This window comes from Lynx rufus, unplaced genomic scaffold (genome assembly GCF_022079265.1).
Source record: "Lynx rufus isolate CCGP_SWC_20201006 ecotype Redwood Valley unplaced genomic scaffold, mLynRuf1.p SCAF_7, whole genome shotgun sequence".
Classification (NCBI taxonomy): domain Eukaryota; kingdom Metazoa; phylum Chordata; class Mammalia; order Carnivora; family Felidae; genus Lynx; species Lynx rufus.
The window spans coordinates 54,299,853-54,558,129 of NW_025814889.1; the positions used below are offsets into that span (position 1 = coordinate 54,299,853).

Sequence of the window (258,277 nt, forward strand, 5' to 3'; positions counted from 1 at the left end):
GGAGCCTGCTTAAGATTTTCTCTCTCTCTCCTCCCGCCCCTCTCCCCAACTTGTGCTCTGTCTAAAAATAAATAAATAAATAAATAAACAAATGTAACCCTTTTAGGAAATCCTTCATTTGGACAAAAAAAAAAACTTATGGGGCCTCAGGAACCTAGAATTACATTAATCACACCCCTTGGTTTACAACTTGTTCTCATCATTGCCCATGCATGGATGCTTTTATTTGCAAAACCTAACACCTTATCAATAAACTGCATCTGTCTGATTTTCCCACCAACCCACCTCCTGTCTCATCCAGTTCAAGGTAACCATCCACCTGAATCTTATGTTCATCATGAATATTTTGTTCATCATTCCTTTGCTTTCATTTTTATGTAGTTTTGTTTTTATGAATATTCCTAAAGACAGAGGGGGCAGAGAGAGAGACAGAGAGACAGAGAGACAAAGAGAGAGAGAGAGCACAACCATGCATGCATATATCTGTTTGTTTCAAACTTTATAAAGTGTTTCAGGCTGTATGTAATTTGAGGGGACTCAATTTTTTTCACTTATTGCTATGATTAATTCATTTTGTTGGATATTATATCATGGTAATTAATTTGTTTTTATTGCTGCATAAAACTCCATTGGGTGAATGTACCACAGTTAAATTGCCTACTTTCTCTTTGAAGGCATGAGGGTTTGTTGGTCTCTGCCCCCTGTTCCTGGCACAGAGCTCCCCAAACCCTTGTAATTTTCTAAGGTATAAGAGCACTAAGAATATCTTCTTCTAATATTTGTTTTTGACCCTATCCCTGACACAGGGCTCCTGTATATTCTATTGAAGCAACTCAAGGTGGGTTCCTGGGATGGCTCCTAGATGGCAGCTGGTCACCAGAAAGACCAAGCCATGATTAGAAGCTTGGAATTTTCAGCCTTACCTCCCTCCTCATCTTCCAGTGTGGGGCAAGAGGCTGGGAACAGACTTAATAATTGATCATGTCTATGTGAGGAAGCCTCCACAAAATCCCAATAGTAGTGGGCCCAGAGAACATCCAGGTTGGAGAACACACCCTTATACCAGGAGGGTGACGTACTACATCTCCACAGGGACAGAAGCACCTGCACTTAAGATCCTCCCAGACCTTGCCATATGTATATCCTCATCTGGCTATTCATCTGTGTTCTTTATCATATCATTTAATAAACTTGTAAATGTAAATGTGTTTTCCTTAGTTGTGTGAGCTGCTCTAGAAAATTAATCAAACCTCAGGAAGGATCATACGAACCTCTGATGTGTAACCAAATTGAATAGAAGTTGTGGGTAACCTGGGGATCTACTAGTTGTGATTGGCATCTTCAGGTGGGGACAGTCTTGTGGGAATGAAGCCTTAGTGGGGTCTGATGCTACTTCCAGGTAGATAGTGTTGGAATTGAGTAAAATTATAGAACACCCAGATGCCGTTGCAGAGAATTGCTTGATGTGGGGAAAACTCCGTATGCATTTGGGAACCAGAGTGTCAGAAGTCAAGTGTTATGTATGAGTGTGTTAGTGATGTCAAAGGAGACACATCGGAGAGGAACATAGAAAGAAAGAACAGGATTATTCCCTACTGAAAAGAGAGAACTGTAGGGTTTCCCAACACAAAACTCTTTATCTGGGTTTTGTTATTAAGAACAGCTCTTATTATACAAGTGCAAAATTTTATTTTGAAAATAGACTTACCCTGTGGAAGGATGCAACTGAAGGTATGTGAATGTTCAACTTAAGGAAGTAAATGCAAACTCTTCTAGTAGTTACTTTATACTGAACAGCAATTCATGGAAAATGTTATTGAAATACAGACTTGGTATTTTCAGACTTTTTTATTTTTCTCAAAAGGATGGGTATAAAATGATATCTCATGATTGTGATGTATAATTTACTGATTAATAGAGAAGATTGAACATTTTCTTAATATGTTTATTGGCTATATGTTTCTTCTGTGATATGCCTGCTTATTTCTCTGATCTATTTTTCTATTGGGCTGTTTGTACTCTTATTAATGAGTAAAGGTTCTTTGTATATTACTAATTCTAATATATTAGTTGTATGCATTGTAAATATTTTCTCCAACTTTTTTACTTGTCATTTCATTCCTTATGTTGGCTTTTGATGAACAAAAATTCTTACTTTTTAGTATAGTCAAATTTTTCAATTTTTTTTTAATTTTTTTAATGTTTATTTATTTCTGAGACAGAGAGAGACAAAGCATGAGTGGGGGAGGGACAGACAGAAAGGGAGACACAGAATCAGAAGCAGGCTCCAGGCTCTGAGCTGTCAGCACACAGCCCGATGCGGGGGTCAAACTCACAGACTGTGAGATCATGACCTGAGCTAAAGTCGGATGCTTTACTGACTGAGCCACCCAGGCACCCCAAATTTTTCAATTTTTAAAAATTTATTGCCAATGCCTGTTTGTGACAATAAAACTCTGTCCAAAAATATTTTTTTAAACTAAATTTTTTCATGTCATGTTTTAAAATTTTGTTTTTGATAAGTAGATCTTTAATATATCTGAAGTTGATCTTTCTATATGATATGATATACTAATCCAATATTATCTTTTTCCATAAGGATATACTTTTCTCCAAGTCCATTTATTAGACAATTTCTCATCTCCCCATTGATCTCTCATGTCATCACAGTCATACCAAAATTCCAAGCACATCTGGGCCTCTTTCTGGGCTCTAATTTTATTCCATTTGTCAGTTTATCTATTTCTGCAATGTTACTACACAGTGTTTATTATTATGTCTTTATAATAATTATTAGAATCCGATAGACTAAGTCCACCCTCCCACAGACTTTCCTTTAGAAACACCCTATTTGTGACCTTTTACTTGACCATATAAAATTAGAATAATCTTATCAAGTGTAATGTTTGTGAATTGCATTGAATCTATAGATCAATTTGGTGAGAAATGCCATCTGTATGATATTTGGTTCTATGAACATAGTATCTCTATCTGGAATTTAAAAAAGTATTTCTAAATAAAGTTTCATAATTTCCTTATAGATATAACAAATATCTTTTGTCAAATTTAATCATTTCATAAATAATTTTATAAGTTTAAGATCCTTTTCTTTCTATTCCTGAGTTACTTAGAATATTTACCATGATTTCCTGTTGGATTTTTTCAGTTATTAATCAAATGCTAATATGTTTTCCTCTCTTAATCTGTTGAATTGCATTGATGAATTTGTTTTGTTAGTTTTCTAAAAGAACCAATTTTGAGCTTTCTCCTTCGTTGAGAAGTAAGAGTTAATTTGTTCAAAACTAATTCTCTGTAAACTAGCCCCTGCAAAGCTCCACTGGAAATCAGCTCCTGTTTAGTCCTTGAGGCAATCATTCTTGATAGATTGTTAAGGTGAAGGCTCAGACCCCAGGTTCTGTAACTTTTGGATCTCAGCCCCTGAGGGCTGCTGCTTTCCCATTAATGAATGCCATAGTAAAGGATTAGGGTTAAAGACCAAGATTCTACCATGTGACAGTGCTATGACTTACACTTTTGGACTTCGGTCCAGAAGAAAGGTCCTATGACTTATTTAAGATGGATGCTTAGTTCACTGATTGTGATGCTTTCTTTTTTTCCTAATGTAAGTCCTTAAGGTAAATACTATTTTGGTGAATACTATTTTCTTACCATTCAGTTCTAGACCATTTTTAGTTTTCATTATTTTTTTTTAACTTATGACTTATTTGGTAGCATTTTTTTCAATTTCCAAATGTGGGAAATTTGTATTTATGCTTTGTTGTTTCTAACGTCTAACTTGTTTTAGCTTGTTAATAGTATTGTTTAGGTGTTTAAAATAGTTCCAGCCTTTTCTATATTTGACTTATCAATAATCACAAGAGTGTACTGACATTCAGTACTGTTAAACTTAATTTGTATGTCAGGCCCCTCAAAATGGAGGTCACCCCAGTACCTGACCCACGTCACAAATGTAAACCTAATTCAGCCTGCACTTACAAGAAGCACCTGTCAAAGAATCCTAACATACACCAAACACAGTCCTCCAACTTAGCTTTAGCTAGCTTACCTTACCCTAGAAAATAGGAGATGCTACCCTGACCTCCCAGCCAATCATGTCCTGTTTCAAAGTGGCCTCCTCTAAAGTTCTACAAAACTCCCTCTTGTCCCAAATCCTTTGGGAACATTGTTCCACTGCTTATGAGGCAGTGTAACCCCCCAACCCATGAATTGTTTTCCCTCCAATAAAAGACATCAAACTTGTCACAAAATTGTTTTAGTTTTATTTGGCAGTGCAATAGTGGATGTATCAATGTCTCTAATGTCTATCAATTTTGATTCATGTATTTTAAGGGTTAAAATTCTACATTTTCAAAATGTATTGCAATCTTTATCATTATGTGATGGTTTATTTTATTCTTTATAATTTTTTTGCCTCAAAGTCTAATTTATCTGATATAAATAACTATACCAACGTTATCTTGGCTAACATTTGCCTGATGTAAATATTTAAAAAATTTTTTTTTACTTTTTATCTTTGCATGTTCTTATATTTGGTGTTTCTTTTGCAAATACTATACATTTAGATTATTTGCCCTATTTATTAATCTGTATCTTTTAACTGGTGAGTTGAGTAATTATATTTCTTTTAATTAGTGATATACTTGGACTTGCTTCTACCATGTTAATTCATAATTTCAGTTTGTCTCCCTTTTACTAAGTTTTGTATTAATTCATTTCAACTGAATCGGGGGAATGAAGGGCTCAGTGAAGGAAAATTCTAAGGAAAACCCAAAACTGTTACATTACTGATGTGTTTGAAGTTATTGAGCTGGAATATTAACTGTTTGAACTTACTGATCTAGAATGTTAACTCCATGAGGGAAGTAAGTAGCACATAGTAGGTACTCAATATATTAATTTTCTATATCCCTGTCATATCTTCATTTTTTGGACAGTTTGGGAAGAAATTAGTGATAAGAACAATAAAAAGTAAGCAAGTAAAAAGGCAAGGCAACCATTGATTCCAGGAAAACAAAAAAGTTATACAAGACAAGCAAGGTATTCATATTGTAATATCAGCTGTGAATAATATTTACACAGTCATAACTATACAAACATTGACAAACATTTAATCAAAATGATAATTGACTATATTGGGATGCTATCAAAAGGAGTATTTGTCTGTGTAGTTACATATACAATGGGTTAAAGAGAATTACATCTTCCATAGGAAGAAGCAGATAAAAAGCATAAATCCAGTTCTTAGTTGGAAAAAAAAAAAAGAGGTGATACCAGAAAAAAAAATATTAAAAGTAATTTTCTTTAATGAGGGTGTGTTTGTGAATGGAGAAAAGTAACAAATACTATTATTTTTGCTGAAAGATTTGTAGTTCCTGACACTTTTCATGCATAATTTTGATACTTATAAAAATAATTTATTAAAAATGTAAACAAAATATAAAAAATAAAAACTATACAAATTGATATATATACTCAATGGCCAAAACTATGTGTAAAGATGAGAGATGGTGGATATCAAAGAGAAGTTAAATCATGCTAAATTTCCTGAGTTGTTTGGGAAAATATTGGAAGCATATACTCATTTGAGGACAGTACAATGTACATATGTATTGAAATGTGAGGATAATCAGTAAACATATAGAAATGGAATGTTGACCTTTGTTTCCAGCATTATGTCAGATAAGTGTACTGAGAGACTTTCTCACTACACAATATCATCTCCAGAACATCTCCAGCTTGTGGAAAGAAAACATACTTTTTTTTCAACATGTCATGGGTCTCTACAGAAGTAGGGGAGGTCTATAAGGATAGTAAAACTTTATGACCCTACTCCCACTCCCAACCTGCACCTGGGTTGTTCTAAAACTGAAGGCCAGAGAAATACCAGTATTGGGATGGTATACCCTACTCCAAAAGCAACAGAGGGAAGCTAAATATGAGTCTCCTTCATTGAGCCAAAATTCTAGAGGAAGGTTCCAAGTCACCAGTGCCTCTGGGTTTCAACAGAAGAAAAAGTGAGTGAGAGTCAGAAGAAGTAACAAACAGAATTAGACTGCTGAGAACTGCAAATACTGGAAATTTCAAGCACAGAATATAGAACAATTATGTATAAAGATTTAAAGAGGTAAGGGAGCTTCCACTTTTGCAAACAGAACATTTAACTATTGATACATGCAACAACCTCGATGAATCTCCAGAGAATGATGCTGAGTGAAAAAAGTTAATCCTACAAGTTTACTTATTGTCTTATTCCATTTATAGAATGGACATTTAAATAATGAAATAACAGAAGTGGAGAACAAATTAGTGGTTGCTAGGAGTTAAGGAGATGACAGTGGTAGAGAAGTAGGTGTGGCTATAAAAAGGAAGCATGAGCAATCCTGTGGTAATGGAAATGTTCCATATGGTTGTGATTTGTACTGTAGCTTTTCAAGACATTACCATTGGGGGGAAACTGGGTAAAGGTACATGGATATTTTTATGGTACTTCCTATAACTGTATGTGAATCTTCAATTGTATCAATATAAAATGCTTAATTTTTAAAAGTATGTAAATATTATATGAAATTCAAATTTCATTGTCCATAAATGGAGTTGTATGGGAAGAATGTCATGATAATTTGTTTACATATTGTCTATGGCTGTTTTCATGCTTCAATGGGAGAGTTGAGTAGTTATGAGAGAGACCATATGTTCTGTAAAGCCAAAATATTATATTATCTGGCCCTTCACAAGGGAAGTTTGTGAACCCTTGATCTAGGTAAATTAGATCAACCTACTGAAGTAAATGTATATATATATATTTTCTGACCAAAATATAGCAGAAGATAAAATGTTATGTAATCCTAGAATTCAATCATTCAATACTACCTTTGTCCAGAAGACATTTGTTTTTGATCTAGGAAAAACAATTGCAAAACTGATCAATTTCTATAGAATGTGGGTCCAAAAGCCTGACTGGAGCATACTTAAGAGAAAAGGAGAAAAGAAGTAGTATTTCTGTGAAGGGGTCACAAGTGACAAAGGTGAACTTATGTCCAGTCTTGACCAGGTCAGTTCTGATTTATGCCTATTACCTTAGCATCATAATTAACATCCACCCTCCCTTTCGGTTTTTGAAAAGTCAAGTTTGAATAACTCATATGGTCAACCTACCAATGACCTTTCCATTATTAAATCTAATGGATATTTTTCAGTCTTCTCTTACTTATTAGTGGCATTTGACAAAGTCTATCATTCCTTTCTCCTGAAAAGTCTCTTCATTTGGCTTCTAGGACACTACATCTCTTATTTTTCTCCTGTATTATGGGTGATTTATTTCTGTCTCCTCTGGTGAGACTCCCACCCCCTTCCTCTGCTTGATCTTGTAACACTGGAATACCTCATGGCTCAGTCCTTGGTTCTCTTCTCTATTTAATCTATATAAACTTCCTCAGTGATCTCATCTAATTTAATGGCTTATAAACACCTCTTATAGGCTGATCATTCCCAAACTGATGTATCCAGGCTGGATGTTACTACCAAACTTCAGATATATGTCTACTTATCATCTCTACTGGATATATCAAAGATAACATATAAAAAATTGAATTAGAATTGATGTTCTCCTTCCTCCTTCTCGCACTCAAAAACAAAACAAAACAAAACAAAAACAAACAAAAAGGTGCCATTCCACCTTCAGGTTTCCCCCATCTCAGTGGATGGTATATCATCTATTTGGCTACTTAAGCCAAAAACTCTAAAGCAATACTTCCTTCTCTTTCTCATTCAATGATGATTTTTCTCAGAAGACATTTTTCTGGCCCAGGATAAACAGTTTCAAAATGGATAAATTTTTGTGGATTATTGGACAGTTTGACTGGAGAGGAAAGAAGAGAAAGAAATGCTCTGCAGAGGGCAGGGAGGGTAAGTTCTTTCAAGGTCACTAATGACTAATGATTTTATGTCCACTTTTGTCCAGGACAGTTCTGATTTATGTCTCTTGTCTTGGCATAATATTTAATAGAATCCCTTTTCAGTTTTATAAATATCTAATAGACATGATAAAAAGTATATGGTCAATCCTCCAAATCCTGTTGGTTCTTCCTTCAAAATATATCCAGAATTCAAGTACTTCTTCCTGATGCAAGGCACCATCTCCTCTCACTTGCTGCATTTTGTCTCTCTGCTTTTGACCTTGCCTTCAGAGCATGTCACTCTCATGTTCAAAACCTTGCAATGCCTCCTCATTTCATTAAATAAGTACCAAAGTCCTCGCATAGCCTACAAAGCTCTATTTAATTTGTCTCCCTCTTTCATTATCCTTTCTCACCTCATATCTTACTCTTTCCCCCTCAGGTCTCTGCTCCAGGTAGGTAGCACATTGTAAATTTTAACAAAATTAGGATTCTGTTAGCAAGGAAAAAGGGAAGAATGTATATCCAATAGGCAACAGAGCAGCAGATATGTTAGAAATGGAAAATAGAAAGGGAAGAGAACTTCACAGAGAATAGAACTTTGAGAAACAAGTGCATTTAGGGGCAGGTGAAAAAAAATGGATCATCATAGGACAGAAAGCAAAAAGACTTAAATATGTAAAAGGAAAATAGGAGCATTGTTAAAAGAGTTATTCAAGTTTTATAATATTAGGTTTATATAATGTTATGACACTTTTCTAAATTATTTTTAAATATGAGGAAAATAATTACATCATGATTCCATAAGTCATGGCTGTCTGATAATCGATATTAACATTCCTTTTCAAATGGAGCATTAATCGGGGCGCCTGGGTGGCTCAGTCGGTTAAGCGTCCGACTTCAGCTCAGGTCATGATCTCGCGTTCTGTGAGTTCCAGCCCCACGTCAGGCTCTGTGCTGATAGCTCAAAGCCTGGAGCCTGCTTCAGATTCTGTGTCTCCCTCTCTCTCTGGCCCTCCCCTGTTCATGCTCTGTCTCTCTCTGTCTCAAAAATAAATAAACGTTAAAAAAAATTCAAATGGAGCATTAATCAATACAAAGAACAACAAAAATATAGTGTAGGTTCCTGGGGCAGATGGCTGGGGCAAAAAAAGGAGGAAATAAATGGTTGTCTAATTCTCTACAAACACCAGATGCTGTAACTATTCTATAACTGGTGATACATTAGATTACTTCAAAGATGTCAAAAAGTGAAATCATTGCACGGCCAGCTAATGTGTCTCTTTAAATACATGTTCACCTTCCTGAAGAAAAATATTTCCCTTTGTGAATGCAGTTCCACATTCACAATAATAACAAGATTTTTTAGAACTTTTAAAAAAAAATTTTAATGTTTATTTTTGAGAGAGAGACAGACACAGAGCATGAGCAGGGGAGGGGCAGAGAGAGAGGGAGACACAGAAACTGAAGTAGGCTCCAGGCTCTGCACTGTCAGCACAGAGCCCAACACAGGGCTGGAACCCACGAACGGGGAAATCATGACCTGAGCCAAAGTCAGATGCTTAACTGACTGAGCCACCTAGGCACCCGCAAAATGTTTTTTGAACAGCTGTTTTTCAAAATGTGATCTATACAATAAATAACCTCACCTGAACCAAGCCAGAAACTGGTTATATACTTGTGTCTCCCAGGGCTAATGATGAAATTTGAATTTCTTTTCACTTTTAGCTTGATATGTTCAGGTTGGCATGTATATGAATCATTGTTGCTACCAAATATATTTTGATTGAGATCATTTTGATGGCTAGAATTCCAAAATCTCATGTAAACCTGAAAGAATTTTCAAGACTAAAAATGGAAAATTTACTTAAACTTTCATGTAAGTCTGTCTTGGGTTAATGTGAAGTTAAAAAAATAATAATGGAGAAGATAATGCAGTGTTTGTAGTATTTGAAACAACGTATTTTTTCTTTTAAAAACAGGTAAAATTCTTTGGTGCAACTGTTCTGACATCAGTATTTATATCAAATTAGCCATATCTACTTGATACCCTATTTTAGCATTTTTCTCATTGGAAGGGAATATGCTTTACCTTCTTTATACCTCCATTTATTTTATGGGAACTACAATTTCAATAAACAAAAAGTATAAATACAAAGTGGTGTTCCTTTTTCTTCCCTTACTATAATAACTAGCTGTGGGAAATATTTTAATTATTTATCAGAAAACAATTTTAATTTCTCTTATTTTCAATATAGCTAATGTTAAAATGTTACCTTATACACTAAAATGAAAAATAGTTAAGTATCAAGATAAGTAAACAATAATTCCATTCCACTGGCCGTTCTCCATTTCCTCCAGATGCTTGAGTTCTAGGCTGTTCTTCTCTTTGCCCATCCTAAAGGGGAGCTAGCTTTCAATATACAGGAAGATCTTGACCCTGGAAAATGAATCTAAAAGTCTTTAGGGAACTCACAGGCAGTCTCATGCTCCACTTAATTACTAATTCATTCAGGACATTTACATTGAGCACTCACTACTAATTGAAGATTGGGACTACAAAGGGAGACTAGTAATAATCCCTAAGATTAAGGAGTTTATTGTGGTGGGGTGTGAGGGTTAGGGTGAGTAATAGGTAGTTTTAAAATAAGGTGATATAAGTCTAAACTCAGGGAATGACAAGGCGCTATTGGGACATACAGAGAAGACACCTAGCTCAGTCTCAACAACATTTGATAAAGCTTTTTAGGGGAGGTAATGGCTGGTTGAAACCAAAGGTCAGCAAGGATTTAGCTAGGGAAAATTAGTTGGAGGAAGAATATCACAGGAAAAGTTATGTTCAAATGCTCAGAAAAGAAAGAACATACTATATCCTGGGTGCTGCCAGTGCGGTTCAATCTAATTAGAGCACAGTGTGAGTGAGATCATGTGAAAATAAGAAGCTACAGAAGTAAACAATGGGCTTAAAGTACTAGTTCCTCCTCTTAGAAATGTTTTGTTTGGTTGTCTAAGCTAGTAATGGGAATTAAACTCACAATTGAACTACTATTTAATTTGTGAAATTAAGTATTTAATAATTATTAAATAATTATTAGAATATCAGCAAATATATATAATTACATGGTAGGGTTTTCTATTTATCCAGAATGGTTATTTACAGAGTTTAAAGAATTAAAGGCGGGGGGGGGGTTGCAATTACCAGTTTTAGAGTCAGCCACTTAGAGATATTGTACCTTCTTAATATTATAGTACAACACTAAGGAAACATGTTATATGAGACAGTAAAGGCAATAGTAAATAGCAAAATAATGAAAATAGTGAATACTATAATACAAATATAAAAAATATTTTTAAAAAACTTAGTCATTTCTCAAAACGAATACAACAAAAAAGGTATTAGCAATAAAATTACCTTGGGGATATTAAATTCCTTCACACATGCTATTTACTGGACACTTGGGAGGAATGTTCATTTATCTTGACAAAATGGTGAGCAACTCTCTATACCACTGAAAATTTTAGCTGAGGTCAAAATTGCAAATGGAAATAACTTCTCAGAACAATTCAGTAGTATTGCTTTGCTTTAATATATCATGAAGAATGTGCTTTCAAAATATCAAATCTTGGTTTGCCAGGCAGAAGGTAGGGAAGGATTATATTACTTATGATATATGAGTTTAAAATTGACTCAATGTCAAATTCCTCGAAGAACCAATAGTGAAAACTTCAGGGCAGTTTATTTATTCTGAGTGCCCGGTCCTGTGAGAACTCTGGTCTGTGTTTAGACAATTTGCCAAGCTTCTCTTGGCGACTCATCTTTTTACTTTAATTTTGTTAGATTTTTTCTTTTTTAAATTTATTATTATTATTATTATTTTGGTCTTCTCTTTATCATATCTATGTGTCAAAATTCTATTCAGGTGTGCTGACAGTAAAACGAAACCCTGTCATCAAAGACACGTCTTTCTACCGCGGAAACGAGGCTCTAAGCGGATACGCGAGGACACTAAGTGTGAACTGCTGGGCACCCGTAGCTCAGAGTCTCAGGATCAGGCCCCGGCACCGGAAGTGGCCTCCCAGCTTGACTTCCGCTCCCAGGGTAAGAACCGTTGCGGCTCGCCCACCGGTTGCCAGAAAACCGCTAGGAGTCAGATCATGGAGGCAGCGCGCCCTCCGTCGACGGCGGGAAAGTTTGTGGTGGTTGGCGGTGGCATCGCGGGTGTCACCTGTGCTGAGCAGGTAGGCTGACGCGTCGACAGTTCCGCCTCTTCCCTGACCCCGCGGCGGTGGCACTCAAGGCACCCTCTCGCCCCCTTGTCCTTCCAGATCCCGCTTTAGCCGCTTCTTTCCCCCCGCCCCAGCACTCTTTGTTTTCAAATGTTAGAGACTGCGTGGCGGCCCCTCTACGAAGTTCTTGGTACCTCGCAAGCTTCGCCTTAGGCCTAGGGAAGAGGAGTGGGGAGCAAGTTGTTGGCAGGTGGGACCCCAAAGCTGACTGAACCAGACTGTGGTGCTAGTTATGCCAGAGCAGACAAGAGGGCTTAAACTGGTAAATAGTTGGTCAGAAAATTCAGCCTCCATTGCTCATTAGCTGATTGAATTCAGCTTTCAGGTAGATGCCAGGTCCTTAGTTCCTCGTAAATAATTGAAAAACCCTTACGTAGTTTCCTATACTTTGAACCCCCAAGATAGAAGAGATTTCATCTGTAGTAATGTTTTGTAAAACAACCAACAAGGGATTAAAAGCAGCTGGGGAATGCTTTTCTAATTATAGTGAATAATCAGAACACACACACACACACACTCCAAAAAGAATTGTTTTGTTGATATAAAGTAAATGTAAGCAATCATTGAAGTCACAGAAGTAGTGCAGGAAATCCAAGAATTGTTTTCAAACTTCTAATCTTTAGGTGTGTATTTTCCATGTTTTCACCAAGTGAAACACCTGTTATCCAGGTACGGTACTAAGGGCTGAGTAATCACAAACAGAGCATGGTACCTCCTTTCTAGGTTGTTTGCCAACCTAAGGGTGTCTGGCGAGTTGACAGGGCATGAATTAGGGGGTGGTGTCCTTTTGTCTCAGTATAGAAAATGAGTAAAAGTTGACCAGCTTGACCAGTAACCAGTTTGACCAGCTGGTTAAAATGAGACTGGAAGGCCAACTGGAAGGTGAATTTAGTGGTGTAAAGAAATTTTGAAGCCAGGTATAGCAATGAAAACAAAGTGGGGAAATAACAATATATAAAGAGAAGAAAGATGGAAAGAATGGTAATATCATCAGATATTATAGAAAGTTCAAGTAAGGTGATATTTTAAAAAATTTAGTGAATTTTAAGGGTCTGGAGGTGAATTCAAGATGCTCCTTTTTTCTTTACTGAAGTATTGACATCAGGTGTACATCATAGTGATTGGCTATTTCTTTACATTATGAAATGATCATCTCAATAGGCATAGTTACCCCTTGTCACTACACAAAGTTATTACGGTGTTGACTATATTCCCTATGCTGTACATTACATCCCTATGACTTACTTATTTTATAACTGGAAATTTGTTCTTCTTAATCTCTTTAACCTATTTTTCCCTCTTCCCCCCAGCCCCAATCCCTTTCCACTCCATTAATAGTTTGTTTCCTGTATCTATGAGTCTGTTTTGTTTGCATTGTTTTTTCGTTTTCCACAAATACGTGAAATCATATAATATTTGTCTTTCTTTGACTTACTTCACCTAAGATAATACCTGCTGGGTCCATTCATGTTGTCAAAAATGGCAAAATTTCATTTATAGCTGAATAGTATTTCATGGAATATATTTATACCACCTCTTTATCCATTCATCAGTAGACACTTAGGTTGCTTCCATATCTTAGCTATTGTAAATAATGCTGTAGTGAACATAGGAATGCATGTATCTCTTTGAGCTGTGTTTTGGTTCTCTTCCCATACATACCTAGAAGTAGAATTGCTGGATCATATGGTAGTTCTATTGTTAATTTTTTGAGGAACCTCCATACTGTTTTCCATGGTGGCTGCACCAATTTACATTCCGAAAAACAGTGTACAATGGTTCCCTTTTCCCCACATCCTCACCAACACTTGTTATTTCTTGTCTTTTTCATAATAGCCTATCTGACAGGGGTGAGGTGACATTTCATTGCAGTTTTGATTTGCATGAGTGATACTGAACATGTTTTGTTGTATCTAATGGCCATCTGTCTTCTTTGGAAAAATGTCTATCCAAGTTTTGCCCATTTACAAATTTTTTTTAATAGTAAGTTGTGTAAGTTTTTAATATATTTTGGATATTAACCCCTATTGGATGTATGATTTGTAAGTCTCCTCTCCCATTCAGTAGGTTATCTTTCTGTCTTGTTGATGGTTTCCTTCTCTTTCCAAAAGCTTTTTAGTTTGACGTAATTTCTTTTGTTTGTTTTAGCTTTGTTTAACCTTGCCTGAGGAAAATGGCTCAAAAAATATTGCTAAGTTTGGTGTTCAAGAGCTTACTGCTTATGTTTTCTTCTAGGAGTTTTATGGTTTCGAGTCTTATATTCAAGTCTTTAATCCATTTTGACTTTATTTTTGTATGAAACAGTGGTCATGTTTCATTCTTTGGCATGTAAGCTGTCCCATTTTCCCAACATCATTTATGAAGAAACTCCCCCCACTCCCGCTGTATATTCTTGCCCCCTTTGTCATAGATTAATTGACCATCTATGTGTGGATTTATATCTGGGCTCTGTGTTCCATACCATTAATCTTTGTGTCTGTTTTTGTGCCAGTACCATACTGTTTTGATTACTACAGCCTTGTAGTGTGGTTTGAAATCAGGAAGCATAATACTTCCAGCCTTGTTCTTCTTTCTCCTTTGGCTGTTTGGGGTCTTTTGCAGTTTCATCCAAATTCTAGGATTCTTTGTTCCAGTTCTGTGAAAAATGCCATTGCTATTTTGGTGGGCATTGCATTGAATCTGTAGATTGCTTTGGGTAGTATGGACATTTTAACAATATTAAGTCTTCCAATCCATGAGCGTGATCTTTCCATTTATTTACGTCTTACTCAATTTCTTTCATCGGTGGCTTATAGTTTTCAGAGTACAGGTCTTTCACTTCTTTGGTTTAATTTATTCCTAGGTATTTTATTCTTTTTGATGTGGTTATAAATAAGATTGTTTTCTTAATTTCTCTCTCAGATAGATTGTTACTAGTATACAGAAACTTGACATACGTTTTCTGTATGTCAATTTTGTATCCTGTAGTTTTACTGGATTCATTTTTTCATTCTAATATTATTTTTGGTTATTTATTTATTTTTGTTTGTTTTTTTGATTGAACATGCTCAGTTTTAACAGTATAGTAGGGAAAGAAATAGAAATTGATGGAGAAATAGAATTGGTTGAGGAACCAGAGTATGATTTAAGAAAATTCTTTCAAGAAGTTTAAAGTGAAAGAGAGGTTGTAGCCAGAGGAGAATGATGGAAAAAAATAGCAAGTTAAGCCTCTAAATACTGTTGAAGCTACTACTAAAATGGTTTTGTTTTTCCAGAGTATACACTGGTTGGGCATTTGGAAGAGGCAGAATAGGAGTACCAAAACACTTGGGAAAAGTCAGGCTAAGATTCTGAATATTTATGAGTAAGGATTTACTGTAATTTCATGCCACTGAAGGGAAATGAAAATACTATTTTAAAAGAAAAAAGTTGGTTTAACTGTTAATTAGGAAGATATTATTTTTCTCATTCTCTGAAGGACAACTTTACATTGGTATGCAAGATAGTAAGGGATAATATCATTTTTCTTATTCAGGAGGTTTTTGTTAGTGTTTATCATAAAGGTGTTATACATTTTATCAGTATCAGAGTTGAACGTTAGTCACTACTACCCCATAAATAGGAAGAAGACACAGAATAATGGAGACCTTTGGATGAGGAAAAGTGACTTTTTAGTTTTCTAGGTTAATAATAACATTATTAAAATTGCATTATCCCTATCTCACCCCCATGTCACATATGTTAATACCTAAAGTTACTTATGAAATTTTTTCTCCCAATTTTTTTTTCTTTAAATAAGTTGGCTATTCACTTTCCATCAGAAGATATTCTCCTGGTAACAGCTTCTCCTGTTATTAAAGCAGTTACAAATTTCAAGCAGGTAAGAATCCTTTATATAACTTTCTTAGTCATATATATTTTTGTAATTTCAGTAACTTGCCCAGCAGTTAGTGTAATTATAGTTTTTAAATGTTTAAAATGATAAATGTTCTTTTGATGGTCATTTTAAAACCAAAGCCCAAAGTTTAGAATTATATTAAATACCAGGGCACCTGGGTGGCTCAGTTGGTTAAGGGTCTGACTCTGAATTTTGGCTCAGGTCATGATCTCACAGTTGGTGAGTTCGAGCCCCAAATTGGGTTTGCACTGGCAGGGTGGAGCCTGCTTATGTTTCTCTCTCTCCCTCTCTCTCTGCCCCTCTCCTGCTCTTGCTCTCCAAATAAATAAATAAATAAATAAATAAATGTATTATATTAAATACCAAAAGCACCCAACTGATGTTGAATTCCTAGTCTTGTTTTTCCTATCTTTTCCTCCCACTCAGAGTTACTTTTCAGAAATTTTTAAATAAAGTTCTTTTGAGGAAAAATGCTTTGCAAATGTAAATATGAATACCAATACATATATGTAATTATTATAAGTAGTTGTGTGTGTATAAATTGTGTGTTTGCATATCAGAAGAGTACTTCTCAGCTAAGTTTACACTTGTAGGTAATTAATGTTTCAGATGTGTAATAAGCATCTCAGAACACTTTGTAGTTCCATGAATTTATATTACACACATTATAGCATTACATTAGGAGTCTAAGATCATTTGGGTCTTAGTGTTATAGAAAAGTGATCTATAAACATTTTTGATCCGATACCTCACCTGTTAAAAAGTTTTGGCTGATCTTGTAATATACGTATATTTATATATTTATAAATTATGTATATACTATAGTGCTCTAATTATGAATGTTATAATGGCTATGCAAAAAAATTAAGTAAATCATACTTTACTGAAGTATTTCTTCTCATAATTCAGTGAAGAATACTACTATAGTCTTCAATACAAGTTTTCTTTTAGATCCTGATAATAAAATAAAACTTTCTCATGTTGTAAACCCCTAAGACCAAGGGTAATTTAGTGTGATATGTTTTTCCTTTATAACCTTCTTAGAGATATGTAAGATATCTTACTACTGAGGTATGGCCAAAGGACTTAAGGGATTGGGAGAACTAGAGAACAAATTGTGGCTATTAATCTCTAATGGGAAAAAAAAAATCAATTATAGGCTAGGAGCACATACATAAGAGAAAGATGTTTGGCTGTGTCTTATAAGTGTTTTTCTGGAAGACTTAATTCAGTGTGACTATTCCAGAGTTATAAGACTTGACTTAAATTTTTGCTGATTTTGTAAATTTTGTATAATAGAAGAAAAACAGTTTTGGATTCTAGGCCTACCTGTTATTTACTGGCTGTGTAGCCTTGGCAAATCTCTGTATCTAAGTTGTTTCACTTCTAATATTAGGATAGTATCTTCCTTGTTTACTTGAAGGAGGTTGGGAGTTTATACTAATATATGTGAAAATGAATTGGAATAACATTATGCAAATGTCAGTTATTCTTAATATTCAGAAGTAGGAAATTGCATCCTTTTTATCATTTATTGAACATCTATATTATGTATGAGCCAGTGTGCTAAGCACCCAGAAGACAGATTGAAAGTATAGAACATACACCAAAAAGTCACTAATGGTCATCTCTGAAGTTGGGGAATGGCAGTCGTGGTGGGGTAGTGTGAGATTTAGGGAAGAGTAAAAGGGACACTTTATTTTATATTAGGTATTGTTTGTTTAATGTTAAAGAAAATGTTTTCATGGCATGTGTAATTTCTAAAGGAGAAAAAAGATTAATAATAACATGTTATTTATGGAGTACTTGCTATGTACCAAACACTCTTCTAAATGTTTTAAATACATTAACTTATTTAATCCTTAAAGTAATCCTATGAAGTGGGTTCTTATATTATCCCCACTTACAGATGAGGTAAATGAGTCAGTGAGGCTGGGTAAATCTCCAAGGTGTGTATAGATAGGTTTTAAATTCAGGTTGGCTCTGTAACCCTCATGGTTAATGAGTAGCACTTTCTCAGAATGGTAACAAATCTGCAAGACAAAGTTATCATTATAATGTGGTAATTATCCTTATAGTGGCAAAAAAAAAATTGCGGTTGTATTGCAATATATACGTATTTATTTTTATAAATATATTGTGAATGAGTGTCAGAGCCTGCCTTTGAGATCAAGAAAGGCTTTACATAGGAGAGTGGATTGAAACTGAGACTGAAAGAATAAGTAGGTATTGACATGTTTGCAAGAGGTTGAATGGAAGCAGGCATGTGCCAAGGTGATGAAAGTATATGATTATATAATATGTTGTAACGGGTATCAGTTCAGTTCTGCTGGAATGTAAATTCAGTGCTGAACCAATAGTCAGAGGGCAGACCATGGTGGGCTTGTATGCTATGATGTGGAATTGTATTTTATCCAAAACTTAGATGATGCCAAACTTTTGGAGCATTTTCAGCAGGTGAGAACACTGAATTGGAGATATAACAGGTTGGTATTCATCATTGTCTCAGTACCAGCTCAGCCATAGGCATTGGCTGCAATTTCCCAGGGAGAAGAGCCCAATAATAGTGTTCTATGGAACACCGACATTTAAAGGAAGATCAGAGAGAAAGGAAGTCCTGAAAATGAGCACCCTATTAATCTTAGAGAGGAAAACTATGAGAGAAGAAGAGTTTGTTTTCCTGAAGCCAAAGATGGCAAAAGTTTAATTAAGAGGAGTGGTCAGTGGTGTCAGATCCAAGGATAGCAGGTAAGATAATGACTCAAAAGTGCCTATATCTAGTAAATTATTGGTGACTTTGAGACAGTTTACACTATTTTCAGAAATTAGTGGGGGGTAACTCTAAAATGACAGTAACGATAAACTTTTCTCTTTTGAAATTTAGCTGCAAAAGGAGAAAAGATAGGGTGGCAGCAAATAGAGAACGTGAAGACTAGCATTAAGTTGAGTTTTATTCTTTTTTTTTTTTTTCCTTTTACTGTTGATTTATTCTTAGAGCGAGCGAGCACATGAGCAGGGGAGGGGCAGAGAGAGGGAGACACAGAATCTGAAGCAGGCTCCAGGCTCTGACCTGTCAGCACAGAGCTCGACGTGGGGCTCGAACTCATGAACCACAAGATCATGACCTGCGCCAAAGTCACTTGCTTAACCAACTGAGCCACCCAGGTGCCCCGAGTTTTATTCTTTTAAGGTGGAAGACACTTTAGTGTGTTTACCTATTGAGATTTAGAAACCAGTAGGAAAGGCTGAAGATGAAGGAAAGCAAGGAGTACATAATAAGGAAGGAGTCCTGAGGAGGTGAGAGATGATGGCATATAGAGCACAGATTACTGGATTCGCCTTGAAAAGGTAGAAATGGGTCATGGAAGGTGGACTGTAGTACGGAAATGTATAGATGGTGGGAAAGAAGTCATAAGAGTTCTTAGTAGTCTCTTTGAGCCAAGAAGTAAAGTGATTTGCTGGGAGTGCTGAGGATGGAATGTGTTTGGGAAGCATTAGAATGGTGAACGTTTAGAAAAATCACCAAGGGTTGGAAGATGTTACTTCGATGTTACTCTTGTCACTACATTGACACATAAACACTGATGGTTTAAAAAAGCCTTGGTGGCTAAACTAGTGGTCTTGTATTCTTCACTTCCAGGCACTCAGTGAAATAAATTAAAGCCAGTAAACAATGTTAATTTTATTAAATCCTGACTCTTCAGTGCACGTCTTTTTAATGTTCTGTGTGATGAGATGGGATGTATGCATAAAGCACTGTTCCACATATGGGGCTAGGAGGGAAAAGCAGTTGTGCAGTTGCTGAGTTGCAAGAGGAATTAATTACCCTTTTTGTGGAATACCAATTTTACTTGAAAGAACAACTGACAAACTAATTTCATATTTGGAAAATGAGTGAAAACAAGTGACAGTATTTGTTGCCAGGATAACAAAATTAGAGCTTTTAGGCCAATATAAGAATTTTGGAAAACTCCTATTCTTCACTGTGAGGCTCACGGTACTTAAAGACTTTTCTGATGAGATTGTTGGTGACAATAATGAATGTGGTTTTTGATACTGTATTGAGTTGAAATTAACATGTGGAAGATCTCCATAACTTTGTGAACCACTATTGTCCAGATGACAAATGTGATGTTACACGATCCAAAGTGCAGGATGGACCAATAGATTTCACAGTAGTAGGGTATGAAAAATTCTTTGATAACGGTTTCAAATTCTACACTGCAACTAATCTTTAAGAAACCACACTTGTTGAGTTTTAGTATAACATCAAAGAAGAATATACAATTCTCTAAAAAGGCTGCACATCTCTGTCAGCCTGAACTGTCTTCATAAATTTTAACCAAATTAACATACTGCAGTAGTTTGAATGCAGATGCAGAGTATGGAAGCAGTTTGAATGCAAAAGCAGATCTATTAAGACCGGATATTAAAGACATTTGTAAAAATGCAAAACTGCCATTCTTCTCACTTAATTTGTTTTGGAAAAAAAAGTTACTCTTATTAAAAGGACATTATATCTGTTTAACATGTATTGGATCTGTTCTTAAGTGAATTAAGAAATGTTTTAAATTTTTCAGTTTTCATTTCTAGTAGTTGCAAATATCACTGAGTTTAACTTACACAGACTAAAGTTCTTTGGAGTCCTCAGTCCACTGTAAGAATATAAAGGGAGAGTCTTGAGACTGAAACGTTTGAGAACTGGTAGGGCCATGTAGTAGGTCTTACAAGTAGTACTGAAGGGGTAGCTGAGGTCAAATACTAGTCTGCAAGGTGTGGTCCTTCCACTGCATACTGGGTATAGGACTGGAGAAAGCAGGTTGTTCAATCTGGGGTTGTGAGTTTTCAGGGTAATTAATGGTTAAAGACAAGAGAGCAAGGAAGTATAAGTGGGCAAAACACGAAATGATCTACAATGGAGTCTTGGCTGCATAGGAAGAAAAGTGAATCCAAGAGGATGCTGATGGTTTTGGACAACAGGAAAGAGTCCAAAGACTAGATCACAATAAAGTTAGTAAGTAGAGAAAACTATAAGGATACAGAAACAGACAAGCTGTGCAATTAAAATATGCAGAAGTAAGTAGAGTTAGCCCTCATTTTCCAGGCTAGGAAACTAAGGTGCAGTTACTTGGCTGACTTGCCCCAGTGGTAGGATTGTCATTTGAGTTCAAGTCTTAAAATGCGAGTTAGCCCTTTTTTCACTGTATACAGTACAGTTGGCCGACGTTCTTGTTTTATGAACATTAAGTAGTATATAAAAAGAAATGAAAATATTTTCATTATTTAAAATTCTTAAAAGGAAATATTTTTTTGAAAATTTACATTTTCACCTTTTTGATTTAATACAGGTTTCTAAAGTGTTGGAGGAATTTGATGTTGAAGAGCAACCGAATACCATGTTAGAAAATCGCTTTCCCAACATTAAGGTTATAGAATCCGGAGTAAAGCAACTGAAGAGTAAAGAACATGTAAGAAGTTTTGTTTTTTTTTTTTTTTAATTTTGTTAAATGTTTATTTTTGAGAGAGAGAGGCAGAGCACAAGCAGGGGAGGGGCGGAGAGAGTTTGGGTGAATTAAGAGTTCTTAATTAAGGACATTGTAGGAAAACGAGGTTGTTTGTTCAGAAACCCAAAGAAAAGCAGCACGTGGAAGAATAACATCGTCAGAGGTACTGTGGTGGAGATAAAGAGAGGAGATTGGCAGACTAGGGCAAACAAATAGGACTGTGAAGAGCTGTTTACATCATGCCAAGATGATTTATTTTACAGTCAGTGGAGAAATAAAGTGGAGGCAGGGATGGTGATATATTCTTTTAGGAAGACAGATCTGATACCAATGTTGAGGATGAAATGGGGTGGAGTGAGTGATAGTGTCCAGCAACCAAACCAGAAGGTGGTTGCAATAGTCCAAACTGATAGAAGGCCTGAACGAAGACAAGAACTGTGTATTTGGAAAGAATGGCGCAGATATGAGTGAGATTTCTCCTGTAAACTTAGCAGGACTCAGTAACCCATTGGATGTGGGAATGAATAAGGCAGTCGAAGGAAACGTGTTGTCAGATGATTAACAATATCCTCAGGTGAGCTTTAGGCAAGATGAGAAGTAGGGTTTCTAGTTGTTTCTCTACAGCAGCTCTGATTTTTCACCCTTATGGAGAAAACACATACATAATACATTGAAACACAAATAATTTGACAGTAAAAAAATAAGAAAAAGGACTAAATTTTATGAGAAAAAAAATAAAAAATCTGAATCCCAAAACTGGAATAAATTTCTAACATTTACAGTAGTACATATCCTATATAACATCCATGTCCGTTAATTTGTAAATTGAGGTGGGCTCAAATGTAGACTAATAAATTGTGAGGGAATTTATATTAGGGCATTTGAATAAATCCGAATGCCACCCATTACCATTTGAAGTGTCCTGTATGAGCTCATGTCTGTATTCTCTTATTTGTCCTTTATATTCTTTGATGAATTAGAGATTGTGTGTTTTATCTTCATGTCTACTTCCAAAAATTTAGCAGTAACCAATGAAAGGAGTTTTTGTGTTTGTTTTTACAGCATAAAATGTAAATTATTTTTTAAATTTGGTCAGTGTTTGTTAATTACTGTTTGTCAGATAAAATTCCCACCACATTACATTATCTTCAGAAAGAACTGCATAGAATTTCTGTATGCATTATACTGTGTTGAATTATCAGTTTTATGTATTTGTTATGCAGCTGAAGAGTTACAGTGGGTAACAAATGGCTCAGTGGGTATCAAGTGCTATCTTATGATTTGCTATGTTTTATAAGTCAAACACGTGTCACAGTGTTAATCTCTAAACCATTCCAACAAAGTCTTGTGTTATAGTCACATGTGTGTGTATATATACATACACATACATATATGCTTATTAAAAGCTCCTACTTATGTGCAGATTTCCATTTGATTTTAAAGAATAAAAACAATGGATCACAAATACGTATTTTTAGACTCAATAATATTATTAAAAATTAATATAAGACTTTAAAAGCTAGTACATGTTAGGATTTAAGGTTAATATGTTTTTCACTTAATATGAAAATATCCCCAGAGAACATTTGTTTGTGGTTAGGTGATTATTATTTGTACTTAAGAAGAATGCATGCACGTGCAAACTGGGGAGGTAGAGTAGGGGAGAGAGAGATTGAGACATTGAGATTCTTAGAATCTATGCTCAGCACAGAACCTGACACGGGGCTTGATCCCATGACACAGGAATCATGAATGACCCTGAGCCAAAATCAAGAGCCAGGTACTTAACAGACTGAGCCACCCAAGCTTCCCAAACACTTTTAATATTTCTAGATTAAGAAGACATAATGTAACCTTTTTTACTGCACTGTACTCCTCTGTACCCATAACAAATATTAAGGTGTGATGCCATTAGAATTATTAGATCTTCCTACAGTAACTTCCATTGAGATCAGAAATATTAAGGCCTACCTCAGGTATAATATGATCAGAATGCTTGATTTAAAAATTTCTGAATGTTTAGTTTTTAACCTGAGGTCAACATACCTCCCTGAATATAATAAGATTCCCTAAGTTTTAGGCAAAATCTGGTGTGAATGTATGTTTTTTTTCCAGGGAAGAAAGACTGTTTTGCCCTAGATTCTCAAAATGGTTCATGGCCCTAAAATGATGGTGAATCACTGGGTTGGAGAATGCATTCTCATGTTTACTCTGATTTGCAATTGCTGTGACAACATATTGAGTGCCACCAAGAGGCAACCTTAATGTATTTTTTTGCTTTTGTCTTACTGAATTTTGTATTTAAAATGAAACTGTACCCATGTATAAATATGTTTCTCCTCTCCCCTTCCTTGCCCTGTTTTTACAGTGCATTTTAACAGGGGATGGCAGTCAGCATGTATATAAGAAACTCTGTCTGTGTGCTGGAGCTAAGCCAAAGTTGATATGTGAAGGAAATCCTTATGTATTAGGAATCCGTGATACAGACAGTGCTCAGGTAACATTCTGAGATGGGGCCATGGGAAAGGAACATGAATATTTCATAGACTTCCTTTATTTGAATCAAAGTATTCCACTTACAGTGTTAATTCTTAAATTACAGAAGAGGTTTGTTTTGTGATCCATAAATCAGAAAATAGTTATAATGTTTTATTATTGCCAATTTCAGTTTGGTTGTAGCTGATAATTTTTCCTGTTTTTAGTCCCATGCTGATGTTCTGTGTTCTTTCCATTGTGCACTATCCCAGATATAATGACTAAGCTGAAGGTTATAACTTAACTTATACACACATTCATTACTGTATTTTGATTGGGAATAGTGATTTGTAGCCTAAATAATGTAGCAATCTTTTTCCACAAAGGTAAGGCATATCCCAAACTTACTGTACTCCTTAGCAAAGAAATTAATATTCAGATCTTTGTGGTCCAGAATCATGACAGAATCCCAGAACTAAAAAATTCATTTGGTTTATTGTTCTGCTCAAGAACCATAGTAAACTATCCCAATAAGGTGAAAACTGTGTGGAACCTTCTACAACTTCTTCTGATAATTTATTTCAGGGCTTCAGGGTTTATTGACCCTTCTTGCAAAGAAGCTCTTCCTGGTTTCCAGTCATAATACTTTGTCTTACCTGTAGCTTATTGTTGTAGTTCTGTCCCTAAGGTGATAATTTTATGTATACTAATAATATTTTATATTCTTGAAATTGATGTTTTCTTTCAATCTTTCTTAATTTAAAACTTTTTTAAAGCTTATTATTTTGAGAGAGAGAGAGAGTGTGTGTGTGAGCAGATGAGTGGCAGGGAGAGAAGGAAAGAAAATCCCAAGTAGGCTCTGTGCTGTCAGTGCAGAGCCCAACATGGGGCTCGATCCTACAAACCATGAGCATAGCTGTGTTCCAGCAAGGCTGCCTACATACATGAATTCACTGACTGCTTATGATAATACTGTGTGACAGTATTACTCCCAATTTACAAATAGCAAACTCTAATAGATTAATTATTTGCCTATACTTAAATGGCTGTTATCAGAAGTACAATATAAACTTACGCCATTCATCTCCACATCCAGTGCTTTTAACAGATCTTTCTTATTTACTGTCCTCAGAGAAAGGCTGACTGAAATTAACTTAATGTTTTTTTTTTTTTCTGGTAGAATTTTAAGCCAGTCAGTTTCAGTGATTATTTATTGAATATTACAGTAAGTTTTTGGGTGAATTTAATAGAAATGGTAACTTGACATGGTAGAAAGAGGAAATTTAGCTATTGAGATGTCATCCTGATCCAGTGGGACTATTGTGTACTTTCTTTTTTTTTTTTTATATATATATGAAGTTTATTGACAAATTGGTTTCCATACAACACCCGGTGCTCATCCCAAAAGGTGCCCTCCTCAATACCCATCACCCACCCTCCCCTCCCTCCCACCCCCCATCAACCCTCAGTTTGTTCTCAGTTTTTAACAGTCTCTTATGCTTTGGCTCTCTCCCACTCTAACGTCCTTTTTTTTTTTTTTTTTTTTCCTTCCCCTCCCCCATGGGTTCCTGTTAAGTTTCTCAGGATCCACATAAGAGTGAAACCATATGGTATCTGTCTTTCTCTGTATGGCTTATTTCACTTAGCATCACACTCTCCAGTTCCATCCACGTTGCTACAAAAGGCCATATTTCATTTTTTCTCATTGCCACGTAGTATTCCATTGTGTATATAAACCACAATTTCTTTATCCATTCATCAGTTGATGGACATTTAGGCTCTTTCCATAATTTGGCTATTGTTGAGAGTGCTGCTATGAACATTGGGGTACAAGTGCCCCTATGCATCAGTACTCCTGTATCCCTTGGGTAAATTCCTAGCAGTGCTATTGCTGGGTCATAGGGTAGGTCTATTTTTAATTTTCTGAGGAACCTCCACACTGCTTTCCAGAGCGGCTGCACCAATTTGCATTCCCACCAACAGTGCAAGAGGGTTCCCGTTTCTTCACATCCTCTCCAGCATCTATAGTCTCCTGATTTGTTCATTTTGGCCACTCTGACTGGCGTGAGGTGATACCTGAGTGTGGTTTTGATTTGTATTTCCCTGATAAGGAGCGACGCTGAACATCTTTTCATGTGCCTGTTGGCCATCTGGATGTCTTCTTTAGAGAAGTGTCTATTCATGTTTTCTGCCCATTTCTTCACTGGGTTATTTGTTTTTCGGGTGTGGAGTTTGGTGAGCTCTTTATAGATTTTAGATACTAGCCCTTTGTCCGATATGTCATTTGCAAATATCTTTTCCCATTCCGTTGGTTGCCTTTTAGTTTTGTTGGTTGTTTCCTTTGCTGTGCAGAAGCTTTTTATCTTCATAAGGTCCCAGTAATTCACTTTTGCTTTTAATTCCCTTGCCTTTGGGGATGTGTCGAGGAAGAGATTGCTACGGCTGAGGTCAGAGAGGTCTTTTCCTGCTTTCTCCTCTAAGGTTTTGATGGTTTCCTGTCTCACATTTAGGTCCTTTATCCATTTTGAGTTTATTTTTGTAAATGGTGTGAGAAAGTGGTCTAGTTTCAACCTTCTGCATGTTGCTGTCCAGTTCTCCCAGCACCATTTGTTAAAGAGGCTGTCTTTTTTCCATTGGATGTTCTTTCCTGCTTTGTCAAAGATGAGTTGGCCATACGTTTGTGGGTCTAGTTCTGGGGTTTCTATTCTATTCCATTGGTCTGTGTGTCTGTTTTTGTGCCAATACCATGCTGTCTTGATGATGACAGCTTTGTAGTAGAGGCTAAAGTCTGGGATTGTGATGCCTCCTGCTTTGGTCTTCTTCTTCAAAATTCCTTTGGCTATTCGGGGCCTTTTGTGGTTCCATATGAATTTTAGGATTGCTTGTTCTAGTTTCGAGAAGAATGCTGGTGCAATTTTGATTGGGATTGCATTCAATGTGTAGATAGCTTTGGGTAGTATTGACATTTTGACAATATTTATTTTTCCAATCCATGAGCAGGGAATGTCTTTCCATTTCTTTAAATCTTCTTCAATTACTTTCATAAGTTTTCTATAGTTTTCAGCATACAGATCCTTTACATCTTTGGTTAGATTTATTCCTAGGTATTTTATGCTTTTTGGTGCAATTGTGAATGGGATCAGTTTCTTTATTTGTCTTTCTGTTGCTTCGTTGTTAGTGTATAAGAATGCAACTGATTTCTGTACATTGATTTTGTATCCTGCAACTTTGCTGAATTCATGTATCAGTTCTAGCAGACTTTTGGTGGAGTCTATCGGATTTTCCATGTATAATATCATGTCATCTGCAAAAAGCGAAAGCTTGACTTCATCTTTGCCAATTTTGATGCCTTTGATTTCCTTTTGTTGTCTGATTGCTGATGCTAGAACTTCCAGCACTATGTTAAACAACAGCGGTGAGAGTGGGCATCCCTGTCGTGTTCCTGATCTCAGGGAAAAAGCTCTCAGTTTTTCCCCGTTGAGGATGATGTTAGCTGTGGGCTTTTCATAAATGGCTTTTATGATGTTTAAGTATGTTCCTTCTATCCCGACTTTCTCAAGGGTTTTTATTACGAAAGGGTGCTGGATTTTGTCAAAGGCCTTTTCTGCATCGATTGACAGGATCATATGGTTCTTCTCTTTTTTTTTGTTAATGTGATGTATCACGTTGATTGATTTGCGAATGTTGAACCAGCCCTGCATCCCAGGAATGAATCCCACTTGATCATGGTGAATAATTCTTTTTATATGCTGTTGAATTCGATTTGCTAGTATCTTATTGAGAATTTTTGCATCCATATTCATCAGGGATATTGGCCTGTCGTTCTCTTTTTTTCCTGGGTCTCTGTCTGGTTTAGGAATCAAAGTAATACTGGCTTCATAGAATGAGTCTGGAAGTTTTCCTTCCCTTTCTATTTCTTGGAATAGCTTGAGAAGGATAGGTATTATCTCTGCTTTAAACGTCTGGTAGAACTCCCCTGGGAAGCCATCTGGTCCTGGACTCTTATTTGTTGGGAGATTTTTGATAACCGATTCAATTTCTTCGCTGGTTATGGGTCTGTTCAAGCTTTCTATTTCCTCCTGATTGAGTTTTGGAAGAGTGTGGGTGTTCAGGAATTTGTCCATTTCTTCCAGGTTGTCCAATTTGTTGGCATATAATTTTTCATAGTATTCCCTGATAATTGTTTGTATCTCTGAGGGATTGGTTGTAATAATTCCATTTTCATTCATGATTTTATCTATTTAGGTCATCTCCCTTTTCTTTTTGAGAAGCCTGGCTAGCGGTTTGTCAATTTTGTTTATTTTTTCAAAAAACCAACTCTTGGTTTCGTTGATCTGCTCTACAGTTTTTTTAGATTCTATATTGTTTATTTCTGCTCTGATCTTTATTATTTCTCTTCTTCTGCTGGGTTTAGGCTGCCTTTGCTGTTCTGCTTCTAGTTCCTTTAGGTGTGCTGTTAGATTTTGTATTTGGGATTTTTCTTGTTTCTTGAGATAGGCCTGGATTGCAATGTATTTTCCTCTCAGGACTGCCTTCGCTGCATCCCAAAGCGTTTGGATTGTTGTATTTTCATTTTCGTTTGTTTCCATATATTTTTTGATTTCTTCTCTAATTGCCTGGTTGACCCACTCATTCGTTAGTAGGGTGTTCTTTAACCTCCATGCTTTTGGAGGTTTTCCAGACTTTTTCCTGTGGTTGATTTCAAGCTTCATAGCATTGTGGTCTGAAAGTATGCATGGTATAATTTCAATTCTTGTAAACTTATGAAGGGCTGTTTTGTGACCCAGTATATGATCTATCTTGGAGAATGTTCCATGTGCACTCGAGAAGAAAGTATATTCTGTTGCTTTGGGATGCAGAGTTCTAAATATATCTATATATCTATATATCTATATATCTAAATATATCTGTATATATCTATATATCTATATATCTATATATCTAAATATATCTGTCTGACCACATTCTTATCAATAAGGTTGCTTCTGTTTATGAGTAATTGTTTTATATATTTGGGGGCTCCGGTATTCGGCGCATAGACATTTATAATTGTTAGCTCTTCCTGATGGATAGACCCTGTAACTATTATATAATGTCCTTCTTCATCTCTTGTTACAGCCTTTAATTTAAAGTCTAGTTTGTCTGATGTAAGTATGGCTACTCCAGCTTTCTTCTGGCTTCCAGTAGCATGATAAATAGTTCTCCATCCCCTCACTCTGAATCTAAAGGTGTCCTCAGGTCTAAAATGAGTCTCTTGTAGACAGCAAATAGATGGGTCTTGTTTTTTTATCCATTCTGATACCCTATGTCTTTTGGTTGGCGCATTTAATCCATTTACATTCAGTGTTGTTATAGAAAGATACGGGTTTAGAGTCATTGTGATGTCTGTATGTTTTATGCTTGTAGTGATGTCTCTGGTACTTTGTCTCACAGGGTCCCCCTTAGGATCTCTTGTAGGGCTGGTTTAGTGGTGACAAATTCCTTCAGTTTTTGTTTGTTTGGGAAGACCTTTATCTCTCCTTCTATTCTAAATGACAGACTTGCTGGATAAAGGATTCTCGGCTGCATATTTTTGCTGTCTAGCACCCTGAAAATCTCGTGCCAATTCTTTCTGGCCTGCCAAGTTTCAAAAGAGAGATCAGTCACGAGTCTTATAGGTCTCCCTTTATATGTGAGGGCACGTTTACCCCTTGCTGCTTTCAGAATTTTCTCTTTATCCTTGTATTTTGCCAGTTTCACTATGATATGTCGTGCAGAAGATCGATTCAAGTTACGTCTGAAGGGAGTTCTCTGTGCCTCTTGGATTTCAATGCCTTTTTCCTTCCCCATTTCAGGGAAGTTCTCAGCTATTATTTCTTCAAGTACCCCTTCAGCACCTTTCCCTCTCTCTTCCTCCTCTGGGATATCAATTATGCGTATATTATTTCTTTTTAGTGTATCACTTAGTTCTCTAATTTTCCCCTCATACTCCTGGATTTTTTTATCTCTCTTTTTCTCAGCTTCCTCTTTTTCCATAACTTTATCTTCTAGTTCACCTATTCTCTCCTCTGCCTCTTCCATCCGAGCCGTGGTGGTTTGCATTTTGTTTTCCATTTCCTTTAAAGCGTTTTTCAGCTCCTCGTGACTGTTCCTTAGTCCCCTGATGTCTGTAGCAAGAGATTCTCTGCTGTCCTGTATGCTGTTTTCCAGCCCAGCGATTAATTTTATGACTATTATTCTAAATTCACTTTCTGTTATATTATTTAAATCCTTTTTGATCAGCTCATTAGCTGTTGTTATTTCCTGGAGATTCTTCTGAGGGGAATTCTTCCGCTTGGTCATTTTGGATAGTCCCTGGTGTGGTGAGGGCCTGCAGGGCACTTCCCCTGTGCTGTGGTGTATAACTGGAGTTGGTGGGCGGGGCCGCAGTCCGACCTGATGTCTGCCCCCAGCCCACCGCTGGGGCCACAGTCAGACTGGTGTGTGCCTTCTCTTCCCCTCTCCTAGGGGCGGGATTCACTGTGGGGTGGCGTGGCCCGTCTGGGCTACTTGCACACTGCCAGGCTTGTGATGCTGGGGATCTGGTGTATTAGCTGGGGTGGGAAGGCAAGGTGCACGGCGGCAGGGGGGGCAGGCTTAGCTCGCTTCTCCTTAGGTGATCCACTTCAGGAGGGGCCCTGTGGCAGCCGGAGGGAGTCAGATCCGCTGCCGGAGGTTTGGCTCCGCAGAAGCACAAAGTTGGGTGTTCGCGCGGAGGGAGCAATTTCCCTGGCCGGAACAGGTTCCCTTTGGGATTTTGGCTGGGGGATGGGCGGGGGAGATGGCGCTGGCGAGCGCCTTTGTTCCCCGCCAAACTGAGCTCTGTCGTCCGGGGGCTCCGCAGCTCACCCTCCCTTTGTCCTCCAGCCTTCCCGCTTTCCGAGCAGAGCTGTTAACTTATGACCTCCCAGACGCTAAGTCGCGCTTGCTGTGGGAACACAGTCTGTCAGGCCCCTCCGCTTTTGTAAGCCGGACTCGGGGGCTCTGCTTGGCTGGCGAGCCGCCCCTCCGCCCCGGCTCCCTCCCGCCAGTCCGTGGAGCGCGCACCGCCTCGCCGCCCTTCGTACCCTCTTCCGTGGGCCTCTCGTCTGCACATGGGTCTGGTGACTCTGTTCTGCTAATCCTCTGGCGGTTTTCTGGGTTATTTAGACAGGTGTAGGTGGAATCTAAGTGATCAGCAGGACGCGCGGTGAGCCCAGCGTCCTCCTACGCCGCCATCTTCCCAGAATCCTCCTATTGTGTACTTTCAAAAGTGCCATAAAAATGACCATGGCTTCCCTAAGCTCATTGTGATAATTTTTTTTAGGGGGCAGAAGAGGGGGGTAGAGCCATCAATTAATTGTCTTATGATAAGAAAGTAGCATTTTTTTTTTTAATTTAGACATTATCGTGCCTGCTCTTAACAGCTTTATTTACATTATCCTAATGCTTACAGAGACGTAATGAAATACAGTCACTTCTTGTTTCCATTTATATTGAAGAAGCTGAGGCACAGAAGGGTTAAGCAACTTGGCCAAGTTACTAACTGGGGGAAGTTAGTAACTCCAGGGACTCTTAACCACCAAGCTGTTGTGCTTCTCATTCCTGTAAGTTTCAGTGTTGAGTGAGTCCAGGGAAGTGCCAACTGACAGACTAGAAGAAAAGGAATAACCCTGTATGTATACAGATCAGTGTCATGTTAGTAAGTTGGTTTGATCAAGTAGTTAGGAATGTGATGAACTAGAGCTAGTGCCTCTTGCTGCAATTCTGAAGTACTCTAGATGTAATGACGTAAAAAGTCAAATCCTAAGAGGCATTGCTATAAAGGCAGTTTGTGTGACAGATAGAGGAAAACATTTGTAATATTGGGAGGGTGTGTCCTGGCAGAGTGTGAAAGTGAGATTTTTGTTCCTTTGTAAATCAGGTAAAATTCGTACAATTTTAAGAACATTATCAGTGAAGCCTTTCTTCAAGTATTGCCCACTATTACAAAACACTATCTCATTTTCTTTTTAATATAGGAATTTCAGAAACAGCTTACTAAAGCCAAAAGAATAATGATCATAGGGAATGGTGGCATTGCACTTGAACTAGTGTAAGTATGTATTTTTAAATATCATTTAAATACTACTCTATGACTCATAATTGTTGGCAGATTAGAAAACATCCTGTTCTGAAATTCAAAGATAAATAGAACTGTTTTTCATAGATTTTCAAGTAGAAAAAAATCCATTTTATATTTTTAGCTTCATGGAATTTATAGTTGTAGAAATGTCATTGTAAAACATGAGTTTAGGGAAGGTTTTAGGTCGCAAGGGGTCACAGGTGACTGGACAGATGTGATCCATACATGTGTTTGGTAGGCATGTACTATATTGAAAAACAATTTAAATGTGCACGCCTTTAGAGATTTCTAGTCACAGTATCTACCCGTTTTATTGTTTACACTCATCCTGCTTCATTCATTTATAATGCTACCTGTTGGGCCCATGAAACCCACGGTGTGTTTGACTCCCTATTTCAAGATGTGGTAATCCCAGCTCTTGTTTTTTTGGAAGTTGAAAAATGTGAACCCATCAATTTATGTGAAATACTATCTTAAAATGATATTTCAAGTTTAAAGAACACTGAGGAATAAATATCCTGCTATGGTCTACAGAGCATTCATTTTCTTTATGATTTTATCTTCCATTGGATGGCTGAGATGGAATAGTCTGGACATTTTTAGGGCAGAAAGTTGAGTCCAACTACAAAGAGGACAAATTTGAATCAAAGTAATGAATTTGCCAAAGCCTTGTCCATTCCTATTCGCAGACTAGGTTTTTGCTCTTCTTTTTGACAGGATAGTGATTCCCAGTGGAAGCTTCTAAGAGTTCCTAGATTGCCTGAGTACTAGAGATGGCAATCATTCTTGTAATTATGAAATTTATGGCACTGTATAGGGAACAGAGAAAAAACTGGAGATTCAAAATCAAACAGGTCTAAGAAGGAGGCACATGACAAATTTTCTCCATCAGCTATCACCAAAAGTGTAACTGAATACTGTTATTATTTACACTGGAAAATTTTCTTGCATTCAGAAATGCTCAGTCTTAAAACATGTAATCCTATTCCTCATTTTCTTGACATTGGAGATATAAGACTATATAATCGGACAAAGCTTATAATTTTATATTGAATAAACTCTGATAGTTTAAGAAAGGCTGCATATAATGCGATTGTCTCAGCTTAGGTCCACTGAATGATCAGGTGTTTATCATCTCATGGTGAAAAATGCCATATACAAACCCTTTTTGCTCTTTAATAGCCCTTGTGTTACCTTGAGGCTAATGCTGATTTTCTTCAGTGTACTTTTATTTCAATTACTACCTCTGTTTTCTTCTTTACTAGTGTAGGTTAATCTTTTCTTTTCAGACATTTTTTTAATGATTTCAAAAAACCATAATACTTCACTGTTTATTTTTTAAAAGTGGTTTTAAAAATGAAAGTATTTCTACTATATATGTGATACTACCTCCATGGTAATGTATCTCGCTGAGGGCATGGTTCATAGTCTAAGGGCATCTTGTGAGGTAGGACGTGTATAGATGTTACTCGCGGTTACTTATAATTGTGGGTGGCCTAGTCAAGCATTAGTATTTTAAACTATATTGATAACTGTGTTATACTATTATATTACTTTAAAATTTTAAAAAAATGGTAGAGGACTTTCTTAATAAAAACTAAGGAAAGTGTTTCATAATAACTATGTGTCTATATGTAAATTAAAATATGAAATTTATTACGGAATGTGTATTCTACTTTCTGCTCATCAGCAATCCTATGTGATCTGAGCAACATAGAATATTCACCAAATAATCTGAAATTTAGTAACTAAATATTTTTTTCTGCGGTAAGGGAGCAATTGTCACAAAGCATGTCAGGTGACCTGAAATCAGATGTACTAAACCTTTTTTTCTATCATTTATTTATTGATCAGTTTGAATCATTTATTTATTGAGAAGTTAATGTGTTACATTATAGCAGTCTGTGAAATAAACATGGCAGTACTTTGTACCACAAGTAAATGTTAAAAGTTCTTAACACATAATACTCTTATTACCTCTATAGGTTCTGATAAAGTCCTAGTATAATTAGGATGACCATATATCCTGTTTATCGTGGATGGTCTCAGTTCATCAATTGTACCAAAACAAGTAACAATAGCAGAAAAATATAATGGACTTCAGGGACTTAGTGAAATGAATACTAAGCAAACCACATTCTCTGTGACTAAACGTAGAGATAAAACAGCAGATCCCCAGGAGCTCCGGCTGTCTCATTAGTGGTGATGGCCTGTACACACCATGGCCATTCTGCTCTTTCTTGATTTTTCTGTGAACCGGATCTTTCTTCGGCTGAATGGCTTAGAAATTATTGAGGTGAAGGGAAGGGATTGCAGGGTAATGGTTCCTTTATAACAAAGTTAAAATTGTAGTTAATAACTCTGATTCTCTCCTTTGAGTACACAAAATATTTGTTACCAAAGAGTATGCTATTGTCAATACTGTAACCATATACCATGGATCCATTCATCCATTATTGATTACACTATAACCACATCAACAAAGCACTGCTCACTCCTGGGAACCGTGGGGAACATTCGTATAGTAACTGTTGGAGAAATTGAACCCTTAGAAGTAATGCTCATTGTAATGAAATTTTATTTGATACTCAGTTACACATGCTTGTCATTTTTATGTTCTTTCAAATAAACTGGATAAATTTATTGTTTATTCTACTTTAGCTCTTATTATCCTGAAAGAGTATTACATTCTTCCTTATTTCTGTTTGCCTTAAAACACTTTCTTTTACCTTTGGAGAAAATTGTTATTTACAAAAAAAAAAGAAAAAAGATTCCTACTCAGACTTCTTAAATTGCTCTGAGTAACTTTATTCCTTTTAGGTATGAAATTGAAGGCTGTGAAGTCATTTGGGCCATTAAAGACAAAGCCATTGGGAATACTTTCTTCGATGCAGGTGCAGCTGAATTCTTGACTTCAAAGCTCATTGCTGAAAAACCAGAGGCTAAAATTGCACATAAAAGAACCAGATATACAACTGAAGGTAAGTATAGCATCTATTCATTAATTCACAGATGAAACTGTCTCTTAGCTGTATAGAAAAAGGCTATAAGAACATGGAGTAAAAATACTACAGTTGAGAGACAGATACATAGATAATATTTATTTCCTGTCTCCATACACAACATTTAGACTTTCAAGGATTTTTTTTTTCAAAGTTTATTTTGAGAGGGAGAGAGCACGGATGGGGCAGGGGCAGAGAGAAATAGGGAAGGAGAGAGAGAGAAAGGGAATCCCAAACAGGCTCTGGCGGTGAGTGCAGAGCCCAGTGCGGGACTCAAGCCCACAAACCCTGAGATTATGACCTGAGACAGAACCAAAAGTTGGATGCCTAACCAACTGAGCCATCTAGGAGCTCCTATCCAGGACTTTTTTTTTTTAATGAAAACTGTGTATAATTAAGACTGGAAATTTAAAGTGAATTAAATAAACCAGCCCATCTGCATCTTTGCAAACAGGTGATACAACTGGACAGCACCTTAGGTAATTTTACAAAAAAAAAAAAAAAAATGCAATGAGTTAAAAAGGAAATACAAACCTAGATTTTTATTTAAGAGGCTTTTTAAAATTTTTAACTTTTGGCTTATAAAATTCAAAAAATTCTGTAAGTGTTGAGGGTGCTAAAAGTTGACAAAATATTTAAAAACTGTTGGCTAATTGTTTAATTGAATTATAACTCACATATATTAGTTTCAGATGTACAGTAGTGATTCAGTATTTTTATACATTATGACGTGATCACCTCTGTAGGTTTAGTTACCGTTTGTCACTGTACCAAGTTATTACAGTATTGACTATATTTCCTATGGTGTACTTTATATCCCCATGACTTATAACTGGAAGTTCATACTTCTTAATCCTGTTCACCTGTTTATCCTGTGCACCAGTTCCCTCCCCTGTGGCAACCACCAGTTTATTCTCTATATCTGAGTCTGCTTCTGCTGTGTTTTGAGTTTTTTTTTTTTTATTATTTTTCTAGTTTAACTTGCCTGCATTTATTGTAAAATTTTTATTGAAGTATAATTAACATACAGTGTTCTATTTTCAGGTGTACAGTAAAATGATTCAACAATTCTATACATTACTCTGCTCATCATGATAAGTACACTCTTAATCCCCCTTGTTCCACACACACATCCCTTCACCCACCTCCCCTCTGGCAACCCCCCGTTCTTAGTTTTTGAGTGGGTTTTTTTGAGTCTCCTTTTTCTTTGTTTCCTAAATTCTACGTATGAGTGAAATCATACGGTACTTGTCCTTCTCTGAGTTATTTCACTTAGCAGAATATCCTCTAGGTCCATCCATGTTGCAGATGGTAAGATCTCATTCTTTTTCCTGGTGGCATAATATTCCATTGTGTATATGTGTGTGTACACATACACATGCACACCACATCTTCTTTATCCATAAGTCTGTCAGTGGACACTTGAGTTGATTCCTTATCTTGCTTGTAAATTATGCAAGTTCACATAGGGGAACATACATCTTTTTGAATTAGTGTTTTCATTTCCTTTGTGTAAATTCCCAGTAGTGGAGTTACCAGATCATGTGGTAATTCTGATAATTTTTTGAGGAACCTCCATACTGTTTTTCATAGTGGCTGTACCAATTTGGATTCCCACCAACCGTGCACGAGGTATCTTGTTTCTCTACATCCTTGCCAACACTTGTAATTTCTTGCTTTTTGATTCTAGCCATTCTGGCAGGTGTAAGGTGGTCTATCTCATTGTAGTTTTGATTTGTACTTCTCTGACTAGTGATTTTGAACACTTTTTTATGTCCTTGTTAGCCATCTGTCAGGTCCTCAGCCTGTTTTCTATTTTGGTTGTATTTGTGTTACCAAGTTGTAGGAGTTCTTTATACATTTTGGATATCAACCTTTTATCAGATCTCACCCTTCATATTGACCATGTATTTAGTATGGTTTATATTCAACACTTGATTGAAAAATTACCTGTTCTATAGCTCTATATCACAAAATATTAAAACAATCAATACAGATAAGTTAGTTTATGCTATATATGAGAATCCTGACATTGCCTAAAAGCTTGAGAACACAAGTATACTTCTCTGCCTAGAAGTTTTTATATCATTTGAATTTTGAATTGAGTTTTATCTTTTCAGGAAGAAAAAAGGAAGCACAAACCAAAGGTAGTGCTGGCAATATGGGCAGTGCCTTGGGACCTGATTGGCATGAAGGCTTGAATCTTAAAGGAACAAAAGAGGTATGTGTTCATACACTAATTAAACATGTGTAGATGGAATTTTAAATTCTTGAACCATTCATTGAAGACTGGTTACAAATATAGTCCAACAACTGCTAGGTCACTTAAAATCCATAGTGCTAGGATAGAACCAATAGCAGCTGGCCCAGTTCCTTACCTTAAGAGATAAGTGGATATTTAATTCATCAAAAACTGTTCAGAGTGGCCAAAATGAACAAATCAGGAGACTATAGATGCTGGAGAGGATGTGGAGAAACAGGAACCCTCTTGCACTGTTGGTGGGAATGCAAACTGGTGTAGCCGCTCTGGAAAATAGTGTGGAGGTTCCTCAAAAAATTAAAAATAGACCTACCCTATGACCCAGCAGTAGCACTGCTAGGAATTTACCCAAGGGATACAGGAGTACTGATGCATAGGGGCACTTGTACCCCAGTGTTTATAGCAGCAGTCTCAACAGTAGCCGAATTATGGAAAGAGCCTAAATGTCCATCAACTGATGAATGGATAAAGAAATTGTGGTTTATATACACAATGGAGTACTACGTGGCAATGAGAAAGAATGAAATATGGCCCTTTGTAGCAACGTGGATGGAACTGGAGAGTGTTACGCTAAGTAAGCCATACAGAGAAAGACAGATACCATGTTTTCACTCTTATGTGGATCCTGAGAAACTTAACAGAAACCCATGGGGGAGGGGAAGAAAAAAAAAAAAAAAGAGGTTAGAGTGGGAGAGAGCCAAAGCATAAGAGACTCTTAAAAACTGAGAACAAACTGAGGGTTGATGGGGGGTGGGAGGGAGGGGAGGGTGAGTGATGGGTACTGAAGAGGGCCTCTTTTGGGATGAGCACTGGGTATTGTATGGAAACCAATGTGACAATAAATTTCACATATTAAAAACAAACAAACAAACAGTTGCCCTTCTTTTTAATTCTCCAGGCACAGAGATTTCTACAGTGAATATACCTGTCCTATTTTAAATTAATCTTTTCTTAAAGGTCACCTCCTATGCATTATAATATTTTACAGGTTATTTGATAAATTCTAAATACACATTTAATACCTTAATTGGATAAGATGATTTGCTTTTACTCATTTTATTTATTAGGTATTTGTTTTTAAATAATTGCTAAAAGGCTATGATATGTAAATACTGTAAGAAGCATACACAGAGTTCTTACTACTTTGTATGATTTCAGCCTCAGGTAGTTTGGAGAGGAGCTGGCTTCATGTTATACCTCATTTTTGTGATAGAAATTATGCAAAATCAGTTCTTCTGCACCTTGAGATTCTAAGTTTAGTAGTATTTTTAAACTGAGCAGCAGTTTGGTTCAGTGAACATTATCTCCTACATACTTGGTACTTTACTAAGGTTCTGGGATATAATAGTAAGTAAATCAACATAGATCTGCCCTCAAGAGGGTTTTATAGTTCTCTAACAGTTGAAATTTTTAGAAAATATATTTGTAATTATCAGTGAGGCTTATCTTAAAAAGCATCCCTTGGTGTTACCTGTCAGTGCAACTACTTGTTCTCTTAAGTTCTGAATGGATTTCTTCTTACTGCCTTCACAAACAGAAATCGAGATTATATGGGGGCATCCAGTGTGTTTTCATTTATATTTTCCATATGTTTCTACAAGTGGATTGTAATTTTTTTTTTTATCAGTAACCCAAATCAGTCTTTTGGGAAGTATTATTTATGGTAACCATTGTTTCTTTTAGTTTTCTCGTAAGATTCACATTGAAACTATGTGTGAAGTAAAGAAAATCTACCTTCAGGAAGAATTTAGAATTTCGAGGAAAAAGTCCTTGCCTTTTCCGAGAGACCATCATAATCAGCCAGTCACAACTGATAAAGGTAAGTAATTAAGAAAAAATGTAATAACCAGTAATTTAAAAGGAGGAAACTTAAACATAAAAAATAAACATGAGGGGCATCTGGATGGCTCAATCCATTAAGTGTGTGACTTCAGCTCAGGTCATGATCTCACAGTTTGTGAGTTCGAGCCCCACTTCAGGCTCTGTGCTGACATCTCAGAGCCTGGAGCCCACTTTGGATTCAGTGTCTCCCTCTCTCTCTGCCCCTCCCCCACTCATGCTGTGTCTCTCTTTCAAAAATAAACTTAAAAAAAAAAGTAAACATGAAATCATTACTTAATGTAAGTCATTTCCTTTTCACTACTTAATCTTCAAGTTTCCTAATAAGTGATATAGTGAGCATTACATTTTACATGGCATTCATGGTGTTTTGCCCACCACAACTCTGTGAGTCAAATGGAATATCTTGCAGATCAAAAAGAAACTAAAAAAACCTTTATGGTTTCAGAGATGAAGTGACTTCCCCCAAATCAGATTGAAAATCTGTAATTTGGGACTAATTCCTGTTCCACATCTCCTGTGAGACCTACCACTATTTGAAGAAATACACTCAAACTAGTGTGTAATATTCCATTGTTTTGAATTCTTTGAATTTTTCCACGGGAAGAGTTAATGTTACAGTTTGACTAAGAACAGTAAGGGAAAACATTGAAAAATGAGTAATGTAGTTGGGCTAAACTCTCTGGAGTATATAATATATTAATATTTTTAGATAAATAATTTATAAAGTGATTATCAATTTAAATTTACTTTGTTAGAAAAGGTCTAGGTCTAAATTTGAAGGGAGAATGTTTAGAATGCTGTAATGTTATAAGTATACCCAAAACAAGGAGATAATGTTGATTGTATTATAATTGTTTTAGTAAATGTGCCTTATAAAAGTTATTAAGCAGTGTTGTTTTAAAGTACTCTCCTGCCGTTTTCTTTCACCCTTTATTCTAGGTATTATAGTCACATAATGCTATGGATAACTTGTGGTGATTATATTGGAGAATAAAGGTTTTGTTTATTTTGTTTTGTTTTAGAGGTATGGCCTGTATATGTGGAATTGACCAGTGAAAAGATATACGGCTGTGATTTCATTGTCAGTGCTACAGGAGTTACACCAAATATAGAACCTTTTCTCTGTGGCAACAATGTAAGGTGAAGTTTTTTTTGTTTTTTTTTTGTCCTGCTGTGAATATTTTTATATTTTTTTTAATGTTTATTTATTTTTGAGAGAGACAGAGAAAGAGTATGAGCAGAGGGAGGGGCAGAGAGAAAGGGAGACAGAATCCAGGGGAGGCTCCAGGCTCTGAACAAGCTGTCAGCACACAGCCTGACACGGGGCTCAAACTCACAAACTGTGAGATCATGACCTGAGCTAAAGTCGGATGCTTAACCGACTGAGCCACCCAGGTGCCTCATGCTGTCAGTATTTTTAAAGTACTGTATGAAATTTAACTTTCAAGCATAAATAACTGTTCCTTGCTTTAGTGTAAAACTGTAACTTGTGGAAGGTGAAAACAATTTAGATCATATTCATGTTTGGATTTGCAGTATTTCTTATTGCGTAAAGTCCTTAAGCAGCTAACATCCCAGCATAAATGTCATCATTGATGGGACATAATGCACAGTTCATTTGTCTAAAGGTTGGTAAGAGACTGACACCTGTGGATTCTTACAAGTGATTCTTTTGGAGAAATGCTAAAATGCTAAATGCCTTTTAGCATTTAAAGCTCACAAAACTGGAATATTGTAATTATGAGTGGGGTAGTCACGGTTACTGAGTGTTCCTGATGTTGAAAGTCTAAAAATTTTTGAGTTGGTCTGTCTTAGTAGCATTTTGATCCCCTGGAAATTGAGCTATCTAAACTTACAGCTATTATTTACTTTCTCATTAAAGATCAGCATACCAAGGTGTACAAATGTGACTTGTTCTTTTACTTTAGAATGACAAAGCCATCTTTCACTTTTCTTCCCATGTGTTCTCATAAGGAACATTGTTTAGTTTGATCTAGGCGAAGATGGTGGCCTGAAAGTGGATGATCACATGCACACGTCTCTCTCTGATATCTATGCTGCAGGTGACATCTGCACTGCATCATGGCAGCCCAGCCCAGTGTGGCAGCAGGTAAGCCAGCATCCAGGATCACATCTTCGTATCAGAGATTCCATCTGACGGTAAAGGAGTTGCTACCAGCAAATGTAAATATCTGGTTTTCCAACTTTTTTTACTTTAAGAAGCTGTCATAGAGTTTTTTGTGACAATTAAAGAATTTTCCCTTTTGGTAAGTTATTATATAGTGATGGAACAGTAGTTTATCAGCCCTGTCCAGTGGAACTTTATGCGATGACAGAAATGTTCTGTACCTTTGCAGTGTCCAGTCAGGTAGTCACTACATCTCTCTATTGAGCACTTGAGTTTAAATAGCTACATGTATCTAGTGTCTGCCAGACTGGACAGCACAGCTTTAGATTAATAATTACTGAGGTATAAACCATCTAGATAAATGATGACCCTATTCTGTCCCTGTGAGAACTGTGACTGAAAAAATTTCCTATAGTAAACAGCCTTCCTCAGCTGAACACCTCCATTGAACTGGACATAGATTTCCTCCTAATGGTGGAGGAGAAATCCTTGAGGAAGATACTCAGACCGTGGTCATAGGTGAGGTGGTCTCAGGGGGAGGAGAGACACAGTAGATGTTACAGATAAAAGACCCAGGCAACACTCCGTGTGAGACCAGCTCCACAGGTAGGGATATTACTCCTTCAGATCAACCATGGAGTGTGAAGTAGCAGAAGAGCTAGATGTATTTTAAGAGGCAGCTTCATTACTTTGTGTGTTTTTACCTACAGCAGAGCTAACAATCATATAAAAGTGCTTTTAGCCTAGGGGCGCCTGGGTGGTATAGTCAGTTAAGCGTCAGACTCAGCTCAGGTCATGATCTCACGGTTCTTGAGTTTTTAGCCCTGCATCAGGCTCTGTGCTGACAGCTGGGAGCCTGGAGCCTGCTTTGGATTCTGTGTCTCCCTCTCTGTCTGCACACCCTCCACTCATGCTTTGTCTCTGTCTGTCTCTCAAAAACTAAATGTTAAAAACAATTTTTTTTTAAAAGAGTGCTAGCTTGTTTTCAGTTCTCTGTAATCATTCTCTTTCACTTCTGTGACAGATCTGTCATAAACTCTGAGTTTGTGGGATTTTTTTTTTTAACGCTTTTAAACCGTTTAGGATAAATCACATCCTTAATGGGTGTCATAAACTCTGGTATAGTCCATGTCCAAAAATGACAAGTGTCTCTTGAGTGAATCTAATAGACCCTGTCTCTTAATTTGCAGAAGCAGTAAATAATAAATAAGTACACTAATTAATTTGTTTTACATAGTCCGAGACACAGACTAAAGGGACCTTGAAGCTGGTATACATTATTTATGTTTACAGAGGAGACTGAATTAAAAAAAAAAATCTATCAGAAATGATTGTGGTATTAGTTTTGCACACAAAAGGACATTACTAATTGCTTAGTGTAGGCTAGCTTATTTAAATCTCTTAATAGCCACTGAATAGGTGGTATACATTTTTGTTTCAGGTGAAGAAACTGAGGCTCAGTTAGTTAAATAAGTAGAAATAAAAAGTTAAATATGTAGAAGAGTTGGTATTTAAATCTCTTGACTTCCAAGGCCAGTGTTCTATGCAGGATCACTGATAACCTAAGGGAAGAATTTAAAATGAATTCCCAGCATTGGTTGCTGAAATCTGGTAAGATTTCTTGAGGCTGTTAGGACACCAACTAATATATCGATCTGCCTGACCACTGAGGTTTTATTGCATGAGAAGCCTTAACTATATAGCACCAAAATCTAAGGATTAGGAAAAGGAATGAATTTTTCAGTGATCATTTCTCATCTCTATTTATGCTGATGATAAACTTACTCTGTGAGAGGAGACCAGTTAATTAGTATTATTCTTCCCTGGTGTACCCTGAAATGTTTTAGTTGCTATAGTTTATTGAAACATACAGAGTTGGTATCATCCTTTAATTTTAGAATTCTCAAATAGCAGTATCAGTTTTGGTTAGTGTGGAATGGTGATTGCTTCTATGGCAAAGACAATCCAACTGGTCATCTGGCTAGCTAGATCTAACCAGTCTCAAGGACTCTCGGTATTGAAGCCCTTTAAGCAATTTTGTAAGGTTAAGGTGCTAGCATTTTTTAAGTATGGACAATGAACATTATATCTCATGACATTTTTTTATTTCAGATGAGGCTGTGGACCCAGGCTAGACAGATGGGGTGGTACGCAGCCAAGTGCATGGCCGCAGCTACTTTAGGACAATCTACTGACATGGACTTCAGCTTTGAACTTTTTGCTCACGTAACAAAATTCTTTAACTATAAGGTAAGATAAACAAAGTAGTGCCTTTTTCTGCTTGTTAGCCTTTAATTATGTAATTTTATCATTTAAGTAAATATATGGTTTTAGTCATTTTACAAAAAAATGACATCTCATTTCTTGCAAATCAGTACCTGGTATTACTGCTGGTCTTAATTCCTAATCACCACCTACCTTCCTACGATACTATTTTATAGTTAAAGGTGGGGGTGGGGGGGCATCTCTTCTAGACTTACTCCCTGTTGGTGCATTTCTGCATTTCATTTGAGATCCATCCTTGCCTTGTAAGGGGAACTAATAGCTGTCATACTCAAGAATGAACCAGGTACTCTGCCATACTTATTTTACTCTGAGGCAAGTTTTTTCTTGATAATTTACTGATAAGGAAGAACACAGGTAAGACTTAAGGAGATTAAGTCATGACTCTAAGCTAATGTAGTCCAGATCCTGCATATTTGCTAATTCACTAGATATTTTTAATGTTCATGTATAGATTGTGTGAGTCATCTGTATAATAAATGCAGTGCTATTCTAGCATAACACAGTGTAACCACATACCGTGTTTCCTTTTTGTACTTTATCCCTGCGTTTAGGTTGTATTGCTGGGAAAATACAATGCACAGGGCTTAGGTTCAGATCATGAATTAATGCTGAGATGTACCAAAGGACAAGAATACGTCAAAGTCGTCATGCAGAATGGGCGCATGATGGGAGCTGTCTTAATTGGTGAAACTGATTTAGAAGAAACATTTGAAAACTTAATTTTAAATCAAATGGATCTTTCATCATATGGAGAAGATCTGCTAGATCCCAATATTGATTTAGAAGATTATTTTGATTAATAAAAGCATTTCAAGAGCTACATAATGTTCCAAATAATACAAAGTCTCAATAAGGTAAAATTTAATAGAAGTGATAATGATTTCAGTGGCAAAGTTTTAAAATATATTTTTTCTAACTTAAAACCTAGCATTTAATGTAAATTTAAGTTATTCATTTCTAATTTAGCTTTGGGGCAGATTCAGCTAGGTTGTGATCTGTTTAGCCAACAACTTGGCCTGGTACACCAGAATCATTCTGATTGAAATGTTAGAGAGGGCTGTGGTTTCAAGAGGCTGATAGTTTGGTTTTACTTCTAGAAATGTAGCAATAGCTTACTTACTAATATCATTTGTATTGATACTTTATTCCTTTTGCATTTGGATTCCACAGCTGTTAAGAGCTGAAATCACTCCCTGTGTAATAAGCCTATATAAAATATTCCACGTGATAACACTGCTATCAACAGTTATGTAAAAATAATACGAGTTTATGTGAACTTTAGTTTACATTTTTCTCATTTTATACTGTCAATTTTTATAAATCATGATCTCAAGTGTTCAAGCCTTCAATATTAATGAAATTGTCTTAAACTACAAAATAATGGTGTATATGTACATAAAATGTTTTCTTGGAAAATTCAGAAACACTCTTTTCTTAGATTGCTGAAGCATGTTTGCAGACTTTTGGAAGTTACCTGAATTGTTTTCTTTCCTCTTTATCAGCTCCTTTAGAATGATACGTTTGAAGTGATTCAGTCTACAAACAAAAACAAACACTTTGGTAAAAACTCAGCTGTTGCATTTTCTCTTCAGATTAATAGTCCCCCTGGGTCCTTCTATATCGGTTAGCTTTTAAGTGTCAGTGGCCTAGTTTTTTTGTCTTCAAATATCTACTCAAATATGAGCCCTATCTTGAAGGGATATGTTGTCTGAGAAACCCTAAATCTATGGACACAGTGGTACACAGCATGGTTTCACAGGCTTGAGAGTATTGGTTCAACCTTTGCTGCGCAGGCAGATTTCTCAACCAGTGTTGATCACAACTGGTATTGTGAACAAGTCCTCTGCCTACTTCAGGATCTTGATTAGATCTCTGCAGTATGCTGTTAGATGTTTCATCTTTCACATGCTGTAATGAAATAGGCAACTGGGATTTGGGAATTACAAGGACAGGCTATTCTAGTTATTAAACTGGCTTAAAATGAGTCGTCAACATGAGCCACCCTAAACACTGATTTGTTAATTTGTTCTGAACTAAAATTAGGATATTCCTCAAGTCTGTCACTGGTCTCTGTAAGACATTGTTGAATTTACAGAGATGTAAAGAAAAGAACCTGGTTACCAGAAGGCCTTTGGATATGCTCTAGGAACCAGAGTGTCTGCCAGACATGATTGAGAGATGCTTAGAATCAGTCTATTCTTCATATTTACCTGATTTGTGCTCACTACACAATATTCTGGAAACTGTGGCTTCCTAGGTACACTGTTTAGAGACAAGAATGTCCTCATCATCAGATATTCCTAATTATTGATTCTAGTACCCTGATTTATATATCAGACTCTTGTTAACTGGTGAGTATAGCACAGCATAAGAAACTCAGAAGTTTCTCTGGCTGCAAATTTAAGACCATAGTTATCTTCACCCACCAGGTGTCAGAACTCTGTGAGGGGGAACTGGTTAGTCCAGCTCTTCAGATACAACAAACATGCAGGATGAAAAAAAGTTCAACTACAGCACCCAAACACTGCTATGTATATTAGTGTCTTATGAGTGATTAGCCATTACCTGGTTCAAAAATAATTCACTCTTTTGCATGGAATTTCTCTTTCCAATCAGCCACTATAAACTCTTAGAGATTAGCCTTTTCTTAAATAGCATTTCTGTTCAGAGGGATTTAAACTTTTCCCTTCATTTCTTAAAAATTTAACATGCCCTTAGTACAGCAATATAGATCCATACACATACCACTTATCCTTTTATTATTTCACTGTTTTAAAACTGTGTTACTTTTGAATCTAGAAAATGCTAGTCACAGCTTGCTTAATCCATTTTGGCATCTAATAATTGCCCCCATGTAGTCCTAGCTATATATATTAGCCTGTAAAGATTTAAAAACAATGAACTAGGGAGTGTTCCAATCCAAGATGGAAACATAGGAAGATCCTGAACTGGGCACACCAAATCTACACCTGTTTGTAGGGAACTCCTCTTGAAGAACTGAGGACTGACTGAACAGCTTCTGTACAATAAAAGATACACCACACGGAGAACAGCAAGAGAGACAGACATGGTAATCCACGGTACCCACCCTTGATGCTGCAAACTGTAGTGGGGAGGATAGTATGAGGTACCAGGAGCAGATTCATCTACCCTGGGCCACAAAAAATAAAAGCCCTAGCTTAAAAGAGCAACTAGAATATAAAGTAGCCCTTGAACCCTGCTAAACGGGAGGGGAGCTGCTGCAACTCTCTCTGGGTTGGAAGGTCTAATATGTGCCACAGTTTATGTACCCTCCCACAACCTTGACAGCATAGATGGGAGCAGGGTCCAGGTGTCCTAACCAGCCTGCCACCTCAGTAGCCCTGACACCAGCCCCAGCTGTCCCACCAAGTCAGCCCCATGGTGGTGCACACCAGGAAGCCCTGGTCGGCACGCACTATAGCTCCACCTATCTCACCACATTGAGGCAGGCACAAAGCACACTGGAACACTTCAGGGCTGCACCACTGTGGTTTCAGACAGCTTTTCAGCACTTCCCCAGTGATGCCTTTTTTCAGCTCCAGCTGCCCTGCCAGGACACCCACACTTGAGCTTCCTTGCAGGGCACCCTCCATACAGAACACCCTAGAGTGACCCCAGCCTATGCCTATTTCAGCTATAATTGTCCAAGTTGTCCCCTTTACAAAGCACCCAGTGACGTGCCCAGCCAGCAACCCACCTCAGCTCCAACTGCCCCCATCAAAGTACCTTCTGCACATCCCAGAACACCCCAGCTTACACCCACTTGGATTTCAGCCATCCTGTCAGGGTGCCCTCTGCACGGAGAACCCCAGGACTACCCATGGCTTGCGCCCACTTCAGCATTTGCTTTCCTGCCAGGGCACCCCATGCCAAGAGCCTCAGGACCCACCCCCAGCCCACACCCACTTAATCTACCACTCTTCTACCAGGGCAGCCCCAGCAGGGGGTACACTGCAACCCCCATCCCATGCCAGACAGCAAAAGTCACCAGATACATACAGTCTACACAGAGGACAACCACACATAAAGACCATTCCTTCAAGTTTAGGAGGAGTAGCTCTTCTGCCTAATTCATAGAAACAAACACAAAGTTAAGCAAAATGAGACAGAGGAATGTGCTCTAAATGAAAGAACAAGACAAAACCTCAGAAAAAGAAATTAATGAAATCAAGATAAGCAATATGCTTGAAGAATTTAAAGTAATTGATCATAAAGATGTTCACTGGACTACAGATAAGAGTGGGAGAACTCCATGAGAACTTTAACAAAGAACTGGAAAATAAAAACCAGAGTTGAAGAATACAACTGAAATGAAAACTACATTAGAGGGAATCAAAAGTAGATTAACGATGCAGAAGAATCTGGAAGATGGGGTAATGGAAAGCAGCCAAACAGCAAAGATAAAGATTTATTTTTTTTTTCTTAAGTAAAATCTACGCCCAGCGTGAGGCTTGAACTCACAACTCTTTGATCGAGTCCCATGTTCTACCTACTGAACTAGTCAGCTGTCCCCCTCCTGCCACCCGCCCCAAATAAAGAATTTTTAAAAATGAGGATAGGTTAAGGGATCTGTTGACAACATCTAGTGAACAAACATTCATATTATAAGGACCCCAGAAGGAGAGAAAGGGGCAGAAATTTATTTGAAGAAATAATAGCTGGAAACTTCCCAACCTAGGAAAAGAACTAGACATCCAGATTCAGGAAGCATTTTAGAGCCCCCCCTAAGATGAACTCAAGGTCCACACAACACATAATTAAAATGTCAAAGGCTAAAGAGAGAATTGTTAATAGTAAGAAAGAAGGAAACCCCTTAAAAGCTCTCAGCTGATTTTTCAGCAGAAACTTTGCAGGCCAGAAGAGTGGCATTATACATTCAAAGTGCTGAACGGAAAAAAACAAAAACAAATAAAAACCCCTACAATCAAGAATACCTGACAAGATTATCATTCGGAATTCAAGGAGAGAGAGTTCCCATACAAAAGGTAAAGGAATTCATTACCACTAAACTGGCCTTCCAAGAATGCAAAAGGGACTTCTTTAAATGGAAAAGAAAAAAACATATTAGACATAAGGAAACTATATATAAAAAGATGTAAAACTGGCAACATAAACATAAACCATGGAGAGGGGAGTGAAAAGGAAGTTCTTTTCGAATGTGTTACAAATGCCCATGAATTCAATATAGACTGCTTTATATTTAGGATGTTCTTTATCAACCTCATGCTAACCACAAACCCAAAACCAAATTAGGTTAAAAGAAAAAAAGAAAAAAAAAAAGGAAAAAGTACAGTATATGGGATATAGTCAGTGGTATTTTAACTGTTGCATGGGGACAGATGGTAGCTACATTTGTGATGGGCACAGCATAACAGAGTTACTGAATCATTATGTTGTACTTGTAATATTGTGTGTCAACTACACTCAAAGTGAAAAAAAGGGGGAGCCTGAGTGGCTCAGTAGGTTAAATTAAGTGTCTTGATTTTGGCTCAGGTCCTCATCTCACAGTTCATGAGTTTGAGCCCTGCTTTGGGCTCCTCTCTCCTCCTCCCTCACTCTCTGTCCCTCCCCTACTCATTCTCTCCCTCTCTTTCTCTCTCTGTCAAAATAAATATTAAAAAAAAAAAAAAAAGGAAATGAAATGAGGGGTTCTTGGGCAGCTCAGTTGGTTAAGGGTCCAACTTCAGCTCAGATCATGATTTCATGGTTCGTGAGTTCGAGTCCTGTGTCCGGCTCTGTGCTGACAGCTCAGAGCCTGGACCCTGTTTCAGATTCTCTGTCTACCTCTCTCTCTGCACCTCCCCCCTCACACTCTGTCTCAAAAATAAATATTAAAAACAATTTTTTTAATGAAAAAAGAGAAAGCCAAATATAACACTACAGAAAGTCAGCAATCACAAAGAAAGCTAGGAACAGAGAAAAGCTACAGAAACACCCAGAAAACAATCAACAGAATGACAGTAAGTATACAGCTATTAATAATTGCTTTAAGTGTAAATGGTCTAGGGGCGCCTGGGTGGCTCAGTCGGTTAAGCGGCCTAAGCGGCCGACTTCAGCTCAGGTCATGATCTCTCAGTCCATGAGTTCGAGCCCCGCGTCGGGCTCTGTGCTGACAGCTGAGAGCCTGGAGCCTGTTTCAGATTCTATGTCTCCCTCTCTCTGACCCTCCCCTGTTCATGCTCTGTCTCTCCCTGTCTCAAAAATAAATAAAACGTTAAAAAAAATTTTTTTTAAATGTAAATGGTCTAAATGTTCCACTCAAAAGACATAGGATGGTGGAATGGATTAAAAAATCAAGACTCATCTATCTGTTGCCCAAGAGACTTGCTTTGGGCCTAAAGACACATACAGACTGAAAGTGAAGGGATGGAAAAACTTATTAGGCAAATGAAAGCAAAAAGGAAAGCCAGAGTAGCAGTTAAAATAAACTTTAAAACAGACTGTAACAAGAGTCAAAGAAGGGCATCACATAATAATAAAGGTACCTATCCTATCTGTGCACCCAACATACGAATCTAGATACATAAGGCAAACATAAGCAGACAAAGGGAAAAATTAATGGTAATGTAGTAATGGTAGGGAACTTTAACTCTCCACTTATATCAAGGGATAGATCATAAAGGCAGAAAGTCAACAAGGACATTGTCTTTGAACAACACGTTAGACTGGATGCACACAATAGACACATACAGAACATTCCATCCAAAAGAGCAGAATACACATGCTTTCAAGTGCACATGGAGCATTCTCTAGAACAGATAGCATTAGGGGACAAAATAAGTCTAAATAAATTTAAGAAGACTGCATCTTTTCTGAACACAACAGTATAAAACTAGAAGTCAATCTAAAGAAAAAAAAATATACACGTGGAGGGTAAACAACATGCCACTACACAAAAAATATGGAGACAAAGGGAAACGGAAACACAATGGTTCAAAATCTCTGGGACACAGCAAAAGCTGTGCTAAGAAATTTACAGCAATAGAAGCCTACCTCAAACAAGAAATTTAACCTTACGCCCAAGGGAACTAGAAAAAGAACAAAACCCAAGATAAGTAGAAGGAAGGATATAATGAAGATAAAAGCAGAAGTAAATGAAACAGAGTTTAAGAGAAACAAAGATCAAGGAAACCAAGAACTGGTACTTTGAAAAGATAAATGAAATTGATAAACCTTTACCCAGACTCATTGAGAAAAAATAAGAGAGGACCCAAATAAAATCAGAAATGAAAGAGAAGTAACAACTGACACCATAGAAATACAAAAGCTTGTAAGAGTATTATGAAAAATTATATGCCAACAATTGAAGAACCTAGAATAAATAGGTAAATTCCTAGAAACCTATAATTTTCCAAAACTGAATCAGGGAAAATGGAAGTCTGAACAGACCAATTACTAGGAACAATACAGAAGTGATAATCCAACAACTACCAATAAAGGTCCAAGATCACATGCATTCATAGGTAAATTCTACCCAACACTTAAAAAAGAGTTAATGCTAATCATAATATTACCATAAACTTAGTGGCTTAAAAAAACACACATTTATTATCTTGCATTTCTATAGGTTAGAAGTCTGACATGGGTCTCCCTAGATTAAAATCAAGGTGTCAGCAGGGATGGATTTCTTTTGGAGGCTCTAGGGAAGAATCTGTTTCCTTGTCCTTTCCAGTTTCTAAAGTTAATTCTCCTCAAACTATACCAAAAAAATAGAAGAGAAAGGAAAGCTTTTAAATACATTCCATGACGCCAGACTTACCTTGATACTAAAACCAAAGACAACAGACAAAAAGAATACTATAGGCCAATATCCCCAATGAACAAAGATGCAAAAATCCTCATCAAAATATTAGCAAACCATATTTAACAATACATTAAAAAGATCATTCAACAGTCAAGTGGAATTGATTCTGGGGATACATGGATAATTCAATACTGGCAAATCTATTACATATTTATAAGAGGAAGAGTAAAAACCATATCATCTCAATAGATGCAGAAAAAGCATCTGACAAAATTCAACATCTGCTCATGACAAAAAGTCAACAAAGTGAGTTTAGAGGGAACACACCTCAACATAATAAAGGTCATACGTGAAGAATTTGCAGCTTACACTTAATGATGAAAAACTGGGAGCTTCTCCACTATAATCAGGAGCAAGACAAGGATGTCCACTCTCATCACTTTTGTTCAACATAGTACTGGAAGTACTAGCCACAGCAACCAGAAATAAAAGAAACCCATATTGGTAAGGGAGGAATTAAAATGCCACTATATGTAGGTAAAAAGAACTATGCAAAGAAAACCCTAAAGACTTCACCAAAAAGTATTAGAATGAATTCAGTAAAGTTGCAGGATACAAAATTAATACACAGAAATCAATTATGTTTCTATACACTAATAATGAAGTAGCAGAAAGATAAATTAAAAACATAATTCCATTTACAATTGCACTACACATAATAAAATACCCAGGAATAAACTTAACCAGGAAGGTGAAAGAACATGTACTTTAATGAAAAAAAACAATGATGAAAGAAATTAAAGATAACATAAGCAGATGGAAAGATATTCCATGCTTATGGATTGGAAGAATACTGATAAAATTCCTAATACACAAAGCAATCTACAGATTCAATGCAATCTCTATCAAAATACCAATAGCATTTTTCATAGAACTAAAATAATCCTAAAATTTGTATGGAACCACAGAAGACCTCAAATAGCCAAATAAATCTTGAGAAGGAAGAACAAAGCTGGATTTCACATCCCAGATTTCAAGATGTAGTAGAAAACTGTAATAACCAAAGCAGTATTATACTAGCACAAAAATAGATGCAGATCAATGGAACGGAATAGGGAGCCCAGAAATAAATACACACTTACATGGTCAATTAATCTATGACACTGAATGCAAGAATACACAATAAAGAAAAAGTCTCTTCAATAAATAGTGTTGGGAAAACTGGACAGCTACATGCAAAGACTGAAACTGAACCACTTTCTTACACCACACATAGAACCAAACTCAAAATGGAATAAAGACCTAAATGTGAGAGCTGAAACCATAAAATGCCAGAAGAGAACATTAGGCAATAATTTCTTTGACATCAGCCATAGTATAATTTTTCTGAATATGTCTCCTAACACAAGAGAAAACAAAAGCAAAAATAAGTTACTGGGTCCACACCAAAAAAGCTTTTCCACAATGAAAAACAAAACTGAAAGATAACCTACTGAATGGGAGAAGATATTTGCAAATGACATATCCAATAAAGGGTTAGTATCCAAAATATGTAAAGAGCTTATAAACTCAAACCAAAAAAGCCAAATAATCCAATTAAAAAAATGGGCAGAAGACCTGAATAGACTTTTTTCCAAAGAAGACTTACAAATAGCCAAGAGACACATGAAAAGATGCTCACCATCACTAGTCATCAGGGAAATGCAAATCAAAACCACAATGAGGGATCACTTCACACATTGCCAGAATAGTTAAAATCAGAAACACAAGAAACAAGTGTTGGTGAGGATGGGGAGATAAGGGAATTCTTGTGCACTGTTGATGGCAATGCAAATTGGTACAGTCACTGTGGAAAACAGTACAGAAGTTACTCAAAAAATTAAAAATAGAATTACCATACGATCCAGTAATTCCACTACCAAGTATTTACCCAAAGAAAATGAAAACACTAATTTAGAAATACCTATGCACTCCTATTTTTACAGCCAAGATATGGAAGCAACTCAAGTGTCCATTGTTGACACATGAATGGATAAGAAGATGTGGTATACCTACACAATGGAATATTACTCAACCATAAAAAGAAAGATCTTGCTATTTGCAACAACATGAATGGACCTAGAGAGGGTATTATGCAAAATAAGTCCAAGATAAATACCATAGGATTTCACTTATATGTAGAAACTAAGAAACAAAGGAATAAACAAAACCCAGAAACAGACCCATAAATACAGAACACAAATTGATGTTTGCTAGAGGGGAGAGAGGGTAAAATGGGTGAAGGAGAGTGGGAGATACAGCTTAACAGTAATGGAATGAATAAGTAATTGGGATGAAAGGTACAGCACAGGGAATGTAGTCAATGGTATTGTAATTGCACTATATGGGGACGGATGGTAGCCACACTTATAGTGGGCACAGCACAATGTATAGACTTACCAAACCACTGTGTTGTACACCTGGAAATAACCTTATATGTCAACTATACTTCAGTGAGGAAAAAAGTGAACTCAACATATGCCTTTACATCAGTTATCACACATTTTCTTGCATGCTTCATCAAAATGTTGAGCTATCAATACACAGTGACATTGCAAACACATTTAGAGATAAAAATTATTAAATGACCTAACAAGTTTTAAAAATTCCTATTCCAAAACACAGTTATATGTTCTATTACTTTCCTATTGCTTATCATAACATTACCATAAACTTAGTGGCTTAAAAAAACACAAATTTATTATCTTACATTTCTATAGGTTAGAAGTCTGACATGGGTCTCCCTAGATTAAAATCAAGGTGTCAGCAGGGATGGATTTCTTTTGGAGGCTCTAGGGGAAGAATCTGTTTCCTTGTCCTTTCCAGTTTCTAAAGACTGCCTTAAATTCCTTGGTTAATGCCCCGGTTTCCTCCATCTTCAAGGCCAATAAGTATCATTCTGACCTTTCCTGCTTCCTTCCACATTTAAGGACCCTTTGGATTATACCGGACTCCTCAAACAACCCAGAGTTATATCCCTACTTTAAGGTTGATTGTCAACCTTAATTCCATTTGCAATCTTAATCCCCTTTTGCCATGCAAGGTAGCTTACAGTTTACAGGAATTTGGATTTAGACATCTTTGGGGCACTGGTCTTCTCCCCACCATGTATAATTTTTTCCATATGTACCCTAAACATTGCTTTATGAAGTTGTCAGAGATTCACTTTGAAATTCAGTATTTTGCAACTATTATATAATCTTCCTGATTAGCAAAGCAGTTTCTTTTACAGTATCAGTTTCACTCTAAATCGCAAAATGTAGGGGCGTCTGGGTGGCTCAGTTGGCTAAGCGTCCAACTTCGGCTCAGGTCATGATCGCACAGTTCGTGGGTTCGAGCCCCGCATCAGGCTCTGTGCTGACAGCTCAGAGCCTGGAACCTGCTTTGGATTCCATGTTTCCCTCTCTCTCTGCTCCTCTCCTGCTCACACTCTGTCTTTCTCTCTCTCAAAAGCAAAATAAACATTAAAAAAAAATTTTTTTAATCGCAAAATGTACTTCTTGGGAGTCTACTGGATGTCTAATGAAATTTTCATTTTCCTATTTAACTAGATTATTGTGCCCTCTATAGGAAAGAAATGGCATTTTTGTCCAGCTACTGCTTATCAGTTCAAAATTTTTGAGTAGTATAAAGATAACTAATACTAAGAAGCCATTGGGGAATTATATGGTCTCATTAAAACCACCCTAAATGGCCTTAAAATTTATTTCTTATGGAGAAGCTTAACTATGTTCTTATTTCATCAACCCATCAGCTGGTGAGATGATACATTACTAAGCTCAATTCTCAAAACCTATTATATACACCTTTTCAAAATTATAAAGCATGTAGCTGTATGCCAGTGCCAGAGAGAAAAAGCTTAAGTTCATTGTCAATTTATATCAAAACTTTCAATGAAAGAGGGGATGAATGAAATAGGATTAAGAGGTATCATCTTCTAGTATATAAAGATAACTATATAAAGATAACAGCAGGATATAATGTACAGTAGAGGGAATATAGTCCATAATATTGTACCAACTCTGTAGGGAGACAGAGGGCAACTAGACTTCTTGTGGTAACCATTTTGTAACATATGAGAATACTGAATCACTATGTTATAAACCTGAAATTAATACAACATTCTACTTCAATTATTCTTCATCTAAAAAAATCAGCATCTTAGTATACTTGTTTTACTTAAAAACTACAAAAAAAATAGTTTTGGAGGATTATCAGGTAGAGAGAGAGAATATATTTTCTTGAATTAAGGCAGATCCTAAGAGTTCATGTACTGGCTCCCATCCTTCAGACACTTGCTTTTCAGGTTTATACTTGATACTCTACCGGTGTATTTACTTAGTGAACAAGTACTCAAAGTAATTTCTTAGACTTTCAAATTGTGCTTATGTTTAAATGCAAATAAATAAAAAAGTTAAATAAAAAAGGTATGTGGCTTACTTGGTTATGTTTTGACAACATGACTCCATCTCATAAAGCTTCTGTTGTCCCACATTTTCCACCACCACCATTGAACTTATTCTGAATGTATCTCCAAAGCTGTAATACAAAATACAGTCGCTTTCATGTCATCTCAGCTGGTAGTGTGAGAAATCTTGAGATTGCATAGCTACTTAAAAATTTCAAAATATGCAAAAATAGTATGTATAAAATCAGGTAGCAATGCTTTATAGTCTAAATATATCACATCTACAAAGTTCAGAAATGTGAAAGTTAATTTGTAAAAGCTTCCCTCAAGTTATAAAAAGAAAAAATGACTATAGAAACTTAATCTACTTTATGAGTTAAAAAATATATACATAAATAATACAGTTATTGAAGTTATAGATTAGAGACCACTAATTAAAAATTCAGAAGGCAAAGATGGGACACCAAATTATCTTAGCAAACATAGGAAACAATTCATAACACTGCAATACAAGTAAAATAGGCACTTAAGTAAAAGTAAAAAAAAACTGCAAAAATGACTTCATTGTTCTAAAAATACTAGCTAATAATGAAGATTCAAAATACAGAATTATTAAACATCATCTATAGTGTGCTCTCTAGAAAAGCTTTTTTAAAAGTTATTTCTGAAGAGGAGTTATACATACCTGCACATCCTTGGTAATAATTCAATAGATTTACTCACTGATGAATAACAAACCTCCCATGTTATATTAATTCCCGTATCAAATGCAACCGTGGCCACTACTATCTAATCTGTTTTTACACTTTAGGTTAATTAAATTAAGTTAAAATATTTTTAATTTTTTTTTTAATTTATTTTTAAGACAGAGAGAGACAGAGCATAAGCAGGGGAGGGGCAGAGAGAGAGGGAGACACAGAATCTGAAGCAGGCTCCAGGCTCCGAGCTGTCAGCACAGAGCCCGACACGGGGCTCATACCCACAAACCGTCATGACCTGAGCTGAAGTTGGACGCTTAATCGATTGAGCCACCCAGGCGCCCCATCATTCTATAATTTTAGAACCAACTGAATTGTAACCAAGGCTCTACTTCAGTAAAGGGTTTAAATTAAAAAAAAAAAAAAAAAAAAAAAGAACCACAGAAGCATACCTTAGAAACATTTAACATGGTAGCTGAAATTCCTAATGTTTTAAAACCATTAACTGGTCTTCCCTAAGAGAGATCAATGGGCAAATCACAATGGTAAAACCTAAAAGAAAAAGTAACTACTTAAAATTTACACTTTCTCCAGAATAAGTTTCTACCACTCACCTGAGGGCATCACGCATTAATATACTTCCTATTTTTTAGCCTCATTAATAGAGGCGATAAACAAATGATCATTAACCAAATAAGCAAATAGAAGATTACAGGGAAATCTCCTCCTTTATTCAATACTATAAAAATTGGGGCGCCTGGGTGGCTCAGTCGGTTAAGCATCTGACTTGAGCTCAGGTCATGATCTCACAGTTCATGGGTTCAAGCCCTGCGTCGGGCTCTGTGCTGACAGCTCAGAGCCTGGAGCCTGTTTCAGATTCTATGTATCCCTCTCTCTCTCTGCCCCTCCCCTGTTCACGCTCTGTCTCTGTCTCAAGAATAAACAAACATTAAAAAATAATAATAAAAATAGGTATCATTTTGAATTTTTACTTTATCATTTTTTAACAATCAGTATTGGTAATCTCAGCAAAATAACATAAATCTAGTCAAATACTGCCCAGTTATATCAGGAAAAAATTACTACAAAGCTTTCCAAAGAAAAGATAGCAACCTGTATAGTTAAGAATGGTAGTTACATAAGCGTTCTTCCACACTCACTGTACCAGATTAATTTATGCTGAGTAGAAACTGATGAATAGTTTATTGACTGAAGTTGTTTTTTTTTTAATATTTATTTTATTTGAGAGAGAGAGAGAGATGGCATGAGCAGAGTAGGGGCAGAGAGACAGAGAATTCCAAGCAGGCTCTACACTGGGAGCACTCAATGAGATCATGACCTGAGCAGAAATCAAGAGTTGGATGCTCAACTGACTAGGCCACCCAGGCACCCCTTGACTGAAGTTCTGAAAGTATATCCCTTTCTCTTATTACTGAAACTGTCTGCAGCTATATAGCTATTCTACATTATTAAAATTGCTGACCTCTGTAGTTTGTTCCTTAAAATAACCTGAGACAGAGAGCAGATAAATTAAAAACTATACTCAGATTCAGACTTTATCAGGGATTTTACCATCTCAAATAGTCTCTCTGCTGTATTTTCACATTCTCCCTCATCAATGGTAACTTGTCATCACATTTAAACATGGGCAAGCCTCTCTCATCTTTGAAAAACCCTGGATACCTAATTTAGGGCACCCTCTCTTTTTCCCTTCACAGCAGTTCTTTCCAAAGAATATCCCATTCACTAGCCCCCCATCCTCAATTTCTCTCCCCTCTCTCTCCATTCCCACGTAAATTCTTTCTCCAAATGTACCCTACTTCAGTGAACAACTTCACCATTTGTCCCAGCCTAGAATTTGGGCGTCATTCTAGACTATCCCTTCTCCTACCCCCATCCAATGAATACCAAGTCCTTCTGAATCTACCTCCTAATTATTTCTATAATTCCTCCGTCTTCTAAACCACAATTCTGGCAAGTCTCTTACCGGTATAAAACCCTTCCATGGTTTCCCACTAATCTAAGGAAGATTTTATAGTATCTTTCAAGACTCTTTCCACGTGCCTTGCCCCTCACTGCCTGCCACACTGAAATTCTTCCAGATTACTGATATTCCCTACACACATGTTCTTACTTTTGGGCTCTCAGAAATACTGCTCCACTGAATGAACACTCTTCCTTACTCTGCTATCCTTTCTTTGCCTACTTATCCTTCAGCTTTTAGCTCAAATGCCACTTCCTCAGACAGCCTTCTCTGGACAGCCCCTAGACCAGATCTTTGCACTGACTTAATTCCCTATTAACACCTTTATCACAAAACCTTTACTGCAATTGCTTGCAATTACCTATACTCACTAGACTGGGGTCAATAAACTAAGAACTGGCTGCTTGTTTGGGTAAATAAAGTTTTAATTTTCATCTAATATTTTTCTACATGGTTTTATGTAGGTTGAGTAGATTAATGATTAAGATTTAAAGAATCCCTACACTTTTCTCTGTTAATTTTCAATGTCTACAAGAACTGTTTTTCATTAACTTTTTTTAAAGTTTATTTATTCATATTGTAAAACAGAGATCAATAGGACTTTAATAGCTAGAGAGGAAAAGTCAATGCCTGGCTTCAAAGCTTCAAAGAATAGGCTGATTTTCTGTTAGGAACTAACAGAGCCAATGCTCATTTACCATTCCAAAACTCATAGGGGCAAGAATTATGCTAAATATACTCTGTCTATGTTCAGTAAGCCTGAATGACAGCACATTTGTATATAACATGTTTACTAAGTACTTTAAGCCCACTGTTGAGACCTAGTGCTCAGGGGGAATAAAACAAAGAAAGATTTTTTCCTTTGATAGTGCATCTGGTCACCCAAGAGCTCTGATGGAGCTCCATCTCTGATGGAGATGTCCAAGAGATTCATCTTGTTTTCACACCTGATAACACAACATCCATCTGCAACCCATGGGTCAATAAGTCATTTTTGACTTTCAAGTCTTATTATTTACAAAATACATTTCATAAGGCTATAGCTGCCACAGATAGGGATTGCTCTGATGGATCTGGGCAAAGTCAATTGAAAACCTTCTGGAAAGGATCTGCCATGCTAGATGCCATTCAGAAAATTAATTATTCATGGGAAGAAGTAAAAATATCAATATTAACAGGAATTCAGAAGAAGTTGATTCCAACCCTCATGGATGACTTTGAGGGTTCAAGATTTCATTGGACAAAGTCACTGCAGATACAGTAGAAACAGCCAAAGAACTAGAATTAGAAGTAGAGCCTGAAGACGGGAGTGAACTGCTGCACTCTCATGATAAAAATAACAGGAGTCATCTTAGGGGTGAGCGAATAAAGTGGTTCTTGAAGATGCTGTAAAAATTGTTGAAAGAACAACAAAGGATTTAGAGTATTACATAAACTTACTAGCTAATAAAGGAGCAGCAGCAGGTTTTGAGAGGACTGGCTCCAATTTTGAAAGAAGTTCTACTATAGGTAAAATGCTACCACATGTACAGAGAAATCCTACATGAAAAAAAGGAAAAGCCTACCAATGTGGCACACTTGATTGCTGTCTTGTTTTAAGAAATTGCCACAGCCACCCCAACTTTCAGCAACCACCACCCTGATCAGTCAGCAGCCATGAACATCGAGGGAAGATGCCTGACCAGCAAAAATACTACACTCACTGAAAGCTCACTGAAAGCTCATTTTTCAGCAATAAAGTATTCTTTTTTTTAAGTTTATTTACTTATTTTGAGAGATAAAGAGGGGGAGAGAGTGTGAGTTGGGGAGGAGCAGGGAGAGAGAAATCCCAAGCAGGCCCCCACGCTGACAGTAGAGCTGAAGCAGGCCTCAAACCCATGAACCGTGAGATCATGACCTGAGCTAAAACCAAGAATTGGATGCTCAACTGACAGAACCACCCAGGCACTCCAGCAATAAAGTATTCTTTTTTTTTTTTTTTTTTTTCAACGTTTATTTATTTTTGGGACAGAGAGAGACAGAGCATGAACGGGGGAGGGGCAGAGAGAGAGGGAGACACAGAATCGGAAACAGGCTCCGAGCCATCAGCCCAGAGCCTGACGCGGGGCTCGAACTCACGGACCGCGAGATCGTGACCTGGCTGAAGTCGGACGCTTAACCGACTGCGCCACCCAGGCGCCCCAAAGTATTCTTAATTAAGATATGAACATTGTTGTTCAAGACATTCTATTGCAAACCTAATAGATCACAGTATAAATATAATTTTTATATGCACTGGGAAACCAAACACTTCATTTGCCTTGCTTTATGATATTGGCTTTATTGTAGTGGTTAGAAACAAACCTATAAGATCTCTGAGGTATGCCTGTATCACCAGAAAAGTAGGGAATATATGTGGGAGTAGATTCTAAGGATACTAAATCAGAGTGAACAGAACAAAATAGGTAAAAAGCTAAATTTACTGATACAAAAATTCTGGCTTAGTGCATTAAATACAGTGGCCAGGAGTGGCCCTAATAATTTACTTAGCTATTTGCCAGAAACCTGGCTCCAATGATGAATGTCAGAAAGTTGGGCTGGAATGACACAGGTGTAGATTCCAATCACACTGAAGTGCTAGAACTTCCTAGGTATAGTCTAAAAAGGGAGTCCAGAGGCTTAGGGAGATGGGAATGCTAGAGTGGATTATCAAGTAGATTACTGTCTACTCTCTTGCTGTGTCCACCAGGAAAATCCAGAGGACACTCCCTTCACTAAGGTTGTGAAAAATACATTAATAAGGGGAGCCCCAGCATCCCTGAAGAACTCATAGTGGCTGTTCTCTTTAAGCTAGGAATGACAGTAAGGAAAGTATTGCCTTTGAACTAGGTCAACAGAATCAACAAGAATGATGGATTCCAAGGTATGGGAGCTAAATGGTAGCAATTCAATTCATAACCAAAGAAAAGGTACATGTGTTGCTATAAGAGGCAAGAGAACAGAAGCAGTAATCACAATAGTCCACAGAGAACTCTGGCATTGGCTAGTTGGTCATGATGTCCTTGAAACAGATTACCCGGGGCGCCTGGGTGGCGCAGTCGGTTAAGCGTCCGACTTCAGCCAGGTCACGATCTCGCGGTCCGTGAGTTCGAGCCCCGCGTCGGGCTCTGGGCTGATGGCTCAGAGCCTGGAGCCTGTTTCCGATTCTGTGTCTCCCTCTCTCTCTGCCCCTCCCCCGTTCATGCTCTGTCTTTCTCTGTCTTAAAAATAAATAAACGTTGGAAAAAAAAAATTAAAAAAAAAAAAAAAAAAAAAAGAAACAGATTACTCAATCTGAATGTGCAGAATACAAAGCCCTGATTCTGGTAAATGGAAGTTTGACCTGAATCACTACAGAGTCAGAGTCCTTCAACGAGTTCCCAGAAATGACCCAATTTATAGACAAAGAGTCCCTTGAATAAAGTGGAGGTTGGGACGCTTTGAGGAAGAATTCTATTACATAACTAAAATTTTATGTAGTAAGTCTTCACACTAGTATTCTCCAGAGGAACTTATCAGAGTAATTACGTACTGGGGAAAGGAAAATAACTTCTCAGAAATTACTGGACATTAACTCTGAAATGACAGTTTCTGGAAGACTAAAATGCCATGGTGATCCACCAGTCAAAACACGGACTGGACTTTATAAAAGTCACATGATCGATGCAGTTTTGCTCAGGTTCATTACAGAGTGGGCCCAGGAGGTCCTCTAACCTACTCTACGGTTATTTCCCCGGTTCCAGATCATATTATCAGAACAGACATATTCAGCAACTAACCAAATCCATGTATTGGTCCCCTGGCCTATGACTAAGGACTGTTATGGTAGGAAAGATCAAGTAGATGCCAGTACAAGTGCCCTTACCTACCAAAACAGTGAATACAATACCGTTTGTCCCATAGATAGGATTCTTGGGTCTAGGGATCAGGGTGGAAATGGGAGTGGCTCCTCTTACAATTGCCTCCTAGTGATCCACCAGTGAAATGCTTGCTTCCCATCCCTGAAATTTTGAACTTTGCTGGTTTAGAGGTCTGGGGCACCTGGGAGGTTCAGTCAGTTAAACGTCCGACTTTAGCTCAGGTCATGAACTCATGGTTGGTGGGTTCGAGCCCCACATCAGACTCTGTGCTGACAGCTCAGAGCCTAGAGCCTGTTTCAGATTCTGTGTCTCCCTCTCTCTCTGCCCCTGCCCTGCAGAGGCCTACAAAACCCAAATACAAGCAAACTGCTAAGGCAAGTCCACACACCAGGCAAGGATGTGTGACTAATTAAGATACTTGCTGAGAGCAAAAGAATAAGGAATGGGAAACTGAAGAAGACAGTTATAAAATAACATCTAATGACCACATGTCAAGTGAGAAACAGGACTGTAATAACTATGAAAAGAAAAGAAAAGAAAAGAAAAGAAAAGAAAAGAAAAGAAAAGAAAAGAAAAGAAAAGAAAAGAAAAGAAAAAAGAAAAGAAAAGCATTTCTTATTTTCTTGTTGTTGGTGGTATGTATGTATGTATGTATTTAGGTCCCTTTTCCTATTTTCCTAACATCTAAATAAAATGTGTTAATAGTAGCTGACTTCACATCTCAGGAGTTAAGTTGGAGGACTACCAAAGAAGGATGTGATTCAGCAGGAAGAGGAATGAGCATCATCCAAAGATGAATAACAAGAACCTGTGCCCTTTTCAGGGGGAGAGGAAGAGTTTATCTTTGGTTGTACAAGGGACAGTTGTTTCCTTGGACAGCCAGATATATGGAAGGTAGAAGTGAAAGAGTGCCCTTGTTTTCCATATGTGAAAAGGTTAATTAAGGCCAGGATTGATGACCTCACTGGCACAGGGCAGCACCGAGCCCACAACTCTGGGTGCTGCTAGATATCCTCGGGGAAAGAGCAGAGTCTGCAGCTCCCCCAGATGCTGTTGGTTCTCCTTCAGCTTCTCTGAACCCTCAGCCAAGCAGTATGCCAGTCCATGTGCATGTACACCCACTCCTGAATCATCCACACTGGAGACTGTGAGGCACTGAGACTAATACAGGTTCTGCTAAGAAACACGATTCACGATTCACAGGTTGCAGTTTGCCTTTGCACCCCCACTGTACATCACCTTCTCTTCCTGACCGCTGGCATGGACTTCAGTGCCAGACACACAGGTGACAAACACCAGGGAAGAGCTTGACCACTTCACACAATCACATAAGGTTAAATCCCTCCAGTAAATCCCTTGTATCATGCATAGTGCCTCTGCTTCTCTGATCAAACCCTGACAGAGAACTTCCGATCCAAGATGGCAACATAGAAGACCCTGAACTCATCTCCTCCACAGACACAACAAATCTACACCTATTAACAGAGCAATTCCTTCTGAAGAACTGCAAGGAGACTGAACAGCTTCTGCACAACAAAAGATAGAGCACATGAAAAACAGCAAGAGACACACACTGTAACAAAGAAAATTCCCAGCCCCTTTGCTGCAAACTACAGTGGGAAGGGATACTATTGAAGGGCCGGGAGCAGGTTCATCTGCCCTGGGACACAGAAAAAAAGCCACAGTTTGGAAGGGAAATTAGAATATAAAGGAACCAGCCTTAGGCCACTACCAAATGGTGGGGCAGCTCCTAGAACTCTCTCCAGATCTGAGGCGCTGGCAAGTGCCATGGTTAACGTTCCCAGTCCACCTTGACAGCACAGACGGGAGCGGGTTCCAGAAGCCATAGCTGGCCTGCTGCCTCTGCGAGCCCTGGTCATACTAGCCCTGAACCCCCTAGGACAAAGAAAAAAAGCCACAGTTTAACAGAACAACTGAAATATAAAGGATCCAGCCCTAGAACTCCATCAAATGGCAAGGGAGCTGCTGGAAATCTCTGGATTGGAGGGCCTGGTGAGTGCCAGATCCTGTGTTCTCTTCCACCTTGCTAGCATGGATGGGAGCACAATCCAGGCACCCTAGCTAGCCTACTGCCTCAGTGAGCACTGGTCCCTAGTCTACACCATCCCAAGCCATCCTACCAAGGCAGCCCCAACGCAATGCACACTGCAGCACCCTGGTCAGCACTCACTACAACTACAGCCAACCTCCAAAGTGACACAGGCACAAAGCACCTGGGAACCACGCAGACCTGTACCATGTTGACTCCAGATGATATGTGCTAGGACACCACAGTGCACAGCACTCCAGGACCTCCTGGCTCTTGCTCTCTTCTGCTCTAGCCACTCTGTGGCTCTAGCCACAGAGCACCACAGGAATCTCTGCCTTGCACCCATCTTGGTTACAGCCACCTTGCCCAGGAACCACCGATTTGGGAGTGCCCTGGGAGATTCCCTGCCCCCATCCCGCCTCAAGGCCCCACAGGACACAACATGTGCGGAGCATCCCAGCACACCCTGGGTCATGCCCACTTTAGCTCCAGCCACCCCATGTAGGTGTCCCCTATGCTGAACACCCTAGGACACCCTGGCTTGCACCCACATCAGTTTCAGCTCTTGTGCCAGGGCACCATCTGTACAGAGAGGACTGCCCAGGCCAATGGCCACCTCAGCTCTGGCCATCCCACCAAGGCAGCACCAGCACAGAGGACCCCAGCATCCCTGGCTCATGCCAGGCAAAGCTCCAAGTCAATGAAAGCCACCAGGCACACACAGTCTGCACAGGGGACAACCACACATATACATAGGACTATTCTTTCAAGTTTAGGAGATGTAGCTGCTCAGCCTAATTCACAGAAACAAACACAAAAAAAGTCCAAAAAAAAAAAATGAGGAGACAAATCATATGCTCCATTTAGGAGAAAACAAAACCTCAGATAAAGGACTAAATGAAATGGATATGGCAAATCTACTTGATGAAGAATTCAAAGTAACGGTCATAAAAATACTCACTGGACTAGAAAGTGGAATGGATAAGCTCAGTGATAACTTCAACAAACAGATGGAAAATATAAAAGAGAACCAATGAGAGCCAAAGAATATGGTAACTGAAATAAAATACAATAGATCACAGGAAGCAGAAAAACAGTCCAGCAATCTGGAAGACAGGGTAATGGAGAACACCCAACCTGAATGTTTTATTTTATTTATTTTTTTAATGTATTTTTGAAAGAGAGAGAGAGAGAGTGAGAGAGAGAGAGAGGGCAGAGAGAGAGAGAGAGAGTGTGCAGGCAGGGAAAGGGCAGAGAGAGAGGGAGACACAGAATCCAAAGCAGGCTCCAGGCTCTGAGCTGTCAGCACAGAGCCTGATGCAGGGCTTGAAACCATGAACTGTGAGATCGTGACCTGAGCCGAAGTCGGAAGGATGCTTCACTGACTGAGCCACCCAGAAGAGAATAGGGGTGCCTGGGTAGCTCAGTTGATTAAGCGTCTGTCTCCCAATCTTGGCTTAGGTCATGATCTCACGGTTCATGGTTTGAACCCCATGTCAGGCTCTGCACTAACAGCACGGGGCCTGCTTGGGATTTTCTGTTTCTTTTCCTCCTTCCCTCCCTTTCTCTCTCTCTCTCAAAAATAAATAAACATTTAAAAAAGAGGATAGATTCAGGGTCCTCTGTAACAACATTAAGCATAGTAACATTTGCATTAGAGGGGTGCAAGAAACAGAAGAAAGAGGGGAAGGGGCAGAAAACACATATGAAGAAATAATAGCTAAAATAGTTCTCTAATATGGGGAACAAAACAACATCCAAGGTTCAGTAAGTACAGGCAGTCCTTAAAAAAATGAACCCAAGGAGGTCCACACAAAAACACACAATGGAAATGGCAAAGATTAAAGAGAGAGTTTTAAAAAGGAGCAAGAGAGAAACAAAAAGTTATATTCAAGGAAAACCCCATGAGGCTATCAGCTGATTTTTCAGCAGAAACTTTGCAAGCCAGAAGAGAATGGCATGATATATTCAAAGTGGTGAAAAGAAAAAACCTGGAACCAAGAATACTCTACACAGCAAGGTTATCATTCAGAATTGAAGAAGGAATAAAGAGTTCCCTGACAAATACAAAGTAAAGGAGTTCATCTTTAAGTGGAAAAGAAAAGGCCATAATTAAAAATTTAAACAATTATGAAAGGAAAAATATTCCATTAGTAAAATCAAACATAACAGTAAGGTAGTAGAGAAACCACTTATATAGCTAGTATGGTTAAAAAATAAAGAGAAGTAAAATCCACTGTACCTAAAATAAATTATGGGAACTCACAAAATAAAGAGATGTAAAAACTTCTAATATATACATAAACATTGAGGAGGATAGTAAAATTGAAATTCTCTTAGAATGTGTTCAAACTCGGGGTGCCTGGGTGGCTCAGGCAGTTAAGTGTCTGACTTTGGCTCAGGTCATGATCTTACAGTTTGTGAGCTGGAGCCCCACGTGGGACTCTGTGCTGACAGCTTGGAGCCTGGAGCCTGCTTCAGATTCTGTCTCCCTCTCTCTCTGCCCTTCCCCACTTGCACTCTGTCTGCCTCTCTCTCAAAAATAAACAAACATTAAAAAAAAGTTCAAACTTGAGTAGCCATCAGCTTAATTTACATTGGTATACACATGTTATATATGAACCTCATGGCAACCACAAGCCAATAACCTCTATGAGATATATAAATAATAAAGAGAAAGAAACCCAAGCATAACACTAAAGAAAGTCATCAAAAAGAAAAAAAGAAAAAAGAAAGTCATCAGTTACAAAAAAAGAGAGCAAGAGAATAAGGAACAAAGAATGACAACAACAACCAGAAAACAAGTAACAACATAGCAATAAGTATATATCTACTCATAATTACCTTAAATGTGAACCGTCTAAATATGCTGCAATCAAAACCTAGGAGCTGAAAGGAAAAAAAACAAAACAAAACACAAAACAAGACCCATCTATATGCTGCCTACAAGAGACTCACTTCAGACCTAAAGAAACATACAGACTAAAAATTTAGAAATGAAACAAAATATTCCATGCAAATGGAGACAAGTGGAGATAGCAACATATCAGACAAAATAGACTTTAAAACAAAGACTATTATAACAAAGAAAGGAATTACATTACAATAAAGAGATCAATCCAACAAGAGTATATAGCAACTATAATTCACTATGCAACCAACATTGGAACATCTAAATACATAAAGCAAATATTAAGAGACATAAAGAGAGAAATTGATGGTAATGCAATAATAGGAGACTTTAACACCCCACTTACATCAACACACAGATCAAAACAGAAAATCAATGAGGGAACAATATCTTTGAGTAACACGTTAGACTAGATGGAGCTAACATACATACAGAATATTACATCAAAAAACAGCACAATATATATTCTTTTCAAGTGCACATAGGATATTCTTCAGGATAAATCACATGTTAGGCTACAAAAAAAGCCTCAAAAAACTTAAAAAGATTGAAATATTATAAATAATCTTTTCTGACCACAATGGTATGAAACCAGAGATCAATTATAAGAAAAAAGGGGGTGGGGGGAGACACAAACACATGGAGCTTAAATAACATGATACTAAGCCACCAACAGGTCAACAAAAAAAGCAAAGAGGAAATTAAAACAAAACAAAACAAAACACATGGAGACAACTGAAAATAAAAACACAATGGTCCAAAATCTTTGGAACACAGTGAAAGCAGTTCAAAGAGGGAAATTTATAGCACTACAAGCCTACCTCAAGAAAAAAGAAAAATCTCACTCTAACCTTATACTTAAAGCAACTAGAAAAAGAACAAACAAAGCCCAAAGTTAGTACAAGGAAGGAAATTATAAGCACCAGAAGAAGAAGAAGAAGAAATGAAATAGAGACAGAAAGAAGAGAAGGGAAAGGGAAAAAGGAAAAGAAAGGAAAAAGAAAAGAAATTCAGTAAAATGTGGTTTCCATGAGCTGGTTCTTTGAAAACATAAAAAAAAAAAAAAAAAAAAAAACAACAAAAAAACAAACAAACAACAACAACACTTGATAAACCTTTAGTCCAACTCATCAAGAATAAAAGAGAGAGAACCAAATAAATTCAGAAATGAAAGGTAAATAACTGATACCACAGATATACAAAAGATTATGAGACTACTATGAAAACATATGCCAACAAATAGGACAATCTACATGAAAAAATTCCTAGAAACACAACCTTCCAAAACTGAATCAGGAAGAAATAGAAACAGACCAATTATAGGTAAGGGAATTCAACTAGGATATCAAAAAACTATGAACAAAGAAAAATCCAAGACCAGATGGATTCACAGGCAAATTCTATCAGGCATTTAAAAAAGAGTTAATACCTATTCTCCTCAACTATTCCAAAAAATAGAAGGGGAAGGAAAGCTTCCCAATACATCCTATAAGGCTGGCATTACCCTCATACCAAATCCAGACAGATACCACAGAAACACACACACACACACACACACACCACACACACACACAACTATAGGCCAATATCCCTGATAAATGCAGATGAAAAATTCTCAATATTAGCAAAGCACATTCAGCAATATATCAAAACAATCATTCACTATTATGAAAAATTATATGCCAACAAATTTGATAGCCTAGAAGAAATGGATAAATTCTTAGAAACATACAACTTCCAAAACTGTATCAGGAAGAAATAGAAACAGACCAATAACATCCCAAAACTGAATCAGGAAGAAATAGAAAATTTGAACAGAATGATAACCAGCAATGAAATTGAATCAGTTAATCAAAAAACTCCCAGCAAACAAAAGTTTAGCACCAGATGACTTCACAGATGAATTCTTACAAATATTTAAAGAAGAGTTAATACCTATACTTCTCAAACTATTTCAAAAAATAGAAAAGGATGGAAAACTTCCAAATTCATTCCATGAAGCCAGCATTACCCTGATACCAAAACCAGATAAAGACACTACAAAGAGAACCACAGGTCAATATCTCTGATAAACATAGATGCAAAAACCCACAATAAAATATTAGCACACCAAATTTAACAATACACTAAAAAACAAAAAATCATTCACCAAGATCTAGTGGGATTTACTCCAGAGAGGCAAGGGCGGTTCAATTATTTGCAAATCAATCAATACGATACATCACATCACCAAGAGGAAAAATAAAATCATATGCTCAACTTAATAGATGGAGAAAAAGCATTTGATAAAATCAACTTCCATTCAGGATAAAAATTCTCAACAAATTAGGTTTAGAGGGAACATACCTCAACATAATAAAAGCCATACATGAAAAACCCACAGCTAACATCATACACATGATGAAAAACTGAAAGCTTTTATTCTAAGATTAGGAAAAGACAAGAATGTTCACTCTCACCACTTATTCAACACAGTTGGGAGTCCTAGCTGCAACAATCAGACAAAAAAATAAAAACCATCCATATTGGTAAAGAAGTAGAACTGTCACTATTTGTAGATTTCTATACTATATATAGAAAACTCTAAAGACTCTACTGAAAAACTATTAGAACAATAAAGTTGCAGGATACAAAATTAATATATAGACATATGTTGCAATTATATACACTAATAATGAAGTAGAAGAAAAATTATAAAAACAATTCCATTTACAACTGTACCAAAAAGAATAAAATACCTAGGAATAAACCTAACCAAAAAAAGTGAAAGACCTGTAAACTACAGGACACTGCTAAAAGAAATTGAAGAAAACACAAATAAATGGGAATATTCTCCGCCCACAGACTAAAAGAAGTGACATTGTTAAAATGTTCATAATGTTCACAGCAATCTACAGATTTAGTGAAATCCCTATCAAAATTCTAATGGCATTTTTCATAAAACTAGGGCAAATAATCCTAAAATTTGTATGGAACCACAGAAGACTTCAAATAGCAATCTTGACAAAGAAGAAACAAAACTGGAGTTATTACAATCTCAGATTTCAAGATATATTCTAAAACTTCAGTAACCAAAACAGTATGGTACTGGCCCCAAAACAGACACACTGATCAATGGAACACAATAGAGAGCCCAGAAATAAATCCACATCTATACGGTTAATTTACGACAAATGAAGCAAGTATATACAATGGAGAAAAGATAGTCTTTTCAATAAATGGTTAGGAAAACTGGGCAGATACATGAGGAAGAATGAAATTGGACCACTTTCTTACACCAAATACTAAAACAAACTCAAAATGGATTAAGAATGAAGTGTGAGCCCTGATACCACAAAAATCCTCAAAGAAAACATAGGCAGTGATCTCTTGGACATTCCCCTTAACAACCTAATTAAGGATATATCTTCTTAGGTAAGGAAAAAAATGCAAATGTAAATTACAAATGCTAATTACATCAAAATAAAATGCTTTTGCACAGCAGTGGAAACCATCAATAAAACAAAATGACAACCTAGTGGATGATAGAAGATATGTGCAAATGATAAATTTGATAAGGGATTAATATCCAAAATACATAAAAAGCTTATATAACTCAACACCAAAAAAACAAACAAACACTCCAATTAAAACATGGGCAGAACACCTGAATAGACATTTTCCCAAAGAAGACAGAATGGCAAACAGACATATGAAAAGATGCATAATATCACAAATCATCCAAAGATATGCAAATCAAAACAACAATGGAGTATCACCTCACATCAGTCCAAATAGCTAGTATCAAAAACACAAGAAATAACAAGTGTTGGCAAAGATATGGAGAAAAAGACCCTTGGTGCACTCTTGGTGAGAATGTAAAATGGTACAGCCACTATGAAAAACAATATGGAGATTCCTCGGAAAATTAAAAAAAGAAATACCATATAATCCAGCAATTCTACTTCTGGGTATGAAGAGAATGAAATTGTTGATTCAAAAAGATATATGCCCCCCTATGTTCACTGCAGCATTATTTACAATAGCCAAGATAGGAAAGCAACCCGTGTCCAATGACAGATGAATGGATAAGATGTGATATACATGTGCAATGGAATATTAATCATAAAAAAGAATGAGCTCTTGCCATTTGCAACACACACACACACACACACACACATATATATATATATAAAGCATATATATATATATATATATATATATATATATATATATAAAGGGTATTATGCTAAGTGAAATAACTCGGAGAAAGACAAATACCATATGATTTCACTTATAGGTGAAATGTTAAAAAAAAAAATGAAAAGAAATACAGAGAACAAACTGGTGGTTGGCAGAGGGGAGGAAGGTGGAGAGGTGGAGGAAATGGTGAAATAGGTGGAGGGGGATTAAGAGGTACAAATTTCCAGCTGTAAAATAAGTCCTGGAGATGAAAAGTACAGCATACAGAATATAAATAATATTATAACAACATATGGTGATACGTAGTGACTATAGTTATCATGTTGCAATCCTGGAAATAATACCATTATATGTTAATTATATGTCAACAACAAATAAAAAAACATAATAAAAACTCTTTGCAAACTAAAATGTTTGTGGAAAAATAATATATCTTTATATTATGATATTAATCTGAGTAGTGAGACTAGGAGTGACTTATGTTTTCTACTTTATGATTTCTTAGGTTCCTAGAATTCTACCAAAAAACATATCATTCCTTGGAACTCTTATGCATTGCTTGGGGGAATAAAAAATGAAACAGTGAGTATGGAAAATAATATGACAGTTCTTGAAAATTTAAACACAGAAATACCATGTGATTCAGCAATTCTACTTCTAGGTATATATCCAAAAGAACTGAAAGCAGAGGCTCAAAAACATTTGTACTGCAATGTTTATAGGAGCGTCATACACAACTGCCACAAGATAAAACAACCCAAATGTACACTGACAGACAAATTGATAAACAAAAGGTGGTATATACATACAACGCAATGTTATTCAGCCTTAAAAAGATACCTATCACAAAATGGATGAAGCTCAGAGACATTATGCTAAGGGAAATAAGCCAGAAACAAAAGGACAAATATTGCATGAGTCCACTTATATGAGGTACCTAGAGTAGTCAACTTCATATGGACAGAATATGAGTAGTGTTACCAGCAACTGGAGGAAAGGGAATAAGGGAGCATTACTGTATAATAGGTACAGAAATTCAGTTTGGAATGATGAAAAAGTTCTGGAGATGGATACTAGTAATGGTTACACAATAATGTGAATTGCTGCCATTGTACTATATACTTAAAATTAGTTAAAATGGTACATTTTGGTATATATGTTTTACCACAATAAAAAAAACTCACAAAACAAAACTCAAAATTTTTAAAACAAGTATATATTTCACATTTTTTAAGTGTATTTATTTATTTTGAGAGAGAGAGAGAGAGTGCAGGAGAGGCAGAGAAAGAGAAAGAAGAAGGAGAGAATCCCAAGCAGGCCCCACACTACTAGCACTGAGTCTGAAGCAGGGCTGGAACTCACAAACCATGAGATCATAACCTAAGCTGAAATCAATAATCGGACACTTAACTCTGAGCCACCCAGGCACACCAAAACAAATATTTTTATAATTTATCTTTCTTTATTTTTATTAAGACTTTCCTCTTAGAGCAGTTTAAGGTTCACAGCAAAATTGAAAGTACAGAGAAAAAAAATTTTTTTTTCAAAGAGCAGGCAATTAGAAATAAAACAGAATATACTATACAATGTAATCATTTCCACTAACTTGAAATGGATGCCATTCTAAAATTGAATTGGAGATTCAAACTTCTTTATAAAAATGAAAGAAAAATCATAGCAAGATTTTTAAACTGTAGTTTAAAATATTTTTTAAACCTAACCAATGATAATTTGTCACTATTAAGCACAAAAAAATGTTAGAAAGTAAACCATATGTTATAGTGACTTTTAAAATGACTACATGGTTATTCCCACACTAATTTTTACTGAGAATTCTCCAGATTTCAGAGAAGTGTCCAAAATCACATAAACAAGTATAACACCAATGATACTTAAACACCACATACAAAATGATTAGCAAAAAAGACCAAAGCTTTGAGGCTTTTTTTTATTAACTCAACTGTACTGAATTTTAGCAAGAAATTATTGTATGATCTTAGCAAACTTAACCTGTTCCTCTTCACCTCTTTCCTTGTCTGTAAAATTGAGATGGCAAAACCTATCTTATAAATAACAGATTCAAATGTCCCAGATTAGGCAAAATCCATCCACATAAATACTCAAATTAATCATTCAACGTTTCATTCAATACTTGCTTTAAAGAGTTACAATTCAATCTTAAAAGAGGAACTCCTATTCTATGGAGGGATTAGATTTCAGACGAAAACATGAAAAGGTCAAAAGTGGGGGAAACATATGGTGCAAAATTAAGGAACTTCAAATTCCTGTGAACGACTAAAATTTAGTAGTACATACATATGAACAAGTAGAAGACGCTTGAGGGCAGGAATTTCTCACTATATAAACCACTTTCTAACAATATACCTCTGAGCTTCCTTCCATGTTTTGGTTTGAAAGCTCCTGGTTTGCAAACTGTCTTTTTGGTGTGTGCACAATACACTTTCACTAATTACTACTTCAATGATTCATTAGTTTTACCTCTGTTATTTCTAAACTTTTGACAGTTTGTGGTGTCAAAATGGGATCCAAAGAAAATACCCCTTACCTCCCCTTCCTCCTCAACTGAGGCCCCTATGGTGATGGAACCCAGAGTCTACGGAGTTCAGTGCTTTCTCATTTACTCTAGAGTTTGAAGGTAAGTCTCTCTCATATCTGAGCTCTGTTCTCTCCATTTTGAGCTGACTTTAATTTGCATACCTGTATTTTGTTTGTTGAAGCTTAATCATCTTATTCTAGTCTAAAGGGAAGAGGGCGGGGAAACACATGGTTCCCTGTGTTTGAGAACAGCTTTTAGAAAACAGCCCCTCAAATGAACTCTTAGGGAACCTAAAGGCAAAGATGTGTTCTACCTGGTTGGTCTATGGACCAGGATTTTGTGCCTTTTTGGAAAATGGGTGAACTTATAGAATTGTAGTGGTCACTGTAGGGCAACTTTAACTTGAAGTGTATCTTAAGCTGGGCCTTTGACAAGAGAGGATTTCAAACCTCTCAGAGACAATGGAATGCATTCTTTGATAAGCAGAAGCTTCTAAAAGATCCTTACAGCTTGCAAACAAACAAACTTTGCTTTGCTATCTGAGCAGGTAGCCTCAACTAGCCCATCTGCCAGAAACACAATTTGGATCCAACTATTCTTTTATAAACTAATGAGTTTTGGTTATGGCTATCAGCTCATGCCTAATTTTTTTTAAACAAAAGTTATAAGATCTGTTTGCCTGTCTATATGTTTGTCTATCTATACATGTTATAGATGTGTGATAGTTTTCTAACTCCAGATGGTATTGCCATAACTAATGTGTAAGGAGCTATTTAATTGGCTTAAAGAAAAAATAAGTCCTTATAAATGAAGTACTCTTGAAACCCTCAGAAATATAAAAACTAACCCAAATGTTTTCAAGTTCACCTGACCTGATATAACTTTTGATAAGTAAAACCTAGTTTAAATTTGTTGGCTTAATAAAAGCAAGCATGTCTTCAAAATTTACCAACACGAAAAATAACTTAGGATGATGGTTAGGTGTTTTTTTTTTTTTCTTTTGTAATGTTTAGTCATTTTTGAAAGACAGAGAGAGAGCACAAGCAGGGGTGGGGCAGAGAGAGAGGGGGACACAGACTCTGAAGCAGGCTCCAGGCTCCGAGCTGTCAGCACAGAGCCCGATGAGGGGCTCGAACTCATGAACCGTGAGATCATGACCTGAGCCGAAGTCGGATGCTCAACCGACTGAGCCACCCAGGCGCCCTGATGGTTAGGTGTTTAATGTTTAATTCAAACTTAACTGTTAAAAACAAATAATTTAAATAAATGTAAATAACAGAAATGTCGCCTATCAGGAATCCTAAGTTCTCTCTGGTCTGGTAAGAGAGCAAATGCAGAAATGAAAACGAGAGAGGCTAATATCTAGAAGGATACACCAGCCCCAAACAGAGATTTCTGTCTCCTTTCATCTCCATATTTATTGACCTCTCAAGACTACAGACGTGGTGAATGTGCAGAAAGAAACAATCAGATAGTAGTCATTAATTTGTGGAAGCAAAGAGTCTGGGGGGGCAAGTGGCTTTTGAAATTGTGATCAAAGCACAATAATATATTGGCGTCACCAGATGGAAAGTAGTATCCTGTAGGCAATACAACTAATTAGCAGTTATCTTTAAAAGTTTAAGATTGATGGAGCATGCAGCTTTAAGGATAACTGGTTACTATTCTAGCTAGCTAACCTTGGGTGCTTTAGCCCTGTGGGCAGCTTTCTGCCCTAAGCCTTTATAATCCATTAATGTAAGTGTAGGAATTCTTGAACCTATTTCCCATACAGAAAAGTACAGACCAAGTTAAATTAAATAATGAATATTTGTTGACTATCTAAGTTATTTCCCAATGAGTTAATAAACATACTGAATCATTAAACGTTAAACATAAGTTTATCTACTTTGGGCTTTCTTTTTTTTTCTGTATTGTAGTATTGCTAATATTTTATTTAAGGAAACTAACTTTATTTAAACTCCTACTGAAATAAAACTATACATCACTACCAGAAATGAGGAAAAAACAGTCACTTGCTATAAGTAAAAAGTAACCACACCTATAATTATAATAAATGATAAATGTAACCAATGATATTTTTGGCCTACTGGGAGTTTGGAGCTTGGGTATTGCTCTTTTTGTTAAAATGAGGAATCAGCAGATATAAGAGAATTACTAAAGACATACAACCTCAACTAATAATTTTTCCCTGAAGCTAATAAGAACTAAAAAAAGTTAAAAACATATCTCTAAAAAGTTTTATAATTGTGTATTTAATTGTGTATTTAAGCTATGTGATTCAATGTACTTTTTATCACATCTGAGTTACAACTAAAACTGACCTGAGCAAATCAGTGTTTTGGAAATGCCATTTCAATACATTTAAGTCAGCTCTCTGAATTGGTTCCCATCATGGCAGTCCCTCAGTACTACTACACTGCCTCAAATCTACCTGAGTGAATGGTTTTTATTAAGCACCTCCCTTGCACTACTATGCAAGGTTCTTAGTTGTGTTTAATTTGTCTCCATTTGTATCATCTGCTACAAGGAAACCTAAATCTAGTTCTTCATCTTCTAGGAAAACTCTTCCAATAAATTCAAGCTATGGCAACTATCCTTTCACTTATGAGAAATCACTATATTCTATTAGCACCTGCCAACATTGTTTTACCCTAGCCTCCAACCCCAACTTTTGGCCTTTTTAATTTTTACAGATAGACGATACTTGGGTCTGTTAATAACTATGTCCTTTGCCACACTAATAAACATACCATAAAAAAATGTATCTAAAAAAACCAAAAAACGTATCTCTAAAAAGTTTTTATAATTGTGTATTTATAAATTTGCCAGTCCACAATTGCTTACTTCTTAGTTTTTACTAGGAATTCCAAGATTATAAGCATTAAAAATCCTAATTAATAGATGTAATTTAAAGCTAATAGAAATAATACAGGAGAAAGATAACGACTTTATATGAAAAGTAGGAAAGGAAAATAGAATGTGTTTTTTGGACAAGGAAAGAAATGAAGGACATGGGTTTTTGTTAGTAGTGGTGGTGGTGGTGTTTGGTAAGGGAAACAAATAAAGCGATTTCATCCTCAAGTAAAATAATTGTTCCAGAATGAGGAAAAGAAAAAAAAAAAAAAAAGATGGGGCAAAACTGGAAATCTTGAGAAAAGAATTTTATGTATGGTCTAGCTACAAGTGAAATGGATTTAAGTTTTAAAAAAAAAGTGCTAACATCAAAAGTATACTGGTACAAAATTAGAATTTGGTTTTCTGTTAAAAGGACAAAGTTTTGTTTTGTTTTGAGTATTGATCAGTTCTTCCTAAGAAATTATAAATAAAACTTTTTCTGTACCTTTAAGGTAATCTATTTATGAAACAAAGATCTGGGTCTTATGAAAATAGTTTTGTGTAATTCTTCATCACATCTTGGATTACTTAGAAAAACTGAGTCTTCTCTATTACAAGAGCTCAATTTTTTATAACTATGTAGACTTTTATATTTGCCTTTGGAATCTTTTAATTGTTATTCTGGTTGAATGGGTACCTAAGTATTATTTCAGAGTGACCTATGATCCTATTTGACCAAATGTTTTAAATCTTTTGACATTTTAAACAAACTTCCCCAAATCGACTTCTAGATAAAGTAAAAAGAGGAAGGTTAATTTATGTAGACTTACTTGATATATTAAATTGCATGGGAAACACTGTCAAATAATGTTTTACCTTAGATCATAATTTTTATATAGGATATATTAAATAATTCAAAAATTATTTGAAATTCCTAAATACCTGACATTTCCTGTCATAGTCATAATTCTAGTCATAATTCCAGCTTTTATCTTAAAATATCATAGATCATAAAAATAACCAATTTTATTTCTCAATTGCATGTCTGCACGTGTGCATGTGTATGTATGTGTATGAACTCTCACCAGATCTTTAACCATGGCTATTTTTTAATCTTTTTTCACTCTCTGGCAGTGATTGTTTTACTCTGATCTCTCACAAAAGTGTTCCTATAAAAGTGCTTCATTTACAAGGAAATTCATGGAAAAGACTGACAAGTACAGGTTTGTCATAACTTTAAGATCATAACACTGAATGGGTAAGAATTTCAAACTGATACGTAAAGCTGCTGACCTAAGCTGAAGCAAAACAAGAATTATAAGAGACTGAACTGATGAGACGATGATTATAATTTTTTTATGACTTCATTTAAAACACTGCTGGTTCGGGGCGCCTGGGTGGCGCAGTCGGTTAAGCGTCCGACTTCAGCCAGGTCACGATCTCGCGGTCCGTGAGTTCGAGCCCCGCGTCGGGCTCTGGGCTGATGATGGCCCAGAGCCTGGAGCCTGCTTCCGATTCTGTGTCTCCCTCTCTCTTTGCCCCTCCCCCGTTCATGCTCTGTCTCTCTCTGTCCCAAAAATAAATAAACGTTGAAAAAAAAAAAATTTAAAAAAAAAAAATAAAAAAAAATAAAACACTGCTGGTTCTTAAATGTTTTGTTGTCCGGATTTAAAGGGTCCTGTTTTCTCCTCTCTTCTAAGCTACCTATAGCTTACAGCAGCACTTCAGTAAAATATAATTTTGTAAACAAAGGTTGAAACATGTATATTTTTCTCCCTCCCTGATCCCTCCAGAATTCAGAAATTCATATTGAATATCTTTATTTTTCATGACAATATATTTTTACATATTTACATATTTACATAAGCTCAACTGACTCTTCTCTTTGTATTAGGACACAATTAGAAACGTCCTAATGTTAGCTTCTTAACCTAAAAAGACTTGAAAAGTTCAATCTAAGATTCCTTATGAAAAGTTCCATTCCAGCAGAGCAGATTTAAAAGAGCCTATATGGTCAGTCACTATTCTTGCTGCACTTACGTAAATAATCAGGCCAAATTTTTGAAACTAGACGTAATTTGCAAACAAGCTAGTCTTACCATGGTTATTTTTGATAAAAATAAGAACAATTTTAAAGAGAACAATGTTTCAGTAGTACACCTCTGTGGATATCAGATTCAAGTGCTGTTAACTGTCCTTGAGGTTTTGTTTTCTCACAAAATGAACTGGATCCTGAATTCTTCTAGTTTCCTCCAATACTTGACTAGAACTCTCCAAACTAACATTTCCAGTTTCCTCCCACTCTTCTCACCTGGAATCACTATGGAAATAAAGTTGCCCTTTTCTCAAAGCCATGCAAGGGAAAGCTGGACAACCGAATATAAACTTCAGAGAAACCACCAAAACAGCTCATGTGAGGCCAGTCCTTGTGTCTGTTGCTCTGTGGTCACGCAGCAAGATACCAGAGACATTCAAACTGCAAACCAGGAAAATCTGTCAATTGCCACTCTTGCCCTCACTCCATCTGAAGATGCTTTGAACCCAATATTTATAAATTTTCTCAACTGGCTGCCCTCCAAACTCAGTGAATTTGTAATTTCCTTCAACTATTAACCTTTGTTTCTCGTTCGTTTCCACAGAAATACTTTTTATTAAATTACCTGACTGCTCACATCATAAAGAGGCCTAATTGGGGTGGAAGTTCATCTGCAGCACTGCCTCCTAAAATAAAACATCCTCATGTTCATCCAGTCCTAAGTCATCATGAGGATGTGACTGTTAATACATCATGTTATGCTTTTGTAAATAACTTTTTAAAAATTGCAATCCATTTGATTTATTTAGTTGGTTAAGTCTTGACACCTGGGAATCTGCTCTGGGGAATTTTTCAGTCTTTGGCTATGGTTCTCCTTAAGTCATCATATATACTTCTTTAATATGTTGTCTACTCCTAAGGGTTCTTAAATGCCTGCCAGCAGCCACTCATATGCCAAATGGTATCCATCAGGATCAGATTACCAGAGGAAATAAACAATAAACACATAAATGATGAAGACGGTGACTACATGGCCCTCAGGCTGATCATTCAACAAATGGCAACAACAAATATGTGGTTCTTCAGACTGGGTACATGAGAAAATAATCAAAAGGGGGGAATTGTTAAAATAAAAAACCAACAGAGACCAGCCTTGAAACTTCCCTGGCAGACAAACCAGTTTTGTCATACAAAGCTTAATTTAGCTTATTTTGTAAGACTAACTTCCCCTGGATAAATTACTTGTTTACGCCCGTGGAAATCATAAGCACAACTTAAACTGTTTCCCAAAGTTGATACGAGGTAACAACTAACCAATTCCCTATCACTTAAGAAAATGTAAATACTCTTATCACTGTAAAAAAAAAAAAAAAAAAAAAATCCTTAGACTTCTTACTTCCCAAGCTGCTTTGTAACAACATAGCCCTGCGCCTAATTCTGTTTTGGCTTGAGTGCTCCTGGTTCCCCAGCTGTTCTTTGGTGGATGCTCAACAAACTTTACTAATTGCTACATCAATGATTCATTGGTTTTCTGCTATTTTTGAACTTTGACAGCAGCCACAGTAAATGTTGTATGGGGTCACAGCCAGTCATTTATGTTGGAGTAAATACCCTTGAGGTACTACAGGCTAAATCAGAAACACACCCCTCCTCTCCCCACCAACTGCTTCTTAAAGACGACAGCAATCCTCCACTATGCCTGCGTGGCCCCTGTACCGTTCACAATAAATGGTGGTTGGCAATAAACAGATTTTGGAAACCAAACTTCCTGCATGGGAAAGGTTGGAGATAAAAAGGAGTAGAATGTCCAAGGTGCCCCTAAAGGCCCGAGTTCCACTAGAGATGGGCGAGGATTAACGAACGCCCTTTTCTCTTCTGCACAGTATACTGGTGAAAGGAAGTGATCCGCGATAGACCGCCCTCGCCCTCAGTAAGGAGAAAGAAAAGATTAGCCCTTTCAAAGCCGAATTACCCCAGATCCTCTCCCACCCATCCACCCTCCACCCCTTCCACCCTCCAGCCCCTCCACCCGCACCCCCACCCCCACCCCCTGCTTCTTAGGTCTCCGACCTCAAAGAGCACAGCTCAGGAACTGTAGGCTTTCAGCCGCTCTCCAAAGAAAACCTTCCCCTACCAAGCTTCCCTTTTTCTCCAGCTGGGAGCATTCGCCCTCCGGTTTGGTCTCCTCAACCAATTGCAAGTAACACTCTTCTCTAATTGGTGAAGGGGTGTGGCCACTTTTTGTATCACCGAACAAGACTATGGATGATTGGTTGCTATTGAGAGGGTTTCGCCAATGGGAAGCAGTCTTGAATCTCTTGTGGGGAGCCACACTTGTGGCTCGAGTGTTCTGTAAATGCTCGGGCTGTACCCTTGGCTGCCTACCGGTTTTTTATTAGTTAATTAATTAATTAATTATTTTTTTTCCCCGCGTTGCTTTGTCCCCTGGGCTCTTGGAGGGTGCTGTAGCCGTTCCCCTCACCGCTGCAGCCATGATCTCCTTAACGGACACCCAGAGTAAGCACTCGCCCGGGTATCCCCGCCTGGAGCCTCACACGCCCGTTGCCCGAGCTCCTCTCGCTCGCCCTCCCCTCTGCCCGGGTCACTGAATGAAGCTCCGTGTTGGGGGCGGCGGCCTGCGGGACTGAGCCAGGGATGCGGGACTGGGAGGGCTGCCTTGAGGGGTCGGGGGCTGGACTTGCAGTGGCAGACCTGGTCTGGGAGGCGGGTCCGCGGGGTCTAGGGAGAAGTCCGATCTGGAGTGGGGGGAAGCCTTTGCTGAGCGTCTGTCTTGCACTAGGGTCTGGCCGCTCTCACCCCCAGTGAGATGGGCGCTTTGTTCCTGCAGATGGCCACAAGAGAAAGTTTGATGTGCGATGTCCGCCGTTCATCCTTGGGGATGTTTCTGCAAACTTGGACTCCTCTACAAGTTACAGGCCCGTTGTTTGGGAGGCGGTATTTTAAATGTCACCAGTTATCGGGTTTTGGCTTTCTTTCTTTCTTTTTTTTTTCTCTTAATATGCTTATACTTTAATATTTTTACTATTTCGCCATTTGCCACCTCTGGAAAGAAACTTCGAAAAATTTCTTTAAACGATTTCACTTTTCTGCCACCTAATGTTTCCGCAGTAGTAAAAAGCCACATTGTGTTCAGTTATACAGTATCTTTCCTCAATGTTGTATATTGTGCTTTGTGGCTTATTTTATTATTTTAGAATCTCTTTCCGCCTGACAACAGTTCTCCACGACTTTCTTATCTCTAAGGTTAGAATTGCTGTTTTCCTTTCATTCATAACACTCCTACTTCTCTACCACTTTGTCAATCTTAAGTATTTGCATATCTGCCCAACCTTGTCGGTCCTATATTTTTTAATGGTCATAATAGTCTTTTTGTCTCACTTCGCTTTATCTGCCATCCTCTGGGTTTCTTACTTTGCTTAATTTCCTTTGATTTTCAAAATTTTAAGTATTAAAAAGTCCTTTGAAAACAGAACTTCATTTAAAATGCCCTATTTTAAAGTGGAGTCTTAAGATTTGGGTTCAAGTCATGGCTGGCTTGAACTTAACAGAGCTTCTAATGTCTCCTATATACACTACGACCCCAATCAGGCTTTCTTCCTTCCTGAGGTTAGATGGGTCTGCACCTTGGGGCCACCTGCACTGGCACAGGAAGGGTGCCCATTTTGGTCTGTTGGTCTCACCTGTTCTGATGTGAGAACATATAAAGTCTCTTTTCTTTTATCTTTTCTTTCTTTCTTTCTTTCTTTCTTTCTTTCTTTCTTTTTACTGTTATAATAAAAACTAGCAATTGTATAAAGTCATCTTCTTTCATTTTACTAAGTGCCTTCATGTAAATCATTACACTGAATTTTTATGAGTCCTGTAAGGCAGAGAGGAGTATACCTCTTTTATATATTAAAAAAGGCTCAGGGGTGCCTGGGTGGCCCAGTCTGTTGAGCATCCGACTCTTGATTTCGGGTCAGGTAATGATCTCATGATCCTGAGATTGAGCCCCGTATTGCCTCACACTGAGCATGGAGCCTGCTTGGAATTCTCTCTCTCCCTTTCTCTTGCCCCTTCTCCCCCGCCCCCCTCACAAAATAAACATTTAAAAAAAATAAAAGAGGCTCAAAAGAAATTCAGTGTATGGTTATAAAGAAAGTGATAGAAACAAGGCTTGATCCCAGGTCTGCTGGTCTAGAAACTTTTATTTTCACTGTACCTTACTAGCATCTAAGAAGCCTTGATATAAACTTTGAGATCTAAGAATGATGCAGTTCTTTTGATAAAGATGCATAAGGCAAGCTGACACCCTGCAAACCGCCCCCCCTCCCTCCCCCCCCCCCCCCCCCCCCGTGGGATATGTGTGACATTCCTCAGGCACTCCTAGCTGCCCTAAAGCTAAGAGAAGCAGAAAACAATTGGTTCACTGATAGAGATGAAGGACATGAAATCTCTATCAGTTTACAAATGTCTTTGTAAATGACAAGACAAAGGCAATCTTATCAATAGCCTAATCTCCAGAAACCTATGGACTCAGTCTCCTGGAGCCCCAACATCACCCTCCCCTCCATAGTGATGTGGGGAACAAAGGCAAGAAGGAAATGGTAACATTAAATTTCTTTATAACCTGTAGCCCATTGACAAAAACTTGAGGCAAATACAGAGTATAACAGTTCTCCAGGAACCCCCTACTATCATTATGTTAATGATTTGCTAGAGAAAAAAACAACCTTAGCTTGACAATAGCTAGGCCTCCAGTATCCTATGAGTCCTCTTTAGCATATGAAGGCCTTTTGGAAGCCTCCTTTTTGCCTTTACCTCCCCCAACTCCATAGTATATGATCAGTCACTCTTCACAACCCCAGTACAGTTCTTTCTGCCCACGAGTCCTGTCCCCGTGCTCTAATAAAATCACCTTTTTGCACCAAAGATGTCTCAAGAATTCTTGGCCCTTGGCTCTGGACCCCCACCACTCCAAAACCCCATCAAAACCAATGCCAGTTTTGGCAAATTAATGTTATAGGCGACTACACTGAATGAAATAGGAGGAATGTTTTAGTTCCCATGTTACGGTTTTAAGCTATGGAGTCCAAAACTGGGTTTGAATTCTGGCCTGAATCCACACAACCACCACTCTTCCTGCCCATCTGCCCCCAGCCCCAATGCGCACACATGCATACATTTGCTGATTCTATGAGCAAGGATAATTCTTTTTTTATATTATTTTTTAAGTTTATTTATTTTGAGAGCAAGAAAGCATGAGCTAGGAAGGGGCAGAGAGAGGAGAGAGAGAGAATCCCAAGCAGACCCTTCCCTGGAAGTACAGAGCCCCATGCAAGGCTCGAACTCATGAACCATGAGACCATGACCTGAGCTGGAACCAAGAGTGAACACCTAGCCAGCTGAACCACCCAGGCACCCTGAAGCAAGGGTAATTCCTAATCACTATATCTATGAAATATGGGGCTGGTGCTACTCTTCACCTCAAAATTTTGTTAAAGGCATTACAACATATTTGTGTAAAAATTTCAGTACATGTGAAACCATAGCCACATGTTGTCCTTTTTCATTGTAATCAATTTTTAATACTTCTAATACCTAATTAGTTGTATTAGATAATAAACTAATCATATTGAACTTGAATCACCTAGATGCTTCCCCCAGAAGTTCAGAATACTCGAATACCCTTGAGGTTCATTTAATAAAACATATTTAACCTGAAAAAAAAAAAAATCCCATAGGAAACAGTGTGATATAATGATTAAATACAGGGACTGAGTTAAAATGCTTAACCAGAAGCATGACTCCAGGCAAATTATTTCTGTAAACCTCAACTTCCTCCATCTCTAAAAGGAGGTAATGAAATGCCTATCTTACAATAGTACTGGGGGGATTTAATTCTATAAGGCATGTAAATCACCTCAGAGATAATTCATGACAAATTCTCAGTACATAGTATATTTCCATATAATTTCCTTTCTAATGAACAAACATCTCAAAATTTTTATGTAATCATTAATATAATTTGTTAATAGATAGAAATTAGTCATATTCAAATAACTCAGCTGCCAGTGATTAAACCCTAACCACTAAATAGTTATATAATGGAATTTATTCTTTTGTCCATATTTTTCTCTAGGAAATTATGTCTGACAGGTAAAGTTATTTTGGTCAATTCTCTTAAGGAATTTAAACATGGAAATATTAGCCAAACATTTTCATAGGATTTTGTCTCTTTGGAATATACTTCTCAGTATATTTACAAACAGATAACTGAATTCTTTTAGGAGAATTTGCAAGAAAAAGATAGTTGAAATGGAAGGCAGTAGTTAACTGTAAATTGAGGAGGTGGAGGATGTAGAAAAGGTATATGATAGAAGTATTCAACTCATCAGAATATTTTACAAGGCTTCAACATTTTTAAATAGCTGTGCCCTTGATTTTGGCTTTGTGGAGCCAAGGCCAAAAAGTTAAATAACGATCAGAAATCATTAATAGTGTATTTCAAACTGGGTTTCCAAAAATATGTGGAGGTACCATAGAATAATGGAGTCCTAAGAGCCAGCTAAGACCAACAAGGCAGAGAAGAGACTTTAGGACCAGTTATACAAAGAGGAAAGGGACACAGTTGAACAGAGAGGATGGGAAGACAGTACCTAAGGTTGGGGGAGGAGGGAACTGGCCAGTATAAATGTTTGGAGGCAAGTCCCAGCAAGCATATGTGGTGAGTGTCATGTGTGGGAGACACACAGAACAAATGAAGTCAGCTGTAGACAGTCTATAACAAGAGCTAACAAGGACTCAGACTATAGGTAGGCCAGTCTCCAGCCCAACAGCATGGGTCAACACTGAATGCTACTGTTGGCCTCTCCAGAAAGAGAAGTAGGAATTTTAGTTTCCATTTTCTCCTTGTACTTTAAGGAAATGTTGGTTGCATTCCTGGTTGTTTTGGACACACAGACTCGTCCTCCTGTAATGAATCTGAGTGTTCAAAGGTATGATGCTCCTCTCTATTGTACTAAGGGATAAAGTGAAGCCTGGAGCAGAGAAGACTATTGGATCCAAATTTGAATTGTATTTAAGAGCTGAGTTCTGCTTGGGCTCACTTTATATCCTTAGGATTTATTATTGTTTTATTTTAATATTCATTTTTGAGAGAGAGAGTGCAGGTCGGGGAGGGGCAGAGAGGGAAGGAGAGACAGAATCTGAGGCAGGCTCCAGGCTCCAATCCATCAGCACAGAGCCTGTTGCAGGGCTCGAACTCATGAACTGCAAGATTAAGACCTCAGCTAAAGTCAGACACTCAACCAACTAAGCCACCCAGGTGCCCCTATGTTCTTAGGATTTCACTGCTTATCTTCCATTTTCCTCTTTTCCCCCTGAACATCCCTTAAGGAGATGCTGAATTCCACTTAAGCCAGGTGAGGGAGTGGTTAGATGTGGAAGTAGAAGTTGTTACAGAATGACTTCAGAAAGACTACTATGCTTTGGGTTAGCTGCCTGCCACAGCCCTGACTCCCTAGATTAAGGCACGATATTCTCATTTCTAATCCCATTTGGATTCACAGATGTAAGTGGCCACAATGGAAATATCCTGAAAAGTCTGAATACTGAAGTAGAAACTTCTCAGTGACCATTCTGAGCAATCAGTAAAGCCATATTGGCCCTAAACCTTGAAGGAAAAACTGAATTCAGTTTTGCTGAGTAGAGTACAACTTTAATACAGCCCAACTGCAATTAGAAGCTAGGGACTAAGTCGTTCCTGAAACCCACCTGGAGAATTGCTCCCCAAGTCCTCTCTATTCTCCACATTCTGCCACAGAAGATAATAAAAAGGGGTTGTGCCACACCCTTCTGTAGAAAAAAGGTATATTTGGGAAATAGTTTGGAGGAAATAGTTTGGAGGCATCAAAATTATAAGCAATTTTAGGGTACAATCAAGACCTGGCTGCTTAACCCTACAATAAATTGGACTTCAAAGGCACTCAGCATTGGTAGGGAAAAAAAAAAAAAATACATGTGCTTGCAAGATGATATGTGTTTGATGCTCATGGAAAAGATGAAAAAATAGGTCATCATCATGTAATGAGCTTGTAGGTGTCAGAATGTGTGCTGTTGGAGGAGATAGGGGAAGGGAGATGGAGAGCAATCAGCAAAGCAAAAAAGGGCTGGAAATCAGACTCCTATCCCCACGATCTTCCCTTTGGTTGCAGACAGTGGATGGGCCTCTGGGGGCACAGGTGGACCCCTCCCCCATTTTTTCTTTCTGGGACTTCCCTTCAATGCTCTCCCCAACTGGATTTCTGACATTAATCACCTCTCCCATTTTGAAATCAGCCAGTCAGGCTATTGAAGCATTGTTAATGACACCATTGACCAAGGTATCAATCAGGCAAGAGAATTTGAACTTGGCTCAAAAGGGCTCTTGGCCTTCCTTCCCTGAGGTAGAGATCTCCAGGCAGTAAATGAAGTCATCCACAGGGCAGCCAGGTGATCCATCTAACAATGCATTCCACGTGGGAAGTTCCTTTTACCAAGCTCTTTTGTTATTCTTCATAACATGCAGTGGACACACCAATCTGTCACCTATTAGTTGCAGGATTTCTTATTCTTCAACACAGGCCACAAAATTGGTAACAGCATCAGGCTAAGGCTCTGGTATATACAAGTTGGTGCAAAAGGGTATAGAGTCCCAGGACTGGAAATAATCTTAAGAAGTCATTTCAAATACCCCCCCACCCCGCCTCTAAGAGGATCAACATACCCACCCACCTAGAAGGCAGTCTTCTTTCCTCTTCCCAAATACAGAAGTAATTTGCCTTTCTCAGACTGTCCATTCCCAGCTATAGTCACACAATGATGTAAAATGCCCCCTGCGTGTTCCAGGTTTTACCTTTAGGAAGCACCTAATCTAAGTTTTCTTATGGAATGTAAATATCTATATTAACTTCTGTCAAAATGCTTACTAAGCAACAAAGCAGTGAATACAAACCAACAAAAAGGCTTGAAAAGAGGAAGAACCAAGAACCATTCAAAGACAGAAGAAGTTAGTTAGAGAAGGCTTCCAGGAAGAGGGAGTATGAAGCTGGTTTGGAGAAGAAAGGGGCAGAAAGGAGAGAAAGATGAAGATATGCCAGCCTGATGGAGGAGGGGAAGTGTGTGAGGGATGTTTCAGAGGCCAGAAAATGTGTAGCATGGACAGGAGGCCAGGAAGCAGCTTGAATCAGCTGACGTGGACCATAGGGAGGGACAGAAAAGAACTGAGTAGAAGGAAGTTGACAGTAGAGTCTTGCAAGTAAAACTAGAGTCTGAATGTGACAAGCAGTAGCATGGTGTAGTATTAGGAGTCTTGAAGTGTGAGTCAAAAGACATGGGTTCCAGTCCTGGATCTGCTACCATCTCAGGCACTATAGGTCTTAGTCTTCTCATGTATAAAATAAGACCATTGGACAATAAACACATGAAAAGATGCTCAACATCACTCATCATCAGAGAAATGCAAATCAAAACCACAATGAGCTATCACACCTGTCAGATTGGCTAAAATAGAAAACACAGTAATCAAGAGGTGGTGGTGAGGATGCGGATACTAAGGAACCCCTCAAGCACTATTGGTAGGAATGCAAACTGATGCAACCACTGGAAAACAGTATGGGGGGGTCCTCAAAAAATTAAAATAGAACTACCCTGTGATCCAGTAATTCCACTAGTGGGTATTTACCCAAAGAATACAAAAACACTAATTTGAAAAGATGTACACAGCCCTATGTTTATTGCAGCTTTACTCACAATAGCCAAATTACGGAAACAGCCCATGTCCATTGATAGATGAATGGATACAGAAGATGTAGTGTGTACATGTGTGTATGTGTGTGTGTGTGTGTGTATTTAATGGAATATTATATATAGAATAGAATATTATTCAGCCATAACAAATAATGAGATCTTGCCATTTGCAACAGCATGGATGGATCTAGAGAATATATTGCTAAGTAATTTTTCAGAAAAAGACAAATACCATATATTTTCACACATGTGGAATTTAAGAAACAAATGAATAAAGACAAAAAGACAAACAAAAAAGGAAACCACTTTATTAACTATAGAAAACAAACTGATGGTTACTAGATGGGAGGTGGATGGAGGGGATGGGCAAAGTAGGTGAAAGGGATTAAGAGTACACTTATCTTGATTATCACTAAGTAATGTATAGAATTGTTAAATCACTGTATTTTACATCTGAAGCTAATACTGTATGTTAACTATATTAGAATTAAAAAAAAAAAAAAAGAGCATTGGATCAGAAGACCTAGAGAGTCCCTTGTAGTTCCAAAACTCAGTGCTAAGGTACCAGAGACAATACGGACTGCCATAGTTGTTCTTCCACAAATCCATTTAATATTTTTCCCTTATACAACACAAGTCTAAATTCCCTTCATCCCTGCGACTGAATTACAACTTGAGTTTATTTACAATGTCAAAGATTAATCCTCTAAACTTGGCAAGCTCACTGGTTGAGCAGCAAGGAAATGTCTCTACAGAAAGAACAGATTCTGTAAATTCTTGGTCAGTTACGTAGGATCATTACTAAATTATTTTAAAAGGATTGTGCGTCTACACTCTCACTACTCTCTCTGTCAGATGATTTGCTTCCTGAACTAGGAAGGCTGTCCAGGCAGGGACCTTAAAAAGTTTGATATATTCCAGATCCTTTAACTGCTGGGATTTTAGATGATAAATAAACTGCACAGTGGAACTGAATCAACCTATTCACAGACTACAATGGGGCAAGACAGTAAGTTACTGATATTGCCCCTTCAAAGCATTCTACGTAGCATAACACTTCAACTGGCTTTAATTAAGGAAATGTCAGCTTTCCCATGCTTCTGCCTCAGGATTTATGGTGGATTTTAAATGTTTATTTTTCTGTCTACCACCCTAGGCTGCAAGCTCCCTGGTGACTTGTACATCTTCAAATAAGACCTAGTATAGTGACTAGTACCTGGTTGGTACTTGTATATTTGTTCAGTGCATGAATGCATAAAGAAATGGCAACCTAATTGAGAAAGACGTTGTAGTGTCTAGGCTTAGTCATGTGCTACACAATCACTCACTCCCTTCTGCCTCCTGGGCCAATAACTTAGCTTAGTCATATGCTACACAGTCACTCACTCCCTTCTGCCTTCCTGGGCCAATGACACCTCTTGCATCAGAATTAGAGATCTACCCTTCATCCCCGTACCTCATGCACATCTCCATCGTAAAGCTCTGATCATGCTGTATTAGAAATGCTGGGTTACTTATCTATCTTCCCACCAACCTGAAGCCACCTAAAAGGTAGAGACCTTGTCTTATTCATTTTTGCCCTCCTTGTCCGCAGTAGTAGCTAATATAAATAAGTCTATTTGTTGACTGAATCCAAGAAGCAAGAAGCTTATGTTTCCAGTGTTATGACCAAAAAAAGAACCCTTTAGTATATCAAAGGTCAATCTCTTTGACAAAAGATATACCCATAACACTGTGCCTACTTGACCAAAGGAGAGGCTTGCAGAAGCAATCACATGGATATTCTAAGCCTCTAAACATGTTTCAGAAAGACAAGCATCATCTACACAGATCAAATTATCTAGGTAACTATTCACCTCTAGCACCTGGGGTTATTATGAATTCAAGCTCTCAGTTGCACTATGAGGGGTGTGGAATAAAGCAAAAAATGCAAATGCAGGCTCTGTCACCAGAGATGCCCTGACTGAAACACATCAGTGAGAATGAACAGAAGGAAGCTGAAAAGCATTAATGCTGTACAATTAGCCAAAGAAAGGCATCAGACAAGGTAAGGCTCTGGGGTACTTGGCTTGGGGAATGAGCAGGGTAGCTGGTCATTCATATTTTGACAAACTGTCCTCTTGTTGGCCCAGAAGAGCTTCTGAGGAAATGCTGAAAAATGGGCCTCCTGAAGTGAAAATAAAATTTGGAACCACCTCTCAACCCCAACCCACCACCTCCATTTCACTATTCTACCATAATTTGGGTCACTTATGTTCTTAAGGATTTGAAAGAAAAGCAACCATATTACAGATGGGTTTATGATGTGCCTTTGAGCTCAACCTGCTCAGCCTGAGTCACTATGAGGTGCTCTGTAGGTGCTATGCATGGATCTCCTTGCTCAGCAGCCAGCAGATGAAAGAACCAGGTGAAAAATGAGGAAAGGCAAGCTCTGAAAGTGCCCATGCTCAGAGTCCTGGGGAACATGGGACAGTTTTCTGGTTCCACAAGGGAATTGGAGAGAAGAGGGATGAGACAAACTGATAGAGGATGAAAACAAACTTTGAGAAGAACCTACCAACCATTAAAGTTGGAAACACTCCCAAGAAGATAGTGATGGCTGTCTTAAAAGGCCAGAGAAACAAAGAAACCAATAAAGGACTAAAGTCAAAGGCATGGAAGACACAGACCAAAAAATTGGAAAAAACCCAAAAAGTGTAACTTTGGCTAGAGAAGGGGCTACACAACATAACACCAGCACAAAGTGCAAACGTTTCTACCAGGCACAAGCTGTGAAGTAGGCTTGCTTGACAACTGGGAGACATTTTTGACAGGATTGTGGTGTGTGTGTTTTCAGGGTGGGTCAGTGCTGAGAAGGGCGTTTGGAAAACCATTTCTTTGGGTCAGTCTGGAGGAAGATAGTGGAGAAAGGAAAGCTTGGAAATGTCATTCAGTTGTTTGAAACCCATTATGCTGATCCATCCAATGGGGAAGCACCAGATTGTATCCCCCACTGCAACTTATCCATATAGGTAAGCCCAGACAGTAAGGGCTCCAATAAGCTGGCTTCCTACCCTGGGATCCAGGGAAGGCTTCTGGCCCAACCAGCTTCTACACCTACTCTCTGCCTCCACCTTCTGTAAGTAATGGTGAATCCAGCAGCTGCTCTTAAGTCAGCTTAGGCACAGAGTTTGATGATATTTTCTGACTTAGGGCAGCCTAATGGATTTCTTTTTCAAAATCCATTATCTGTGATCAAGTCATAGCACCCATGTAATCCTCAGGCTCCTCCCTGACCATCATAGCAATCCCCTGGCCTCCAATGATAATACAAGTGATCATATTGTGATGGGGGAGGATTTTTCCTATTATTTATGTCCTCATAGCTAGGTAGTTAAGGGCTACTTTCTGAAGTTTGCCCCCAATGCCTACTACTATTTAAGAAGCATTTATTTTCTTCAAGGACATTTTTTTGAAGGGACATGGATCTCATTGAAGTAAAAAAAAAAAATGCCATCTACAAATGAGTAAATTGAAAAGAGACCAAAGATTGATACAACCATTAATTATTTAAAATTATCTTTTGAGAAGACTCATAGATAAAATCATGAATGAAAGAGGAGAGAGCACAGCCAACACCACAGAAATACGAATAATTTTAGGAGAATAATATGAAAAATTATATGCCAACAAACTGGACAATCTGAAAGAAATGGACAAATTCCGAGACACAAACACTACCAAAACTCAAGCAGGAAGAAATAGAAAATTTGTTTTGTTTTTTTTTTAATTTTTTTTTCAACGTTTATTCATTTTTGGGACAGAGAGAGACAGAGCATGAACGGGGGAGGGGCAGAGAGAGAGGGAGACACAGAATCGGAAACAGGCTCCAGGCTCTGAGCCATCAGCCCAGAGCCTGACGCGGGGCTCGAACTCCCGGACCGCGAGATCGTGACCTGGCTGAAGTCGGACGCTCAACCGACTGCGCCACCCAGGCGCCCCAGAAATAGAAAATTTGAACAGGCCCATAACCAGCAAAGAAATTGAATACATTTTCAAAAATTTCCCAAAAAATAAGAGTCCTGGGTCAGATGTCTTCCCAGGGAATTCTACCATTTAAAGAAGAGTCAATATCTATTCTTCTCTAACTGTTCCAAAAAATAGAAATAGAAGGAAAGAGTCCAAACTCATCCTACGAAGCCAGCATTACCTTGATCCCAAAACCAGAAAAGGCCCCAGTAGAAAGGAGAATTAGACCTATATCCCTAATGTACCTGGATGCAAAAATTCTCAACAAGATACTAGCAAGTCAAATTCAACAGTACATTAAAAGAATTATTCACCAAGATCAAGTGGAATTTATTCCTGGGCCACAGGACTGGTTTAGTATTTGCAAATCAATCAATGTGATATACTGCATTAATAAAATAAAGGATAGGAACCATATGATCCTGTCAATAGATGCAGAAAAAGCATTTGACATAATTCAGCATTCTTTCATAATAAAAACCCTCAAGAAAGTCAGGATGGAAGGAACATACTTAAACATCATAAAAGCCATTTATGAAGAGCCCACAGCAAATATCACCCTCAATGGGGAAAAACTGAGAGCTTTCACCCTGAGATGAGGAACACGACAGGGATGTCTATTCTCACCGCTGTTGTTTAACATAGTGTTGGGAAGTTCTAGCATCAGCAATCAGACAACAAAAGGAAATCAAAGGCATCAAAATTGGCAAAGATGAAGTTAAGCTTTCACTTTTTGCAGATGGCATGATACTATACATGGAAAACCCGATAGACTCCACCAAAAGTCTGCTAGAACTGATACATGAATTCAGCAAAGTTGCAGGATACAAAATTAATGTACAGAAATCAGTTGCATTCTTATACACTAATAATGAAGCAACAGAAAGACAAATAAAGAAACTGATCCCATTCACAACTGCACCAAGAATCATAAAATACCTAGGAATAAACCTAACCAAAGATGTAAAAGATCTGTATGCTGAAAACTATAGAAAGCTTATGAAAGAAATCAAAGAAGGCACAAAGAAATAGAAAAACATTCCATGCTCATGAATTGGAAGAAAAAATATTGTTAAAATGTCAATACTACCCAAAGCAATCTATACATTCAACTTAATCCCAATCACAGCATTCTTGTCAGAGCTAGAACAATCCTAAAAATTTCATGAAACCAGAAAAGACCCCAAATAGACAAAGTAATTTTGAAAAAGCAAAGCAAAGCTGGAGGCATCACAATTCTAGGCTTTAAGCTGTATTACAAAACTGTAATTATCAAGACAGTATGGTACTGGCACGAAAACAGACACATAGATCAATGGAACAGAATAGAGAACCCAGAAATGGATCCACAAATGTATGGCCAACTAATCTTTCCTATATGGCAGGAAAGACTATCCAATGGAAAAAGTGAATCTCTTCAGCAAATGCTGCTGGGAGAACTGGACAGTGACATGCAGAAGAATGAAACTTGACCACTTTCTTACACCACACACAAATATAAATTCAAAATAGAAAAAAAAACCTAAATGTGAAACAGAAACCATCAAAATCCTAGAGAAGAAAACAAGCAACAACTTCTTTGACCTTGGTCACAGCAACTTTTTTTAATTTTTTTTAAAATTTACATCTAAATTAGTTAGCATATAGTGCAACAATGATTTCAGGAGTAGATTCCTTAGTGCCCCTTACCCATTTATCCCATCCCCCCTCCCACAACCCCTTCCATAACCTTCAGTTTTTTCTCCATATTTATAAGTCTCTTCTGTTTTGTCGCCCTCCCTGTTTTTATATTATTTTTGTTTCCCTTTCCTTATGTTCATCTGTTTTGTTTCTTCAAGTCCTCATGAGTGAAGTCATGATTTTTGTCTTTCTCTGACTAATTTCACTTAGCATAACACCCTCCAGTTCCATCCACATAATTGCAAATGGCAAGATATCATTCTTTTTGATTGCCGACTACTACTCCATTGTGTGTGTGTGTGTGTGTGTGTGTACAAACATATACAACATCTTCTTTATCCATTCATCCATCGATGGTGGGAATGCAAGCTGGTGCAGCCACTCTGGAAAACAGTATGGAGGTTCCTCAAAAAACTAAAAATAGAACTACCTACGACCCAGCAATTGCACTACTAGGCATGTATCCAAGGGATACAAGTGTGCTGTTTCGAAGGGATACATGCACCCCTGCGTTTATAGCAGCACTATCAACAATAGCCAAAGTATGGTCACAGCAACATCTTAGTAAACATGTCTCAGGAGGCAAGGGAAACAAAAGCAAAAATGAAATATTGGGACCTCATCAAGATAAAAAGCTCTGCACAGCAAAGGAAACAATCAACAAAACTAAAAGGCAACCAATAGAATGGGAGAAGATATTTTCAAATGACATATGGGATAAATATCAGTATATTTATCGGTTAGTATCCAAAATCTATAAAGAACCTATCAACGTCAACACCCAGAAAACAAATAATCCACTGAAGAAATGGGCAAAAGACATGAATAGACACTTTTCCAAAGAAGACATTTGGATGGCTAACAGACGCATGAAAATACACTCAACACCATTCATCATTAGGGAAATACAAATCAAAACCACACTGAAATACCACCTCACACCTGTCAGAATAGCTAAAATTAAAAACCCAGGAAACAACAGATGTTGGTGAGGATGAGGAGAAAGGGGAACCCTTTTGAACTGTTGGTGAGAATGGAAACTGGTACAGATACTCTGGACAACGGTATGCCATTACCTCAAAAAATTAAAAATAGAACTACCCTATGATCCAGCAATTGGACTACTAGGTATTCATCCAAAGGACATAAAAATGCTGAATTCGAAGGGGTACATGCAGCCCAGTGTTTATAGTAGCACCATCAACAATAGTCAAATTATGGAAAGAGCCCAAATGTCCATCAATTCATGAATAAAGAAAATGTGGACACATGTTCCACATATGAAATATGTTCCATTCCATATATATGTGTATACACACATACACACACACACACACACACACACACACACATTTATATGGAATACTACTACTCATGAATCATAAAGAATGAAATCTTGCCATTTGCAACAACATGGATGGAACTAGAGTGTATTGTGCCAAGTGAAATAAGTCAAGCAGAGAAAGACAAATATCATATGAGAACAAACTGGAGGTTGCTAGAGGGGAGGTTTGTGTGGGGATGAGCTAAATGGGTGATGGACATTAAAGAGGGCACTTGGGATGAGCACTGGGTGTTGCACGTAAGTGATGAATCACTGGGTTCTACTCCTCAAACCAATACTACGATGTTAACTAACTTGAATTTAAATAAATACAAATAAAATAATCTTTTGAGATGTACTATTTGTAGGAGGAAAAGGCTCCATATTTCTACTGAGAAGTTAAGAGGGAATCACTATCTAACATTCACAAAGTTTATTTAGAGAATTTTTATACCCATTACTTCAACCAATCTTCACAAACATCTCATATGGGGATGGGAAAAGTAGGCATTAGTATTATGATGCTCATATTTTTAAAACTACAAGTGAATAAATGGAAGCCAAAAAATGATATTACTTTAAGGCTAGGCATTGGGAAGAATCTGTAGGGATTGTGAAACATTGTGAAGTGATTCTCTATGATTTCCCCACTGTGAAAGCATTCATGATGGTATTTTAATCTCAGTGTTTCATGAAATGAAGTGAATGTTCAGAGGGTGCCGTATTTCCCTTGCTTCATTTTACATGTATGTGGAGGAGTTTAAACTGGAGCCTTGGTCTTCAATGTGAGGTCCCTAGAGCAGTAGCAGCAGCAGCAGCAGCAGCATCTCCTGAAAACTTGTTAGAAGAACAAATTCTGGATCCCACCCAGATATACTGAATTCCAAATGCTGGGGTCAGAGCCCAACAATGTGTATTTTCAGAAGCCCTCCAGGTGAGGTGACATCCATTGAAGTTTGAGCCTCATTGAACAGAGTACTATTCCTGGCTTCTCTCTGCTTCCTTCTCTCTCTGTGTCTATCAGTCAGTTAAAGAGACAGTACTGAGCATGCCTAGCTAAGCTTCTTACAGATTTTTTTTTGTGGTTTCCTTTTTTTCATCTGGATCCAACATGCTCACAGGACAAATGCACTCCAATTTGCTCATACACAAGAAAATCTAATAAAAACAGGCTCTCTCTTGTGGTAGGAGGTAGGGTGTGCTCGGCAGTGCTTGTGATGAAGAGTAAGACTGTCTAACTTAGTGATGCCAGATTAACAAGCCAATTAGGCTGAGGCTGATGGTTTAATCATTTGTCTCTATGTCTTGAATATCATAGGAGGGGGAAATGTGGTGTTATTTATTGTACCTCTACAACTCCAACAATAGGTTGTAGTAAAAGTGGGCAGAATGCAGGTTCAGATCACTTGTAGTAGAGACCAAATTGAGAGAAAAACAAGACAGAAGAACAAGACAATATCCTACAATTTTTTAACTAAAGAGAACTTTAGAAATTATCAGTTGTGAACTCTCATGTTACAGACAAATAAACAGAGCACTGAGGGAACTGAGGGGCTTGCTCAAGATCACAGTGCTAGTTAGTGGTGGAAACAAGACTAGAACCAAGGACACTTGGCTGTCAGCTGTGCACTTTCTGAACTAGTGGACCAAAGCAGACAATAGTAGAGAAACTTTAAAGTACATGAATGCATACATGACCAAGTAGAAGAAGCAACCCCAGGGATTTGTAGCATGGGCAGTGGGTTCAAAGCCAAAGTACTTTGTGATCAGAGGAAAGATCTGGCTTCAATCTACCTGTGTATGTTCTGTTGCCCATCCTCCTTCCTACTCCCCCCCACCCCCACAGCCAAGCGTCAAGCTACACAACCTGCTCAGTGTGCTCCGACCACTTCTTCGTTTTCCTACTGTTGTTCTCTCTGCCTACAGTCTCTCCCTGCTGCCCATGTGTGGCAAAATCCTATTTGTCCATGGAGAGAGCTAACCCAAATGTCATTCCTCTACAGTCTTCTCTGATTTCACCATCAACTGTCATCACTGTGGCAGCCACAAATGGTCATTCTCCACTCTGAATTTCTAAGACACCTCATTTGTATTTACTTATTATGGCAACACTTTTTACTTTTTGTTACAGTTGTGCTTTACCTCTTGTATTAGAATATAAGCCCCTTAAGGGCAGAGGCCATATTTCATCTTTTCTTTTGTCTTTTTCTAATTTTCTTTATTTTTTTATTGAACTATAATTAACACATAGTGTCATTATATTACTCTCAGGTGTAGAATAAAATGATTTAACAATTCCATACATTTTTCAGTGCTCAACAAGTTAAGTGTACTCCGAATTCCCTGTATCTATTTTACCCATCCTCCCACCCATTTCCCTTTTGGTAACTACCTGTTTGTTCCTTGTATTTAAGAGTCTGTTTTTTTTTATTTGTTTGTCTGTTTGTTTGTTTTATTAAATTCTACATGTGAGTGAAATCATATAGTATTTGTCTCTGACTGACTTATTTCACTTAGCATTACATCTTCTAGTTCCATCCATGTTGTTATAAATTGTAAGGTTTCTTTTGTTTTTTTTCCAATGGTTGATTAATATTCATATATATATATATATATATATATATATATATAATCTCCTTTATCCATTCATCTACTGATGGACACTTGGGTTGCTTCCATATCTTGGTTATTGTATATAGTGCTGCTGTAAACATAAGGATGCGTATATCTTTTGGACTTAGTGCAAATAAGAAACTTTTCCATAGCAAAGAAGCCATCAGCAAAACAAAAAGGCAACCTACTGAATGGGAGAAGATATTTGCAAATGATATATCCAATAAGGGGTTAATGCGAAATATACAATGAACTGACATAACACCAAAAAAATTCATTCAAAACATGGGGAGACACCAACACACACATGAAAAGATACTCAGCATCATGAATCATAAGGGAAATGCAAATTAAAACTGCAATGATATATTACTTTACACGTCAGAATGGCTAAAATAAAAAAAAAAAGACAAGAAATAACAAGTATTGGCAAGGATATGGAGAAAAGGGAACCCTCATATACCGTTGGTGGGAATATAAATTGGTGCAGCCACTTTGAAAAACAGTACGGAGGTTTCTAAAAAAAATTAAAAATGTAATTATTATATAATTCAGTAATTCCCTGACTTTGTATTTACCCAAAGGAAACAAAAACACTTTTTCCAGTTTCTTTTAATATTTTTTAAAGCCAATATGCAGCTACAGACGTAACTGAAAAGTAGATAAGGGGGGAAAAAAGAAGGAGCAAAGACACATCCTTGACTCACAATAAATTTTTCCCCCACCAATATCCCATAGGAGACCTCATTTCCATCTGCTAAAGAGTACTCAAAATTATTGTGTAGGGGGATCAGACTGCATTCAGGTATGATGATGTCAAACTAAATATGTATGGGCACTGATGAGTTCAAGGTCCACAGTTTTGGCCCTACCTTAAGTGGAGTTGGCCATTCCAACTCCCTCCACACTGTGCTTGATCCCATAGCTGAAATAGATAGCAAGCCCAATAAGCGTGGAGACACCAAATCTGGCCCAGGTGCCAGCTGTCATCTGCATCATAAGGTAAACATTCATGAAGATGCTCAGTAGTGGGACAAGAGGCAGGGCAGGGACCTTAAAGTAAAGGGGACTGGAGCTTTGAGGCTGTCTCCAGATGACCCCAGTGATCCCAGTGATGAGCATCAGGAGCACAACCACTGAAATCCACACTGGGTCTCCAGAAAGCAGGACTGGCCACTGGGCCAGCACCAGGCAAAGAAGAGTGAGCAGCAGAGCAAGCAGTGAGGAGCAAACATGGACAACCCGGCCAGAGAGTGGAGTAGGGGTGGAGCTGCCTGGAAAAAGTAGTCCCTGTAGAGTTAGCCTCTCTGCTGCAGGTCCATTCTCCTCCTGCACCTCTGCTTCATTTTCCTCATTCCTCCTCTGAGGCTGGTACCTGAGGATGAGAACACAAAGAGCCACCAGGGAGTAAGCTAGCAGGGACCCAAGTGACCTGAAGTTCACAAGATCAGTGAGTCCAAAGAAGACTGCCATGACTGGTGCAGTAATGCCAAAGATCACAGTGGCCACGATGGGAGCATATGTGCCAGTTTCTATCCTGGCAAGAACAGGGAACAATAGGCCATCCTTTGCCATCTTGTGTATCAACTGACGTATGGGTAACATAGAGCCCAAGAGGCTAGATGAAAGACTACAGAGGAATCCAAAAGCTACAACATAGTAGGCAGGAGCCCAGCCAATATGGAGAAATGCCTCAGGCAAGATGCTCCCAGGTTGAAGCTTGTAGTAGGGCACCATAAGCGTAAGTGCTGAAGAGACACCAAAATATACCAGAAGGCAGATGAACAGTGAAATCACAATGCCCATGGGGACTGAATGCTGGGGATTCTGGGCTTCTTCAACTCTTTCAAAAATATTGTGGAAACCAATAAATGTATAGAAACAGGTAGCTGCTCCATGGAGAATCCCCTCGAAGCCGAAGGGCACAAATCCTCCAGAGCCCAGGGGGCTCAAGCTAGAGGTGTCATTGAGTCCAGCCGTTATGTAGTCGTCTTCTGTGAGCGTCCAGTTGTGCAGATCCCCCTTAATGAATCCAGAGATGATGACAAAACCAAGAACCAAAAGTTTCACCAATGTGATCACTTTGGTAATCAGGAAAAACTGACTATGGTTCAGAGTCTGCAATTCCATGAGCAACAATACAAGGCCCACAACAAAGAAGACTAGATATTCTGCAAGGACTTGGGGAACATACAGTAAGATTCTCTCACGCAGGGTCTGAGAGATCTGGTTCCCAAGCAGATTGGCAAAAGCTAAAATCCAAGCCCGGGTTACATTGGCTGTATCAGCCACAAGGGAGAAGATGAGGTTCCAGCCAGTGATAAAAGCCCAGAGTTCACCTATAGTGACATAAGTGTAGAGATATGAAGAACCAGAGAGGGGAACTCGGGCAGTAATCTCAGCATAGCACAGCCCAGACAACACAGAAGATAGGCCGGCCACCAAAAAGCAGATCACGATGGATGGTCCTGCTTGATTGCTGACCACCTCACCAGCCAGGACATACACACCTACACTCACTGTGCGGCCTACACCCAGGGCCACTAAATCCAGAGTGCTCAGTCTTCTCTGTGGGTCATCTTCAGCCACTGGTTCCTTGAGCGGAGGTCTATGTACCAGCTTTTGACCAAATCTGCGAAGTGCCTGATGCAGCATCTAGCTGGAATTGAAGAGGATTCCAGGATCAGAAAGCTATAGTAAGCCCAGGAAGCATAGAATCTGGGATTTGGTTCGGTGAGCCGGAGTTAAGCCAAGTTGGGTTGACGCCGCCAAGTTCTGTTGCTCTCAAGGCTTTAAAGCTATTGCTTCGTATTTCATCTGGTATGTGTTATCCCTCTATAATGCCTAAAGAAACAATAAATATTTACTGAACAATGATGTTCAACCAACCACAGAAAACTCAGAAGTCCAATGTCACTTTTTGCAGCCCAAGAATCACAGAAACTGACACCAAAAGATGTCATAGAAAAATCAATCTTGCTTTTCCCCCCAGAAAAAGTGAAAAATACTTCCTAACATTCTCCTATTTTACACACCACATAACATAATCCCATTTGGGTTAATCTAATTCATGTAGCTTCATATACTAAACTATAAGACACAATGCAGCATAAATATATTATGGAATAATTCACACATGGGATATTTACATGGTGCTTGAACATGAGTTATGACCCATTAATTCATGGAGTAGAAGGCCTCACTGCAGTTATAGGACTATTTCTAACTATCATCTGGGTTTAAAATACAAATAGTGTTCCCCGGGTCTCAAAACCCTTACCTCCAAAATCAGTTAGCCAAGGTCAGATGTCACTTTGTCTCCCTTTACCCTCATTCTGAATCATTCATTTAGCTGTGCTGATGTCACAGAATGTACAGTCCAACCCTTCACTCTTAGCTTCCTATGCCCACAGATGTGATGTGAAAAGAGAGGAAGAGGAAGGAATGGTCAGGGACTGCAAGAACTACCTTCAAGAACTATAAGAACAAGCTGCAGGGTAAGGAAACACTGGAGAAATGAATGCAACATCCAACCAAGAATCCATTACTAAGAACAGAGGAGAGCCAGAAAGGCCATAGTATGAATTCTGGAATTCAGTAAACCTCACCCAAAGCTCCCAGATAAAAATTAACTACAGTTTTACATCCTCAGTTATGAGAGTGTGATGAGTAGGGAGGAAAGAAGTAAGTTACTTAGCTCAGTAGCTCACAACAAAAACAATTCCTTCTGTCTCCTCTCTCTGGATTTCAGAAGAGAAGGTGAGTTCGCTTCTGCAGTCTCCTTTCTGGCCACAGTGTGCTCTGTAAACACCTCACCATCTGTGATGTCAGCTGATAGCCGCCTGGAAAATCTGCCCTGTTCTGTAAACTTGTATGAAAACACTCACTTGTAACTGTCTATTGATTTTTCACAAGGAGTTATTTTAACGTTCTCAAATCATTGTCTGAATATGTTTTCTTAATGAAGAAAACTTTCTAGTAGTTCCCCCTTTCTCCTCCTCTACTGCTACTATTCAAATGGGCCCCTCTTCAAGGGGAGTGAGGCTTTAAATGAAGAATTCACAGCAATGCCCCAGAAATGAGTAGTGGGGAACAGAAAAGACAAAGTCATGCAGACTTCACTCTCCTCTCTACTCTGGCTTTGGTTTTGAGAGAATTTTAGAAAGTGTTGTAAGAAGTTTTAAAAAGCAGAACAAGTCAAAATTGAAATATCTTCTCTATAGGTTATCAAAAGACATCCTTATGTTGTGGTTCTGACCTTCTGTCTACAAATCCATCTAGACTTCTTATTTGCCATCCACCAGTTCCAATGTTATGATTTACCAACAACATGGGAGATAGATAAGGAGGGTCAATTCTTAACTCATGGAACTTTCTATACTATGAATGTGATTGATGTGTCCCCCACCCACCCCCAGTCTTCAAACCCTTCAGTGGTTCCCACTCTCCTTCCTTCATAATTCTTCCTTCCTTCATCACCTCACCTGTGCTGATTCCCCTATCCTCATCCCCTGCCCAGTTCCTGATCCAGCTGTGAAATTCCACACTCACCCTGTTCTCTTGCCTCTAATGCCCTCTTATCCCTCCCCTTAGTTAACCTCTACTTCTCTTTCAGTTCCAGCTCAGATGTTGCTTCCCAAGGAAGCCTCCCCTGACCTTTGTGCTGCCCTTCCTATGTATGCCCTTCCTCATAACACCTGGGCTTCTCCCATATGCCATCTATGCTAATGTATCAAAATTCCAGTGGATGTATGTATCTATATACACATATAGAACATGGACTGGAAGAGAATTTGTTAAATACACTAAAGCAAGTGCATCCAGTGAGGAGGGGAAGTGAGAAAGAGCTCAGGATGAAAGGGGAAAATAAAATACCTTGAAAAGGGGCCTGACAGAAAGCTATGGTTCTAAAAGTTCATGACTGAGGGAGGGGTTGACTCTACTCAGTACACTTCAGGATCAACAAAGGAACTGCATGAGGTGATGTCATGAGAGGATCTGGTTCAGAGCCTGATAAATGGCAGGCACTCAACAGATTTAAATTGAAGGAGAATCAGAATCCTATAATTGTCAGGACATGGAGAATACAGAGAAGGGATACCTGCTAGAAAGAGGGTGGAGAACAAGGGAAGATGGGGCACCCCACCTACTAGTTCTCTCTGAACCTATTTCCCTTTTCCCAGTTCCTCTTTCTCCTTCAGCTCCTTCAACTGTCTCTAGAGGCTTCTTACTGGGCACTAAGGATGCTTGTACCATGTTTCTCTGGGGAACCGTCCCCAGTCACCTACCTTCCAACAAAGAAAAATATGTTTCCTAACATTTGTTCAATCACACACCCCTCTGAGGTTGGTCACGTCAAAATAATGTCATCAACATTCTGAAATCAATCCATGGACCCTGAGCAAGAATCCCAGAGGATGACCATCTAAATGGCAGGGTTGGAGATGGGTAATGAGTTTGATAATTTCTGTTTCATTCAACTATGTTGTGCAGGGTGGCCCTTGAGCTCTTCCCACTTTTACTGAAGATGAGGGACAGTGGATCTTTAGACAAAATATAAAGATATCAGAGAAGCAACCCAAAAGAACCAAATATCTGGGAATTAAAAAATCATGTTTTATTGACTCCAACAGAAGCAGGCAGAACAAAGAGATGAACAAGCAAACTTGTAGAAGAGAAAGCCAACCCATGATTGGGAATACTGAGAGAGCTTACCACAAATTTAGCTAATAACAACACAGAGAAACTTTGTCCTCAAGCACAATTTCAGAAATGCCCTTTATTTGTGCAGTATTCTGTGGTTATTCCAATGGTTTATATTCAGTCCGGACTTTCTGACCTACCTGTCAGAGCCCCACATTAATTCTTCCCCTATTCTCAGGCCCATCACCTCCTTGCTAACTCAGGTCCTTGCATTCTGACTTAACCTTCCTGGGATGAGCCTTGGGCTTGGGTAAGTTATCTACCCTACCAGGGATACCCTCCTCACTCCTTTCTTTCCAGTCTTGACCCTCTAGCCTTTTTCAACCCTATTCTACAACCCTCCCCCTTTCCACTTCTAGGAAGCCTTTCCTAAACCATCCCAACTGGTGCCTGGGTGGCTCAATTGATTGGGCATCCAACTTCAGCTCAGGTCATGAACTTGTGGTTTGTGAGTTTGAGTCCCCACAATGGGCTCTGTGCTGATGGCTCACAGCCTGGAGGCTGCTTCAGATTCTATGTCTCCCTGTCTCTCTTGTACTCTATCTCTCTCTCTCTCTTAAATATAAATAAATAATAAGCAAAAGTTAGGGGCACCTGGGTGGCTCAGTTGGATAAGCGTCTGACTTCAGCTCAGGTCATGATCTCACAGTTCTTGAGTTCGAGCCCCTCGTCGGGTTCTGTGCTGACTGCTCAGAGCCTGGAGCCTACTTTGGATTCTGTGTCTCCTTCTCTTTCTGTCCTTCCCCTGTTCATGCTCTCTCTCTCTCTCTCAAAAATAAAAAAAAAAGTAAACATTAAAAAAAAAGTTAAACAAAAAGGAAAGAAAGAAAGAAAGAAAGAAAGAAAGAAAGAAAGAAAGAAAGAAAGAAGAAAGAAAGAAATGTAGAGAGAGGCCAGGGAATATGAAGCCAGGTTTTATGAATTCCATAATGCCCCAGGGTTTCCCTTACCTCCTCTCCTCCTCCCTGTATTTCCTTTAGTCTCTGAGCTCCTTCCAAACTTCAAAATAAAAGTTCCATCCCAAGTCTCCCAGAACAACTCTTGTCAAGTTGAACAATCCACCCACAAAATTGCAGGCCATCTTGCTTTCCCAGCCAGCCCCACCCACCCACTCTCCTTTGTCCTGGAGATCATTGGGTTCACTCCTTTGTCTCTAGAAAGGTACTGCCCTCACTCTGGACCTTTCCTATTCAAAACATTTTTCCAAGGCAGTAAGTTCCACTGGTCCCCGTGATTGGATGTTAACACTTGATCAGGAAGTTGGTCCTGTGGCTCCTCCCAAATAGCCTCAAACATAGTTTGGATACCAGTTGCCTTGCTAAAAGTTTGATAAAGACTTGAGAGGAAGGCTACTGAGGCTGTTAAATAATTATTTTTAAGCTCTCAGAGTTTCAGAGAAGTGGACTTTAAATGCAGCATCTACAGAGATTATTGCAATCCGTTTGTATCCAAGCACAGCTCCTTCCTGATCCCAAAGTATATAGATTCTCTCATCCTCTTTAAAATTTCCAGAAAATGAAAACTCTGGAGCCAATCAAACCAGTGGCTCCCAAACAAACAAGAATAAAATATTCTGGATAGCCGAGTTTCCCCAGAGTTTCTGGATTTCTAACTCAGCACCTCTGCAACTTGGGTAGGAGGCAGTCATAAACACAAGAGTAGAGGCTTTGAGTGTAGGGCAAGAGTTTTAAGTAATAGGAAGTGTTGTGTACATGTACACCAACATGTCCAAAAGTGAAATAGTTCACAATACATATGAAAAGGTAAACAGTCAAAAGCCGTCATGACACTGGTGCTGAGTCTCATGCCCAACGGTAGAAGAAATTGGTTAACAAATCCAAATGAAAATGGAGTTGTCCCATTTTCTCTTTCAGTTTGTGCCTTCTCTTCAAGTCTGTGTTCAATAATGGTCTTTCATTTATTCAAATATATTGGCCCCATTTATTCATAAAGCAAAGGGAAACACAAACATTTCTCCACTCAAGTTGCTTAAGTTCCTGCAGTAGGAAGCAAACAATAAAAAAGTAGTATGAATAGGTATTGTGTTGGCATTGCAATCAGTACTTCAGAGAAAAAGAAAGCAAGAAAGGGTTAGGATGTGCTCAGTAGGTGTTTTGATTTTAAAATGGGTGCTCCAATACAGCCTCGCCTTCACACTGTTGTGCAACCGTCACCACCATCCATGTCCAGAACTTGTTCGTCTTCCTCAGCTGAAACTGTACCCATAAAGAGTTAGTTCCCATTCTTCCTTCCCTGTAGCTCCTGGAAACCACCATTCTGCTTTCTTTCTCTATGATTTTGAGTACTCTAGATACCTCGTATAAGTAGAATCATACAATATTGTCATTTTTTGACCAGGTTATTTCACTTAGCATAATGTCTTCAAGATTCATCCAGCTTGTAACATACGTCGGCATGTCCTTCTCTTTAAAGATGAATAACATTCCATTGTGTATATCTCAATCTTGTTTATATATTCATCTACTGATGGGCATGTGCATTGCTTCACCTTTTGGCTGTTGTGAATAATGCTGTTATGAATACAGTTGTAGCTTTTGAGTCCCTGCTTTCAATTCTATAGGGTATATACACAAGAAGTGGGATTACTGGATCTTGTGGTAATTGGATATTTAATTTTCTGAGCAACCACCATACTGTTTTCCACAGTGGCTTCCCCATTATACATTCCCAACAGCAATGCACAAGCATCTCAATTTTTCCACATCCTTGCCAATAATTGTTATCTTCTAGTCTTTTTAAAGGTAGCCATCCTAATGGGTGTGAAATGGTGCCACTTGGCTATTTTTGAGGAATAATAAGGAGGTCTGTGGGGCCAGGAAAGAGTGAGTGAGGGGTAAGCAGTAGGGGATGAGGTCAGAAAGAAAGCAGGAAGCCAGATCCTTCATTGTAGGGTCTGACAGTCAGTGTGAGGATTTTAGCTGTTACTCTAGATGTGATGGACACCCTAGAAAAAGTGATAGTTTTACATGTTGACTACCGATTTTCATGTTCTGTAAACTAAGTATTGGGTTCTGTAAGGAAAGTCCTCCTCTAGAGTTTGAAAACAAGGCATGGAGACAAGTTTTGTAGAGATCTCAATAGATGTCTAGTGTATCTGGTAATATGACAAGGACTGAACTAGCTGCATTCTTGCCTCTGCCTCCCTCTCTAGGTGTCAAAGCAGAGATGTCATACAGCCACCCATGGGATACATACACACACACACACACACACACACACACACTCCCACCCAGACCTTGCACAAGGAGAACACCCAGTTAGAGAAGAGGTCAGGAGTAGTAGGTGGGGGGGGGGTGTTGCTGAGGATCAGAGCTTCTGTCTGATGGCGCATGAAGCATGCCTTTCCTTCCCGAGATGAAGCCTGAGGTACAAAGAGTTAATTTGCCACAGCCAAGAAAGTACCCCACAATTTACAGTCCAGTTTGGTGATGTCAGAGATCTGACATGAGAACTGAGGTCCAAGTCTCTTTCACCACAACAAAGTGAAAGTACAAAGGGAGTAACCCAAGTCAGCTGAAATAAAGTGCAATATCTGTGACATTTATATTTTTCTCCAGTGTCATCACCTTGACAAATGAACACATGCACAGCACAGAGTTTTATTACTTCCACTGCTTTACGTTATTTGGAAAATAGGTCACCTAGTGCTCTGGCATTAGGCAATATACATGATATTCAAACTGTAATAACTACATTGAGTCTAACCTGCAGAGGTGGGGAGTGGTACAATAGTCAAATGATCGGATTTATGTAAAAGAGGATTTCACTTGTTTCAAGAGGATGGGGAAGTATCCATGAAATGCCCTTATGCTATAAGCTCCCAAAGAAAAGAATTTTCTCCATTTGTTACCATTTTTCCTGTACTGTCTGTAGATACCTACAATTATGGGCTCAGTGTACTTTGGGTTGAGTCTAAAGTGATAAATTGGATGGTCCTTCAAGTTGAAACCACAAAAAATTTCTAAGTGAGAAAGACTGGATTCAATCTATCAAAGATCAGATTTCCACTAAGTGTATCTTAATACAAAGACAAATTCTAAATTAGAAAATTCAAGCACCATAGTGATTGTTTGTAGAAAAGAACTCAAACAAAAGCAACATCCTTCTACCCCCAAAATTATAAACACCACCACAATTATTCCCAAGTCATCATGTACTCATATACACACAGTGCAAGACAACGGTGGCAAATAGTGGATTTCCCTCAGTGGGAATTTACAATTAAGGGCATTTTGTGAACACTTCACCACCAGCCAAAATAAGTAAAAGATATATAACTAAGAACTAGGAAGGGTAATCCTAAGTTATAAATGAATTGTCAAGGCAAGAGTATGTCAAGATACCAGATGGCTTCCTAGTTGATGAAAGGTAAGAGTTGTAAGAACCTCATTTTCCTTGTTGGCAAGACTATGAGTGTCTTCTGTGCACCATGGATCAGCCTGAGAAGGCCACATGGAAGAGGGGGAATTACCCTATTTTGGCATTGTATGTAACTGTTTCCCAGGACAACATCAATTCAAGCTACATCTTCAGATTGGGCCATGATCCAATAAATAGAGACTCTTTTAGGTCTTCTTCCATGCCCCCCACCAAAAACACAAAATAAACTCCACCACACCTTGAACCAGTAAATCCAGTTTGCCAACTAAACAGATTCAGGTAAACATTTGCTACAGATATTAGTACAGATCTAGATATTAACATATATTAATAATAATTAATTAATATAAGATAATAATTCTCAGTGTTGGTCTGTGCAGACAAGGAAAGGAGAGAGAAACTACTGCAGTAGTCATAAATGTATGACTTTCCCTGCGGAAAGAGAAGTAAATGTCAGATAGCTTCCTTGAAAAGTTGTAAAGAGGGGCGCCTGGGTGGCTCAGTCGGTTAAGCGTCCGTCTTCAGCTCAGGTCATGATCTCACAGTCTGTGAGTTTGAGCCCCGAGTCAGGCTCTGTGCTGACAGCTCAGAGACTGGAGCCTGTTTCAGATTCTGTGTCTCCCTCTCTCTGACCCTCCCCCATTCATGCTCTGTCTCTCTCTGTCTCAAAAATAAACATTAAAAAAAAATTAAAAAAAAAAGAAAAGTGTAAAGAAAGCTGAAGTAACCAAGCTCAAACTAAAGAAAATAAATATCCAAACTTATCTCCCTGGAGTCTTCTGAGAACAACCTCACTAAGCGATCACTTACTAGGCATCCTCCCACTTATGATTTTACTTTGTGCTGTATTCTATTTGCATGTTACTTGGAAGAAGATTTTGTCTCCCTGTCTAAAATAGAAACTCCTTATGGTAGAATGTGCTTCATGTTCTCTCAATGAGGCTAGAAACCCTAATTCTGCAAGTGAATATTACTAGGTACAACCAAGACTTGAACTTGAAGATATGGTAGTCCACAAATCGTATGCTCATTAGACCTAGAGGAAACACAACCACCTCTTCCAACTCTTCTACCTACCCTACCACCCCCAGCACAAAACCTCTCAAATCCCATCCCAGTCTGGCAAAGACTGAATTCCAAGTGAGAGAAAACCCACGCTGATGCAGACTAACACACTCCAGACCAACTGTATGTAGACCAAATCCATTAAGTCAAATGTAGACAAATTTGTCTGTAGATGTAGACCAAAACATTTTCACTTCCTTCCCAAAATACCTGTATAGTCCTTGTTACATGCAGACACCATACTATCATTGCACCATTATTTAGGTAAACAGATAGCCAGAGCTTCTCAAGAGGCTGTGTATACTCCATATTATCTAGTATCTTTCTGGTATGGCTGTGAACAAGCACCCTTTCTTAGTCCTTCTGGAACAACTGGAGAGAAGACAGAGCTAAGTGCAACATTCCTGATTTATGATTTGACACATTTACAGGCTTAGTTTCAGTCAGAATTCTGTTTTGAAAATCATTTACATTTGTATGACACCAAAACAAGGTGATCAACTTGACAAGTTAGAAAAGCCTGAGCTTCTGTTTCTAGATGTCTTCATAAATTAGATGGGCTACCAGTAAGAATCAGAATCTGACTTTTCTAACAAGAATCAAAGAGAGCTGGGGAAAGCCAGGAAGGATGTGCAATTAAGGGATTAGAAAATGATATGATACATTGATGTCAACAGTGAAACTCAGTTTCTTCTCTACTTCTCCCCTACAATTGTCTACTCCCTTTTCTCAACACTGAATCTTGTCAACAAAGAACATCTAATAAAAGTCCTCAGGAGAAAGCAGTAGAAGGAAATCCATCTGCCTGTCTGCCTTATTATCCAAACCACGACTGTCATGTAGCTGAGCACTAATCTACACTCATTTTTTCCAAGAAGTCTTGCTAAACAGCTTTGTTTTTCCTCCCAAAACCTTTGTTTCCTTGTAAGTTCAGAATCTAGAAATTTACCCAGTCATCCCATGTATCACTATACTCTGTCTCCACTTTTAGACTGCAGTTATGAGTGGTCAGAGCCCATTGCTCCTTCTTCTGTACTTCCTTTAGTATTACATTGCATACAAAGTGACTTAGGAAAGGCTGTTATCCCTCTGGTTATCTTCCTTCATATCTTTAAATATGTCCTTCTGTCCTCCCATATAAGTACTTGGCCATCACTTTCTCTCTGTCCTGTCTCACCAGACTGTGCTTGGTTCCTCTCATAGCCCTAGGTAGCTGCAGCACACCCTGTTTTGCTTTGTTTTGTTGTGGGAGGGTCATCAGATCATCTGAGTCATATGAGAGTTGTATCATGCCTCAAAGTCCTGAGTTCTCATCCATGGATCAGTATGACTTCTCCACTAAGACTCAACTGCCTCACCGCAGCTTGGGAATCATAATCTAAAACAGATAGCCCCCGCCACTGCTTTTTATCTTTCTCTCCTTGTTGTTTCTAATCCCTACTCTGCTTTATCACTGCTCAGTACTAAAATAAAAAAGGAACGAGGATAAACCAAAAAAAAAATATATAATCAAAAAATCATTTTTTTATCAATTTAGAATTTACTTGATGAAAGAAATTGGCGTTTCCACATGATTTTGCTTAAACTAAGGTTAAAATGAATCTGCCTAAGAACTTCTAGAGGGCAAGAGAAAGAAAGACAACCTAGAAATAAGCATTTGACACATGCAATCAATGAATCACGTGTTGTGCATGGATAAGTGTTGTCTGGGCTTCTGGTGTTGGGGTGCTGCCCACAGTGTACATGGCAGTGGGGAGGAGGGTAAGCAGAGAATAATTTAAGACTCTAAGGGCCTTAAATTAACATGTTGTAAATACATTTCAAGATAACAGCAAATTGCCACTTTGAGTGTTATAAGACCACTAGGCAGACACACCCCAGGGGAACTTAGTAATCTTTCCTCCTACAGCCTGACCTGGCCTATAATCAATCTGCAACAAAATTTTTTAAATTAGATAAGAAAGGTGGGGAGGTACCTTCAGCAGCTGTAAAAATAGATATCTGTCTCTTTCAGCATGGAGGAAGAAGACTCTTGAATCCTCTCTGGTGATGGTAGACCACCTTGTCAAACCAGATCTGCTATTTTGCAAAGTCCACAGCAATGTCCTCCATAAGAAGATATGACACAGAGACTTTCACAATCTCAAGTGAGAAAGTGTGGCAAAACATGAAGGAGGCAGCAAAGCCAAGTGGAAGAATCTTCATTCATTGAAAGAACATGCCTAAGCGTACTATGTGCTGAGCCCTGTCGGAAAGACAAAGCTGAATAGAGCAAGCTCTGCTACAGGTCAGAAAGGAAAGGCCAGGGAGGAGGGCAGGGCAAAGAAGTGGGAAAGATGCTGGAGGAGAAATACCAAGGAATACCCTCCCATAACTTATATTTTCTTCAGCAGAGATGAGAACTTCTGGTCTGGAGGAGAACAGAGTGTAGTTCTCCAAATCACTCTGAGACCAACAAACTTACCTGCCCTTCCTCAACTCACAAAGCCCCTAGTCTGCACTCCCAATCCAAAGTCTAGCTCTGGTGCTAGGAATATCCTCTGCTCAAACACTATAGGGCTTCCACAGCCAGTGATACTCCAAACCCAGCCTCTTTCCCTCTGTCATGGTCTCAGTTTTCTTGCCAACCCTACAAACATTAGAGATCACTTACCAATTGGCTTTTCCTGTCTCAGAAGAGAAAGACCTGAGAAGAATGTGCAAGCCAAACCCAGGTACAGGTAAGGAGGTTGGCCAAGCAGAGTTAGGACTTGTAGTGGAGCTTAGCTGGGCCCTCAGGGAGTTGGGGCCCTAAGAGGCAAGGTCCTCCTGGAGGCTGGGCCCTCAGGAAGTGGGGCCCTAGGAAGGTTGGGCCTCAGTGAGTTGGGGTTATTGGGAGGCACGTATATGGGAAGGTTTGGAAAGGGTGGAGTAAGTGGCCTAGCTGGAATCCTGGAGAAAAGCTGGAGCTGGGCAATGGAAGACTAGTGGGGGCCTTCATTGTGAGAAGGTAGACTGAGGGCTTAAATGGGACTTTGTTGGAGACTTTGTGGCAGCAAGATCTGAATTTAGAAGTAAAGAAGTTTCTAGGGGTTCCTGGGTGGCTCAGTTGGTTAAGCATCTGACTTTGGCTCAGGTCACAATCTCACTGCTTGTGAGTTCAAGTCCCACATTGGGCTCTGTGCTAACAGCTCAGAGCCTACAACCTGTTTGATTCTATGTCTCCTTCTCTGTTGGCCCCTCCTATGTTTGCACTCTGTCTCTCTCTCTCTCTCTTTCTCTCTCTCTCAAAAATAAACATTAAAAAAATAAAAATAACTAGAACTGAAGAAGCTTCCCAAAGTCCTGGGTATAGAGGAGGTCCTGGTTGGCATAAGGACAGTGTTGGGAGCTGAGTGGATCACATCCTGTGGTGATTTGGAGGCCAATCCCAGATCCACCTAAAGGGTCCACTCAGCAGCCCTTTAAACAAGGATAAAAGCACCCCCTCTGACACCTCTTCCAGAATCTCCTACTAGATTTCTCTACTACCATCATCCATCCCAGTCCTCCACCCATGTTTCCTATATTCCAGGAATAAAACCAAAAGGGATCTCATTAAGGCTTACCATGAGGGATTTCCTGAGATAGTCATAATATATTCTAACTGAATGTACATTGAGCATTGTGCTGGAGGAAGTAACAAAAAAGACATAGTTCTTGCCTAGAGAACTTCCTGCTCAAGACATTCAAAACATAGGACTTCCAAGACCCTGAAACAGTGACCAAAGAAAGATGCCTCCTCCTTCCCAGGATGTTAATCTTCAAACAGAGGCAAGACTCTCAGAGATGGAGAAGGTGGGGCCTACTTAGGGACTGAAGGCTGAATGGACAAATGATGGGGCAAGAAGCCAACAGTCTCAAGGAAAAGGGGAACCACTCGCTCTCTGTGATAGTGCTAGATTCCTCTAAACCCTAAAATAGTTTACTTAAAGACTGGGGTGGAGGTGGAGGGAGGGGAGAGAAGGGTAGCAGCAGGATTCAATAGGGACATAGTCTATATTAATGATACTAAGAGCATTGAAATTGGAGCAGAAAGAATTGTTCCAGGTTTCAGGAAGAACCTCCAACTGAGGAAAACCTACAAATCACATTGATCCTGCCCTAGTACATCTCCATTAGGCATGGACCAAGGGCACTAATTGAGCATCACCTTTGTTCCAGGCACTATGCTGGGTAGTGGATGAGTGGTCCAGGCAGGAGTATGGAGCCAAAATTCCTGGAGGCAAAAGAGACAGGCAGGAATTTGAAGGATGTGTTCCATCACAGAACAGTAGGCCAGGGGCTTCTGGGGGTTTGATTTGGAGGCATATGGGTCACCTGTTCCAACATCATAGGCTGTCTTCCCTTGTCTCAAGCTTGGATTTTCCCAGATGTGCATCTGCCCTAGAGAAGGAAGGGCAGATACTAGGGAGGGTCTATCTATCCTCACATCTGATCCTGAGAGCAATCCTTCCTCTTTCTCCCTGTGCCATTCACTAACACAGGGGGCTGGGAGAATTGCCAAGTCCCCCAGCCAATCACCAGGTAAGGAAAAGAACTGACCCAGGACTGGTGGGGTTGGGGGGAATACAGAGGACACAGCAACGGGGTCATAAGTCTCTCCTATATAAGGGTGTACAGAATGGGGGCAGTTGGAGCTCACTAGGTGATTTCACATGAACTATCTGAACCTTGAGGGGTGGGAGGAGGGAAGAGGAAAGAGGCAGGGGTGTCAAGCAGAGACAGGGGAAGAGGCTGAAGGATACAGAGATAAGAGAAACAAAGAAGAGAGATAGAAAAGAGGCAAGAGAGGGAACAAGGGTAGGGGAGGCAGCAAAAAAAAAGACACACTGGAGGAGATGTGGGTGGAGAAACTAAAAGGCTCACAGAGTGAAATTCACAAAAAAAGTGATGGGAAGAGAGACCCTCAGAGACTGAGGAAGTAAAGCAGGGAGATAGCAGCCAGAAGGAAGGGCTGATGACAGATTCAGTCCAGGAAAGTCTCAGACCACAAAATATTTGGAATCAGAGAGACAGAAGGGTTTAGTGCTTTCCTGACACTAAACATTACTGACTTGTGAGGTTGAGTGTCATGGAAGCAGGCAGCTGGAGAGAATCCCTCTCTAGTGAGGTAGGGCTTTCCTTTAGAAATTCCAAGGTGCCTGTATGAGTGTGTGTATGTGTGTGTTTAAGTGTATATGTTTGTGTGTGCATGTGTATTCACTTGACGTGCATAAAGGGAAAGGAGGAATGGATCTGACATCCAGGAGTCCTGTCTGGAGGTGAGAGTTTTTCAGGAGCTGGACTCTCAGACCCTCTGCAGCCCCAGCAGACACAGGCCATGACTGCAGGGACAGAGGGTGGTCAACGCTGCCACCATAGGATGAATGGAGGATGGGCTTTGGGCAGCCTCCATGCTCCATGCTCCCTGGGAGTGAATTTGCTCCTGCAAGGACACCAATTCACATGGTTTCCTGTGTTCTGGGTTCAGTCCAGTCCCCACCCTCCCTTCTTGTCCACACTCACAGGCATTTCCTGTGTTCAGAGCTTAGAACACTTGTTGGGCTGAATCATACAAAATTCCTGATATTCCGTCGGTTTTGGTTTATACAGTCTATTACTTTCACTCTTCCTTCTCCCAAAAATATTTTTTGATTCCAGGCTAAGGAGTCAGGGGAGCAGAATGAGGAAGGACAAATAATAAGAGCTACTATTTGAGTGCATACAGTGTGCTGAGAGTGTTGCATCCTTACCACAGTACTAATTCTCACTACAGTCCCAGGGATTATTTCCTGCAGCTCCTGCAATTATTTTACACCTTTTACAGGTGAGTGAGTCCAGGTGAAGAGGCTACATGGGGTGGAACAGGGCTGGGATTCCAGCTCAGCCCAAGACCTCCTGTTTCACCACTGCCCCCCACACCCAGGGGAGTCCTGGCAGAGACTGGGAGCCAGAAGACAATGCCCGAAGCTTCACAACAGGAAGGAGGATGAGGAAAGAGGTCAAACTAGAACTCTGGAGGGGCCAGAAGAGCCCTCATGGAAGGGGGTGGGGAAAAGCCCAGGGACCACACCTGAAACCAAGTGGGATAAGGGCCATTTCCATGGAGGGCCAGTAAGGAGAGTAGGATACGGAGCCAGCTGTGGGCAGAGTGCAGGAGCGGGGATGAAGGATCTGCAGGGGGAGACCAAGGGCAGTGTAGACAGAGCAGAAGGGAGACAAAGGAAAGGATTCAGTCTACAGAGTATAGACCACCAGGGAGGTATCAATAGCAGCTGCATGGGGAAGAAAGATAAAGTCCAGACTGAAGCATGAAAAACAGGAGTGAGGGAGAGACTCTGTGGGAAAGATGTGGGACTGGGGCAAATAGAGGAACCTGGGGTTAGAGGCAGTGCTCAGAGATGGGCAGCAGGCATCTTTCTTTTTTTTTAATTTTTTAATGTTTTATTTATTTTTGAGACAGAGACGGACAGAGCGTGAGCAGGAGAAGGGCAGAGAGAGAGGAAGACACAGAATGTGAAGCAGGCTCCAGGCTGTCAGCACAGAGCCCGACGCGGGGCTCAAACTCACAGACCATGAGATCATGACCTGAGCTGAAGTCTGACGCTTAACCGACTGAACCACCCAGGCGCGCCTGAACAGGCATCTTTCTGGAGGAGAGAGAGAAGGGAAGAAAGGGGAGGTGGTAGTATTGGGGAAGGAGTGAAGGAGGAGGGTGCACACACACACTCACACACACACTCACACTTTCCAAGTCAAAAGGAACAATTACGTGGTTATTGGCTACTAGGTCCCAGTGAGCACATCAGCTCCATCTCCTCAAATGCTGGCAGGCTTTTTGAGGCAATGGAACAAAGGTCCTTAGAACTTGGAGGATGGCTGGGAAGAGGGAAATCATGAGCCAGTGTTTCTGTGTCCTTCTGTAACTGGAAGGCCTATGGGTACCTGAGGGTGTGTGTGCATGTGAGTGCACCTGCCCCAAGGAGCAGCCTGTGCCTGCAGGACTCTCTGTCTGTCTGTTGTCCCTATGACTCTTCATGTACATTACTCCTCAGCAGGAAGAGTCTTCGTGTGGTTTACAATGAATGTTTCTGGTCTCTCTAGCATGGCCATTTGCCATTTTGCTGTTTGCTTTTTTTTGTCAGGACCTCAGCAGGGAAAGATGGAGCCAGTGTTGGGGAGATGGTAATGCTTGGGCAGTCAGTGATCCCCCCACTTCCCTTGAAGACAGGAGCGCGCGCACACACACACACACACACACATCCTTGCACACATGCTGCTGTCCACTGCAGCCAATGAAAATACAACGAAAGTAATCAGGGTACCATTCACACATGACCACATGGAGACTCACAAAAAGAACAGGGTGCTCAAACATAGTAATATGCCAATCACTCACACAGATGGAAAGACAAGAACCTGGGGCACAAAGTCACTTGGATGTACATCATGCCCCTCAAACACGCACACACACACACAAGACATGCAGACCTGGGTATATCTTCTCCAGACATTGTGGTCAAACATACCACTGCCTAACACATCTCAGGGCACCCTCCAGTGGGTCCCGATAGCTATCCTAGCAAATGCAGAACACCTAACCTGGTCATAAGATCTGCCCCTTTCCATTCCCCTTCATGCTGCTTCCCCAGTCAAGCTGTTTATCCAGGCCAGAAAAGCTGTCTCCTGCCTGTATTATGGTTTGCTCATCCTGCTTCAGAAGCAATAGAGAGAGAGGTTCTCTTCTTTTCTTCCTCCACCCCATGCCCTATGGTTTTCTCCTTCTACACCCCACTCATGACCCCCCATCCTCCAAGCAGCCTTTCCTAATGAACTAACTGGCCCTGATTCTGAATGTGTCCTTGTCCTTTACACTTGTTGGTCTGTGCTGGGTGAGTGTCACCAGTTACCTTGCATATCAATTGGCAGGGAGGTGGCTGTAAGTTCCTCAAGGGCAGGACCACTAGACCCAGTATCTTAGGCAAATGCAGGACTCACCCTCCAGTACCAGGCTGGGAATGTTCCCTGAAGCACTACTGCCTGGTTTTCACAGACGAGAACATTAATCTGGGCTCCAGCAGCCACAAGGAATGTCTCCCTCTGTCACATGCTGCAACCATCTCCTTCACAATGACCTTTCAGAGCCATTTTGGAGGAGGGCACATCCTCCTCTGTATTTTCCCACATTCACCTGTTTTTTGTTTTTTGTTTTTTGTTTTTTCACCTGGTTTTTAACTGGAAATACTGCTTCCCAGCTAGGGCCTCACCTTATTCCTCAGCCTCAGAAAAAAACTTGGCGATTATCAAAAATCAGATCCACACTAAAGACAAACATGTGCTTCTGGTGAGGATGCTCGAGCTGTGCTGCAGGCTGTGAAGCCGATCCCCACAGAGGACGCCAGGTGACCAGACACCTGCAGCGACAGTTGTAAGTGCTCCAGTGAAGAAGATGGTTGTGTGGAATAGGTTTGTTGTACTTAAAACAGGAGAGAGACAAGGTCACCCTCAAAAGCACTCACTGACCACCTCCCCACCTCCCACAGGGCTGTTTCATCCCAGCCCAGCCTCTCTGGGGAGACAGGTGCCCTGCTTGCTCCCTCTTACCCTCATCTGCTTCTCAACAGCCTGTCTCTCTCCCTGCCCCTCTCTCCCTCCTGCAGTGAGAGGTTCCCTCCCTCTGGTTGTCTCTCTGCACACCCACCTCCATCATACTCCTTCTCATCCTCTGTCTCCGTCTTCTGTCCATTTCTCTATTCCCTGCTCCACTCTCAGTTTCTGTCTCTGGTCTCAGTCAGCCTTCTACCATTTCTTCTCCCTCTCTGTCTTTCTCTAACTCACCTCTTGTTTCTGTTCTCTCTCCTCCCCTTCTACTGCTCAGACCAGTTCTTCAGAGGGAGGGGAGTGGGGTCTCCTTTAGCACCAGAGGACTCTGCCATTTTGTACGGAGCTCTGAATTGTTGTGTTCCTGCCACACACACGCACACACACACACACACACACACACACCAGCAGAGCCCTTGACTCAGAGTCTGTATCCCACCCTAGGCCACCTCTACCTGCCCCTTCTCACTGCCTTCCCCCTGGTCCCCACCTCTTCCTTTCCCTTCTCTGTCTCCCTCTCTCTCACTCTCTGGGTGCATTTCCCTGGCTACCTCCTCAGTCCCTAGTCCCATGTCCATGGATATGTCTTTGGATCTGAGTCCATTGCTTTCAGACTTCCTGAGCCTGGGCCCAACTCCTGACTCTAAGTCCCTGTCTGACTCTACCATCTCTGGTCTCTGGGTGTCTGTGTCTGATCTTGGATCACTGGCTCTTCTCTGGATGCTCCTCTCTTTCCTCTCTCCTGTGTCTGGATCTGACTCCCTGTTCCTCTCTTCCACTGTGGACTGTCTGTGTCTGTTAACTCTGTGTCTATGTGTCTTGGACTCTCCAGGATGCTCAGACCAGTACTGCCTTTTTGTCCCACTCTGTTGGTCTTGGCTTGAATTTACCTTTATGTCTCTGTCCAGGGATTATCTCCCTGCTTTTCTGACTCCCAGTGTAGTCCTGGAGTCTCTGGGGTGAGCTGATAAGGAGGGTTGAGAGGGGACAAGGCTGGTGGCCCTTTGTGTGGAAGATGGAGGTTAGGATGCAGAGCAGGTTCAGCCTGAAGCACTCTGCTTCTTACAGAATATTCTCCAAGACTGCAGACTCAGGTTGACCCCCTGCATGTTGTGCTGGCTGCTCAGGCCCTTAGGGTTGCCCATCTCACTCCCCAGTTAGTCCACTGGGAGCCACTTGAAATTCTGGGAGGGCGCTCGAGGTCCCCTTGGCCAGGTATCTGTGTATCTGGAACACTCTGTGAGAAGAGGAGTGAGGAGAGGTAGGAGGCCCACAGTAGGTATTTTGCAGAAAGGGAGCAGGATGTGCAAAACATGCAGTCTGGGAGTGTAGCCTCTGTATCATGGGCAAGAACTTCCCAGAAGCTCCTTCCACCCCTCAGACAGGCCCATGTGGGTCAATGAGTTCAGGGAGATTATGCAGCACATCTTTAATAAGGGAAAGGGAACAGAAAGTGAGTGTCCCTATTTTATCCCCTCATGGTGCCTGTAATACTTCCTCATACATAAGAAGTTCTCAAGAAAGTCATTGGCTCATATTTCACTAGGTCTCCCAGAATAAGCAACTAAATCAGTAGAACTCAATCCTTTTCAATATTCCTTCCCATACCAACCCCCAGTCACTTGCCCCCAGCAACTCACTATTTGCCCCCAGGACAGTTTCCTCTGCCAAGACTTCCAAGCACCCCAGTGATCATGGGTCCCCAGCTCAAATCCCAGTCATTCCAATGCCTCCTCCTCAGTCATTTTCCTGGTGTCCCTCCATCCTCCTCTCCCCCTTTGCCCATCCAATGGCACTTGGCCCCCAGGGTGTCTCCCCAAAGACAGGTAGTCACTAATGAGCACTGAGCACTAGAAGGGGAGGGTCAAGGGCAACCTGGTGGGTGGGAGGGGATACCAGAGGTAGCAGATAAGGAGTCATGTCAGCATTTGTCAAATACGCCATCTCCCTCCAGCATCCCTGTCTCTTGACTCCTGGCTCCTGCCAATCCATCTCCCTGCTAAGGCTGTGGGACTGAGATCAGGTGCAAATAAGCAGAAGCCTAGGCTTATAATCCTTGGTCTGCTCCAGACTCATTTTCTGCAGGAATGGCACTAGCTCCTGCCCTCTTTCTTTGAAAACTCTCAAAGACCCTGGGAAGCTGAAGTGGTAGATGGAACCCAAGGATGAGGACAAATTTCTCTCTCTGTTCAATATCTGATCTCAGACCCTGGTCTTCACCCTAACCTGCAAAAGCTGAACTTAAAACCTCAGGCAGTGGCAAACAGAGTTAAATCTCAGAAGAGTATCCCAGACTTAAGGAGGTACTGAGTACCTCCAGAAACCAGGGGTTTGGGTGGAAATATTCTCTTGGACAACCAAAGATCACTGCTTGTAATGTAACCAATTTCCACTAGCGGTATAGAAATGTTACCCTATGGAAATACAAATCAAAACCACAATGAGATACCACCTCACACCTGTCAGAATGGCTAACATTCACAACTCAGGCAACAACAGATGTTGGCAAGGATGTGGAGAAAGAGGATCTCTTTTGCATTGTTGGTGGGAATGCAAGCTAGTGCAGCCACTCTGGAAAACAGTATGGAGGTTCCTCAAAAAACTAAAAATAGAACTACCCTACGACCCATCAATTGCACTACTAGGCATTTATCCACGGGATACAGGTGTGCTGTTTTGAAGGGACACATGCACCCCCATGTTTATAGCAGCACTATCAACAATAACCAAAGTATGGAAAGAGCCCAAATGTCTATCGATGGATGAATGGGTAAAGAAGATGTTGTATGTATGTATGTATATATATATATATATATATATACACACACACACACACACACACACACACACACACAATGGAGTGTTAATCAACAATAAAAAAGAATGAAACCTTGCCATTTGCAACTATGTGGATGGAACTAGAGCATATTATGCTAAGTGAAATTAGAGAAAGACAAATATCATATGACTTCAATCATATGAGGACTTAAAGATACAAAACAGATGAACATAAGGGAAGGGAAGCAAAAATAATATAAAAACAGGGAGGGGGACAAAACAGAAGAGACTCATAAATATGGAGAACAAACTGAGGGTTACTGGAAGGGTTGTGGGAGGGGGGATGGGCTAAATGGGTAAGGGGCATTAAGGAATCTATTCCTGAAATCATTGTTGCACTATATGCTAACTAATTTGGATGTAAATTAAAACAAACAAACAAATAGCTGCATCTTAAACGCACCAAGTTGTGCACATTAAATATGTATAGCTTTTTGTATGTTAATCATTCGTCATTAAAGTGGTTTAAGAAAAGAAAGAAAGAAAGAAAGAAAGAAAGAGTCTTCCTGTGGACCAGAGCAGAACCTTCTCATCAGCGACCTGTGAAGGGCTCTGAGGCCACAAAAGGACAGCAGAGAACAGCTCTCCCTGGGCCCTGGGAGCTGAGACAGGGCTGGGCTCCCCAGGCTGGGGGAATCTTTGGCTCCAGCAAGAACCCATGAATTTCCAAATTTAGGAAACCTTTCCTGCAGCCCTTTCCACTGGCATCCGTTATTCCCTTTGGGCCCTGAAATGCCATCACCCATCCTGTCCCCTTCCCTTTTCTGGTCCCCGGCACTGTGGCTGCTAGCACAGAAGGGCCACATAGGTTTTCCTTTATGGTTGTCACAGCAGGTGACATCCCACCTCACAGAAGTGATACTTCACAGTGACCCAGCTGATAACTAGAGCCAGAACTGAAACCCACATTTTCTTGATTCCCAATCTAGGAGTCTTCCCATCTGTGCTGACTGCTGCTCCTAACAGAGAAGCATACTTTGTAGGCCCCAGTGGGAAGCCTGCTCACAACCTTGGATTAAATAACCCATCAAAGCTGCACTCTTCACCATGTGATACATGTTTACATACATGACTGGTGCACACAGGACTGTTAACCACAGAGCACAGACACATACACCACAAACACCGTGCTGTGCACACTCTCACCCTTGTCACCCTCTGCCCCTCAGAGTCCAACAGCCCCTGCCCCTCTCTTCCTACTTCCTGAGCTGCAAGAAGAACTTCTTCCTTCATCATTTGCCCTTTACCCTGTGTTTACAGAGGCTCCTCAAAGCTGCACATAGGGAAGCACTTTCCACATTCTAATCTTAGTCCTCCCTACGTAGGGTACTATGTAGGGTGACAGGGGAAAGAGAGGGCAAACTGGTGGTTCTTGAACTCCATTCTCTGAATCTTTCCTCTGCCCAGGAAAAGTCTGACCTATCTGTGATCCACCAGCTTTCTCCACACATCCTCTCAGTGTTCCTACACTCTGACCCACTTTCGTATCCAGGAGAAACTACTTCCATGCATAGGTGTTGGGGTGTTGGGATTCAATTTCACACACTCAGCCTGGGCTTATAGGGCATGAAGTACAACAAGGGGATTTGAGTTACACTCAGTAAGAGCTTCCAAGAACAAGGAGTCTGAAAACCTCAGCTTGTGTGAAATTCAGTAAGAATGTGTATATGGTCTTCCCAGAGGCCTCTAACAGACAAGGACTTAGTTTGAACCTGTCTGGGTAGTAGTGACAGAGACAGAAGTCTTCACTGTGATTCTGGTCATCCCAGTCTCAGGAGGTGGAACACAAACACTTCTGGGGACTCGAAGGCCCTCAGGCAGAATTGGTGGAGCCTGGTTACATGATTCCCAAATCCTGAGGGTGTGAAGAGAGTAGGCCTGAACCATCCACTGTCTGGCCACCCTCCCACCCTGGCCCAATATCTTCATGGCCCTCCCTGGTCAGAGTAGGGCCTCTGAGCTCTTCTAGTTCAAACCCTCAGTGAAGGCCTCAGGACCCAGTCTCCACCCAGCCTCAGACCGTGGACCCTGATGCCATCCCTCTGTGCCTGGCAGGGCAGAGCCACCCACTGCTCATGATCCCCAACCCCCCACACGCCAAGCACACACAGCCTTCTTCCTCTTCCCTCCCACCTCACCCCACCCACCACATACCACAGCCTGAAACCTGCTGGAAATTTGTACAAATCAAAGACATCTTCAGCTATGAGTCTTCAGGCTCTCCAGGAACAGCACACACACATACACACATGCATACATACACCTGCACACATGCAGATACAGATGCTCATACTCATACATATACACATATAACCTCAAGTACACACACATAAGTCACAAACATTTTCACATGTATGAAACACAAAGACACATACTCACAAACTCATACATTTATAGTTAACACACACAAATATACACACTTTTATACACTTATCAAACACACCTGTGCACACATACATCCCACTCTATTCCTTCTTCTAGGGATCTAGAGCCCAATTCTCTACATTCTAGAGGTCTAGAATGTCTAGGAAAAACATGGAAACCCACAGGAAACCTATTTCCAGTTTCCTGGCCCACATTGGAACTCTTTTGCTATATTCCCCTTCCTGTCTCCACAGTCTCTAGAACTCTGGCCCACACCATGGAAGTGGTGATTCATTCCTTCATACAACAAACACTTTTGAGCACCTGTCTGCTACCTCCCCTCACCTCCCACTGCCCAGGTCTGAAGTTGAGGCAGACACATAAAAGAGTATGACCATGTGTCCAGTGGTGCAATAGAAAGAGCAATAGTTCAGGGGTCAAGCACCTGAGTTCAAATCCTGCCTTTGCCTCTTAATATGCTGTGTTACCTTGAGCACTTGATGTAAACTATCTGAGCCTATTTCATCAATTGTAAGGTGGGGTTAATAAAATTTACCTAATAATTCTGTGAGGATTAAAAGAGAGGTAAATATTTTGTCAGTAATATGTCTACCTATGGAAAGTGAGCCCATTCCATTCCCCAGTCCCTTTGGTGAGCATCTCCCCAACATCCTTGAGTCCTGCTGTCCCTGAAACAGAAACTCAATCTGCTTCAGCCTCAGAGCCTCAGTTGTCAGCACCACTGGGAAACTTGATCTCTGTCTTGGCCAAATCCATAGGACTCCCTTGCCGCCACCCTGGCCCATCCTGCTCCTCCTGGTCCATCATGCCTCTTGCCTTTCCGCAGGTTGCGTTTTCCAATAAACTTTAATGCAGCTGATGAAGGCCTGAGTGTTTGTGATAGAGCACTGAGCCTACTTATCAGAAATACATGAAGTGCTAATCACCCTCAAGGTAGCTGTCCCAGGACAAACTCTCCTCTTAATCATTAAGCTTCAACCAGCACCCTGAACCTACATGATTGATTGGCTAACCTTTCTTTGTATACCTATAGATCATGCATCCTTTCCTAGAAAAGAACAGAGCCCTTCTGCACATAATGAAGCAGAATCCAGAGACTGTTACAATGACACCTTCCCCCTGCTGCCACATACCAAGGAAACAGACCTTCTGCACAACCCCTAGGCACTGAGGAACCAGACCCCTTTGCACAATTTCTTAGCACTGAAATATCATCTGTAGCTGATAGGTCAAGTGTGCATGTAATAAAGAAATGTTAGGGACTATTGTACTCCTTTTACTGATTAGCTGCCCTAAGCTCCTTTAAAAACTCCAGGGCCAGGCAAAAATCTCAGAGTTGTCATGTGGACAAGATTGCCCCTTCTCCCCAGGTAGACAGGCTCCTGAACAAAACTTATATTCCTTTCTAATCAATATTCTCTTGAGTATTGGTTTTTGGAGTAATGGACAGTTGAACTGAGGTTTTGGTCATCAGAAATTTAAAAGTTGTGCTAAGTTAAATGATAAATTGGATTCATTGGATAGCCAATACTTTTCCAAATAAGACAGACCATTAAAGCATTGGTTCCTGAATGGAGATATATCTGCATTGATTTCTTATTGCAGAGAAACTGAAGATACTTGGGACTGCTAGTGAACATGTTTTATGCTTAATTAAGAGATTGTACTGTGGAGAGGTACATGTTTCTAGAAATAAGACAGACCATTAAAGCATTGGTTCCTGAATGGAGATATATCTGCATTGATTTCTTACTGCAGAGAAACTGAAAATACTTGGGACTGATAGTGAACATGTTTTATGCTTAATTAAGAGATTGTACTCTGGAGAGGTACATGTTTCTAGAAATTATGAAATGCATACATAAATTTCCAATCTAAAGAGTTCTGATGGAACAAATAGTTCATAATTGATTACTGCTTAATTTTTACTGGAGACTATGGTTTTTAAGGGTTAAAATTATGGTAAATGTCATTAAGACCAATGGAAATGACAAGGAAAGTAGATGTGTAAGAAAGGTATAAAAAATGAGAATACATTCTTGTTGAGGTAAAAGAAAATAATTTTGTCCTAAAATGAGAGTGGTGATTTAGAGAGAAGGCTTATGATAAAAGCTGAATGAAAAAAGGAAGTTGTAGAAGGCTTGTGAAGGGAAAGCTTCGGAAAAGAATTTTATGTGTTGTCAGGACTGACTCAGATTGAAACAAATGGATTTTGAAAGGACACTGGTATAAGATTGAAATTCTGGGGGTACCTAGCTGGCTCAGTTGGTTGAGGGTCTGACTTAATTTCAGCTCAGGTCACGATCCCAGTGTCCTGAGATAGAGCCTTGTGTTGGATTTCATGCTGAGTGTGGAGACTGCTTCAGAGGCGGGCTATCCAGGAAGTTGTGGGTAGGAGGTAACATTTAATCTGGACCATGATGATTATGTAGGATTTCAGTAGTCAGAGATTGGGAGGATGGAATTCCAAGGAAAAGACATAGCAACTGGGAAGGATTTCTTGACTTTGGGCATCATTTGATGTTGAATTTCTGTTCATTATTAGAAACTGATTTTCCTATTTATCCCTTCTCAACCACAATTCAAGTGACTGAAAATAGAAAGTAGATAGAAAGTAGGAAGATCACTTCCCTGATTCCCCTGGTCCTCCATTCCCCATCACGTGAGTTTATCCTGTCACGTGTCCCTGGAGCAGATACTCCTGTGACCCATCTCCTTCAAGGGAAGGCCTTTCAGTCCCAAGTACCTCCAAGAACAGGCTCTGCAACAGCAAAGCAGCACGTGTATTGGGGATTTCTCCCTCACACCTGCACCCATGTTGTTTTCCTACAAAAAAACACTGTCTGCCTCCCTCCCCATTCCTCTCCGTTCTTCCTCTTTTCCTTCACCAAGGCTGTTTCTTTCTATAACCACCTGCTGGAGTTGGGGATAATGTTCTACACACTTCATTTCCTCTACTCTTGCTTCTGCAGTCTTTTGATGATCTCCCTGCAACCTTTCCTCCCCTCCTCCCATCCTTACCACTCCCCTCCTTCCTCCCCAAGTCCCCCCCCCCCCAACCTGATCAGTTTTCCTGCCTTCTTTCTGGGGCATTTCACTTTTCTGTTTCCTCTCAACCTTGTTTATCTATGATTCCAGTTTAGAAAAGAAAGGGAGATGAGATATAAGGGCAGCATCTGTGAGGGAGTGGGCTTTAGACACAGCACGAGACATGGTAGTCAGACATCAGGAAGAACCTGATAGGCACTGACAAAGTAGCTTAAGTGCCTCCTGGCCCATATCTCCAGATAAGTCTTCTCCCACTTGCCAGTGAATCTTTGTAATTAGGAAATTGTTTTTTTTTAAGTTTATTTTATTTTGAGAGAGAGAGAGAGAGAGAATACCAGCCGGATAAGGGTAGAGAATGAGAGAGAGAGAGAAGACAGAGTATCCCAAGCAGGCTCCATGCTGTCAGCGTAGAGCCCAATGTGGGTCTCAAGCTCACTAACCCTGAGATCATGAACTGAACCAAAATCAAGAGTCAGAGGCTTAACTGACTGAGCCAGCCAGGTGTGCCTAGGATATTGTTAAAGCTAGGTATCAGGCAAAGAGGGCTTCTTGACCTCTTAAACTAACCAATTTTATTTAAGTCACTGTCACTTGACCTCAGCCTTCCACAGAAGCTGGAGGTTTTGAATATAGAAGACAGGAGCCAGGACGTGAGTCTCAGCTCAGGTTCCATGTCCACTTCCCTTGTTCTTTACCCTTATTGAAGGTGTGTAGGGTTCAAATGAGATAGGGTGTCCATTATGCCTCCATCTATATGTCTTTCATCTCTCTCCCCTCACTGAGTTCCGTATTAACAATGATTCCTTAATGGATATAATCTTTAAGTGTCCTTTCTGTGATGGCTCAAAAAGAGGGTCCCATTTGGAAGCAAAGAAGTAAATAAAATGGTTTCTCTTAGTACCTTCTATGAGGGGTTCTCGGAGAGGGGAGGAGGTTACATGGGTGATGTACATACAAGGGCAGCTGTGTATTAGGCCATAAAATAAAAGACAAGAGGGGATGGCCTTGGGGCTGCTGTTTCTCTTTCTCTGCAAACCCCTTCTGATTGCAGCAGATTCACAGTGGCTCTGAAGCAGCCTAGCATCTTAGCCATTAACTTCTCAGAAAGAAAACTCACTGAGGTTCCCTTGAGAGGGAATGAAAAATAAATAGCAGAGTTTGGTACAAACACACCACCAGGTGAGAGGGTGGTGTAAAGACAACCAGTTCCTCATGGTTGATTGAACTCCTTCAGGGTGTGTTTACACGCACACACACACACACACACACACACACCACATACATACCCCAAAATTCCAACAAATATGCTCATGTTTATAGACCTATGGAGATAAACATACCCTGCTCCTTTGCACATCTTTCCACTCAATTCAAACATATGTCCATATAGTAGGCACATACATGACTTTTAGTGAGGTGCTTTGTGAATATATTTACCCAGCCTTCCTCCTCTTTCCAAGATCCTGACTGCAGGGTGGGGCACAGGAAGAAGAATGTCTGAGTGTTAGCTTCCATGTGTCATTAAATGTGTCTCTGACTACATTCCACAAAAGAAGTAGACATTTTTTTTCATTATTCACTATTTGGAATTATTCACTTTCTTTCAATTAGTTCGGCACCACCAAGTTTCAAGAATCATCTATACCTTATTGAGATGCTGTTCCAAGCAGAGTATAGTTCAGGGGTTAGTGGCTCAAGCTTCGCTCAAACTTGATACAAATCTTAGCTTCACTACTCACTTTGCACAAATGGCTTAACCTCTGTGAACCTTAGTTTCAACTGTAAAATGAGGATAACTATATTCACCTTATAGAACATTTGTATTAAACAGGTGATTTTGTAAAGTGTTTAGAATGAAGTATAGGGCATTAGTATTCAGCAAATGATAGCTATATTTTCATCATCACTTTGTGGGCATTGGAGATATAAAGTACTATATAAAAGTTCTTTTCCCTTAGGAGGTTTTTTAAAATCTCATCAGTGAGACAAGATAAATATATGAAGAGTGCAAGAATATGTAAACCTGAAATTCTTATTTGATCCCTAACATGTAACTTAGTCTCCTAAATCCAAGCCCTGTTTTAAATTTTTTAGCAGATTCCAGGATGCCTGGGTGGCTTAGTTGGTAAAGCCTCTGACTTCAGCTCACATCATGATTTCATAGTTCATGGCTTCACCGTGTCGGGCACTTGTGCTGGCAGCTTAAAGCCTGGAGCCTACTTTGGATTGTGTGTCTCTTTCTCTATCTGCCCTTCCCCCACTCACTCTCTGTCTCCCAAAAATAAATAGACATTAAAAAATTAAAAACATAAAAATTTTAGCAGATTTCAATGCTCTAACAAGATTTTTTTAAATCACTCATCATCCCTATGTCTCACCACCTTACACACACTAACATCTACCCCAGGCTTTCATTTCAGGAGTTGACAGGAGAATTTTGGATATTAAAGATTTTGAGTTTATTTTGTACATTTCTCCATTTCTGGACAAGAGCCTAACTGAGGCATTCCAAACCAAAATGACACCCATGGTGCTGGTCCATGGTGCCTTACTTTGCAGAGCAAAGATCTAGATGACTGTAGCAGGTGCTACAACTATCTCCCAGTAAAAGTCTATCTGTCCACATATTTCTGTCTGTCTATCCTCCAGATGGCAATCATATCTCGTCCCTTCCTGATTCAAGACTCTCACTCCATTGTATGGAACAAGAAAAGACCCCGAATAGCCAAAGCAATTTTGAAAAAGAAAACCAAAACAGGAGGCATCACAATCCTGGACTTCAAGCTGTATTACAAAGCTGTAATCATCAAGACAGTATGGTACGGGCACAAAAACAAACAGATCAATTGAACAGAATAGAAAACCCAGAAATGGACCCACAAACCTATGGCCAACTAATGTTTGACAAAGTAGGAAAAAATATCCAATGGAATAAAGACGGTCTCTTCAGTAAGTGGTGCTGGGAAAACTGGACAGCGACATGCAGAAAAATGAGCAGGGACCACTTTCTCACACCATACTCAAGATTCTCGCTCCATGGCACAATACATAATACAAACCCTGGCTCATAAATTTCTTTCAAATGTGAAAATACATATCCCTCATAAGAGTCTTAATCTTTCATGACTCCTAAAGGTCTGTGTAGCCTCGAATTACTGTCCCATTTCTTTTCCAACTCACTTATTCTTCCTTTATTGCTCCATAGGTATCCTCCTCCAGGAAATATCTCCTGACCAATACCTCTTTCTCAGTTTCTACTCATACCTTCCCTTCCAAAGTAATGATCCCTCAATCCCTGTACAGTTACTAATTCCTCCTATTCTGGTCAATTTCTCTCCCAATTTGGGATATTAATTCTCTCTGCCCAATGAATCCTAGATACTTTCACAAGGTTTTTGCACCAGTATCTCCAAAAAGCATCTAAAGAATTTGGTAAGTGTATGGGTCATCCTTCCCCTGGAGTCCTTCCCCTACAGTCACCTACTCCTTGTTGGGAAGATGAGAAATAAGAAAGTAGTTTCTTATCTCTCCCTCCCAGAGCCAGCCCCATACATAAATACAATAGAAAACCCTGGCCCTCCTATACCAAAGCATAAAACTCTGACTGCATCAATAAAGATGTATGTTGTGCCCATGCTGGAGCCCTTCTCCTACTTAGGGATCCCTTGAAGTCAGGTAAAGCAGGTTGGGCCTTCTATCAATTTCACTACTTCCAGCTTCTCCCCACATCCCATGGGAATAGATGAAATAGGACCAAGAAAGGACATTTCAGGCACTCTCCTCCCCCAGGGCTGCATTTTTACTGTTGTTCTTTGAATGAACAACAGTGTTCTTACTTTTGGGTCTAGAGGAAGGGGAGAAACTACTCCTTGCCCTGAGCAAGATTCCATTCTGATGGAACAGACAGGACAGTCACCAGAACTCAGGCAGAGCCACACAAAGGCAAAACTAGAAGTGTCTGGGTACAGTTCTAGATGCTGGATATAGCTCCACATTGAGTTCTAGATCTAGTTCTGGGTGGGGAGAATTGGTGTTTGTCAAGGAAGTCTCCCAGAAGATAATTTTAAAGGAGTAGTACATACAGATTTCCCAGCAGCCTTACCAGATGATTAAAGAATGCCACCTCCTGGCAGGTGCAGGAATCTCAGGACATTATGGGGACCTCGAGAAGAGGAATTGGTATATACATATATAGGTATTGCAGGCATGTCTGATGGCAAATATTGGGCTTGGCTTCTGGTCTAGAAAGCCTACTGAAAGTTCAATCGAGATTCCTTATAAAAAGTTCCAGCAAAGCAAATTAAGAAAAATCTGTATGATCAATCGATGTTCTTGCTGATCTTATGTAAATAATTATGCCAAGTTTGTTAAAATTGAACTTATTTTCAAACACAGCAGTCTTGACTGGCTATCTCTGAAAATAAGGATGATTTGGGAGAGAAAATTTGTTTCAATAACACATCTTTGTGGATGTTAAATAAATTCTAGTTCTGATTATCTTTAAATGTTTCTGGTTTGCCTAAACGACAACTTAAAGTAAACTTCAGAGACATTCCCACAAAACTCATGTACAGATCTTCTTTGTGCCTGTTGTTCTATGGGACATTCAAAGGAATCACCAAAGACATTTGAATTACAAACCAGAAAAACTCATCTGATTCCCACTAACTGTTTTGACTCCATCTAGGATGCTTCAAGCCTGACATCTAAAATCTTCTCATTGGCTACACTCAAGTCTCAGACACTGGGTTTATAATTTGCTCTATTCACCTATATTTTTCTTTTATTTTCATAAAGTGTCTCTTATTAATATCTGATATTTTGCTAAACAAAACAGTCTCTATGCTGGTAAATACCACCTGGTACATGATTTAGGACTTAAATGACTCTCAAAATAACATTATATTATTAAACACTAAAATAACTCAAATACATAAAACAGTTCTACAAAATAAAATGGTATTAGATATTTTAATCTAATATTCACCAGCTATACAAGGTGAAATATGCACCATAATTAAAATGGAATATTATGTATATAGTCCAGATTACCACAAAAATATAACAGGATTTATAAAATATATATATATATATTTTAAACAATCCCTCCCTCTCCTTTAATAATTCGTTAAAATCTGGAGGATTTTAATTAACTATTAAAGGTCTTTTATTGGGCTTCTTTTTTCTCCTTTTTATTTTAATTATGTTTTGCTGTTTTTTTTTTCCTATGTCTTTCAGCTTAGTGCTGGAACTCATTCACTGGCATAACTTCAGGGGACAGGTGATCTTTTCTGCTCGAGGAGACTCCCATATGTCATCAGCTCTAGGTGCAGCTGCCTCAGCCTTTATTGACTGTTATTACATCTCATCTGACCAATGTTGACACATAGGTAGAGACATCTCTATGCCCCTACTCAGCAGGAAAAATCTACAGAAGATGAGATCTTCCACTTTCAACAATCTTAACAACTTAAGGGTCAAAGTTGTTCATAGGGGAAAATGATGAGGAAAACAAAGTCAAAAGAAATGTAGTTTAAATTAAATCCCCTTATAGCTTGGAGCCCATGGGTAGATGTCTGAAACATGCAGAGTATGGCATTTCTCAAGGAACTCATGGCTTAGTGTCTCAATGTTTATGTTTTATTAAAGACTGAAAGTAACCAACCTCCTTTTAATAGCAGCTAGCCCCTCAAGGTCCTGAAAGCCTTGCTTCCAAAATTCCTTAGAAACTTACTTCATCTCTAGCCCCACTCCCTCAAAAAACTTAAAAGTATGAAATCAGTCACTTCTCACAATCCCAAGGCATCTCTTTCTGCCCACATATCCTGTCCCCATGCTATAATAAAATCACCTTTTGCACAAAAAAAAAGAAAGAAAGAAAGAAAGAAAAGAAAGGAAAAGGAAAAAAAAAGAGTAGCACTGTGTTAGCCTGAAAAGAAAGAGAATTTTCTGTACCAAAGAAATGTGTATGGTTCAATTTAATTTAACATCAATTTATTAAATGCTCATTATGTACTTGTCCCCCCATCTGGATGCTCTGGGGGAGTGAACAAGATACATTCCTTACCTATGATCAATCAGGGAACAAAATAAAGTAAAGACACACAGATAACTGTGGTATTTTAAAATTTTCCACTTTATTGAGGTATAATGAACCCATGTTTTATAAGATATTTAACATAAACATTGTGGTGATTTGTGTGTGTGTGTGTGTGTGTGTGTGTGTGTGTGTTGTGTGTGTGTGTGTATAGTGAAATAATGATTCACTATGATTTCCCCACTGTGAAAGAATTAAGGAAGGTATTTTTATCTAAATGTTTTATTAAACAAAGGTAAGTGTTGTAAAGGCACCTTTACACAATGATGAGCCCTAGGAGCACCACAACCACTGAAATCCACACTGGGTCTCCAGAAAGCAGAACTGGCCACTGGGCCAGCACCAGGCAAAGAAGAGTGAGCAGCAGAGCAAGCAGTGAGGAGCAAACATAGACAACCCAGCCAGAGAGTGGAGTAGGGGTGGAGCTGCCTGTGAAAAGTAGTTCCTGTAGAGTCAGCCTCTCTGCTGCAGCTCCATTCTCCTCCTGCACCTCTGCTTCATTTCCCCCTTTCTTCATCTCAGGTTGATACCTGATGATGAGAACACAAAAAGCCAGAAGAGAAGAAACTAGCAGTGTCCCAATTGATATGAGATTCAAGAGATCAGTGAGTCCAAAGAAGAATGACATGATTGCTACAATAATGACAAATATCAAAATGGCCATGATGGAGTTGTATGTGTCATTTTGCATCCAGGCAAGGACAGGGAACAGAAAGCCATCCTGTGCCATCATGTATATCACTTGAAGTTTGGGGAACATAAAGCCAAAGATGTTGGCCAAAAGACTGCAGAGGAATCCAAAAGCTATAACATAGTTGGCAGGGGTCCATCCAATATAGAGAAATGACTCATACAAGGTGTTCCCAGGTTGAAGCTTGTAGTAAGGCACCATAAGCGTAAGTGCTAGAGACACCAAAGTATACCAAAAAGCAGATGAACAGTGAAATCACAATGCCCGTGGGGATGGAACGCTGGGGATTCTGGGCTTCGTTGACTCTGGTAGTAATAACACTGATACCTTTAAAAGCATAGAAACAGGTAGTTGTTCCACAAAGAATCCCCTTGAAGCCAGAAGGCACAAATCCTCCAGAGCCAAGAGGGCCCAAGGTAGAGGTGTCATTGAGTCCGGGCATTACGTAGTCCTCTTCTGTGAGCTTCCAGTTGTACACATCCCCTTTAATGAAGCCAAAGATGATGATAAAACTGAGAACTAAAAGTGTCATCAATGTGAGCACAAATGTGATCACTTTGGTAACCAGGATTACCCAAAGTTCTTAGTCAGCAATTCCATGAACAGCAATACAAGGCCCACAACAAAGAAGCCTGGCATTTCTGCAAAGAAATGGGGAGCATGAGGTGGGATGCTTTCACGCATGATCTGAGAGATCCATTTCCTAGAAAGGTTGTCAATAGCTAAGGTTCCAGCCCAGGTCACAATGACTGTTTCAGCAACATCGGCAAGGATGAGGTTTCAGCCAGTGATGAAGGCCCAGATTTCACCTATAGTGACATAGATGTAGAGATATGCAGAGCCATAATGGAAAAGCTGAACACTTAACTCTGCATATCACAGCACAGCCAACACAGAATATAGGCCGGCCACCAACAAGTAGATCAGAATGGATGGTCCTGCTTTATCTCTAGCCACCTCACCTGCCAGGATATACACACCTATACCCACTGTGTGGCCCACACTCATGACTACTAAATCCAGAGTGTTCAGACTTCTGGCAGAGTCAGTTACAGTTGTCAGTGGCTCTAGATTATGTCTGTGTACCAGGTTTTGACCAAATCTGTGAAATGCTTGACACAACATTCTAACTAAAGTTGAAGGGGATTTCGGGATCAAAGAGCTGTAGCAAGCCCAGGGAACCAAAAGTTTCAGATCAGGTTTGTGAGGTTGAGTTAAGCCAAGTTGTATTGGGGCTGCAGAATTCCTTTGGTCAGGCTTCAAATCTGCTCCTTCATATTTCTTCTGCTTTCTGCTATCCCTCCATAATGCCTAAGACATGGTAAACAATAAATATTTACTGAATTCATTATTCAACCCATGCACAAAAACTCAGAAGTTGCATGTCACCTGTTATAGCCCAAATATCACAGAAACTGATACCAAAAGACATCATAGAAGAAGCAGAAAAAGTTGTTTTTTTTTTTTTACCCAGAAAAAGTGACAAATATCTCCAAACATTCTCCTTTTTTACACACCACATGACATAATCCCATGTGGGTTCATCAAACTCATGTAGCTTCATTTACTAATTAAGCTATAAGACATAAGGGTTTGAATTTTTTGTGTGGCAATCCATATACAGGATGTATGTGCAGTACTTAGGTGTGACTTATGAAACATCAATTCATGGAATGGAATGTGTCATTGCAACTACACAACCATTTTTTAAATATCATCTGAGCTTAAAATAAAAATATTGGTCCACAGGCCTTAAAACCAGTGACCCCAAAATTATATAGCCAAGGTCAGAGCTAACTTTAGCCTCCTTTCTCCTCATTCTCCATCATCCATTTAGCTCTACTGATGTCAAAGAATGTTTAGTCCAACCCTTCCCTTTACCCACCCCAGGCCCACAGGGGGCGCTGTGAGAAGAGAGGAAGAGGGGAAAAAGAGGCAGGCCCTTCATAACTACCTGCAAGAAGTGGAGAACCAGGCTGTCTGGTGAGGAAATACTAGTGAAATGGTGCAGCAGCCAACAAAGTGTTTATTACTAAGGAGCCAGAAAGGCCATTTTGTGAATTCTGACATTCAATGAACCTCACCCAAAGCAAGCAGACAAAAATACACTACAATTTGTATGTCCACAGTTATGAGAGTGTGAAGGGCAGGGAGAAAAGAAATAAGTCACCTAGCTCAGTAGCTCACAACCAAAACAATGTCTACTGTCTCTTCCCTCTCTGGGTTCCAGGAAAGAAGGAGGGGTCACTTCTGCAGACAGTCTCCTTATTGGCCACACTGTGTCTTGCACCATCTGTGATGTCAGCTGCCAGCAGCCTGGAGAATTTTCCCTGGAGAGTATCAAAACACTCACTTGCAACTCCCTATTTATTTTCACAAGGATGCATTTTTAAGTTGCTCAAAACACTGTCTAAATATACCAGATACATTTTCTTAATGAACAAATGTTACATGTGGTTCCCTCTTCCCCCTCATCCACTGCTGCTATTCAAATGGCCTCCTACTCAAGGGGAGCAAGACTTTGGGTGAAAAATTCACAGCAATGCCCCAGAAATGAGCAGTGGAGAACAGGAAAACACACTCATGCAGCCCCCACTTCTCTCCCTACTCAGGCTTTGGGTTTGAGAGGATTTTAGGAAACGTCAGAGGTTTTTTAAAGACAGAAAGATCAAGTCAAAATTGAAATGTCTTCTCTACAGATTATCAAAAGTTGCCCTTGGTTTATGGGTCAGAACTTCTGCGTATAAATCCATCTAGACTCTTTATTTTCCACTCTCAAGTTCCAATTACGATTGGAACTACAAGCATACAAGACAGATTAGGAGGGTCAATTCCTAACTCATGGAATCTTTCTACACTATGAATGTAATTGATTTGTCCCTCACCCATCCCCAGGCTTCATCTGTTCGATGGTTGCCACTGCACTCCCTGCACAGTCGTTCCTTCCTTCATCATCTGAACTGTGCTGATTCCTCCAGCCTCATCTCCTGCCCAGTTCCTGCTCCAGCTGTGAAATTGTACACTCACCTTTTTCCCTTCCTCTAATACCCTGTTGTCCCCCTCACTTAGCTAACCCCCACTTGTCTTTCAGTTCCCAGGTCAGATGTTAAATCCCAAGGAAGCCTCCCTTGACCCTTAGACTACCCTTCCTGTGTGCTCTCATAAGCACCTGGGCTTGCTGCAGGTACCATTTATCCTAAAGTATCAAACTTCCAGGTTAGCTACCTGTTTCTTCCTTTAGACTGTGAGTTAGGTGCTCAATAAGTATTTGTGAGACAAATACACAAACTGAAAGAGAAACCTGAAAGAGCACATAATCAGATTTCATATCTATTTGAGTTTGGGATACATACTTTGTAGCCAAGCAACCTTTATAAACCTGATTCAGGTAAAGATATAAGTGGTATCATGTTCCCTGTGGAAGCCAAGCAAAATAAAAAGTGTGATAGGAAAATTAACTGTGATAAAATGCTGACTGCAGATCATTGCAGGCGTAAGCCACACAGGGTGATAAAGAATTGTTTGCCTTTGAGGACGCTTGTTTTAAAAATATCAGGCTGCCTTGGGTTCCAGGCACCAACCACCAACACTTAGGGAATCCCTACTTTTTTGAGGGCATCATGTTCAGGCCCTATAATCTAGGTATGATAAACTAAGGCAGAGGTTCTCACTTTGGGGAACAGAGGGAGGCATAAATGAAGACAGTGGGGAATATTTTCAAATTTCATATCCTCTCCCTCTGGAGATTCTTGTCCACTAGCCCCATACTTCCCATGACTGCTCTATACCACCCAAGTGACAAGAAATTGTCCTCAGTTTCAAAGGGAAGAGATTCTAAAAGCTTCCTTCACAGGAAGGCAGCGCAGTTTAGTATTAGGAGTAAAGGCTCTGCAGGTAGACTTCTCAGGTTCAAATTACAACTTAACCTCATACCAGGTGACTCTGTACAAACTAGTTTGCCTCTTTGGACTTTAGTTTCCACAACAGTTAGATGGGAGTGAAAGTAAATACCTCATAGGGTCATTGTGAGGAGTAAGTGAAATGATGCCTGTAAAGTACTTAGCTCGGTGCTTAGCATACAATGTGTATTTAATATAATCTACCTAATACTTAAATATTGAAATCTGATCCAGAGTTCCCAAACTTAGAAAATTAATTATTCTTTGTAAATGTCTAGCCTCGAAATCATCCACTACATCTCAAGTCTGTTAGCTTGAGACATCATGAGACAATGCAAACAGTTTTATTCCATATAATTTGCCTTGAAACCCTAAGGGCTCTAATTAGACACACACACACGCTGGTGCTAAACACTTGGAGGTCCTAGGCAGGCTGAGTTAGACCAGGCATCAAAAAATGTAAGGTTCAAATATACTACTACTACTACTAATCTTTTCCTATGGATGCCTCATCTTATTTTTGGAGGAGGCAATGCTGGGTACTATACGGGTTAATAAGCACAATGAATATTATGTCCGAAATTTTGAATGTGAGCCCTGAATCTTCTGCTTGACTATATAAATGAGTAATTTGCTAACTATCTGTAAGCCTTATCTTCCTCATCCACAAGGAACCTTACTTGACTTCTCTTACAGGATCAACATAAGAATTTGATGAGAAGATACAAATTATCACACACTGCTGGTGAGAGTGTAACTGGGGCCACCATCCTGAAGCACAATCTTAGTGGAATTAAGATGCACACAACCTTCCACCCTGCAATCCCTTTCTGAGGTAAACACCCCGAGGAAAGTCTCTCCTGAGTCCCTAAGGAGGCCCATATGAGCGAGCTCATCACAGGACTCTTTGTGGTAGCAGGAAGTTGGAGCAATGCCAGTGTCTGTTACTAGAGGAATATATAAGTAAAATGGGCTATATGTGGACTGAAACATTACACAGCAGTCAGAAATAATACAGTATATTTATAGAGAGTAACTTGGGTACATCTATAAAAGTAGATTTATAGAGAGCAATGTTAAGTAGGAAAAGTAAAAGCAGGATGAGGCACATAGCAAAATGGCATTTATGAACATTTATAAAACATCCACAACACACTGTTTATTTGTCAAGAATTCATATATATCTATTAAAAATGTCATGAAATCCCTCTGCTCAAAATCTTCCACTAATTTCCCTTTTATTCAGAGTAGAAGACAAAGTCTACATTTACAATGACCTACAAAGCCCTACAGCATTTGTCACTGACTCACCTACTACCCAGCCTCTGTTTCTTTTCTTTCTACTCATTTTTCTCTAGCCACCGGCCTCTTACCCATTCTTGCCCTCTAACATACCAGGAAAGGCCCTCCCTCAGGGATTTTGTTCTTGCTGTCCCTATAATTGTACCACTTCTGGCCCTGATATCCACACCCCTTAACCATGTTTAGTGAAGTAGCATGTATATAGCATGATCTTTCTTAATCACCCATATAAAATTGCAGTCCACACCTAACCACTCACAACATATCTTGTCCCGCTGCTCTTTTTTTTTCCCCTTTGCACATCACTATTTAAGGTCCTATAGGTTTTACTTATTTATTTGTTTATGATTTATCTCAATCCAAAAGAATATAAGCTCCATGAAAGCAGGACTTATTATTATTATTATTATTATTATTATTATTATTATTATTATTGCTCCTGGCCATATTCCTCACACCTACAACTGTCCCTGAAGTAGTCAGCACTGTATATTTCTTAAGTGGATAAATGTATCCAAATATACATGTAGAGCATGGATTGGAAGAACATTTGTTAAATACACTGAACCATGTGCCTCCACTGCGGAAGGGAAATGAGAATAGAGATCAGGATGAAAGGGGAAAATAAAATGCATTCAAAAGGGGCTTGACAGGAAGCAATGGTGATAACAGTCCATGACTGAGGGAGGGTTGACTCCACTCTGTGCACTTCAGGTTCAACAAAGGAATTGCGTGAGGTGATATCATGAGAGGATCTGGTTCAGAGCCTGATAAATGGGCAGGTACTCAATACATTTAAATTAAAGGGGAACTGGAATCCTGTAATTGTCAGGAGATGGATAATACAGACAAGAAATGCCTGCTAGAAAGAGGGTAGAGAACATGGGAAGATGGGGCACCCCTCCTACCATTCCCTCCAAACCCATTTCCCTTTTCCCAATTCCTCTTTCTCCTTCAGCTTCTTCAACTGTCTCTGGAGGCTCCTTACTGGGCACTAAGGATGATTGTATCACGTTTCTCTCTCTGGGGAACTGTTCCCACCCACATACCTTCCAACAAAGACACAACACTGATTCCTAACATTTATTGAATCACAGAGCCCTCTGAGGTTGGTCACCTCAAAAAAAATGTCCTACACTCTTCTGAAGTCCTTCCATGAACCTGAGCAGGAATCCCAGAGGAGGACCATCTGAATGGCAGGGTTGGAGAGGGACAATGTTTTTGATAATTTCTATTTCCTTAAACTGTGTTGTGCATGGTGGTCCTTGTGCTCTTCCCACTTTTACCGAAGATGAGGAACAGTGGGGAACAGACAAAGTATGTAGATACCAGAGAAACAACCCAAAGAACAAAGTATCTGGGAATTAAAAAATCACATTTTATGACTTGAACAGAATCAGACAGAACAAACAAATGAACAAGCAAATATATAGAAGAGAAAGCAAACCCAAGACTGGGAATCCTGAAAGAGCCTGCCACAAATCCAGCTTATAACAACACAGAGAGACACTGTCTTCAATGCCATTCAGAAATGCCCTTTCTCCGTGCAATAATCTGCAATTATTCCAATCATTTGTATTCAGTCCAGACTCTCTGACCCCGCTGTCAGAGCCTTGACCTAATTATCCCCTAAGCTCAGGATCATCACCTTCTTCCTAACTCAGCTCCTCACATCCTGACTTACCCATCCTGGGATGAGCCCTTGGCTTGAGTAAGTTACCTGCCCTGCCAGGGATGCCCTCCTCACTCCTTTCTTTCAGTCTTGACCCTCTATCTTCTCAACCCTATTCTACAACTTTTCCCCTTGTGTCTAGGAAGCCTTTCCTAAGCCGTCCTAACTGATCCCCATCTCTAACCTTCCCCCCTTTCCTGTCAGCACTTACAGCCTTTCCTGATGCTCGCCTAATTTTCTTGATGCTCGCCTAATTTTCTTCTGCTGGTGTCCTGGCTGTGTCTTTTAAGTTGCTTTAAAGCCTCTAGAGGGCAGGGCCAGGATCCATGTACCTCCTTCTTCTTAATTCCACACTCCCACCTCCAATTATCATTACTCAGGACAAGGATCTGCTCATAATTGTACCAAGCAACCAAAAGAGGTATCTAGGACAGAGAAAGTGAATATATAAGTGTGTTGATTGATTATTATATCTTAAGATTCCAAGAAGTAGGACTTTTTTTGAAAGAGAGAAAGGCCAAACCAATGTACAAACTGGAGACTAGAACATGAACCCTCATCTCTTTTAATCCCTGACAATATTTCCTAATGAGGGCCATGGGTGTGAATCTCAGTTTCGTTAGGATGCAGTCTCTCCCAAAGGAGGTGCTTGGTGCATAGGAGGTGCTTAAAGAAATGCAGACAGAAGCCAGGGAACATGAAACCAATTTTTATGAATTCCATAAGGCCCAGTCCCCCACTTCTTCCCTCTTCTTCCCTGTATTTCTCTCAGTCTCTGAGCTTCTTCCAAAATCCAAGACAAAGTTCCATACCAAATCTCCAAGAAGAACTCCTGTCAAATTCAACAATCCACCCACTAAATTGCAGGCATGGGGGTTGTTTCACCTTTTAGCTGTTGTGTATAATGCTATTATAAATACAGGTATAAAAAAATCTTTTTGAGACCCTGCTTTCAATTCGTTGGAACACCTAGAAGTGGGATTGTTGGATCATATGATAATTGTTTATGTAGTTTTTTTTTTTTGAGAAATCACCATACCGTTTTCAACAGCAGTTGCCCCATTTTGTATTCCCACCAGCAATGCACAAGTGTTCCAGTTTCTCTACATCCTCACCAACACTTGTTATTTTCTGGTCTTTTTTAAAGGCAGTCATCCTAGTGGGCATGAAATGGTACTAAGTAGTTACTTTTGAGGAATAACAAGGAGGACTCTGGGGCCAAGACAGAGTGAGTGAGGGGGAAGCAATAGGGAATGAGGTAAAAAAGAAAGCAGGAAGCCAGATCCTTCATGTGGGGTCTGAGAGTGACTGTGAAGACTTTGGCTGTTACTCTGGACATCTTAGAAAAACAGCTTCACACTTTGCCGACTGATTTTCATGTTCTGTAAACTAAGTATAGGGTTCTAACTAAGGAAAGGCCTCCTCCAGGGTTTGAAAACAAGGTATGGAGACAGGTTTGTGGAGCTCTCAGTATATGTCTGGGTCTTCTAAGAACACAATGAGGGCTAAACAAGCTGCTTTCCTGCGTCTGCCTCCCTCTTTAGATGCCAAAGCAGAGATGCCATACAACCACCCATGGGGGAGTAACATGATGGATTGATTTCACTGCAGCTGTTCACTTTCTGGATTATCTCTAGGCAGGACTCCATAACTTATATATCAAAAAAAGTAATTTTAGTATCATTTACCATTTTGGGTTATTCTTACAAATTGTAGATAATCAAGAGCTGACCTGAAGATAAAGGGTATCTTTTCTGGAACCTGGTGAAATTAAGGGCTACAAAGACAGAGGTAGGTAGACTCTCAGAAAGGAGGCAGAAACCATGTGAATCACGCATTTGAAAGTCTTGAACAATTAAATAGATGAATCCATTCCCAGCTCCAGATGCCTCAGAAAGGACTGTCAGAAATGTCTGAAATGATCAGAGCTGGAGAGAGAAAGGACCCAAAGGGAAGCATGAAAACGCATTTCTGAGAAGCAAAGAGTACCTGTCATGACTCACTTCCCCTGAGTGACAGGGATAAAAACTTTTATACTGAAATGAGAAGCCCAAGGAGTTATACAGTTTCTCAACAACAAATAATCTAAAGAGAATGGCTGCCCAATCACTGTTTATAAATGTTAGAAAATAACACACTTGTGTGTGGGTACAGGTAAGAGATAAAGTGTAGAGAAAGAGAAAATGATGGGGTTCTACCTGTCGGGAAAGGAGGAGGGACAGAAATCAGTTTTCACTATGACATCCTTAGGATTCAAATGGGAGTCAGGGAAGGGAAGTACAGTAAAATCTGGAACTTTAAATAACTAAGTTCTCTCAGCAAGGAAATAGGCCATGTTCTCATAGGTTCTATGTGTTTTTCTTTTCAGCTGATGACCACCTTTGTCACCATCCACCCCATTTCCTCACCCTGCTTTGTTTTTGCTGCAATAATTAAAGAAAAAAGGGGTGAGGATAAATCAAAAGAATATAATCAAAAATTATTTTTACCCATTTGGAATATAGTTGGTGAAAGAAATTGGCATTCCACACAATTTTGCTTAAAATAAGGTTAAAATGAATCTGCCTTGAGGTGCCTGGGTGGTTCAGTCGGTTGGGCACCTGAGTCTTGATTTCCTCTCAGGTCATGATCTCATAATTTATGAGTTCAAGCCCTGCATTGAGCTCCATGCTGGCAATATGGAGTCTGCTTGGGATTCTCTCCATCTCTCTCTCTCCCTCTCCCTCTCCTTCTCCCTCCCTCTCTCTCTCAACCTCCTCTGCTCACTCTCTCTCAAAATAAATAAATAAGCTTAAAAAATATTTAAAAAATGAATCTCCTTCTAGAAGCCTGTAACATACATCAATTGATAATGGAAAGAATTGGCCCAAGAACTGCTAGAGGGCAAGAGAAAGACAACCTAGAAATAAATATTTGCCACATATAGTCAATGAATTAGGTGTTATGCATGAAGACGTGTTGTCTGGCTTCTGGTATTGGGGTACTGCCACAGTGTACATGGTGGTGGGTAGGTGGGTTAGGTGGAGAACAGTTTAAGACTCCAAGGGCCATTAAAATTAAAGAGTTGCAAATATGTTTTGTGATAACAGCAAACTGGCTCTTGCAGACCCAGTGTTTTAGGATCACTAGGTAGCCACACCCCAGGGGAATTTAGTAATCTTTCCTCCTACAGCCTGACCCAGCCTCTAATCAATAGCCTTTAAAACCTTTTTAAATTAGATAAGAGGGACAGGGAGTTAGCTTCAGCAGCTGTAAAAATAGATATCTGTCTCCTTCAGCATGGAGAAAGAAGACCCTCAAATCCTCTCTGATAATGGTGGACGACCTTATCAAACTGGATCCACTATTCTGCAAAATCCATACGAATGTCCTCCCTAAGAAGATATGATACAGAAATTTTCAGAATCTCAAGTGAGAAAGTGTGGCAAAACATGAAGGAGGCAGCAAAGCAGGTGGAAGAATCTGCATGCATTCAAAGAACATGTCTAAGCATACTATATGTTGGGCCCTATGGGAAAAACAAAGCTGAATAGAGCATACTCTGCACCAGGTCAGAAAGGAAAGGCCAGGGAGGAGGGCAGGGCAAAGAGGTGGGAAGGACTCTTCAGGAGATGCACCAAGGAATAACTGCCCCTAACTCATATTTTCCTCAGCAGAGGTGAGAACCTCTGGTCTGGAGGAGAACAGAGTGTAGGCCTCCAAACCACTGTGACCCCAGCAAACGTACCTGCCCTTTCTCAATTCACAGTCCTCTGGTCTGCACCCCCAATCCAAAATATAGCTCTGGTGGCATGAAATACTTTCTGCCTAAATCCTACAGGGCTTTCACAGCCAGTGATACTCCAAGCCGAGCCTTCTTTCTCTCTGACTGTGTCTCAGTTTTCTTGCCAACGCTATCAACACTAGAAATCACTTCCTGATTGATTGGCTTTTTCTGTCTTAGAGGAGAAAAACCTGAAAAGAAAAGTGGAAACCAAACCCAGTGACAGGTAAGGAGCTTAGCCAAGCAGAGTCAGGATTTGGAGTGGGGTTTAGCTGGGCCCTCAGGAGGTGGGGCCCTAACAAGGCTGTGTCTCAGTGAGTTGGGACCATTGGGAGGTAGATACATGGGTAAGGCAGGAAAGGGTGAAGAAGGTGGCTTAGCTAGAATCCTGGAGAAAAGCTGGAGATGGGCAGTGGAAAATTAGTGGGGCTCTGAATGGGTGAGGAGGTAGACTGAGGGTTTAAATGGGACTTTGTTGGAGGCTCTGTTGGCATCAAGATGTAAACTTAAAAGTAAACAAGCTTCTCAGGGTCCTGAATATGGAGGAGGTCTGGTTAACAGAAGGAGAATGTGGGGAGCTGGGTGGAGCCAGACTATGGTGATTTGAAGTCCAGTCCCAGGACCAGCTAAGAGCCCACTCAGCAGCCCTGTAAACAAGGATAGAAGCAGCCTTCTCCCCTCAGCTGCCTCTCCCAGAATCTCCTACTAGGTTCCTCTACCACCATTCATCCCTGTCTCCACACCCATGTTTCATATCACTCCAGGAATAAAAACAAAAGGGAACTCACTTAAGCCTTACCACAAGAGATTTTCTGAGACAGATATTCAGAGTAAATAGCATATTCTAACTGAATATGCATTGAACATTGTGCTGGAGGAAGTAATGAAAAGATATAGTCCCTGCCTAGAGAGCTTCCTTCTCTATACAATCATTGCATTGAGCTTACAAGACCCTGAAACATGACCAAATAAGGTGCCTCCTCCTTCCCAGAACTTTAGTCTTGAAACAGAGGCAAGACGTCTGCATTGGAAAAAGTGGGGCCCACTTAGAGACCAAGGGCTGAATGCATAAGTGATAGGTCCAAGAAGGCATGGGTCTCAAGGAAAAGAGGCACCACTGCCTCTACCTGATAGTGCTGAGATCCTCAAAATTAGTTTACTTAAAGACTAGGGTGCTGATGCATAGGGGCACTTGTACCCCAATGTTTATAGCAGCAATTTCAACAATAGCCAAGTTATGGAAAGAGCCTAAATGTCCATCAACTGATTAATGGATAAAGAAATTGTGGTTTATATATACAATGGAATACTACTTGGCAGTAAGAAAGGATGAAATATGGCATTTGTAGCAGCATGGATAGAACTGGAGAGTGTTGTGCTAAGTGAAATAAGTCACACAGAGAAAGGCAGATACCACATATTTTCACTCTTATGTGGATCCTGAGAAACTTGACAGAAGACCATGGGGGAGGGGAAGAAAAAAAAAGTTAGAGAGGGAGGGAGGAAAACCATAAGAGACTTAAAAACTGAGAATAAACTGAAGGTTGATGGGGGGTGGGAGGGAGGGGTGGGTGGGTGATGGGCAGTGAGGAGGGCACCTGTTGGGATGAGCACTGGGTGTTGGATGGAAACCAATTTGACAATAAATTTCATAAAAAAAAAAAAAGACCAGGGAGGAGGTGGAGGGAGGGGAGAGAAGGACAGTGACAGTTACCTAAAGGGACAGGGTCTATACTAACTATACGAAGACAGAGCCTTGATATAGGAACAGAAAGAATTGCTCCAGATGTCAGGAAGGACCTCCGATGGAGGAAAACCTACAGAGCACATTGACCCTACTCTAACACATCTCCAGTAGTCATGGACCAAGGGCATAAACTGAGACTCACCCTTGTTCCAGGTGTTATGCTGATTAGTGGATGAGTGGCTCAGCCAGGACTACAGAGCCAAAATTTCTAGAGGCAAAAGAGATAGGCAGGATTTGGAAGGATGCCTGTCTTGACAGAACAATAGAGGAAGGGCATCTGGGTATTTGATGTGTGTCTGTTCCAGCATCCTAGGCTGCTTTCCCTGCCTCAAGCTGGGATTTACTCAGATGTGCATCTGCTTGTGGGAAGAAGGGCAAGTGCAGGGGGAGAGGCTGTCTATCCTTGCATCTGGTCCCCAATGAAATCCCTTCCCCTTTCTCCCTGTGCTATTCACTGCCTGCTTGGTAGAGGCTGGAAGGTTAAGGGAAACACCAGGGCCCCAGATAATCACCAGGTAAGTAAGAGAATTTTCCCAGGGCTTCAGGAATGCAGAGGATGCAGAGTTGGGGCATAAGTCTCTCCTGGAGGAGGGGGTACAGAATGGGGGACCTGGCAGTCAGAGCCCATCCAGGTGATTTCACACGAAGTATCTGAACCTTGAGATGTAGGATGAGGGAAGAGGTGAGGAGGCAGGGGTGTGAGCCAGAAACAGGGGAAGAGGCTGGAAGACACAGAATAAGAGAAGAAAGGAAGGGGGGGGCAAGAGGGAACAGAGTGGGGAGGCAGAAAAAAGGAGACAGACAGGAGGAAATGGTGGGTGTAGAAACTAAAAGGCACACAGAGTGAAACTCAGAGATGTGATGAGAAGAGAGACCCTCCGAGACTGAGGGAGGGACACAGGGAGGGAGAGAGCTAGAAGGAAGAGCTGATGGCAGACTCGGCCCTGGAGAATCTCAGACCACAAACTATTTGGAGTCAGAGAGACAGGCCCACAGACATACAAATCTGCCTGACAGAGATAAAGGTGAAGGAAGCAAAATAGGAAGGAAGAAGACAGAATGGGGAGGGATCATGACAAAGAGAGAAAGAGGCAAGTGTGGAGCAGGAGGACAGAGCCAGGTCAGGAAGGAAAACATATTTTCTTCATGATTCTCTTCCATCTCACCTGATTCCTGCTAAGCTTGGTCCCCTCTCAGGTGCTGCTGGGTGATGGGTGTGCCCAGAGAGCTGACAGGGTGAAGCTGCTGCTATTGCCTCCCTAGCCTCCCTCCCAGTGCCAAGTTGTGATCTCAGAGAGCCCTACCTGGATATGAAAACTGCCTCCCTTACCCTCTCCCCAAAAATGTTGCAGTCAAAAGACATTTGAAGTTCAGCCCTAAAGTTCTCAGAGTTAATGCAAGCTAGCACAGCCAGTAAAAGGGAGAGTGGGAACCAAGGAGAAAGAGAAACAGAAGCAGCCAAGCAAGAGAGTCTGATAAGCTCTGAGGAAAGTGCTGGGGACGGACTCATTAGGGATCACATGGAGAAGAGGGAGGAGAGGATAAGGACCTGGACTATATCTTCATTGAGAGCTAAATAAGCAACATGCAAAGTATAAACAAATAAGATACTAATGACTGTCCATTAACGTAGGGTCAACAAGGTAGACACCTTCTGAGCCATCATGATCAATGAGTTTAACCAGCTCTGAACTAAATCCTGCCCCCCTGAATATAATATGAAATCCACAAAAGGAGATACTGAAGCAGAGAATATAGACCTTGAGGCCAGTGTACATGCTTGAATCTAGGTTTTAAGGGAACAGCGATGAAGCAACCAGCCAAGTGTGTGAAGACCTATAACTTAGCATGGGAAGCTGGACCATGTCTTTTCCCCCAGGCTTTCCTGGAGCTCTGCAAAGAGTAGCTCCCTGGCTCCTCTCAGGGCCATGGAGACCGTAAGAATCTAAAGGGAATCTAAAGGGGAATTGCTCTCCCTGCCCCCTTCCCTGCCAGCCACACTTGAAGGTCCCAGAGGCCAGATGTCTGGTTATAGCTAGAGCCCAAGAGGTCTCTTTAGCAGCAGGAGGGAGGGAGGGTGGAGAGGGAATTTTCCAGACTAAAGGCTTTCCTTCTCTCATCTTCTAATCTAGTGAACCCAGAGAGGATACTTGGACTCTCTTTCTTCCTCAGTCTCCCATCCTCTCCTCTCTATCTTTTGAACAAAGTTCCTGGGAAAATCTGTCCATATTCACGCACATTAATGTCAGCTCTGCCACCAGAATCTGTCCTGACCTTCCCTGAGCCACAGGTCCTATCCTGTCTGCCTCAGAAGGGAGCCAATAATGCTGCTGCCATTGAGGGAGAGACTCCAGAAAGGACCATAATCTGGGATCTAGAGTATGAGTACAGTTCACAGATTATGAACTCTGCTCTGGATACAAATCTGGGCTCCCTGGGTTCAGGTGTCAGCTTCTCCATTCCCCTGCCTCCATGTATGTTCCAGTCTTTCTCCCTTTCCTTCTTCCAAGCGGTGTTTTTTTCTCCCCCCCCCCCCCCACCGCACTTCCCTGTAACCACGGTATGAAATCCTTTGCCAGATCTAAAACCTACTTACTCATTTCAGGTGCCAGCCCTAATGCAGATGTTAGATGTACCTCCTGCTTCAGGGAGAGCAAGTGGCCCAGCTTGGACAAGAACTTGGCTGTTTGACTTCAAGGGCTCTATATGTACTCCTACCCCAAAGTGCCTGTCCATCTTTGAGGATCAGGAGTGTGTCTTATGTGCACCCTGAGCAGCTAGAAGAAAGTATAGGTCTTCCTTCTGCAACAAGGATCTCAAAACAAAGTAGTGAAAGTACTCTAGACACAATTCTGGACTATGGAGCAGAGAGGTAGGGCTCCTCTTGAAGCTTTTACCCTTGTCCAGGATACCACTTGCAGAGAAGTTGGTCCCAATGGGGTGGGGGAAGGCTGAAGAGAGGTGAGGGCTACAACTTCAATTAGAGGAACTTATGACAACCTATGTAAGCCCTTTGCAACAGTCTGAGGTGTCCCTCAGCATGACCAAGGACGCCAGGGTCTTTGTCAGAAGGCAAACCATTACTCTTGAGCTACCAACTAAAATGTGTTCTCCCAACAGGAAACAAGGTCAGGAAAGGATTTGTGGGTGTAAAGCTCCAGGTTCCATTCTCAGATTCTTCTTATCCACTCCCAAGCCTATCCTTCCTTCTTCCTTTCCTCCTTTCCTTTCCTTTCCTTTCCTTTCCTTTCCTTTCCTTTCCTTTCCTTTCCTTTCCCTTTCCTTCCCTTCCCTTCCCTTCCCTTCCCTTCCCTTCCCTTCCCTTCCCTTCCCTTCCCTTTCCTTTCCTTTCCTTTCCTTTCTTTTTTCTTTACTTTTCTCTTTTCTTTTCTCTCTCTCTCTCTCCTTCTTTATCTCTTTCCAAGACTTTCCTAATGCAACCACTGGTATGAAAGAGACAGAAACTAATGTTACTAACCTGTACCAAGAGGAGTGGGGCAGGGAAGTAGACAAAGGAAGACCCTGCTAATGAAAGAACTGCCTGAGGCTGCTGGGATACTGGGAGACTGCCTGCTTCTTACAACCTTGGTTGTCTTCAGCCTTGGAGAAGGGATCCAGGAATGACTGCAAGGGGTATAGGGGGTTTCTTTTAAAGTCACTCAGGGGATATCTTTGCCCCCCTTCCCAAAATCCCAAAAGCCTTGAGCAGCTCCTCCAAGGAGTACAGAATCCAGAACACACTGAGACTGAGGTGGGAGGTGAAAGGGAGTCTCTGTAAAAGCAATTTGCCTCTCTCTTTGATACATCTGTATCCATCTCTTCCCCAGTTTCTCACATCCTGGGGCATTATTTCAGAGGCCTCCAGCCTAATCTGTCTCCAAGTATCTAGCAAGATCAAAGCCCTTAACCCCTGTTTTGTTTGCCAACTCCTTGCCTGGAGAAGAGAGGGCAGGGTCCATCCTGAGGCAAGGGGAGGGTCCTGACTTCCCCATGGCCCAAAGCAGGGGAGAGGTGGGAAGCTGGTACAAAGAAGGAACCAATCCTAAGGCTGGGTTGACAAACACACCACTGGTGGCAAGGTCTTCTTCTCGTTCTGTTACTGGTTTTATTATTAGTGTCCTTCAAGTAGGAAATTAATTAACTCATAATCATAGTATGATAAATACATGACCATGACCATAAAGACCTTTACTAATCTCCATATTTAATGAAAAATCCTTGTTATTCTTTATCACTAGACCCAGTTTATTTCCTTCAGGTATTTATCATACTCTGTAATCATTTCAACATTTGTTTTCCTGCTTATTGCTTATTTCCCACTAGGAAAAGCCCTATATTTAAATAAGAATATATATAATATAAATATATATATTATATAAATATATATAAATATAAATATATATAATATAAATATAATATTATATTATAAATAAATATATAATATGGGAATAATTAGAGTGGCACAATAAAAATTTACTTATAATATGATCTATTCCTGAAAGCATCATGTCCAGACCTACATTAACAATAATATTCTTAATCAATATTCATAATGCTCCTACTTCTACTTCTCTACCCATGGCCTCTTTCCAGACAACTGTATGCCATACATGAAAGCTATTTAACAATTCTTTAGCTTTATGTTAAGCACTGTGGAGAGAATATAAAAATATACAGGGCACAGTCTCTCTACTCCAGAACTTATAGTTGCATGAGGGAGAAAGGGAAGACACAATAACTACAACAGCTATGGTAAGACTGACAGAAAGGAGTAGAGGAGGTCAAAGGAAATAAATTGCTTCTGACACAGATTATCCCAGAAATTATGGGCAGGAGGTAACATTTAAACTGGACTGTGATGACTGTGTAGGATTACAGTAGTCGGAGATAGGGAGAATGGAATTCCAAAAAAAAAAAGACATAGCTATAGGCAAGTTTTTGTTTTTGTTTTTGTTTTTTTCACTTTGGACATCATTTGATACTGAACATCTGTTATTCATGAGAGAGTGAAATGCAAAGACCTGTGAAATTCGAGGTAAGACTGAAGAAACTGGAGGTTTTGAGTACAGAAGCTGTTTGCCAGGACCTGGGTTCCTTGTCAGGTTCCATTTATCTCCACTGCTCCTGAACCCAGACTTATGGAAAGGGTGTAGGGTTCAAATGGGACAAAATACCCATTATGCCTACATCTATATGTCTTTCATTCCCTCCCTTCTCCCCACTGTGTTCTTTATTAACAATGAGATAATTTCTCAACCTCACTACTGAGAAGAACACAAAGCACAGAAAAGTATAAACTACACAAATTAAGTCAGATAATTTGCATACCTGGGGAAGGGGAGAAACCCCTCCTCTTCCATCTCCATAGTCAATTTTCATCCATTTTATGACACTATATATCAATAAATATCTATATTTCCTCCTCCTTGGATGAGAGATGTTGTTAAGTGTTATATGTTAAGTAAAGTTTGTCATAAAATCCCTCATAAAAAAGTGTCTCAAGTACTGGCATTGGAAGGTGGGGGTGGGGGTGCCTTTGCTGCATCTGTCTTCACACCATGGGAAGGTCATCCTGCCTCCTGCTTCTAGGAGGTTTGCTGCAGATTTTCTAAAGAAGTAAACAGAGACACTTGGCTCTTCTTACCGTCCTTGCTTCTGTTGAAGCCCATGCTTTCTATGAAGTTAGTTCCACAAATGATGAGTTTCTCACAATATCAAATCTAGATTCATTAATTAGTAAAATTTTTAATTCTCCTCTTTCTGAAATGGCTCAAATAGAAGAGTCCCACTTGGAAGCAAAGAAATAAATAAAATGGCTTCTCTTAGTACCTTCCATGAGAGGGTTGTAGAGAGGGGTGGTGGTTACGTGGGTGGTGTACATACATGGACAGCTGTGTTAGGCTAGAATGAAAAAGAATGTAGGGTAATTGTGTTGTGAATACTGTTCTTTTTCTGTGGAAACCTCTTCGGATTATGCCAGATTGACAGGAGCACCAAAGCACCCAATATCCTAGTCGTAAGCTTGAAGTTCCCTTGAAAGGTGATAAAAATAAATATCAGGATTTGGTACAAACACAACAACTAAGGCCAGGTAAGGAAGGTAGCCAGTTCCTTATTGCTGGTTAAACTCTGAGGATTTGTTTACACACACACACACACACACACACACACACACACACACACACCATGCTCCAAAAGTTTAACAAATATGCTCATTTTTATAGACCTACTGAGATAAATATACCCCACACCTTGCTGCATATTTCCATTCAAATTCAAACACATATGTCCATACAGAAGGCACACATATGACTTTCATGAGGTGACTTATGAATGTAACATACCCAGACTCTCCCCCTTTCCAAACTCCTGGCTACAGCCTGGGGCAGGGTGAAGGTAAATGAGAGAATGTATGAGAATAAGCTTGCATGTGTCACTAAGTGTGTCTCTCTGACTATGCACCACAAAACAAATAGGATATTTTAAATTCACTATTTTGAATTATCCACTGTCTTTTAATTACCTGTATGCTATCATGTTTCAGTGATCATTGGTCCCTTACTGAGCTGTTACTCCATAGAGGGTATATCTCAGGGGTTAGCAGCATGAATTTTGTTCAAACTTGGTACAAATCCTAGCTTCACTACTCATGTTGCACAAATTAATTAATCCTCTTGGAGCCTTAGTTTCAGTTTTTGTAAAGTGAGCATAACCATACTCACCTCACAGAACTTGTGCATTAAACAGGTATTATAGAAAGTGTTTGGAAAAAAACTATAGGACATAATACTCAGGAAATGGTAGTTATTGTTTTCATCATCATTTTGTGGGCATTGGAGATATAAAGAAGTAATATATAAAAGAGATGTTTTTTTTTTCCCTTATGAGGTTTTAAAATTTTATCAATGACACAAGATAAATACATGGAGAGAGGAAGAACACAGAAACCTATAATTATTATTTGACCCATTACATGCAACTCATTCTCCTAAATCTAAGCCATGTTTTAAAATTTCTAGTAGAGGAGGGAGCCAAGATGGCAGAACAGCATGTAAGTTTTTTGTGTGTCTCGCGTCCATGAAATACAGCCAGACCAACACTAAACCATCCTGCACACCTAGAAAACTGATCTGAGGATTAACACAACAATCTGCACAACCTGAACCACAGAATTCAGCAGGTATGTGGTGCAGAGAGGTGAACTTGGGGAGGGAGAAGCCGCAGCGGGCAGGGAAGTGCTTTTTCAGGCAGAGGGAGGACAGAGATCAGGGGGGCAGAATACGGGAAAAGCATCCCTCCTCCAAAGCATCTGGAGAGAAAGTGGAAAATTAGAAACAGCCGCAGGGACTAAACTAAAAAGGGAGAAAAGAGAAAAGAGAGGGTTTAAATTCTAAGACTGTAAACAAGGGGAGGGCAAAGCCTGCAACTCTGTAGCTCCATACCTGATGGTGCTCTGGTGGGAAGGGCAAATCCCCAGAAGCAGAGTGGAGTCTGGGAGGTTCTTGGGCCATACGGGGAAAAGCGGTTGCACTGCTGGAAGTACATTTGGTAGAGACTGTTGAAGTCACCTGGTCCCAGCAGTCCCCAGAGAACGACCACATTCGCTGGTGCTGGAACAAGGTCATTAAGGGTGAAGCCTGGTGCCAGATGTGTGTTGTGATTTTTCCATAATCCCTGAAAAGCTGCTGCTACACTATCTCACGAACTTTTTCTGGGGCAGGCTGGCACCTGGCAGCAGTCTCGGGGCACCAGCAGCAGCAGGGTCCAGCAAGCGTTCCTGGGTGCAGCTGACATTTGGCCATTGCTCAGTGAGACCCTCCCATAGAGGGGCAGCATGGGTCAAAGTAACAATCCTTCAGAAGTAAGGGGCCAGGGAAAACAGCTGCATCTGAGACAAAAGTCAGGAGAGAGGTGCTGCCTGAGGCCTGGTCACAGACTGAAAACGCGGGCAATGGACAAAAGCTGAAGACAGAGGACAGGTGCGCGATTGCTGATCTGGGAGAACAGAGTTCCAAAACTAGAGACGGGGTAGCTGGGTGATTCCATTTTCACCACTCCTGTGCATGTGCATACACACCTAAGACCACCACAGCACTCCACCCAGTAGGCCAACAGTGTCATCTAGGGGAGAACAGAGCCATTACACTTAGCACCACCCAACTGGGCCAAACTCTCTCTTCAAGACTGCAAGTCTCACTGCCTGCTTAGTTTATGAACTATAAAGCGCTTCATAGTCTGACTTCTAGGGGAAAATGAAGTAATTTCAGTCCTATTTCAATCTGTTAGCAGGTCCATCTATTCAATTTTCTTTATTTTCCCCTCTTTTTCACCTCTTTTCTTTTTCTTGAATATAGAAAGAGAAAAAATTCATTTTTATTTTCAATTTTCATTAAAAATATGTTTCTTTAATTTTTGACTATAATTTTTGCTTTTGTGTAATTTTTTTCAAATTCTACTTTACATCCCTCATTTTATTTCAGTCTACTTCAGTGTCTTCACTTTTTCAAATTTTCAATTTCCTTTTTTTCTTTTTCTTTTTTCTCTTTTTCATTTCTTTTCTTTTTCTTGAATACAGAAAGAGAAAAACTTCATTTTTACTTTCAATTTCTACTAAAAATATTTTTCTTTAATTTTTTTACTATATTTTTTACTTTTATGTAATTTTTTTCAAATTCTATTTTACTTCCATCATTTTATTTTAGTCTAGTTTAATGTATTCACTTTTTCAAATTTTCAAACTATTGCCTTTTCTTTTCCTTTTCTTTTTTCTCTTTTTCATTAATTTCTTTTTTCTTGAATGCAGAAAGAGAAAAACTTCACTTTTACTTTCAATTTTTAGTAAAAATATTTTTCTTTAATTTTCTTACTATATTTTTTACCTTTAGATAAATTTTTTCAAATTCTATTTTACTTCCATAATTTTATTTTAGTCTGCTACAGTGTAATCACTTTTTCCAATTTGTAAACAATTTCCTTTTTCTTTCTCTTTTTTCTCTTTTTCATCTCTTTTCTCTTTCTTGAATACAGAAAGAGAAAAATTTTATTTTTATTTTCAATTTTTATTAAAAATATTTTTCTTTAATTTTTTCTACTATATACTTTACTTTTGAGTAAATTTTTTCAAATTCTATTTTACTCCCATAATCTAAATTTAGTCTACTTCAGTGTATTCATTTTTTCAAATTCTCAAACAATTTCCTTTTTTTCCACTTTTTTTTCTCTAATCTGCCAAACCACTTTCAAAACTCAGATCAAAACACACCTAGGATCTAGCATCATTTATTTGATTTTTGTGTGTGTGTGTGTGTGTGTTTAATTTTTAATTTTAATATTTTTTAATTTTAGTTTTTATACCTCATTAATTCCTTGTCCCCCTTCAAAATGACAAAACGAATGAATTCACCCCAAAAGAAAGAGCACAAAGAGACGACAGCCAGGGATTTAACCAACACAGATACAAGCAAGATGTTTGAATCAGAATTTAGAATCACGATAATAAGAATACCAGCTGGAGTCGAAAATAGATTAGAATCCCTTTCTGCAGAGATAAAAGAAGTAAAAACTAGTCAGAATGAAATAAAAAATGCTATAACTGAGCTGAAATCACGGATGGATGCTGCAGCAGCAGCAAGGATGGATGAGGCAGAACAGAGAATCAGTGATATAGAGGACAAACTTATAGAGAAAAATGAAGCAGAAAAAAAGAGGGAGATTAAGGCAAAAAAGCATGATTTAAGAATTAGAGAAATCAATGACTCATTAAAAGGAACAACGTCAGAATCATAGGGGACCCAGAGGAGGAAGAGAAAGAAATAGGGGTAGAAGGGTTATATGAGCAAATCATAGTGGAAAACTTTCCTAACCTGGGGAAAGACAAGGACATCAAAATCCAGGAAACACAGAGGACTCCCATTAGATTCAACAAAACCTGACCATCAACAAGGCATATCATAGCCAAATTCACGAAATACTCAGGCAAGGAGAGAATCATGAAAGCATCAAGGGAAAAAAAAGTCCCTAACCTACAAGGGAAGACAGATCAGGTTAGCAGCAGACCTATCCACAGAAACTTGGCAGGCCAGAAAGGAGTGGCAGGATATGTTTAATGTGCTGAATCAGCAAAATATGCAGCCAAGAATTCTTTATCCAGCAAGGCTGTCATTCAAAGTAGAAGGAGAGATAAAAAGTTTCCCAGACAAACAAAAATTAAAGGAGTTTGTGACCACTAAACCAGCCCTGCAAGAAATTTAAAGGGGGACTCTCTGAGGGGAGAAAAGATGAAAAAAAAAAAAAAAGACCAAAAGCAACAAAGACTAGAAAGGACCAGAGAACACCATCAGAAACTCCAACTCTACAAGAAACATAATGGCAATAAATTCATATCTTTCAATCCTCACTCTAAACATCAATGGACTCAATGCTCCAATCAAAAGACATAGGGTAACAGAATGGATAAGAAAGCAAGATCCATCTATATGCTGTTTACAAGAGACCCACTTTAGAGCTAAAGACACCTTCAGATTGAAAGTAAGGGGACGGAGAACCATCTGTCATGCCAATGGCCAACAAAAGAAAGCTGGAGTAGCCATACATATATCAGACAATCTAGACTTTAAAATAAAGACTGTATCAAGAGATGAAGAAGGGCATTATATCATAATCAAGGGGTCTATCCACCAAGAAGACCTAACAATTGTAAACATTTATGCGCCAAATGTGATAGCACCCAAACATATAAATCAATCAATCATACACATAAAGAAACTCATCAATAGTAATACCACAATAGTAGGAGACTTCAACACGCCACTCACAGCAATGGACAGATCATCTAATCAAGAAGCAACAAGGAAACAATGGCTTTGAATGACACACTGGACCAGATGGACTTAACAGATATATTCAGAACACTTCATCCTAAAGCAGCAGAATATACATTCTTCTCCAGTGCACATGGAACGTTGTCCAGAATAGACCATATACACAAATCAGCCCTAAGTAAGTACAAAAAGATCAGGTCATACTGTGCATATTTTCAGACCACAATGCTATGAAACTCAAAATCAACCACAAGAAAAAATTTGGAAAGGTAACAAATACTTGGAGACTGAAGAACATCCTACTAAAGAGTCAATGGGCTAACCAAGAAGTTGAAGAGGAAATTAAAAATTATATGGAAGTCAGAGGATTCTCAGAAGATGGCAATGTAGGAGGACACTGCGCTAACCTCGTCCCGCTGATTGCTAAGATTCCACCCACATCTGCCTAAATAACCCAGAAAACCACCAGAAGACTAGCAGAATCAACTCTCCAGAGCCAAGCACAGACAAGAGGCCCACGGAAGAGGGTAGGAAGGGCAGAGAGGTGGTGCATGCTACATGGACTGGCAGGAGGGAACCGGGGTAGTGGAAGGGCAGCACGCCTGGCAAGGCAGAGCCCCTGAAGTCTGGCTTGCAAAAGTGGAGGCTCTGGACTGCTTGAGTTCTGACAGCTAGCAGGATTTAACAACTGGAATGTTAAAAGTCTGCTCTCAGAGACCGGAGAGGGTGAGAGGGCACCAGGAGGGAGAGATGCTGAGTCCCAGAAGACAGAGCTCAGCTCAGTGGGGAACAAAGATGCTGGTAAGCATCATATCCCTCTCCCATCCCCCAGCTGAAATCCCAAAGGAAAGCAGTTCCATCACCGAACTTGTTTGCACCCCGCAAACACTCAATGCTGTGCTTCTGTGGATCCATCCCTCCAAGGGGTCTGCCTTCCTCCCAGTGCTGCAGGGCCCCTCCTGCAGGGGACCACCTATGGCAAAGTGAGCTAAGCCTACCTCTTCTGCCCCTGTGCACCTTGCGGATCCACCCTGGCTAATATGCCAGATCCCATTGAAGCAGCACCACAAGCTTGGCAGTGTGAAGGAGCCCAGACAGGGGCTACACCACTCCACAGTGAGTCCTGCCCTTGGGAGAGGGGAAGATAAGGTACATACCAGTCTGACTGTGGCCCCAGAGGTGGGCTGGGGACAGACATCCAGTATGACTGCGGCCCCGCCCACCAACACAAATTACTTGAGACAGCACAAGGGAAGTGCCTTGCAGTTTGGAGCCACTGCAGGGACTACCCAAAATGGCAAAACGGAAGAAATCTCAAAAGAAACTCCAGGAAGTAGCGACAGATAAGGAAGTGATCAAAAACGATTTAAGCAATATAACAGAATAAGAATTTAGAATAATAGTCATAAAATTAATCACTGGGCTTGAAAAAATCATAGAGGACAGCAGAGAATCTATTGCTACAGAGATCAAGGGACTAAGAAATAGTCATGAGGAGCTACAAAATGCTATAAATGAAGTACAAAATAAAATGGAGGTGGCCATAGTACAGACTGAAGAGGCAGAGGAGAGAATAGTGAATTAGAAGATAAAATTATGGAAAAAGAGGAAGCTGAGGAAAAGAGAGATAAAAAAAATCCAGGAGTATGAGGGGAGAATTAGAGAACTAAGTGATGCAATCAAGTGGAAAATATCCATATCATGGGAATTCAAGAAAAAGAAGAGAGAGAGAAAGGGGCTGAAGGTGTACTTGAACAAATCATAGCTGAGAACTTCCCTGATCTGGGGAAGGAAAAAGGCATTGAAACCCAAGAAACACAGGGAACTCCCTTCAGATATAACTTGTATCAATCTTCTGCATGACGTATCTTAGCGAAACTGGCAAAATACAAGGATAAAGAGAAAATTCTGAAAGCAGAAGGGATAAACAGGCTCTAGCTAACAAAGGTAGACCCATAAGACTAGTGGCAGACCTATCTACTGAAACTTGACAGGCCAGAAAGGAATGGCAGGAAATCTTCAATGTGATGAACAGAAAAAAATATGCAGCTGAGAATTCTTTATCCAGCAAGTCTGTCATTCAGAATAGAAGGAGAGAGAAAGGTTTCCCCAAACAAACAAAAACTGAAGGCATTCATCACCACTAAACCAGCCCTACAGGAGATCCTAAGGAGGATTCTGTGAGTGAAATGTTGCAAGGACCACAAAGTACCAGAGATATCGCTACAAGCATGAAACCTACAGACATCACAATGGCTCTAAACCCATATCTTTCAATAATAGTACCAAATGTAAATGGACTAAATGCTCCAACCAAAAAACATAGGGTATCAGAATGGATAAAAAAACAAGACCCATCTATTTGCTGTCTACAAGAGACTCATTTTACACCTGAGGACACCTTCAGATTGAAAGTAAGGGGTTGGAGAAATATCTATCATGCTACTGGAAGTCAAAAGAAAGCTGGAGTAGCCATACTTATACCAGACAAACTAGACTTTAAATTAAAGGCTGTAACAAGAGATGAAAAAGGGTATTACATAGTAATTACAGGGTCTATCCATCAGGAAGAGCTAACAATTATAAATGTGTATGCACTGAATATGGGAGCCCCCAAATATATAAAACAATCACAAACATAAGCAACCTTATTGACAAGAATGTGGTAATTGCAGGGGACTTTAATACCCCACTTACAACAATGGATAGATCATCTAGATACAGGATAAATAAAGAAACAAGAGCCCTGAATGATACATTGGATCAGATGGACTTGACAGATATATTTAGAACTCTGCATCCCAAAGCAACAGAATCTACATTCTTCTCAAGTGCACATGGAATATTATCCAAGGTAGATCACATACTGGGTCATAAAACAGCCCTTAATAAGTATAAGAGAATTAAGATCATACCATGCATACTTTCAGACCACAATGCTATGAAACTTGAAATCAACCACAGGAAAAAGTCTGGAAAATCTCCAAAAGCATGGAGGTTAAAGAACAACCTACTAAGGAATGAATGGGTCAACCAGGCAATTAGAGAAGAAATTCAAAAATATATGGAAACAAATGAAAATGAAAATACAACAATCCAAACGCTTTGGGATGCAGCGAAGGCAGTCCTGAGAGGAAAATACATTGCAATCCAGGCCTAGCTCAAGAAATAAGAAAAATCCAAATACAAAATCTAACAGCACACCTAAAGGAAATAGAAGTAGAACAGCAAAGACACACCAAACCCAGTAGAAGAAGAGAAACAATAAAAATCCAAGCAGAAATAAACAATATAGAATCTAAAGAAACTGTAGAGCAGATCAATGAAACCAAGAGTTGTTTTTTTGAAAAAATAAATAAAATAGAAAAAATAAACAAAATTTGAAAAAATAAACAAAACCTCTAGCCAGCCTTCTCAACAAGAAAAGGGAGGGGATACAAATGGATAAAATCATGAATGAAAATGGAATTATTATAACCAATCCCTCAGAAATACAAGCAATTATCAGGAAATACTATGAAAAACTATATGTCAACAAACTGAACAACCTGGAAGAAATGGACAAATTCCTAAGCACCCACACACTTTCAAAACTCAAACCCGAAGAAATGGAGAGTTGAACAACCCATAACCAGTGAAGAAATTCAATCAGTTATCAAAAAACTCCTAACAAATAAGAGTCCAGGACCAGATGGCTTCCCTGCAGAATTCCACCAGACATTTAAAGCGGAGATAATACCTATCTTCTCAAGCTGTTACCAAAAATAGAAACAGGAGGAAAACTTCCAGACTCATTCTATGAAGCCAGAATTACTTTGATTCCCAAACCAGAGACCCAGAAAAAAAAAAAAAAAAAAAAAACAAGAGAGAGAGAGAGAGAGAAAGAGAGAGAACTACAGGCCAATATCCCTTAAGAATATGGATGCAAAAATTCTCAACAAGATACTAGCAAATCGAATTCAACAGCACATAAAAAGAACTATTCACCATGACCGAGTGGGATTCATTCCTGGGCTGCCGAGCTGGTTCAACATTTGCAAATCAATCAATGTGATACATCACATTAATAAAAGAAAAGAAAAGCACCACATGGTCCTGTCAATCGATGCAGAAAAAGCATAAAAGCCATTTATGAAAAGCCCACAGCAAATATCATCCTCAATGGGGAAAAACTGAGAGCTTTCCTCCTGAGATCAGGAACATGACAGGGGGTCCAATCTCAACACTGTTGTTTAACATAGTGTTGGAAGTGCTAGCATCAGCAATCAGACAATAGAAGGAAATCAAAGGCATCAAAATTGGCAAAGGTGAAGTCAAACTTTCACTTTTGGCAGATGACATGATATTATACATGGAAAACCCGATAGACTCCACCAAAAGTCTGCTAGAACTGATACATGAATTCAGCAAAGTCGCAGGATACAAAAATGAATGTACGGAAATCAGTTGCATTCTTATACACTAAAAATGAAACAACAGAAAGACAAATAAAGAAACCGATACCATTCACAATTGCACCAAGAACCATAAAATACCTAGGAATAAACCTAACAAAAGATGTAAAAAATCTATGGTGAAAACTATACAAATCTTATGAAGAAAATGGAAGAAGATATCAAGAAATGGAAAACCATTCCATGCTCATGGATTGGAAGAATAAATATTGTTAAAATGTCAATACTACCCACAGCTATCTACACAGCCAATGCAATCCAAATCAAAATTGCACCAGTATTCTTTTCGAAGCTAGGACAAACAATCCTAAAATTTGTATGGAACCACAAAAACCCCAAATAGCCAAAGTAATATTGAAGAAGAAGACCAAAGCGGGAGGCATCACAATCCCAGACTTTAGTCTCTACTACAAAGCTGTAATTATCAAGATGGGATGGTATCGGCACAAAAACAGACACATAGACCAATGGAATAGAATAGTTACACCAGACTTGGACCCACAAATATATGGCCCACTAATCTTTGACAAAGCAGGAAAGAATATCCAATGGAAAAAAGACAGTCTCTTTAACAAATGGTGCTGGGAGAACGGGACAGCAACATGCAGAAGAATGAAACTAGACCACTTTCTTACACCATTTACAAAAATAAACTCAAAATGGATAAAGGACCTGAATGTGAGACAGGAAACCATCAAAACCCTAGAGGAGAAAGCAGGAAAAAACCTTTTGGACCTCAGCCGCAGCAATTTCTTACTTGACACATCCCCAGAGGCAAGGGAATTAAAAACAAAAATGAACTATTGGGACTTCATGAAGACAAAAAGCTTATGCACTGCAAAGGAAACAATCAACAAAACTAAAAGGCAACCGACAGAATGGGAAAAATATTTGCAAACGACATATGAGACAAAGGGCTAGTATCCAAAATCTATAAAGAACTCACCAAACTCCACACCCAAAAAACAAATAATCCAGTGAAGAAATGGGCAGAAAACATGAATAGACACTTCTCTAAAGAAGACATCCAGATGACCAACAGGCACATGAAAAGATGCTCAATGTCACTCCTTATCAGGGAAATACAAATCAAAACCACACTCAGATACCACCTCACACCAGTCAGAGTGGCTAAAATGAACAAATCTGGAGACTGTAGATGCTGGTGAGGATGTGGAGAAATGGGAATCCTCTTGTACTGTTGGTGGGAATGCAAACTGGTGCAGCCACTCTGGAAAACAGTATGGAGTTTCCTCAAAAAATTAAAAATAGGTCTACCCTATGACTATAGCAATAGCACTGCTAGGAATTTACCCAAGGGATACAGGAGTACTGATGCATAGGGGCACTTGTACCCCAATGTTTATAACAGCACTTTCAACAATAGCCAAGTGATGGAAAGAGCTGAAATGTCCATCAACTGATGAATGGATAAAGAAATTGTGGTTTATATACACAATGGAATACTACTTGGCAATGAGAAAGAATGAAATATGGCCTTTTGTAGCACGTGGATGGAACTGGAGAGTGTGATGCTAAGTGAAATAAGTCATACAGACAAAGACAGATACCATATGTTTTCACTCTTATGTGGATCCTGAGAAAGTTAACAGAAGACCATGGGGGAGGGGAAGGAAGAAAAAGGGAGGGAGACAGCCAAAGCATAAGAGATTCTTAAAAACTGAGAACAAACTGAGGGTTGATGGGGGGTGGGAGGGAGGGGGTGGGTGGGTGATGGGCATTGAGGAGGGTTCCTGTTGGGATGAGCACTGGGTGTTGTATGGAAACCAATTTGACAATAAATTTTATATTAAAAGAAAGTATGTGGAAGTCAATGAAAATGATAACACTACAACCCCAAACCTTTGGGACACAGCAAAGGCGGTCATAAATAAGAGGAAAGTATATAGCAATCCAGGTCTTCCTAAAGAAGGAAGAAAGATCTCAGATACATAACCTAACCTTACGCCTTAAAGAGCTGAAAAAGAACAGGAAATAAAACCGAAAACCAGCAGAAGATAGGAAATAGTAAAGATTAGAGTAGAAGTTAATGCTATTGAAACAAAAAACAAACAAACAAACAAACAGTAGAACAGATCAATGAAATCAGAAGCTAGTTCTTTGAAAGAAGTAACAAAATTGATAAACCATTAGCCAGCTTGATCAAAAAGAAAAAGGAAAAGACCTTCCCCCCAAAAAACAAGAATGAAAGAGGAGAGATCATAACCAAGACAGCAGAAATAAAAACAAAAATAAGAGAATATTATGAGCAGTTACATGCCAATAAAATGGGCAATCTGGAAGAAATGGATAAGTTCCTAGAAACATATACACTACCAAAACTGAAACAGGAAGAAATAGAAAATTTGAACAGACCCATAACCAGTAAGGAAATAGAATTAGTAATCAAAAATCGGCCAAAAAACAAGAGTCCAGGGCCAGATGGCTTTCCAGGGGAATTCTACCAAACATTTAAGGAAGAGTTAATACTTATTCTCTTGAAACTGTTCCAAAAAATAGAAATGGAAGGAAAACTTCCAAACCCTTTCTATGAAGACAGCATTACCTTGATTCCAAAACCAGATAGAGACCCCACTAAAAAGAACTATAGACCAATTTCCCTGATGAATATGGATGCAAAAATCCTCAACAAGATATTAACCAACTGTATCCAACAATATATGAAAAAAAAATTATTCACCACGACCAAGTGGGATCTATACCTGGGATGTAGGGCTGGTTCAATATCCACAAAACAATCAATGTGATTCATCACATCAATAAAAGAAAGGGCAAGAACCATATTATCTTCTCAACATGTGCAGAGAAAGCATTCGACAAAATACAGCATCCTTTCTTGATAAAAACCCTCAAGGAAGAGGGATAGAAGGATCAAATCTCAAGATCATAAAAGCCATATATGAAAAACCCAAAGCTAATATTATTCTTAATGGGGAAAAACTGAGAGCTTTCTTCCTAAGGTCAGGAACAAGACAAGGATGTCCATTCTCGCCACTGTTACTCAATATAGTATTGGAAGTCCTAGCCTCTTCAATCAGAAAACACAAAGAAATAAAAGGCATCCAAATCGGCCATGAGGAGGTCAACTTTCAGTCTTCGCAGATGACATGATACTCTATATGGAAAACCCAAAATATTCCACCAAAAAACTGCTAGAATTTTTTCATGAATTCAGCAAAGTTGCAGGATATGAAATCAATGCACAGAATTTGGGGGCATTCCTACACAAACAATGAAGCAACAGAAAGAGAAATCAAGGAATCAATTCCATTTACAGTTGCACCAAAACCCATCAAATACCTAGGAATAAATCTAACCAAAGGTGTGAAAAATCTATACACTGAAAACTATAGAAAGCTTATGAAAGAAATGGAAGAAGACACACACACACACAAACACACACACACACACACAAAACGGAAAAAAGGATTCCATGCTCCTGGATAGAAAGAGCAAATATTGTTAAAATGTTGATACTACCGAAAGCAATCTACATATTCAAAGCAATTCCTATCAAAGTAACACCAACATTCTTCACAGAGCTAGAACAAATAATCTTAAAATTTGTATGGAACCAGAAAAGACCCTGAATAGCCAAAGCAATCTTGAAAAAGCAAACCAAAGCTGGAGGCATCACAATCCCAGACTTCAAGCTATACTACAAAGCTGTAATCATCAAGACAGTATGGTACTGGCAGAAGAACAGACACTCAGATCAATGGAACAGAATAGAGAACCCAGAAAGGGACCCACAAACATATGGCCAACTAATCTTTGACATAGCAGAAAAGAATACCCAATGGAATAAAGGCAGTCTCTTCAGCAAGTGGCGCTGGGAAAACTGGACAGCGACATGCCGAAGAATGAACTTGGACTACTGTCTTACACCATACACAAAAATAAACTCAAAATGGATGAAAGACCTCAATGTAAGAGAGGAAGCCATTAAAATCCTCAAGGAGAAAGCAGGCAAAAACCTCTTTGATCTTGCCCGCAGCAACTTCTTACTCAATACGTCTCTGGAGGCAAGGGAAACAAAATAAAAAATGAACTACTGGAATCTCATCAAAATAAAAACCTTCTGTACAGCGAAGGAAACAATCAGCAAAACTAAAAGGCAACTCACAGAATGAGAGAAGATATTTGCAAATGACATAGCAAATAAAGGGTTAGTTTCCAAAATCTATAAAGAACTTATCAAACTCAACACCCAAAAACCAAATAATCCAGTGAAGAAATGGGCAAAAGAGATGAATAGACACTTCTCCAAGGAAGACATCAAGATGGCCAACCAACACATGAGAAAATGGTCAACATCGCTCATCATCAGGGAAATACAACTCAAAACCACAATGAGATACCACCTCACACCTGTCAGAATGGCTAAAAACTCAGGCAACAACAGATGCTGGCGATGACACGGAGAAAGAGGATCTTTTTTGCATTGTTGGTGGGAATGCAAGCTGGTTCAGCCACTCTGGAAAACAGTATGGAGGTTCCTCCAAAAACTAAAAATAGAACTACCCTATGACCTAGAAATTGCACTACTAGGCATTTATCCATGGGATACGGGTGTGCTGTTTTGAAGGGACACATGCACCCCCATGTTGATAACGGCACTATCAACAATAGCCAAAGTATGGAAAGAGCCCAAATGTCCATCAATGGATGAATGGCTAAAGAAGATGTGGTATATATATACAATGGAGTATTACTTGGCAATCAAAAAGAATGAAATCTTGCCATTTGCCACTACATAGATTGAACTGGAGGCTATTTTGCTAAGTGAAATTAGTCAGTCAGAGAAAGACAAAAATCATATGAATTCACTCATATGAGGACTTTAAGAGACAAAACAGATGAACATAAGGGAAGGGAAGCAAAAATAATATAAAAACAGGGAGCAGGACAAAACAGAAGAGACTCATAAATATGGAGAACAAACTGAGGGTTACTAGAGGGATTGTGGGAGGGGGGATGGGCTAAATGGGTAAGGGGAACTAAGGAATCTTACTTCTGAAATCATTGCACTATATACTAATTTGGATGTAAATTTCAAAAATGCAATAAAATAAAATAAAATTTTTAGTAGATTTCAATTCTCTAATAAGATTGTGTTTTTCCTTCTGTCACTCATCAACCCAATGCCTCACCACCTTACATCAATCACACATACATTCCAGCCTTTCACTTCGGGAACTGACTGGAGAATTCTAGGGATAATAAAGATTTTGAGATTTAATTTTGTACATTTCCCTGTTTCTGGGAAGGAGCCCATCTGAGGCATTGAAAAGACATGTGAGAGAGTCTTGCACATGGCCAGAGAGGCTGCACCCTTTCATCTCCCCTGGTCACCCACTAATTTAAGAAAATTCTTCCTTATGTTCAATCTCAATCTGTTTTCCTTCAGGATTAGCCTCTCTTTATCACCCATTCTGATTGGGGACTAGGTACATAAAACCTCAACAGCTGAAGACAATTCTAAAATGCCCACCTGGTAACATTATTCCATTGCCTATCAGTCCAGGTGTCTGGAATTTTAGGTCTCATATATTTTGTTATTAACCCATTAAAATTTACCAAAATATTCCTTTAAAGCATTAATTTGGTCCATACAAAAATATAAAACCTTATGCAGTCATCTGTTTTCTAATTAAAGTTTTGAAATATGACAGTATCCTAATTTCCAGGAAAGATAAAGAACTCTTATTCCAATTCCCCAACCTCCATGGTATCCTCAGTTAGTATCATCACATTATCACTCATTTTCTTAATGGCCAGTACAACCCTGAGGTGGAGAATGAGTAATATGACTTCCCCAGTCTCTTTCAGGTCATCATAAGATGTAGGGGTAACAGAATTCACATTTGTCCTGACCCACCCAATGCTTTCCCCAGGGGGAGCCCCTGAGGACCAGGCAGACTCCTGCATTGGCACTTTCCCAAAGTGGTCAGAGTGCCAAACTCTGGCCCAGTGATTGGTGTGGGAGGCCTGGGGTCCGGAGGGCAGCCAGGGCCCACACTTCTCTATCTTCACCAAATTCAATTTCCCCAGCCTAAGCTCCCAATTCCAAAGTTTTCAGACCTTTCACAATGCTTATATGAGGCCAGACACCCATCATCAATCACCTAAAGGCCAGTGCTTCTCACACCTGAAAGAGCATACAAATCACTTGGGAGCCTGTTAAGAATGAAAATTCTGGTTCAGTATATCTGGGTTGGGGCCTGAGATTCTCCATTTCTACAAGCCCCAAGGTGACACCCACATTACTGTTCCATGGACCACACTTTGAAGAGCAAGGATATAGATGAGAGTAGCAGGTGCTATAACTGTCTCCAAGGAAAAGTCTATCTGTCCACATCCTTCTCTCTGTCCTCCAGATGGCAATCAGAGTCATATCTCATTCCTTCCTGATTCAAGATTCTCACTCCATGGCACAATACACAATACAAACCTGGCTCATAAATTCCCTTCAAATGTGAAAACATACATCCCTCATGAGAGTCTCATCTTTTATGACTCTCAAAGGTCCATGCAGCATAGAATTACATGGACCTTTTCTTTTCCAATTTACTTGTCCCTCTTTTATTACCCAAATTGTTCCATAGGCTCACAACAGTCTCATTCTTTCATGAGTCTTAAAGGTCTATGTAGCTTAGAATTACTGTCCCATTTCTTTTCCAATTCACCTGTCCCTCTTTTATTACTAAAATTGTTCCATAGACACCGTTCCCCAAGGAAGTGTCTCTTGACTAACACCTCTTTCTCAGTTGCTACTCATATCTTCCTTTCCAAAGTAATGATGCCTCAATCCCTATCTAGTTACTAATTTCTCCTATTCAAGTCCATCTGTCTCTTCATTTACGGTGTAAATTCTCTCCCCAAAGAATCTTAATGCTCTCACAAGGTTTTTGCACTAGCTTCTCAAAAATGCATCTAAACGAGTTGGTAAGTATGTTAGTAGTCCTGCACACTTCCCTGGAATCACTTACTCCCTGTAGGGAACATGAGAAATTCTGCAAGTAGGAAAGCAGTTTCCAAGCTATCTCTCCCAGGGCAGGCCCCATACACAAATACAATAGAAAACCACAGGCCCTTTTATGCCAACCTTAGAACTCTGATTGCTTCAACAAGGATGCCTGTTATGCCCATGCTGCAGCCAGTCTCTTCTTCAGGTATTCCTTGGAATCAGGTAGAGCGGGTCGGGCCTTTTAACAGTTTCACTGTTTCCATCCCCTCCCCACATCCCATGGGAATAGATGGAGCATGACCAGGGAAGTTCATGCCAGAAATTCTCCTTTCCCAGGGCTGTATTGTACTTGTTGCTCTTTGAATGAACAACACTGCTCTTACTGTTTGATCTAGAGGAGGGGAGGAACTACTCCTTGCCCTGAGCAAGACTCTACTGTGATGGAACAGACAGACCAATCACCAGAACTCAGGCATAGCAGCAGAAAGCCAAAACTACAAGTGCCTGAGTACAGCTCTAGATGCTAGATACAGATCTAGATCCAGCACTGGAGAAAAATGCTGTTTGTTAAGGAAATCTCCAAGAATATAGTTTTAAAGGAGTAGCACATGCTAGCCTGGAAGGAAGGAGAATTTTCTGTACCAAAAAAATATGTAAGGCTCCATTCAATCTAACATGAATTATTAAATGCTCCTTATGTTTCTGGCCTCCAGCTGGATGCTTAGGGAAGTAATAAGAAACACTCCTTACTAAAGATCTATAATCTCAGAAACAAAATAAAGACCCCCATATCTGTGGTATTTTATTTTTTATTTCAGCTCTATTGAGGTTTAATTAACATAAAATTATAAGATACTTAATGTGTAAATTGGGATAATTTGATATACATATACATTGTGAAATGATTATGAATTTCCCACTGTGAAAGGATTAATGATGGTATATTAATGTAAATGTTTCATTAAGTGAAGGTAAGTGTTCAAAGTATGCCTTTGTTTCCCTCACTTCATCTTTACATTTGGAGGGGTTTCAGAGGGAGCTTTGGACCAGCAGCATCAGCACGACCTAGGAACTTGTTAGAAATACAAGTTCTAGGGCCCACCAAGACCTACGGAATTCCAAACACTGGGAGCAGGGCCCAACAATCTGTGTTTTCACAAGCCCTCCAGGTGAGGTGACACCTGCTAAAGTTTGAGCACTATTGAACAGAGTAATATTCTTGGCCTGTCTCCACACAGTCTTTCACTGTGACTTTGATCAGTGAGTTAAAGAGGTAGCAGTGTGCATGCTCAGCTCAGCCCCTTCCATTATTTTATTGGTTTTCATTTTTTGTGCAGAACCAACTTGCCCATAGGACACATGCTTCCCAACTTGCTCACACACAAGAAAATCTAATATAAGTGCTCTTCTGTGTTGGGAGGCAGGGGTTGCTTAGCACTACTTATGATGAGGAGTATGTCAATCTGTGTGAGTGATGCAGGGTAGCATGCCAATTAGCTTGCAGATCTAAAGCTGATGGTTTAATTATCTGTGTCTATGTCTTGATTATCAATTGGTTCCAAACATAGGAGGGGGAAAAGGGGATTATTTATTGGACCTCTATAGCTCTAACAATGGATTGTAGTGAAATGTGGTCAGGATGTATGTTCAGATCGCATGCAGGAGAGAGACCTAGTGTAGAGAACGACAGGAAAGAAGAACCAGAGGAAATCCTAGAATTGTTTAAGTAAATGGAACTTTAGAAATGATCAGTTATGACTTCTTGTGTTACAGATAAATAAACAGAACATTGAAGGAAAGGAGTGGCTTGCTCAAGATCACATTGCTAGTTAGTGGTGGCAATATTACCGACCAGAACCCAGAACACCTGGTTCTCAGCTGTGCACTTTCTGAGCAGTTGGACCAAAGCAGACAATAATAGAGAAGCCTTTAGGACCAAGAACGTAGATATGGCTAAGTAGAAAAACCAACCCCAGGGATTTTCAGCATGGGCAGTGGGTTCAAAGCCAAAGTGCTTTGTGGTCAGAGGAAATCTCTGTTTCCAATCCACCCTCACACAGCCAAGGGTCAAGCTACACAGCCTGCTCAGTGTATTCTTAACACTGCTTCATTTTCCTGTGTTCTTCCCAGTGTTGCTCTCTCTGCCTAGAATCTCTATATGTCATATGTCGCCCATATGTAGAAAACCTTACTTGTGCTTGGAGAGAGCCAACTCAAATGACATTCCTCTACAAAGTCTTCTCTGATTTCACCAATCAACTCTCACCATTGTGTCAACCACAAATGTTCATCGTCCACTTTGAATTCCCAGGACACATTTTTTTGCTGTTACTCATGACAATATTTTCTACTTTGTGTTACAGCTATGCTTTACCCCTTATATTAGAATATAAGCTCCTTAAAGGCAGTGATCATATTTAATAATTTTCTTTGTCTTTTTCCAGTTTGTTTTATTTTTTATTGAAGTATAATTAACATAGAGCGTTCTTTTTTTTATATATATATGAAATTTATTGACATATTGGTTTCCATACAACACCCAGTGCTCATCCCAAAAGGTGCCCTCCTCAATACCCATCACCCACCTAGAGCGTTCTTATATTTTTCTCAGATGTACAATATAATGATTCAACAATTCTATACATATCTCCAGCCTCATGAAGATAAATGCGTTCTTAATTCTCTTCATCTATTTCACCTACCCACCACCCATCTCCCCTTTGGCAACCACCAGTTTGTTCCTTGTATTTACAAGTCTGTGATGGTTGGTGCACCTGGGTAGCTCAGTAGGTTGAGAGTCCAACTCTTGATTTAGGCTCAGGCCATGATCCCAGCATTGTGGGATCAATCCCTGTGTTGGGCTCCGTGCTGAGTGTGGAGCCTGCTTGAGATTCTCTCTCCCTCTCTCTTCCCCTCTCCCACTCATGTTCTCTCTTTCTCTCTTTCTCTCTCTTTCTCCCAAAAACAAATTAACCTTAAAAGAAAATATTCTTTCTCTTCCTCACCAGCACTTGCACTCTCTCTCTCTCTCAAAAATAAAAAATAAAACAGAACCTGAGGTGTTTTTTTCATTTGTCTCTTTCTATGTATGTTTGTTTGTTTTATTTCTTAAGTACACATATGAGTGAAATAATTTGATATTTGTGTTTCTGTAACTTATTCCACTTAATATTATAACAACAAGGTCCATCCGTGTTACAAATGGTAAGATTTAATTCTCTTTTATTGTTGATTATATTCCACACAACACACACACACACACACACACACGCACACACACATACACACACCACATCTTCTTCATCATTCATCATCAGTGGACACTTGGGTTGCTTCCATATCCTGGCTATTTTAAATAATGCTACAATAAAGATAGGAGTGCATATATATTTTTGAACTCATGTAAATAAAAACTTTTGTACAGCAAAGGAAACCACCAACCAAAAAGGCAAACAACCTAATGGGAGAAGATATTGCAAATGATATATCTAATAAGGGGTTAATGGACAAAATAAACACCTTGCATAATTCAACACCAAAAAAAGTATAAACCACTACAAAATGGGCAGTGGACCTGTATAAATGTTTCTCCAAAGGAGACATACCAGATGGGCAACAGGCATATGAAAAGATGCTCAGCATCACTAATCACCAGGGAAATGTAAATTAGACCTATAATGAGGTATCACTTTACACCTATCATAATGGCTAAAATTAAAAAGACAAGAAATCACAAGTACTGGTGAGAATGTAGAGAAAAAGGAACACTTATGCTTAGTGGGTGGGAATGTAAATTGGTACACCCACTATGGAAATTACTATAGAAGTTCCTCAAGAAGTTAAAAATAGAACTATCATATGATCCAGTATTTCCACTATTGGGTATTAACAGAAAGAAAACAATTTTTTTCTAGCTCCTTTTTATTTATTTATTTATTTTTTTCCATATGAAAGTTATTGTCAAATTGGTTTCCATACAACACCCAGTGCTCATCCCAACAGGTGCCCTCCTCAATACCCATCACCCACCATCCCCTCCTTCCCACCCCCATCAACCCTCAGATTGTTTTCAGTTCTTAAGAGTCTTTTATGGTTTAGCTCCCTCCCTCTCTAACTTTTTTTTCCCTTCCCCTCCCCCATGGTCTTCTGTTAAGTTTCTTAGGATCCACATAAGAGTGAAAACATATGGTAACTGCTCCTTTTTAAAATGTGTTTTAGTTTTTATTTTGAGAGAGAGAGAGAGAGAGAGAGAGAGAGAGAGAGAGAGAACACAAGCAGGGGAGGGGCAGAGAGAGAGGGAGAGAAAGAGAATCCTAAGCAGACTCTGTGCTGTCAGTGCAGAACCTAACGTGGGACTTGAACCATGAGATCATGACCTGAGTTTACATCAAGAGTCAGACACTCAGCTGATTGAGCAACCCAGGCACCGATTTTCTAGCTCTTTTAACAAGAACTTTTTAAAATCCAGTAAGCAGCTACAGACACAGTTAAAAAGTAGACAAAATTTAAAAAAGGAGAAAAAGCAAAGACAAATCCTTCACTATGTAATAAATACAAAGTCCTATTAGTGTTCCTCCACTAACATTCTGTGGGAGGCCTAGCTTTCCATGCACTCAAGAGTATGTTCCATTATCGTACAGGAAGACCAGACTGCATTAGGGTGTGATGATGTCAAACCAAATATGTACTGGCACTGCTGAGTTCAAGGTCCACAGTTTTGGTCTTAAGTGAGGTTAATTGACCAGGCTGTGCTGGATCCCATAGCTGAAGTAGATAGCAAACCCAATCAGCATCCAGACACCAAGTATAGCCCAGGTGCCAGCTGTCATCTGCATCATAAGGTAAACATTCATGAAGATGCTCAGTATGGAGAGGAAAGGCAGAGCAGGGACCTTAAAGTAAAGGGGAGTGGAGCTCTGTGGCTGTCTCCAGATGACCCCAGTGATCCCAATGATGAGCACCAGGAGCACCACAACCACTGAAATCCACACTGGGTCTCCAGAAAGCAGAACTGGCCACCAGGCCAGCACCAGGCAAAGAAGAATGATCAGCAGAACAAGCACTGAGGAGCAAACATAGACAACCCGGCCGGAGAGTGGAGTGGGGATGGAGCTGCCTGGAAAAAGTAGTCCCTGTAGAGTCAGCTTCTCTGCTACAACTTCTCTATTCCCATCCCGCACCTCTGCTTCATTTCCCCCATTATGCATCTCAGGCTGATACCTGACAATGAGAACACCAAAAACCAGCAGAGAGAAAGCTAGCAGGGGCCCAAGTGACATGAAGCCCAGAAGATCAGTGAGCCCAAAGAAGAATACTATGACTAGTGCAATAATGCCAAAGATCACAGTGGCCACGATGGGGATGTTTGTGCCAGTTTGGATCCTGGCAAGGACAGGGAATAGGAGGCCATCCTGTGCCATCATATGTATCACCCGTTGTATGGGGAATATAAAGTCAAAGGAGTTGATAGAAAGACAGAGGAATCCAAAAGCTACAACATAGTAGGCAGGGGTCCAGCCAATATGGAGAAATGCCTCAGGCAAGGTGCTCCCACGTTGAAGCTGGTAGTAAGGCACCATGAGTGTAAGGGCTGAAAAGACACCAAAATACACCAAAAGACAGATGAACAGTGAAATCACAATGCCCCTGGGGATGGAATGTTGGGGATTCTTGGCTTCTTCAACTCTGGTAATAATAAAAGTGAAACCCACAAATGTATAGAGACAGGTAGCTGCTCCACGGAGAATCCCCTCAAAGCCAAAAGGCATAAATCCTCCAGACCCCAGGGGGCCCAAGCCAGAGGTGTCATTGAGTCCAGCCTTTATGTAATCCTCTTCTGTGAGCTGCCAGTTGTGCAGGTCCCCCTTAATGAAGCCAGCAATGATGACAAAAATGAGAACAATGATTTTCATCAATGTGAACACTTTGGTAACCACAGGAAGCTGCCTAATCTTCCAAGTCAGAAATCCTATGAATAACAACACAAGGAACACAACAAAGAAGACTAGAACATCTGCAAAAACGCGGGAAACATTTAGTGAGATGCTGTCATGCAGCATCTGAAATATCTGGTTTCCAAAAACATTGTCAAAAACTAAGATCCAGGCTTGGGTCACAATGCTTACATAGACAGTATTTATGAGGAGGAGGTTCCAGCCAGTGATGAAAGCCCCGAGTTCACCTACAGTGACATAGCTGTAGAGATATGAAGAACCAGAATGCGGAACTTGGGAACTAATCTCTGCATAGGTCAGCCCAGTCAACACTGAAGTTAGGCCAGCCACCAAGAAGCAGATCACAATGGATGGTCCTGCTTTATCTCTAGCCACTTCACCAGGCAGGATATACACAATTATATTCATTGTATAGTTCATACCCAGGGCCACTATATCCAGAGTGGTCAGGCTTCTGGCAGTCTCAGCCACAGGTTGTTCCAGTGTACGTCTGCGTACCAGCTTTTGACCAAATCTGCAAAGTGCTTGACACAACATTCTAGCTGGAATTGGAGTAGATTCTAGGATCTGAGAGCTGTGATGAGAGCAGGGAGCCGTAAGTCTCAGATCAGATTCCGTGACACTGAGGTAAGCTGGGTTGGGTTGGGGATGTTGCAGCTGGTTGCTCAGACTTCAGTGATGCTGCTTCATATTTCTTCTGCTATGTGCTATCCCTCCATAATGCCTAAGACATGGTAAACAATAAATATTTACTGAACAATGGTGTTCAACTAACAAACCAAAGCTCAGAAGTCGCATGTCACCTGGTACAGCCTGAATATCACAGAAACTGACACAAAAGGACATCATAGAAAAATCAACCCTGCTTTCCACCCAGAAAAACTGCCAAATATCTCCCAACATTCTCTTCTTTTACATAATACATGGCATAATCCCATTTTGGTTTGTCAACTTAATGTAATTTCATGTACTAATTAAGCTGTAAAACACATCAGGGCATGAATTTATTGCACAATAATTCACATACAAGATGTTTGCGTGGTGATTAGGCATGAGTTATGACACATTTATTCACAGAATGGAGGGTCTTATTGCAATTACAGAACCATTTTTGAAATATCGTGAGTTTAAAATATAAATATTGGTCCCATGGTCTTAAAACCCTTAGCCCCCAAATCAGATTCCAAGGTCACAGGTCACTTTGGCCTCCTTTATCCTCATTCTGCATTACCATTTAGCTGTATTGATGACAAAGAATGTACAGTCCAACCATTCCTTTACCCACCTAGGCCACCAGGGTACAGTGAAAAGAGAAAAGGGAAAAAGGGGTAGAGCCTTTATAACTACCTGCAAAAAGGGGAGCTACAGACTGTCTGGTGAGGAAACACGGGAGAAATGGGTGAAGCAGCCAACCAAGTGTCCATTACTAAGAAGGGAGAAGAAGCAGAAAGGCCATTTTGTGAATTCTGACATTCAATGAAACTCACCCAAAGCAACCAGACAAAAATTCACTACAGTTATGTTCACAGTTATGAGAGTGTGATAGGTAGAGAGAAAAAAAGTAATTCACCTAGCTCAGTAGCTCACAACCAAAACAATTCCTTCTGTCTCTTCCCTCTCTGGGTTCCAAGCGAGAAGGTGAGCTCACTTCTGCAGAAAGTCTCCTCACTGACCACACTGTGCTCTATAAACACCTTGAACCATCTGTGATGTCAGCTGCTGGCATCCTGGAGAATCTGCCCTGTTCTGTGAGCTTGTAACTCCCTATTAAGTTCCACAAGGAGTTATTTTTAACTGACTTAAAGTATTATCTTAATATATCAATTATATTTTCTTAATGAACAAATCCTGCATGTGTTTCCTCCTCCCCTCCCCCAGCTGCTATTCAAATGTCCCCCTCCTCAAGCGGAACAAAGTTTTAGTTGAACAATTCAGAGGAATGTCCTAGAAATAACTAGTGGAAAACAGAGAAAACAAAGTGATGGAGCCCCCACTCTCCTCCCTACTTAGGCTTTGTGTTTTATTTATTTTTATTTGTTTATTTTTATTTTTAAGAGAGAGAGAGCAGGATCAGGGGAAAGGGGCAGAGAGAGAGAATCTTAAGCAGGTTCCACGTTCAGCCTGGTGCCAATGCAGTCCTGGGATGATGACGTGAACTGAAATAAATAGTTGGACACTGAAATGACTGAGCTAGCCAGGCGCCCCTCAGGTTTTAGTTTTGAGAGAATTTTAGGAAATGTTGTCAGAGGTTTCAAAAGAGAGAAAGACCAGGTCAAACTTAAAAAAAATATCTATAGATGATCAAGAGGACCCCTCGGATTATGGGTCAGACCTTCTTTCTACAAATCCATCTAGACTATTTGCCATTCACCAGTTCCAATGTTATGATTTACCAACAAACACCTGAGACAGATAAGGAAGGTCAATTAACTCAAGGAACTTTCTACACTATGAATGTGATTGATGTGTCCCCACTCATGTCCAAGCTTCAAACCCTTCAGTGCTTCCCCACTGCCCTTCCTTCCTTCCTTCATAGTCTTTCCTTCCTACATCATCTGACCCTTACTTATTCCTCCAGCCTCTTGCCCTTCTCACTTCCTATTCCAGCTGCAAAATCCCATATCCACCCTGTTCCCTTGCCTCTAATGCCCTATTAGCACTTCACATACTAACCCCCAATTCTCTTTCAGTTCCCAGCTCAGAAGTTGCTTCCCCAGAAGTCTCCCCTGACCCTTATGCTGCCCTTCTGGTGTGCTTTCATAGCACCTGGGTTTCCCCCATATTCCATTTATCCTGATGTGTCAGAATTCCAGTTCAGCTGCTTGTCTCCTCCAATAGACTGTGAGTTAGCTCAATAAATATTTGTTGAACAAACGTACAAACTGAGAAGAGAAGCCTGAAAGAGCACATAACCCAGAATTCCTATCTACTTGAGTTTGAGATACATACTTTGTAGCCAAGTAACCTTTATGCACCTGGCTCAGGTAAAGATATAAATGGTATTACCTACCTTGTAGAAGTCAATCAAAATGAAAACTGTGAAGCAAAATCTACCTGTGATAAAACCTTGATCTTCACATTGTTCACGGCAGGTATAAGCCACACATAGGTGATAAAGAATAGTTTGCCTTTGAGGACACTTGTTTAAAACTACCAGGCTGCCTTGGGTTACAGGCAACCACCCACCCATGCCCTACTTTTTTGAAGGCATCATGCTCAGGCCCTATAATCTAGGTAGCATGTCCTTAGGCAAAGGTTCTCACTTTGGGGGACAGAGGGAGGCATAATGAAGGTACTAGGGACACCTTCAAATTTCATATCCTGTCTCTCTGTAGATTCTTTTCCAATTAGCCCTGTACTTCCCATGACTGCTCTAAATCACCCAAAATGAAAAGAAATTGTCCTCAATTTCAAAGGGAAGAGATTCTAAAAGTTTCCTTTACAGGAAGGCAGCACAGTTTGGTAGTTAGGAGTTAAGGCTCTGCAGGTAGACTGTTCAGGTTCAAGTCACGACTCAACTTATACCAGATGACTTTGGACAAAGAGTTCACCTCCTGGGGACTTAGTTTCCACAAGAGTCAAGTAAGAATGAAAGTAAATACCTCATAGGGCAATTGTGAGGAGTAAGTGAAATGATGCCTGCAAAGTACTTACCTCAGCGCCTAGCAAACAACATGTACTTAATATAACCTACCTAATGTTTAATATGGAAATCTGACCCAAAGTTTCCAAACTTTGAAAATCAATTAGTCTTTATAGATATATAGCCTCAAAATCACCCACTACAACTCAAGCCTGTGAGCTAGCTGTCATGAGACAATTAAAAGTTTTATTCTTTTGCAGAGCAGAAGTTTTTATCTTGATGAGGTCCCAATAGTTCATGTTTGCTTTTAATTCCCCTGCCTTTGGAGATGTGTCGAGTAGTTGACGAATGGATAAAGAAGATGTGGTTTATATATACAATGGAATACTACTTGGCAATGAGAAAGAATGAAATATGGCCATTTGTATTAATGTGGCTGGAACTGGATAGTATTATGCTAAGTGAAATAAGTCAGGCAGAGAAACACAGATACCATATGTTTTCACTCATATGTGGATCCTGAGAAATTTAACAGAAGATCATGGGGGAGGAGAGGGGGAAAATAAGTTACAGAGAGGGAAGGAGGCAAACCATAAGAGACTCTTAAATGCTGAGAACAAACTGAGGGTTGATGGGGGGTGGGGGAGAGGGGAAAGTGGGTGATGGGCATTAAGGAGAACATCTGTTGGGATGAGCACTGGGTGTTGTATGGAAACCAATATGATAATAAATTATATTTAAAAAAAAGAATGATTTGGAATAGAGAAACCACAAAGGAGACGTGGAAAGACTTAAGATTTAAAATTTAAATTTATATATATGAAAACTATAAATAAAAGGAAAAAAAATAAATGTTTTATTCTATATATTTTGCCTTGAACCTCAAAGGACTCTAATTAGACACACTCATACATGCTGGTGCTAAACACATGGGGGATCTAGGCTTACTGAGTTATACCAGGCATCAAAAAATGAAGGAGTTGAAAATAATAATAATAATAATAATAATAATAATAATATCATCCTTGCTTACAGATGCCGCATCTCATTTCTGGAAGAGGCAGGGCTGAGTACTATAGAGGTAAGAGCAATTAACATTATGTCAAATCTCTGGATTTGAGCCTTGTTTCTTCTGCTTGACTATATAATCTCTCCTGCTTAATCCCTCTAAACCCAGATTTCCTCATCCACAAGAAACCTTACTTCACTTCCCTTACTGGATCAAAATGAGAATTCCATGAAAAGATACAAACTATCATGTATTGCTGATGGGAGTGTAACTGGGCCACCATCCTGAAGCACAATCTTAGCGGAATTAAGAATGTACACCCCCCCACATACACACACACAACCCTCTACAAGGTAACACACAAAGGAACCTCTCTCCTGAGTCCATAGGGAAGCCAATATGAACACATTCAATGCAGGACTGTTTGTGGTAGCAGGGAGTTGGAAGCTATGCCAGCATCTGTTACTAGAGGGATACATAAGTAAAATGTGCTGTATGTGCACAATGAAATACTACACAGCAGTCAGAAATCATACAGTAGATTTACATACAGCAACATGGGTATATCTCAAAAAGAGTGTTCGGAAGCAAAAGCAAAAGCAGGATGAAGTGTATAGCACAATATCACTTATGTAAATTTAAAGAACAACCAAAAAATGTGTATATTTGTCAAGGATACATATATATCTGTTAAAAATGTCACAATATTTCTCTGCTCAAAAGCTTTCATTGGTTTCCCTTTTTATTCAGAGTGGGAGCCAAAGTCTGCACTTACCATGGCCTACAAAGTCCTAGAGTATTTGTCACTGACCCAGCTACTTCTCAGCCTCTGTTTCTCTCTCTTCCCATTTTCCTCACGCTACTGGCCTCCTAAGAATTCTGGTTTCCTAACATACAAGGCAAGCCCTCACCTTAGGGCCTTTGCACTAGTTGTCTCCTATAACTGACCCACTTCTGGCCCAGATATCCACATGGTTGCTTCCTTAGTGGCATTTCATGAGATAGCACAAAACTGTGTAGCAATGCCTTCCTTAATCACCACATAAAAAACTTCACAATGTACCTTACCCCTGCCCTCATCACTTATCCCTATTTAACATACTATAAGTTTTACCTATTTATTTGTTCATGATTATCTCACTGCAAAAGAATATAAGCTGCATGAAAGCAGGAATTTTTTATTATTATTATTTTGCTCTTGGCTGTATTCTCTGCACTTACAACTGAGCCTGACACATAATCACCACTCTGAATTCATTGCGTGGATGAATGTATATAAATAAATGTATAGAGCATGGATTGGAGGAGCATTCATTGAATACACTAAAGCATGTGTCTCCAGTGAAGAGAGGAAATGAGATTAGAGATCAGGATGAAAGGGGAAAATAAAATGCATTGATACAGTGCCTGACAGGGGGCGATGGTGCTAACAGTCCATGACTGAGGGAGAGGTTGACTCCACTCTGTGCACTTCAGGTTGAACAAAAGAATTGCATGAGGTGATGTTGTGAGAGGACCTGGTTCAGAGCCTGAAAATGGTGGGCACTCAATAGACTTAAAATGAAGGGCAACTGGATCCTATAATCATCAGAACATGGAGAATACAGAGAAGAAATGCCTGCTAGAAAGAGGGTGGAGAACAAAGGGTATCTGACACCCCTCCTACCAATTCTCTCCAAACACTTTTCCCTTTTCCCGATTCCTTTTTCTCCTTCAGCTCCTGCATTTGTCTCTGGAGGATCCTTATTGGTCACTAAGGATGCTTGTACCACGTTTCTCTCTCTGGGGACCTGTCTCCAGCCACCAACCTCCCAACAAAGACACAACAGTAGTTATTGACATTTATTGAATCACAGGCCCTTCTGAGGTTGGTCACCTCAAAAAAATGTCCTACACTCTTCTGAAGTCCATCCATGGATCATGAGCAGGAATCCCAGAGGAGGACCATCTGCATGGCAGAGGTGTAGATGGGTAATGCTTTTGATAATTTTTTTCCCTTCAAATGTGTTGTGTAGAGTGGTCCTTGTGCTCTTTCCATATTTACTAAAGACGAGGGACAGGGGTCTACAGATCAAGTATGAAGATACTAGAGAAGCAACCCAGAGAACAAAATATCTGGGAGTAGATAATCATGTTTTATGACTCCAATAAAAGCAGACAGAACAAACAAATGAACAAGCAAACCTATAGAAGAGAAAGCAAACCTATGATTGGGAATCATGAGAAAGACTACCACAAATACAGCTTATAATAACACAGAGAAACATCGTCTTCAAACACCATGTTCAGAAATGCCCTCTCTCCGTGCAATAATCTATGATTATTTCAATAGTTTATATTCAGTTCAGACTCTCTGACTAAGCTGTCAGAGAGTCCCCCTACCCTCAGGACTATCACCTCTTTCCTAACTCAGCTTCTTACATCCTGACTTACCCTTCCTGAGATAAGCCCCTCACCTGAGTAAGTACCCTCCCTGCCAGGGATGTCTTCCTCACTCCTTTCTGTCCAGTCTTGATGCTCTAGCTCTTTTCAACACTAATCCACAACTTTATCCCTTGTGTCTAGGAAGCCTTTCTTAAGCCATCCTGACTGATACCCATCTCCAACCTTCTGCCCCTCCCATCAGCACTTACAGCCAATCATGATGCTCAGTTAAAACTAATTTTCCATTTCTACCTGCTGGTGTCCTGAGTGTGACACTTAAATTTCTTTATAGTCTAAAAACTGCCAGAGGGCAGCACCAGGATCCACCTTCAACTCTCACTACCCAGGACAAGGATCTACTCATAATTGTACCAAGCAACTAAAAGAGGAATTTGACAGATAAAATGAATTTATTGATTGATTGATTGATTGATTGACTACTATATTTTGAGATTCCTAGAAGTAGGATTTTATTTTCCATTGGAAAGAGAGAAAGAGCCAGCCCCAGGTAGAAACAGGAGACCAGATCATGCATCATCTATTCCAACAGTGTTTCCTTCGGATATTTCCTAATGAGGGTCTTGGGTCTGTGAATGTCGATTTCACTAGGAAACAGTCTCCCAAAGGAGGTGTTATCTCAGGAAAGATTCTTAGAGAAATGCAGAGAGAGGCCAGAAAAAATAAAGCCAGCTTCTTTGAATTCCATAATGCCCCTAGCTCCCCATTTACTCAGTCCTCCCTGTCTTTCTTGGTCTCTGAACTCCTTCCAAATTCCAAAACAAAGTTCCATCCCAGAAAAACTCCCATCAAATCCAATATTCACCCACTAAATTAAGGCCCTCTTGCTTTTCCAGCCAGCCCCACCCACTTTCCTTTGTCCTGGAGGGTCACTGTGCTTATTCCTCTGTCTCTAGAAGGGTACTGCCCTCACTCTGTACCTTTCCTTTTCAAAACATTTTTTCCAATGCAGTAAGTTCCACTGGCTCTTTCCCATGGTTGGGTGTTAACACTCCTGCCAATCAGGAAGTTGGCCTTGTGGCTTCTCCCAAATACATACAAAGATAGTTTGGATACCAGCTATTTTGCTACAAGTTTGATGAAGACCTGTGAGGAAGGCTACTGAGACTGTTAAATAATTATTTTCAAGTTCTCAAAGTTTCAGAGAAGTGGACTTTAAATTCAACATCTCCAGAGATTGTATCAATCCCTCTGTATCTAAGCACAGCTTCTTTCTGATCCCAAAGTATATAAATTCTCTCATCCTCCTTAAAACACAAACATCCTTCACCTCAAGTTGCTTACATTCCTGCAGTAGGAAGCAAACAATAAATAGATAAGTAATATGAATATATATTGTGTTAGATTTGCAATCAGTGTTGCAGAGAAAAGGGAAGCAAGAAAAGGTTATGATGTGCTCAGAGTGGGTGTTGTGATTATAAAATGGGGATCCAAGAGAGCCTCACCTTCACACTGTTGTGCAACCGTCACCACCATCCATCTCCAGAACTTGTTCATCTTCCTTAGCTGAAACTCTGTATCCATTAAACTCCCAATTCTTCCCTCCCCACAGCCCCTGGCAACCAACATTCTACTTTCTGTCTCTATTAATTTGACTACTACAGGTACCTCCTATGAGTAGAATCATATAATATTGCTCTTTTGTGACCGGGTTATTTCATTTAGCACAATATCTCTATGTTGTAGCTCATGTCAGAATGTCCTTCCTCTTCAGGCTGAATAAGATTCCATTGTGTGTATATCCTACATCTTGTTTATCTATCCATCCACTGGTGGGCATGTGATTTGTGTCACCTTTAACTGTTGAGAATAAGGCTGTTATGAATACGGGTGTACAAATATCTTTTTGAGTCCCTGCTTTCAATTCCTTGGGATATATACCCAGAAGTGGGGAATGCTGGATCTTATGGTAATTGTATAGGTAATTTTTTGAGAAATCACAGTACTGTTTTCCACAGCAACTGCTCTATTTTACATTCTCACCAGTAATGCACAAGTGTCCCAATTTTTCCACATCTTCCCCAGCACTCGTTATCCTTTGGGCTAGTAGCCATCCTAATGGGTATAAGGTGGTACTAAGTGGCTATTTTTGAGAAATAACAAGGAGGCCTGTGGGGCCAGGACAGAGTTAAGTGAGGGGGAAGCAGTAGGGGATGAGGTCAGAGAGAGAGCAGGAAGTCAGATCCTTCATATAGGGTCTGAGAGTCACTGTGAGGACTTTGGCTGTTACTCTGGGTGTGATGGGAACTGATAATTTCACATGCTGCCTACTGATTTTCATGTTCTGTGAGCTAAGTATTGGGTTTTAAAACCAAGGAAAAACCTCCTCCAGAGTTTGAATACAAGACGCGGAGGGAAGTTTTGTGGAGTTCTCAACAGATCTTTGTTGTTTCTGGTAACACATTGAGAGCTGAACAAGATGTGTTCTTGCCTCTGCTTCCCTCTTAGACACCAAAGCAGACATGCCATATGGCCACCCATGGGGCAGTAACATGATGGATTGCTTTCACTGAAGCTGTTCACTTTCTGGATTATCTCTAGGCAGGACCCCATCACTTAAAAATCAAACAAAATTTATGTTAGTATCATTCACTATTTCAAGGTTATTCCCACCATTACTGTGGATCTGGAATCTGGTGAAATTAGGACTTCAAAGACAGGGGTAGCGAGACTCTCAGAAAGGGGAGCAGGAACCATATGCATCAGATACTCACAAGCCTTGCAAAATTAAATAGATGGATCCAGTCCAAAGCCCCGGATGCCTCAGGAAGGACTGTCAAAAACGTCTGAGATGCATTTGTGGAGAGAGAGAAGGCCCCAAAGAGAAACCTGAAACCACATTTCAGAGAAGCAAAGAGTACTTCCCATGACCTCACTAGCTCTGGGCCACAAGGATGAAAGCTTCTATATCCCAATGAGAAGTCCAAATAGGTATACAGCTTCTCAACAACAAATAATCTGGAGAGAGTGGCTGTCAAAGCACCATGTATAAATGTTAGAAAATATAAACTTGTGTGTTGGTAGTGGGGAGATAGATGGTAGAAAAGGAGAGAATTATGGGATTGTCCATGCTGGGAAAGGAGGAGAGACTGGAATCAATTTTCACTATGACATTCTTATGATTCAAATGGGGGCAGGGGAAGTAAGAAAGTATAGTATAGAGGGAAGTATATTGTGGAAATGTAATAACTAATTTATCTCATCAAGGAAACAGGCTATGTACTCCTAGGTCCTGTGTGCTATGTTTCTTTTCAGCTGACAACCACCTTATTCATCATCCACTCTCAACTCATTATGATCACTACCCACCCCCAGGGTAAAGAGACTCCACAGTTTGCCTATGCCACAGTCCCAATCTCATTTCCCTTCTCTGTTGGATCATTACAGATGTACTGGGTTACCTTTAAGCCTTCAAACATGTATAATAAAAATGGGACTCAGATATAGGAGAAGGCTGCTCTTCCTCCTCTCCTCAAGTATAAAAATAATAGATCTAAGTGACAGTGAAAATTTTAGGTCATTCATTTATTTGATCATTCAAAAATAGTTAAACACCCTTTAAATGCCTGTCCTAATGTTTGATGGTACCAACACAATATGGAGGAAAAAGACATTTCCCTGCCTACATGGCACTCATTGTTATTAAGAATGTTCTTATACAATATTTCTGCCGAATATCAAAATTGTCCATGTCAGGAATGACAGTATGAGGAACTGTTGCAATTTAAAGGAGAATAAAGAGGCATGACAATGAAATGCAATGCAGAACCTGGGACTGCAGCTGGATTAGGTAAAAACATTTTACTATAAAAAAATGGACAAGTTGTAAACTTTGAATATGGATCATATATCATGTATACATGCACATGTGCACACATACAAACATTGGAGAAAATAAGCAACTGTGGCAAAATATTAACAACTGGTCAATCTTGGTGAAAGATAATGGGTGTTAATTATATTATTCTTACAACTTTCTGTAGGGTTGAAAATTGTCAAACAAAAATGGGAGGAGAAAAATAAGAATATCACAATAGTAAATGTTATGGACTCTCTTACCCTCTCTTACTCTCTTACCTTACTCTCTTGCCCTTTATAAACAAGCTTGCCATCACTTGGTTGGAACAAAACCCCATCCAGAATGATCTAGCCCCCAAACAGGAACTTTAGATCAGAGGATTGGGCAGGAAGATAGAATTCCCTTGTCTTTGATTTACAGTCAAAATTGTTACCAAGCAAAAATGTTTGGAAAGAAACCACAACCTTGGCTCATGTTAGCACAGTTATGAACCCTAGAGGTGCTGGGAAACATCTGCAGAGGCTGGAGGCAGAGAACAATGGTATCAGGCAAATAGGGGTACCAGGTAAATGTGTAAGATTTAAGGATACATGGAGAGAGTGGTGAAAGTGAGCGAGAAGTTGTTGAGCTGCAAGTGATGCATAGTTGTTATTTCATTTAACCTCCATAATAACCCAATGAAATAAGTATTATTATTCCACTTTACAGACTGAGTGGCTAGACAATTGTCCCAAACTCATATAACCAGTCCAAAGAAGAGCTGGAATTTGAACTTGGTTCTTTGTTACTTCAAAGACCTTGTTTCTCTACTGCAGCACCCTATCTCCGCAAAGAGTCAAGACTCTAGGGTGTGGCTATTTAAGGAATATTTGAGCTAGTTCTTATCTTTGTACCTAGGTAACCTGCTGATGTTTTCCTTTTCCTCCCAAATACATACTGATGGGCCAGAGCTAGAAGTACTGGGGTCATTAAACCTCAAAGCTCTATCTGAACAATGTCATGCTAAACTCCAAACCTAATCTAGGGCCAAACTGTCTCCACACTACCCTTTTAGATGCCAAGAAAGATTCCAAAGCATCCCCGTAGCCATTCCAATAGTTCCCAGAAATGATTTTACAGCTAAGTGTAATTCCTGCCCAGAGCTTTAGCTCATCCCCTTTTGCTTGGCTTCTAGTAAAATATAGTATAGTAGACCCCTAGATGCCAAATATAAGACACCTTCCTGGGCATTAGTGTTCCCCATTGTGACCCATGTCTGTGATCAGCCCTGAGCTCACAGCATCTATAGCATTGTTAATATTTATTAATCATCCAGGCACCTAGGTGGCTCAGTTGGTTAAGCATCTGATTCTGGCTCAGGTCTTGATCTCAAGGTTAGTGGGTTCAAGCCTTGCGTTGGGATCTGTGCTGATAGCTCAGAGTCTGGAGTCTGCTTTGGATTCTGTGTCCCCCCACCCCCGTCTCTCTGTCTCTCCCCCGCTCATTGTCTATCTCTCTCTCCCTCTCAAAAATAAGTAAAAAACATTAAAAAACTGAAAACAAAAATTTATTAATCACCCATGGAAATAAGCACAAAACCAGTGGAAATCAGGTGTCATTACAGACTTCTTTATCCATTTTTTGGCCCTCATCATTATTTTTAAAACTTATTAAGAAATATGGACTTGGCAAAAGAATATGGGTATTATAAACATACTATTAGTATAGGATGATCAACAGAGAAGATAGAGGATGGAGGAATGTAGTTTCTAAGGAAGCAAATCCCAAATATGTGCAGAAGAAGAGGATTGACAGAGCAGCCTTTAAGGAGCCTGACTTTTTTCAGGGAAACTACATACAAATTTGGAACAAGTCTAAGAAATTGCAGCTGAATCATTGGTTACTGATATTTTGGGATCACCAAACTAGCCTTCTGTTCAATTGAGGTGACATGAAATCACTTAGACATTTTGCACCTTGTCCATTCTAGACCTCTATTTAGTGTGTTTCTATGCATTGCAAATATAGCATATCAAGGGCCAGCCTTCTGCCATACTCCCTGGTCCACCATCCTGGTCCATAAAACGGGTAACTCTAAACAATGAGATCCTCTCATCTCTCACTCAGATTCACTCAGTAGACATTCAAGCTGCCCTTGAAGCAGGATAAAGCCTAAATCACATTCTTCACAACCACTACACTGTACCAGATAACTGAAGTGTGAGTACTCTCTACCCTCCTTCTGGAAAATGACACTTTTTGTCAACTCTTAAAAAGACACCCCCACAACCCCACACACTCACAGCCAGACCTGTTGTTTCCTGCCCTCTATTAAATATAAACTTCTAATATTATATTTCTAAGGCTTTCTTTTCACTGTTCTTCTACCACTTAGTCTTACTATTAACTTTTCTGTGGCTCCTGCATGAATAAGACAAGTCTTTCCATACAGGACATTAACATCGGCCCTCACACAGATTGCCCTTTCTTGAATAGAACTTACTCTATCCCAACTCTGTCCAACATGACCCTCCTTCTGCTAATTTGTCTGGTCACATCTGCAGATACATAACTGATATTTCCAGTATGCTTTCCTTGTCTCCTGCTCTCCCCTCATTAATACTCAGTGGAATAACTCGCTGACCTAGAATTTTGCCTTGGTGGACACCCAGTTAGGGGAGATGGCAGGAATAGTAGGTTATGAGGTGGAGCAGAGGAGAAGAGCTTCTGCCTGATGATACTCAGCTTGTCTTTCCTTCCCCACCTGAAGCCTGAGGTATAAAGAGTTAACTCATCACAACCAAGGAAGTACACCACCATTTACAGCCCAGTTTGAAGATCTCTATCACCATAAGAAAGTGAAAGTACAAAGTAAGTAACCTGAGTTTACTGAGGTAAAGTGACATTTATGATTTGCTCCAGTGTTATCCTCTTGATATGTGACGACTGAACGATGGACAATGAGGTGTGTTGTCACTTACATGCTTTACTTTATTTGGAAAATAAGTCACTTATTGCTTTAGCAGTAAGGAACATTACAGGATACTCAAAATCCAATAACTACATTTAAGGCTAGCTTGCAGAAAGGAGGAATGGTCAATTGACTGAATGAAGATAGACTAGTATTTCACTTGGTTTAGGAGGATAGGACCATGAAATGATCTTATATCTTAAGCTCCCAGAGAAAAGAATTTTCTGTATTTGCTACCATTTTCCTGTGCTGTCTATAAATAACTAGACAGATGGGTTTGGTGTACTTTGGGTTGGGTAAAAAATGAGAAATCGGATGGTCCCTCAAGTAGAAACAAAAAAAAAATATTTCTAATTAAGAAAGACTGGATTCAATCTATTAAAGATCAGATTTCAACTAAGTATAAATGAATACAAAGGCAAATTCCAAATTACAAAACTCACGCTCCACACTGATTCTTTGTGCAAAAGAACTCAAGCAAAAGCAACATTTTTCTTCCCCCTAAATTATCAACACCACCACCATTACCCCCAAATCATTATACACTCAGTTATACACAGTGCAAGACAATAGATGATAAATAGATAATTCCTCTCTGGGAATTTAACATTTAGGGTATTTCATGAATACATCCCCATCAGCCAATAAAATAAAGATACATAAACTATGAAACAAGAAGGATATTTCTAAATTAGAAGTCAATAGTCAAGGCAAGGACATGTCAAGATCTCAGATGAACTCATAATTGATGGAAGGTAAGAGTAGTAAAGACATCATTTTCCAGTGTGGTGAGAATAAGGCTTATCTTCTGTGCAGCGTGGGTCAGCCTGATAACGCCACATGCAAGAGTGGGGAATTAGCCCGTCTTGGCATTGTGGATAACTGTTTGACAAGAAAACATCAGTTCAAGCTACATCTTCAGCTTGGGGTATGATCCAATAAATAGAGTCTCTTTTAGACAGTCCTTTCATGCCCCCACCAAAAACACAAAATAAACTCTACCACACCTTAAACCAGTAAATCCAGTTTTCCCAACTAGACAGATCCAGTACAATATTTGCTACAGATAATTAGTACTGATCTAGATACTAAAGTATAATAATAATAATAATAATAATAATAATAATAATAATAATTAGTTCTCAGTCTTGGTCTGTGGGGAAAAGGAAAGAGGAGAAAAACCCTTGCAGTAGTAATAAATGTATAACTTCTTCCCTGGGGAAAGAAAAGTAAAGGTCAGATAGCTTCCTGGAAACATTGGAAACAAAGCTGAAGTAACCTAATTCAGCTCATACTAATGAAAATAAATGTCCAAACTTACTTCCCAGGTGTCTTCCGAGGACAACCTCACCAAATGGATCATTTAACAGGCATTCTCCCATATATGGTCTTACATTGTACTGTATTCTGTTTGCATATTACTGGGAAGAAGCCTTTGTCTCCCTTTCTAAAAGAAAAACTCCTTAGGTTATCATGTGCTTTCTCAATGAGGCTAGAAACCCTATTCTGCAGGTGAATATTTCTAGATTCAAACAAGACTTGAACTTGAAGGAATGGCTGTCCCAAAACTGTCTGCTCATTGGACCAAGAGGAAACAACCACGTCCTTCAACTCACTTACCTACCCTACCACCCCCAGCCCTACACCTCTCAACTCCCATCCTGGTCTGGCAGAGGCTGAATTCCAAGTCAGTGAAATGCGTCCTGATGCAGACAAACACGCACAAACATGCAGACCAACTGTATGTAAACCAAATCCATCCACACAAATTTAGCCCAAAATTGATATACATGTAGACCAAAACATTTTTGCTTTCTCCCATAATACCTATGGAGTCCCTGCTACATACAAACACCACACTAGTATCATTGCACCACTATTTGGGTAAACAGTCAGATAGCCAGGGTTTCTTTGGACGCTGTGTAGACTCCATATTTTTCAGTATCATTCTGGGATGGTTATGAACAAGGCATTTTTTCTTAGTCCCTCTGGGAAAACTACAGAGAAGACAAAGTTAACTGCAATGTCTCTCATTCATGATTTGACACATTTACAGGTGACACATTGATGTCAGCAGTGAAAATCAATTTCTTCTCTACTTCCCCCTATGATTATCTACACACTTTTCTCAATCCCAAATTCTGTCAGAACACCTAATAAAGGTCCTCAGGAGAAAGCAGTAGAAGGAAACCTATGTGCCTGTCCACCTTATTTTCCAGTCCACAACTGTAATGTACGATGGCCTTTGTCTATAATGATCACTGATCCACATTCTTGTTTTCCAAGTCTTGCTAAACAGCTTTTCTTTCCCTGCCAAATTCTTTGTTTCTTTTAAGCTAAGAATCTAGCAATACATCCAGTGTCCCATCCATCAGTATACTCTCTCTCCACATTTACTAGCATTTGTGAGTGGTCAGAACCCATGTCTCCTTCTTCCATGTACTTCCTCCCAATATACACCTTCAGTCATACACTGCACACAAAGTGGCTTAAGAAAGGCCAACTATCTCTCTGGTTATCTTCCCTTCATACCTTTAAGTGTGTCCTTCTGTCCTCCTGTGTAAGGACTCAGCTGTCTCTTTCTCTCTGTTCTCTCTCAGCAGACTGTGCTTGTTTCCTCTCACAGCCCTAGGTAGCTGCTCCACACCACCACCATCTCCCTGGAAAGTTAACTGTTGTTGTTGTTGTTGTTGTTGTTTAGGAAAGACATCAGATCCTCTGAGTCAAATGAAAATTTTATCATGCCTCAAAGTCCTGAGTTTTTATCCAAATACTGATCAATATGACTACTCCACCAAGATCTGTCTGCCTCACCTAAGCTCAGGCAGTAGAATCGAAAACAACCAGCTTCTGCTACCAGTTTTTAAGGGATACTCTTTATCCCTCTTCCCTAATTGTTTCTAATCTCCAGTCTGCTTTGGGATTTATGTAATAATAAAAGAGAAAAGGGATGTGGATAAACCAAAATAATGTCTTGTAAAAATCATTTTTTATCAATTTGGAATATACTTGGTGAAGGAAATTGGACCTTCCACATGATTTTGCTTAAACTAAGGTTAAAAAGAATGTGCCCTCTTGAAGCACATAACATGTGTCAACTGACAATGAAGAGAAGTTGAGAAACAGTGGTTAAAGGGAAAGAGGAAGACAACCTAGAAATAAACATTTGACACATATAATCAACAAAACATGTGTTGCACATGGATAAATGTTGTCTGGGCTTTGGTTGTTGGGGTACAGCCCCCAGTGTACTTGGTGGCGGGGAGGTGTGGGGTTGGAGAAGAGTTGAAGACTCCAAAGGCCTTCGAATTAAAGAGTTGCAAATATGTTTTGTGATAACAGCAAACTGCCTCTTGGAGACCCAGTGTTTTAAAGACCATTAGGCAGTCACACCCTAGGGGAACTTGGTAATCTTGCCTCCTATAGCCTGACCTGGCCCATAATCAATCCCCACCACAACTTTTTAAAATTAGATACAAGAGGTAGGGAGTTACCTTTGCAGCTGTAAAAATAGATATCTAGCTCCTTCAGCATGGAGGAGGAAGACCCTCAAATCCTTTCTGGTGATGGTGGACCACCTTATCAAACTGGGCCTGCTATTCTGCAGAGTCCACACCAATGTCCTCCCTAAGAAGATATGATCTAGAGACTTTCAGAATTTCCATGAGAAAGTGAGGCAGCAGAGCCAGGTGGAAGAATCTTCATTCATTCAAAGAACATGTCTAAGCATACTATGTGCTGGGCCCTGTGGGAAAGACAAAGCTGAATAGAGCAAGCTCTGCTATAGGTCAGAAAGGAAAGGCCAGGAAGGAGGGAAGGGCAAAGAGGTGAGAAGGACTCTGGAGAGAAAACGCCAAAGAATAACCTCCCCTGAGGAATATTTTCCTCAGCAGACCTGAGAATATTTCTGGTCTGGAGGAGAACAGAGTGTAGGCCTCCAAATCACTCTGACCCCAGCAAATCTACCTGCCTTTCCCAAACTCCCAAGGCCTCTGGTCTGCAACTTCCAATCCAAAGTCTAGTTCTGGTGTCATGAAAGACACTCTGATCAAACCCCACAGGGCTAAACAGCCAGCCACACCCCGAGTTCAGCCTTCTTCCTCTCTTGCTCTTAGTTTTCTTGCCAACTGTATAAACATGAGAAATCACTTACCTATTGGCTGCTTCTGCCTCAGAGGAGAGAGACCTGAGAAGAAAGTGCAATCCAAACCCAAGGAGAGGTAAGAGCTTGGCCATTAGAGTCAGGACTTGGAGTGAAGCTTAGCTGGGCTCTCAAGGAGTAGGGGTGAACAGGAGGTGGAGTCACTGAGGAGGTGGGGCCCCCAGGAGGCAAGGTCAAGGGCATAGTAGGAAAGGCTGAAGAAGGTGCACTGAGGGATTAAATGGGATTTTGTTGGAGACTTTTTGCAAGCAAGATGTGAATTTAGAAGTAAACAGGATTTCCTGGGTCCTGGGAGTGCAGGAGGTCCTGGTTGTCTGGAAGAAGGTGTGGGGAACTGTGTGGAGCCTAGTCTGTGGTGATTTGGAGGCCAGTTGCAGATCCAGCTAAGGATCCTACTCAGCAGTTCTTTAAACAAGGATAGAAGCACCCACCAGCAGCCTCTTCCAGAAACTCCTACCAGTCTTCTCTACCAGCACCATCCATCCCTACCCCTCACCCATATTTCCCATCATTCCAGAAATAAGACTAAAAGGGAACTGGCTTAAGCTTCACCAGGAGGGATTTCCTGAGATAGTCACTTAGCATTCATAGCATATTCTAACCACATATGTGTTGAGCATTGTGCTAGAAGAAGTAAAGAAAAAGATATAATCCCTGCCCAGAGAGCTTTCTGCTCTAGACAATCAAAACACAGACCTTTCAAGACCCTGAAACAGTTACAAAAGGAAAGTGCCACCCCATTCCCAGAATGTTAATCCTCAAAAAGAAGCAACACTTCTCAATGATGGAGAAGGAGGGGCCTACTTAAAGACTGAGGGCTGAATGCACAAGTGATGGACCCAACAAGACTTCAGACAAAGAAAAAGGGGCACCACTGACTCTACTTAATAGTGCTGAGATTCCATTAAAGCCTAAATTAGGTTCCTTAAAGATTGGGATGGAGGTGGAGGGAGGGGAGAGAAGTGTTGCAGTGGGTTCCTAAAGGGACAGAGTCTATACTAACTAAACTAAGACAGAGCATTAAAATAGGAGCAGAAACAATCGCTCCAGATGTCAGGAAGAACCTCCAACTAAGGAAAATGTAAAAATCACATTGACCCTGCCCTAACTCATCTTCAGTAGACATGGAACAAAGGCACTAATTGACTACCTCACTTATTCCAGGTGCTATGCTTGGTAGTAGATGAGAGGCCCAGCCAGGACTACAGAGCCAACATTTCTAGAGGCAAAGGAAACATGCAGGAATTGAAAGGATGGCTGTCATGACAGATCAGAAGGGGAGGGGCACCTGGGGATTTCATTTGTGTCTGTTCCAAAAATCCTAGGCTCTCTTCCCCTGCTACAAGCTGGGATTTTACCAGATGCGCATCTGCTTGAGGGAAAGAAGGACAGATACAAAGGGAGAGTCTGTTTATCCTTGTATTTGGTCCCAAGATCAATCCCTTCCCCTTTTTCCCGGTGCTATTCACTGCCTGCTTGGTAGAGGTCTCCATTCTCTGCCTCGGTCTCTCTTTTTATAGGTTTAATATGTATATATATGCGGGGGCCCTTTAGTGGAGGGCTGCTTGAAGGCATTGATTGTGACTGATCAATTATTTCTACATTGTTGACCCCACATTAATGGACAGTCATTAGTAAATTATTTTGTTATACTTTACATGGTGCTTATTTTGCTCTCAATACAGACATTGTCCCAGTCCTTACCCTCTCCTCACTCTTCTCCATGTGATCCCTAACCACTCTGTCCCCAGCACTTTCTCCAGAGCTTGTCAGCCTGGCTTCCTGTCTGCCTCTGTTTCTCTTTCTCCTAGGCCCCCACTACCCTTGCACTGGTTGTGCCATGCTGCATTGACTCTCAGAAATTTCAGCTGTGCTTCAGGTCTGTTTTGACTACAGCATTTTGGGGGAAAGGGTAAGGGAGGAAGTTTTCATATCCATGTAGGGGCCTCTGGGATCCCCAGGTTGGTACTCGATCCCTAGGTTGTTGCTATAGCAGCAACTTCACCCTGTTAGCTTCCTGGGCACACCCACCACCCAGCAGCACCTGAGAGGGGACCAGGCTCAGCAGGGACCAGGTGAGATGGAAGAGGGTCATAAAGCAAATATATGTCCCCCTCCCTGGCCTGGCTCCCTTCTCCTGCTCCACACCTGCCTCCTTCTCTCTCTTTGTCTTCCACCCTCCCACCTCCTCCTTGTAGCCCTGTCTTCTTCCTTCCTACTTTGCCTCCTTTACCTTTATCTCTGTCAGGAAGATATGTCTGTTTGTGGGCCTATCATCTGTCTATCTGACCTATTAGACCACATGTTTTGTGGTCTGAGATTCTCTAGGACAGTGTCTGCCATCAGCTCTTCCTTCTATCCATCTCCCTCCTGGCTTCCCTCCCTCAGTCTCTGAGGGTCTCTCTTCCCATCACATCTTTATGGGTTTCACCCAGTATGCCTTTTAGTTTCTCCACTCACATCTCCTCCTGTGTCTGCACTGACAGCTAAATACACACCATGCACAGTATAAGGAAAATAACTTACTAGTGACTGTCCATTAATTTGGGTTCAACATTGTAGACACTTTCTGAGAAGTCATGATCAATGCCTTCAAGTAGCTCCTCACTAAAGGGCTCCCACAAATATATACATGCAACCCACAAAAGAAGAAACTGAGGCAGAGATTAAAGACCCTGGGGCCAGTGTACGTGCTTGAATCTAGGTTTCAAGGGAACAGTGATAAAGCAACCAGGCTAGTGTGTGAAGACCTAAGACTTAGCATAACAAGTTGGACTCTACCTTTTCACCCCAGGCTTTCCTGGGGCTCTGCAAAGACTAGCTCCCCCAGCTCCTCTCAGGGCCAGTGGAGAACCTAAAAACATTAACTTAAACAATCTAAAGGGAAATTGTTGTCCCACTCCAGTCCCTGCCAGACACATTTGAAGGTCCCAGAGGCCAGAAATCTGACCAGAGCCCAAGGAGTCTCTAGAAGCAGGGGGAGTGAGGGTAGAGAGGGAACCTTCTAGAAACGTCCTCCAGAAAAGACATGGAAGAAAAACCCACCAGGTCCATCCCATCCCCCATGGACTCCTAGAAGTTTAATAAAGTTCAGAATGTCCAGGACTTCCATGAAATTAAATCCAGGAGCTGAGTAATTACATTTCTTCTCCAAGTTCTACCCTTTACCCTCCCCCACCTCCATGGACACATATCGTTTATGAAACACACTGAACCAGATCCTGGACTTCGGAAACTTCCTCTACTAGAGAAATGGGCTTAATTTCAGGAAAATAAATTAAGAATACACTTTTGAAAGGATTCCCTTAGAGTTAGGATTGGTAAACGGTAGAATGGGAGAAACACCCACACATATACACATCTACACACACAACCCAAACAGGAAAAAGAGAGCTATCTCTTGACAGCTTCTTTCCTTGTGTAATGGACCTCCAGATGATGTGTCCCAATCAGGGAACAAAATGTAGTTTCTTTCCAAATAGTAGGAAACTAATTCCCCTCTAAGCCTAGCTCCAGGAGGGAGATGATTGTTTCCCTCCCCAGTCATGGCAAACATTATGAAGAAAGATTACACAACCTGTAGGTAAGAGCCCACATGCAGATGCCTAGTTTGTTGTCTGATCCCCCAAGGCCTCCCTCTCCTGTTTGATCTCAACCTTCCAGCACCTCTCAGTGTTCATCTTTGGACTTACCCTGTCAACCCACCCAGGGAGAAGGAAAGCGTCCCAAGGGAAGAGAGAAGACAGGGCCCTGTTCTCTGGGAACAGAGACACACAAGACACGAAACCCTGGGGGGAAATACCATATAAGTTAATAGAGTGTAGCGAGATCCTTTTAGTACTCAGGGACCTATGGAAAGGAGGATGGAAATAGAGACTGAGACTACAAAGCAAGATCAAAGTGAAAGAAATGTCAGATTTAGAGGCAGAGGGATATAAAAGGCTTGGTAGGCGAGAGGCTGATATACTCAGCAGGCTTGAAGAGAGTAAGCTGAGAAGATATCAAAGATGAGAATGAGGATGGTTTAAAATGGCTAGTACATTTAGATTCATAAATCTTTACAACTATACACAGGTCTTTTGCATAAATCTCATGTTATCCTCAATAATAGGCTACAGAAGCGGTATTAGTGCTGCTATTTTACAGATAATGAAACTAAGGCATGGAGAGGTTAAGTAACTTGCCTCAAGTCACAGAGCTGTTAAGGGCAGAGCAAAGAATCAAATGACTGCACTGTGGTGAGCCCTCCTGGAGGTTCTTCCCTGGGAAGCAGTCAAGCTTAGGGCCTGGTGTGCGAGGGAGAAGTGACCCCCAGTGGGCAAAAGACCTGCCTCCTGGGGTTCTTCTCAAGCATGTTCTGCCCAGGAGAGCTTGGCCAAATTTAGGACTCATCTGGGACGTGGGGAAATCATACCTTACCATTGCAGATTAAAGGCTAAACCAGATTATTGATTGAAGATCTCTGAGCTTTAAAACATAATTCAATCCATGGAGGTTGTGGGTAAAGGGGATAGTCAGGATAAAGTTCTCAAAGCCTCCAGTCTTCCCATTACTCCTACCTAACCCCATCCCTGTATTCCTCTCCCTCTTTCTGTCTCTTAACCTCCAGGGGCCTCTTCCCCACCTGTCTAGGCCCTGGCCACTGTTTCCCCCCAGCCATGGCTCACTAGCCTATGCAGTCCAGGCTCAGTCATCCTCACAGCATGTGAGGACACATCACAGCCAGAGATGTTAGCCTAGCTTCCCAGCATCTTGTCTACCCAGCCCAGGGTCACCATGGAGCTACAACAATGGTATATTTTTACATTGCTGCCCCACATCCCCACCACCTCTGCACCCCTGTCACATCCCATCCCTGGAGGGGTGGCCCTCTAGGTCATCTCAGCCCAAGCACTCTGACCCTGTTTCCTCCATCTCTCTGCCTCACTAACACACGTTCCCTAACACACACACACACACACACACACACACACACACACACACACACACCTGGACATTCCCTCTTCATCTGTATCTAAGGTTCAGATTCCCTACCTCAAGATCATGCCCTTCCTGAGAGCTCTGACTTATCTGATCCTCTCCTCTCCATTTTCCTGCTCCTTGCTAACTAGATGAGTATCATTCTCCTTGTCTCCTAGGAAATTTTCTAGAATTCTGTGTTTTCCTCCATCTTCCCTCTTAGGTCATTGACAGTCATCCATCATCTAAGTCACAGGGTCTGGTCCAGTTGCCCTTGACCCACTCAGTTTACAAACATTTGGTGAGGGAGCACCCAGAGCTCTGTGCCTTTCTGTCTTGGTTCTCAGCCTCATCCTCCCAGGTGCAGGAGCTCCTGCAGGACAGGGATCCTGCTCCCCCCCCGGGTCTCCCCTCAGTGCCCAACACACATATAGAGGGTAGAGAGTGTGACTCACTGATTCTTCTCCCTAGAAGAAAGGAGGGAACTGAGGAAGAAACCCAAGCAGGGACATCATCTGGGCCTACACTGCCCTGTGAGGTTTAGTGTCAGGGAAGCAGGCAACTGGAGGGAATCCATCTCTAGTGGGGCAGTGCTTTCCTTTAGAGATCCCAGAGCATGTGGGCGTGCACACGCGCGCACGCGTGTGTGTGTGTGTGTGTGTGTGTGTGTGTGTGTGTGTACCTGACGTGCAGGGAGGGGAGAGGAAGAGGCAAGCCTGAAGTTCCAGGAGTCCAGGCCCTGTCTGGAGATGAGAGTATTTCAGGAGCTGGATTCCCAGACCCTCTGCAGCCCCAGCACACACAGCCCCATGACCACAGGGACAGAAGGTGGTCAACAGTGCCACCATAGGATGAATGGAGGCTGGACTTTGGGCAGCCTCCATCCTCCCTGGGTTGGGATTTGCTCTGTCCAGTGCACAATTCACATGGTTTTCTGTGTTCTGTGGTTCAGTCCAGTACCTACCCTCCCTTCTTGTCCACATTCATGGGCATTTCCTGTGTTCAGAGCTTAGGGCACTTGTTAGGCTAAACCATATTAAATCCCTGATACTTGGTTTTGGCTCATAGAGTGTCTTACTTAGTTCCTTCTCTTCTAAACATTTTTTGACTCCAGGCTAAGGAAACAGGGGAGCATACTGAGGAAGGAAAATAATAAGAGCTAATATGCATTGATTGCATACTATGTACTGAGTATGTTACATCCTTACCACAGCACTAGTTCTCAATCCAGTCCCAGGGATTACTTTCTGCAGCCCTGCAGTTATTTCCCACATTTTACAGGTGAGTGAGTCCAGGTGAAGAGGCTACGTGGGGAGGAACAGGGCTGGAATTCCAGCTCAGCCTAGGACCTCCTGCTTCACCACTGCCCCCCACAACCAGGGGAGTCCTGGCAGACACTGGGAGCCAGAAGGCAATGCCTGCAGCTACACAAAAGGAAGGGGGAGGTGGAAAGAGGCCAAAATGGAACTCTGGAGGGGTCAGAAGAGCTCCCATGGAAAGAGTGGTGCCAAAACCAGAGACCATACCTGAAATCAAGTGGGAAAAGGGCTAGTTCAAGAAAGAACACACACAGGCAGAAACACAGGGAGTGTTGGGACGTAGATTGGGAGGTGGTGGCAACAGGCAGGGTGCGGGAGGGTGGAAGGAGGACATGCAAGGGAAGGCCAATGTGGGTGTAGACAGAGCAGAAGGGCAAGATAAACTGTGCATAGTGTGCTCCTGGGATGCTGTGATAGCAGAAGCATGGGGGAGAGAGATAATGTCCAAGGGAAAGTTGGAAAGTAGGAGGGAGTAGAAGAGTTGTGGGACTATTGCAAATAGAGGAACCCAGAGTAGATGCAGAGCACATAGAGGTGAGTCTGAGTTAGCAGCACCCAGGGTGAGAAGGGGGGATCGGTGATGATTGCAGGACTGGGGAAGAAGTGAATGAGGGAGCACACCTATAATCACACACACACACACACACACACACACACACACACACACACACACCTTTCCATGGCAAAAGAAGCAATTGTCTGATGACTGGCTCTGAGGTCCAAGTAAGTGAACTCAGCCTCATAGCTTCAAACCCTGGCAGGAATTTAAAGTTCATGGAAGGCAGGGCCACAGGGCTCAGAGGAGGGATAGGGAGAGGGAGGTTATGAGACAATGTCTGTTGTGTCCTGTGGTTGATAGGCCTTGGGTGCCTGAGAGTGTACATGCAGATGAGTGTATATGTCTGAGGAGCAGCCTGGGCCTGCAGGACTGTGTGTCTGTCTGTTGGCCTTATAATTCTTCATGCAGGTTTCTCCCCCGAAAGAAGTCCGTTCATGGTTTACCATGTTTCTGGTCTCCCTGTGCATAGCACATTGCCATTTTGCTCTTTGCATCCTTGTCATGACCGTAGCCAGGGCAGATGGAGCCAGTGGAGGAGAGAGACAGAGGATGATGTTTGGGTAGTCAGGGCTCCCAGCCAGCCTCACTTTTTACACAGGCACGTGCACACATACACATACACAACACACACCCTTGCACATATGCTGCTCTCCACCACATGCAGCCAAATAAAATACACAAAATTAACTTAGGTACCATTCACACATGATCATATGGAGACACAGTGAATAAAGGTGCTCAGACATACCAACAGGTCAATCACCCACACAGATGGAAAGACAAGAGCCTGGGGCACACAGCTACCTGGATGTACATTCCCCCTCCCCTCCACAACACACACAGAAGACATGCAAACTTGGGTACACACTGCTCCAGACAATTGTGTGCATACACTTCACTGCTTAACACATATCAGGGATTCCTCCAGTGGGTCCCAACCTCTCCCAGCAAATTCAGAACACCCAGCCTGGCCATAAGATCTACACCTCTCTATACCCCTTCATGCTGGTTCCCCAATCCAAGTACTTGTTCCAGATCAGCAAAGCTGTCTCCTTTCTGGCTTATGGTTTGCTCATCCTGCTTCAGAAGCAACACAGAGAGAAGTTCTCTTCCTCTTTTCCTCCTCCATCCCATGCCCTATTGGGTTTCTCCTTCTATACCCTGCTCTTGACCCCCTCCTCCAGGCAGCCTTCCTTGATAAACTAGCTGGCCCTGATTCTGAATGTGCCTTTGTCCTTTGCACTTGTTGGTCTGTGCTGGGTGAGTGTCACCAGGTAACTTTGCATATTTGTTGGCAGGGAGGGGACTGTAATCTCCCTAAGGGCAGTACTATTTGACTAAGAATTTCAGGCAAATACAGGCCTCACCCTCCAGTACCATGCTGGGAGTGCTCCTGAGAGCACCACTACCTGGTTTTCACAGACAGACCAAAAATTAATATGGGCTCTAGCAGCAACCAGGAATGTCTCCCTCTGCCACATGCTGCAAGCATCTCCTTCTCAATGACCTTACTTCTGACAGATGCATCTGTTTACCCTCTTCTCTCTCCCATTCCCTCCAGTGCTGCCCTGAGTCCTGAGGTGAGCTGATGTGGAAAGTGCAGAGGTGATAAAGAGAGCGGCCCTTTGTGTGGAGATGGAAGGCTGGAATGATGCAGAGCAGGCTCAGACTGCAGCACTCTGCTCCTCACAGAACATTCTCCAAGACTCCAGATTTGGGTTGTCTCCATGCCTACTGTGCTAGTCAGTCAGGGCCTGGGGCTTCCCTGTCCACTCCCCAGTCAGTCCACAGGACCCACTGGAAGTTCTGGGAGGGCATTCAAAGTCCCCCTAGGCCAGGTATCTGTTTGTCTGGAGTATTCTGTGAGAAGAAGAGTGAGGAGAGGTGGGAGACCCCCTGGAGGTGCTTTGCAGGAGGGGCCTGGGGTATGCAGAACAGAAAGACTGGGAGCTTTTCCTCTGCATGCTGGACCAGAACTGCCAGCAGCTACTTGTACCCCTCAGACAGTCACATGCGGGCAATGAGTCAGAAAGGAGATAGGGCTGGTCTTCAAAAATGGGAAGAGTAACAAAGTGTGTGTGCCTTTGTCATCCCCTCATGGCACCTGTAATCCTGCTTGTACATAGGAAGCTGTTAAAGTTAAAATAAAGATTTTATTTCACCAGGTCTCCCACAATAAGCACCTACAATACCTAAAACAGGGGAACTCAATCTCTTTCATTATTCCTTCTGCCCTCCACTCTCACTCACTCACCTCCAGCAATTCAGTATCTGCCCCCAGGACAGTTTCCCCTTACCAAGCTTTCTAAGCACCCAGTGATCATGGGACCCTAGGTTAAATCTCAGTTATTCCAACTCTTCCTCCTCCATCACTAACATGATGCCCCTCTCTCCTCCTCTCCCCCTTGCCCATCCAATGGCACTTGGCCCCCTGGGTGTCTCTCCAAAGACAGGTAGTCACTAATGAGCACTGAGCACTAGAAGGGGAGGGTCCAGGGCAGCCTGGTGGGTGGGAGGGGATTCCAGAGCTAGCAGATAAGGAATCCCATCAGCATCTGTCAAATATGCCATCTCCCTCCAGCATCCCTGCCTCTTGTCTCCTGGCTCAAATTTACTGATGTCTAGACTCATAGTGCCTAGTCAGGTCCAGAGCCATTTCTCCAGGACTATAACTATTCCTACAGTATTTCTTTGAAAACTCCTGTTGACTCTGTGAAGCTGAGGTTGTACATGGAACCCAAGGAGCAAGAGAAATTGCTATCTTCACTCCGTATCCTGATCTCAGCCTCTTCTCTCCATCACACCTGCCCAAAAGCAGAGCTTGAAACTTGAGAGGGCAAAGAGGGTTAAATCTCAGGAAGACAGTCCCAGCCTTAAGGAGGTCCTGAGTGCTTCCGAAAACAAGAGGAGATGACTGAGAATGATGGTCTTGGACAAATAAAGATCACCTCTGTTACACAATTTCCAGCAGGGTGTGAGGGACTCTTTCCTAAGAACTTGATGGAACCTTTCCAGGAGCGACCTGTGAAGAGCTCAGAAGCCACAAGAGGGTGGCAGAGAACAGCTCTCCCTGCAGAGCCAGCTCTGGGTCCTGGGTGCTGTTATAGGGCTGGGCTGCCCAGGCTGGGGGAATCTTTGACTCCCACAAGGACCTATGAATTTCTGAATTCAGGAAACCTTTCCTGAAGCCCTTTCCACTGACATATCTTATTGCCTTTGGGCCCTGAAATGCCTTCACTCACTCTAGCCCCCTTCCCTTTTCTGGTCTCAAACACAGAATGACTTTTCCTTTATGACTGTACAGCTGATGACATCCCAGTTGAAAGAGATGATGCTTTACAGGGTCACAGCTGATAACTAGACCTGAACTGGAACCCAAGTTTCCTGATTCCCAATACAGGGGTCTTCTCATTTGTGCTGACTGCTGCTCCTAACAGGAAAAAAATACTTTGTAGTCCCCAGTGGGAAGCCTGCTCACAACCCTTGGTGTATACAACTGATGTCAAAGCTGTACCCTTCCCCCATGTGATATGTTTACATACATGACTGGTGCACACAGGACTGTTAACCATGAGGCACAGACACGTACACCACAAACACCATGCTGTGCACACCCTCACCCTCAGCACACACACCCCTCTGCCCCTCAGAGTCCCACAGCCCCTGCCATTCTCTTCCTACTTCGTGAACTGCAACAGGAACTTCTATTCACAATTTGCTCTTTTCCCTGTGTTTCCAGAGGTTCCTCAAAGCTACACACAGGGAAGCACTTTCCCCATTCTAATCTTAGTCCTTCCTTCCACAGCCTGTGTTTCCCATTTGCCCTGGCACAGCTTGGAGTAACAGGGGAAAATAGAGGGAAAATTGGTGGTCTCTGAGCTCCCTTCTGTGAATCTGTCTCTTTGATCATGGCCTTCCTGCCCAGGAAAGGTCTGACCCATCTGTGATCCACCAGCTTTAGCCCCACATCCTCTCAGTGTCCCTACATTCTGACCCACTTCCCTATCTAGAAGAAACTACTTCCATGCTTGGGGATGAGGGTGTTAGGTTTCAACTGCATAAATTCTGGTTGAGCTTATAGCCCACAAAGTGCAATAAGCAGATTTGACTTAGACTCAGTAAGAAATTCCCAGCACAAGGGGTTGTAAGACTCAGCTTGTGTGAAATAGAGCAAGAATGAATATATGGCCTTCCCAGAGGACTCCAACAGACAAGAACTTGGTTTGGCCCTGTCTTGGTAATACTGACTAGAAATAGAAGTCTTCACTGTGATTCTCATCATCCCAGCCTCAGGAAGTGGCACACAGAGACTTCTGGGGACTCTAAGGCCCTCAGGCAGAATGGGTGGAGCCTAGAGTTAGGAACTGCAGCCTGGTTACATCATTCCCAAATCCTGGGGGTGGAGGTGGGAGAGAGAGTAGGGCTGAACCCTCCACTGTCTGGCCACCTTCCCATCCTGGCCCCACCTCTTTATGGCCCTCCATGGTCAGAGCAGGGTCTCTGAGCTTTTCCAATGCAAACCCTGTGTGAAGGCCTCAGGACCCAGTCTCCACCCAGGCTCAGACCCAGGGCCCTGATGCCATCCCCCTGTGCCTGGCAGGGCACCCAATCCCCTACTCCTGAAGCACAGACAGCATTTCTCTTCTGGCCTCCCACCTCCTCTACCCCATACCACAGCCTTGAACCTGCTGGAAATTTGCAAAAACCACATCAAAGACATCTTCAGCTGTGAGTCTTCAGGTTCCCCTGGGACAGTACACACACATATACAAATGCCCACATGCAGATGCACACACACAAATGCTCACACTCATGCATATACACAGACACATACCCTTAAAATACACACGTATACATACCCATACATCACAAACATTCTCATATGTATGTAACACAAAGACACACAATCACAAACTCATACCTTCACATAGGCATGCACACACAAATGTATACACTGTTATACACTCATCACACTGCACACATACAAACCATTCTATTCCTTCTTCTAAGAATCCAGAGCCCAGCCCTCTAGATTCTAGAGATATAGAATGTCTAGGAAAAGCTTGGGGACCCACAGGAAACCTGTTTCCAGTTTCCTGGGCCACACTGGAACTCCTTTGCTATATTCCCATTCCTGCCACAGAGTTTCTAGGACTCTGGCCCATACCATGAATGGTGAACCTGCACAGATAATTCATTCCTTCATATAAGAAACATTTTAGAACACCTGCCTGCTACCTCCCACCTCATCTCCCACTCCCAGACAGGTCTGAACCTTAGGCAGACACTAAAAGAGTAAGACTCTCTGCCCAGTGCTGTGGTGGAAACAAAAAGAGCTCAGGACCCAAGGACCTGAGTTCAAATCCCGCATTTGCCTCTTAATATGATGTGTTATCTTGGACACTTGACATAGCCTCTCTAAACCTCAGTTTCATCACCTGTAATGTGGGATTAATAAAATTTACCTAATAATTCTGTGAGGATTAAAAGACAGTTAAACCTTCCATTAGCAATATGTCCACCTGTCGAAAGCAACCCCATTTCAGTCCCCAGTACCCATGGTGAGCATCTCCCCAATACCTTTGCAGTCCTGCTATCCCTGACACAGAAACCTAGTCTCCTTCAGCCTCAAACCTTCAGTTGAATACGCTTAGGGAAATGTGACCTCTGACTTGGCAGGCTGCCCCAACCCTGCCTTTCCTGACTCTTCTGGTCCATCATGCCTCTCGCCCATTTGCAGGTTGATTCTTCCATATTAACCTTTAATACTGCTGACCATCGACCACATGTTCACAATGGAGCACTGATCTCACGCATCAAAAGGACACAAAATGCTTATCACCCCTAAGGGAGCTGTCCCAGGGAAAACTGACCTCCTAGTCTTTAAGATTTAGCAAGCACCCTGAGCCCACATAATTCATCAACTAACCCTTCTTTGTATACCTATAGATCATGCATCCTTTCCTAGAAAAGAACAGAATCCTTCTGCACATCATGAAGCAGAAACCAGACCCCCTTGCACAACCTCTTACCACTGAGATGAGATAACATCTGTTTCTGGCACCACCAAGAATGCAGGTAATCAAGAAATATTAGGGACTACTATACTGCCTTTACTGATTGACTGCCCTCAGATCTTTCTATAAACCCTGGGCAGGCAGAGTCCTTACAGAGTTGGCCTTTGGACAAGAGTCCCCCTTCTCCGCAGTTGGCTGGTCTCCTGAATAAAACTCATATTCCTTTTGAATCAAAATTCTTCTCTTAAATATTGGCTTTTGGAACAAGGCACAGGTGAATTTGAGTTTTGGTAACAAATTTTGGCAAGTCAGCCAAAAACCAAATCCCTTGCAGCATCCAGTTCCCTGGGCATCCCAAAGTAGAGCAGTTGGCCAGTAGCTGGCCAGGGCTCCCTCCTTTGTTTCCAACGCTAGTAGGTTGGACTGCCTCAGTACATTAGCTGTTCCAAGTTAGTTGGTCTCGGGGATGGAATCTGATGGATCTGTCCTTGTAGCTGCCTAGACTACTTTGTCTTCGGGAACCTCACTCCCGATTCCAGACCCAAGCTGGCTGCCAATAAAGATGAGAGTACTCCTTCTGTTCCCAAAGAAAGTCCAAGAGGACACCTTTATTTTTTTTAAATTTTATTTAAATCCAAGTTAGTTAACATGTAGTATAATAATAGTTTCATGACTAGAATTTAGTGATTCATAACTTCCATATAACACCCAGTGCTCATCCCAACAATGGTCCTCCTTCAGGACCATCGCCTGTTTAGCCCATCCCTCCACCCAACACCCCTCTAGCAATGCTCAGTTTGTTCTCTGTATTTAAGAGTCTCTTATGGTTTGCCTCCCTCTCTGTTCTTATTTTCTTTTTCTTTTCCTTCCCCTATATTCATGTGTTTTGTTTCTTGTTTTCCACATATGACTGAAATCATATGATATTTATCTTTCTCTGACTGAAATAGTTCACTTACCATAATAAACTCTACTTCTATCCACATTTTTGGCAATGGTAAGATTTCATTCTTTTTGACTGATGAGTAGTATCCCTTTGTATATATACATATACCACATCTTCTTTATCCATTTATCAGTCGATGGACACTTGGGCTCTTTCCATAATTTGGCTATTGTTGATAGTGCTGCTATAAACATTGGGGTGCATGTGCCCCTTAGAATCAGCACTTTTGTATCCTTTGGATAAATACCTGCTGTGCAATTGCTGGGTGGTAGGGTAGCTCTATTTTTAATTTTTCAAGGAACTCCCATGCTGTTTTCCAGAGTTGCTACACCAGTTTGCATTCCTACCAGCAGTGCGAAAGGGTTCCAGTTTCTCTGCATCCTTACCAGCATCTGTTGTTTCCTGAGTTGTTAATTTTAGCCATTCTGACAGGTGTGAGGTGGTAACTCATTATGGTTTTGATTTGTATTTCCCTAATGATGAGTGATGTTGAACATCAGAGAATTTGCCACAGTGGCTCATGTATAGGCAATATTCATCCTTGTTATTGTGTGAAAATAAAAACAGGACCTTATAGGCTTACTTAACTTAAACAACATAACAATAAGATATAATATAACTCAATAATAGGATGAAATTATATAATTCAACTATCACCTTAAAGGAGTTCTATGTGGCTTGGATAACAAAATTGTTCCATAAAAGCCCAAATGTACCCCTCTCCATGGGGTTAACTGTGAACATGTGGAAGCAATACATGGGCCCACTTTCCTTATTACTGGATAGAAGATGCACTTTGGGATGCCCATAACTCCAGACAAATCTTCTCCCACTTCCAGTGATTCTTCATAATTATAATATTGTTAAGACTAGACATCAGGCAAAGAGGGCTTCTTGGCCCCTTAATCTAACCATTTTTTAAAGTCTCTGTCATGTGTGCATAAGCCCCATTATCAGGGAAGATGGATCAGGAAGCACTTAGGCCACTTTGTCAGTGACTATCAGATTCTTCCTGATGTCTGACTACCATGCCTCTTGCTGTTTTCAAAGTCCACTCGCTCAGGGCACTTGGGTGACTCAGTTGGATAAGCTTCCAGCTTCGGCTTAGGTCATGATCTCACAGTTTGTGGGTTTCAGCCCCGTGTCACACTTTTTGCTGACAGCTGGGAGACTGGAGCATGCTTTGGATTCTGTGTATCTTTCTCTCTCTGCCCTTCTCCCACTCACATTGTCTCTCTCTCCCTCTCTCAAAAATAAATAAACATTTTTTAAAAAGCCCACTCCCTCACAAATGGTGCCCTTAAAACTCATTTTCCCATCTCTTCAAAGTTGGAATCATAGATGAAGGTTGAAAGGAAACATAAGTGAAATGATCCAGAAAGAAGGCAGGAAGAAATGACCTGTCAGGGGGAGGAGAGTAGTGACAAGGATGGGAGGAGGGAGGGAGAGATTGCAGGGGGAGAATCAAAAGACTGAAGAAGCAAGAGTACAGGGAGTGAAATGTATAAGGCATTATCTCCAACTCTACCAAGGATGTCATGGCTTTTGTGAGAAGGGGAAAATTTACTCTTGAGCTACCAACCAAAACATGTTATATCAACAGGAAACGGGGCTCAGTGAAGGTGTGAAAGCTCCAGGTACCAGTCTCAGATTTCTCTTATCCACTCTCAAGCCTTTCCTAATGTGACTACTGCCCTGCAAGAGACAGAAACTAATGCTACTAACCTGTGCTGGCAGGAAGGTGGCAGGCAAGTAGTCAAAAGAAGACCCTGGTGTTGAAGCTGCCGGGAGGTCAGCTGACTGTCTGCTCCACAGAGGCTTGGTTGTCTTCAACCTTGGACAGGAATCCAGGAATGACTGTAAGGGTGGAGGGAGTTATCTCTAAGACACTCAGGGGATGTCTTTCTCTTCCCCCAAAGCCCACAAGCCCTGACCAACTCCCCCAAGGAGTACAGAGCCCAGAATACACTGAGACTGAGGTTGGGGGTGAAAGGGAGTCTCTGTGACAGCGGTCTGCCTTTCTGTTTGTGTATCTCTGTCTCCATCTCTTCCCTAGATTCTCACATCCTTGGGCATTATTTCAGAGGTCTCTACCTTGATCTGTTTCCAGGTCTCTAGTAAGATCAGAGCTCTTAACACCTGTTTTGCTTGCCAACTCCTAGTCTAGAGAAGAGAGGGCAGGGTCCATCCTGAGGCAAGGGGAAGGTCCTGATTTCCCCTCTGCCCAAGGCAGGGGAAAGGTTGGGAAGATGGACCAAAGATGGAACTAATCCTAAGGTTAGTTTGACAAACACGCCCCCTCTGCCCCCCTCCCCACCATTAGCAAGGTCGTTCTTCTCATTCTGTTATTGGTTTTATTATTATTGCCCTTCAAATAGGAAATTGAATTAACTCATAATGATAGGATGATAAATATATGACCATGACTATAAAAGCCTTTTCTAACTTCCATATCTAATGAAAACTCCCTTTTATTCTTTATCAATAGACTCAATTTATTTTCTTCAGGTGTTTATCACACTGCAATTATTTAAGTGTTTTCTTATTGTTTATTTCCCACTAAGAAAAGCTCTACATTTGAGTGAGAGAAAGAATGAATGGTGAATAAATATATGGGAGTAAATATACTGGTGGGGTAAAAATTTACTTGTAATATGACCTATTCCTGAGTGTATCATGTCCACACCTATATTAACAATAATATCCTTAATCAATACTCATAATGCCCCTACTTCTACATCTCTACCCATGGCCTCTTCCTCTGCAACTGTATGCCACACATGAAAGTTATTTAACAATTCCTTAGGTCTATGTTAAGGACCATGGAGAGAATATAAAAATATATGGGGCACAGTGTCTCCACTCCAGAAGCTTACAGTTGAGTGAGAGAGAAAGGGAAGATACAGGGTAACTAGAACTGAAAATGGTGTGTGGAGAGACAGCTATGGTAAGACTGACAGAAAACAGTAGAGGAGGTTAAAGGAAAGAAATTGCTTCTGGTGCAGAAAATCCAGGAAGGCATGGGCAGAAGGTACCAACTGGACTATGATGACTGTGTAGATTTTAACTAGTCAGAGATTGGGAGGACAGAATTCCAAGGAAAAGACATAGCTATCTGGAAAGATTTCCTGACTTTGGTCATCATTTGATTTTGAACTTCTGTTCATCATGAAAGAGTAAAATGCAAGGACCAGGATATTCAAGGTAAAACTGCAGAAGCTGGAGGCTTTGAATACAGAATACAGGAGCCAGTGCCTAGATCTCTGCTCCCAGCTTTCACTTATCTGCACTTCTCTTGCACCTGATCTTCTTGAAGGGGTGTAAGGTTCATATGGGACAGGGTACCCATTATGCCTCCATCTAATTGTCTCTCATATCTTCTCTCCCCTCCACTGAGGTCTTTATTAACAATGATAGGATTTCTTAAGCTCATTACTTAGAAGACCACAAAGCACAGAAAAATATATACTACACAAATTAAGTCAGGCCATTTGCATACCTGGGAAAGGAAGAACCCCCTTCTCTTTCCATCTCCCTAGTCAATTTTCCTCCAAATTCTGACACTATATGTCAATAAATATCTGTAATCCCTCCTTCTCTGGACAAGGGGTGCTGTAAAATGTCAGATATAAAGTTTGTTATAAAAATCCCTCATATAAAGTCTCCCAAGTACTGTTGAGCTGGGAAAGGGTTACATTAGGAAGCAAGAGATAAGGGACCCTCAAAGAGGCAGGCTGCAGCTGAAAGTGGGAAGGTGAAGAAGCCGTGGGGGTTGGGAAAAAGAAAACAAAAACAAAAAAGAAGAACGTATTTCAGACTTGCCTGATCTAGGTGCCACGCGTGGAGTCTCAAAAACTTTCTGATAACGTCCCAATAAAAAGTGAGACACAGAAACCTAAGCGGCTACGCAGTCAGGACCCCTCTCACTCTTGAGAGTTTTATGCTTTCCCTCAATAAACTCTATTGCTTTGCTCACTCTCTGTTGTCTTCGAGATTCATTCTTCAACTCCATGACACAAGGACTAGTGTCTCTCCCACGATCCTGAAACAAATTATTTTGGTGCCAAAACTTGGGAATCATCAGAGGGTAACAGCAGACTCTTTCCTTTCCCTTTTTGAGCAGAGGATCTCCTTACCAAGACTTTCAAAACCAGGCACGTGTGAGCCAGTTAAAAGCGGGTAGCACAGCTGCAGGTCTTAAGTTTCAGGTGACAAGTTGCAGGGTAAAGGTTTAGTCAATGCCCCCTTGTGAAAGGTGAACGTTGGCCTAATGCCAACCAGTTCCATTTTCTGCTGTTGCTTATTCTTTCTTCACCTATCCTTCTTAAATGGCTTTTAAAACCTTTGCAAGTCCTGATGATCAATATGCTCCAGCAATTAGGGACTTGTTTGGTGAGATATGTTTTTCAGTCAGACACAACTCAGGCTTAAATGTGGTCAGGATTCTAGGCTTCAAATATCAGCAGATTCATCCCTCTGTATCCCCTGGGTTTTGGACATTAAAAACAGGAACACAGATCTACCACCAGTGCCTTTGTGCACAATAGCAGTGGGAACCTTAATAATTGGGATCTGTTGGCTGATGGGACATCAGGCATCCAGGAAGGAAAGATGCTTGGGGGTGAGGTGAAGAAATAATTGAGTTATGGACTAGATTCCATGGGTTGGGGGTGTGAGCAAATTAGTACGACCAAGAAATGAGGGCTCGATCAAAGGAGCTCCAAAGAATGAGGTCATCAGGGGCCTCCTTGGTTACATGAAAGGTTCATCTGGGGGACGCACATAAGGACTGGCAATGCAAGTGTTCTGCACCTGCCCTATGGTTTCCACTGGACACCTGAGATGTAAAAGAATGGAGACCAGCCCTGGGGGCCATGGCCCAGGGAAGCCTCCTTCATAGTCACCCCAGGTTTGCTTGCACCCATAATCTTTATAAATAACAAACCTTGATTCACTAACCTTACCAAACTCCTTAAGATTTAAGAGATTTAAGGGCACCTGAGTGGCTTAGTTGGTTAAGCCTCTGACTTCAGCTCAGGTCATGATCTCACAGTTTGTGGGTTCGAGCCCCATGTCAGGCTTGGTGGTGACAGCTCAGCGCCTGGAGACTGCTTCTGATTCTGTCTTCCCCTGTCTCTCTGCTTATCCCCTGCTTGCAGTCTGCCCCCCCACCAAACATTAAAAAAAATTAAAAAAAAGATTTAAGAGATTTAGAAGGATCCAGAGGAGAGAAGAAGGGTTGTGTATGGGCTGAAGCAGTGGGTCACAATGGCTACTTCCACTGGCCCAATCCTTCTTCAACCCAAGGTGTCAGGCCATTCTCTCACCCTGGGGAAGGCAGATCAAGGGATGTCTTGATTCTAAAGGGGAGAGCTAATATGTTGGGATGCCTTCATAGTCACTTCTCTAATATAACAGGTACAGAGGTTCTTGAGGTTCTTGACTGCTACCTGCATCACAAGATGGGAAATGAACCATTCTCTGTGGGTACTCCTCTGGAACATGTTCTGAGAAATTGGAAATGATTTGATATACAAGTGATCAAAAAGAAGTGCATGAAGTTTTTTTGTTGTTGTTTTTTTTTGTCTCCCAGGCTTGGCCTCAGTATCTTCTGGAGGATGGAGAATGCTGGCCTCCAGAGAGGGAGACACAGAATCAGAAACAAGCTCCAGGATCTGAGTTGTCAGCACAGAGCCTGATGTGGGGCTCGAACTCACGGACGGCGAAATCATGACCTGAGCTGAAGTCGGACCCTTAACCGACTGAGCCACCCAGGCGCCCCGAGAATCCTGGCCTCTTGAGGGAAGTATTCAGTACAGTACTATCTTACAGTTAGATCTATATTGTAGAAGAGAGGGTAAATGGTCAGAAGTTCCCTATGTACAGGTCTTCTTTGCTTTACAGGACCAGACAGACTTATGTAAGACTTATAAGATAGATGCCAACCTCCCAGCCTCTTCAAGAGATACAGAAGAGCGAGTATTTACAGTCTTGCCTCCTGAGGCCTCTCCTCAGGAAAGGCCACCTGTTAAACCCTCATGTCCTCCTTATCCAGGATTTCTAAGGGAGAAGAAATCTTTCCTCTGAAAAGAAGGCACATTCAATGTATCCATTGACTGAAATGTGAATTTGGCCCCACGAAGGTCCATGTTCCATTTTCCCTGCAAGATTCTAAGCAAATAAAAAGGACCTGGGCAAAGTTGCAGACAACCCTGATCAACACACAGAAATGTTCCAAAACCTAATCTAGGTTGCTGAAGAAAACACAGGCCATCCCTAATGAAGGGGACTCTAATACTCTCACTGTTTCTCCTAGTACATTCTGGTTAATCTAGTTGTATGTGGGGGCTTCTCCCTCATTCATTCCCTGGGTTAATGATTATGATGATTAGAGCCAACTGTCTCTGGTTAGTCTGCCTCAGGCCAGGGACTTTAAGGAATATTCCCAAGCAGACACGGAAACTCCTTTTGCTTCAGGGAACTTCCCTGTCTTCTCTGGCCTGACATGGACTGCCTAATTCCACTTGTTGGCTCATCTGTCCTAGCTGACAAGCTTTAAGACCAGGAAAACTCTTTCTCTGCCATTGGGACTTTTATCTGCCCCCGCTTCTTGATGGCACCTTATCTCTACTGCCTTCCCTTCCCTTCTCCTGTTTCTGCACCACCATGGGTGCAGCCTCCATAACTGACTCCTATACTATCTGGATACCTCCAGCACCATGGGCTCCTCCTCCTCCCCTCACTGTCAAGGAGCAAAGAACACGACCTTAGTTTACACCTCCCACTTTAGATTCCTTTACTGGTGCCCTAGGTAAAAATTAACAATGGTGAGCAAGTTGATTGACTTTTTGTTGGACACAGGTGGAATGTATTCTGTATTTAGACTAATTAAGATTTGTTGGTTTAATTAAGATAGACATGTCTTTAGAGTTATCAGCATGAAATATATAAAACTTTTTCTACCTAGGTTTATGAAGGTCAGATAAGCTCATGAATATATCTGTTGCAATTTGTCAACAAAAAGTGGCTCAAAATAATGGTAATTTTGTCTGTCTCAAAGTTTTCACGAGTAATTGTTAACATAGCTTTCAGGGTCTTTGGTAACCTGAAACTTTAACATTTTGCTTGGATGATAAACTGTATTGAATTTATTGGACATTTAGGCCTTTTCTAAATCAAATGGAATGCTGAAGCATTGCTTACTAAACACAGGTTTGTGGTTTTGGTTTATGGCAGAAAAACTAAGGATACTTAAATCTGTTGAAAGACGTGCTTTATGCTTAATTGATTTATAAGTTTGCCATCTAAAAATATATGATGTAACAGACAGTTCACAATTGGTTACTACTTAGTTGTCACTGGAGGCTAAGGTTTCTAAGTTAAAATTCTGCTAATTGTAATTAAGAGTGATGGAAATTAGGAAAGTAACTCTGTATGTGGAAAAGTAGGAGATATGTAAGAAAGATATAAGGAATGGGAATACATTTTTGTCAAAGGTTAAAAAAAAGTAATTTTGTCCTAAATTAGACTGGTTGTGTGTAGAAAAGGGGCTTAGGTCAAAATCTGAAAGTAAAGGAAAGTTATAGATGGTTTGTGAAGGGAAATCTTTGTAAAGGAATTTTATGTGTGATCAGAACTAAGGTTAAAATAAATGGATTTAAAAGACACTGCTATAAGATTAAAATTCTGCTTTACTCTTAAAAACACAAAGTTTTCTTGGATTGTTGGTCTGTTTTTGATTAAAAAAAAAAAGAGGTAATCAAAGGTTTTTCTTCTCTTTTGTCTGTCCTAAAAGATGGAAAGAACTATGATTTTAACCAAAGGGGCAGGACAGCAAACCCTTTTGAGTTGTTTTGCTCAAGCCTTGGTTGAAATTGCCCCTCCTTGGATCTGAAGACTGGGAGACCATGGCAATGTCCTTGCTGCAGACCTCCAAATACTCCACATTTGTGGTGTTTTTGCTTAGCAAAGGAATGGGTGCCTGTGCCATATGAGGAATGGATAGCATATGAAGAAGGGCTTTTACTGGGATACATGGGAGCCATTTTGCTACACTTAGCCCAGGGTATGCCTATCTGTAACAAACTAGATATTCTAAAACAGATATCCACATGGGCTGGAACATATTTATGTGGGTATTGCTGAAAAAGGCAGAAGAATAAACCTCAATTTTGGCCCTTTTTGCACCCCTCAGTGGCAGATTTTTCCTTGCAAAACATGGTTTTTGCCAGCCTTTTGAAATATATTTGTGAAGAGAATTACTGTTGGGGCAAAATAAAATTAGTGCATCCTTCTACAACTGGGGGAGTCTTGCTTGGTCACAGTGAATACCCTCAAAGTCCTGCAGGTGGGAAACAGAGGGGTAGGAGAAATTGGAAAAGACTGGTCAGCTCTTGAAGGTAGGATCAAGCCTGGGTAAGAGTGACTACTCCCAGCACCTCACAAGACTGACAGGGCTTTTGGCTGACAGTAACATAGCCAGCCAAAATGTGGGACCAGGAGATGAGGCTTCTCCTGGCCAGCTATAAGAGTTAAGATATAAGTCACCTTTTCCTTCTTTTTCCTATAGAAGGGCAAGTCCCCAACCAAGGCCAATACTCCTTTGGGGTACATTCTGAAAAACAGGGAAGATTTTGATCAACAAACCCTGAAGAAACAGCAACTCTTTTTCTTTTGCACTGAGGCTTGGCCCCAGTACAAACTGCCTGCTAGAGGGAAGTATCAATCATAATACTATCCTACAATTGGACTTGTTTCGTAAACATGAGGGGGAAATGGGGAAAAGTCCCCTACGTTCAGTGTTTTTGGACCTTAAGAAAACAATCGAGGTAGGTATGAGCAATGTAAGATCAATCCTGACTTAATGGCAACTCTCCAAAGTCCAGCAGTCAGGAGGGGAAACAATTAAGGGCCCTTTGCCTGTACCAAAGCAGACCTAGAGAAGAAGGAGGGTCATCTTTCACCTCCACCTCCTTCCCCTTGGGTCCTCGGTCTATATATCCAGACTTAAAAATGTGCACATCTGCTCCCTGCTGCCCACCTTATCCAGGCCCTTCCCATAATGTAACAGGCATGTTTCCCCTACAAGAAGATGGAATGCCCGAAGGAGGGACACAAAGAGGTACCACTATAAGATTACCAGTACCTTTTTCATTACACAATTTAAGACAGATAAAAGGAGATCTAGGCAAATTTTCTGATGATCCCAATAAGTATATAGAGACTTTTCAAAATATTACATATGCTTTTGTGTTCACCTGGAAAGATATAATGTTTTTGTTAAAACAGACTCTTAATGAGATAGAGAAGCAAGGGGTTCTGGCAGCAGCTGGAAGATAGGGGGATGAGCAACTCATTAATTATCATGGGACTGGAGGTCCTATAAGGAATTTCCAGTTTCCTACTGGGGCCCAGGTAGTTCCATCCCAAGATCCTAATTGGGATTATGACCATCCCATTGAGGAATGGTATTGTCACCACTTCCAAGCTCGTGTTTTGGAGAAATTAAGGAGGTCTAAGGTTAAACCTTAAATTATGCCAAATTAGCCAGTATTTTACAAACAGAGAATGAGAGCCCAATGGCCTTCCTGGAGAGGTTGAAGGAGGTTCTCATTAAGGATAAAGGGTGTCTATCTCCCCTGACACCCCTGAGACTGAGACAATTTTAAAGGACAAATTTGTCACTCAATCAGCTCTAAATATTCAGAGGAAGATACAAAAATTGGCATTTGCCTGGAAGGACTCTGGAATATTACAACTTAAGAATAAATCAGAGGCCTTAGTCACAGCCTTATGTACTATGTCAGACGAGATTCCCTGAGGTCCTGACACCAAATGCCATTTATGTGGCCATTCAGGGTATTGGAAAGAAAAATGTCCTCAGAAGAGACAACGGAAGTCAAAGCCCCACAAGCAATGCCCCTATCTGTATACAGTCACTTTAAGTTTGCCCTTGGGGCCCTCTATCTTTGAGGCCTCAGATAACCAGTGTCCCTGAAAGGGGATGATGGGGCCTGGGGCTCTTCATGGTAGTTCCCCTAAACCAACTGTCCATTGGAAACCCAGAGCCTTGGGTAACTCTGGATGTAGAAGAAAAACCAGTTGATTTACTTCTTAATACTGGAGACACCTTTTCTGTCTTCCTTTCCACTCCAGGCCAACTATCCAAATGCAGCATAACAATTAGAGACATCTCCAGAAAACTTATGACTAAATTTTTCTCTCAGCCTCTGGGATGTATATGGGGAAACCTAACTTTTTCTCATTCTTTCTTGATAATGCCAGAGAGCCGCACTCCTTTCTAGGAAGGGACATTATAACTGAATTAGAGACTATAGCATTACTAGCCTGAGGACAGATGAACAATTGTGTGGAGTTTTAGAATTATGGTATATTGTAGGCTGTGGATACCAGGGTTCAGGAAAATATCTCGTCCGCTATATCAATTAGAGGACTCAATCCCACCTACTCTCCTAAGGAAATGAACAGGGATCTGACACATGGACACTGTCTTCAGCCCTCAGGATAGTTACAAACAGAGCAGGGCAATTATTATTACCTAGCTCACAGAGCTAGATGATCATTAAGCACTACATCCAGCCTTTCATTTAGGGAGGGATAAAACTTATCAAATGGCCCAAAGGATGTTTACTGGGAAAATTTTGTTAAGGACAGTTCAACAAGAAGTATCAGCCTGTGAAGTTTGTGTTAGAAACAATCCTCTCAACCACAAACTTGCTCTCCCAGCTAATCAAGGAATTGGAACCTATCCAGAGGAAGACTGACAATTAGATTTCACTCATATGCAAAGGTCAAAGGGGTTCCAACATCTGTTGGTATGAGTTGATATTTTTACTAATTGGGTACGGGTCTTCACCTGCAAAACAAAAAAGGCACAAAAAGTAATGAAAGCTCTGTTTTATAAAATAATACCCAGGTTTGGCTTACCTAAAAATTTGCAAAGTAATAATGGTAATCAACTGCGTTGGCTCTTTCTCTGGTATGACTCATGGCCCTTGGAAAAGTTTAACACCTAGAAATAAAGCAAACTGTCTGCTTACTCAGCAGAACTCTAAATGACACCTCACAAGCATTAAATTCTTTAAATCAAAAAATTAATTGAATTTAGGGAAGGACTCTTAGATAATTGAGCTCCATTGATTACTTACTGATCTTCCATCACCCCTGTGTTGTGAGAGATTCCCTCACATGTGTTGTTTCAATATAACCAATAATTCCCATAAAGTCTCACAACTGATAGATGACATTTGGACACAACTGGACAAAGTCAGAGTCTCTCCTGGATTGTTTAGCTGGTTTGGAAACTGAGGACACTATCTTAAAGATGGCATCTTATTGGTCAATATAATCTTTGTGTCTTTCTCTTTGTGTCTGCCAATGTTTGTGGCACCTTATGCCTGCCAACCTTCCTGTGGAACCATCCTGTGGACCACTTGACCAACCCTTGGGTAGACTCTGACTACCGTACCCCCACACAGTCCCTTGTCAGTTTGAAGAAGCCAGAGTGGTCATCGTCCCTGTTCCCTGACAGCAGTCAGGGGCCCTATTCCAGAGGGAGGAATGAGTGGGGAAAGGGTTAACATTAGGCAGGGAGAGATAAGGGATCCTCAGGGAGGCAGGCTGCAGCTGCAAGTGGGAAGCTGAAGAAGCCATGGGATTTGGAAAAAACAAAAACAAAAACAAAAAACAAAAAGGATAAACGTATTCCAGACCTGCCTGGGCTGGGTGCCATGTGTGGAGTCTCACAAACTTTCTGATAATGTCCCAATAAAAAGTCAGAGACAGAAATCCTTGGCGGCTACCCAGTCGGGACCCTTCTCACTCTTGAGAACTTTATACTTTCCCTCAATAAACTCTATCACTTTACTCACTCTTTTTCAACCACGAGATGCATTCTTTGACTCCGTGAGACAAGGACCAGCATCTTTCCCACCCACTTGTGAGAGGGGGTTCCTGTGCTGCCTCTGCCTTCACACCACGTGCAGATCATCCTGCCTTCTGCTTCCAGGAGCTTTGCTGCAGGTTTTCTAAAGAAGTAAACAGAGACACTCAACTTCTCTTATCAACCTTGCTTTTGTCAAAGCTCATTGCTTTCTATGAAGTTAGTTCCACAAATAACCAGTTTCTCACAATCTCAACTCTAGAATCCTTAATTAGTATAATTTTTAATTCTGCTCTTTCTGGGATGGCTTAAATGGAAAGTCCCACTTGGTACCAAAGAAGTAAATAAAATGTCTTCTCTTAGTACTTTCCATGAGGGGTTCTAGGAGACAGGAGCTGGTTACATGAGTGGTGTACATACAAGGGCAGCTGTTTATTAGGCTAGAAAGTAAAAGACAGGAGGGGATTGCATTGTGGAGGCTGTTTCTCTTTTTCTTTTTTCTTTTCTCTTCTTTCAAACCACTACTGATTATAGATTTATAGGGGCTCCAAAGCAGCCCACCATCTTTGCCATAAACTTCCCAGAATGAAAACTCATTGAGGTTCTCTTGAAAGGGGATGAAAAGTAAATATCGGGTTAGGTACAAACACACAAAGCAGGGCCAGGGAAAGAAGGCAGCTAGTTCCTTATAGCTGGATGAAGTCCTTCAGCATTTGTGTACACACAAACACACACACGTGCTTGCATGCACGAACATACACATGCACATATCATACCCAAATATTTTAACAAATATGGTCATGTTTATAGACCTATCCCAGTCCTTGGTGAATATTTCCACTCAAATTCAATATCATATGTCCATATAAGCAGCACACACGACTTTCAATGTGGTGCTTTATGAGTATAATACACCCAGCCTCTCCCCTTTTCCAACTCCTGATTACAGGATGGGGCACAGTAAAGGTGAATGAGAGAATGTGTGACTATAAGCTTGCATGTGACATGAAGTGTCTCTCTAACTACAGGCCACAAAGCAAATAGAAATTGTTTTTTCATCATTCACTGTTTGGAACTATCCACTGTCTTTCAATTATCTCTATGCCATCAAGTTTCAGTGATCACATATCTCCTTTTGAGCTGCTACTCAGTGCAGAGTATAGGTCAGGGACTAGTGGTATGAGGTTTCCTCCAACTTGGTGTAAATCCTAGCTACACTATTCACTTTCCAGAAATTGCTTCATTGCACTTTGCATTTCTCTCAGCGTTACTTTAAACTTTAAAAAAAATGAGCATAATGGGACTCAACTCATTTAACTTTTGTATTAAATAGGTTATTATGTAAAGTGTTTGGAACAAGTATAGGGCATAGTAGTCAGGAAATGATAGCCATATTTTCATCATCACGTTGTGGGTATTGGATATGTAAAGAAGTAATACATAAAAGAGATTTTCTTTTCCCTGTGAGGTTTTTAAATCTCATAAATGAGACAAGGTAAACACATGGAGAGGAGCATATGAAAACCTAATACTTTTATTTGAGCCATAACATGTAACTTATTATCCAAAATCCAAGCTCTGTTTTACAATTTTTAGCAGATTTCAATGCTTTAATAAGATTGCTTTTTTTTTTCTTCTTTTATTATTCCCATGCTATACCACCTTACATAAACTACACAGTTACACCAGTCTTTCATTTAAGAAGTTGACTGGAGGGACACCTGAGTGGCTCAGTCGGTTGAGCGTCCAACTTCGGCTCAGGTCATGATCTCACAGTCTGTGTGTTTGAGCCCCACGTCAGGCTCTGTGCTGACACCTCAGAGCCTGCAGACTATTTCAGATTCTGTGTCTTCCCCTCTCTCTCTGCCCCTGCCCTGCTCATGCTCTGTCTCTCTTGATCTCAAAAATAAATAAAACATAAACAAAATTTAAAAAAAAAAAGTTGACCGGAGAATTCTTGGGATAAAAAAGATTTTGAGAATTCATTTTGTACACTTCCCTATTTCTGGGAAGGAGATCATCTGAGACATCCCAAACCCAAGTGAGACAGCCATGTGCATGGCCAGAGAGCCTACTCCCTCCCATCTTCCCTGGTCACCCTGTAACCTCAGAAATTCTTCCTTATGTCCAATGTCAATCTGTTTTCCTTAAAATATTGGCCTCTCTTTATAACTGATTCTGATTGGGAATGAGGTACACAAACTCTCAAAAGCTTAAGACAATTCTGAAATGCACACCTGGGAACATTGTTGCATTGCCTATTGGTCTGGGTCTCTGTAATTATAGGTCTCATATAGTTTGTTATTAACTGGTTAAAAATCATCAAAAGATCCCTAAAATCTTTAATTTAGTCCCTACCAGAGCATAACCCCTCATGGAGTCATTCATTGGTACTCTCTTAAAGTTTTAATAGAAGTACACTAATTACCAGGATAGTTAACTCCTATTTCAATCCTCCAACCTCCATGGCCTCCTCAATTATAGTCATTAAGTTATCACTCATTTGATGAAGGTACAGTACAACCCTGAGGCGGATCATGACTACTATGATCTCCCCAGTCCTTTTCAGGCCATATGAAGTAGGGGAAACAGAATTGGCAGCGGTCCTGACCCACCAATTCTTACCCCAGAGGAGCCCTGAAGGCCAGGCAGACTCCAGCATGGGCACAGCAGGCATTTTCTCAAAGTGGGCAGAGTGCCAAACCCTGGCACAATGATTAGTGTGGAAGGCCTGGGGACAGGAGGGCAACCAAGGCCCACACTTTTCCTTCTTCCCCAAATTCAATTTTCTCAGTCTAGGTCCCTCCTCTTGTGCTCCCAATTCCAAAGTTTTCAGACCTTCCATAGTGCTCATCTGAGACCAGACATCTGTCATCAATCATCTAAGGCCAGTGCTTCTCAAACCTGAAAGAGCATAGACATCATCTGGGAGCCTGTTAAAAATGCAGATTCTGATTCAGTAGGTCTGGGTCGGGCCTGAGATTCTGCATTTATAACAAGCTCCCAGGTGACACACACATTATTCGTCCATGGACCATATTTTGAAGACCAGGATCTACATGACTGTAGCAGTTGCTACAACTATCTTCCACAAAGAGTTTATCCACTTCCGTCTGTCTTTTGTCCTCCAGATGGCAATGAGAATCATGCCTTATCCCTTCCTGATTAATCTCACTCCATGACACAATACACAGTGTAAACCTGGCTCATAAATTCCCCTGAAGTGTGGAAACACAGATCCCTCACAAGAGTCTTATTCTTTCATGTCTTAAAGGTCCGTGTAGCTCAGAATACTGTCCCATTTCTTTTATAACTTACTTATCCCTGTTTCCCAAATTCCTCCATGTGCATCCTCTTGACCAATACACCTTTTTCAGTTTCTACTTGTACTTTCCCTTCCAAAGTAATGATGCCTCACTACCTATCTAATCACTAATGCCTCATATTTCAGTTTGTTCTTCTCCCCAGTTTGAGGTGTACAATCTCTCTCCCCAAAGCATCTTAGATTCTCTCATGAGATTTTTGCACCAGTCTCTCAAAAAAAGATCTAAAGCATTTAGTAAGTATATGAGTAATCCTGCCTCTATCAGGCAGTCATCTACTCCCTGTTGGGAAGATGAGAAATTCTACAAGTAAGAAAGTAGCTTTCTATCCCTCCTGACCAGAGCAGGCCCCATACATAAATACAATAGAAAGCCACTGGCCCTTCTATGCCAACTGTAAAACTGCTTCAAGAAAGATGCCTTTTGTGCCCATGGCAGAACCAGTCTCATCTTCAGGGAGTCCTTGGAGTCAGGTAGAACTGGCTGAGACTTCTATTAGTTTTACATCCTCTCCCCACATCCCATGGGAATGAATGGAGCAGGACCGGGCAGAGTTATGTCAAGCATTCTTCTGCCCCAGGGCTGTATTTTCTCTGTTCCTCTTTGAATAAACAATCTTGTTCTTCACTATTGGGTCTACAGGAAGGGAAAAACCTACTCCTTGCCCTGAGCAAGATTCTACTCTGATGGAACAGACAGGATAGTCATGAGAACTCAGACATAGTCACACAAAGGCAAAACTAGACATTCCTGGGTACAGTTCCAGATACTGTTTTAAAGTTCAGCATGGAGAGAAATACTTTGTTAAGGAAGTCTTTCTGAAGATAGTTAAAGGAATAGCACAGTGCTAGCCTGAAAGGAAGGAGAATTTTCTGTACCAAGGAAATGTGTAAGACTCGATTCAATTTAACATGAATTTATTAATGCTGCTTATGTGCCTGGTCCCAGCTGGATGCTCTGGGGGTGTGAACAAGAAACACTCCTTACCTGTCATCTAAAATCAGGAACAATATACAGAAAACAAAGATACACAGATACCTGTGGTATTTCTTTTTTTTTTTTTAATTTCAGCTTTATTGATTTATAACTGATATATAAAATTGTTAGGTATTTAACATGTACATTGTGGTGGTGATTTGATAACATAAACATTATGCAATTATTCACTATGATTTCTCCATTGTGAAAGGATTAGTGATGGTATTTTAATCTGATTATTTCATTAAATGAAGGTAAGTGTTCAAAGGGTACCTTGGTTTCTCTCACTTCATCTTTATATGTGGAAGGGCTTCAGCTGGATCTTTGGTTTTCTGTGCGTGGTCCCTGGACCAGCAGTATCAACAACACCTGGGAACTCCTTAGAAGTACAAGTTCTGGGTCCCACCTAGACCTACTGAATTCCAAAAGCTGGAGGCTGGGCCCAGCAATCTGTGTTTCCACAAGCCCTCCAGGTGAGGTGACACCCACTGAAGTTTGAGCACCACTAAGCAAAGGACTATTCCTTGCCTTTCTCCACCCCCTTCACTGTGACTTTAGTGAGTTAAAGAGACAGCACTGAGCATTCCCAGCTCAGTCCCTTTCACTTTTTTTCTTGGGTTTCTTCTTTTATCCAAAACCAAATTAGCCACAGGACACATGATATATCTAATAAGGGGTTAATATCTAAAATATATAAAGAACTTACACAACTCAAAACCAAAAGGCCAAATAATCCATTAAAAAGTAGACAGAGAACCTAAATAAATATTTTCCAAAGAAGAGATACTAGATGACAAACAGACACATGAAAATGCTCAGCATCACAAATCATCAGGGAGTATAAATTAGAACTACAATGAGATATCACTTTACACCTGTCAGAATGGCTAAAATAAAAATAAACAAGAAATAACATGTGTTAGTGTGGATGTGGAGAAAAAGGAACCCTCATGTACTGTTGGTGGGAATGTAAATTGTTGCTGTCATTATAGAAATCAGTATGGAAATTCCTCAGAAAATTAAATGTAGAACTACCATATGATCCAGTATTTCTGCTATTGGATATTTACCCAAAGAAAACAAAAACATTTTTTCTAGTTTCTTTTAATAATAACTTGTTTAAAGTCAGTATGCAGTACAGACACAATTGAAAAGTACACAAGTAAAAAAAAAGAAAAAAATAGGAGGAGAAGACACATTCTTCACTACACAATACACACAGAGCTCTTTCCCCTACCACCATTCCATGTGCTCATGGGCCATGAGGCCCAGCTTTCCATGTGCTCAAGAGTACTCTCCATATTATGCAGGGGGACCTGACTGCACTCACATGTGATGATGCCAAGCCAAATCTGTACTGGCACTAATGACTTCAAGGTGTACACTTCTGACCTTAATTGAAGTGGGATTAATTGACCAGGCTGTGCTGGATCCCATAGCTGAAGTAGATAGCAAACCCAATCAGCATCCAGACACCAAACAGGGCCCAGGTGTCAGCTGTCATCTGCATCATAAGGCAAACATTCATAAAGATGGTCAGTAGTGGGAGGAGAGGCAGAGCAGGGACCTTAAAGTGAAGGTGACTGGAGCTCTGTGGCTGTCTCCAGATGACCCCAGTGATCCCAATGATGAGCACCAGGAGCACCACAACCACTGAAATCCACAGTGGGTCTCCAGAAAGCAGAACTGGCCACTGGGCCAGCACCAGGCAAAGAAGAGTGAGCAGCAGAACAAGCAGTGAGGAGCAAACATAGACAACCTGGCCAGAGAGTGGAGTGGGGGTGGGGCTGCCTGGAAAAAGTAGTCCCTGTAGAGTCAGCTTCTCTGCTGCAGGTCCATTCTCCTCCTGCACCTCTGCTTCATTTCCTCCAGTCCTCCTCTGAGGCTGATACCTGATGATGAGAACACAAGTAGCCAGCAAAGAGTAAGCTAGCAGGGCCCCAACTGACATGAGGTCCACAAGATCAGTGAGTCTAAAGAAGAAGGCCATGATGGCTGCAATAATGCTCAAGATCACAGTGGCTACGATGGGGGTGTCTGTGCCAGTTTGGATCCTGGCAAGGACAGGGAACAGGAGCCCATCCTGTGTCATCATGTATATCAGATTACGTATGGGGAACATAAAGCCAAAGATGCTGATGGAAAGACTACAGAGGAATCCAAAAGTTACAACATAGCAGGCATGGGTCCAGCCAACATGGAGAAATGCCTCAGGCAAGGTGCTCCCAGGTTGGAGCTGGTAGTAAGGCACCATAAGTGTAAGTGCTGTAGAGACACCAAAATACATCAAAAAGCAGATAAACAGTGAAATAACAATGCCCATGGGGACAGAATACTGGGGATTTCGGGCTTCTTCTACTCTGGTAACAATAATAGTGAAACCTATAAATGCATAGAAACAGGTAGCTGCTCCACGGAGAATCCCCTTGAAGCCAAAAGGCACAAATCCTCCATAGCCCAGAGGGCCTAAGCTTGAGGTGTCATTGAGTCCAGCCTTTACATAGTCCTCTTCTGTGAGCTTCCAGTTGTGCAGGTCCCCCTTAATGAAGCCAGCAATGATGACAAAACTGAGGGTCAAAAGTTTCACCAATATGACCACTTTGGAAACCAGGAAAATCCAACTACTCCTCAGAATCAACAATTCCATGAGCAACAACACAAGGCCCACAACAATGAATCCTAGAATTTCTCCAAGGACCTGGGGAACATTTGGTGAGATGCTCTCATGCAGGGTCTGAGATATCTGGTTCCCAAGCAGATTGTCGAAAGCTAAGGTCCAAGCCCGGGCCACAGTGGCTGTATGAGCAACAAAGAAGATGATGAGGTTCCAGCCAGTGATGAAAGCCCAGAGTTCACCTAGAGTGACATAGCTGTAGAGATATGACGAGCCAGAATAGGAAACCTGGACACCAAACTCTGCATAGCACAGCCCAGACAACACAGAAGATAGGCCGGCCACCAACAAGCAGATCACGATGGATGGTCCTGCTTTATCTCTAGCAACCTCACCAGCCAGGATATATATACCTACACCCACTGTGCAGCTCACACCCAGGGCCACTAAATCTAGGGTGGTCAGTCTTCTGTCAGGGCCCATATCGGCCGCATATTCCTCCAGCATATGTCTGCGTACCAGCTTTTGACCAAATCTGCGAAGTGCCAGACACAGCATTCTAGCTGGAATTGAAGAGGATTCTGGGATCAGAGAGCTGTAGCAAGTTCAGGTGCCATGAGTCTGGAATCAGGTTTGGTGAGGCTGAGTTAAACTGAGTTGGGTTGGGGCTTCCAGGTTCCATTGCTCAGGCTTCACAGCTACTGCTTCATATTTTTTCTTCTATGTGCTATCCCTCCTTAAAGCCTAGAAAAACAATAAATATTTACTGAACAAAGGTGTTCAACCAACCGACCAAAGCTCAGAAATCCCATGTCACTTGTTGCAGCACAAATATCACAGAAACTGACACAAAAGACATCATAGAAAAATCAAGCCTGCTTTCTCCTCCCAGAAAAAAGGGTTGAATACCTCCCAACATTCTCCCTTTTTACACACCACATGATATATTCCCATTTGGGTTCCCCTAACTGATGTAGCTTCATGTACTAATTAAGCTGTAAGACACAAGAAGGAATGCATATAATGTGCAATAATCCACACGTGGGATGTTTGCATGGTGCTTGAGTTCGAGTTATGACACATTAATTATACACTAGTGGACCTTGTTGCAATTACAGAACCATTTTTAAAAATATCATCTGAATTTAAAATACAAATTTGGCCTCCTGGTCTTTAAACTCTTAGCCCCGAAATCAGCTAGCAAGTTTGGATGTCACTTTGGTTCCCTTTCTCCTCATTCTGCATCAACTGTTTAGTTGTACTGATGGCAAAGAAAGTACAGTCCAACCCTTCCCTTTATACACTGAGGCCCACAGGACACTGCAAAAAGGGAGGAAGAGGGAGAAAGAGGCAAGGCCTTCATAACTACCTGCAAGAAGAAGAAGAACAGGCTGTCTGATAAGAAAACACTAGAGAAATAGGTGCAGCATTCAACCAAAGGCCCATTACTAAGAAGGGAGAAGAGCCAGAACAGCCTTTGTGTGTGTGTGTGTGTGTGTGTGTGTGTGCATGCATTCTGACCTTAAACTTTACCCATAGCAAGCAGGCAAAAGTTCACTACGGTTGTATGTCTACAATTGTGAAAGTGTGATGTGTAGAGAGGAAAGAAGTAGCTCACAATCAAAACAATTCCTTCTGTCTCCTCCTCTCTGACTTCTAGGAGAGAAGATAAGCTCACTTCTGCAGACAGTCTCCTCACTGGCTACCCTGTGCTCAATAAACACCCTGCACCATCTGTGATGTCAGCTTCCAGCAGCCTGGAGACCGGGAGAGCAGCAAGCTGCCCTGCTTTATGAGCTTGTATTAAAATACTCACTTGGAACTCCATACTAATTTTTCACAAAGAGTTATTTTTAACTCATTCATACCATGGTCTGAATATAACAAATATACATTCTTAATGAATGAACCCTGCATGTGGTTCTTCTTTTCCCCTACTCCCTTGCTGCTGTTCATATGATCAGCTCCACAAGAAAAACAAAGCTTTGGATGAACAATTGACAACAATGCCCTGAAAAAGGCTCTGGAGAACAGAGGGAAAAAATTCACATAGCCCATGCTCTCCTCCATATTCGGGCTTTAGTTTTGAAAGAATTTTAAGGAATGTCAGAGGCTTCTAAAGAGAGAAAGGTCAAGTTAAAATTGAAAAGTCTTCTCTGAAGATGATCAAAAGGAACCCTTGGGTTACAGTTCAGACCTTCTGTTTACAAATCCATCTAGACTCCTTATTTGCCACCCACCAGTTCCAATGTTATGATTTACTAACCAGCATGCAAGATAGATAAGGAGAATAACTTCTTAATTCATGGAATATTTTCTGCTCTATGAATGTAATTGATGTACCCACCCCCCGCCCCCACCAATGCCAGGCTTCAGACCCTTCACTGATGCCCCACTGCCCTTCCTTCCTAGTCCTTCCTTCCCTTCATCATCTGATCCGTGATTATTTCTCTAGCCTTATTCCTTGGTGCTAAATACTTGTGGGGCCTAGGGTTACTGAGTTAGACCACACATTGAAAATGCAAGGCTCAAAAACAACAACAACAACAACAATCACAACTACAACAACAAAAATGACAATAGTATCTTTACCTGCAGATGTCTCATCTTATTTCTGGAAGAGGTAGTGATGGGTACTACAGTGGTGTGAGCAATAAACATTATGTCAGAAATTTTGGATTTGAGCCCTGGTTCTTCTGCTTGACTGCATAAACTAGGGTAATTTGCTTAATCTCTCTAACCCTCAGTTTCCGCATCTACAAGGAAACTTACTTGACTTCTCCTACTGAACCAATGTGAGAATTGGATGAGAAGATACAAACTATCACACACTCCTGGTGGGAGTGTAACTGGGGTCACCATTCTGAAGCACAGTCTTAGTGGAATTAAGAATGCACACACCCTCTCACCCCACAATCCCTCTACAAGGTGAACACTCCAAGGAAACTCCTGAATTCATAAGGAGGTCCTTATGAGCATATTCATCACAGGACTATTTGTGGTAGCAGGAAGTTGGAAGCTATGCCAGAGTCTGTTACTAGAGGGATATAGAAGTAAAATGTGTCATATATGCACAATTAAGTACTGCACAGCACTCAGAATAATAAAGTAGATTTACAGGAAGAAACATGGGTAGATCTAAGAAACAATGTTAAGTGGGAAAAGTAATAGAACGATGAAGTGTATAGCACAATGCCATTTATGTTCATTTTAAAACCTGCCAAAATGAGTATATTTGTCAAGGATATACATATATATGTATACATATATATGTATACATATATATGTATCTATTATATCATATATATCTATCTATATGAAGTGTATAGCACAATGCCATTTATGTTCATTTTAAAACCTGCCAAAATGAGTATATTTGTCAAGGATATACATATATATGTATACATATATATGTATACATATATATGTATCTATTAAGAATGTCAGATCATTTGCTCAAAACATTCCACTGGTTTCCTTTTTATTCAGGATTTGAGCCAAAGTCTGCATTTACAATGGCCTACAAAGTACCACAGTATTTATCACCGACCCAGCTGCCTCTCAGCCTCTGTTTCTTTCTCTTCCCACTCATTTTTCTGTAGTCACTGGCCTCCTAACCATTCTGGTCTCCTAACCCTGCCTCGGAGGAAACCTAATGAGGCTGTTAAATAATTATTTTCAAGTTCTCAGAGTTTCAGAGAAATGGAATTTAAATGAAGCATCTCCAGGGATTATATCAATCCCTCTGTATCCAAGCACAGCTCCTTCCTGTTCCCAAAGTATATAAATTCTCTCGGCCTTCTTCAATATCAAGACAATGAAAACTCTGGAGCCAATGGCGCCCCAACAAGTATAAAGTTTTTTGGATAGTTGAGCTTCCCCAGAGTTTCCAAACTTCTAACTCAGCAGACCTGGAATGAAGTAGGGGGCAGTCAGGAATACAAGTGTAGAAGCTCTGAGTTCAGAGTGGGAGCTTTAAATAATAGTGAGTGTGGTGCATGTGTACACCAACACTTCCACAGTGGAAACAGGTCAGAATACATATGAAAAGGTAAACAGGACAAACTACTATGACACTGGGTCTGAGTCTCATATCCAAAGGTAGAAGAAATTAGTTAACAAATCCGAATGAAAAATGGAATCTTCCCATTTTCTCTTTCTGTTTGTGCCTTCTCTAGTAGTTTGTGTTCATAGTCCTTCTTTTATTCATTCAACAAATATACTGATCCCATTTATTGAGCAATGCACATTAAGCGAAGGAAAACACAAATATCCCTCCATTCATGTTGCATATATCTTGCAGTAGGAAGCAAACAATGAGCAAATAAGTAATATGAATATAGATTGTGTTGGATTTGCAATCAGTGCTATAGAGAAAAGGGAAGCAAGAAAAGGTTAGGATGTATTCAGAGGGGGTGTTGTGATTATAAAATGGGGATCCAAGACAGCTTCACCTTCACACTGTTGTGCAACCATCATCACCATCAGGTCTAGAACTTGTTCAACTTCCTCAGGTCAAACTCTGCACCCATTTAACAGTAACTCCCCATTCTCCCCTCTGAACAGACCCTGCACACCACCATTCTACTTTTTGTCTCTATAAACTTGACTAGGCTAGGTACCTCATATAAGTGGAATTATACTATAATGTCCTTTTGTTTCCTGGGTTACCTTTAAGCCTTCAAACATGTATAATTAAAATGGAACTAGGATATAGGAGAAGGCTGCTCTTCCTCCTCTCCTCAAGTAGCAAAGTGACAGTGAAAGTCTTAAATATTCATTCATTCAATAAATATTAAGCATCTTCTATTTTTTTAAGAGTTTTGAGAGAGAGGGAGAGAGAGAGAGAGAGGGAGAGAGAGAGAGAGAGAGAGAGAGAGAACACAAGAGCAAGCTCATGAGAGCGAGTTGGGGAGGGCAGAGAGAATCCCAAGCAGGCTCCATGGTGTTAGCACAGAGCCTGAGGCAGGGCTCAAACTCACAAACCATGAGTTCATGACCTGAGTCAAAACCAAGAGTTGATGCTTACCTGACTGAGTGACCCAGACACTGCCCCAAACACCTTCTAAAGGCCAGTCCTAGTGCTTGGTGCTACAAAAAACAATGGTGAGGAAAAAGACATGTTCCCTTCTTACATGGCACTCATTGTCTTTCACAATGTTCTTATGTCATATTCCTGCCCAACATGTGTAACCTGAATCTAATGATAAAAGTGATCAGTCTATAGGGGCACCTGGGTGGCTCAGTTAGTTAAGCATCCCACTCTTGATTTTGACTCAGGTCATTGCCTCATGGTTTGTGACATTGAGCCCTATGTCAGGCTCTGCTGCTTATAGCAGGGAGCCTGCTTGGGATTCTATCTCCCCCCTCTCTCTGCCCCTCCCCCACTCATCCTCTCTCTCTCTCTCTCTCTCTCTCTCAATAAATAAAAAATATAAAAAAAGATCAGTCTACAAAACAACTTTCTACAGGAATTTGACTTTCTAGAAAACAAATGACCTGTGCTGTTTAAAACTGTCAATGTCAGGAATGACAGTCTGAGGAACTGTTGCAGATTAAAGGAGAATAAAGAGACATGACAATTAAATGCAGTGTAGATCACTGGACTGCATTTGGATCAGGGAGAAACATTTTAGTATAAAAAATTGGACAATTAGTAAATGTTGAATATGGATCATATTTCATACACACGCACATACATTGGACAGAGCAAGCAAATGTGGGAAAATATTAACAATTGCTCAATCTTGGTGAAAGCTAAAAGAGTGTTAATTGTACTATCCTTGCAATTTGCTGTAGGTTGTATATTTTTCCAACTAAAAAATGTAGGAGGAAAAGTAGAGTGTTCCACTAGTAAATGTTATGAATTCCCCTTCCCTGAATGCCCTTTATAAACAAGCTTGCCATCACTTTTGGCTGGAACAAAACCCCACTGAGAATGACCTAGTACCAGATCAGGAACTTTAGATTAGAAGAGTGGGTGCAGGTAAAATTAATTTATCTTTGATTTACACCAAAATTGTCAACAAGCAAAAATACCTGAAAAGAAACACAACCTTGGCTCATGTTAATAAAGTTATAAAAATTCCATACTCTTATTATCATTTTGTGGGATCACTAGTAAACCAAGGCCATAGAATTCAACCATAGAGGCATTTGGGAACATGTGCAGAAGCTGAAGGCAGAGAAAAAATTGTATCTGGCAAATAGGGGTACGAGGTATATGCAAGACCTAGGGATACATAAAGAGTGTGGTGAAGGAGAATGAGATTTGTTAAGCTAAAAGTAATGTACATGTTATTTCATTTAACCCCCATAACAGTCCAATAAAAAAGTATTTTTATTCCACTTTACTGACTGAGAGGTTAGACAACTTTCCCAAGCTCGTTTAGTCAGCACAAAGAAAAGCTGGAATTTAAAATTGGGTTTTTGTTACTTCAGAAACCATGTTCTTTCTACTGCAGCACCCTACCTCCACAAAGAGTGAAGACTGTACAGCATAGCTATCCAAGCAGTATTTGAGCCGGTTCTTTTATTTGTGCCAAGGTCACCTTCTGCTAATGTCTTCCCTTTCCTCCCGAATATATACTGATGGGCCAGAAATGGAGGTACTGAGATCATTAAATCTGAAAGTGATATGTGGCCAGGTCTTGCTAAAATCCAAACCTAATATAGGGCCAAAATGTCTCCAGACTATCTTTTTAGCTGCCAAGAAAGATTCCAAAGCATCACCATAGCTATTTCAATAGTTCCCAGATATGATTTTACAGCTAACTATAATTTCTGCTCACAACATTAGCCCATCTCCTTTTGCCTGGCTTTTAGTAGAAATATAGGACAGTAGATTTATAGATGCCAAATATAAAAGTCCCCTTCTGAGACTCCTTTCATCATTCCATTCCAAATATTTTCTAGTCACTACCTCATTCTTTTTTTTATTTTTTTAAGTTTATTAATTTATTTTGAGAGAAAGAGAGAGAAGGAGAGAGCGAGACAATCCCAAGAAGGCTACTCAAGGTTAGTACAGAGTCAATGCAGGACTTGAACTCACAAACCATGAGATCATGATTAGAGCCAAAACAAGACTCAGATGCTTAACCCACTGAACCACCCAGGCACCCCGGTCAATACTTAATTATTGAGAAAAAAAACTATCTTCGGTGCAGGTAGGGTCTGCTAAAGAAGAAAATGAAACCTTGATTCTCATTGTGTAAAGGAAGATGGGGATGGGGAGCAGACATTTTCTAAAATGGTAGCCTAAAGGCAGGAAGATGGTTGCAATTTCCCTGACAACATAAAAATCTCCAGTTTGGGCTTCCCAAACCTCAGTCTCACTCTAGGTTTCCAAATGCTGCTGGTACACACCGCCACAGAACATCTGCCACAAATGACGACAGCCCTGACTGGAACAGATGAGGGTAGGAAGGCAGATGGTGCCAGTTTAAGCAGGATGGTTTAACAAAACATCTTTTTAAGCTTCCTAGTTCACTTGGCCATTTGCTCCCCAGACTTGGCTTCCAATCACGAGCAGATTGAGAATGTTCACCAGAGAATGGCAAAACCCAGAAGAACCAGTACCATAAAAATGTCAGCTCACTAGTCAATCCAAAATGTGATTAATCCTTTCCAGAGCTAAAATGGCAGAGAGATGCTGATAAAAGGACTTCAGCTATGTCAGAGTGATCATTCCGGCTTGATTGTGGTTGAAAACTAGAGACTGCCCTAGTATTATATATATATTATATATGGGCATGAGTGTTCCCCATTGTTACCCATGTCTGTGAGCAGCTCAGAGCTCATGGCACCTAGAATATTGTTAGTATTTATTAATCATCCATGGAAATAAGAACAAAGACCACTGCATATCAGGCATTACTACACACCTCTGTCTATTTTTGGATCTCTTCATTATTTTTTTAAACTTATAAATGAATATGGACTTGAAATAAAGAGTAGTAGACATTCTGAACATGCTGTTAGTATAGGAAGATCAACACAGAAGATAAACGGTTGCCTTTCTATTTTAGTTTAAGAAGGAAGAAAACCCCAAATATGTCTAGAAACAAGAGGATTGACAAAGCATCTAAGGATCCTGACTTTTTTATTCAGGGAAATTCCATAAAAAATTGGAAGTGAGAAATTCCAGCTGAACTCATTGGTTTCAGATATTTGGGGATCACAAACTTAGCCCTCAATTCAATTCAGTTGACATGAAGTCACAAGGTGCACTTAGCACCTTGTCCACACTAGACCTCGATCTAGTAGGTTTTTATGGTTTGCAAATAGTGTACATCCAGGGCCAGCCTCCTGCCATACTCCCTGGTCCACCCTCCTTGTCCATATTGGTACCTTGAATAACGAGATTCTCTCAGCTCTCACTCACATTCACCCAGCAGCCATCATAAAATATTGCCCTTGAAGCAGAATAAAGCCCCAAATCACCTTCTTACTGATCACTACATTGCACCAGATTACTGAAGTATGAGTGCTCTCTACCCTCTTTATGGAAAATGACACTTTCCTCATGTCTTAAAAAGACACACACACACACACACACACACACACACGACACGTACTCTCTCTCTCTCTCCAGATGTATAGTTTTCTATTCTCTATTAAGTCCAAACTTCTAAGATCGTACTTCTACGTCTTTCTTTTCACTGTTCTTCTATCACTTACTCCAATTAAACTTTTCTGTGCCTCCTGCTTCAACAGGACAATTCTTTCTTCATGCATGCACATCATGCTAGCATTAACATCAGCCCTCACACAGGCTGTCCCTCTGTGTCCAGAACACACTCTTTCCAAACCCTGTTCAACATGAGCTTCCTTCCAGAAGATTCTCTTGGCAACCTACAGATAGGTATCTTATCTATCCAGTATGCTCTCCTTGCCCCCTGCTGTCCTCTCACTAATGTCCAGTGGCATAACTCACTGGCCTAGAATTTTGCCCTTAGACAATACCCAGTTAAGGAATATGGTAGGAGTTGTAGATGGTAAGGTGGAGCCCAGGGACAGAGTTTTTGCCTCATGATGCCTTCAGCTTGACTTTCCTTTCCCAGCTGATATCTGAGATACAAAGAGTTACTTGGCCACGGCCAAGGAAGTACCCCAGGCTCTATGGCCCAGTTTGGCTATGTCAGAGATCTGACACGAGAACTGAAGTCCAAGTAAAATATTAATAGGTACAACCAAGATTTGAGCTCGAAGGCATGGAAGCTTTCGAATGGTCTGCTCATTAGATAAAGAGGAAACTCAGCCACCTCTTCTAACTCACCTACCTACCCTAACACTCCCAGCACTACACTTCTCAAATGACATCCCAGTCAGGAAAAGTATGAATTTCAAGTCAGTGAAAACCCATCCTGATGCAGACTAAGACACTCCACACCAATTGTATGTAGACCAAATTCCTCTACCCAAATGTAGACTAAAATCTATTTAGATGTAGACCAAATAATCTTTGCTTCATTCCCACAATACCCATGGGGTCCCTGGTACATGAAGACACAACACTAGTACCATTGAATAATTATTTGGGTACACAATCAGATAGCCAGACCTTCTCTACAGACTGTATAGACTCTACATTCTCTAGTAATCTTTCTGGGGTAGTTGTGAACAAGACACCCTTTCTTAGTCCCTGTGGGATAACTGCATTAAATGCAACATTAATCACTCATGTTTTCACTCATATAGGCTAGTTTCAGGCAGAATCTAGTTTTGGAAATTCTTTTTTTTATTTATATATTTTCTTTGAGAGACACAGAGACAGCACGAGCAGGTGAGGGGCAGAGAGAGACATCGGGAGAGAGAAAATAATGAGCAGGCTCCACACTGCTAGCGCAGTGTCCAATGCAGGGCTCAAACTCACAAAACCATGAGATCAGGACCTGAGTCGAAACCAAGAGTTGGATGCTTAACTGACTGAGACACCCAGGTTCCCCACAGTTTTGGAAATTCTTAACATTTCTCTATCCCACCAAAACAAGATGATCATCTTGACAAATTAGAAAATACTGAGCCTCTGCTTCTAGAGGTTTTCAGAAACTAGATGAGATACCAGGAATAATCAGAACGAGATTTTCCAAACAAGAATCCTAAGGAGACCAGGGGAAAGCCAGGAAGGGTGTGCAATAAGGGATTAGAAAATGATATGATATATTGATGTCAACAGTGAAAATCAATTTCTTCTCTACTTCTTGTGATTTTCTACTTCCTTTTCCTCAACCCTGAATCCTGTTGATACCTAATAAAAGTCCTCAGGAGAAAGTATTAGAAGGAAATCCATATTCCTGTCCACCTTATTTTCCAAACTACAATTGTAACATAGGATGGCCATTGTTTACAATGAGCCCTGATACACACTCATTTTTATCAAGAAGCCTTGTTAAATAGCTATATTTTGCCCCCCCCAATCCTTGCTTTCCTTGTAAGAAGAGAATCTAGAAATCCATACAGTGTCCAATACATCACTACACTCTGGCTCCACTTTCAGACTAGCAGTTTTGAGTGGTCAGAGCCTATGGCTCCTTCTTCCATGTACCTCCTCCCAATATTCACCCTCAGTAATATACTGCACACAAGGTGGCTTTGGAAAGGCTGACTATCTCTCTTCATATCTTTCTTCATATCTTTAAATGTGTTCTCTCCTTTCACGTAAGGACTCAGCTGTCTTTCTCTCTGTCCTCTCTCACCAGAGTGTGCTTGGTTCTTCTTATAACCCTAGGTATCTGCTCCACACTACCACCAGCTCCGTTGGAAAGTTGTTTTGTTTTGTTGTAGGGAAAACACCAGATCATCTGGGTCATATTTAAGTTGTATCATGTCTCAGAGTCCTGAGTTCTTATCCAAATATAGATCAGTATGACTTCTCTGCCAAGATCCATCTGCCTCACCCCAGGTCAGGAAACATAATGTACAACAGAGTGACAGCCACCAGCCTTAAGGGATAATCTTTATCCCTCTTCCCTAGTTTTTTCTAAACTCCAATCTGCTTTGTGATTTCTGTGATGAAAAAAGAAAAAAAAAAGGAAGAGGATAAACCAAAAACTAAAATCCAAAAATAATAGTCATCAATTTGCAATATACTTGGTGAAGGATATTTGCCTCTACACATGATTTTGCTTAAACTAAGGTTAAAATGAATCTGCCTTCTGGAAGCACTTACCACGTACCCATTGATAATGGAGAAAAGTTGCCCAATAAATTCTAGAAGGTAAAAGAAAGACAACCTAGGAATCAATATTTGCCACATTTAATCCATAAAACAGGCTTTATGCATAGATAAGTGTTGTCTGGGATTCTGGTGTTGGAGTACTGCCCACAGTATACATGACATTGGGGGGTGGGGGAGGGTAGAGAACAGTTTAAGACTCCAAGGGCCTTGAGGAGTTGCAAATAGGTTTTGTGATAAGAACAAACTGCCTCTTGGAGACCCAGTAAGTCAGACCTATTTTCAACTTCTCTTCCAATCCTTATTCATTAATATGCGTATCATGAATATAAAATTCATAGATTCCAAAAGAAAAAAAAACAGAGCCTTCAGTTTCAAGGTTTATTTAGCACTGGTTCATAACAATATGCTTGGGAACTCAGATGAGCCTTCATACAGTTTTAAAGATCACTAGGCAGCCACACCCCAGTGGAACTTGATAATCTAGTCTCCTACAGCCTGCCCTGGCTTATAATCAATCCCTACCACCTTTCTGACTTAGATAAGAGAGGCAGTGAGATATGCTCAGCAATTTAAAAAAAATAGATATTTAGCTCCTTAAGCATGGAGGAAGAAGTACTCCCTCTTGATGATAGACCACTTTATCAAACTAGACCTGCTAGTCTACAAAGTCCATTCCAATGCCTTCCCTAAAAAGATATGATACAGAGACTTTCAGAATCTCCTGTGAGAAAGTGTGGCAAAGCATGAAGGAGGCAGCAGAGCCAGGTGGAAGAATCTTCATTCATTTAAAGAACATGTCTAAGGATAATATGTCCTTGGCTCAGTGGGAAAGACAAAACTGATAAAGCAAGCCCTGCACCAGGTCATAAAGGAAAGGCCAAGAAGGAGAGCAGGGCAAAGAAGTGGGAAGGACTCTGGAGAGGAAACACCAAAGAATAACCTTCCCTCATATTTTCCTCAACAGAGATGAGAACATTTTTGGTCTGGAAGAGAACAGAGTGTAGGCTTCCAAATCACTCTGACCCCAACAAACCTGTTTGCCCTTCCCAAATTTGAAAGGCTTCTGGTCTGCCCCTTCAGTCCACAGTGCAGCCATGAAATACTTTCTGCTCAAACCCACAGGGCATAGACAGCCAGCAGTACTCCAAGGTCAGCTTTCTTCCTCTCTGGCTCCGTCTCAGTTTTTTTGCCAACTGTATAAACACAAAAAAGTCACTTACCAATGGAATTTTCCTACCTCAGACGAGAAAGACCTGATGAGAAAGTGCAAGTCAAACCCAGGGAAAGGTAAGAACTTGGCCAAGTAGAGTCAGGCTTGGGAGTTAAGTGCAGCTGTGCCCATGGGGAGTCGGGGAGTCGTGGCCCTGGAGATGTCAGGCACTGGGGAGGTGGGGCCTCTGTGGAGGCAGGGCTCTAAGGAGGCTGGGCCCTTGGGGAGGTAAGGATTTGGAGAGGCCAGGGCCTGGGAAGGGTGGGAAAGGGTAAAGGAGATTCCTTAACTGGAATCTGGGAGGAAATCCGGAGGTGGGCAATGGAAGACTAGTGGGGCCCTGCACAGGTGAGGAGGTGGACTGAGGGCTTAAATGGGACTTTGTTGCAGACTGTGACAGCCAGATGTGAATTTAGAAATAAACAACCTTCACAGAGTCCTGCATATGGAGGAAGTGGTGGTTTGCAGGAGGAGATTGTGGAGAGCCAGTTGGAGCCAAGCCTGTGGTAATTGGGAAGCCAGTCCAAGATCCAGTTAGAGTCCACTCAGCAGTCTTTTAAACAGGATAGAAGCACCCCTCCTCCACCAGCCACCTCTCACAGGATCTCCTATTATGTTCGTCAAACACTCCTATCCATAGGTTCCTCAAACACTCCCATCCATGCCATCCATATCCACCCACTCACCCTAGTTTCCCATCATTCCAGAAATAAAACTAAAAGGGAACTGGCTTGAGCTTCACCACAAAGGATTTACTGATACAGCCATTCAGTGTTTATAGCACATTCTAACTGAGTATGCATTGAGCATTGTGCTAGAGGAAGTAAGGACAAAGATATAGTCCCAGGGTACAGAGCTTCATGCTCTAGACATTCAAAACATAGGGTTCTAAGACCCTGAACAATGACCAAAGAAAGGTTCCTCCTTATTCCCAGAACATTAATCTTCAAACAGAGGCAAGACTCTCAGAGACAAAGAAGGTACTTAGAGACAAAGGGATGAATGCACAAGTGATAGTCCCAAGAAGCCTTGTACCTCAGGGAAACAGGCACCACTGCTGCTTCTTGATAGTGCTGAGAGTCCTCTAAACCCGAAAGTAGGTTCCTTAAAGACTTGGGTGTAGTTTCAGGGAGGGGAGAGAAGGGCAGTGGCAGGTCCCTAAAGGGACAGAGTATTTACTACCTATACTAAGACAGCACATTGAAATTGGAACAGAAAGAATTGTTCCATTTGTAAGGAAGAACTTCCAACTGAGGAAAACCTACAAATTACATTGACCCTGCCCTAACACATCTCCAGTAGGTATGCGACAAGGGCACTAACTGAGCACCTCCTTTGTTCCAGGTACTATGCTGGGTAGTGGATGAGAGGCCCAGCCAAGACTATGGAGCCAGAATTCCTAGAGGCAAAGGAGATAGGCAGGAACTGGAAGGATGGCTGTCATGACAGAACAGTAGGGGAGGGGCATGTATGTGTTTGATTTGCATCTATTCCAACAGTCCTAGGATGTCTTCCCCTGCTTCAAGCTGAAATTTTTCCCAGATGTGCATCTGCTGGAGGGGAAGAAGGGAAGGTGCAGGGGAAGAGTCTCCCTTTCCTTGCATCTAGTCCCAAGGCAATCTTTCCCATTCTCCCTGTGCTATTCACTACCTGCTGGGTAGAGAGTAGGTGGCAGGGGGTGGTGGTATGGGGAATGCCAGGGCCTCCATACAATTAGCAGGTAATGAAAAAACTGGTCCAGGCACCTTCCTTCCCTCCCTCCCACAGGCTACCAGGGGTCCTCAGCCTGGATCTGTATCCATGCACCACCTTTGGTGGCCAACCCCTTCCAGGTGGACTTGTTGCCATTTCTCGATGCTGCCAAGGAGTCTTCCGCCATCACTCTTGCCTTTCCTGTGGTGCCCCGGCCTGACCACTGCCTCCACAGTGGACACAACAGCTCTGAAGCCCCCACTTGTGTCCATACCCACAACCCCAGGCTGCTGTCTCTGCACCCTTGGCCTTGTAGACCCAACCTCAATGGTCGCCCAAGCCTGGATTGCATCTGTCTGGGAGAAGAAGACAAAGAGAAAGGGGCCCTACATGTGCACCCTTTCCGCAAAGGAGTTCCAGATGGCTACAACCTCCAGAGGCAGGAGGGCATCCACAGTGAGAGCCAAGGCTGGCGGGGTCCCCTCAGGTGCTATGGAGATGCCCACTGTGGTGCCCTGAGCCACCTGAGAGTTGCCAATTGAGCAGAGTTGGCAGGGAAGGGGAGACGTGGGTGAGGGGCAGCGGAGAGGCCATTGGTGGACAGTGACTAGGACTGCTTTGAGAAAGCACATCTGGGAGAAGCACACCTGTGAAATGACATGCTTGGCAAGGCTTTTCTGCACTCTCCTGATGCACTGCACTCTTTCCTTTCTCTGTCCTCTCTCCACAAAAACAGCTCCCTACTCCCCCAGGCTTCTCTCTCCCCCAGTTCACCTCTCCACACTTCATACCTGCCAAGTTTTGTGGCTCACGTTATGCAGATTTTTGTGTTAATCCTAAGATCAATTTCCTGAGTGTGCAAAAAATGGTTCAGTGCTGATCTAGCTGTGTTTCAGGGATGAGACAAGCTCAGGGTCTCCATGCTACTCCACCATCTTAACTTGGTCTCACTAAGTTTTAATGATTTGTTTCTCCTTCTCCTCTCTCCTCCCTATCAGACCTGACCCCACCCACCTGTCTCCTCAGTTGTGTTGAAGCCCACAGAATTGTGGGCAGGGGTGACAGAGGAAAGGAGTGGCTACTACCCTCACCCCTTTTCCTCCTTGTACTCTCCCCTGCCCTGCCTCCAGTGATGTGTGAGTCTCTCCTTGATTGTCCTTACTCTCTTCCTTCCACCCCCACTATTGTCTACTGCCTTTCCTTGGGAAGTTGGTGCTTTTCTTTTTTGGGGGGGTTGGAGGAGTGGAAGGAGGGGAATCAAAGATTCTGTCCCAGAGACCAGAATATGTGAGACTGGAGAAGGTGAAAGAAGCAGGTAAGGCAAAGGTTTTGCTTTCATATGGTAGGATTGTTTGGGGTCAGGCCCTGAACATTTTCCTACTTGAAAATCTGTTACAGTAAAACAAGTCAAGAGGAGAAAAAGAAGGAGCAAGTAGGGTGAGAGGCAGGAAAGGACATGGAATTTCAGTGCACAGGCTAAACTGGGGGGATCCAGGGACTACAGGTTCTTCCTAGAAGTGGGGGGATGCAGCCACCTTGTCCCCATCCCTCTCCCAGCCCAATTGCAGCTCTGGACTGTTCTCATCTCCCTCCCCTGGGACAGAAGCTGTGGCCCCACAATGTTATTGCCTTCCTGTATCCCCTGCATGTTCCCATCCTTCACTGCCTTCTTTTGCTTTGACCCATTACAATAAATTTTAAACTAAAATAACAAAGAAAGGGACAGAACTGTCCCAAGGCTGGGGGTAGGGGTGGGGTAGGGGATGAATGCAGAGGGTTCAGAGTTGGGGGCATAAGTCTCTCCTGGAGAAAGGGACAGAAGGGGGGCCTGGCAGTTGGAGCCCACCCAGGTGATTTTACATGAAGTATCTGAACCTGAAGGTGTGGGAAGAGGGGGAGAGGAGAGGAGGCAAGGGTGTGAGCCAGACACAGGGGAAGAGTCTGAAAGACACAGAGATAAGAGAAGCAAGGAAGAGAGATGGAAGGGAGGATAAGAGAGGGAACATGGATCTGAGTCTGGGGGAGGGAAGCAAGGAGGGAGACAGTCAGAAGGAAGAGTTGATGGCAGACTCAGTCCTGGAATATCTCAGATCAAAAACTGTTTGGAGTCAGAGACACATACAGACAGACAGACAGATCTGCCTGAAAGAGATGAAGGTGAAGGAGGCAAAGTAGGAAGGAAGAAGAGAGGGCTATGGGTTGGCGGTGGGGAGGGAAGAAGACAAAGAGAGAGAAGGAGGCTGGTATGGAACAGGAGGAGAGAGCCAGGTCAGGGAGGGGGACATATATTGGCTTTATGATCCTCTTCCATCTCACCTGGCTCCATGCTAAGCTGGTCCCCTCTCAGGTGCTGCTAGGTGGTGGATGTGCCCAGAAAGCTGACAAGGTGAAGTTGCTGCCATCACTGCCCAGGCTCCTTCCCAGTGTCAAACAGTGATCCCAGAGACCCCTATATGGATATGACACTACTTCCCCTACCATCTCCCCCCAAATGCCACAGTCAAAAGATTCCTGAAGCACAGTGCTAAATGTTTCATGGTTAATGCAGCCTGGCACAGAGCGTGAATGAGGGAGCGGAGGCCAAGAAGAAAGCAAAGCAGAGGCAAGCGGGCAAGAGGGGCTGACAAGCTCTGGAGAAAGTGCTGGGGACAGATTGGTTTGGAATCACATGGGGAAGAGGGAGGAGAGGGTAAGAATCGGGACTATGCATTGAGAGCTAAATAAGCACCATGCAACGTATAAGCAAAATAACATACTAGTGACTGTCCATTAATTTGGGGTCAACAATATAGCCACCTTCTGAGGTGTCACCATCAATGCCTTCAAGCAGCTTTTCACTAAAGGGCCTCCCAAAATATACATATAAAACTCACAAAAGGGGAAACTGAGGCAGAGATTAGAGACCTTGAAACCAGTGTACATGCCTGAATCTAGGTTTCAAGGAAACAGTGATAAAGCAACCAGCCAAATTTGTAAAAACCTAAGAGTTTAATGGCAAGCTGGACTCTACCATTTCCCCAAGGCTTTCCTGGGACTGTACAAAGACTGGCTCCCCAGCTCGTCTCAGGGCCATAGGAGACCCTAAGAACATTAACTCAAACAATCTAAAGGGGAATTACTCTCTCCCCCCCTTCCCTGCCAGCCACCTTTGAGGGTCCCAGAGGCCAGAAGCCTGGTTATAGCTAGAGCCCTAGGAGTCTCTTTAGCAGCAGAAGGGAGGGGAGACAGTGAACCTTCTAGAAAAGTCCTGCAGAGAAGACCAGGGAGCAAAAACCACCAGCTCCATCCCACCCCATGGGCATATAGAAGTTTAATAAATTTTATAATGTCCAGGGCTCCATGCACTTAAAGCCAGGAGTTGGGCAATTATATTTTTTCTCCAAGTTCTACCCTTTACCCTCTCCCTCCCCCATGAACATACATCTTTTATGAAACACACTGAACCAGATCCTGGACATTAGCATTTGTCTTCTCTAGAAAGATGGGATTAATTTCAGCAAAAGAAATTTAGGATACACTTTAGAAAGAATATCCTTAGAACTAGGGTTGGTAAATGCTAAAACCAGACACACACACACACAGCACCTAAATAGAAAAGGAAAGACCTTCCTATACTGCCTGTGGGATGGACCTCCAGATGATGTGTCCCACATCAGGGAACCAAATATTGTCTCTCTAAATAGTAGGGAGTTAATTAGTGTCTAACCCTTAGCTCAAGGAGGGATATGATTGTTTCCCTCCCTCAGTCATAGCAAATCTTCTGAAGAAGGATTACACAGCCTGTATGTAAAAGCCCACATGCAGAAGCCTAGTTTGCTGTCCTATCCCCTGAGGCCTCCCTCTCCTGTTGGATCTCAACCTCTCAGCCCCTCTCAGTGTCCATTCTTCGGACTCGCCCTGTGAGCCCAGCCCAGGGGGAGGGAAAGCACCCCAAGGGAGGAGAAGACAGGGTCCTGTTCTCTTGGATGTGAGAAGAGAGACATACAAGACAAGAAACCCTGGGGAGAGAAAAGCATATAAGTTAATAGAGTGTAGCCAGATCTGTTGAGGACTGAGGGAACTCTGGAAAGGAGGATGGAAACAGAGATGGAGAGTACAAGGCAAGATCAGAGGGAAGGAAATGCCAGATTTAGAGGGTGGGTGTGTGAAGGACTTGGAAGACAGGAGACTGATCTGCTCAGCAGGAATGGAATCAGCTGAGAAGATATCGAAGATGAGCATGAGGATGGTTTAAAATGCCTAATGCATTTAGATATGCACATCTTTACAACTACACACAGTTCTTTGGCATAAATCTCATGTTATCTTCAATACCAGGCTACAGGAACAGGTTTTAGTGTGGCTATTTTACACATAACACAACTAAGGCAGAGAGGTTAAGGAACTTGCCTCAAGTCACAGAGCTGGTAAGGGGCTGAGCAAATAATCAAATGACTGCACTGTGGTGCCCCCTCCTACAGGTTCTGTCCTGGGAAGCAGCCAGGCTTGTAACCTGTTGTGTGAGGGAGAAGTGACCCCCAGAGGGCAAAAGACTTGCCTCCTGGGGCCCTTCTCAGCATGTTCTGCCCAGGAGAGCTTGGCCAAGTTGAGGCCTCATCTGGGAAGTGGGGAAGTCATACCTTACCCTCTGAATATGAAAGGCTAAACCAGATCATTTACTGAAGTTCCTTTAACTTTAAAATACAGAATTCAGTCCATGGAAGGGGTGGATGAGGGGATAACCAGGATAAAGGTCTCAAAGCCTCAGTCTTACCATTACCCCTCCACACCCCATTATGTCTCCCTTTCCTTCTTTCTGTCTCCTGACCTCCAGTGGCCTCTTCCCCACCTGTCTAGGCCCTGGCAGTTGTCTCCCCCCAGCCATGGCTCACTAGCCTATACAGTCCAGGCTCAGCCAGCCTCACAGAACATGAGGACACATCAGGGCCAGCAACATCAGCCTAGCTTCTCAGCATCTTGTCCACCCAGCCCGGGGTCACGGTGGAGTTATAATCATGGTATATTTTACATTGCTACCCCACATAGAGCAGACCCTGTCTCCTCCATCCCTCTGCCTCCTTAACACACATTCCCTAACACATGCATCACCACCCACACACACACATGCACACCTGCATATTTCCTCCTCATCTGTCTCCAAGGTTCACATTCTCTACCAAAAGATCTTGCACTTACTGAGAGCTCTGACTTATCTGATCCTCTCCTCTCCATTTTCCTGCTCCTTGCTAGCTAAATGAGTATCATTCTCCTTGTCTCCTAGTAAACCTTCTGCAGTTCTGTGCCTTCCTTCATCTTGCCTCTTTTGGTCATTGATAGTCATCTATCACCTAAGTCATAGGGCTTTGTTAAGTAGTCCTTGACCACTCAGCTCACAAACATTTGCTGAGGGAGCTCCCAGAGCTGTATGCCTTTCTGTTTGGTTCTCGGCCTCATCTCCACCTGCCAGGAGCTCCCCCAGGGCAGGGCACCTGCTCCTCCCTCTGGATCTCCCCTCAGTGCCCAGCACACATATAGAGGGTAGAGTGTGTGACTCACTGATTCTGCTCCCTAGGGGAAAGGAGGGAACTGAGTAAGAAACCCAAGCGGGGACATCATCTAAGCCTACATTGCCCTATGAGGTTTAGTATCAGGGAAGCAGGCAGCTGGAGGGAATCAATCTCTAGTTGGACAGTACTTTCCTTTAGAATTCCCAGGACACCTGTGCATTTGTGTGTGTGCATGTGCGTGTGTGCATGTGTGTGTGTGTTTGCGTGTGAGAGCACCTAACATGCAGGGAGGGGAGAGGAATATGTGGATATGAGGCTCCAGGAGTCCAGATCCTGTCTGGAGATGAGAGTACATGGGGAGCTGACTTCCACACCCTCTGTAGCCCCAGCGGACACAGACCCATGACTGCAGGGACAGAGGGCAGCTAGCTCTGCCACAACAGGATGAATGTAGGATGGACCTTGGGCAGCTTCCATCCTCCCTGGGGTCCAGTGCAGAAATCACATGGTTTCCTGTGTTCTGGTTCAGTCCAGTCCCCACCCTCCCTTCTTGTCCACACTCACAGGCATTTCCTGTGTTCAGAGTTTAGAGCACTCGTTAGGCTGAACCATAGGAAATTCCTGATAGTCAGTTTTGGTTTATGCAGTCAATTACTTTGGTCCTTCTCTCTTTTAAAAATCCTTTTTACACCAGGCTAAGGAGACAGGGGAACAGTTTGATGAAGGGCAAAAAATAAGAGCTAATATTTATTGAACACATACTATGTGCTGAGTGTTTTGCATCTTTACCACAGCACTAATTCTCACCACAGTCCCATGAATTATTTTTTGCCCCTAGAAATAATTATGCCCCTGCAATTATTTCTCACCTTTTACAGGTGAGTGGGTCCAGGAAGAGACTACATGGGGAGTAACTGAGATTCCAACTCAGCCCAAGACCTCCTGCTTCACCACTCCCCACCCACACACCCAGGGGAGTCCTGGAAGAGATGAGACCCAGAAGGCAATGCCTGCAGATTCACAACAAGAAGGGAGAGGAGGAAACAACCCCACTGGAATTCTGGCAGGGCCAGAAGAGCCCCTGTGGAAGGGAGCTGGGGCAAAGACCAGTGACCACAGCTGAAAATAGCAGCTTGCTATTTTACTGTTTGCTTTCTTGTCGCGACCTTAGTGAAGGACAGATGAAGGAAGAGAAGAGATAATGATACTTGGGCAGCCAGGGCTCCTGCCAGGTGCCACTACTCCTGCAGACAGACAGGCAGACACAGAGACACGCATACACAACACACACCTTTGCACATATGCTGCCCTCTATTTCATGCATCCACACAGATGGAAAGACAAGAGCCTAGGTCACAAAGCCACTTGGCACAAAACTACCTGCATATACATCTTGCCCTCTAACACACACACACAGAAGACATGCAAAATACATCTCTGGGTACCCTCCAGTGGGCCACAATACCTCTCCTAGCAAATTCAGAACATCCAGCCTGGCTGTCAAAATCTGCCTGTCTCCATTCCCCTTCACTCTGGTTCCCCAATCCAACTGTTTATCCAGGACATCAAAGCTGTGTCCTTCCTGCCTTATGGTTTGTTCATCCTGCTTCACAAGTAACAGAGAGAGGTTCTCTTCTTCTTTTCCTCCTCTGCCCCATGTCCTGTTGGGTTTCTCCTTCTACACCCACCCATGAGTCCCCTCCTCCAGGCAGCCTTCCCTGATGAACTAACTGACTCTGATTCTGAATGTGCCCTTGTCCTTTGCACTTGTTGGTCTGTACTGAGTGAGTGTCACCACTCAAAGGTAACTTTGCATATTAGCTGGCAGGGAGGGAAACATAAGCTCCCCATGGGCAGGACCATTTGAGCAAGTATTTCAGGGAAATGCAGGCCTCACCCTCCAGCACCAGGCTGGGAAGGGAGCCCTACTACCTGATATCACAGACAGGAACATTAATCTGGGCTCCAGCAGCCACCAGAAATGTCTCCCTGTGTCACATGCTGCAAGTATCTCCTTTGAATGACCTTTCAGAGCCATTTTGGAGGACGGCACATCATCCACTGTGTCTTCCCACATTAACCTGGTTTTTAACTGGAAATACTGCTTCCCAGCGGGGTCCTCACCTTATTCTCCAGCCTCTGAGAAAACTTTGCAATTCTCAAAAATTAGATCCACCCTAAAGGACAAACATGTGTCTCTGGTGAGGATGCTCAGAGCTGTGATGCAGGCTATGAAGCCAATCCCCACAGAGGATGCCAGGTGACCAGGCACCTGCAGCAGCAGTTGTAAGTGCTCCAGTGAAGAAGATGTTTGTGTGGAATAAGTTCATTGTACCTAAATAAAAGAGAGAGACAAGGAGAGGCTTGAGGCCCACTGAAAGGGCTTTGCCTGAAGAGTGTGGGGTGTGCAGAACAGTAAGCTTGGGAGATTTGCCTCTGCATCCCTGACCAGAACTGCCCAGTGGCTCCTTACAAACCTCACACATGCACATGGGGCATCGGGTCCAGGGAGAGTATGCGGCATGTCTTTTACTACAGGAAGGGGAACAGAAAATATGTGTGTCTCTCTTTTATCCCTTCATGACCTATAACCATTCTTGTACATAGGAAGCTCTCAATAAAGTCATTGGTTCTTATTATCTAGGTCTCCCAAAATAAGCACTCAAACCAGTGAAACTCAGTCCCTTTCAATATTTCTTCTCACAGTCCCCCCAACTATCTCACCCCTTGAACCTCAGTATCTGTCCCCAGGACAGTTTCCCTGTCAAGCCTTCTAAGCACCCCAGTGATCATGGGGCCCCAGCTCAATACCCAGTCATTCCAACCCCCTTCCTCCATCATTTACTCAGTGTCTCTCCCTCCACCTCTCCCCCTTACCCATCCAATGCAACTTGGCCCCCTGGATGTCTCCCCCAAGACAGGCAGTCACTAGTGAGCACTAGAAGGGGAGGGTCAAGGGCAGCCTGGTGGGTGGGAGGGGACTCCAGAACTAGCAGATAAGGAGTCCTGTTAGCGTCTGTCAAATATTCCATCGCCCTCCAGCATCCCTGTCTCTTGACTCCTGGCTCCTGCTAATCATTGGATGATTACCTAGATCATTCAAGCTGGAGCTAGATATCTACGGACACTGTTTTCATTACTGAATCTCACTGAGCAGACTGGTTTTGGCAGTGGAGCTGTAGGAAACACCTGTTCACCACCACCTCATAGGCTGGTAAACTTTTCACATGAAGAATGTTCATTCTGTCATATAGCAATCATTTTGGCCATCAGCAAGATGACTTCTGGGCCTAGCTTCAAATAAGTACATGTAAAGGTCAAAGACTTTTATGAATGCTATATATTATGACTGTTTCCCTGCTGAGTCTGATGGAGCGAGTTCAGGTGCAAACTCACAGAAGACTGGTCTGCTCCAGACCCATTTTCTCCAGGAAGGTCACGATCCCCACCATCTTTCTTTGAAAACTCCCAAAGACTCTGGGAAACCGAGGCTGTACATTGAACCAAAGGAGGAAGGGAAATTGTTCTCTCTGTTTAATATCTTGATTTCAGCCCACGTGTCCACTGCACTTCAACAAAAGCAGAAGTGAATACTTCAGGCAATGGCACAGAGAGTGAAATCTCAGGAAGACTATCCCAGCCTTAAGGAGGTTCTGAGTGCCTCATGAAACCAGCGGAGGTGGGAGGAAAGATGTAGTTGGATGATCAAAGATACCTTTTTGTTATATAAGGAATTTCCACTGGGTGGGGGGGTGGGTGGGAAGGGGAGCAGCTCTAGGGACTTGATGGAAACCTTCTCAGCAGTGACCTGCAAGGGCTCATGGGCCACAAGAGGGCATCAGAGAATGGTTTTCCCTGCAGAGCCAGCCCTGGGCCCTGGGTGTGGAGATAGGCTGGGGGAGTCTTCGGCTCCACCAAGAACACATGAATTTCCATTTCAGGAAAACCCTCCTGCAGCCCTTTCCACTGGCATCCCTTATTGTCTTTGGGCCCTGAAATGCCCACAACACTATGCTGTGCACACCCTCGCCTTCAGCACACACACCCCTCTGCCCCTGAGTCCCACAGCCCCTGCCCCTCTCTTCCTACTTTCTGAGCTGCAAGAGGAGCTTTCCTTCATTCATAATTTGCTCTTTTCTTGTGTTTCCAGAGCTCCTTAAAACTGCAAACAGGGAAGTATTTCCCCTGTTTGAATCTGGTTCCTCCTACCACAGCCTCTGTTTCCATTTCTCCTGGCATAGTTTGGAGTGACAGGGGAAACAGAGGGAAAACTGGTGGTTTCAGAACTCCCTTCTCTGAATCTGCCCTGTTGATCATGGCCCTCCTGCCCAGGAAAGGACTGACCCATCTGTGATCCACCAGCTGTAGCCCCATATCCTTTCAGTGTCCCTACACTCTGGACCCACTTCCTTATCCAGAAGAAACTACTTCCAGACTTGTGGGTGCAGGTGCCAGAGTTCAATTTCACAAATGTGGCCTGGGCTTATGAGGCACTAATTGCAACAAGAGGATTTGAGTTAAACCCATCAAGAACTTCCCAGAACAAGGGGTCTGAAAGCTCAGCTTGTGTGAAATTCAATAAGACTGCATACATGGGTCTTCCCAGAAGACTCCAAGAGACAAGGACTTGGTTTGGACCTGTCTGGTAGTACTGACTAGAGACAACAGTTTTCTCTGTGACTGTGGTCATCCCAGCCTCAGAAGATGGTACACAAAGACTTCTGGGGACTCTAAGGCCTCAGGCAGAATGGGTGGAGCCTAGAGGTAGGAATACCACCGTGGTTAGATCTTTCCCTAGAACTGGGGGTAGGGACAGGTAAAGAGAGTAGGCCTGAACTATCCACTGTCTGGCCATCCTCCCACCCTGGCCCAATATCTTCATGGCCCTCCCTGGTCAGAGCAGGACCTCTGAGCTCTTCCAATGCAAGCCCTGAGTGAAGGCCTCAGGACCCAGTCTCCACCCAGCCTCTGATCCAGGACCCTGATGCCATACCCCTGTGCCTGGCAGGGCAGAGACATCCACTGTTCGGGCTACCCAATCTCCACACCCCAAGCACTAAGAGCCTTCCTGTTCTGCCCTCCCACCTCACCCTACCCCATAACACAGCCTGAAACGTGCTGGAAGTTTGCACAAGTCAAAGGTATCTTCACCTCTGAGTTCAGGCTCCCCTGGGACCACACACACACACACACACACACACACACACATGCACACCTGCACATGCACACACACAGATGCTCATACTCATACATACACACAGACACATAACCTCAACTATACAACATGTATACAACATACAACATGTATAGTTGTATACAACTATACAACATGTCACATGTATGCAACACAAAGACACTTTTCTCACAAACTCATACATTTATAGACAGGCTTCACACATAAACCTATACATACTCGAACACTTAAACAACACACCTGTGCATACATGCCACTGTATTCCTTCTTAGGATCCAAAGCCCAGTCCTTTAGATTCCAGAGGCCTAGAATGTTCAGGAAAAGGAGGGAAACCCACAGGAAACCCATTTCCGGTTTCCTGGTCCACACTGGAATTCCTTTGCTATATTCCTCTTCCTGCTGCAGAATCTCTAGGACCTGGGCCCAACCATGGAAGCAGAACCTGCAGAGATAATACATTCGTGCACACAACAAACACTTTTGGGCCTCTACCTTCCATTCCCCACCTCACCTCCTGCCCCCGTCCCCAGGCCTGAAGCTGAGGCAGACACATTAAAGACAACTTCTGGCCATGGTAGAGTGGAAACAACAAAAGCTCAGGATTCAAGGACCTGAGTTCACATCCTGCTTTGCCTCTTAATATGCTGTATTAAAGAGAACTACAGGCCAATATCCCTGATGAATATGGATGCAAAAATTCTCAATAAGATACTAGCAAATCGAATTCAACAGCATATAAAAAGAATTATTCACCATGATCAAGTGGGATTCATTCCTGGGATGCAGGGCTGGTTCAACATTCGCAAATCAATCAACGTGATACATCACATTAACAAAAAAAAAGAGAAGAACCATATGATCCTGTCAATCGATGCAGAAAAGGCCTTTGACAAAATCCAGCACCCTTTCTTAATAAAAACCCTTGAGAAAGTCGGGATAGAAGGAACATACTTACACATCATAAAAGCCATTTATGAAAAGCCCACAGCTAACATCATCCTCAACGGGGAAAAACTGAGAGCTTTTTCCCTGAGATCAGGAACATGACAGGGATGCCCACTCTCACCACTGTTGTTTAACATAGTGCTGGAAGTTCTAGCATCAGCAATCAGACAACAAAAGGAAATCAAAGGCATCAAAATTGGCAAAGATGAAGTCAAGCTTTCGCTTTTTGCAGATGACATGATATTATACATGGAAAATCCGATAGACTCCACCAAAAGTCTGCTAGAACTGATACATGAATTCAGCAAAGTTGCAGGATACAAAATCAATGTACAGAAATCAGTTGCATTCTTATATACTAACAACGAAGCAACAGAAAGACAAATAAAGAAACTGATCCCATTCACAATTGCACCAAGAAGCATAAAATACCTAGGAATAAATCTAACCAAAGATGTAAAGGATCTGTATGCTGAAAACTACAGAAAGCTTATGAAGGTAATTGAAGAAGATTTAAAGAAATGGAAAGACATTCCCTGCTCATGAATTGGAAAAATAAATATTGTCAAAATGTCAATACTACCCAAAGCTATCTACACATTCAATGCAATCCCAATCAAAATTGCACCAGCATTCTTCTCGAAACTAGAACAAGCAATCCTAAAATTCATATGGAACCACAAAAGGCCCCGAATAGCCAAAGGAATTTTGAAGAAGAAGACCAAAGCAGGAGGCATCACAATCCCAGACTTTAGCCTCTACTACAAAGCTGTCATCATCAAGACAGCATGGTATTGGCACAAAAACAGACACACAGACCAATGGAATAGAATAGAAACCCCAGAACTAGACCCACAAACGTATGGCCAACTCATCTTTGACAAAGCAGGAAAGAACATCCAATGGAAAAAAGACAGCCTCTTTAACAAATGGTGCTGGGAGAACTGGACAGCAACATGCAGAAGGTTGAAACTAGACCACTTTCTCACACCATTTACAAAAGTAAACTCAAAATGGATAAAGGACCTAAATGTGAGACAGGAAACCATCAAAACCTTAGAGGAGAAAGCAGGAAAAGACCTCTCTGACCTCAGCCGTAGCAATCTCTTCCTCGACACATCCCCAAAGGCAAGGGAATTAAAAGCAAAAGTGAATTACTGGGACCTTATGAAGATAAAAAGCTTCTGCACAGCAAAAGAAACAACCAACAAAACTAAAAGGCAACCAACGGAATGGGAAAAGATATTTGCAAATGACATATCGGACAAAGGGCTAGTATCTAAAATCTATAAAGAGCTCACCAAACTCCACACCCGAAAAACAAATAACCCAGTGAAGAAATGGGCAGAAAACATGAATAGACACTTCTCTAAAGAAGACATCCAGATGGCCAACAGGCACATGAAAAGATGTTCAGCATCGCTCCTTATCAGGGAAATACAAATCAAAACCACACTCAGGTATCACCTCACGCCAGTCAGAGTGGCCAAAATGAACAAATCAGGAGACTATAGATGCTGGAGAGGATGTGGAGAAACGGGAACCCTCCTGCACTGTTGGTGGGAATGCAAATTGGTGCAGCCGCTCTGGAAAGCAGTGTGGAGGTTCCTCAGAAAATTAAAAATAGACCTACCCTATGACCCAGCAATAGCACTGCTAGGAATTTATCCAAGGGATACAGGAGTACTGATGCATAGGGGCACTTGTACCCCAATGTTCATAGCAGCACTCTCAACAATAGCCAAATTATGGAAAGAGCCTAAATGTCCATCAACTGATGAATGGATAAAGAAATTGTGGTATATATACACAATGGAATACTACGTGGCAATGAGAAAAAATGAAATATGGCCTTTTGTAGCAACGTGGATGGAACTGGAGAGTGTAATGCTAAGTGAAATAAGCCATACAGAGAAAGACAGATACCATATGGTTTCACTCTTATGTGGATCCTGAGAAGCTTAACAGGAACCCATGGGGGAGGGGAAGGAAAAAAAAAAAAAAAAGAAAAGAGGTTAGAGTGGGAGAGAGCCAAAGCATAAGAGACTGTTAAAAACTGAGAACAAACTGAGGGTTGATGGGGGGTGGGAGGGAGGGGAGGGTGGGTGATGGGTATTGAGGAGGGCACCTTTTGGGATGAGCACTGGGTGTTGTATGGAAACCAATTTGTCAATAAATTTCATATATATATATAAAAAAAATAAAAATATTTGTAATTGGTAAAAAAAAAAATATGCTGTATTACCTTGAGCACTTGATACAATCTCTCTGAGCCTCAGTTTCATCACATGTAAGGTGGAATTAATAAGATTTACCTAATAATTCTTTGAATATTAAAAGACAGGTAAAGCTTTCATCAGCAAATGTCCACCCACAGAAAGTGACCCCATTCCGTCATCCCAAACTCTGTGCTGATCATCTCCCCAACAACCTTCCAGTCCTTCTGTCCCTGAAACAGAAACCCAGTCTCTTTCAGCCTCAGACCCTCAGTGGTGCACACCTCAGGAGGCATGATCTCCAACTTGGCCAGCTACATTCAACTCACCACCCCAACACTGGCCCCTGCCTCTCCTGGTCCATTTCATCTGGGACCCTTTTGCAGGTTGCAGTTTCCTTAATAACCATTAATGGGGCTGACCATGGCCTAAATGTCTGCACTGGACCTGCACATCACATGGGCTGAAGGGATAATAATCCCCCAGGGAGCCATCCCAAGGAAAGTCATCATTAATTTCTGTGTATTACTCCAATTTCAAGACATTCTTTATGAACAGATAGTGCAGGAGAGTTATAGGACAGCACTTGCTGTGCTAAGCAGATGTGGAAGAGAGAGTGTGTCCCCTGGAATATAAACAATTCCTCAGATGAAACCCCATTAGATTCTGGAAGCAGCCCAGCCCGCCCCCACCCAGATGGGCACACCCAGCAGGTGCCTGGGTAAGGGGAGCAGGAATCACAACCCTTCCTTTGCTGCTCAGGTGGTCTTCTCAGCTCCCCTCCAGAATCAGGACTCAGCTAAGTGGGAAGTGGCTCTAGAGGTCTTACCATCACCTTCCTGGGACCCTCCAAGGACCCACAAACACCCACAAACTCCCTTGCTATCCCTGCCACAGGCTTTATTTCCTATATTCCTCCCGGGCTCTGACTGCTTTTGAAGTGCTGTCTGTCTTCGCCTTCTCCCAGTGGGATTCTCCTCCAGTCCTTGCAGAGTACCCACCACCCTGATGGAGGTTTATTTGCTTTGGCTTCTTGTTGCAGAGAAACTGAAGACACTTGGGTCTATTGGTGAACATGTTTTATACTTCATTAAAAGATTGTGCTATAACAGAACATATAGCATAACAATAGTCACCTCATACAACTTTTGTATTAAATAGGTGATCACAAAAAGTGTTTGGAAAAAAGTATAGGGCATAGTACTCAGCACATGGAGCTATTATCTTCATCATTTTGTGGGCATGGAGATATGAAGAGGTAATACATAAAAGAGTTTTCTTTTCCCTTAGGGGTTTTTAAATCTCATCAATGAGACAAGATAAACACATGGAGAGATAAAGAACATGGAAACCTAAAACTCTTATTTGAGCCCTAACATGCAATTTATTTTCCTAAATCCAAGCCGTTTTAAAATTTTCAGCAGATTTCAATGCTCTAATAATTTTTCCTTCTGTCACTCATCAACCCCATGCCTCACTGCCTTACATACATCACACATTCACCTCGGCCTTTCATTTCAGGAGTTGACTGGAGAATTCTTCGGATTAAAAAAAAACATTTTGAAACTTCATTTGGTGCATTTCCCTGTTTCTGGGCAGGAGCCCATCAGGCATTCGAAACCCAAGTGACACAGCCATACACACGGCTAGAGAGCCTGCTCCCTCCCATCTCCCCTGTCACCCTCTAATCTCAGAAAATTCTTCCTTATGTTCAGTCTCAATCTGTTTTCCTTCTATGTTGGCCTCTCTTTATCACTCGTTCTGATTGGGAGTGAGGTACACAAACCCTGCAAAACTTAAGAAAATTCTGAAATGCCCACCGGGTAACATTGTTCCATTGCTTATTGCTCCAGGTCTCTGTAATTATAGGTCTCATGTAGTTTGTTATTAACCCATTAAAAATCATCAAAACATCTCTTAAAAAGAATTAGTTTCATCCCTACAGGAGTTTAAACCCTTTTTCAGCCATTGGGTTTCTCTTTAAGATTTTGAAAAATGAAATTATCTTAATTTCCAGGACAGATAGTTAAGAACTCCTATTTCAATTCCCCAACCTCCGTAGCCTTCTCAGTTAGTGTCATCGCGTTATCATGCATTTGACTAAGGGACAGTACAACCCTGAGTTGGGGCATGACTGATATGACCTCCCCTGTCCCTTTAAGGCCATCATATGAAGTAGGGGAAACAGAATTGACAGCTGTCCTGACCTACCCAACACTTGCCCCAGGGGAGCCCCTGAGGACTAGGCAGACTCCAGCATAAGCATGGCAGGCATTTTCCCAAAGTGGGCAGAGTGCCAAACCTGGCACAGTGACTGGTTTGAGAGACCTGGGGATAGGAGGGCAGCCAGGGCCCACATGTCTCCCTCTTCCCCAAATTCAATTTCCCCAACCTAGACCCCTCCTCTTATGTTCCCAATTCCAAAGTTTTCAGAACTTCCAGAGTACTCATCTGAGGTCAGACACCTATCATCCATCATCTAAAGCCAGTACTACTCACACCCAAAAGGGCATACAAATCACTTTGGATCTTGTTAAAAATGTAAATTCTGATTCTGTAGATCTGGTTGGGGCCTAAGATTCTGCATTTCTAACAAGCTCCCAGGTGACACCCACACAGCTGGTCCATTACCATACATTGAAGAGCAAGGATCTAGATGACTGTAGCAGGTGCTATAACTGTCTCCCAGAAGTCCATCTATTCACACCCTTCTGTCTGTCCTCTAGATGGCAAAGACAAACATAACTCATCCCATCCTGATTTGGGAATCTCACTCCATGGCACAAACCACGATACAAATAGGGCCCATAAATTCCTTCCAAATGTGAATAAATACATCCCTAACAAGTGTGTCATTCTTTCATGAGTCCTAAAGGTCCATGTACCCTAGAATTATTGTCCCATTTCTTTTCCAACTCACTTATCCATATTTTATTTTCCAAATTGCTCTATAGGCATCCTCCTCCAGATAGTGTCTCTCAACCAATACCTCTTTCTCAGTTTCTACTCATACCTTCCCTTCCAAAGTAATGATGTCTCCATCTCTATCCAGTTACTAATTTAAGTTCATTTTCCACCCCATTTGGGGGTGTCAATTTTCTCTCCCCAAAGAATCTTAGATTCTCTCACAAGGTTTTGCACAAGTCTCTTAACAAAGCATCTAAAGGAGTTGGTAAATATATAATAATCCTGCCTCTACAGCCTTCCCTGGAGGCACCTACTCCCTGTGAGAATATGAGAAATTCCACAAGTAAGAAAGTAGCTTCATATCCCTCCCTTCCAGGGCAGGACACATACACAAATAGAGAAACACTGGCCCTCCTATGCCAACAATAAACCTCTGTCAAGAAAGATGCCTGTTGTGCCCATGTTGAAGTTGGTCTCCTCTTCTGGGAGTCCCTATAGTCAGGTAAATTTGGTTGGGCCTTCTATGAATTTGCTACTTCTGGACCCTCCCCACATCCCATGGGAATATACAGAGCAGGACCAGGGAAGGCCCAATCAGCCTTTCTCCTGAGATAGCCTTGTATTTTCCATGTTGCTCTTTGAATGAACAACACTGTTCTTACTGTTGGGTCTACAGGAAGGGGAGAAACTACTCCTTGCCCTGAACAAGACTCCACTCTGATGAATCGGACAGGACAGTAACCAGAACTCAGACTGAGCCACACAAAGCAAAACTAGAAGTGCCTGGGTACAGTTCTAGATGTATCTAGGTACAGACCTAGGTACAGGTCTAGATATATTGTTCTGGATTGAGAGAAAGGCTGTTTGTCAATGAAGTCTCCCAGAAGATTGTTTTAAAGGAGAGGCACAATGCTAGCCTGAAAGGAAGGACAGTATTCTATACCAAAGAAAAATGTGAGAGTTAATTCAATTTAACAATGCATTTCTCATTATGTGCCTGGTCCTGGGTGATGCTTTGGGGAAGTGAACAAGATACACTCCTTACCTATGATCAGGAAAAAAAAAAATAAGGAAAATAAAGACACACAGATAACTGTGGTATTTTCTTTTTTTTTATTTCAGCTTTACTGAAGTATAATTGACATATAAAATTATAAGATATTTAAAGGGTACATTGTGTTGATTGGATAAGCATATACATTGTGAAATGGTTCACTATGCTTTCCCCACTGTGAAAGCATTAATGATGGTATTTTAATCTAAATTTTTCATGAAATGAAGTAAGTGTTCAAAGGGCACCATATTTCAATGGCTTCATCTTTACACATGGACAAGCTGGAGTCGGTCTTCAGTGTGAGGTCCCTGGAGAAGACCCCACCCAGGCCTACTGAATTCCAAATGCTAGAGGAGGAGCCCAGCAATGTGTGTTTCACAAGCCCTCCAGGTGAGCTGACACCAGTTCAAGTTTGAGCACCATTGTGCTGACTGCTATTCCTGGCTTCTCTCCACCCACCATCTTTCATTGTGACTTTGATTAGTGGGTTGAAGAGACAGCACTGAGCATGCCCAGCTCAGCCCCTTCCCAGTTCTTGGGTTTAATTTTTTTTTTTTTTAATCCAGAACGAATCAGCCCACTGGACACATGTATTCTACATTGCTCACAGAAGAAAAGCAGGTTTTCTCCTGTGGTGGGAGGCAGAAGGTACTCAGCACTGCTTATGATGAGGACTAAGTCTGCCTAATTTAGTGATGCAGGCTAGCAAGCCAATCAGGTTTCAGATCTAAAGCTGAAAGTTTATTCACCTATGTCTTGGGTATCAGTTGGTTCCAGACATAGGAGGGACAAATGCAGGGTTTTTTGTTTTTTTGTTTTTTGTTCTTTTGTTTTTTATTGAGCAGAATGCAGGTACTGAGTGGCTTGCTCAAGGTCACATTGCTAGTTAGTGGTAGAAACAAGACCAGAACCCAGGATACTTGGCTCTCAGCTGTGCACTTTCTGAGCAGGTGGACCAAAGCAGACAACTGTAGAGAAACTGCAAAGTTCAAGAATGCAGAAATAGCCAAGTAGAGGAAGAAACCCCAGGGCTTTTCAGCATGGGTAGTGGGTTTAAAGCCAGAGTGCTTTGTGCTCAGAGGAAAGCCCTGGCTCCAATCCACCTGTGTGTGTTCTGTTGCACGCCCACTCCCCTCCAGCCCACTGTCAAGGGTCAAGCTACACAGCCTGCTCAGTGGAGTCTGAATGAACACTGCTTCATTCTCCTAGTGCCATTCTCTTTGCCTACAATCTCTCCCTAGTACCCATGTGTGGCAAAATCCTATCTATCTTTGGAGAGGACTAACCCAAATATCATTCGTTTACAAAGATGTCTCTGATTTCACCAATCAACTCTCATTACTGTGCCAGCCACAAATCATCACCCTCCACTCTGAATTCCCAAGACACTTTATTTGTGTATTACTTATGATAGCTTTATACTTTGTGTTACAGGTACACTTTACCCTTTGTATTAGAATATAAGCTCTTGGAGTGGCTGGATGGATTTAGGGTAAGTGTCTGACTTCAGCTCAGGTCATGATCTCATGGCTTATGAGTTTGAGTCCCGTGTCAGACTCTCTGCTGTCAGCATAGACCCTGCTTCGGATCCTCTGTCCCCCTGCTTCTTCCCCTTCCCTACTTGTTCTCTCTCTCTATCTCAAAATAAATAAATAAACTTAAAAAAAAAGAATATAAACTCCTTAAAGGCAGGGGCCATATTTCATCTTTATTTTTGTATTTTTTCTAGTTTCCTTTATGTTATTAATTGAAGTATAATTAACATATAGTGTCATTATATTATTCTCAGGTGTACAATATAAGGATTCAGCAATTCCATAAATTTCTGAGTAATCATAAAGATAAGTGTACTCTTTTTTTAAATGTTTATTTAATTTTTGAGAGAAAGAGGCAGAGCATGAACGGGGGTAGGGGCAAAGACAGAGGGAGACACAGAATCTGAA

The 258,277-nt window shown here is 40.9% G+C and overlaps 3 protein-coding genes and 1 pseudogene across 13 annotated transcripts; 1 reads left to right on the plus strand and 3 right to left on the minus strand.

Annotated features, from left to right (window-relative positions):
- Positions 1-12,021: 12,021 nt before the first annotated feature.
- On the plus strand, positions 12,022-45,204 carry LOC124501504 (pyridine nucleotide-disulfide oxidoreductase domain-containing protein 1). Its single transcript, XM_047065735.1, has 12 exons — positions 12,022-12,155; positions 15,982-16,062; positions 21,429-21,548; positions 23,953-24,081; positions 32,078-32,151; positions 35,002-35,162; positions 37,304-37,404; positions 39,127-39,262; positions 40,308-40,420; positions 41,273-41,395; positions 43,526-43,663; positions 44,251-45,204. The coding sequence occupies exons 1-12, from the start codon at positions 12,072-12,074 to the stop codon at positions 44,497-44,499; spliced, it is 1,509 nt and encodes a 502-aa protein (XP_046921691.1). The 5' UTR covers positions 12,022-12,071; the 3' UTR covers positions 44,500-45,204.
- Positions 21,816-236,806, minus strand: LOC124501493 (cationic amino acid transporter 3-like). 10 transcript variants are annotated; one of them, XR_006959767.1, is made up of 4 exons: positions 61,649-61,687; positions 55,944-56,042; positions 45,174-45,235; positions 21,816-22,226 (listed from the first exon to the last, which is right to left on the minus strand). XR_006959767.1 is itself a non-coding variant. In XM_047065719.1 (2 exons), exon 2 carries the CDS (start codon positions 101,111-101,113, stop codon positions 99,332-99,334), a length of 1,782 nt encoding a protein of 593 aa, XP_046921675.1. In that variant the 5' UTR covers positions 101,114-101,117; positions 112,281-112,450; the 3' UTR covers positions 99,031-99,331. The 10 variants fall into 10 exon arrangements, 3 of the variants coding, with proteins under 3 accessions (XP_046921675.1, XP_046921674.1, XP_046921676.1); XR_006959771.1 differs by lacking the exons at positions 21,816-22,226; positions 45,174-45,235; positions 61,649-61,687 and adding exons at positions 35,040-35,123; positions 236,664-236,806; XR_006959773.1 differs by lacking the exons at positions 21,816-22,226; positions 45,174-45,235; positions 61,649-61,687 and adding exons at positions 35,040-35,123; positions 224,971-224,985.
- On the minus strand, positions 132,703-134,669 carry LOC124501503 (cationic amino acid transporter 3-like; annotated as a pseudogene).
- LOC124501501 (cationic amino acid transporter 3-like) lies at positions 172,360-207,416 on the minus strand. 2 transcript variants are annotated; one of them, XM_047065734.1, is made up of 2 exons: positions 207,360-207,416; positions 172,360-174,613 (listed from the first exon to the last, which is right to left on the minus strand). In XM_047065734.1, exon 2 carries the CDS (start codon positions 174,424-174,426, stop codon positions 172,669-172,671), a length of 1,758 nt encoding a protein of 585 aa, XP_046921690.1. In that variant the 5' UTR covers positions 174,427-174,613; positions 207,360-207,416; the 3' UTR covers positions 172,360-172,668. The 2 variants fall into 2 exon arrangements, with proteins under 2 accessions (XP_046921690.1, XP_046921689.1); XM_047065733.1 differs by lacking the exon at positions 207,360-207,416 and adding an exon at positions 191,826-191,952.
- Positions 236,807-258,277: the final 21,471 nt, after the last annotated feature.

Bases quoted from the DNA above. Each gene is read 5' to 3' on its own strand.
- LOC124501504 (XM_047065735.1), top strand. From the start codon at position 12,072: ATGGAGGCAGCGCGCCCTCCGTCGACGGCGGGAAAGTTTGTGGTGGTT. The intron at 24,082-32,077 runs GTAACATTCTGA...TTTTTAATATAG, and splicing joins GTGATACAGACAGTGCTCAG to GAATTTCAGAAACAGCTTAC. The intron at 39,263-40,307 runs GTAAGTAATTAA...GTTTTGTTTTAG, and splicing joins GCCAGTCACAACTGATAAAG to AGGTATGGCCTGTATATGTG.
- LOC124501501 (XM_047065734.1), bottom strand. From the start codon at position 174,426: ATGTTGTGTCAAGCACTTTGCAGATTTGGTCAAAAGCTGGTACGCAGA.
- LOC124501493 (XM_047065719.1), bottom strand. From the start codon at position 101,113: ATGCTGCATCAGGCACTTCGCAGATTTGGTCAAAAGCTGGTACATAGA.